We start from the raw sequence: 210,615 nt of genomic DNA, 5'->3' as shown, positions 1-210,615 counted from the left end.
TGCCCAGGAAGTCATAGGCAGCCTCCCAATCATATTCCAGCAAGATGTGGAGGGCGAGAACTAGAGGGTGCCTTGGGCCGGCCTGACACGGAGCGAGGGACCTCGAGGAGATCACGGCCCTCCACGAGGACCCCGCCGTGACAAGGTGATAAGAATGATCTGGGCCAGGCATGTGCTTCTAGGCACTATGGAAATAACAACAGCAGCAGAACGCTGAACATATGAAATCCAATTTATGACTGTCTAATTAGGTATACTTATTTCATACAGAATAAAAAAAAAGGTAAAAATGAAATAGAAGAGGTATCAAGGATGGTTAAGATGACTACAAAATCCAAGAAAAGAAACCATAGGCTAATATTTGTAGGTCAGAAAAGGTGTTGGATTCAGTTCCACAGTTACGGATATGGAAAATACCTAGAATGTGCAGCACTGCAACTAAATCACAAATTTACTGATTCAACAATGCTAATTGGAAGCCAGATCTCATCGTCTGTGACCCCCTCAACAAGTGCAGGTAAAGGTGTGGTTGGGTCTAATGCATGACACACAAGAGTGTGGCACAGCCAGAACCAGAAGCCCCATCCAGTGCAAGACTCTTGGTCCTGGCTGCGAGTGTGGGCCTGGGGGTTTCACGCACACTCAAGCCTTGCAGATCACAGCCACCAAGGTCACCTGGGCTCAGTTTTCATGCTGGCATGGAGCACCCTTGCTTTTTCAAGCTCTAACTTTATAGCTGGTTGGAACTTTTTAGTGTATGATAAGTACTTTGCATGAGTAGCCAGTCTTAAGATGATTGCATAATTAACCAGTTAATTGCATGATACCTGTAAACATGTAGAACGGGCCTATGAATAAAACTAGCCACTGTTAATAACTCCTTGGGAAACTTGTAAGGGACTTTCTATCACTTCAGGTTTTCATCATTTGTGTCATCCCATTATCTACCCTTCTAAGGAAAAGTAAACTGGGGCCCACCATGCAAAATTTTATCAGACCCCTCCCATATCTGCATGATCTTAAATTGCATGGAAAGGCAGCTAAAGATACCCTCGGCCTTCTCTAATTATAGCTGCATGGTGTTTGGATGAGACAAATGTGCCATGGTGTGATCATTGATAGCCAAGCTGGGAATGGTCTAGGCTGAACCCCAGAGGAAGTCAACAATGCGAGAAAATTACAAGTGCCTCGGTATTTCAGAGCGTGGCTCCATCAGCAATGTTGATTTTTAAATGGAAAACAAAGCTAAAAACCAAGGAGAAGTTCAATCTACTCCTGAAATCCAGGCTCTTCAGCACTAACTAACAATTGGACTCTGGAAGAATTGAAATAGTCAGACAGGATGGCCAGAAAGGAAGTGAAAGTTGTCCTGAGCTGACTTGCAGGCAAAATGGGAGGGCTAGAAAGGAAGCACCTGGCATTGCTCTCTAGTGACTTTTCTTAAATTAGCCTGAGGATCCTCTGTGGACTTATGATTGAATTTCACCAGCTTCTTTTTGAGCAAAAGGGGCACAAAAACACTGCGCATGGAAAAAAATCTCTTTGGGAACTCTCTATTGCAATCAGGCAAGAACAAAAAGCTAGTTTCTTTTGCTCTCTCCACCAATGTATGCCCTACCAAACCATCTTTGTGAAACCCAGCTTGCGTGTCAAGTTACAGATTTTTTTTTTTTCTCAATATTATTAAAAGAGGATGGCATAGCCACCCCGCACATTATATTTTCAAATGTAAGTAGCAAGGTGGAAGAGGGTGTCTGATTTTAAACAGTAGGTTTCAATGGTTCCTGAGTGCTGCAGTTTAAGCAAAGTGGATAATAGATGATCAAATCATATTTAGGCCCTGGAGATGACATTGCAGTTTTGTCTGCACTGCTTTAAAAGGTGCTGTTTTACAGTCAGATAAAAAAACTGCAATATCTTTCTCAGTGTAAAATCCTAGTGGAAACAATCTTCCTGTAATGTTCACCTGAAGGTAACACTACAATGCCTAGACTCCTCTAGCATTTTTCAGGAGAACAGCTCAAATCCAGCAGTAAAAACACACTTCTTTAGTAGTAAGGAGAAACCTGAGAGAATTTTTTTTTTTTTATTCCTGAATGCCCCGACTGCCTTAATGGATCACCGTGAGACGGTAGGTCTGTTCACTCCAGCATCTTATGGACACTCCACGCATAATGGCTTGAAAGATCAATGCAGTTATGTCTTTTTTGCATACATCTTAGCTTGTTTACAGGTCCATGGACAGGACTTGGCATAACACTGTAGGGCATTCAACTGGAAGAGGGATGGATTAAACGCATCTTTGGTTTTCTTAAGGCCCATTAGAAATTATTCATTCAGCTCTTCACCTGGAGTTGCACAATCATCATCAAATAAGTAACACCTGTGTTCCAAATTACATAACTACCCTCCTTTGCCTTGTATTATAATGAGCTTTAATAGAGCCATCTCACTTGAGAAAGGCATATAGTACTAGGTCATGCAGTCCTGCTGGTGCAGGACAATTCCTACAGCGATCCAGTCTTAAAGTCTTAGACTTTCCATTCTTTCTCTCTTTGGGGACTACTTCATGGTCTAACAGATCTGTCACAGACTGCATATGCCACAACATAAATGAGATAGCATAAGGACTAGATTGTATCCTTGGAATCCCACATTTGACGGAAGAAGGCATGGGACGGGACCATCTCTAGTGTCCCCAGATAAAACACACCTACATGATAGGTACACCAACCTTGACATCATACAGTGTGCTTTCCTGTCTGTGCCTGGCCATCATTGATGAACAAGGGCAAGAAGCAGCGAAGGCTATACCCCCATGCTACCTCTGCCACTGGGTTGCTAAACTGAAGCAGTGCATGTAACAGGGCACCAGAGGGAGAAGAGTTTCCTTGGGTGCATCTACACATGCAATTAAGGCAAAAAAAAACAAACTCTGGAGTTTATTGCCATTTGAAAGTGCGCCTAGGAGTGCAACATGCTGAGCCAATTCAGAGCATCCCCACCTGGAAGGGGGCTGGGGGTCAGCCAGCCAGCCTGGGATGCTCTCCCTGGCTCAGTGTATGGCAGTGCAGGGCTAGCCAGCGGGCAGCCCCCACACCGAAGCACCATCCTGCCCTAGCTAGCCAGGGCAGTGTCTACATGTGCACTGCTGCAGATATTTTTTACTCCACAGCAAGATAGTACTTGTGCCAAAACCCCCACTGAAGTGCCTGACCTTTACAGACGCTGCAGAGCCGGATTGAAGAAACACACTGCTTCTTCTGGTAAAGTGCATCTTGGGTTTTTTTTAACATCTGCAAAGAGCCTGTGATACCAAGATTTCTCAAAGGGCAGGGAATGAAAAACGTAAAAGGCGGCTCTTTCTCAGCTCCTTGCACTGTCCCTCATCCCTTTTGCAGATGAATGTCAGGAGGGGAAAAAAACTGGCCCGTGGAAGGACAGGTGTTTTCAGAGAGTAAAGTGAACAGGTATTTATGAGCTGTTATGTAAAAGTGCGCCCTGCACACAAAACCCCAGTTCAGCAGAGATTTATGTGCTGACCTTCTCCACTCTTGACAGTCTGATGACTGTTTGTTTAATGACGGGCAGTGGAAGAAGAGCTTTATCATCTCACAGGAATCTTACATTTCAGGTTTACCAGGTATTTCCCAAAGAGAGATGCCTCTTGACTCCCTCCACCCTTCATACTTAGCCAGATGTCTTCGCCACCTAGGAGAAAATTGCCTCTTCCAAAGTTGGTTGTGAAATGCTGTATTTGCTGTATGTACATAAAGGGCTCAGGGTTTCTGCTAGACAAAGGATGCAAGAAATCCAGGGATGACTGAGGTGTGGCTTGCCGGTATTTAGCTTTGGTAACCAGGTGTTATTTTCTATATGAACATTAGCAGAAATAATGAACCAATGTAAAACAAAAGTCAGAAGAAGGTCATTTCATAAGTAAAAATGTAAATCTTTATTTGCTAGCTATCACTCTGAGCATTCGCTTGTTGATTGAATCTCCTTCTCCCACACTCTCTCCATCTGGTCTGTTTATATTTTTAGCTCTTCCTTTATCTACTACATAGGTAAAGGCATCTACTTCATCTACCTGCTACATAGGTAAAGGCAGTCTTAGGGCAACAACAGCCTGAACTCAGTTGGTCTCCATAGGTGGAACTCAGTTGGACTATAGTCAACAAAAAGTAAAAAGTTCAATAGTTTTTCATGTTTTGGGAGTTGCTTGGAGCTCAGGAAATGAAAAGCAGACCATATATTACCTAATTTTAGGACCCTTGGTTCTGCTTTTCATGCCGCTGTTGTTATTAAGACAGCTAGGCAGAACACATTAGAGAAAGAACAAGATTCATTTCCTACCTATAAGTGCGATCCTGTCACTGGATATCCTCCGCCAAACACCTACATAGGAACAAAGTCCATCTAACATTAGTGGGCCTGAGCTAAGACACAGAACTGCAGCTCCACACAGCCAGTTGCAGAATTAGGCCATGGATAAACTGCAGATTTGTGAGACAGTGGGAGCTGCCAGAGCTCGACTCCTTTGGAAATCAAGCCACTTTAGGAGAATAGAAGAGAAGACAGGAGTGGGGTTTGCAGCTGGCAGGGCAGAAGGAAGGACAGTAAGTTTTACGTGTATGGATGACTCACTTGGGGTAGGGTTGGAGTGTTGTTGCAGCAATGATGGTCCAGAAAATATGTGAGAAACAAGGTTTTTTTGCTCTCCTTTATTGGACCAGCTGTATAGTTTCATAGATGTTAGGGGCTGGAAGGGACCTTACAGATCATCAGGTCCATCCCCGCTGCACTTGAACAGGAAAGACTCCTGGGATGAGATGACCCCAGCAAGGTGGACATCAAGACACTTTTTGAAGACCACCAGGGTGGGTGACTCTACCGTCTCTGGGGGGATCCTGGTCCAAACCCTCGGCACTCGACTTGTAAAGAAGTTTTTCCTTATGTCTAGCCTGAAGTGATCTTCAATAAGTTTCTGCCCATTATTTCTTGTCCCCCCCTGGGGGGCCTTGGTGAACAGATGCTTTCCCAGGCCCTGATGTGCACCCCTGATATACTTATAGGCTGCCACCAAGTCCCCTCTGAGTCTTCTCTTCTCCAGGCTGAGCAGCCCCAAGTCTTTCAACCTCTCCTCATATGACCTGGCCTCAAGCCTTTAATCATGCACGTCGCCCTCCTTTGGACTCTCTCAAGCTTCTCCACATCCTTCCTGAAGTCCAGCACCCAGAACTGGACTGTGTAGTCAGGAGTGAAGTTGAACAAGTTTTAAGACAAAAGGTAAGGTCTGAAGAATGGTACTTTGTGCCCCAAAACTGGTTTAACATTTCTCCCAACTACACACCTGGTCTAGATATCATCAAAAAACCCTTTGCTCCTTATTTGGGGTTAACAGTTTTGTTTACTAAGTAACAACACTTGTATTATCAACAACACTTGTAGTATTGCATTATCAAAACTGCAACAAGTAGCATTGATTAGCACTGTACTTTATTGGCAAGACTGCATTGTAAATAACACTGAACAAATAGTATGGACTAAATGGCTAAAATTCTGGTTTAGTATCATACAGACAGCAGCACTGATGCTCCTTATGGAAGTAAACCATGAGGACATGTTAGTGCCAGGCTAATCTCTGTTCTATGGCTGTGAACCTGAAGTAGTTCACATCAACTCCAGTAGCTGTGCCACACTTACGCTTGTAGGGGAGTCGGACTGGAGCATTACTGTAGCTGTGATAGTCCAGGGAATATGTGAAAAGCAATGTTTTGGCGGGGCTTGGGGTAGGAGGAGGGGGTTGGCAATATATTATATAACATATGGTTGATCCTATAGAAGATACTACCAAAAAAACCTTGCTGCTCTATAATGGAGAGAGGTTCTGACCATCAGAGAATCAAGTTGATATTGATGGAATATATAGATCCAAATACGCTGCTTGAATAAGAAGGTGCAACTCCATACAAAGCTGGGGAGTATTTCTGTTTAGGGTAGTAGGAAATTTGGCTTAATGTTAGGAATTCTCCTCAAATTCAAACATGTATATCTTGAGAAATATGGATCTTTTTCATTTAGTACAGGTTATCCTGAGCAACTGCTACGACTAAGCACATTAATAAAGCAAGTAAAAGCTTTGGCTGGCAAGTTATTCATCACTAGCAGAGACTGAGTAACCAGATCAGGAATGTATTGCCAGACCACAAAGCGATATTAAAATGGGAGTTAAGGTTGACTGTATGTATCAATAGCTTAACATTAAAAAAGACCTGGCAGGATGTTGAAATTGTCTCAGAAATAAGTATTGTAAGCCCATGAATTTCAGAATAAAGATTTCACTTAAGAGAAATCCAGTTATATTAAGGTGTGAAAATGCAGAGTGTAAAACACCCAAGCAACCTGAACTCTACCCTGTAGTGATACTATGTGATAATAACCATTCAATTCTGATTAAGGTATTTTGTTGACTGTGGACCAGTGACCAGGGAGCCAGCAAACAGGGACTGCAAACAAGGTAAGCAGTTTGCAGGCATTTGCTGGGGGCAAGAGGAGGAAGGGGGAGAGAAGCCAAGCACCAGATCTTGCCCAGGGGAGGTATGTAATCCAGCTGCCTGTGCCTTTGGTTTGCTGGGTGTTTGTTTGGTGAGCTGTGTGTGTTTGGGGCGTGTGCTCTGAAAAGCTGGGAGTGATTGCCAATTGCTCAGTGATTGCTGCCTGGGTTTGACAGAAGCCCTAACAAGGGGGCAGAACCAGCCCAGACTCCTAGAGGAAAGTTTCAGACTGGATATAAGGAAAAACTTCTTCACAGTTTGTGTGACCAGACTCTGGAATAGACTCCTACCCTGGATACTGGGCGCACACCTTGCTGGGGTTATTTGACCCCTGCAGTCTTTCCTGCCCAGAGCAGGGGGACTGGACCCAATGGCCCTTCCACCCTAAATGCCTGTGAATCTGTGACCCAAATTAGGTTACACTCATTTCAAAAGACCTGTTTGGATGACAAGACAAAGTTAAATTTGTTCAGTTGTGCTACTTGTGCATGCTTAAATTTAGGCATGCCCTTAATGCTGAAGTTTCCCAAGTCTTAGAAATGGGCTTTCAGACACTTCTCTCTGTAAGGAATTTTTTTGAATCATTGGGCTTCCAACTTTAGCTCCATCTGGACAGATTTTTATCTAACAATTTCTTTGGGTTTTTATAAAGGTATTAAAATTTCATGCATAAACAGCATATAAGAAACCCACAGAAAATATTGTTGTGTAATTTTTTTAATCGGCTTCATCTCCTTACATCATGTCATTATTTGTTAAGGGCAGTGCACCAGTTCAGCACAAAACAGCCATAGTGGCCTGGCCAAATAAGCCTGGTTTACTGTTGCTTTGCATCATTACAGTAATTTGTAGTTGAAATCATTCATTTAAAAAATAGTTTCAGAAACTGGTGCTACATGAAAGCAGGTTTAGAGGGAGCCTGATCTTCCAGTTGCTGTCATTTCACATTAAGGGCTTCCTCTGTGCCCCACCTATAGTTTTCTTGGCGTTACAGCCTTGAAATACAGTGAAGCTGAGGCAGCAGGGCTTCAAACACTAGTGACCAAGCTAGCACCTTGCCCCTGAATGTTGAAGAGCCAGTAGTAACGGTGCCAAGTAATCTGTTCTTGACGCTCATCTAGTCCCCCTAACACCATTAAGTCTTTATAGCCAATAGCACTGGTAATTTAAATTAGGCATAGAAGAATGTCGTTAATTGATTGAATCACATCTGAATCACAGTGGTCTCATTTAATAGTTTCCTGTGCTGCTAACCTGACATTTTCTAGGCTGAATAATTCTAACTATTAAATACAGTTGTTAAGATCAATGCTTTAATAACTTTTAAAAATACCACCTAAATACAAAATTTGTACTACCTGGAAAATCCAAAGAGTCTGTGCTTTTCTGTTATCATGATCATTTGGGATAATAAAAGGTATAACACAGATGCAAGTGCTATTAATGGGGCCCATTTTAAAATGAATGTTAACTCATAAACTATTTAATGGATTTACATGTAAATTGATTGTGCTAGACCCAAAAGATAGTGTTTTCTTTTTGGAGAGCTGTATTTTTCATACCTAATAAATAAGAGGAAACCATGCAAAATTAAACTCAACTTCTACTAGAAAAAACCAACCCTCATAGTATGCCCTTCATTTTTTTTTTATAATCACAGCACGATGAACAAAACTTTATTCTGGCGTTGGTTTTAGGACCTGAGAAAATAAATCATGGCGTGATACCTAAAGGGTGTGGAAAGACTGCTGCAAGTTGTCCACAAGGAAGTTGTTTCCTTACTTTCATAATGACTGTGTATCTTTTATCACTTCTCTGTAAATCCACCGTCTCAATGTAGTCCAAACTCAGCAGTGGAATGATTCATTTCCTTCCCTTTCCTGTTTGAAAGCTATTCAAGTCATAAAAACCATTGGATACATATGCACATTTCCCATGAATGTTAATGAGGGGTTTGGATGCCTGCAACTGTAGCCAAACTGTGTGTATGGAGACAATATTCAGAAATTAAAAGGCTTCTATGCATATAAGCAACTAGAATGCCATTTAAGAGAGTGCGGTCTATTGTTTAACAAAGAGAGACAAAATTCTGTGTTTTATTCTCTGCCATTGACTTTATGACACTGAGCAATTCTTTGAATTTCTCTATGTTTCATCTCTGCCATACATTTATTCTCAAGAGTTTTATCCCATCTAGTCTGACTGTAGTAGTGGACATTTATTGTAAAGTTTCAAACTAGCAGCTTCCAGGGATGTCTGAATTTGCTACTAGCTACCACTCTTTAAGATGCATGGTATATTCCTTGTGTGACAGTATTGTACACTTTTTCCTTAAATGCGTGACAAGATTTATCTTTAGTGAGGAAGGAACTGGAGAAGATTATAAAAACTCTTCTATCAAGCAAAACACAGCTTTCAGGTCAGACGCATGCTCAGAATTACAACTATGTCCACTGCATGGTTTTTACTCCTGAATCTTTCATCCTCCATGCTCTTTCCCTCTCTTTTGAGTCTAGTTTAGATTGGAAACTCTGTGGAACAAGGACCTGTCATTTTATTGGCAGGAAAATATCCATGGGCAATTACAGTGGTGTGGAAATAGTAGTGGAAGTCAAAGTACCCCTGCATATATCAGCAATGAATTTATCTCTGGCTCCCAAAAACAAAGCAAAAGAAACTCACTCAGCCAAAGCATGAAAGACACAATCATAGACACACAGAAAAATAGGACGGGACGGGACCTCAGGAGGTCAATCCCCTGTTTAAGGCTGGAACATCCCTTTCTAAACCATCTTATCCATATGTTTGACTAATCTGCTTTTAAAACCTGCCAGTGATGGAGACTCCACAACTTCTGAGGTAGTCTGTCCCAGTGCTTAACTACTCTCACCGTTAGAAATTTCTTCCTAATATCCAATCTCAATTTCTACTGTTAGGGCATGTCTACACATGCATCTTAATGTACATTAGCCTATTTTAATGCACATTAAAGCATCACAAAAATGATGCTCTTTAGCTAATGTGCATTAAAATAGGGCTATGCGCATTTTTCTACTACCTCACAATGGAGGTACTAGATTTAATGTGCATTACCTAAAGTGCACTAATGAACGTATAGACATGACAGTTTAAAACTATTACTTCTTGTTCTGTCCCATATGGCCACAGAAAAGTCTACTGCCATCCTCCTTATGCCTACCCTTCATGTATCTGAAGACTGTTATCAGATCCTCCCTCAATTTTCACTTCCCTGGACTAAATAATCTCTGGACTAATAATCATTCTTCCAACCTTTCTTTGTAAGTCATGTTTCCTTAGATCTCTAATCATTTTTGTTGCTCTCTGCTGGACTTTTTCCAGCTAAGAGCTATAACTTAATGCAGAGCCAAGGGTATGTCATTAATTGATGTGGAAGTTGAAGGAGGCAGATGTGGGGCTGGGTGGGACACATAGCATAACCATTAGGTCTCTTGTTGGCAGAGGAACATCAGGCAGGATGCTGGAGCATCTCCCATTCTTGAAATTGGTGTCAAATCTTTAACTTCCAGCTACCCCTGGACCTCTGTCTAATATTATATTGGAAGAATGATGCCTCTAATTATGCATCTCTCCTCTATCAACAAAGTTGCTTTCACTGTCAACACTGGGCTGGAGGCCAAGGCCAGGGACTGGATCGTTCTGGGCACCAGTGAGGGAGCAGTCACCAAGATGTATTTGATCCTGTTCCTGGTCCAGTGACTGTGGTTGCTTTCCTTGAAATGTGTAAAACAAGAAGCTAATCAAGCTCTTGGTTACAGCCATGTAAGCCCATTGATTCTGGAGAGAAGCTGAGAGCAGAATTTAGGTCCAACTGTTGTGCAGAGGACCCAAGGTAACCAGCTTAGCCTCCCGACATAATATTGTTTATAACATTGTCAGCAAAAGTTAGAACTAGGAAAAGTGAATTAGTCTAAACACAAAGCACTATTGATATAAGCCAAGGACGACTCTGGGATCATGTTTGTGAACCATGAGGAGTACGGGGCCAGATATCAGTACACCAAAATTGATGGGCTGGAAATTAGGTCTATATGGTGAACAAAATGATGAGAGTTGGGGCTATTCCACCCATCACTCCTCTGGGGGTTGCTTATTTGGCAAGCTAGCAGAGAGCAAGCAGAATTTAATAATGATAACAGGAAGACAAGTGGACTGAAGGAGAGAGTATTACCATGACAGCTGCCTTTTCCTACTCCACCCGATTTTTAATCTTTTCTTTTGTCTTCTGCTAAATATAGAGTCTGGCTGGCCAACTAAGACTGTTTTGTTTTTTTACGTGACACTCCTATGGGACCATTTTCAAAGAAACAGCTAAAAGCAATGTCTTAAACAGCCTAATGCTGGTACAAGGCTGAAAGAGTGCGTAGTGGCTGGTAAGACCAGGTGGTCTGCCTGTGTGCAAATATCATCATGAAGGGACATATTAAGCAACTGCTTATATCTTACTTGACGTACAAAATAATGGAAATGAAACATTTCCAGATTTCATACATGGATGTAGAAGTAACTGTTTACATTTGGACAATGTGTACATCAGACTATAAACTAGACTTTTTAAATGGGTACTTGTCCTTGCTGGCTAGGCATTTGAGGCTATTTTAATAAAGTGGAAAGAGATGAGAAGTCTGGAAATTGTTCTTAACAAGTTTATATTGATGTGAAAATGTAAATATATTGAGTGACTGTAAATAAAGCTATACATTTGCATAATTTGAATAGTGTCATGTTCATTTTCAGTTTATGTATGATAATAATAATAATGCCCTTAAAATTAAATAAGGAGGCCTGATACAACATCCACTGATGTCAGTTGTAAATTTTGAACTGAGTTTTATTTTGGATCAGCCTCTACAGTCCTACTGCAGAATCTTTATTTGATCAGTGATAGAGAGAACCCAGATGAATTTTCTGATTTCAGGGTGAATTTTCAAGGCAGCAGCTGGAAACGTATTCAGCAAAAATCATTGCAATAATTCAGACAATAAATACAAAAAATCCTACAAAGGCATTTCTATAGTAGCTTGTCAGTGTAATTCCATACACTTTTCTAAATAAAAACATCTGCTTGATTGTCACTCGCCTCAAAATTTATTTTCGTTTTAGGAAAAGCTGTGTTTAAGAAATGATGTATATTATTAACATTCTGGTTAGTGAACAGATGTTACAGTTAACTGTAATGGCTGTTGATTAGGAAATCTGGGAATCTGTGGGGTGACACATCTGTATGCTGACATTCAGAGCACATTTTAGAGGCAAAAATTACATAAAGTACACGGCATACCACTGGAAATAAAAATCACAACCTTTTTTTACCTGGAAAATACACATCTGACAATATTAGACAAAAAATGAAACTTGTGCCAGATGTTACCAATTTCCATGACCCACTTTTTTTCTCCTAAACAGGATATTATGGAAACACCGAAGTTTCCTTTAGAGTGATTGGAAAGTAGAATGATAGGATTAATTGATTACATACTTTATCAAGAACGTCATTTGGAAATGGCCTGAAAAATGAGAGGCTATACCGTTTACCCATTTACTGCATGCATGTAAACACCCCAGTTAGCAGTTCCACTCTGCAGCAGGAAGGGCGAGAGCGGGAGGAGGGGAGGATTCAAGGTTCTTCGTTAACTTTCCAATGAAAGAATAGCTAGTAGTAGTTCAAGGGACTGATTTCTGTAAACTGGACACCGGAGGGCACTAATATAATATAATATAATATACACATATATCTGCATTTGACACATTCATTTACCTTTCCCTTGCAAGCTGTCTTTAAAGACAGTCTTAGGCTCTCTGAATGGTTGTAAAAGTTATGTGAATAGCAATGCAATTTCTCGGTCTAAGCAAGATTCAGAAAAAGAGGGCATGGCAAATAGAAAAAAAATTGAGAATGCAGTTATGGCAAGTGGCACACAAGGTTCTTTGGGTAAATCTTTTATTAGATCAAGCAAATAGTTGGAAAAAATGCTCTTTGCAAGCTTTCAGGCACAAACACCCTTCTCCAGGCATAGGGAGAGCGAGCTCTCAAGTGACATTTCTTAAAAGAGTATAACCAGATTTCCCCACCACAGTAAGCCTGTTGTTAACAACCACACACATGCATTCCAGCCCTATTAAACAGAAAGAGCAAAGCAGCACTGATTGGCTCTGACGGCCAACCACGACTCCTTTCTCTTGTAGAGAAACATCTCATATTCCACCTATAACTGTAGTGACTAAAATGTCACTCCCAGAAGATGGCTTTTTGACAGCTTATGTGAAAGGCGATGGTCTGCATCCATTACCACAGAATTCACTATTGCAACTGAGAGTTGGTGACAGTCTCAACAAAAAACAAAAGGGATCAAGCCGACTGTATGATTAGTCTCAACAGAAAACCGAAAGAATGAATAATCAACTATTGGGTATCCACATTTTTTTTGCAAAAATCTTGTTGGTCTAATAGAAGATATCACCTCTACCACGAGTCCTGATTCCTAATCAGCTATGACTCACTTGTCCCAAAAGATGACCCCTTTAAATCCAGTCTGAGATTTTTGTTTTGAGGAGCCTAAAAGCGGGGTGGCGGCAGAGGGGTTAAGGTGTTTTGGTATAGATTTAAAAGAACAAGCTAAAGCCATTTGCTACTCAGCAGCTGCACCTAGACGTGACTTACTGCAGAGTCGACTAATTAGCTACGCAGTCATGTGTCACTGTGTACACGTATGACGGTATTAGGGTGCAGTAAAATAATTCACTCCGCTGTAAGATAGTACTGTTGGGAACGCTACTATCTTATGGCAGAGTAATAAAGTGCCAAGAAACACACATGTAGACAGTGACTGGGACTGGCTGAGGCATGAGGGTGCTGCCTGCCCCACGGCTCTGCACTTTAGTACTCTCGTGCCCAGCCAGCCTCTCCACCGCCCAGTGCCGCCACCCCAAGCCCAGGGCAGGCCCCCAAACCCGCTGCCAGCCCAAGGCTTCTCCGTCCTGGCTCAAACTGCTGTCGTCCCAGGCGCACGTGCAGACACAGCACCCGGGAGCGGCTGAGTCTGGCGCAAACTGTGCCAGAGTTTATTGCACTGCATTCATTGAGGGTGTAGATGCACCCAGCCTCTCCTCAGCCATAAATTGGTACCTAATAATTTGGGAAGTTGGGCGGACACAATACCAGCCCACATCAGTCCTTTCTGTGTTTTAATTATATTATAGCTGATGGACCACTAGGCTCAGGAGGGCCCCTAGCCTGTGTCTCTTGTCTTGCGTTAGTTTGTTTTAGGGCTTAATCATGAGAAGTGCTCAGCGCTGCGTTTTCCATCAATAACCCGCTGGAAGCCGGCCACGTACGATCGTCAGGGCGAGGCCCCGTTGCGCTGCTCTCATTCAGGCCGGTTTTCCATGGAGCAGGTTAATACGCGGCTGTTGGAGGCAGCTGGACTATTTCAAACCCCCTTTTTTTTTCTATAAAACCAACAACCCCATCCCCATCTTTCCCCCGCCGTTGACCTTGTGCGGCGTACTTCACCGTCCTAACGAACAGCTCGTCAAAATACACACGACTGCACATCGCCACATTGCTCTGAGACGTGGCAAAGCCCCAAACGAGTTATTTTAAGTAACGAAGAAACATCAGCGCTTCACATGATCCGCAGACACTGCCGGCCGCTCCCGGGACTCGACCGCCGGCGGCGAGGCCGCGGCAGCACGGCTGCCAGCCCACGGGCGGCACGGGACGGCATCCTGGTTTTCTCTGATTAAAATTTGGTTTTTTTTAAAAATCCCCAATTTTCGGTTTGAAAATAAAGTCACCCCAAATCCACATTGTCCCCAGGAGTGAAATGAAACACCTCTCTCTCTCTCTATATATGTATATATATATGTATATGTATATATATATATATAGATACTGATATATATGTGTATATATATATGTGTGTATATATGTATAGATATATATATGTGTGTGTGTGTGTAATACATATAATATATGTATAGTGATATGTGTGTGTGTGTGTATATGTATAGATATATATGTGTGTGTGTGTATAGTGATATATATGTGTGTGGGTGTATATATATGTATAGATATATATATGTGTGTGTGTATATGTATAGTGATACATATATGTGTGTATATATATATTTATAGATATATATATATGTGTGTGTATATATATATATAGTGATATATATGTGTGTGTATATATATATTTATAGAGATATATATATATGTGTGTGTGTGTGTATATAGTGATATATATGTGTGTATATATATGTTTGTATGTATGTGTATGTGTGTATATATATATATAGATGTCGATATCTAGACAGATGTAGATATATAGCTAGCTAGGGCGGCGCGGGGCGGGGAAAGGGGCGGGGCGCGGGGGGCCGGGGGCGGGGCCGGGCGGCGCGGGGGGCGGGGCGTCTCCAGGGCGACGCGCGGGGATGGCGGGCGGCGGCGGCGGCGGCGGCGGGGGGGACCCGTGCATGCGGCGGCACCGTCCCGGGTCGCAGCGCACGCAGGTGCGGGCCGGGCTGCGGGGCTGCTGCCCGCCGTGTCCCAGGGCGGCCTGAGCCCCTGCCCGGGCGCTGGGACCCCCCCCCCCCCCGCCCTGGTGCTGACCATTGCCCCCCCACAGGACATCTCCCACCTGCTGACCAGCGTCTTCAGCGAGGCCTACACGGCCGAGCCCATCGGGGCGCAGGCGGGCGCCAGCCTGGTGCGGTCGCGCGGGGGGGACGACCCCCACCACGAGCGGTTCGTGGCCGAGCTGCAGCAGGTAACGCAGGCGCGGCGGGCCCTGCGGACCCATTGGCTTCGTGTGGGTGGCACGTTGACGGTGGGGATGGGAGGAGAGCAGGACCAGCCCCAGCTACGTGACGTCCTGCCCGCCAAGGCTTTGTGTAGACGGGTCTTAACAACCGCCCAGGATGGAGATTGCGGCACCGCTCTGGGGAACCCCTCCCAGGGCTTCGCCACCCACCGAGGGACAGAGTTGTCCCTAATATCCAACCTCAACCTCCCTCGCTGCCACTTGGGCCCGTTGGCTCCTTGTTCGGTCCCCGCTCCATCCTCTTCGCTCGAGAGCTCCCTCCTGGTTGGACCGGGGCATCCTACCTGAGGCAGGATCAGCCCTTATCCAAACCGGGAGTGGCGACATCGTCCCTGAGGATACGTATTTGCACAGAGCCTCCCAGCTCCGCTTGTCGCGCTCACGTGATGCTCTCCAGTATCTCTGCCGATCGGGGAATTTTTAAGAGAGCTCGAGCCACCTCGAGTAGTAGCCGTGGAAGCTCCCGCAGCAGGGCTGGCCTGCGGACGTCGCAGCTGGGTGACGTCCTTGCAATCAATGATGCTCTAATATTGCTCTTTCTTCTGAAGCAGCTGCCAAAGAAAGCGGCGGTTCCTAGGCAGGCATTTCCCACTTCCCCGTTGAAGGCAAGGCTGAGGGAGAAATGTGTTCAGCTACTGAATTCATTCATATGTGCCAAGCGCGCTGGAAGGCTTGGATGACACCAACGCTACAAGTGCAACATATTTTTATTAATAATATTTCCTGATAAGCACTGAAAGTGTGTAAGAAAATAAGTCGTCATTAGGATGGCCAAATTCTCTCTCCACTTTTTCCCTCCTTGCACTATTTATACAAGCACTCGATGTGTGGCTTAGGGATATATTAGCACACGCTGTATGCATTTCCTTGACAACATATGAGCGGTAGGTTTGAATGATTGCTTCTGAAAATGAGCTGATCATTAAAAATAAGGTGTTTTCCAAAAAAGAAGGTAACAGTAAGATTGATTGGGTTATAAGAAATTTCTGCAAACAAGAGCCTTGGCACTAGGAGGCAGAAAACCATCTCTGGTTTGTTTGATTTCTCCTGCGTCCAGGAAAACAGGACTGAATAAGCAAGAGTGCATTAAAAAAATCCCTGACTTCATCACTTATTTCTCCTCCTAAATGGAGCCACTTACTTAACCTTGAATTTTGGCCAGCAGTAATAATCCTTTTGCTTTAAAAATGCATGCACTCGTGGGAGCTTTATCAGTCTAAAGCATTTGTGCAATATGCATTTTATATTCCATATAAGCCACAGCTAGAAAAAAAAACAGTGTATCATCTTGCTAGGGGAGAATAGCACACTTTAAAATAAAACACTAGGGATATGTAGATATCAACTCATGGAATTAAAACATTCAGCATTTTCTATTATTTAAGTTCTTTAGTCATAAAGCTGGACAGGTTCACTAAATTCTTTTTGAGTCTGCAGAGAGAGCCTTAGTACCTCTCGCTGCAGCCGTAGTAGGATGAAATTGCTGGAGTACAGCAGTAGGATGAAATTTGGGGTCATTCTCTGTTGCTGGAGCAGTAGTAGGATGAAATTTTGGGTCATTTTCACTGCTGTCAAAACACTGCTCAGCAGGGAACATACCCCAGAGGATGCCGGCTTCATCATCTTTACTTGGGAAAATGATGAGCAACCACATTGGAAAGCATTGAGAAGGATCCAAACTGTAGGAGGGGGGAAGACAAGTAGGAAGGTATTTCATTAGAGTATCTTAGGAAGACTAAAAAGCTTTTTGATACATAGAAGAGAGACTTTATTTACACCACTAGTAGACAGAATCCGACATGCTAGTTAGGACCCTGAGTGAGGTCCAGGGATAAATTTTCTTCCTTTCAGTAGTTGGAGAATTAGTATTATTATTCTAATAATAATTTCTTACTAGAATTTTGTTCCAAGTTTCTTTCAAGAGCATTTTTATAACTGCCTCTGGTTGAGAGGTAAATGGTTCAAGTCCAGCACAAGTTAGAAATGAATGCATTTTATTTGGTAAGTTTATCCTCTCATTTAATAGACTCTAGCGAGCTCCCAGAAGGAAACCGAAAGCATTTATTTTCCTATAGATTCCTATAGTTTCTGTACCAAAATCATTCAGCACTACCGACAGCTAAAACTATGTTTATTTCTTTGCACTCACCAATCTACATGCCAGCTTCGCGCTGAATACAATTGCCGACTGGCAGAAGCGGACATGGTAGAAAAACATATCATTCAGGCCCGAGCTCAAGCAACAGCAGAAGAAGAAAGGACCCTAAATATGCTGAAAGCAGATGCTGGAGAGGACTTCCAGTACCTTGATTTGCCCCCAGGTGAGGTTTCTGAGGGTGATATGTATACCAGTGCTCATTTATGGGATCCTGAGCACAGTCAGCGTTCATGTAAGTCACTGGGAAGAATCCCATTGACTTTAGGGGCTTTGGATTATGCACTTTATGAGTGTAAGAGTCTAATATTCCTAATAGAAAGAGAGAAGCTTTGAGAAGCTGTGAGCAGAGAATCAAAATAAAATATCTAACCTTGCCTTGTGAGAAACTCATTAGCAGGTCACTTTCGGGACCTGAAACTTGCCACTAGTGGCTTTCTGCCTAAACTTTTCTGAAAACCTGTGTAAACTGCTATACACAAGTAATTCAGTGATTTGCCACAGGCTGTTGAGCCAAGAGTCAGAAAGGAGTGCAGGATTATGAGATTTCCTGGTTCTCTTGTTGGGGCTGCTGCTGGTGCTGCAGTCAGCGTTGCTAGCATGTGTTCCCTCTGAAGGCTTTTCTGTTTTAGAAGCGATGCCCACAGGCTCAGATTGGTGATGAAAACTCATTCGGGCTTATTGTCCACCAAACACCTACTCACTAACAGGTTCCCAGGGGCTAATACTGGATGCTCATGCCCCCTTCAACTAACACAAAATGTCAAGACGTTCCTGTTCTCTTTTATACAATGATCACAACAAATCACATATTGCATTCTGTCTATGTCTTATACGCCCATCCGGTACCTAATGAACGTCTGGTTCCCTGTACATCCCCTCTTTATCTTGTGCGTTTAGGCCATCCTCTACCAGCTTCATTAGTAGCTTTATTAACTGACTTTGTGATGGGTCTGGTTAACTGTTACCAGTCTTCAAATGGTGAGCGTGCAGTTCTACGATGCTACTCAGGTTATTCAGCAGTTGGTGCTGGTTCAGCAAGACTTACAGTTGCTTTAATGAGGCCTACATTCCCTTCCTTTTTGCCTTTTGTGAGGATGTCTACCCATCATCCCATCCCAGAAGAGCCTGATGTATGGATTGAAACTAACCCAGCGGGCTAGACACTTTTGTGGTTATCTTATTATGCCGATCCATACACTCATGCTCCATTGGCTGACACTATTGGTTTGCACGTTCCCTCGTACAACCTGTGGATGTTTTTTTATCCAATTAATTGTCCCATATATTGAGCCTGGGAATGTTAGTTCCAGGACTTCAATTGAATGGTGCTGTTCTGCGCAAATTGCATGTATGGGGGTTAGCTATGGGAACCTAGGCTTCCTTTGTGCATGTTGTTAAGTTATGAATTTCCATGTCTAGCTTTGTCACTGATTAATTAGTAAATGACTTGTGTCATCTGGGAAGTGGTAAGGTCAGTTAGAGTGCTTGTATTACCTGTAGGCTAAAGAGCATGGGGCATTTGTTGGACTTAAATCCTTCCCAATTTCCTAGGCAAGTTTTTTCCTGCACCTTTTCCTGCACATGAAGTGACACTCCTATGATACTCCTTTAGCTATATTACTGCATTTACTCATTACTCTGCATCAGGCAGGCCCAAGTTTTTTCTGTATTGTAGACACTAACAATGGCATAGCACTCGCAGAGCAACCATCCGTTGTCTTTGGAACAACAAGCCTGGTTGATTTTAGAACCTGTTTCGGTTACTAAATGAACAGTAGGGTAGTGTTGCACATAGGTGTCCTTTACAAAAATTCCCATGCTATTAGTATAATATACCCTTACTGGAGGAGTCGTCTATCTGGGAACTGCCATTAGGATTTGGAGACTCCCCTCTGCTTAAGAAGATGGAATAAGATAACATTTTTTAAATCTTGGGCAATTAGATGCATATCATCAATTATTATTATTGATTAGTGTTGATTGAGCAACAAACTGATAATGCCTTTTTTTTCCCCCTGCTCTATCACATTAAATATTCTGTTTATTTTTAAATGTAAATGTTTAATATGTCCAGTGTTCTGTAAGGACATGCCAAGCCCAGAGCATCTTACTTCGTATCCATAACGCTTCTCTTGGAGTGAATTGGAAATGCTCAGGGTTGAAGCTCAGTATTGATTTCTGTGTTAAACCATTTTTGATAACCTTTAGGACACTGGATGTAGTGATTTGGGAAAAATTGAGTGGTAATGATCTTCACACAAAACCCATGACTGTTCAGCATCTAGAGAGACAAAACTACCGCCAGTCTATGTTGGAGACCTCTTTTGCAAACTTAGGTTTCTACTCTCTTTCCCTCACCATCTGAGACTGCTACTTTCCATATTCCATTTCTCTTATTTTGCTGACCAGGCTCGTTGTAACATTTAGTTACACCTAAGCTAGTTTTAACGGGAAATCTGCTGCTTGCCTGGAGCCCAGATCCGAGATGTCACAGAGGGGTTACTGAGGCTCATCTGGCCCTCTACTATTCCATGCTGCTCACCTATGTGGGCACCAATGATACTGCCAGGGGAGACATTGAGTGACTATCAAAAGTGACTACAGGGCTCTGGGTACAAGGGTGAGGGGGTGAGAGCTCAGGTTGTATTCTTGTTGATTGTTCTTGCCAAGGGAAAAGGCCTGGGCAGGAACAGGTGCATCCTGCAGATCAACAGCTGGCTGCACAGGTGGTGTCCCCAGCAGGACTTTGGCTTCTTCCACCATGGGATATTCTTCCAAGAAGAAGGATTGCTGGAAAGATGAGATCCACCTGACGAAGAGAGGGAAGAGCATCTTCGCAGACAGGCTCACTAACCTAGTGAGGAGGGCTTTAAATTAGGATTGCTGGGGATGGAGACCAAAGCCCTAAGGTAAGTGGGGAAGCTGGAGACCTGGAGGAAGCAGAAGCAGGAGGGGGCAACAGGGAAGGTGCTCTCATGCTTCCTGAGAAAGGGCAACCAACTAGTTGCCACAGGTGCCTGTACACGAATGCACAGAGCCTGGGAAACAAGCAGGAAGAATTGGAAGTCCTTGCACAGTCCATGAACTATGATGTGACTGAAATAACAGACTTGGTGGGAGCTCGCAGGACTGGAGCACTGTCATGGATGGGTACAAACTTCAGGAAGGATAGGCAGAGGAGAAGAGGAAAAGGAGTTGCCTGTTGAGAGTCTCTGGGTTAGGGTCAGAGGGGAGAGCAACAAGGGTGACGTGATGGCGGTCTGCTATAATATTTAATTCTCCTCAAATTTGTGAACAGAACAAGGCCCATGACACATTTTTCACTAAATAAAAGCTTTCTTCAACTAGGCTTCAGACCTTTTCATCTAATATATAGTAAATTTGCCATGAGTGGTTTTTGCTGCAGGTGAACACTTGAACAAGTTATTCAAGTGTTGCAACTGCACTTGTGACTTACAATTATACTTTTCATCAGCTGTTACACTGATTAATCAGTTAAGACCTTGAGTTGCATTTTGTGAGGTGGCTCCCCTTTTAGCCACAGCATTTCAGGATATTGTATTTCTAGCCCTGTCATTTCCTGTTTTACCTCTCATGTAATACCTTTATCCCTGTGGAACTGAGGTTCCAGTATGCACACACAATTTAGGGTAACATTTTAGCTCTCAAGAGTTCACGGTAGTTTGCAGGGAGAATACTACCATGGGTTGTTCAGGAAGTAGATGTAGCTTTTTTCTCTGGGTTTATCTTTCCCCCCCTGTGTTTCATATATTGTAACCTGCTTAGGGGGTTCCTCCTGTGTTTGTAGTTAGAGGTGTATTAGTGATAGATGTCAAGGTAAGATTGGTATGACAATCAACATTTTCTTATCTGAGCAATATACCAACACCATTTGTACAATCTTTGAGACCCTTTGTTTGTGAATGCTAAAAGTTCACTAAACAGATGTTTTTCCTTGTTGCTTTGCTGGGGAGCTTGCTTTGTACATGTGACTTACATTCAGGTTAGTCCAAGTGCATGACAAATTTAGAGGTATGACTTAGGCTTTCACAGTATGTCCTTTTTTTTCAGGTCTTATGTTTTGCACTTTAAGGTTAATTCAGTCCTGGCCATGCGTATCTGATGACCGTGTGCCCTACAGTAAGATACTTTTGGCTTTCTGCCCAGGTGTTTTGAGTAAGTTGTTGTTCAGCCAGTAGGTGTCAGCAAATTCATTCTGCTTGCAGCCAAGATCTCTGTGCATCACTGAGATCACGAGCCCTTGTGTTCATTAATACTTCATTAACTGCAAAACAGTAACAGTTGCTTCTCTCTTTTTCTGCAGTAAATTAGATTAGGTAGATGGATGGATAGATAGCAAGCAAACAAGAAAAAAATATAATTAATTTTTAGTCTACATCAGTGAAAGTAGGACACTGTAAAAATACAAAAGAAAACAGGTAAGAGACAGTACACAGATTAAACTTTGCATATTTTGCCAAGGCTGCAACTGAATTCCAATTGGCTACAAGTATCAAGGACAATAAAAAGTCCTTTTTTAGATACGTGGGGAGCCGGAGGAAAAGCAAGGGCAACGTTGGACCCCTGCTAAACCAGATGGGACAGCTGACAACCAACGCCCATGAAAAAGCCAACTTGCTAAATGGGTACTTTGCGTCGGTCTTTCATCAGTCCCATGGGACACCCCTGCCCATTATGAGACAGGAAGGCCTGGGTAAGGAAGATCCCCTGCCCTCCATCAACGCTGACCTCATGAAGGAACACCTTGAGAAGCTGGATACCTTCTAGTCAGCTGGCCCCGGCAGTTTACACCCCAGGGTACTCAAGGAGCTGGCGAGCATCATAGCTCAGCCCCTGGCACGGATCTTTGAGAAGTCGTGGTGCTCTGGTGAAGTGCCCAAAGATTGGAAGAATACTAACGTGCCTATCTTCAAGAAGGGGAGGAAAGTGAATCCAGCAAACTACAGGCCCATCAGCCTGACCTCTATCCAGGGGAAGGTCCTAGAAAAGATTATCAAAGAGACCATTCTCAACAGACTGGCATCCTGAGGGATAGCCAGCACGGGTTTGTTGCGGGTAGGTCTTGCTTGACCAATCTTATTTCCTTTTACGACCAGGTGACCTATCACCTGGACAAGGGAGATGAGATTGATGTCATATATCTTGACTTTAAAAACGCCTTCGATCTGGTATCCCATGATCACCTCTTGGCAAAACTGGTCAACTGCAGCCTCAGCTTCTCCACGATCCACTGACTGGGGAATTGGCTCCGTGGTCGGACCCAGAGGATGGTGGTTGATGGAAGTTAATCGTCGTGGTGCCCTGTGACCTCACTCTGTCCTTGGCCTATATTGTTCAACATCTTCATTAATGATGTGGACATTGGTGTCAGAAATGGACTGACCAAGTTCGCCGACAACACCAAACTTGGGGTAAAGAGTCCACAGGAGGACAGGAGGGTAATCCAGGTTGACCTCGACAGGCTCAAGAAATGGGCAGACGAGAACCTGATGGTGTTTAACACCAAAAAATGCAAGGTTCTCCACCTTGGGAGGAAAAACCCGCAGCATGCTTATAGGCTCGGCAGTGCTACACTGACTAGCACTTTGGATGAAAGGGACTTGGGGGTCAGGATTGACCACAAGATGAACATGAGCCTTCAATGTGATGCTGCAGCCAGTAAAGCAACCAAAACACTGCCTTGCCTCCACAGATGCTTCTTGAGCAAATCCCAAGACGTCATTCTCCCGTTGTACTCAGCCCTGGTGAGGCTGCAGCTGGAGTAATGTGTCCAGTTTTGGGCTCCACAATTCAGAAAGGATGTATTGAAGCTTGAGAGAGTCCAGAGGAGAGCCACTTGCATGATCAAGGGTCAGGAAAACAGACCTTATGATGAGAGGCTGAGAGCCATGGGACTCTTCAGCCTGGAAAAATGCAGGCTCAGGGGTGATCTGGTGGCCGCTTTTAAGTTTATCCTGGTGAGCCTATAAGGGGTGCTCACCAGGATCTGGGGGAACACCTGTTCACCAGAGCGCCCCAAGGGATGACAAGACCGAATGGTCACAAACTCCTCCATGACCATTTCAGACTGGACATAAGGAAGAACTTTACTGTCTGAGTCCCAAGGTCTGGAATAGACTGCCACTGGAGGTAGTTCAAGCACCTACCTTGAACGCCTTCAAGAGACATTTGGATGTCTGTCTTGCTGGGATCCTATGCCCCTGCTGACTTCCTGCGCTTTGGGCTGGGGGCTGGACTCGATGATCTTCTGAGGTCCCTTCCAGCCCTAATGTCTATGAAATATTTTAACTGCATACTATGCTTCAGTTGTGGTTGGTTGTTTGCATTAATCAAGTACAATGATGGTTCCATTTTATCCTTAATTGAGTGTGGACCATGAGGCAGCAGTGGTGATGCAAGGTCCTGCAAGGGTAGTATAGGGTTTGGGGGTGGTGCAGTGGACAGCAGGAGTGTGAGGTCCGGTGGTGGTGAGCCTACCTTGCCACCAGCAGCCATGCCCAGCAGGGCCAAAGAGCCCAACTTGTGTTACCCTCCAGCAGCACAGCAGGCTGGACAGAGAGGCTCCGCGGACTGAATTGGCCCACAGGCCATATGTTTGACACCCCTTTTCTAGATGCTGAAATGGTCCCTTGTGAGCCTGATGCATTCCTTTCTGTGCATATTAACTTTTTTGAATGTGCCTTTCCATATCTTCCTTCATTTCAGGTTGCCAGCCTACCTTCCCAAGTTTTTTCCATCGCTTCCTTTCATTTGGAGTAACAATTGACCCATATACTCAATCTAAGACAGGGTGTTGTACCTGTTGTGAGATTATTAAGACATCATTCACTATTCATTTGGGTAATAACAAATCCTTCTCCTGTTTTACTGGAACACCTTGCCACTGCGAAGAGCATTGTAAGATTGTACTTCAGGCCTACAGATTGAAAGCCTCTGTTCAGAGCATCCCTCCCTTTAAAAGTACTTTTTCACTGTAATCTGAAAGAAAGCAAAAGCTATTTTGGGCTGACCAATGGCAGTGTATCTTAAAACACCAATCTCTGGTTTCTTTTTTTTTTTGAATGCTGTAGTGAAGTCCTCCTTCAGATGGTTTGTGGATGATGAACTTCTCAAAAAGCATCATTTAATATGCCCTGGAGATTATATCGCGGATAGAACACCTATTACCAGAGCACCTAAAGGTAACTTTTGAAGCAGCGAGTAGTATACTTTCTGTTTGTTTGTATAATTACTCACTGTAGACAGTCGAGTTCCTTTGATCAGCTTCAGTCGTCCCGTGGTCAGTTTAATCGGTTCTTTTCCACTAGCACGGCACCTCGGCATTTACATGGTAAACAGAGCAAAGAAGTAGTTAAATTAAAATAACATCTGTTTCCAATGACATAAAAAGCTGTTTTGATTGATTTCCATTTGTTTATTTTAGAGGTATTCCAAAATGTTCCTGTGCAGTGTTTTTCCATCTGAAAAGGCTGATTAGACAAAATCTATATGATCTGTGGGAACGTACCAATTTTGTTGGAATTTACCACAGGATGTTAACAAAGCATTTCATTTCAACAATGACAGGGTTTGTTTTTTTTACCATCTTTCTACAGCAGTGATTCTCAGCCAAGGTGCCGTGGCACCCTGGGATGTCATGAGATCCTTTCAAGGCCTCTGTCGGGTGCCACACAGTGTTGGCACTATTAGGTGTGCCAACATGATTCACAAGAGAAACACAGGGAATTCACAGTGTTAGACATATTCTGACCTGTTTGGCCTTTCTGAGGTCTTTGCAACAGACAAATTGCTCTCTTTCTTTCCTGTAGTCAAACAATGAGTGAAAACTAAGCTGGCATTTTCCAAAGGAATGAGGGACACGTTGAGTCTAAAAAGGACGAGAACCACTGCTCTACAGGCAAAATGCAATGTTTGTTTTATTTTAACTTGATGGGAATAGTTCATTCTAATCATTTAGAAGTCATCTCATGAAACATTCCAAGATTGCTACATTTTTTGTCCCAAATTAGAAGTAAAAATCTCAGAATTTAATTTAATTTTTCAGCAAGAGGAATATAGGTCTGGAAGGGACCTCTTGGTTTTGGTTTATCGAGTCCAGCCCCCTGCTATCCCTGGTCTATAATACCTTTCAGAAAGTGATTAATGTTCAACTTAGAAGCCAAACTCCATTTTTCTATTTGGCGAGATGGAGATGATTGTTTGCCTAGCTGAAAGGGGAATTACAAGTCTTAAGTAAGTAACACTTTTTAAAGTATTCGATATCTTCAAATGCAAAGTGCTGCAGAAGCTGAAAACGTTATTATTTTGCTCATTATAATGTCCCTGTCCTAAAGACTGTCAGTACAAAACAAACTATAAATATTCATGGCATTCAAGAACACTTACCATACATAGCTTCTTGCTAATAACAAGACTAATTTGCTATTATTCATAGTGTTTCTGTGCTGGTAGTAAGTTCTTACAAATAATAATTTTCTCCTTATACAGAAAATGTCAATAATTTTCTTTGCAATGCAGGAAAATCAGAGCCTGACTACATCAAGGAGACGTTTAGTTTTAAACAGCTTACTTCCAGAAACCCAAGGGATAAGAAAGACAAAGAAATCCCGCACCTTAGAAAAACACCAGGCAGTCTACCAGAAGTATCTTTATCCACCCTGACCCTGTCTTCAACTCCTGAGACTAATCATCAGACAAAGAAATCCTCAAGTAAGGTATGTTTCTTGGATCTCTTGAGTGCATTTTAATAACCCTTGCAGCGGTGGCACACTGAGAGCCTTCATCTTCCTGCTTTACCTGTGGCAGGTAAGGGTGCTCTTCGTATTTGGGAGCAGTTTGCTTTGTAGTTTTGTGACAAGGTTGATAGTGTAGTGTTAAGAATAAATAAGACAAGCACTTATATGGGACGGTTTATATAGAGGTGATCTTGCCTCAAGCAGGAGGATAGACCAGATGACTTATGTAGATCCCTTCTAGCCCTACTCTTATGTGTTTCTTTGTTTAATTGATTTACTATTTTTATTTTGTAAGCAGTTTAAGAGATTGCAATTTCTATAGAAAAAACAGCCTTAAGTGCATTGCTGATTTGATGTCAGTAATTGCTATCCTAGCTCCAAAATGAAGAGAGAAATAAAGCAATTTCCTGAGGATGAAAATTTTGAGTGTTGCATAGTGCTTAAATAATGGGTATATATCTATTTGTTCTTTTGTTGTTATGAATAAACGCCACCAAACTAGTCAGTTTGACACTAAATTTTTCATCACCTTCTTTGTATTTTTCAAAGAAATCTGGCTCCTCAAAGAAGTCAGCCTGGAAAAACACCATGTGCAAAGCAGATAGAGAACAAGAACGTGCCTACCTTGCTAGACTTGAGAACCGACACAATTACCTGAAGAATCCCCGCTTTTTCCCACCAAATACATCTCATGGAGGCAGATCTCTTATTTTTCCTCAAAAGAAGATAGAAAGAATGTTAGCAGGAAGGAGAGTGATATGTGATGAAAGGTACTTAGATACTCTTTCTTGACTCAAACCCTGATCCTATCAAGAGAGCTATTTGAGTTGATGTTGATTAACACCAGTTTAACCAACAGGAGGATTTGGCCCTACGTATTTTGTTTATGGACTTTCAGAAAATGCAGAGTTTCTCTGATTTGCTTCTGTGATTTTCTTGCTAATGAATATCATTTGCCCATTTTTGGACATAGATAAATTACTTATACGCTTAGTGCTCACTGCATGGTTTTCAAGGTCTCCCTTATGGTTTTCTTGTAGTGATCCCCAGGCCGTTCCTGTCTTTCTCGCTAACCCACCTACTGTTTTGTTTTCCAATTATGAAGTTGGTAAGGTTTATGAGGTGAGAGTTTATTTTTCTACAAAAAAATTATTCTGCCTCTGAGAAGCTTTACATTTCCTTATGACCGACATGTTTCTCCCACTTCTGTGAATCCTTCAGTATACCTAACAGAACACATGTGAGCCCCATTTACCCTGTATTCAGTTATCATCACAGTCTGTCTCAGGACAGCTCCTTATTAAAGTCAGTTACTGTCCAGCCAAGGAGGTTCAAATTTGAACCCCTTTTGGGACCAGTGGGCCCCTGTTGTTTTTTTTGGTGAAATACATTTTGTTCCAGAAAGGAACAGCATTCAGTGGGCGCATCTACACATTTATTAATGTGCCTTTGCTATTGCGCATTAAGTTTAGTACCTCTAATATGAGGTGCTAGATAAAGGTACAGTAGCTGTGCTAATGTGTAGTAGCAAAGGAAGATGGTTTTTTGTAATGTTTAATGTGCAGTAGACTAATGCTACTGCACTTTAGCCCATTAGCAGTTTTTGGTGTGACACGCTAATGCGCAGTAAAACAGTCCACTGTGCATTAAGGCATCTTGTGTAGACATGCCCACTGTCCTCAAATCCAAAATACCTGCTTCCCACAACCAGTATATGCAAACTGCTGTGAGAATGAGAGATGCCTTGTAACTGTTGTTTGGTATTTTATTTTCTTTTAAAATGAAGATGACCATAGAGCTTCAGAACACGACAGCAGTATCTCGCCATGTAAGAGTCATCCCTCCTTCTACTCCAGCCTTTGCCATTGGGCTGGGTAAGTTTGTCTGCTAGGTTTGAAGCTGCAAAATTGTCTGGGATCTGTTTTGTCTACTTAAAATTTGATTGTAAGAGGTGGCTTTTTAAGCTTCCCATCTGCAATAAGATCCAAGTGGGCAGAACCTTAATCTTACGCAGAGTCTGTCCATTCCATATAGACGTTAGTGATTGCCTAAGCTTTCTAGGGCTGTCTTCATGAAACTCCTAAACTGACTCACATGTACTGAGTAAAGACGCAGGGAGTCTTATTACAATTTAAATGGATTGAGATCAGATTGAAACCCAAGCAAATGTGTGCATAATATATCATGACTGAGGCTTTTAGAGACTCATTTAGGATCTATTCAGTGCCCATTGATATTGTTCCTGGGAAAATGTGTTGCAGCCAAAGGAAGCCTCCTACTGACTTTAGTGGGAGGAATATATGGATAACAATTCAAGGTCAGGCTCTTGTAAACTCATTTCACTGGTGGCAAGTTGTCTGCGATGGAAAACATTAAGAGCTCACTCTCATTACCTTCCCAAGGGCAGTATATATTCATAAATGCATAGCACAGCTTTTAAAATTTTAATTTTTCAATCTCCTGTATTTTCTTTCTTAGGGAAATTTCCAGGAGAGGGAGGAATTGTTGCTCCTGGGATGACCTGTCAGTATACAATCCAGTTTATTCCTGAATACCTCGCAGATTATGAAGACTATATACTAGTGGAGACCCAAGCATCATATCCTCTCCTGATCCCTATAGAAGCTAGGAGACCACCTCCTATATTAACATGTTGGTAGAATCTTATCAGACACTATGAGGCCTCAGCAGATTTTTTTAACCTTTATGGTCTTGACTTTTTAAAGGGGTTCCCTGCAATAATGGTAGAGAAATTTTACAAGTTATTAAACCTTAAAATGCTATAAAAATATAATGCTGTAAAATATTCCTTAAGTTTTGCTGTTACCATATTGTATTTCCAGTTATCTTCATGGGACAGAGTACCAGACCTAAAACTCAGAAGCCCGTGTTCAAACGGAGTTACTGTATTTTCTTACATATAACATACACATTTCCCCTCGAAAAAACAGCTGCTGGAACTTTCAGTGTGCATTATATGGAAGAAATAGGGTAAGAACAGGTTCTGCCCAGAAAGGCAAAAGTAGAGTAAAATCTGCATGCGGTTCACAGGGAGCAGAACACTGTGTAGGCTCGGCTACCTAGCTGCTGCTACTCAGTTAATTACTACATTCGTTCTGCCTTTCAAAAACAAGGTGTGTATTATATTCCAGCCATGTTGTATGCAAGAGAATATGGTACTTTGTTTCCACCTCTGTCAGTGCTTGGACTATTAAATATCTGTAAAATGTTTCTGTCGAGTATCCAGCCCAGCCTGTGCCATGTAAAACTGTTGGGTCACATTTTCAGATGGCATTCATCTGCATTGGGCACTACCAGCAGAATCTATGAATCTGTAGCTCCACTGACTCTAATGGGATAATGCCTGTTTGCATCAGCTGCAGAACTTTAATGCTAACAAGCAGTAATATAAAACTCCTGTAGAGCTCAACTCTTTTCAACAAATGCATTTATTATTGCCAGCATTTGATACAGTCCTTAAATACTTGGAACTGGAAGCCTCATTTAATTTGGGAAGACTACAGCAAGTTATAGGTCAAACTGTTTCACTATCAAACTAAGCATCTAAAGGGTTGAACTCTAATTTCTCATGGCGCTATCCTACCTTGGCTTTTGCTTCTCTTTTGAATGTTAATAATTTGTGTTGTTCATATTCAATAATGTCCCTGTTTGAAGAGTAACACACGAAATAGTCGTTTTAAAGCCATTATCTTTCACTGCATTTTTGATTTGCTGTGTTGTTTGTTGTAGTACCTCGCACCATAGATTGTGGTTCCTGCCTTGTCGGGGGAGTGAAAATAACAGACTTTGTGTGCAGAAATGAAGGGCTCAGCACTGGGAAGTTCTGTATAATGCCCAAGAGTGCGTGGCCATCTCCTACTTTCAGAGTAAGTGCTGGGAAAGAACTGTCAGACCTAATCTTGATATTGCAACATGCAAAGAACTTGTGAGCCAGTGACAGTACATCAGCAGGACTGGCCTAAGGCCATGTGGCTACACCGCGGTGTTGGGAGTTCCTGACAGGCTTTTTTCCAAGTACGGCCTGCTCAAACACTCCAAACCCAGAAACACGCCAGTGATTCTGTTTCTCAGTTGCTCTAAAGACCTCAGTCCTAGAAAGACCAGAGGGGAAGACATCAGATTGGCCTCACCTACATATTTGTGGGTTTGGAGGCTACCAGCAGAAACAGGTGAGATGAGGTTGGGAACAGCCTGGAAGGGATATGTTGCTCCTGCATTAGGGACCTCTGCAGACCTCAAAACAGGGACATTTGTATGTGCCACAGTGATGAAAGCAGTGCTCCTCCTGCCTCCCTCCTGAGGGCAGTTACGAAGCAGGAATAATTTTCTGCTGACTCAGCAATGCTGTTTTATTTTGGGGAATTATTAAAAAGAAGAATTATTAGGCAGGGGGAAATGATGAGGCTTATACAGCATGCCATCTGTTTTAAGTAGCAAGCTATAAAAATAATCTGATCAATTTTGTTTTATTTTGTGTACATCTAGGCTGTTGCCACTATCGGTTTTGTGGAGCAAGCTCCATTTGGAATCCACCCTCCTACTTTTGAGCTGTGGCCAGGTGAAGCTACGCTGCTAGAGGTTAGTGTCTAGCACATATTTGGGAAAGCCCAGAATACATAAGCAAGCTAGATGGGTTTTTCTAAAATGGCCTGTGGCTTGATCCTGTAAACCTTTACTTGTATGAATGAAGGCAATAGGATGGCTCACATGAGTGAGCATTAGCAGAATGAAGCTGATTTATCTCAGTTAATACACAGGTGGTGAAGCTAATGATATAGCTGTCTGTCTCAGAGTTTTACGAAGCCACCATAATGTCAGATTGTGCCTTTTAAGGGCAACCCTAAAATAAAGTGGTGACTAGCTGTCTTGGCATGGGAGGAGCAATATGCTCCTAAGGAGCTACAGTGCTACCTGGTGTATAGGATCAAAGCTTTAATAAACCGACCTGGAAGGCTGTAATGTAGCCTCCCCTCCACTGTGACCACTGCTGAGAAGGATGAGCCAGGGCTATCATTTCATTCCTCGCCTTAGAAGTGATTTATATTCCAGGGATGACTGCTAATGAGTAATGCTGGAGAGCACAGGGGTTTAGGCACTGCTGAGGTCCTCAGCTTATCTCTGTATTAGTCCAGCTGTTATGTAATATATATGGTGCCTGCATTTCTAACTGTATAATCCTTTAGGTGTCTCACATCTTGTTGTTGGACCTGAACATAGCTATCCAAGTTTTGGTGGTAACTGAACCCTAATGGGATTCACATGTGAGGCACTAACCATCTATCTGTCCTGAAGAGTTCTGTCTGGCAGGCGTTGTCAGAGCACACCTACCACTTGGAACACAGGGAAGAATAAGAGGCGGTGGCATCTGCATGGTATCCACACTTTTAGGTCACAGACATCTGTAACCCGAGAGTCACTGCGTGTAGTATCTTTAGTGCTTATTTAATACTTGATTCCAGCCTCACTTTCATTGTTGTAACTCTTTTGCCTTAGTGGAGTTACTCCTTATTCACCACAAAGTAGATGAGGGCAGAATCTGATCTCCAGGTTTGATTTATTAAATATGAAAAGTTTTATGATGCGTTGCTAGAGATGTTTTAGAAAGGACTACATTGGGTAAAAGTGTAAGGATTGTTAAGGCATTCATTATGGGCAATACTCCTTCATCTTCTCTTCTCTTCTCTTTTAGGTAGCATTTTTTCCTTCTTCTCCTGGAAATATGGAGCAAGTATATACCATTGTTTGCGACAACTGCCAGGTCAATGACATCACAGTTACAGGTTGTTTTTAATGTGTTTTCAGATACTGCACAAAGCTGAAATGAATAATACACAGTAGCTCAAGATGATTTAAACTTCAGGTTAATGGATTAAGCACTGATTGCAGAGCACTTTGAACATGGCTGACTGGTGCCTCCTGAGTCCCCCCGTGACCGATTGTGCTGACTGGGGCAGGGATGGGGCGGGCACGGCCAATCGCACCTACCTGGAAGTGTGAGCAGGGCATCCGGAAGTGCCAGCAGCGCTTTTGGCGCCCCCCATTCCCTGGCTGGTGCTTGTAGGGGGGCACGGGCGCTCCCGCCTGCCCGTCCCCTAAGTGGGGAGTGCTCACTGTGCACCAGCGCTCTCAGGGGGTGCATGTGCAACCTCAGTTCATTCCCCTACATGTTGCCACTGACTTTGAAGATGTTAAATTTAAGTCTTTTTTTATTATTGCATTACCCTGCATTTGGAATCCCAGTTGTGCTGGAGCACTAGCTCTTCACCTTCTGAAGCCAAATGTGTGGTGCTGGCTTTTAAAGTATTTGAGAAAGGACTTTACAATTGGAAACATCACTAAATAGCAAGGAGAAAGCTTGAAATTCTTTGTGTATTACATGTGTTATGTATTCCTTTAGCCTCTAAAGTTATGTTACATTTTCAGAGTCAAGACTTGGCATTCATGATGTCAGTAATAAACTACAAGACATCAACTTACGTGGGGCAAAAGTACACTTGGGTGTGGGACAAGTGTGGCACAGCTAGTACTATGTAGATAGGTTGGAAAGAAAGGGTGCAGCTGCTATTAAGGTGACATGATAACTCCAGCAGAGTTTGTGCCAGAGTCAGCTGCTCCCAGGCACAGCATCTGCGGCGGAGGAGCTGGCTGGGGCATGAGAGTGCTAAAGTGCGGAGCTATGTGACAGGCAGCCCCCCGCACTTTAGGACCCTTGTGCCCCAGCCAGCCCTGATCACCGTCGACATGTGCATTGTGGCACAGTAAATGACTCTGCCGTAAGATAGTACTGTCTCCCCCAACAGTAGTATCTTGCAGCAAAGTTAATTAATTTACTGCACTCTAATACCAGCACACATGTAGACAGTGATGCTTTACTGTGGAGCTAATTAGTCAAGTGCAGTAAAGCACACATGTAGATGCACCCAGAGGTACTCATACTAAGTTCACTAAGCATATTGAACGTTTTGATTTTTAACTCAGGCTCTTCCTTTGAAGGGCTTGTGAATGCTTTAGAAAGGGTGTGTTGTTGGCCTTCTTGGACAGAATTGCAAGGGTTAAGGCAGAAAAGCCTTCTGAAGAGATGATATGTAAAACAAATTGCTTGAAAGCTGGCTGCAATCTGCATAGCAGGGCCAACTACTAGACTTTCAGCAAGGCCTGGTATATGGCTGGGAAAAATTAGCGGGGCTTGGAGCCCTATCAGCCTAGTTCCTCAGTTTTGGACAGGATAACAGAAATATAACAACTAAATTAACGTTACTGAGCTCCACGACCTAAGAAGCAAAGATACTATAGATACCAGATATCATTTAATTAGGAGAACAAGCTTAGCACATGAGTAGTATTCTGACTGGTTAGTAAATATGTGATCACACAGTAACTAACTCTGTGTTAGCTTATGATTAGACTAACTGTGTATCTATGAATGTATGAAAGATACATGATTTAGGAAGATTTTGGATATGGGTGATTTTGGATATGGATATTGCACTTATCTCCCCTTTTGGCCAGTCTGGTCACCTGACTGACAGTGAAAAAAGCTAATTTGGTTATATTCACTGCATCAGTGTACTTGAACCATGTTGAAGTAGGAGCTGATAGCTCATTGGGAGCAACAGCGTATGTAATTAGCAGTCAGTATAGTAACTGCTAATATACTGTCTATACCTTGTTAGTATTCACTGAAAAGTACATGGCAGTGCAAAGGTTTTTAGTGTTCTTACACACAGTTCATATTCTAATTGGTTGCTTTCTGTGATAAAGTTTGGGGGCTGAATTGTCTGCTGGTGTAAGCCCTCTTAGCTCTCTTGACTTAAATGGAACTGTGCCAGTTTACATCAAGTCACGCTAGTTTACATTAGCTGACAAGCTGAAACCCCAAAGAGTGTTCAATTCCTGAGAAAATATCAATATTAGTGCAGACTGACAGTCTCTTGATGTCATGAAGCTACTGCAGCCTTAGCTACAGAGCTGAGGATGACCCCAATTTACAGCAGCGTCCATTGCTGTAAGTATGGTCATGAGTGAGAAGTGTTATGAACAAAGTGAATCCCACATGGTAAAGAATGATTCATATTTATTTTCTTCTAGGCCTTGGACAGCTGATAGCTTTGGAGCTTTTGTCTGTCACCGGTGGAGAATGTTTCCATGTTCCTGGTGAGGCTAGAGACATAACAGCACAGCACTTCGTATGCTTTGACTCTCAGAATCCGCACAGCACAACAGAAAAGCAGCTGATTATAAGAAATTCTACGTATGTAGCTACTAATAATATACAACATTATACAGCAGGGATGTCCAACTGGCTGCCCCCAAGCTACATGTGCCCCTGCAAAGGGTTAGCTCCTGCCTAACCACCACTTCCCCTGCCCCCCATTTCCCATGGATGCCCTGGTCTTTGGGCTTTCCCTCCCTCGTCTGGCTTCCATTTCTTGCTTTTGCTCCTGGGGGCAGGGCAGCAGGAGGAGGCTGGGGTGCCTGTACTGCGCGTTGGGTGAATGAGGACAGCCAAGATGTTTGCATGGCAAGGGAGTGTGTGGCTGTGAGAGGTGAGTGTGCTGCATGTTGCGGGGAGCCTGACTGCCTGTGCAGTGGGCTGACTATGTGGCATACATGGCCAGGATGGGGAATCAAGCTGCCTAAGCTCTGTGTGTGGCAGGGAAGGGGGTCCACTGGTCCGCCCATGCTGTGTGAACAGTGGGGGTGGGGCAGGTTTCCTGGAGGGGAACCCAATGATGAGGGGGGCCTTCCAAGCATCATATGGCCCCCAGTGACCTGGAAATTAGTCCTGTTATACAGCACTAACATACTAATAGGTATTACTGGTTGCTGACAGATGTGAACAAAAGACACACTTTACCAAAGAAGCAGTGCATTAGCTTGACCCAGCTCTGCAGCTTCTGTAGAGATCAGGGCTCTTTGAGACTTTTATGTAAAGTTTATTCAATCTGCTATTAGATAAAAGCGTCATAAAAGCCCTGCTAAAGCGCCTGATCCATACAGATGTTGGGCAAGCCAGATCCAACTAACGCAATCCCTCTTCTGGGCATGTGCTAGACTTGATGCGGGGGGGCACACAGTTTAAAGTGAAGTGCTGTTTTTCAGTTTTTGTTTTTTACATCTGTAAGCAGCCACTGTGTTCTGCTGGATGATAATAGCATCAGAGGGTTAAGCACCAGGGCCTGAGAGCTATTTCAGTTAAAGGACAACGAGTATAAACTGGCCATGAATACATTTAGGCCAGATTAGATTAGAAGGTTTTTGAATCCTCAGAGCAGTAAGATTATGGAACAACTTCCAAGAGTGTTTTGGGGGCAAAAACCCCCCAAGTTTTAAGAACAAGCTTGATAAGTTTAGGAAAGGGATTATATAGCCTGGTTGCCTGCAATAGTAAGGGGCTGAGCTTGATGATTTAAGAGGCCCCTTCCGCTCCTTTGTTCTTTCTGTAGCCAGAATCTGCCAAGCTAAGAAAACCTTTATGCATTCAGTTAATTGAATGGATAAATGTTCCTTTCTGTCTGCTCCCTCAGTAACTGAGATAAAAGAATGTGCTTACAGTAGCCAAAGAAATAATATGCTAGTGAAATGTTTTTGACCAGATTACAATAAATACCTATTATGTATGCTTTGCTTAGGTGTATTAATAGCCCAACTTGACCTCAGAGAACTACTAAACAAACATACCTAACTAATTACTGAGAGCCCAGACAGTTCCATTGACTTTAGTGGAGTTTGGATCAAATCACAGAAGGAAAAATATTTAGTCATTTAAATGCTATGTTGCAGTATAAGTTAAGAAGGCAAGACTGTGTCAGCAGCTCTTCCATACTTTATATAACTTCTGTTATTACAACTCCTCTGTGTGTGTGTGTGTGTGTGTGTGTGTGTAGCTCTTACAACTTGTATATCTATCTATCTATAGATCTATATATAGATCTATATATAGGTACTGTCATAACATATAGACAGCCCTACTCACATACAGCCTTACTGCACAAGTCCATAGTTTCATAGTTGGTCGGGTTGGTAGGGACTTGAGCAGATCATCAAGTCCGACCCCTTGCCGTGGCAAGAAAAAGTACTGGGGTCAAATGACCCCAGCAAGGTGTTCGTCCAACCTCCTCTTAAAGACCCCCAGGGTAGGAGCCAACACCACTTCTCTTGGAAGTTGGTTCCAGATCCTAGCTGCCCTGACTGTGAGGTAGAGCCTCCTGATGTCTAGTCTGAATCTACCCTCTGCCAGCTTGTGACTGTTATTTCTAGTCACTCATGGTAGTGCTGGGGGGAACAGGGACTCCCCCAATGCCTGCTGGTCCCCTCTGACTAGTTTGTAACAGACCACTAGATCCCACCTCAGCCTTCTCTTGTGGAGGCTGAACAGGTTCAGGTCCCGTAGCCTCTCCTCGTAGGGCCTGCCCTGCTGCCCCCTGATCATGTGTGTAGCCCTCCTCTGGACCCGCTCCATGTTGCCCACATCCCTCCTGAAGTGCGGCGCCCAGAACTGGACACAGTACTCCAACTGCGGCCTGACCAGTGTCGCATAGAGGGGGAGGATCACCTCCTTGGACCTGCTTGAGATGCATCTGTGGATGCATGACAAGGTGCGGTTGGCCTTCCTGACCGCGTCCCCACACTGCCGGCCCATGTTCACTTTGGCATCAATAATGAGTCCAAGATCCTTCTCTACCTCTGCACTGACAAGAAGGGAGTTCCTCAGCCTGTAGGCATGCTGCTGGTTCTTCCTCCCCAGGTGCAGCACCTTGCACTCGTCAGTGTTGAAACCCATCCTGTTCTCATCTGCCCACCACTGTAACCTGTCTAGGTCCAATTGCACCCTATTCCTCCCTTCTAGCGTGCTCACATCCCCCCACATCTTAGTGTCGTCAGCAAATTTGAACAGGGTGCTTTTTACCCCCTCGTCCAAGTCACTGGTGAAGATGTTGAACAGCGTGGGTCCGAGGACCGAGCCCTGGGGGACCCTACTGCCCACATCCCTCCAGGTCGAAAATGACCCATCCACCGCCACTCTCTGGGGGCGGCTCTCCAGCCAGTTAGCGACCGATTTGACTATGTAGGTGTTGACGCCACAGTCCCCTAGTTTTTTAATGAGAATGGGGTGAGAGACAGTGTTGAAGGCCTTCCTGAAGTCCAGAAAGACTACATCCACTACTACACCTGCATCCAAGGATTTTGTGACCTGGACATAGAAGGCCACCAGGTTGGTCTGACAGGACCTGCCTCTAATGAACCCGTGTTGGTTGCCCCTAAGCATAACCTCCCTTGCTGGCCCCTCATGGATGTGCGCCAGGATAATTCTCTCAAAAAGCTTACCCAGGATCGAGGTTAAGACTAACTGGCCTATAGTTCCCTGGGTCCTCCTTCCTCCCTTTTTTGAAAGTGGAGACCACACTGGCCCTTTTCAGCTTTGTCCATCAGCTTTGTCACTAGAAGGGACTATAGGCCACTTCCTTTATAATCTTTAAAGAGAAAGATACCTAACAGTAGACTTTAGTTCAATTTTATTCTGTAATCTTCCAAAAAAAAAGTCTCTCTCTTTTATACCAGCTTTTTTTTCTGTTTGTTAATGTTTCCAGCCACGTGGAACTTCCTTTCTACTGGCAGATAATTAAACCTAACCTACAATCGCTAATGCCAGAAGAGCCTGTGAACTCGGCAAAGATCAAGTACAACCTAGATACAGAGTCAGGTTTCTCTCTAAACCCTGCCGTGGGAGTACTGCAGCCTCACACAGATCACAAGTTCACGCTCACTTATGCTCCAAAGGAGGTATGGGTTGTGATTACTTGCTATCTACACACTGCAGAGATGTATTTTTACACAAGCCATGAAGTCTTTGCTGTGGAGCTTTCTGAATTAGATTTAATTAACTAGTACTTTACTGTGATAAAATTTATTTTAGGGAGTTACTCAAAGGGAGCATGTTCTGGCTGAAAAAATACTGAAAAAACGTTGAGTCCAATTCTGACCACGTATCATTTCCATACCAGTTTAACTTCATTAGCTTCAATTAAAATACTGTTGAGTTAGAGTGATGTGAGAGCAGGTTTGGCTCAGTATATTTATGGAAATGTGATCCAAACAGATTAGGCCCAGAACCGGGGAGGACTCTGTTACATTAATGATTGGATACATAAGTGTCTAAAAGAAAAAATAAAGGTGAAATTCTTTTTTTTTAGAAAGGCTTTAAAACACATTAATGGAAATCTATTTCCATATTACATTATTCATATTAATAGTATTAATGTGTTAATATTATTAGTATTAATAGTATTAATAAACAAGTGAAGTCCCTGCAAAGCATTGAAGAATTGAGGTCCATCCAACTGGATATCATTGCTTCATACCATTAGGTTAGAGAAAGATGTTTCTCAAATGTTGTGCTGCCAACAGAAACACACTAATAGCATTTCCTTGTTAAATATAGACAAGCATTACAGTCAATGACATTTGATTATAGTGAGGTAGAACTATTCTTTAGCTTTTAAAGAATTATATTGATGTTGTTCTTGATTTATTTATTATATTGCATCCATTTTCCCACTTCAGTTATTTTTTTTCTTTTGGAGATACATGCTTAGTTAATAACGAATTCCCTTTATTTCCTTTTTTGTATAGCTGAAGGATTATCACAGTGTGATTCAGATTGTACTGAGAGATATCCCAGAGCCACCAAGGTGAGCTGAGAAGCACTAATAGCAAATAGTGAAACAACGGACTTTTTGGTAATATGTGTATCTGTGATTTATTTCTCCAGTGATAGTAATGCTGGTGGGAAATGCTCGATTCTAAAGAATTCATCTACAGAAGAGGTAGCAACACAAATGGCATCAACAAAAAGTTCCCTGCATTGACTAACTCTCATACTTTAGCTTTACTTGGAACACCTCTGTTGGCAAGAAGTGATTCATGTCTTTTCATTCATAAAGGCCAATGAACAGCCATCAGATGATGTTTATCATTTCCAAACACCAGCAATCTCGATTAAATTAAACTCATCATCCTAGATGCTTTATATACCAATGCCTTCCCTGTACTTCTTTAGCTTAATTTATCTCTTTAGGTTAATATATTACATTATTTCTTCAAGCCAGTTTGAATTCTTTCACTACTTCCTTTTCCGAATACTATTTTTCCCCCATAAAGTATTTCAAAAAATAAAGTCTCAGCCAAAAAGAGAGAATTCAGCATGACCTAAGAGCCATCATGTAACATTTCTATACAAACAGTATTTGTTTGAGAAGGTTGTGGGTATAGTGCACACTATCCTATATAGTGGGCACGTCTACACATGCATTTACGCACAACTAAATGCGCATTAAGCAATTTTTTGGCAGGTGTCAACACATGCAGGGACTTGGCACTAATGCTAGTCCCGTCCCTGCAGCAGTGCCATGTGCCCTGTGGCCACCAGGGGCAGCTCCAGCCTCTGGCCATAGGGCTGCCAGCACTTGGCAGCCACGCTGAAGCCAGAGCCAGGTGCTAGCACCTGGTAGCCATCTGGGAAACTATGATCCCTAGCATGGGCGACTAGTGCCACCTTGGGGGGGGGGAGGAGGGGGGAACGTGCCCCCCCTGCAACCAGTCCCACCAGGCAGGGGCGGTGAATCCCCCCATGGCTGATCCCACTGCCCCGGGGCACACCCGGGGCCAATTCCACAACAGCCAATCGCTGCAGCCACTTCTGGGAGTGGCTGTGGCCGCTTCCAGGAGCAGCTGCAGCGATCGGCTGATGCTTACAGCAGGGGCACTAGCGCTCCTGCCCACACCCCCAGCCCATTGCCTAAGCGGTGAGCGTGGCCGGTCAGGGGGTGCACCAGCGCTCTCAGGTGGGTGCACATGCACCCCCATGCACCCGCTATGCGTTGCCACTGATCCCCAGTCAGCCCCTTCCCTGCCCAGGAGCCGCATGCCCAGCGCAGGGACAGCATACAGCAACTCCCTCCTTGCCCACTCTGCCTCCCCACGCCAGGGCTGTCCCTGCCCTTGCCAGTGATGCCCAGTGCCCTGCTGCTCCAGCCCAGCCCCTGCCAGCAACGAGCAGCACCCCATGCTCCTACTGGCCTTGGTGCTGGGCCCAGCAGCCTCCCCTCCCCCACTCCTTCCCCAGGCCCCACGACAGCTGCACACCTGCCAGCGGGGGCCAGGGCACTGGACACAGGAGGTCCTGCCTGACCCCTACCTCCTGCACTCTGTGGTCCCCGCCACCTGCACCCCCACTACCCCCTGCCCACCTCCAGCAGCACTCTCAGGACATGCACATGGGTGAAATAAAAAAAACAACTTTAGCACCCTCACAACACCCACCCCCATCTCTCCCGCTCAACCAACAGAGCCCCTCCCCACCCACCAACAATAAAAAAACCACAAAAGTGGGAAACTATACGCAAGGGGAAAACTATTTACAATATTTTGGATCTTCAAGCCCAGAGTGGGGGTTTGGGGCAGGGGGGAGGTGGAGCAAGTGCCCAGCACCCCATCCCCTGGATGTTCCCCAAGACTGGGCTCAGGCTGGCCCTCAGTGGCATGGCAGACCCGGCACTAAGTTAATGCCGGGTCACGTCTACACATGCATTAATGTGCGTTAACTAATCATGCCTAAATTTGATACCTGCATTTTCAGGTATCAAATTTAGGTGCGATTAGCCTAAGTTAATGCGTATTAAGGGTGTGCATGTGTAGACGCATGCCTGTAATGCTCATTAACTTAGGTTAGTGTGCCTCATGTAGACGTGCCCAATATTCTGTAATATTTTTTTACTGAGTATTTCATGCAAAGATCTCTAATGTCTTTACAAGTGTTAATTCTCACCATATCCCACAGTTCGGAGAAACAAGTTATGATTCTTGGAAACACACGCCCCAGAAGAGATGATGTGATAGCCCTGGAAATAGAAGTTAAAGGTTCAACAGAACCATTTCAACTGCTTTTGGAACCATATGCCATATTCATCCCTGGGGAAAACTTTATTGGTATTAATATTAGAAAATCATTTAAGGTGTGTCTGCTTCTAATTTTGTTACTGCTTATGGTATAACCAAACACTGTGATATTACTAGAAGACATATTGGTACAGTCTGAGGGTGTCAAACAGTGGGCCTGTTGGCCATATTTGGCCCATTGAGGTGGGTCATACAACCTACAGGACTTTTTCCCATGGCTGTTGGAAGCCAAGGAGTTAATACCACTGCTCATGAAGCTCCATAATTGGAGCTGCTGGAGCCATAGTTTCAGTGAGGCCAACGCCCAGGGGTTAATGCTGCTAGCTGATTTTGGTTTTTGGTTGCTGCTGGTGGCTAAAATCTGCGTTGTACACCACTAAGTGATGGCACCCCACAGATCAACCACTATTAACATTTTCTCAGGGTTGCACTGCTTTGTGTACCAGCTGTGGCTCCTCTAGTCAGGCAAATTGGACTTGACTCTTGCAGGAAGCTTCCTTGCACGAGGCTTCTCCCGCAGCTGATGATCAGGGCCTCAGAACAGTTTCTTCAAATAGTTAGTTTGCCCAAAGCTCCATATCAAGCAGCAAAAAGGGTTAATATCACAGAAGGGTCTGTATGTGTATATCTTGTCTCACTAAAACCTTATTCTTGCCTTGCAAGGCCCATTCATTGCTCTGTCTGGGCTGGGAGGGGCACAGAGCTCTGCAGCGGATCTTCTCTGTCTGTCTCTCTGTCTTTCTGAGGGTGTGGACTTGACACATTTACCCTGGACCATTTTCAGTGCTGTTCTCTAGTATGAAGTTGTTTCTGAAGAAGCCAGGAGTATGTTAACTCCAGGAGAACTTCCCTGGAGCTTGCAGTCTTTCTGGGTGTATGCTGTGATCTTTGTGCGTCGGCGTCAGAGATAAGCAGACACAGACAGCACAAACCCCCAGTATTTCATACCTTACAAATAAATAGAGAGTATTTGATAGTGGTAAGAAATAAATGGGCTTCAGAGCATGAAAGGCCCCTTCAAAGTACTTTTGAGAATATAAGTGAGGACTATGTTTGCCAGCAGATCTGAGGAATTGAAGTAAGATCTGTTCTTCTCCATCATTTTTGGAAGAATGGAGGAGACCCTCTGAAAGATATGAAACATTGTAACATCCTTAAAGGATAGCATAATGAGTTTTTTCAAATTTCAGTGCAAAAGTCAGCATCTATTGAACACGTGCATCAGCTGTCAGACCCAAACGATGTTGGTCCCTGTTATAAACCAGAGAAAAGGGATTTATGACTCAGCTAACAGCAACTCATCCTTTGACCTGGAGAGTACATGCCTAGTATTACAAAGTTCTTCACCTGTCAGTTCTCAAATCCTTTCCAAACAAGTCCCCAAATATATTCACAAAAGACTGGTCAGGCCCTAAAATTGATATTAGAATTTTTATTGGATGTAAGTTTTAATTTGACTTCATAGTGATTTTAAATTCAAAGACTGCGTCCAGATGAGCATAGACATAAGGTTCCCTGGGGACAGCTAGTGGCGGCGCACCTTGTGCCACTGCTAGTTGTCCGCAGGGAAAGCCTGTGCCACATGTGCTGTGGCCATGGCAAGTTACCCCGAGTGGGGTAGGGGAGGCTGGAGCCAGTACTGTTTTGGGGACCTTGCCTGGGGACCTCCCGGGGCAGCAGCAGCAACAATCCTGCTGCACGGAGCCTGGCCAGCCGGACCCTAGCTTTGGGCAGCTCACGCTGCCACTGAGTGCATCACTCTGCTTTTTTTTTTCTGCGGTTTTTTTTGACCCCTGGATATCCAAAATCCTCCCTGCTGCTCCCTTGCAGCGTGGGGAACAACTGAACGTATGGTATGTGGTGCCACGGACATGTCCGTGGCTCCACATACTGCATGGCCATGCTCATATGGACGCAGCCAAAGTGTGCAGACATTATACTTACAATATATCTTTTTTCCAGACAGGGTACATCTACGTATTGCCATACAGTGTTGTTGTTACTGCACTGTGCTTTAGTACTTCATTTTCCTTTAAGCAGGGAGTGCGCCACTTTGGCAATGTAGCTAATGATCATGTGTAGACCGTGTGATAGCTATGTCGCTGTAACATGCCATACAGGAACGGTGTGCGCCTCTGTGTCACCATAGGGTGACGTGTAGACGCACCCACAGTGCTATTGTCAATAAATGGTCTTGTTGCAGGCTGCTGTGAAAGCACAAAATGTTTTGTTTAGCTCATTAATTTTTAACTGTTTTAGATGTGGAACAACAGCAAATCATCTGTCAAATATTCCTGGGGAAAAATCAGTGAATGTGATATACTTGAAGTTGAACCTCATACTGGATTCATAGGTGAAATTTCCAAGCCTGTACATGACTTTTTAAAATAAAACCCTGTAAGTTATTAAGAGATGAAGAGCAAAGCGGTAAAGTGTCATGTTGCTAAAATGTGTATTATAAAGTAGATGCTGGGGAAGTCATCCAACTGACTTCCTTGTGTCCTTTTTTTAAATTGCCTCTAGTTCCTTCTTCCCTCAGAAAATTGTCCCCCATCTTTCCCCTGTTGCAAGACTGTGCCCTCTCCATATCCATAGACTGGGTTTTTTTTTGTTTTGTTTTTCTAAATCTAGAAGCCAATGAATGCTGTGAATTTGAACTGAACTTTACTGGAGGCAAACCAGGACATGCCAGCCACAATCTGCACTGCAAAATTGAACACTCCACAGAGCCAGTTGTGCTGCACGCTGAGGCTGCTTTTAAGGTGAGGACAAACATAATTTTTCAGGAGAACTAGGTGGTACTAGGGTACTTTTAGCCTTTTATCTTGGCTGCCATCAAATCCAGCTGCAAAATTGGTGATGCACAGATTCTTGTCCACTAACAGCTGTTGGGTGCTGTATGTGAAAAAAGTTGGTGATGTTGATCCAGTTCCTACAGGGTGCCCCTTGCTTCTTCAGCAGTCTAGCACTCTGGTTATAAGAAGTATTTATAAGCGAGAGGGATGCTTATCTCACTGCTTCTGAAGGCAAGCTCCTTGCAGGCACCAGGGACCCCTTGCTTTCCTCCGTTCCCCTCTCTCTCTGCCACCTCACCATCTCCCTCTGTGTTAGGGACTCTCCGTGACCTCGACACCTCTCTCATGCCAGATGCTCCATGTGCTCCCAGTTCTCGCTTCTCTCATTCATTGTCTCACATCTTCCCCCCAGGCCAGGGCTCTGTGTCTGTCCATTCCCCCTTTAATCCCATACCCCTCACACAAGGGTCTCATTCTGGACTTCCGCATGTTCCACTTACCAAGGTGTGTCTGCCTCCCTTCCCTCCCGTGCTAAGAGCTCTGTGTGCATTCCCGTTCTTCCCCTTCCTCCCCCCCGGTTATCTTTTTCTTTCCCACAAGGGATGCAGCTCTGACTCGCTGTAATTACAATGTCTGAGCAGACTCAATGAATCGAGTCTGCTGGAGTATGCTAATTAGTGCACTTCAGCAGCTTCCATGTCTTGTGTATTCAGCATCTCTGCACTTCAGAATGGTGGCAGGGGGCACTTTAACTAAAGCTCATTGAACATGCTTTAGTTAAAATGTCCCCATCACCATTTTGAAGCGCAGGATGCTGAATACACGAATCACTGCAGGCATTTTAGTTAGAGCAGCTCTCAGACCCACTCTAATTAAAGCTCTTCCCCCCTGGAATACATATAAATACACCCCCTAGGACATTAGTCAGGATATCAATCTCCCAAGTGCTGATCATGTGCAAGAGGTTCACTGTGTCCTGTACTGCCCTGTTCTGGTTTCCCCTTTTCCCCAAAGTCCATAGGATTTTTGGATTTTTGCTCATTAATGCCTGGAACATCCCTTGAGGGTATGAAGTTGATCAGGCAGGACATTCTGTACAAGCAAATAGAGAGGTGCCACTCAGTGGAGTATAAGGTCTCACCTTGCCTCATTAGTTAGTCTGTACTAGCAGCCCATCATTGACCCCTGTCCTCAGCAACTTCCATGGTGCATAAACCATGGGCTCTGACAGTTTCTGCAAGGCAGACCTTGAAAGCTAGATGCCAAGGGGTTGCTCTTAGTTTCTGCATGCAATTTGCACCATGCAAAAAAGCTGGGTGGATGAATCTGAGCAACTGCAGCTGTGTGAGACTTGTTCTCACAATTAGTTAAGAGGAAGAACACATGGACTATGCTTACAGGTTGCACCCATCACTCAAAGATACCTTCTGGGGCATGGTTTGTGGGGGAAATTGCTGCTGGGCCTTCTAAATGTTTGGTGCCCAATATGTGGTATGTACAAGATGAGGCCCTGCTGCTTTGTGTGTCATGTCTGTTCTGTACCAGATGGGCCTCATCCACCACCCATTTGAAGTAAATGGGAAAACTCATGCTGATTTGTTCAAGTCTCAAAACAGGATTTTGGTCTTTAGGCCCATCAGACACCCATTCATGCAAACTAAATTCATGTGCAAATGCAAATCTGAAATCCCAGTCTTCATTTTAATCAGAGGAACTATTTCCTTGATGACCATATGATCTTTTCTGCAGTAGATATTATACTTTTGCTTTCAGATATCTTATGTAACTATAAACACAAAACTTAACTAATGTGTGCTTTATAATTTGGCAGTTTTGGTAAAAAAAACATTTTTAAAAATTATGTTATTTCTTCCTTGGTGTCCTAGGGTCCAGTTCTTTCTGTTGGTGTTCCATCACTTCAGTTGGGTTTGATTAAGTTGGGAGAAAATGTGTTAAGCTCCTTTGAGATTCAAAACCTAAGTCCATTGCCAGCACAGTGGAGAATGCAAGAAAGTCGAGCCTGTTTAGCTGAAAGGAATGAAGAGGTAGGTCATACCCTGTGAACAACCATACCCAGAGCCAGCTGTTCTCTCATCTTTGCTATTTATCTTTCATTGTCATTCTTATTGTGATGATCAAACTCTTTGAACATCAGAAAACAGTTTTATTAAGTGAAATACTGTTGCCAGTTTTCTTCATTTCCTTTTATCACAGAGTCCCTGATGACCTAATTTTATGACAGGTTGAACATTTCCTTTGGGAACAGCTAGTGGCTTCAACTCCCATTAATATGAATAGAAAGTGAAGGGATTAATAAGTGCTTATAATATCTCAGAAAGATGTAAATTGCAGAATTAGGGCTTATGAATATTAAACAATACATTTGAAAAAATATAAAGAATAAAAATATACAAATAATTAAATGCTTCCTGCTGGCAAAATACCAACCAACACTGCTTATGAGCACTCAGGTTGTATATTCTGTATCCTATTATTTGTCTGCACAGTCTATTTTATAAAATAATCCCTCTAATATTATGGCTCAGACATGGTTTAAAGTGATGATATTCATTTCATTATTCTTCTGTACCTGCCCCAATGCCTGACTTGCCCACTCTGTTCCCAGTTCTTTTAAACACAGTTCATCTTGGTGTAGTTCTAGCCATTTTGACCAGGTACTGCCTCCAGCCTCATGAAAATCCAGATTTTGTTCCACATCCACTTAACAGAAGGATCTTACAGACACAGCAGTTCATGTCATGTTCACGCTCTGCTTTAGGCATCATCTTAAATCTCCTTAAGGCTGACACCAATATGCGGTAAACCACCAAAGTACTGAGCAAGCGCAATATTTTGGTTTTTTGCAATCTGTATTGGCTATCTGTAAATTTCCAGACTGCTGTTAAAGTATTTTGACCTACATGGATCTAGGACTTCCCTGCTTGGGAGATCACATTTCACTTTTTCTCACGCAGCTGCAACTGAATTTAGCAGGTGAAAGCTGAATCTTGAGCTCCTGTGGTTTGAATGTGAGGAGGTGGGCTGACCTGCTGTTTTGATAAGAATTTATTCTGATGTGAATTTATACCCTGCTTAAGCTGTAAAATAGCCAGAAAGCATGAACCTAAAGAACATGCAGCAAATCTGGGATTTGAGGAAGAGGGCATATTGTTTGATGGTTGATAGCTGTAGTCTTCAGTATTTTGGTGTATAGTTTAGTTAATTTTTGCTGGTACATTGTGGGGTTTGTGGATGGTTTTGTCTTGTATATAACAATGGTTTAACAATCATTTTGTCTTGTATATATTTTGGGGGTCGGACTCTATGATCTATTGAGGTCCCTTCCGACTCTAGCATCTATGAATCTATAACGTTGTATGTTCGAGAAGAAATGTTACGGGCACCTAAAATCTGAAAGTGGTGCTTTCTATTTTCTTATAAAACAATAAAAGGGGAAATGTTGCCTTTAGACCTTTTCACATAATTCTCAATGCAGTCAGTGGCAGTTATGCATGCTTATTTGAAGGCAAAATTTGATCTCATCACAAAGCCCAACCTTTCTTGGATGGACCAGGTCAATCCTGCAGGTCAGTTAAAATTTGCTTCTTACTGCTAAAAATTGAAGATCCGTGCCATATTCCTAGTACCTTGATCTTGATCAGTTGAGACTCTGTGGCCACATCTACACGAGACGCTGACCGCACAGTTGTCATTGTGCAGTCATTTAGTACTTGCATACCCAAGTACTAAATGATTGCGCAGTAACCAGTGTTACTGCGCAGTAGCATTCCCAGATGGCTGCCTGGTGACACTGGCTGAGCAATAACTCGTTACTACTGCACAGTAGCGTCACGCCATGGTTTGTGCCCTGCGACGCAACTGCGCAGTACTTAATGAGCTACTGCACAGTAAGCGTCTCATGTAGACACAGCCTGTGTCCTTTAGCTAGAGCCTATCTTCATATATCAGAGGTATGTCACCAATCTGAGTTCTTGGTATCAGTGGATCACTGCTGTCTGAGAGCTTCTGAGAGATGTTTGTCATATTTGTTTCCTCTCTGTTACCAGGTATCCCAATTCACAGTTAGGCCATCTGATGGAGAATTACCTCCTTTAGGTGAATGCAGAGTATCAGTCCTGTTCGAGGCCCAGCAATGTCAGCATCTCCAGACTGTGTTAGAACTAGTGGTAGAAAACGGAAAAGAAAGGTGAGCGGTAGGGAATGGGAGGTTTCTTCACCATCTTCTATGTGTCTTGTGATTTCGATGGTTATCTCCTGAAACAACACAGTGTGTCAGAACCTCAGGACTCCGGACAGAGCATATAGCCTTTCATTAAATTATGCAAATAAAATCTTGGGTAAATTTCTGCCTGCATGGTGTTGTGTAGCATACACATCTCATTGACAGTACCTTTGTGTGTCCATTTCCAGTCATCTTCCTGTTTTTGCTGAGGTGCAGACTCCCCAGGCTTGTCTGATTTCCAGTCACCTAGTATTCAGCGAAATATATATTGGAGTTCCTGCACAAGCAAACATCAGACTTTTTAACCAGATACTGCTGCCTGCAAAATACTGTTGGGGAGAGGTAAGCAGCTTTCTAGTGTGAGGAATAATGTTGACAGGGTGCAATAAAGGCAGGGGCTGTAAGTACTACCACAATACAAATAATACAAATGACGAGTGAACTGAGATGCATTGTAGAACGTGTGTGTTGTGACCGCTATGATTGGGTCAGCAGCAGCGGGTAAATTTGGGAACCTTGTGCACCAAACCTCCTGAGATAAGAGCAACTGTCATCTGGTACTAATAGCTGGCTTGTATTCTGTATGTTGGCCTGTCAGTAGAGCAGGGATAGGACATGTTTAGCCAGTGCATTAGAAGAGGATTGCACTAGGTAAGGATTCCCTTTGATTCTGCTAAGCTAATTTATGATGCACCATAATAGTGTGTGATGATGTTACAGAGTAGCAAAGAAGATCCTTACTTTGATGGTTATCCCAACTTAGTCCTTTGGGGGCAGGCATGTGGAACAAGTGTGCAGGTAATAATCATTACAGAAAGTGTGTAAGGGTGAGATCCAGAAGAGCACTTGGGCACCACAGCACCGAATGATGCAGTGCATAGCTTTTAGGAGGCTGGTGCCTGGTCTGGAATCCAGAACCTGAGCAAGATTTCTTACTCATTCAGTGTATGGGGGCTCAGGACAGAATCCAAAACAAACACGCATAGTGTTTGTGCCTTTTACATGGAGCAGTCATTAAAATGGTCCTTGGAATGAAGATGGGAACCCAGGTCTCCACACTTCCAGCTGAGTGCCCTAACCACTATACAGAGTCGTATTCCTTCTTGCTCTCTCTTTCTGGCTCACTGAGTGGCATAGCTGCAAGGCTGGAGAGTGCTATCTCAAAATAGCCTGTCGGCTGAGGTTAGGCACCTCCAGGGATGGGGGAGATGAATAATTGAACCCCCTCAGGGATGGGGGGAATGCAACCCAGGGCTTTTGCGTCCTGAATCAGTGCTTAAACCAAGTGTTACATAAAAAGGAGTTGCTGCCACCACTGATCTTTTAGAAAGAAGCAGCAGCTGCCAGGCTTTGCTGTGTGGAAAAGCACACCCTGGGTGGGTGGGTGTGTGTGGAGTACTCCAAGAATATCTAGTGGATCCAGCCCTTCCAGGGAGGTAGGTGGAAGAGCCCCTAGTTTCTGAATCTGAGTAGGTTGAGGCATGAAAGGGGTGCCGAGTTGCTTACCCAAGTTGCTTAGACAGGTGCTTCTGGGCATGCTGAGAAGCAGAACCTTGGCACCAGGGAAACGTCAGGGTCAAGGAAGTCTATTGCCTAGAAAGCTTAATCACCTCCAGGGTTAGAAGGCAGCTGAGCTGCGGTGTTCAGGATCGCAGATACAGAGTGAAATGCCTTAATTCCCCCCAACCCCGACTTAGTTCTGTTTGAATGTGGCCTTAAGCAGCTAATTGCAATATTGAAATGAAGAGGTGTTTGAAGTGGGTCTGGATTTTATAAGTTATAATTGTGACCATCCTTAAGTGTACAGGTTGCTTCATCCTTGTGGTTATCCTCTCTCTGAGAATGCAGTTTGAAGGGAGGAGATTTAACCAATTGCAGGTAATGCTTATCTCATCTCTCTGGCAGCTCATTGGGAGTCAATCTGCTCTGTGCTCTGCCATCGTCACCCCAGCAAGTGGCATTTTGGGCCCAAACGAAGAAAAAGAATTGTGTGTGGAGCTGACAGCTAACACTCTGGTAAGTGTAAAAACCAGCTAAAAATGAACAGGGAACCAGGAGTTTCTTAATTTAGCACTATGAGCAGGTCACCCACCCAGCTTCCTTAATTGAGGCCAGGCAGCATAGTGTCCAGGGTTATAGGCCAGTTTATTTTACAGGACACAGCCTTGTCCCCACAGTAAAAAGAAAGTAACAAATAAAGCCAGTGTGCCAGCAGCAAACAAGCAAAGAAACCCAAACTTGCAGTCTTTCCGCAGCCCGTGAGACAAGGCTGGAAGACTCTGTACTTCTCCCTAAGCAGCAGTAGCATCTCCTCTCCCCCTCGCACTCTGCTGGCAGAGCTTTCAACCCCTCCTCACTTATTATTCATCAGTAACAGCTGGCCTTCCAGTTCTCCAGCCAGGTAGCCTACAAACCACTGCCCACCAGCAACTGGGCTCCAGCCCTTGAAGGCTGTACTTCCTTACAGCCTCCATTTGGTAGTGGTTAGGGCCACTCCATTCACAGAGCCCGAGCCTGGGCATCTTCAGGAAACATTATAAGACCATTTTTGGGGGGCAGGCTTTTAGCAGGAGTTACATTTTGGGGCATTGTCTGGGGAGTTTCTTGTTTAGCACATGCTATTTTATTTTAATATTTTATCTTTATTCATAATTTTCATAATGTTAGTTATTGTAAGCTACCCTGAGGCTTTTCCAGAGAGGGTGTCATGGAAATCTAATAAATAAATCAGTAAAACAGATACATAAACATAGTGTTGCCTAGCACAACACAGATTGCATACAATTTTCTGAAACTGCATTTCAAATATGCCTTACAGATTACCGTGATTGAAGGCAGTAGATGATATGGTTTGCATTATACACACTTTAAATCAGTGCTGTTTTATTTCTTTGCTTCCCAGCCTTCTTTGTTTGCTTTTTATTATGCCTGTTTCTTAATACAAGATATTTAGTGCTTCTTTCATAACATACACATCCTCCCTTTTGTCATTGCGCCAGCCGTAATTTAGAGGATTGGCATCTCTTCTACAGCAGTGCTTTGATTTTATGGATGTAACTTAGCTCACAGAATGTATTAGCGTAATTGAGAGCTTGCATTAAAAAGGAGTTGCTGTGGTCAGCACTCTGCAATTCAAGCAGGACTATGAGAGATGCCACAGGATTTATCAGCTCTGAAATAAAGAGGCTTCTGCTGTTCAAGTTTATAATGTATGCAGGATGTAGAGATTCATGGAGTTTAAGACCAAAATGATTATCATCGTCTAGTCTGACTTCCATCAAAAACGTCACCCTGCAGTTCCTGCATCAAAGCCAGTGACTTGAGGCCAAATGAAAGCATCTCTTTTAGAAAGCCACCTGGTTTTGATTTATTATCCTTATATTCTTAAGAACTTCAGCACATCCAAAACTGTGTGCTGTATGATAAGTAATGGTAAGTTTTGCTAACTGAAGTGTGGATAAAGCTTAAAGCAAGGAAGAGAAAATGGAGAGGTTCCAGAGGAGGCAGTCTAGTACTGAATTCAGATTAGCAGGAATTAAGGTGATGCAACAGCCCAAGTAAATTTTTCTCCATATTTGAGGTATTTACCTGACCAGAAATTACCAATGGATATAAGAAAAAATGGGCTAAGGATCTCGGACTTGGCATGGTTTTTTACATTTACTCTTGAAACACGTTCTTAATTTTCTTTATGATCTATCGTATTCCTTGCGTTAACTTCCCACTTTCTTATTTCATTCCAACTGCTCCTTACCTGCTGAAAATGACAGGAGGAAAGACTGAATTAATACGAGGTCAGGCAACGGGTTTGGTTTCTGTAGGCAATTCACCACTGGAAAAAGTTTTCTTTCAAGTAGAAGTGGCAGACATCCTAATGGTGTATTTTTAGGTTTACTATCTGGCAATAGCATGACATGTACAGTAACAGCAGCACATTTTTACTTTTGTACCTCCTACTAAGCAAGTTGGATGTAGAGTTTGGGTAAGATAAAAGAACCCAAAAGACTTCCCAGTTCTACTGTGATTCTGTTTTTAATCCAGTCAGACGTAGACCTGTCTTTTAATACACTTTTTGATGAGACCATGTGTTTTCTGTATCCTTAACTCCATTTACAAGACTGTATAATCTGGCCCTTATTAGGGTGAGCTGAAGGACCTTATCCTCTGCTGTAGCATAGAAGACATGAAGGATCCTCTTTTTCTGGCCATTTCTGGACAAGTAAAGGGACTACATGTCACATACTCAATACCCTATGACAGTGAAGTTATCAGGTAAGTGAGGGCATTAAAAATCACCACTCAAACCGGGTAAATGAAGGCATATATAATCTTCCCTAAGATTGTTTGTCTGCACTCTTTTAATGGATACACTATGTTAGTCCTCACTGGAGTACTACTCAAAACAAGCAGTGATCAGTGCATAAAGAGGGAATGACTGGCTAGGTTGCAGTACTGCAAAGAAGGACCTAGGGGCTACAGTAGACCAGAATATGAGCCAAGTGTGCTCTTGTTGCAAACAAAGCCAACAGCCAAAACTAGGTTGTATTAGCAGCAGTGTCACTTGCAAGTCAAGGGAAGGGATTCTTTTGATCTGTTCAGCACTGATGAGGCCTCACCTGGAGTACTATGTCCAGTTTTGGGCCCTGCACTTCAAGAAGTATGTGGACAGTTTGGCACGAGTCCAGCACAGAACAATGAAAATAATTATAGACCTGGGAGGTGAGACAGGTTACAGATCAGCAACAGGTTAAACAGATGCTTTGCTGGGATGGTTTAGTCAGGGATGATTCTACCTTGTGAAGTCCCTTCCAACCCTACTTCCCTGTGATCCTACAGGCTCTGCTAAAGCATTGATCAGAGCATGCCTCACCTGAGTTGCACAGAGTTTAGACTGAAATATGCCTATAAGTTTAGGCCATTCAGATCCCTGACAAAGCTGACAAGGTTAAGTGTTAAGATTGGTTGATAAGGCTGGGACCAGATGGTCCAGATTGCAGAAGATAATGGCAAAATATTCAAAGATTAGTCAGTCTGGTAGAAATGTTGACATTTACTATGTAAATGCCTTATAGGAACAATTACACCCTGATAGGAACAACATTTTTTTGATCAATGCATAAGAGGGGAACTGGAAATCCTCAGAACTTTGTACTGGTCTGGGGACGCAATATGTGAGTTGTGCCCTACGCATCGGGCTGACACCTTTTTAACCATTTTCCGTGCCTGTTAGTGAGTAAGTGTTTTGTAGGTAATAACTCTGGCAGAACTTTTGCCCCTGAATTGACCCTGTGATCATTCTTCCTATAACATCAAAGTCTTCAAGAGAACGCAGACCGCCTATAGCAGCAGCAGCACAGACAGCACTCCGACAGAGCACTCATACACAGAAAATGACACCAAGCACACAAACGGAGGACAGCACACTGTATTTGTCCACCTGTTGTGTAAGCTTTGCTGAGCCAAGCCTCTCAGGCACTAGTTTGTAGAAAACCAGTGACTAGTCTGAGAGAGAACATTGGATCAGTTCTTTGGGGACCGTAATTCCTGGTCAATCCAACCTTTGTCACTTAGCAGCTGCTGAGTGCAACATGGCTCATTATCACAGCAAAAGCAAAGGTAGGGAGCTTGTTTGTTGCCAGTTATTGATGGCAACATGGAAAACTTTAAGCTCCTTAATTTACATTTCCTTTGCAAGGTTTCGAGTAACTTTTGCTCTGAACAGAGGATGTAGAACTGAAGATATAACACCCTGAGTCAATTGCTAGCCATGATAAATGGAGATGGGAAGCTGGATTATGGACCGATTGCATCTCTGCCTTAAAAGATCCAAATAATGAGAAGAAATGAGGTTTCCACATTCCTGCTGTATGAAAGCAAATAGCAGCACATTTCCTAGGGCATCCAGATTAACTGAACAAGGATGCATTGTGTAGCCTGAGTTTGCACCAGCATCTAGGAAATAAAACTTCCAGGCAAGCTTTCCTCTTGAGGTTTCTGTTCCTACAATAGCTGCCCTGGAAAAGTCAAATTTACTTCTCCCCAGATTAAGAGAGTGTTCAGGGGCACATAGACCTTGAAAGGGTCTGTATTATTTCCCCCACTTGCACCGTGCTTGCGAAGAGGCCTGTTTCCCTCCCCATTAGGAGTAGGAAGAATCCAGAGGGCAGGAGTTGCAGTTGAATCAAACCCAAGCCCAGGATCTTCATAAAGCAAGTAAAGTATTGGGAGGAAGGACTCCACTTGTGCTTCCTTCCCCTCTAGGCTAAACCACTCACAGGGACAGCCTAGCTCTTTGGGAATGATTATCACTCAGTGGAGCTCATAAATATTTCTCCCTGCCTGTTCTCCCTCTCAGTCCTTGTACTGAAGGCCTACTACGTGCTATGGTGCTTCCTCTGCTGAGTGGGAGAATTAGCCTTGCAGAAGACAGGGTAGATTTGCACTTTCTAGACCAACTAAATTAGGTAGGTAGGTAGGTAGGTAGGTAGGTAGGTAGGTAGGTAGGTAGGGATCATTTAGTTAGTCTAGAAGGTACACATGTACCCTGCCTTCTGCAAGGTGATATACACTTTCATGAATTAACAGGAGGCTGGGATGGTGCGGGCACTAAGATGCACAGTTGACAGCGGAGAGGTTGCAAGATGTGAATAAACGAGAGTTCTAATTTAATATTTCGCGTCATTTCTATCTACAGTGATGAGAAACAAATGCTACAGAGGTCTCAAGATCTTCTGCTGGACTTTGGATCTGAAGTTCCATTCCAAGGCATAGTGAAGCGTCAGCTAATGATTACCAATCATACAGGGATTGAAGCTCCTTTCATTGTGGAGGCTGATTATTTCCAAAGCTGTCTGCCTAAGCCAGAGGAACAAGGAAGCAGCCTGTGAGTGTAGCCTTTCTTGCTAATGAATCAAAGGCTAAATCTAGTTTTATCCCTCTCATTCACACTGATGCAAATCTGGAGCAATTCTGTTGAAGTCAGTGGAGGTATACAGGTGTTAGAGCATAATCGTCCATCCATTTTTAAATCCTGTGCCAGCTCAGGGAGAAGAGTGCTTGCTCTTGAATCACCAGCACTGCATCTTGCAATGTCCTTGTGTTTCTGAAACACGTTTCCTGATGTTTCTCTTGAAAACCGATGTACTGTCTGCCTGAGGCCTGCAGGAAACATATGCAGCCAGGTTTAAGTGGGTGAAATAACAAAGCATGATAGACTTTGGAGCTATGCTGCTCTGTGCCAGCTTAGGGTCTGGCACACAGAACATGGGACTTTGGGTTTAAATTATTTTATTTTTAAAGATGTTACCTTTAAAAGCCATCTTGCAGGTGTTGCCAGGAAGTCTGTCTTGGAGCTGTAACAACTGGCAGTCTGGTAGACCTAGCTGTAATGTTAGCGGTGCAGGATTATCATGGAGACTTTTTTCCTTTCTCAAGGTCCACCACATGCCTGGTGAAGAGGACAGCCCAGATTACAAGGCATGTGGCCAAGAGAGCACAATCAGGTATGGAAAAGCTGTTTCTCCTCTCTGGCTCAGTCCAGTCCTAGATGGTAAACTCCAAGGATGAAATGTGGTGATGGCATCACAACTGGCACATTCAGCAGTCTCATGCAAGGGAAAAGGTCCGAATGTGCCAGTAGTGACACCTTTCATCCTTTGCACTTGGTCCCAGGATGGGACCAAGACGCTGGTGAACAGCCTGGGACAGGCAGCACAAGGGCTTGTCTGTGGGGTGCTGTTTTGCTCATAAAGGACATCAAGCTCCAGAGCTGCCAAGCCAGTCATTTAGATCAGGTCTAGAGTTCAAAAGATTAGAACGGACTGTGGCCTAACTTCGATCTCAGGCAGTCACTTTGCTTTGAGTAGGGTTGGATGTACTGACAGTGAGAGCTGCCTTTGCTGCATTGCACCTTGTTTAGATTGCAGTATCTCCCAGTAACCCAGTTGGGAAGGATCAGGTCTCCCTTGTGCAAAGTGCTGTATCAATACACAGGACCAGACTCTGACCCCCATATTCACCTAGAAGAGCACTTTGGTTCACACACAGCTAGTGAGACTTCTCCTGAAGTAAGGTTCTGCTTTCTGTCCCATGGCAAATTAATATATAATTTAGCACCAGCAGGTCTCAGATAGCACCCTGTGATGCAGTTCCATGTGGTCCACATCCCAAAACACATGTAAAAATGCCCATGCATCCCATTGCAGTGAGTTTATTTTTATTTTAATAATTTACATTTTCAAGCACTACATTATACATTAGTGCCTGGGAAAATGCAGGATCAAGAAATTGGGAGGCAGGTTGCCCTGAAATGATTTTTCTTAACAAATGCAACATAACATGACAACAGCTTGGAAGTGTGTGCAGTTTGACTGTATGGGTTAGAGCCTCAGTGTAAATGGGCATTGCTCCTTTGAAGTGAATGGAGTTATGCCAGACAGCAGCATCTGGCCTTGTATTTTCTTTGAAGGACAAAGTTTATTCTGTTTCCTCAAAATCTTACAAACTACTGCTTTCTGTGCTCTTTCAGCATTAGTAGCAGCATTGCTGTCTCATGGGAGAGGAGCTGCTTTCCATGCTCAGCCGTCCACAGGAACAATGAAAGCCTTCCAGAGACTAGTTATTGAAATAACAGCCTACAACAACATGTGGGGAGAGTACCACGATGATCTCATCTGTGTGGTAGGTGGGGTTTGCAGTTCTGATCAGCACATTTACAGGGTAGGTTTGGCACCTGAATTCCTTTTTGTCAACTTATCAGGTAGTTAGTGGAGATCCAGAGTAGTTTTTCCTAGATGATGTGTGCCAGGGAAACCAGCGGATGACACAAAACTGGAAGTTGTTGCTGATGAGGATTGTGATATAGGAAGAATATCGTAATGTCTTGAACTGAAGTAATATGGAAGAACATGACAATAAAACTGAACATGACTTCTTAAATTTCATTCCAGTAAAATTGGAATTAAATTTAAAAAGTCATGTTTTTATGGACTCTGTCAGCTGGGAGCTCATTAGTTAAAGGAGGTGAGAAAAGAGACGGATCTGAATTATGGGATGACCAAAATCCACCACTGCAATACAGCTCAATTCTTGGATGTGTCAAATGCTGTATTTTCATTACAGACAGTGAAGTATCAATACTATTGTGAAAGGCCGTTCAGAATGCTATGTATGGTTCTAGTCACCTGTAGTCAAAATAGATGAATATAAACTGGAACAAGTGCAGAGAAAAACTATTAGAAAGATTAAAGGAATGGAGAACCTGTCTTATGAGAGGTTATTAAAAGAGCTCAGCTGGTTTAGCCTGGCTGAATAAAAGCAACAGAGGGGATGTGATAACCTTTATAAATATGCCAAGGAGTAAATACTAGGGGGGGAGAAAAACTGTTTAAGTAAGAAGATAATATTGGTACGAGATCAAGTGCATGCAACTGACCATGACATGAAATTAAAAGATTTTCTAATCCGATCACCAGAGGAATGGACAGAGTGCTTTTCCAAACAGACACAGGTGGCTAACACTGGCGAGATCATGGAGCTGGGAATTGTGATATAAGTTTTCGGCTGTTTGATTTGTTCAGCGTCCCCATGAAGTTAAAGGAGATACCGCTGCCGTCTGTGGGGTGCACGCATGTCAGGGTGGTGTCTGCAGAGCTGGGACTTCTTGACCGTGCTGAGAAGTACGGTAGGATCCAGCAGCAGAGACCAAAGTTAGAGCAGTTTGTCTCTAGGTGAGATGCAGTTTTGTGGCAGTAGGGGAACATTGAGCATTGGAACAGCTGTTGCCATGGTTGTTGTCAAGTTGTCATCGCTCAGGGTCCTTGCAAGGAATTTGTCTTTTTGAGAACATGCTGCATTTTTACACCCTACATTTTACAGCCCAAGTGAGGAGAGTGTGTTGGGCGGTTGTAATGACGCTGGATCAGATTCCTTACTCTGTCCGTCTCTTCTGCCTTGAATTCCCAGCATAGTCCATATGGATTGCAACCTGTCACTATTAATTTCAGACTTCAGGGCATTTTCTGGTCACCTGGAAGCCAGGAGGGATTTTTTTCCCTCCCTCCCTTCCTCTGAAGCATCAGATTTTGGCCTCAGCTAGAGATTGGACAGCTGATATAGTATGCCAGTTGCTCTAGTTGTACAGAGATACCTCTCTGGCTGGGACCTGGTTTCCTTTCCAGGTTCATCTGGGCATATTTCTTCAGACAAACTCTCTGTAATAGCATGGGCCTAAGGCACTGGCAGCATCCTTGTTCTCTTCCTGTGGTGCAGTGTAGTATTTGAGGTTCTTGATCTTTTATGCTAGAAGTCTTAAATTTGCTATGAAGTGCCGGGGAGCGTGTTATGGTCTGCCTGAAGGACTGAAATGTTCTTGTGGATCCTGGTGGACCTAATGTCTATGACATGGTCACCTGCAGTTGTGGGGAGCTGGAGTCAGTGACCCAGAGCCAGCCCTTTGTTCCTATTCTGTAATCCACTTGCTAAGCTAACACTTGTTTCTAATTGCAAAATGCACTTTTTTAGGTGGGAGATCTGAAGCCTACGTTAATTCCTATGCAAATGACCGTGAAAGGCTGCCCAATCTTCTTGCAGATGACAGGACCTCAAGCTAAAACGCCAATAATAAGGTATTGCCCCTACACACGGTTAGAGAAGTGTGCCAGTGTGCGCAGCGTCAATTGTTACCAGTCACGGTACAGTGAGAAGGCTGGGAAAGCTCACTAATGTTTGCTGAAGTACAGCACATGCTGTAGTCTGCTTTGCAACAAAAAAACTAGACCACAGAGTTATATTTGTTCTAGCATAGCAAAAATGCCCTGCTTCCACATACAGACTGTCCTTAGCCCTTCATTTGAACTGTGCCACCAGGCATTGTAGACTGGTTTTCCAGTGTTTAATGTTGATTAAATTCTACTTGCTCCAGACTTCACTGATTTTAGTGCCAAGCTAGATCCCTGGCACGGTAGCGCCAATGGGGGAGACTGTCCCTGTTCCCCGCAGGCAGCTGGTGATATTTCCACGAAATGCTGCCATTAATTTCTGTGGCCACCCGCTGTCATGAGCTACGGGTTTGTGCACACAAAGAAGAATCTGAGACCATTATCAAAACACGGAGAAAGCAGACAATGGAAGACAATTCAGGTGTACAAGGGAACTTGGTATTTCCGATACTGGCCTCAGATTACCTGATTGCCAGTATAAAAAGATGCCAACTAGTAAATGTAAGATGGTACATTTCAAGTCATTAACAAAAAAAGCCTCTCCGGACTGAATGTCTTCTGCACGTGTAAAAAGAAAGGTGACATCCCTGTTTTCCAGGTTCGGCACTCACATCTCCGGAGGGGACACGGTCTCCCGTTGCATCAGGCTTAATAATCCTACGCCCTTTGGTAAGGGGAATGTCATGGTACAGACAAACATGCTAGCCCTTCAATCCCTAGTGATTAAAGCACAACCACTAACTGATGATATGATTAACTTTAGGGGGAGGGGGTTGTTTTAAAGGCAGTAAAGGAACAGCTGGAGAAAATCTCAGCTATTTTGTATTTTACCTAATGCAGAGCAGTGGCCAACATTGCCAGGCCTCTAGTTGTGTGGGAATATTCATTCGTCTCTGAAACCTCCATATGCATTAGTCTGCTACATGTGGCACATCCTGTTCTTTAGTGGGAAACAGCTAAACATCCTGTCCCAACGCACCAGGGGTCTTGCTATTTTATGGTCTCTTCATAGGAACACACGACTGCAAGGGATGCCTGGGACCTCAAGCCAGTCCTGTTCTATCCCAAGCACCGTGTGGCACAATCCCTCTTCACAACCTGACAAGTTTTCTCAAGTTGGTTCTCTGAACCAGATAGTCTCTAAGGTTGCACCCTGCCTTAACTTCTGCCTGACACCGGACTAACACAGCTACCGCCTCTTCTCTCTCAAACTGACAGAGATCCATCTGAAAAGGGGTTTGGCTTTTGATCTCACTGCGCTGATTAGAAAGCTGTTCCAGGACCCCTGTCATCTGATAGAAGAAAAGTTTCTTCTAGTTTCCAGCCAGTTTATACCCATTTGTTTTTTGTGCCAACATTGCTTTTGAGCTTATATAGCTCTTCTTGCTGCATTTCCCATGGCCAAAAAATAGTCTGTTACCTTGTCAAAACAAGCTGCTAGATTAATTTTTCCAATCTACCTTTAGTAAACCTGTTGTATTTTATCCCATATCCCATGTATACCTCCATGCCTTTGCTAATTCTTTCCCTCAAACCCTGTTCTAAAAAGCCTTGCGTGCCATTGAGGATGAAATAACAGGGTTATAGTTGCTTAGACCACTGCCTTCATTCCCCTTCTTAAATACAGATACTATGTTTGCTGTTCTCTCACCATATGGTACCAACCTCAACTTAATAGATGCATTAAAAGCCTTGCTGTCACACCTGCATTTTTATGTTTCAGTTTTTCCAGAAGTCTGAGACTGTCTGGTACCCCTGTGACCTGAGTGCATTAAGCCGCTCAGGTGTTGCTTTCATCTCAAATGTGGCATACCCTTATTTGTATTATCCATCCTGACTTTGCTCCATGGGTCAACATCATTGTTCTCTTAGTCGTATGGCCAGTAACTGTTGGATGTTGGTTTGCTTTGCAAGGTTTAACACAGCTTAACTTTTGGCAATTCTCATTTTATGCTTTTTGACCTCCAATACAGATCAACCTGTTCCCTTTTGTCCCTTTTTTGTAGGCTTTCTGCTTATTCCAGGTATCCACCTTGAGGTGGCTATTCACCTGGTTAGGTCTGGAGCCCTTTCCTATTCATGCTGGCCTTCGTCAGAATGCAGACTGGCGGGATTAGGATCTTTGGACCATCTTTGAAATATGTTGTGAAACCCTCAGAGCCTTAACCCATTTCAACAAAATGCTACCATCATCCCACTATTAGAAAGGAAAAAAAAACATTGTAAATCAGCACCATCTAGCTGTGTACTTGGTCCAAACTTTGTCTTACTCTTCAAGTTGTAATTTGTTCAGGACAGGGGTCAGATAACTTGTGTCGTCAAGGCCACTGAACATACTGCATTTACTTTAATAAAACACTCGAGATTAACACTTCATATACTAAAAAAAAAATAGTTGAGGAGAATCAGGGTGGCTACGCTGTGCTTGTAAAAGTCTGTAAAGCAAAGATGGCTTAAAGTCATCTCTGCTTCTGGGTGCCTTGGTGTGTCACTTGGCTTGTCTCCAGAGTAAGAGTAGCTTTAGACTGCTCTGATATAGACTGCCAATAGGTAGCCTGTTAGCTCCTTTTTCATTTTTTTTCTCAAGAAATAACAAAGCTCCAAATCTTTTGCATAGCTGGAGTTAATAGTCCTTTCTCCTGGTTAACTCAGACATTCGCGTGGACTGGGAAACTTACAATCAAGAACCAGATTCGGAGAAGCTAGTGGACCTGTTGGTGTTTTATGGCACTCCTTTTCCTCTGAAGGACATAGATGGGAACGAAGTGGAGTCAAGTATTAGCACCTCAGAGACCGAGGGTGTATTTAACTACAGTACAGTCCGTGACACCACAGACACCATTTCTCCAACTTCCCAGCTCACAGATGTAAGTTGTTGCTGGACTATTTTCTTTGTTACTGCCAACATAGAGTGTAAGGAGTGACCTAGAAACCTCTACTCGAAGACGAAGCAGAAGAGAATGCTATGTGAAGAATGCCCATCTGCAATGATAAGGAGGAGACAGTCCTAGATAAAGGGGGCTTGAAAACAAAAGAAGAAACAGAGTACTGGGTTAAAGGGCTCATTAAAATACTAAAAATCACACCCCTAGGTAGGGAAGAAGTATGCTAATGAAACACATATGTATGTAAATGAGATACATGGCTAAAACACAGGTATAGAGACATGCTCAGTAAAGAACTTCTTGCGTCACTCACTTATAACCAATCATTAAACAAGCACGCTTGCGAAGGCATTGAAAACTCCTGTATAAAAGATGCTTAGAAATAGTGATCTGGTGTGCTTGTTACGTGAATTATTCCGCTTGCACCTTTTATTGCTAGCAATAAACCTTCTTTGTACTTTCACCCCTGGTATCTTTATTGGCCTTTGCATACCGGGCACGATCCCAGACTTGAGCTGGGGCACAACAAGAGGAATGGGTTCTTGGTGATAATCTACAGTAGAAATAAAAACTTAGTACATTGTACTGTCATATTTATCTACTCTCGAGGCAAGTTCCTTATCAGAGATTTTAGTTTCCCATGCAAACTAATCTAAATATTGCTATTTGTGTTTGTATTCTCTGCTGGATGAAGTAACTTGTCAGCCATTTAAGACAGAGTCCAGCCTATCATCCTTGAATATATCTAACAGAGAGGTCACAAAGCTGTATAAGTCAAAGAAAACTGGATCATAGTTTCTGGAAGCCTGAACAGATAGTAGCTTTTAGGCTTAAAGTTAGGAGTGGTGCTGGCTGGAATACTTGATTTTTTTCAGTAAAAAAACTGACACATTTTTAAAATGCAAATTCTTAAAACCTCAGCAATATTGAGGGGGGAAACCTTAGTATTATTTAGACCGGCTGTCTTCACAAGGGATTTGTAAGGCCAACTTCTGCCCAATTATGTTGTTGGAGAACAGAATTGGACCTAGAACATACCCTATCCAGACAGCGGTGTTTGCTGTTCCTGTCCTTTACTGTAATACTGGAACTGCTATTATAGCTTTAGCATATTTTATAGATAGTGTCGTCTTTTTACAGTTTAGTTCTTTGAAAGGCTCGAGCTACCACTTACCAACAAACTGAAAGCGTTAAAGCAAAGGTATCACAGTTACATTCTTTTACTTGTCACCCGGGAGGTAAAGCAGTGCTTAAAACATGAATGTAGAAAGCTGTAGGGCCAGATCGTCGCTTTATATGGTCAGAGAGAGAACCCTCTACCTATGGACCAAATAGCTTATTTGTCCAGGAGTTCACCCCCAGGAGTCAATGAACAAAGTTTATACAGAAAAGTAGGGCCCAACCGTACTAGCTGCTTTTGCTGGTAATGAATAAATAGTTCATTGTACAGCTCTCACAGCCCTACTCAGTCTGTAACATGTCTGTGTCTGACCCTTTTTGTACCTATAGGTGTCCTATGTAGAAGATGGAGGAGGGAGTGATTCTGAAGACTGGAATCAAGCAACTGCTCCAAAGAAAATCATCTCTGTGATCATTCAAGCTCATGAAGGGGTTCCCTCAGACCACCCATTCTGTGTAACTCCTAGACAAATTGTAAGCCGGGCTTTCATGTCTGCTTAGTGCTTGCAAACAGACACCTCTAGGGGGCAGGAGAAGACTTTGAAGTGGTGCAGAGAGCGCTAAACAAGAGCAAAAAGGAATTGGGACTCGTAGTAGAGATTATATATTTTATTAGACCAACAAGATTTTTGCAAAAAAAAATTCTTTAATTGCTTTTGCAATTAAAGAATTTTTTTTTGCAAAAATCTTATTGGTCTAATAAAAGATATCATTTCTACTATGCATCCTGATTCCTTTCTCCTCTAGACCAATACGGCTACAACCTGGATACCTAAACAAGAGCAAAGCAGTTGGAAAGGAAACTTCAAGCTTTTAAGAAAAAGAGGAGAGCTCTTCTCCCACTACCCTAAGCAAGACGGAGGAAAGTGGCATTACCTGTAGGTTATCCAGGCCCCCAAGCGCTGGAAGCAGGTTCTTAGCTTAGTGAAGATCTGTCCTGTGTCGTTGGCTGAGCTATAAGGCAGCCCTTTGGACAAAAGCTGCTTTCTCAGAGGCCACTGATAGGCATTTATATAGGCAATTCATCCTATATAAACACTGGAAAATCCATAGTGCCTCAAAACTAACTGATCTGATATGGGCCACAGTGTCTCGAATAAAAATATATTTGCAAGTGTGACAGAAAAATGACATGGAAACTGTGCACTGGAAATAAAAATCGTTAGGAGTATTAATTAGGCTCAGTAAGAAAAAAAATGAATATTAATGGGTATTAAAATAAACACATATCATGAACCTTGCAACAGTTTAATGATGTATCAATTTTCAGCTTCCAATTGTAGGGATTTTCTTTGCTCAAAGGATCCAATAAAGGTTAGACTTATCTAAAGAGAATTTTTAAAAGATTCTTTAAAAAAAAAAGCTTGACTCTCAGACTGTGGAAACTTGAATCTCTTAAGAATTTACAGTTGTCCAAGCTGGCATATACAGTTGATTGTGAACACTGTTTGTAAATAGGCATGGATGTGACTGCAAATATGGGTTATACTTTAAAATGTTTTTAAGTCGGACTAGTACAGTCTCCAAAAATTAATTCTGTGCCCAAAGACTAAGAGCTGTTAGTTTAGGAAGATGCAGGGTGACAACCACAGATAGCTAAGAGCTGGGCGTTGTACAGATGTGTTCCGACTTAACTATATTGGTTTCTTTGAGCAGCTTCACTCTGAAGTATAGTGTGTGCCAGGGGCCTTGGGGTTAGTATGTGATTTAGAAATCAATCTCAAATGCTACCATTGGGATTGCCCATGCACATTGACCTGCACTGAAATTCTCACAATGGTTTAATGACACACTGTCGTTTTGGTGCAGATCTGGCCATGGGCCAGTCTGTAGAGCTCTTTCTCTGTGCTTGAAGTGCAAGGCTTCATGTTATTCCCAGGTGCATAGCCCCGACAGCATTTCCACAATGCCAAATAGGTCGTGTGCTTGTGCTGAATAATGTCTTTCTGTTGCTCTGCTTCCAGGTGATCCCAGGAGGTGGCAGCACCTCCATCCATGTTGCCTTCATCCCACTCATCCTGCCACAGATCATTAACAAAATGGAGTGCCAGGGGTATGCGCTGGGCTTCATGAGTCTGGACCAGAAGGTAATGTTCTCACCAGGGCTACGTTTGTAGATAAGAAAAAAATACTGCTGTTTAAGCTCCCTCTCTGCTCTGAATACAACTAGTGTGTAACACTGCAAATGTCACTTAGTATTCACATCCAGAGAGGCAGGTGTTGAGTTGTGATTTGGGCTCTTGCTTGGTTAATAACTGCATGCAGCTACTGTAAATATCCTGGTTTTCTTACTTCCACTCCCTCTCCTCCACCCTCACCCATCTGTTTCATCTAGTCTTTTTGGCTGGAAGCCCTTTGGGTAGGGGTTGTTACTTGCTCTGTGTTTGTACAGTGCCTGGCAAACTGGAGTCCTGTGCCTGGTCCAGACCTCAAGGTGATATTACAAGGTAGTTTTTTCATGATAATGAGTGTGACTCAGTCCTCCCACAGTCTGTTCCTCACCCTGTGGCTTGCCTACCTTATACATTTGGTCAAAGCACCTGTCTGCTGCAAGACTTTTTCTGGAATGACAAAGACAGCTGAAGCAGCATCTGTAAAACAGAGTTTCTCAGCTGTAAGCAGTACAGAAGCGCACATGGTGCTAATTAACTACAGTCAAATATTTATCCATGATGTTTTCTATGACTAGGCAACAGGATTTGCCCTAATATTAATGAGAAGCTTCTGCATTGTTTAATAAACACCATTTTTGTTTCCATACAAAATGCAAACATGGCTTAGGCATGGCTGTTCTCAGCAGAGCTTTTAGAGAGTGAGCATAAAGTATAAAGTCCTACAGATCACCAAATATTGCCAGGTGCAATTCATTGAGGGCGTAACGGCCTATCAAAATGTAGTGCTTGTGGCTGGTCCTCTGGTCTGATCAGCATATGTTCTTCCCTTTGCTGTCAGCTTGCGCAGATGATACCTGGCAAGGTGTCTCGGTCACATGGCCGTGAAGTTGCCCCTTTGAGAATAGACCTGCAAGCGCTTGTAAAACCCGCCCTGTAAGTACAACAGTGTCGACATCCCCGACTGCCAGTAAACAGCAAAATGAAATCGGTGAAAGAGCAATGAGTTCTAACAGGCTCTGATTCCCTACATTCAGGTTAAATGTGGAGATGGATTGTGATGAAGGATTGGTGTTTCATTCTGTAGCAAGTGATCTCATACAAGATCAGCCTCTTTCCAAAGTGAGAACTTACACATCACAGTGTTCAGCTGTTTCCAATTACTGCTCAGCTCTGAAGGTAATTCATGACAGCCCACACATTGTCTGTGAAGTACATATTTATTGCCCCTACGCTGGTGTTGCAGTACTAGATTTTGAATGCAATAAAAACTTTATTATTTGTAGAGTACAAGGTAGGCCAGAGGAAACTCCAGGATAATTATCTAGGAGCCAAGGAAAGGTGATACTTAGGACAAAACTATTCTGAGATTCAGTAGTTGCAGATCTCATGAGAAGCAAAATAATTAATTTGCAGATGAGTGCCCAGCGCAGTCTGCGAGTTAAGCAGTTCACTGTGCCCTAGCATTTCTGTCTGGCTTTATTGTGTTACTTTTATATTTTTTTTAGTTAATTCAAATGAAAGAGAAAATGAACTAGTTTGAGACAGGCGTTTCCCTGTCTCGGATGCTACAAAGTAACCTGATACTAGAACATTGCAAACCCCACAAGCGAACCAGGCTGAAAAGCTTTCCAATACTTTCTCTCTCAGGTGCTGACAGCGTCCGTCACTAGCCACAACCTGAAGCTCACCAATTCCACAGGGGCTCCTCTGCACTTCAGGCTCCTTCTGTCTATGCCCTTCAGTGTAGCTGGCGACAAGAGCCTGAAAACAGCCCACGGTGACAGAGAAGAACAAGAGCAAGAGCTTCTCCTTCATCCACAGCAAAACGTGCTGGTAGGTTCAGAACAACCGCCAGGCTGGAACAGACAACTTTGGGTGGGGAGGCAGAGGAAACAGTCAGCAAAGAGATGGGATCTTGATTTTGTAACTACTGGCAAATATTAATTCCAGGATGGCACCTACTCTGCTTTAAGTACAGCCTGTAGTGATGCCCTGCTCTGCTTCTCTTAGGCTCTCCCAAAGGAGTCACTTTGCAAGGAACACTAAACATGTCCAAGATCGTGCCCTAAAGCAGCTCCCAAACAGGTGAAGAGACAAATTGTTATTGGATTTACAATTTAAAAGAGAAGATCCAACTCCCATTTCCCCTGTCTCAATCCACTGCATAAGGCATGGCCTGGGTAGCCAGAAATGATGGTCTGAGGTATGCCTGCTGCTGGCACAGGAAACACAGTCCCCCATTCAGGAATGAAATGAAGTGCATGTGGCAACCATTGATCCTCCTGGATCATGGTGCATGCTTGAGGGCTGCCCAGACCTTCGATGCATATGCCTGGGTAGGAATTTTTTTTGGAGGAGTGGAAGCTGAAGTGCAGGTACCCTTTTGAACATGTATTTATCAATCCAAAATCTAGGGCCTTGTTACATGATAATTTTGGGCAGCTAACATGTGGGTTGTTAAGAAACACAGATTCTCATGGATTGTTTTTCTCCTGGATTGTTAAGAAGCACAGATTAACACCTGAAACTAGTTTTAAGCATTCATTAGCCAGCTCAGAGTGACGCCATTCCAGGGAAGGATTATCTTTAATCCACGTTACCCAGCTTGTGTTACACGCTAAGGTGTAGCCACTCTAGGCTATACCCTAGTGTAAACACCCCACCACCCTCCTCCCCTGCGGGCCTAGATCATGCCCCGTGCACCTCCCTCTGCTCCCCTTACTTGTGGCTGCCTGCACTGTCAGTCCCAGGGGAGCAGGCAGGGAAGGGCTAACTTACCTGTCCAGCTGCCATTGCTGCTGCTACAGCTGCTGCTGCTTTCTGGCCCAGAAGAGCAGCAGCCCAGCAGTGGCAGCTGGGCAGGCAAGTTAGCCCTTTCCTGTCTACTCCCCTGGGACAGAGTGTAGGCAGTGACAAGTAATGCCCCAGGGACAGGGCGGGGGGAGCAGCAGAGACCTCTGGAGCAAGAGGGAAGATTTTTACCTTTCAGTGTGCCAGGCCCCCGCTGGTCTGGAGTATGACTGCTCCAAACTCAAGCTAGTGCTAACACCCATCAAAGTTAGTGCAGCTCGCAGTGTACAGTGTAACAAGGCCCCTGCTCTTAGGCACAGGCACAGGGGGCTTGATTCCAGTGGACTGAAAGCAAAGAATAACCCTGTGGAAGGCAGCAGGGTAAAAGGAGGGTAGTAGGTGGAGAATCAGAGTCGCATTCTGGGGAATTTAAGCTCCTAAACTTGTTGGGTTTCATCTCACCATATTTTAAAAGTTTGCAGTTCATCTTTGCCCCTCTGTTTTCTGTGCACTGGCCCTTTAACTTCCATGGAAACATCAAGGTTATTTTTACCTTTGCTTTGCTGCACAGGTTCCACTGGGAATTTGGGTCCTAGCTTTGTGCTATGGTGGGGGTCAGATGGGCTGTCTGAGCAGTTTTTACTTTGCATTTCCTACCAAGGTTTTTCACACACGGTGTTTGTCTGAACCCCTTCCCCCAGGTGAAAGTGTCATTCCACATGACGCTGGAGTTACTTACATATCAGAGTCTGCCAGCTGAGCAGCTGCTTCCTGGAATCCGAAAGCTGGAGCTGGAGAACGGAGACAGGAAGCTGGAATTTAGTCAACATCTAGTTATTGAGTACAAGAACAGAACAACCCAGGTAAGAAGATAAGAGAAACAAAAGGCAGCTCCACATAAGGGCTGTTGCATCCATTCTGGATCTTCAGTCATTTTTCAAGCTGTGGTTTGCCCATGCTGAAATGCAGCCATTCCTGGGGTGACGTGTGCCAGCCATGACAGTCGCACAGTGCAGAAGGAAGCGAGGCATAGCTTTCAGCTGAAACAGCAGGGACCTCCCAGGCCAACAGACTTGATTTGGACCAGCGTGCTAGGGCTAATTCCCTGCTATTCCCAAGATGGGATGCAGAATCTCTGATTATATGGCAGGAGGACCTGGGTTTTACACCTCGAGAGATGACCTGTCCAGTCACACTGTGCCCCTTAACACCTGGCTGCAGCCGTGGTCACTTCTAGCTTGGGGAGCGTGCCAGTGGCTATTTACCAGCTCTGTTCCTCGGAAGTCTTTCAAGCCTGCTTGAGCTCATGTGTCTTGTTCACAACCCTCAGAGAGTTTAACTGCGAGCAGTACCAGACTGGAGCCTATAGAGTGGTGAGGCAGTACGTATCTAGAACGGAAACAGTTTCAGGATTATGCAGGGTTTTTTTCCTCCAAAGTGTTTCTAAGCAGCACACCTAAGCTATGGACAAAAGCAGTCATCCTAGGTAGTCTACACACAAGGAGACAGTTAACGACGTGTCAGATACAGTCCTGAAGAGGTCAGAGATGCTAGAGTGAAAATGACTTTGCTACGCAGTACATTTAAACAATCTGGGAGCATTTTCCTAGGTTTGCTCTCACGGTAGAGAAACCCAGAGCTGCTCTCAGGAGAGAACATAGTCCCCTAGCTTTCTCTTTCTCCCCAGGAGACAGTCAGTATGTAAAGACATTTGCTCTCAGGAAAAACTCTACCAGGACTGATTAAACTCTAGTTGTTACCCGGGTTATTTTTCTCCTGGAGTGGCCATTTTTAGTCTGGGAGAAAAATCGTGAACACCCGTACACTCATGGTTTGAGAGAGCAGCAACTCTCCCAAAAGAAACAATGTCTGTATGCGGCCTTTGTCTCCACACAGCCCTTAGAAGCTAAACAGCCCTGGGGTGCTATACCTTCCCTTACACCGAGTCCATTCAGTGGCAAGTCTGAAGATCTGTCTATCTGAACAGATACACACTATCTTTCCCTGTCTTAATAAACCGTTAGTATAAGTAAGTCTGAAGTGCAGAGTGAAATGTATTGTAGTCCCCTGCAAACACAACACAACACTTCTGTGGCTACTAGCCTCATCCATAGCAACTATCATTACAGCACTACAGAAACTGTATACCCTTCGCCTGCCCAAGCCAACAGCTAAGGGGTGGAATAATGCTGGTTCTTTCCAGACTATGATACAAGTTTAATGCTTATTTCCTCTCTCTTGTACCCAGCAGCTGTTGCCAGTAACTGCATTTCTTACTGTTCCCGTACTGGAGCTCTCCTGTGAGACGGTTGATTTTGCAACTTGCTTTGTTGGTCAGCCCAAGATAGAAAATGTCTTCTTGTTAAACCGGAGCAGGTGTAGAAGTTACTGGATTGTTCTACTGGGTACGAAGCCTTTGCCATTGACTCCATTTTAGCTTTTTGTCTTCCAATGTAGTTAGCCATTTAACATTGTCAGTAAGTCAGGATCCCCTGGCAGTCACTGTCAGCGAGCAGGCTACATCTAGTTCTGATCTTGTGACGGCTTTTGTACCAGTGTAACTAACTCCATTTATTTCAACCCTCGCCCCAGACTGACTGCAGAGAATAGAATCACACCTACTGGATCAATTTGCAAATTTAAGGCTGAGTCAAGAGGTGCAGAGCAGCAGCCACTCCCATCTGCTCCAGTAGGAGCAAGTTTGAGCCTTAACATTTACAGCTGCCCCCATTCCTGCCTGACAGGGGATGACTATTTAGGCTGCCCAAATGCGAATGAAACATTGCATTGGACAGGACACCAGGCAACTTTCCCCTGGTGACTCAGGAGTCATAGTTGTGACTTGTGTGAATGCTGCACTATACTTCTCCACTGAAGGCCTCTGCATATTCATTCTTTGTTGCAGACCAACAGGAACAGCATACTGACCTGGAAGTATTTTCCATCTCCCCCTCCAATGGAAGTCTGGAGGCCCGTGAAGCTGACTTACCCACCAAAGTACCTTTACAGATCTGTTTTACAGCAAGGTAGAGTAAGAGAACAGGTTTGCTGCCAGGATGTCTTCAAGCCCAGGCTACTAAGGTGTTCATTTCATTTAAAGCAGTCTCTGTGTTACATTCTTGTTGACAAGGGGAGCTTTGCTCTTCTAGTCCTACAACAAAGGAGGTTTCTACAGAAGTGATTAGTAATGATGACATAGTTAGTCTCCGAGCTGTGTTGTGAGTGATTAAGGGCCCATGTATACACAGGCACACGTTTTGGCATGCCTGTCTGTGCAGTTACTGCACTAACAGACCGACGGGATTCAGACATCTCCAATGTGTGTGGTCACAATGCAAGTCCCTAAGTGTAGGGACATGTTAAAATACCGCTGCCTGCTGTCACGAAGCTTAAGAAGTTCTTTCAAGTTTGCACATGCTGTGGTGGACAGACTGCAAGCACTTGCTGGTTGTTCTCATAGTTTATGCTACACACGCGAGTACTGTTGCTCACCTATCCAGAAAAACTAAACTCTTGCTGTTTATGCTGCAATGGGTGCAGCAACACGTTTATTGACTTGTCTATATAAAACACGTACTGGGAAGTGCTGCTAAACTCAACCAGAAAATCCTTCCCAAGCTGACACGGAGGACTGAATACTCCCTTGTAAGCAGTCCGAATCCTGAGTTGAAGGTTTATATTGGGTCCTCCTTGAACTACATTCCTCAGTCTTACTAAAGGAGCACACAGCACTTGCAGATGAAGAGGCAGCAAATAGAGGTTGCAAACATTACATGCAGCACTTCAAAGTGGTTCCTGCTTTTCCCAGGGGGATTTTTTGAAGTGGAACAGCTATTTTTGTAGTGCTTCATCAGGCATGTATGTCACCACCCTAGTGCTTCACAGTCACTTGGAGCTTTTGAAACCATAACTGTTAGCGTAACAGGTCATGCTAACTGTAAACCTTCACATAGCAGTGTTGCATCTGCAGCTAGGAGCAGCCCTTGGTAATGAAAATAGATGGCTGTGGGATTTTGTGTAACACCTGCATAAAGCACTTCACAAAACCAACTGATTTGATGGTGATGTGCTACCTCATGTCTAAAGGTTTTATACACAGCAACAGTGATAAAAGATGGGATTATAGAAGGGTGAGGAATAATAGAATCTGATGTTTTCTTAAATCCTTTAATGTCTGCAAGTTGTATGGTACCTGGCAGTGAAGTATGCCCCCACCCCACCCCATAATTGGATTCCATACAAGGAAAAATTATAAATTTGTTATAATTGTCCATCTATACAATCTAATTGTTGGAGGGTTGCCTTAAATTTGTCCCCACCATCACTGCAGTGGGGCAGGTGGTGGGAGAGGCAGTGAGGGGGTAGGTGGTAACGGACAGGTGGTGTGAAGGCAGTGGCAGCCTTACCAACCTATTCGAGTTCTTTGTGTCAGTAAGCAGGTGGATCAGGGCGATCCAGTTGATTGTAGTGTATTTGGACTTCTAACAAGCCTTTGACAAGGTTCCTCCGTCAGAGGCTCTTAATCCTGGGATTATAGGCTGTGTCCACTTGCAGATTAGAAATTGTCTTAAAGACAGAAAGCAAGGAGTAAGTATAAATGGTTAGTTTTCAGGATGGAAAGAAGTAAATAGCAGCCTCCCAGGGATGTGTGTCGGGACCAGTGCTGTTTAACATATTTGTAAAGGATCTGGAAAAACAGGTAAGTGACCAAATTTGCCAGTGGCACACAATTACTCATTGGTAAAGACTGTGGGGAACTACAGAAGGATCTACCACAATTGAGCAAATGGGCAACTACGTGGCAGATGAAATTCAATGTAGATAAGTGTGAAGTGATGCATGTGGGCAAAAATAACCACAACTATACTTATGTTATAATGGGTTCTATGCTAGCTGCCATCACGCAGGAGAGATCTGGGTGTCACGGCCAGTTCACAGAAAGCATCAGCTCTGTGCTCAGCAGTCATCAAAAAGGCAAACAAAATGTTAGGGATTGAGAATTGTAAGCAAAATGGAAAGTATCATTATGCCCCTTGAAATCCATGGTGCATCCACACCTTGAATACTGTGCCCTGTTCTGCTCCCCACACCTCAAAAAAAGGATACTACTAGAGAGGGACAAGGATGATCAGTGGTATGGAGGGGTTTCACAGGCAGAGACTAAAGAGGCTAGGCCAATTCAATTTAGAAAAAGAGATGCTTGTGGGGGGACATAAGGGTTTATAGACTATTAAATGATGATGAAAAAATAAATGGATGTATTGCTTACTCTCACACAATACAAGAACCAGAGGTCATAAAATGAGACTAATAGTAAATTTAAAACTAACAAAAGGATGTTCTTTTCCACAGCGTCATTTAAATGTAGAGCTCACTGCCTCCAAATGGGGTCGGAGCTGACAGTAGCCAGATGCAGAAAGGGGACTGGACACGGGGGCATCAGTCGATTTGCAGCATGGGCACTAGGGGTACAGCCTCCGATTCAGAACTTCCTAGACTTTAAATGCTGGAGGCTGCAAGTGAGCGAGGAAGGGGGTGGGGGGCAACAACAGACCTGGCCTTACCTGGTTCACTCTCCCTGTCAGCATCCACTCTCTGCCCGTGTGACACAGGAGACTGGGCAAGATGGACCCTTTGGTTTGACCAGTAAACAGCAGTTGACTGTTCTCCAACTGTATTTAGTTTTCCCCATACTCATCAGCAAGGTTACACTCTCCTGGGAAAACATAACTTCCAGTCCAAGAAAGTTCTCAGGAAGAGGGCAAAGAAACACAGCTGTGATACTTTCCTATGCAATACAAGACCACAGAGAAACCAACTGGCTTTCTAAATTATATTAACAAAAATGAGGATTCATTGCACAGAGGCATCCACGTGCCTGCAGAAAGGCAGGAAGTCCGAACAGAGCAAGGGAGTCTACTCCAGGGAGTTCAATGAGAAAGTCAGCACTGAGCAGGGTTAACAGGCAAGTTCCTAGAGTTAAAATGCAGGTGAGGGAGATAATAAAAGTCCTGGTTTACTATTCACTTTTCTTGAGTGATCTTGCATGCAAGAGCATGCAGGAAGCACATCCACCCATTTGCAAACTGATGGTGGCTCTGGGCTGCCAGAAAGCAAAACTGTTGTCCAGAGTAGCCACCTCCTTTGATTCAGCACATTTAAAGTCCCTGGTGAAGCAGAATGCCTAATGGGACTCACTAAATTGGTTAAATTGTAGCCAGTTTAGCTGTGTGCAAAGGTGCTCCTTCCTGCTGGGGAATTTTGAGACAAAAGAATGAAGTGGGACAGCGGGGAAAGCACAGGCCCTCAGGCCTGTTTCTAGGAAAGTGAAGGCTTTCAGAGGATTGCCACAAACCACAAGTCCAATGCAAGGATACTTGAAAACACAGTGCCGTTCACTTCAGGCCAGCATCCAGCTCCCTGCTCCCCATGGCCTACCAGAGCAAATGGGAGAAATGTTTCATCCTGGAAGTCTTGCCCTTTCTACAAGCAAATAGTTGCCAAAGGAAGAAAGCTCAGACCTGTCCCCTGCTGTAGGTCAGCTTCCCCAGTGCCACCTGTAAATGGGTATTTATGAGCACTGAAGCTTCCATCTCTCAGTTAATTCCTCCAGTGTCATATTAAGTACTTGTATGATTTTTTTAGGTTAAAATTCCTGGCTTTTGGAAACCCCTAAAACCCTTCCTTAGTCTCTTCTTTCTCCTGACTCTCCTGTCACTTTAATTTACAAGAGGTCCCTCCTTCACAAGCAGATAAATGCAACTCAGTTTCCTTCTCTCCTATTTTAGGAGTGGCATCAAATACGAAACCACAGCAACCATTGTTGGACTGCTGGGAGAGAAATCCTGCGCTCTGCACATCAGAGGCAGAGGATCCTACGACGAGAAATATGAAGATCTCCGCTCGGTGTTTAAGTAAGATGGTCCAGATGAGATGTCAACGTAATGGGCTGAGCTCTTGGCTATTGCTGTCATTGGAAGTTCATGCACAAGATAAGCCACTTTGTCTATGATTATTTTGCTTAAAATGAAACTAGATGAATCAACTTTCCAAATAAAACCCCAAGGAATGTCTAAGAATTTTACTAAAATGGGATGTCTTCCAACCCCCTCTCCCCCACCATGGTACTCAGGAAAGCATATTTTTGCGCCAGAACAGAACATGCCGTGTTTCATTTTTATTCCCATATGTGCCTCAATACCTTTCCTAAAGCAGGCTGTTCGTAAAGAAAGTGAAGGGAGCTTCTGTAACAGGAATGCCACGAGCATTGTTGTAAAACCAGAGTGCCTTGTAGTTAGTTCCTGTATAACCTGTTCCTTAGCTTAAAACCAAGTTGGTTAATTCTGTATCACAGTCATGGTGCACAAGTTGGTGAATAAAAAAAAACAGAGACCAACACTGAGTCCATATTCTTTATCATCTTATATAAAAGTCAATGGAATTAGGTGTCAAAAACCCCTGGGGCACCTTTGTAAAATGCCACCCTAAGTTAACAGACTATTAATTACCTGCAACCTGGGATTCCCCATTTGGGCTAGAAGAAGCCTTTAATTCTCTCAATTTTTATCTATTGGCAGCCTCACGAATTCAGACTTCAAGTTGATCTTTGAAGTGCAACAATATTTCAGCCTTGCCACCCTTTTCCCCCCACAGCAGTGTATGGACAGGAAGAGGAGAGAAATATTGAAGTCTGTGCAATGCACCTGAGTTGAGACAGATTTGTTCAAGCAGTGAGAGCCCCACTGCTCTGACAAAACATGGGCCCACGATTTTTACATCACCCAGATCAACAGTCAAATTTGACAGGGATGGGAAATGCAGCTTCCTTGACCCCATAAATTAGACACCTCCTTGAAGTTACCCCCCATCATAATTCCTGGGTCTCCAGCAGACTGCTTCTGTTCTATTTGAATACTTTATCCTGATTAGCAGGAAGGTGCAAATATCAAGAATTCAGCCTACTGGTGAGCATTTTTTAAACAATGCAACATTATCTAAATACCATTGATTTAAACATTTCTAAACATCCTAGACCAGGAATTGGCAACCTTTTGCTGCTGCAAGCTGCTGCTTGCCATGCAGCCCTCACATTGTAGGTTGTAAATCCCCACACACACCATCAGATGTTGTGAAGACGATACACAAGAGAGGCAACAGGACTAGCCTCTGCTGCCCTGGTGGCAACAGCTGCTGGCAATGCCTTCTCTGCTGCTTCAGCTGGAGGATGCCACCAATTCCCCTGAACTGTCATGGCCTGGATCCCATCTCTTCTTAGGCTGGATCCCGCCTGCAAGCTGCCCTAGACAGTAAGCCTGCTTGCTTTTAATGGTTACCAGCACTGAGCGGGCTTTCCACCCTTGAAAGGTAGTTTACGAGGGAGAGAGTTTTAGAGGGCCAGAGGCATGTGGCTGTATTGGTACTGGAACATTGTGCGAGTTACTGATACTTGGCCATTGCTAACAGCAAATAAGGAATGTACTGAAATGACCTCTGTACTAGGATAATTAGAGACAAGGCGGGTTTACGTTTACTGTTAATTCAGGGGAAAAGCTGATTTTAGAGGTCACCCAACAAGCTACAATTAAACAGAAATGCAGCAAAGGATGGGAATGATCGGCCTCTAGCTTAAAATTCCCAGTTTCTAGCAGCCGCTGAAGCCTTTCCCTAACCTCTCCCTCCTCCAACCCCTCATAATTTTCATTTTTAAGAGGCCCCTCACTGTGAGGAGATAAACTCCCATCAAGTTTCTCCCATCCAGTCCAAGTTGTTTCACAACAGCTAGGTAGAAAACCATGATTTTTTGGTGGAACCCATGGCCAGTCTGGCACTCAAACCATCCACACACTCAGTAAAGAGGAGCAACAGCTTGGATGCACTGGGGCCAGCTGGTGGTGAATTACTCACATTTAACCATTTTAAATACAGAATTTGCACTGGGCTCTGACAAAACAATGCCCCCCCCCGGGGTTCTTCACAACTTAATCAGTTCAATAAAAATAGGTATAAATCATCTGGAAAAAGTTGTCCACATGCACCAGCATTTTGATTTTACCTTACAAGAGCCCAGACTTTTTCTGTAACAAGAAGTAAAGACCCCTGTGAACTCAAGCTTTCTGAATTGCAGCCTGATCCCTCAGTTCCATGCCAGTGATTTTATACAACTAGCAGGATGCTAGTATATCAGGGCCTGTATCTGTGAAATCAAAGTGAATTTGTCTGAGCTCACTGCCATGAGATCTTCACTTGGAAGCAGCCACCAGGCCCATCTCTTTCGCTCTGCAACCCCCACACCCTGGATCACAACGGTCCTTGCCTGTATTAGTTCCACTATTTGATAATTAGTGCCTGCAATCAGTAGTTCTATTATGTACATTCCTGATCCAGTTTTATGTTTTTAGTGCAAATGATTCACTATCACTGGAGAAAGAAGAATTAGAACCGCCTTGTTTTTGTGTAGCTGGAATTTAGTTGCCTGGGTACTCAAACACTGCAGCAGCTCCCATACCGGTTCCAATGCACATGGACACCACACCGTATGCTCTGGAACAGAACAAAGGAGTTAAATCGTTAGAAAAACAGCTCCAGTTCTAAACCGGCCAAGAAGAAAAATGTCAGAGGAGATAAACTGGAGCTACCCATGGTTCTTTCAGACGGCCACAAGGCACAAGAGCTGATACAGGAGCAGTCATTCCTTCCCGTGTCCTAAGCCAGGGATGGCCAACAAGAGGGTCTGAGATAGGGCAATTCTGCCTTGGTTCAGGTTATCACAGCAAGGAAGCAGTCTTTGCTGTGGTAAAGGGGGATCAGGTTAGCGCAAAATATTCTCAGCAGGCTGCCCTCCTTCCTGAAGAAGGCTAAGCTACTGTCTCCTCCAGGTCAATGTTGAGACTCTTCTGCTGCCATCCAGGCTTTGTGGAAAAACAAGCTCTATGGAAATCTGCCAAGATGCTACATTCAAGTGTTTCTGCCTCTGCTGAAGAGATCCAAATTGCTCTTACCCAACTCACTGAGCAGTTTGCAACCTGCCAGCCCCTCCTCTCCATTGCGCTATTCGAGAGGCACAAAAAACATCCCATTTCTTAGAACAGGGTGTATCAAAGGCTCCGTGTTGCCACACCACAGAGGCAAACAGGCAGCTACTCTGAGGCAGGGGGGCACTTACAGGTCTTTAACACTCACCTTTTCCCCCTGCGCTTCAATTCATTAAGCAAAGTGACAACTTGACGAGCTCCAGTGCAGCCCACAGGGTGTCCCAGTGCGATTGCTCCTCCAAGGGGGTTCACCTTCTCCATTGGGATGCCCAGTTTCTCAACACAGTATACAGCCTAGGAAGATAAGTTGAGAATACCCCTGTGAAAACACTGGCCTGCACATCAGCTCCTTCAGCATCTATCCCACAATGGAGAGCAAAGAGGATTGCAAAAATACTGGGAGTCCCAAGTCTTTATAGTTAGTGGAATACAAGCCAGCCAACCAAACACATACCTCCTGCAGGCCTGTTGGCTTCAGGGAGTTTGGACCAAGGGTGAATTTAGCCCCAAACACCCACTTTAAAGGAAAACACAGGGCATTCTGATTCACTACTTCAAATAAGCATTAAGCCTCCCCCCCAAAAAACACCACCACTGGGTTAGTAACTGCACCTGTACAATTTGTGTATTGTTAGGTAGTAGGCCTATCCTTAGCAACACCCATAAATCGCCATGGAAGGCAGGGGAACTAGACTGCCCATGCAGAGCCAGCTGAGAGCTATGCCAGGCTGATATACTGTAAACAGGCAATCAGTTGCAACTACAGAGACTGTAACAGCAAGTAAATCTGGCTGGTTTCTAGAGCAGGTCTCCTGTCTTCAGCTCTCAAAAGGGAAGTGTCTGGGCAGATTCTCATCCTGAACCCTTGTTATGAAACAGCGGGAAGATGACAAGTTTACGAAGACACCCTACTAATGCTGGCGATACTCAGCATGCCTTACAGAACTGAGCAAACCAGCACGCAGCAATGTAACAAAACCCACAAGGAAAGGATTGAGCTCTGCTGTTCACTGGACAGATTGTTTTGAGTTTCCTTATCTGTTGTATGTCATGTCATGCTAATGAAGTTCCTGCGCTGTCTTTCCCATTGAATAGAAAGATGTGTAGTTAGCCAGGTGAACGTTTGTGCCATATCTATCTATCTGTCCGCTTTGGTTAGTCTCTATCTAGAAGGTGCAAATCTACCCTGCTTTCTATTGAATAGGGAAGCCTTAGTCATAGAAGACTTCACCACAGCATCTGCAGTTAAACCTTTGTGGAAGAAAGGGGAAAATGGTTTGTATGCATTATCAAAATTCAACTGGGCCTCTCCTACTTGAGGCAAATGGAAATCTATTACATGCAGAGATATATCCAGCACGGATTGTGCCGAGTCACCAAGCCACACAAGTTAAATAGGACATACTCACCTGACTAGCAAAGGCTTCATTGATTTCATATATGTCAATATCATTGATAGTCAAACCTGTATATTAAACAGATCAGAAAAAGGGATTTTATTATTCCCATGATTAAATGCTGCCTGAAAGATGATCACTCATAAATAGGACTCTAAATGAAATATACTGCTATTCCCTCCAAGGAAAGGAGGAGACACCTGGGTTATTGCAGCATAATTTGCTATCAGAGATCATAAAACTTCAAATTCAGTGGCAGGTTGTGTAATGAAGTATTGCTAAACAAGACTCCCTTTACCCTGCCTTCACAGATGTTAAAGATCTCAGGGAATTTACAGAGATCAAAAGAATTGTTGCTGAACACACAACTATAGTGGTGCTAGACAGATTAGACATTTGTGGCATTGTCACAACCATGAAGTTCTGTAACCGGGGTCACAGGGTTGTTACTGTTATCCAATTCCATTGGCAAACATGTATTTTCATGTTTGAAAATACACGTGTATGTTCCCAGTTACAGCATACACAGTTACCATGCTGAACTGGCCTACTGTGGAGAAGTTAAAATGCTGGTCTAACCAGTGTGTGATCCCAGGCAGAAACATCTCATTGCCATTCATGAGAACACAGTATTAGCAAATCAGGTACAAGTCACTGGCCCCTCTATGCTGTACACATACTGCGCCAGCAGTGGTGTGCTCAGGCAGACCATACCACTTTAAGCACCCTTCATGTCCAGCTGAAAACATCACAGCTTCATTTGCATGTACTAATTAGCACTGCTGAAAAGCCAGTAAGCCCTCCCAAGGTGGGGCACCTCTTTTGGAGGTGGTGCCTGGGGAAGGGCACAGCGTCCTCGAGGGCAAGTCTGCATCACAGATGTTTCCTTACCAGCCCTTTGTTGGAACTGCACAGGGATTCAGTGCAAGCTTTTGGGAAAGCCAATGCAATACGAGTGAACTGGGCATTAAAATAATGCTAGGCGAGGCTTCTTTGAAGGCTCCAAATGCCCTGTGAGTACTCCTACTGCTGACTGCACTCCACAAACTCTGCATCTGAAGGAATAAACTTTATTTCTATGACCACAAGACCTAGACCCCCCAACTGTGCCACACTGCACAAAACAGAACAAATCCCATGGCTCCTTACCAGCCTTCTCCAAAGCTATTGGGATGGCATAGGCAGGCCCTATGCCCATGACCTCCGGCGGGACTCCAACCACTGCAAAGGATTTCAGCACTCCTAGAACTGGAAGGCCTAACTCTGCTGCTTTGGAGCGTTTCGCCAGTAGAATTGCAGCAGCTCCATCGCTGACCTGGCTGGAGTTACCTGTTAGGAAAGTCACCAATATCATCACTTCAGCCTGGTCAAACCTGGTTACCAGCACCGCAAATGGGCTGGGAGAGCAGCTCACATTACCCACCACCAGGTCTTTAATTAAAAAACTCTCGATATACTGAGAGGCTTTACCTGCTGTTGTGGTGCCATTCTTCTTGAAGGCAGGCTTCAGTTTGGCCAAGGCTTCCAGTGTGGTGCTAGGCCTGATCCCTTCATCTTGGTACACAGTGATTGTTTTCTCGTTGCCCTTGTCATCTGTAATAGTAGTCGTCACTGGCACAATCTCAGCTTTAAACAGTCCCATCTGCTGAGCTCTGGCCGCTCTATCAAAATAAAAGTTACGGAGGGTTGAAATAGTCTAAGATGACCACGGTGAGTTCAAAGCATGGCTTGTAAAGAGACTGGTTTGCAGATCCTTTGTCAAACATCCTGTAAACGGGCACAGGACTGCAAATGGTGGAATGGGCCCTGTAACAGACCTGCTGCTGTAAGTCAAAGCTTTTATCTTTGGAAGACACGAGTTCATTATGTCCCTGACTTTACTGGGACTTTTGAGTGTCTGCACTTGTGGCATTGTCACAACCATGAAGTTCTGTGGCCAAGGTCACAGGGCTGTTACTGTTATCCAAACAACAGGAAGAATAAATGAACCATAGGTCCTGAGTGTGGGACTCTCCCTCTTAATTTAAGTAGAGGCCAAATAGGCCAAGCTACACAAAGGTGGATATTTTTCCTTGCTAGTTAGTAAAGAAGGGGTCAAGTTCCTCCCTCTCTCTCTGCAGTGTGAAGACACAAAGGTCAGCCTGTCTTTGTTGGGAGGCAGCCCGTTGGCACAATGCACTAGCACTCAAATGTCAGTTTTTATCCAGAAAGGATTCCAGGAACATTACATAGTTTCATAAGGCATCTCCACAGGAGCCACTTCACTTAGCTCCAAACCCCAGTCAGAGAGGGGTCTGGGAGCTATATGCCAACAGAGAAACATTAGCAGCTTGGGACATGCAACAAATACCCTCTTCAGCAGAAATCACCAGGTGATTTGAGGCAGAATACAATCAGCCATTTAGAATCTGACCACAGCGCTAGGCCTGGGGTCTCCCACACCTACAAAGGATTTGGGACCCTTATTTTTTTTCTAACTCAAGAGCTGGCATCCCTGGCAGCGTGGTAGCCCCGTTACACTGGTTTGGAGGAATGGGACAATCTACTAATAAGCGACTATTAAAAGTTGTCCATATATAACCACATTGCTTTAAGCTTTTGTTAGGAAAGTGAAATGAAAGTGTTGAATAGTCCAGGTAAAGGAAAGATGAGAACAAAATGCTGAAGGGTGAATCTGCAGATCCCCATGACTAAGGTCAGAGAACTACCCTCTTCCTCGGGTGAGAGGTGAGGCTTGTGTACACACAGCCTTACGATTTATCAGTGCAAGGCCAGCAAGAAAGGCTGGCATGCTGAGTTCTCTCGGAGAGGGGCCAGAATCTAAAGGTTAACTGGTGTATGCAGTAGCTTCCTGTATCAGATAAGCAACTGGACCAGGACCACACCTGACCAGACTATTTCTGAAACTAAATTTAACTCTTTAGCCCAAATGGCTCTAGTAAATCCAGAGTCAGCAGCAGACTGCCCACTAGTATGACACTACTGAGATTCCAGGTAGCAATTGGCACCGATTTATTCTAAGGAACAGACAAGTTTGGGAGAGTGCTAGGTTCATTTGGCACAAGATATCACAACAACGGCCATGAACAATACTGTACTTTACAGCAGCCCCTGCATGTTTCCCCCAGAAAAGTCTGCCTCTGCCTCAGCCTTCCACTTCAGTCCAGGATGGTATCAGGCTGTCTAGCTAAAGCCAGCCCAAACATTCATAGAGGCTATACAAAGAGTGACATATCTGGGTAGTGATAAATACAGAAAGCCTCACTACTCATACAGATGGCATAAGCATTCTGGGGCAAGATTTCCAGTCATGTACATGGGGGTCAGATGTATTTTCCAGTGACCTCCGGAACACACCAAGTCCTCATTACTCTGTGCTGAGAACCTTTTACGCCTCCCTCTCTACACATTGCTGGCATTTGAAAGGACACTTTTTAAACTTATTTTATGTATTACATTGATATGCCACCCTCCCCAGAAAAGGCTCAGGGCAGCCTTGTAGCTTAAAATGAAGCTTTCAACATGAAACAAAACTTCTGGGATGGAGGAATTTCCTCTTAAGCGGGTAATTTAATATGCTTAATTAAAACTAAACTTTATTCCCTTAGCACAAAAGAAAAGGGCTGTATTTACTTTTGCTGGGAAGCCAAGGCAAAGGCATCTTGCTTCTCTCGGGAGATTCCAAACTGTTCTGCCACATTTTCCGAGGTTATTCTGTAGGAAAACAATACTGCCATCACCAAGAGTGCTCCAAAGGGATGGGAACTGATCTTCATGCTAACACAACGAAGACCCAAGTTTCTCCTCCGCCTCGCACAAGCCAGCTGCCACCATAACAAGTGCACAAACTCAAGGCATGGTTCTAGAAATCAGCTGCTCACAGCAGTCTGCTTGAGGTGATTACCGTGTTTACCTGAATCCAAGATGAGGTGTCCTCTTCTCACCCCACCATCAGCATGGGGAAAAAATACTGGTCTTGGACTTGGGGCTGAAGTCAGAGCTGAGCTGCCACTTGCCCCGGGCCAGGATGGCTTCTTTGGTGTGGGAGGGGACTTGCAGCTGGGGAAGCATGGGGGAGACCACTGGCTGGGGTTGGAGTGGAAGGGGAAAACTGGGGGGAGACTCATGTGTGCAGCTCAGAGGGCACAGGTGAGACCACACAGCCTGCCTCCTTCCCCTGATTATCTTCTGCTTCAGCTCCAGTTTCTCCAGCCCCAGCGCAGCCCAGCCTAAAGCTGCTGCCGCTGCTGCTGATTGTCCCAGAGCTGCAGGAGAAGGTACGTGGCACAGGACAGGTGTGGTAACGCAGGCACAGGGGCAGCCAGCAGTGGTTAGGCACACACACAAAAGGGCAAGGGGCAGGCAAGGGTCTGGCCCTTCACCCCTCACTACTGCTTTCCCCACTGCAGCAGTGGAAGAGACAAATTTAAGACAACCTTCCACTAAACCTTTTTGTCTGGCAGGCCAGACTGGCAGCACCTGGTCCATCCATGGGCTGGTATTCCCAATCTGGTGCCCGCGCAGGCAAAACAGGTACCCCATTTGGCTGTATGGAAGGGGGCATGGGCAGGCGAGCCTCAACACAGCCCCACAGGGGAAAGGAACTTGATCCAGCGCCGCAAGAAGGGAAGGGGATGCAGCTTGGCCCTGTTGGGGGGGAGGTCCCAACTGGGCCCTGATCCAGCCCAGCCCCAACCAGCTGCACAGGCCTTGGGAACTTGGCAGTGTTGGGGAGTGTGGTTGTATTAATGGTCACCACTCCCCTGCAGTCAAATTTCCATACCTCATGAGAAGCCCCGTGGGCTAGATGCGATAGCTCCATGGCCTGCATTTGCCCTGCAGGGTGGAGGTTGAGCACCCCTGAACTAAACAGATTTTGTACGTGGAAAATTAAAACACGTTTATAATTTTCCATGTACAGAACCTAATTATTGGGAGGTGGTCATCTTAAATTCAAAACCATCGTGGATTTGGGTAAATACAATACTTTCAGTTTTTAAACAAAATACTGACCTTACAGAGGCAGGGTTAAGAAAATACCTTTAATTCTAGTAGAAGTGAAGAAGATACTCACCCCATAGGAATAAGGCAAGCTCTGGTTTTACTGTTGTCCGCCACACGAGAAGTAATGTCACCAGGATTACTCATATCCCTAAGAGACATTGTTTCCATTCTAGACAGGAAAAAAAATGTTTGAATCTAGGTGTCATTCACCTTTGACTTAGTTTTGCAAAAGCTCCTTAATTATATCAAGAAAAAAGCTCAAATTCCTAACCAAATTGTACCGTAAGGAAGAAACACAATTGGTTACTGTACAACTTACACTCAGCCTGTTTTTAAAACAAACAATCTAAGTAGAAACAAGAAATGAAGCCAGATCACTGCAGAATAAACAGTCCTGTTTTTCTAGGGTGGGATATCAGTTTCAACAGTTCAATTCTCATGTTTTTACAATGTGGGTAGAAGTTACTGACTATTCTGGGAGTCCTTTTCTCCTGTAAACACAGTGGGGAAGCAAAGGTTTCTGGATAGGAGTTTCCACCAATAGAATATTACCAAGAGCAATGAACGTACATGTGCTGCAGCTTATTTGAATTTGCTGTGTTTGCTGGCAGAAGGGGAAGGAATTGTGTGTTTTTTGGGACAGCCCCTGTAGGAGAGGGGGTATGAGACTGGGTGTGATATTGGGACGGAGAGTGGAACTGGGTGGGAAGAGGCATTTTGTTTTGTTTTAATACCTACATGCAAATTGGAGTTGGGAACAGATGGAACTAGCTAGAGGGTCTGCTCTTATGGGTGATGGGCAGAGAAGCAGCAGTGTGGGGGGACGAGGAACAGGAAGGAGGAGTTTCTAGTTTTGGAGTATTCTTTGGGGAGTCTACTGTTGTTTCTTATCTGTGGGTTGTTTGTCATTTATTGTAAACTGCCCCCAGCCTTTTCTTGATAAGGTGTGATATAAATTCAAATAATAATAATAATAATAACAACAACAGCAGCAGCAACAATAGAGCTAGAAGTCTGACTAGCCAAGAGTTAAGCAAGCCCCTACAGAGAGCATTCAAGCAAGTAACACCATGTGTCTGGTGTTGCACAACCTGAGCAAGGAAGTCAGGGTTCCCAGATGCTGCAACATTTAGGCTGGAAACAAATTAACAGCTTCAAAACTGTGGGTAAAGGTACTGCATAAGCAGACTAGATGACACCAAATTATGTAAAAGCCAACCAGAAACTGCAAACCAAGAGATTTCTCACTGATCACCATACTGATTTCAAAGAGCAACCCAGGCCAGGCTTGAAATTTGGGGGAAATTAAAAAAAAAAAAAAAAAATCCAACAACAAAACCGAAACAAAAACACTTCGATCGTGCAAGTTTGCTTCTGCGTAATTCAGATTCTTCTGAAATGCATTATCTCCGGGTTCATGTCATCATTGCTACTTATACAGAGAAGCAATGCATTTTATACTACAATATATTCAATTGCAAATCCTATTAATAATCATCATCAGTAACTGGTGAAGCTCCATGAATGAATTCAGCTGTGTTTATCTTTCCAGAAATAAATACCTCCTCCACTTCTATAAGACACACCGATTAGTATGGATGTGATGATCATCTCAGCACCTGACAAAACTGGAATTTGAGACCAACACCAGCTAATGAAATGGCTTGTAAACGGCCATTTGCAAATGGCACTCTTGCTATTAGATATCCGTACACAAAAAACAGGCTCTACAGGTGGCATGTCAGAGGCCTAATATATTCTTTAAAAAGGGTCTGTAATGATGGGATGCCTAACTAGGACCATTCCCCAGTTTCCCACTGCTTCATGAAACTCCAGGAGAAATCACAATGGCCTACAATTGCTAGAGAACATTGGGGATATGGAGACACTTCAAAAGAATATGATTTTCAGAGGATGTGTATTCAGGCTTCTGAAACATTCAGACCTTTTTAAAGCATATGCTTTAGGCACACAAAGGTGTCTTCTCATTTGGATTCAGGTTTCAAATCTCACATGCTCAGTTCACTGATTTGTAAAGTGATGACAGCATCCAAATCAAGGGAATGCTGAAGTGTATCAGTAAAGGTCTTTAAGATCCTAACATGAAAGATGCTAGAGCAGCAAAATACTACTAAAGGCTAAAGGAGTAAATATCTGCATAGAAATACTCTTACCCACATGCCAAGCCAATGTCATAGGACCCGTTTCTGATGCCGCCTGCAACAAAGATACTTTGTCAATATTTTTACCATCGCCTAGAGTTCAATGACATCTAGTAGGAGGACCGTGTAAATCTGCCCTGGTGTAAGCCAAATCATTTTTTAAATGGATTTTCAGATAAGACAGTTTCAGCCCTTCCATCTCACTACCATTTCTACAGAAATGAAGTGACAGGATTTTCACAAAAGGCTTTTAGGTTTGAAGGCTACAACCAGTCTGGCATAGGCAAGTATTGAATACTTATAATCTCATCCCTAATTCTGTCTTTTACAACTGTGAGAGGCTGACTGCAACAGGGAAGATTGATATCTTGCATGCTTACCAGCTATATTGATCACAGCTTGCAGTCCAGAGGAACACTGTCTGTTGACACACGATAAAGGTACAGTCTCCGGGATGCCACTACAGCAAAACAAAGACAGGGTCAGTCGAAGACCTCATACACTCAACAATACAACTGAAGAGAAAACTCATCCCTTATATTTGCTCTTGAACAAAACGTGCTAAAGACAAACCCATCTATGGCAGGGTCTGCTCTGCTGCATTTTGTCCTAGGCCAACAGCAGCGAAAGCTGTCTCCAGACCAGATCGGTAACTGGAATCAACCTGCCAGACCCGACTCCGTTAAAGCTGGAAATCGGTCTCCTTGGAACAGCTGTTCTTTGCAAGAGTGTCAGGCAGCCCCATCCCATTTGTCAAGATTTTGGGCTAAACGAGGTCACACGCCATACTGAGGGGGCAAAATGGCATTGTAAAAATTCAGAAGGACGTGACAGTCACTGATGGTTTGCAACTTGTGTGGTTGCCTTCACTGGCTCATGAGTAGTTGAACACAAGACAAATCAGTCGAGGGGACATAACTTGATAATAAAACCTGGCCACCCTAGTGCTTAGGATTGGAAGGGACCTAAAAAGATCATCAGGTCCAACCTCCTGCTCTAGGCAGGAATGAGTGCTGGGGTCATAACACCCCAGCCAAATATCTGTCCAGCCTCCTCTTGAAGACCCCCACGGTAGGAGAGAACACCACCTCCCTTGGGAGCCCGTTCCAGAGCCTGGCAGCCCTAACCGTGAACTAATGTCTCCCGAGGTCCAGCCTCAACCTGCTCTCTAACAAGTGGTGGCCGTTACTCCTAGTAACCCCAGGTAGCGCCTGAGGGAACAGAGCCTCACCCAATTTCTGCTGGTCCCACCAGTGAGTTTGTAAATGGCCACCAGATCCCCTCTCAGGCTTCTCTCGTGAAGGATGAATAGATTCAGGCCCTCTCTTCATAGGGCCTCCCCGCTGCCCCTTGACCATGCGGGTGGCCCTCCTCTGGACCCTCTCAATGCTGGCCACATCCCTCTTGAAGTGCAGTGCCCAGAACTGGATGCAGTACTCCAACTGTGGCCTGACCAATGCCAGAGTGGGAGGATCACCTCCCTGGACCTGCTTGTGGTGCATCTGTAGATGCACAAGGTGCAGTTTGCCTTCTTGACCGCTTCCTCGCATTGGCAGGTCATGTCCATCCTGGAGTCAACAATGACTCCAAGATCCCTTTCTGCCACCGTGTTGACAAGAAGGGAGTTCCCCAGCCTATAGGTGTGTTGCTGCTTCCTTCTCCCTAGATGCAGCACCTTGCACTTGTCTGCATTGACTTCCATCCTATTCTTATCCACCCACCTCTGTAACCTATCTACATCTAGCTGGTTTCTGTCCCTCCCCTCCAGCGTGCCCACCTTGCCCCACAACTTGGTGTCATCAGCGAATTTGGATGGCGTGCTTTCCACGCCCACATCCAGATCTCTGATGAAGATGTTGAACAGTGCAGGCCCGAGGACCGAGCCCTGGGGGACCCTACTGCTCACATCCCTCCAGGTTGAAAATGACCCGTCCACCACCAACCTCTCCAGTGTTCAGGGACATGGGCCGCCAATGACTTGCTGTACCTGTTGTTTGTGCTGCGCTGCAAGTCTCTGGAGTGTGAAGTCACTTGTTTTGTGACTGAACAGACCCAGCACAAAGGGCAGCAGTGAAACTGTCTTATTAAAAGGATCTCAACTCTGACTTAAAGGGAAATGTGCCGGGAGAAAGCGTCCAGGACTTCGGTCCCTCTGCTAGCACCGTTGTATTAGAGCACCAGGCACTGCACCAAGCAGAGCTGCCAATCGCATCCGACTCAGTGAGAGCGCCCGGACGTGCCAGCGCAGCCGGACGTGGGAACGACGTGAAGACCCCCCAAGTCCCCAAGCCACCTCTTTCCCTTCCTTCTCTCCAAGCTTTCTCTAGCTGAGAAGACAACACCCAATAACGTAATACAATACATTCATAACGCATTACATAACTATTTCACATACAGGTACCCCTCGCTTAATGTCGTAGTGACGTTCTTGAAAAATGCGACTTTAAATGAAACGATGTTCAGCGAATCTAATTATGTCACAGCAGCTACCTAATAGCAGGCGGCGGCCAAACAACGTCATAGCCGAACGCTGCGCGACTTTAAATGATCAATAGAAGAGCGACGTAATAATGAAATAACGTTAACCGGGACAAAGTTAAGCGAGGAGTACCCGTAACTGTACTAATGTACACGTGAGCAAGGAGGCTGGAGCGTTACGAAAGCTTATTCCTCTCCGAACCAGTTAGTCTCTAAGGTGCCACCCGCCCTGCCTTCTGCCGAAGGCGTGAGAAGAAAATCGCTACTGAAGAGAACGAATTACAGCTAAGGACGTATCGTCCCTTCCTAAAACGGAGAGAAAAGGCGCAGAACAAGGGAGGTGAACAGACCCCGCGGCCTTGGGATCAGGAGTCACACATTAACTTCCACCCAAAGAGCAGCCAGGACGGCGTCTCGACCCTTGACCCCGTCCCCCGGGCGGGCGGGCGGGCGCCCAAAACGCGGGACACGGCTCACCTCAGAAACTGCGCGATCCTCGCCACGTTGGCCCCCGCGCCCGGCTGCAGCACGTTGCCTGCGAGCAAACACAGCGCGGCCGCCCGTTAGTGCAGCCCCCGCCCGCCCCGCCCGGGGACCGATCAGCTCTCCCCGGGCCCTGGGGGGGAAGGGACTCACCCACGCAGATGTCCCCCAGCGTGTCGGGGCTCAGGCGCACGTCGCGCAGCACGGCCGTCATCGCGGCGCACAGCAGCTCGTCTGGGGTCGTGTGCTGGGAGGGGGGCGCTGCTCAGAGCGGCCTGCCCCCCACCCCGCTATGGGGGGCACAGGGGAAGGGGGCTCCCCTCCCCCTCAGCACCCCCCTGCCCCTCCCCCCCTCAGCACCCCGCCGGGCCGCGCTACCTGGAAGCCGCCGCGGCGGGCGCGGGCGATGGGGGTGCGCCGCCCGTGCACCACCACCACGTCCTCGGCCCCTGGGCCGCGGCTGGAGCAGGGGGCGGGCGCCGGGGCCGCGGCCCAGGAGCCGCCGCCGGACACGTGGCCCAAAACCACCCGCACCCGCCGCATCCCGCGCTCGTCGCCCGGCCCGGCCGCCATCGCCATAGAGCTCCGCCCTTCCGGCTAGAGCGGCCCCGCCTGGCACTATAGAGCGCCGCCCGCCCGGCTAGAGCGGCCTCGCCTGGCACTATAGAGCGCCGCCCGCCCGGCTAGAGCGGCCTCGCCTGCCACGATAGAGCTCCACCCATCCGGCTAGAGCGGCCTTGCCTGGCACTATAGAGCACCGCCCGCCCAGCTAGAAAGGCCCCGCCCGCTCGTTCGCATAAAGATGGCGCCCCAAGGGAACGCGGAGACTGTTGGGAGGCGGCAGGCCCACCATGCACCGCGCTGCACCGCGCTCTGCCGCTGTGCATGCCGGGGCTTGTAGTTCTGTCGCTCCCCTGTAGGACAGGGGAGGTTGCCTGCTCGCCTGGCAGGTGCAGCCTGGGGTGTCAGGAGAATGTCTCCCACTAGGAGGGCGGGGAAGCGCTGGATCAGGCTGCACAGCCGGGGGGTGCATGCTCCATCCTTGGAGGTTTTCAAGACACGGGTAGACAAAGCCAGGGCTGCAATGCTCTAGTTGGGGCTGGTCCTGCTCTGAGCGGGCATTGCACCAAATGTGACTCCTGAGGTCCCTTCCCACCCTCCTCGCCTGTGATGGTGAGACTCAGCTCCTTGCCCCGTAGCTCAAGCTTCAGGCTGGTGCTTTGCTCCCCACAATTGACGACAGCGACGATCATCTGATTTCTTCTCGCCCAGATGTCCTGCACAACACGATCCTCTCTCTCCGCAAGACGGCTACCGAATCAGCGCCGTGCCCGAGGGGCGTCGAGCAGCTCCCCCGCGGTGCCGCGCCGCGGATGCTCGGCAAAGAGGCTCGGTGCCACGACCCTGCCACCGGGCAGCCTTTGCTCCCTTCTGATCGAGGCGTGCAGCCAGGTGGCGAGACGTGTCGCCCAAAACCACCGCTTCTGAGGCACGGCGGGACTGCACTTTGCAAGGCGGTTGGAGCTGCTCAGTACTGTCTTACAAAGGGGGAGCGCATTTCTTTTGTTAATCGAGACTCTTCTACCCACCTTGAGTTGAAATGAACTCGCACTGTGGCATCAATGCCCAGCCCAGGAATCTTATCCCATTCATCGTCACATGCTATCGCCGCGGAGCAATAGGTCTCAGTCCTGGGAGCGGAGGATAAACTGGAGAACTAGGAGGGTCCCCGTGGAAATATTTACTCTGTGTGCTTGTTGTCCCATTTGCTGTTAGGATTTAAGCTGCACAGGTCATGAAGACCTTGATACAAACGCCTTGGGGAATACACACCCACCCCTGTTGAGGTACAATCTCCATTACTTCCAAGTAGCAATAGCACTTGCCAAGAAGCCGCCACAACCTAAAGCTGATTTATGCCTCAATCATGGAAAGACTTAGCGTGCATTAGCCTATGATTTTTGCTCAGGAAAGCAGTCCCATGAAAGTGCACAGGGCCACTAGCCTGAACGGGTCACTTGTGCATATGGCCCGCGTTCACAACTGAGGCTTCAACATGTCTGAAGTCTGACGTTCCTCTCACAACGGAGGCCTGGATTCCCTCGTGGGCAAAGCTCTGCTCCTTGCAACACAACAGCAAGGCAAGCAGGCAGAGCTGCTCCAGCTCAGGCTGTCTATGGCTCTGCAGACAAGAGCTTCCCCACTCCCCTCCCACCTACCCATCCTCAGCCCCTCAGACCAACGTCCCCTGAACAGGGGGATGCTCATCCAGAAAGTCAGGGGCAGAGCACTGCAACGCAGCTGGAATAGGAAGCTATCGTAGCCTAGTTCAGGGAACTCAGCTCCTGGCCCTCAGCTTCGTATCGTCCAACCTGGAGGGCTCCCCACAGGTCCAAAAATTTGGCTGTGGGTGAGTGGTGGCAGTGTTAATTGCTGCTCCCCCAGCACCAAATTTCCAGGCGTATGGGAAACCGTATGGGCAGACAGGGTGGGCCTGCAAGCTAGATCAGGTACTTGGGGTCAGGGCAGTGCAGCGCCTGATCCGAGCCGCGCAGTGCAGGATCCAAGTGTACGAGGTCAGGTCTGGGTGGGTGGGGCCTGATCCTGGCACACGCAGTCTTATCTGGGTGCACAAGATTGGATCCAGGCAGCACAAGGTGGAAAGTAGGCATGCAGGGCCCAATCCAGGCAGCAAGATGCCAGATCTGGGCATGTGGGGCCAAACCCCAGGGGTCAGCCCCATGGCACTCATCTGGCCTGCAGGGCCAAAAGGTTGAGCAGCGCTGACCTGCCTGGACGCATTAGACCCTGGAGCATACATATGTGCTACGTATTTGGCATATGCGCACGTGTGTGTGCATGTATATATCATACTGCTTATTTCATCTCATAATAGAAACACTCCTATTATTTTTCCCTCCAATAAAATGAGAACATTGGTTTCATAATACCACATTTAAAAATATTTAATTTCATGCATCAGAAAATAAAAAGGGTTTACAGCATTTTACAAAGTACATTCAACAAGGCGTCCTGCTTCCCAAACCTGCAGTATTAGCTTGTTTCACATGGGGTTGGTTCTGCCAAAGTTGAAATGACTTAGACATACTTGATGCACCGCTCTCAGTGCAAGTGCTGGTGTGCTTCCCTGCTGAAGTGCTATAATACTGATAGCATCTTTGATCAAATGCAGGACATGTCAGATGAGGTTTGTTATATCATTGGAGAGGCGTTTTTGGTGATATCTTTTTATTGGACCAACTGAAAGAGATGTTAGACAATTAGGTCTTTTGATGCATCTGCTTTCTAACTTTGGCCCTGGTCCAACAAAGAACTTATCCACGTGAGTAAATGTGTGCACATGAGCAGCCTCATTTGATGAGACTATTTGCATACATAAAATTATTCACATCTCCCTTTAACATCAGACCACAGGAGAATAGGAGAATAAGAGAAGTAGGAGACTAAACATCTACTGCATCTGACAGCTAATGAAACTACTGCTTCAGCTCAGGCAGCAAAGGATCGTGCTTCTAACAATGACGGCCAAAGACCAGCCTTGCCAGTCACCAACATGGATGGCCTCAAGCAATGAATAAGGAGCACGAACTTTTAGTTTGATGGGATACGGCGAATCCATCATTGCTGCCTTGCTAGCATCAGAAGTGCTGTGACTAAGATTTAAAAGGCTTGATTCACCTACTTAATCTGTCCCTGGCCCCTGCAGGCTGGTGGTGGTCAGGGAACAGGAAGACATCCTAGCTCAGGGGTGGGCAAAATGCAGCCCGGGGGCCAGATGTAGCCCGCCAGCCCATTCTATCCAGCCCGTGGGGCCCCTAAAAAATTTAGAAAATTAATATTTATCTGCCCCTGGCTGCCTGTCATGCAGTCCTTGATGGTTTGCCAAAACTCAGTAGGCGGCTCTCCGCCCAAAATAATCGCCCGCTGCTGTTCTAGCTCTACTCCCTCCTTTCAGTCTACGGCCAGAGTCACCATGTCAGTGCGGGGAGAGGGATGCACCTTTATTGAGGCCACAGGAATTATTAGCACACTGGGAGGAGGGAGGATTTGTGACTCCGCAGTCATGTTCCTGAGTCCAGCCGCCTCCCAGAGCTGCTGCCAGTGAGCCACTTGCATAGCAGACCGTGCTGCTCCTGAAGTCAGATTGCAGCCCTTGAAAAAGGGCCCGTGTGAAAACACGGCTGCTTAGGGAGGCAGCTGGGAACCACACTGCAAGAGGGCTAGACCCTGCTCTCGGTCATGACGCTGCTGCTCAGATTCCAGCTACAATGCATTAGATACCACAGCTACAACCAGGCTGAGAGCTCTGGTCCCAGGCAGAGGAATACAATCCCCTCTTCCCAACTCCACCCTACTCAATGCTTCCTCATCAACAGCCTCCCAGCTCAAATGTGATCTCTGTCTGCACATCCAAACAGTGAGGCTGCCCCAAGTACAGGGAGGGTGGGATGGGATGTATTGTACTGCAGGCTTGGTCCAGCTTTGGACAAAATGATGCATAGAGATTTCAAGTCTCAGAACTTAACAAATACATTATTTCTAGTACAGTCCATTAATTGCTTAAATATTCTATTTTTTTCAATTAAAAAAAAAGAAAACACTTTACAGCTGCTTCCACCGGCTGAGTCATACAAGGCCCCTGGGTTTGAATTTCAGCCTCAGTCTTGCCCTCTGGCAGTCAGCTTTCTGTAATCCCAAGCTCTGTTTCCTTACATACAACTTGCCATCTAGTTATTTTTGGCCTGGTGTGAAGGAATCATACAGATTTAGAGGCTACAATATAAAAGTCAGATGATATACAATATCACACTTGAGCCTTTTCCCTAGAGAAGGAAAACATTATTATACATGTACAAGATTATACAGTCTCGGTAATATTGCAAAAGGAACCCAGAGCAATATTTGATCCAAGCAAAATGCTTCTACTATACACTGGATGAAAGTACTTTCAAATCCACTACATAGAAAAAAAAATATACATGGAATATAATTACAGTCTCTTTCCCTAGTTCTGTTTTGTACATAAAAAACACTGCAAGGGTCATTTAAAAAAAAAATAAAAAGGCAAAGGCACCTGAGGAGTGATTCATATCTGTACACACACGCGCGCGCACACACACACAGACACACACACATAGAGGAGAGGAGAAGAGCAGAGAAAGGCAGGAGGAGATCCCAGTGCCCAGCTGTGCACGTGTCAGGAGGGGACCTGGAAGGTGCAGTTCACCCCTGTACTGGACTCTGCACCGCTGTATGGAGCTGGGTGTGACGTCGGCTTTGTGCTGCCCTGCTTTGTGGGAGCCGAGTTCTCCCCTATTGGGCATTGTCCTATGTGATTTAGCTAACAGAGCATTTAGTTAATGCTCTGTTAGCAGGGAGCATTAACTAGGAGGGCACAGTCACAAGGGTCTGCGTTGCCTAACCCTGCCTCTCTCCTACCCAAGTCACTGGAAGCTCTGTTTGCACCAGGCCTGTGAGGATGGAGCCTGCCAGTGCCTGCTGCCTTTGGTCCTGTAGAGCACCCTGAGCTCTCAGCTCATCCCGAGGACTCGGCCCGTTGGAACAGCAGGATGCCAGGCTGCAGTGCTGCAGCATCAGCTGGGGTGGGGGACAGGGTGGCAGGGTGCTCTGCCAACACAAAGCCACTTGGGAAGAGTTTCTTATAGCCCTTTGGAGAGCACAGCTAAGGCAGTGCTCTCTACCCCTTCTCCGAGTGCATGCAGGTTGGTTCTTGTAAGGCTCAGTCACAAGCCGGGCTAGTCCCCAGCACAGGTGAACCTGGATATAGGTGGTGCCCCTCTACATGGGCACCAAGCATCATGGCCCACAATGCAGAGGGGACAGGTAGTTGGTGAGGAGCCGACACATCTCTCACCAACAAGTAGGCTGGCAGTGACACTGCCTCCTATCATGCTGTTAAGCCGGTGGAGAGGGAAGTCATGTGCCCAGTGAAAGGCACTGTGACCTTAAGTCACAGCTCAGTCCTTGCTGCCATAGGGCAGGTTGCAAAGCGCCCTTACAAACTCCGCTGGGTCCCTGTCCTGACTTTCCATTTGAGGGAGGAAGGGAGCACCGGAGAACGCGTTTGCAAACAGCTTAGTGCGCCACGGCATACTTAAGCCCTGCCTGAGCCATCAGCATATATTTCGTATTTCAGTGCTCGGAGTCGAGATTTCCCAAGAGCCCAACTGTGGCATGTAGGATCAAGTCCAGATGGCGTGGCCGGGAACAGGACTCTGTTCTCAATTTACTGAAGAGTAATTAAGGACTTAAAAACCTTAACTGTGCTGGTTTAAGGGGGAACTATCAGATTAATATTAAAAACCACTGTTACAAGGTTACTGACAGTACATTCAGCTATTCCCTCAAGGCGAAGTTCTACCAAATGCCCTAGAGAATGAGAACTATTTCTTTTTCCCCTGAACTGCCCCATAAAATTTAGTAGAAAATGACAGCTCTGAGCCAATGCACATTAAAGTCGATTCTGGATTTTCAGTCATTTATACAGAGCACTAGTACATATCTCTGAAGTTGTATTCGTTTTATCCCCTGCACTCCCCATAGGGAAGTCATCTGCCCATACGACTTCTCCAGATCTAAAACTGCTTTCATGTTCACTGATTTTACTTTTTTACTTTGTGCATTTCCCAGCAGAGAAAACAGCTTGGGCTCTTCCACTTTGGTACATGGGTCTTCACTTCTAGGCACAAGACTGGGAGAGGGAGGAGGGAGAATTGCACAGACAAAATTGATTTCAGCTCCTCTTTTTAATTGCAAGCAAATATTTTAAATTTAGACTCTGGTTTTTTTTGAACACCTGGTGCATTGGACTGAGGCTACCCCAGCCGTGCTCATTTCATCACTGCTGCCTGCTTTCTTTGTGAAGTAAAGTATGCCTAAGTGCACAGTAGAAGTGTTAAGTCCTACCTAGGTCCTAAACAGAGTTTAAGGGGAATTTCTTTGGTGCACAGGCCTTTTACCAGTCCCGTGCCGACAGCTGAATATCGTCTCTACCAGGCATCTAAACACAGAAAGGTTCAAGATTTAACCCATAATTGCAGGCCATAAACAAATTAAAGCATCTTTAAAAGCAACAACTGCTTAACTCTCCCTTGTGATCAATACCGGACAAGCAGGTTTTGTATGTGCAAATTTAGCCACACATGTAGTGGAAACTGGTGGAAGAGCACATGTACACCATTGCACATGCAAGAGGAAGCCACAATATGGGGGAAAAGAAAAAAAGTCAGGCCTGATATGTGGCATTTACCCCAGAGATTGCAATAGCTGCTTCCACATCTTTTCCTCTACCAAGTCCCTGCTCCTGCTTGATCTGGACAGACCCAGCTTTAAAACTACCCTGCATGTATCATTCCAGTTCACATACTGAAAGGGAAGGAGGAATCAGGTCAGCATTTGAGGCCACATTTTTAACTCTTTCCACCTCCTTAGCAAAGCAACGGGCCAAAACAGCTTGCACCACAATGCAGTTGCCAGGATATCGTGTGCTCTACTGTAATATTGTTTTTGGCAAAGGTTATTAAAGAGATAAACACTGCCCATGTGAATAACAATATGTGACAGTTTATGACTGCAATGAATAACTCACTGGCCTGGGCGCTGATCATCTTCATTTTATATCACTGATGTAAAGTGCAGGGGGAGGTGGTGAAGCTCCTGATTGAGACCAGCATCCATGAAAGAAGAATCAAGCCAACTGAGTGCACTAGGAGGCATAAATAGGTTGGAAAGCACAGGACTCCTGGTGTCTGAGCAAGGCACACATCCCATTGCAACAGCGTTCCCTAGGCAGTGTGCTGGGACAGGCATTACATGGTTAATTTGGTATGTACTGTGGCATTTTGGGGGTGTGCATACAACTCTGCATCAGCTGCATAGGTGATCCTACCCCCAACTCCTCTCCAGACACACTGCCTCCCCTGCCATGTGGAGCGTTCAGTTATCCTTTAACATTTCCTAGGGGCTTCGGGGTGGGGATAGACACACACAACTGGTGGGTTCAGGGTCTTGGAAGCGTGGCAGGATTGTTCCCTATCCCAGGGACAGCAGCTCGTCTCATGCTGTTTGCAAAGTGGGACCCAGAGATGACAAAATCATGGCTCTGCTAGGCTGGGAATCAAGGTCCTTCCTGATTCCCAGGCACTGGAAACCCCCAGGGCATCTCAGGATGAAGCAGAATGAGCCTGCAGCTGGTGCGTGCATCTCCACTGTCTCACTTGGAGGAGCTGAGCCTTCGTGGGGTGGAAAAAAAGACAACCTTTCTGCACTGTCATGAGACCTGGTCCTGCAAGATGCAGTGGCAGGTGCTCAGTCCTTGGCACATTGGACCCTTTGTTAGCAGCACAACGGCACTGGCCACAGGTTGGCAAAGACAGGAAGATGAGAGGACAATTGCTCTCAAAGAAATGCCCCGTCCCCGTCCCCTCCCCCTTTGTTTCAGGATCAGGCCCTGAAGAACTGGCTTGTACTGAGCGGCAGGTCCCATTGAGACCCACTTGTCTGCTGGACAACGAATGCCCCAATGTCCTCTGGCAACCGTTGGCAGTCAGTCCCTTACGGGCGGCTTTCCACATCCAGGGAAAAGTAACGCCTTGCATTTGAGCTGTTTTGCAGGCACAGAAATGCAGAGTCAACAGGACTGCTTGGGCAGTCACCCCTTGACTGGACACCCTGGGGTGAATCAGGGTAATGCTGATTGACTATAACCACATAAGGCACAAAGCAGCGTGAATCTGGCCTCTCCGAAGAGCTGGAGATGCTGTTATGGTCACTGGCTTCCCACCGCCTCCCACTTTCAGCTCCCACAAGAGGACTCCTTTCTCTCTTCAAATGGATTGAGGCACACGTGTCAATCGTTCCTCGTCCTGGATTCATCTCGGTCTGCTTCACGCCCAAGTCCTGCAGTGATTATTACGGAGCACCCTTTTTCTCTGCTGAGACAGTGACGGCTGCCCTCAAGGATGCAGCTGGCGGTGCTCCTTTCACAGTGGCCCAGCGAGGGGTGGTAGGTCCGGTCCACTTCATGCCTTGGAGATAAGTGACATGACGACTGCTTGCCATCCCAAGCTCCTCTGTGCCACAGACACCCACTGGCAACAGGGCTGCTCAGTTTGTGGTTCACCCGACCACCGATGTGTTAGGAGGGCAACCCCTAATTCTGAACTGCTTCTAGCCCAAGTCATGGCGACAGCTGTTCTCCATAGCCAGCTGGTGCATAAGTGCAGTTTAGAAACTGGTCCCCTTGCTGACAATGAGGTGCGACTGATCATGCGACCTCAGACCCAGGGGACCTGGAGTAACACAAACAGGAGGCTGAGGGCTGAGTTTTCAGAGTGCATAAGCCCATGGGTCTGTTTTGTTTCCCTTCCCTTTTCCTCGTATCCTCCGCCCGCATTTCCCCTGCCCCTCGCGAGGGTCTAGAGGCTGCAGCTCACAAAGGGGTGCCTCAGCAGGTCCTCCGCTGTGGGCCGCCGCTTCTCCTCCACAAAGATCTGCTTGAGGAAGTTACGGCAGCAGTCCGAGACGCCGTCTGGGAGCTGCGGCTTGGTCGGCTGGGTGGCAATTTTGAAAATGGCTGCCATGGCTTCAAATTCTGCCCAGGGTGGCTTCTCTGTTAGCATCTCCACCACAGTGCAGCCCACGCTCCTGCAATGAAGAACAGGAAGAGCGAGAGGGTTAGACAAGCAAGAGGGTTCATCCAACCACCATGCTGCCTCATCCCTGTCCCCCAGGCATCTGACCCAAAATTATTCATTATAATCATAGAAAATGAGGGCTGGAAGGGACCTCAGGAGGTCACATCCAGTCCAACCCCCTGCTCCAAGCAGGACCATCCCCAACTAGAGCATCCCAGCCAAGGCTTTGTCTAGCCGGGTTTTGAAACCCCCCAAGGATGGAGCTTCCACCACCTCTCTGGGTAACCTGTCCCAGTGTTTTACTACCGTCCTAGTGAGAAAGTTCTTCCTAATATCTAACCTAAACTTCCCTTGCTGCAACTGGAGCCCATTGCTCCTTGTTCTGTTAGAAGTGAAACTCCCTGAACTCAAGGCTTTAAGAAGCCCCCACTGATCATTCTGCAAGTGGACATCCTGTGCATGGGTCAGCAAGTCTTTCTGAAGCCCTAAGTTAAAGCAGACAATGGGAACAAAAGCATACTCTGCAATTCAGCAGATTCACACACACAAATGCACACCGTTGCCAATGTGTGCCGCACATTTTCTGCTTTCATTTATAACACAAAAGGTCACTAAGCCTCTCCAGCTGTGCAGGTATACTGCCAAGGCACCATCAGTGCTAACAGATTCAGCGTCACCTGCGTGAGGCTTCAGGCTGCCAGAAACAATCCTGCAAGAGGCCCGACTTGGTTTCTCAATTCTAACAAACTGGTAGCTCCAGAGCTGACAGATAACAGTGTAGGGCACAATAAATATTCGGAGGTGGTGAGGCAAAATGCAAAATAAATGCAATTTAACTTTAAAAGCTTCTGTAGCAATGTATTAATTTAATTCAGGAAACCCTCCTGTTTTTATGGAGCTCCCACCAGAGGGCTGAAAACCTTGTTGTTGTCAGAAACATTCAGGGTCCATTATCACAGCATCCCGGTGCCTTTCAGCTTTCATTGTACTGGTACGTAGCCACACAACAGTGCTACGAGGCAGGGAAGTACTATTATTTCCACTTGTAGATGAAGAATGAAAGCATAGAGACGCCAATTTTTTTTGAAGGTATTTAAGCTCTGCTGCTCCCCACAGTAAAGCTCAAGTGACTTAGGTGGCTAGATCCTATTTTCAGAAGTACCTTGAGAGGTGAAGTTTCACGGAAAGTCAATGCTGAGCAGAAAACTTTGGCCCAGTTTCAAAGTGCTTCTGTGCAGAGAGGGACCTATTTCAAAAGCACCTAGGTGGGGTCAGAGGGAGTTGGGCACTGACCCACATCTTCTGGGCTCTAAAAACCTTTAAAAAATCTGACAATATCCTAACCAGTGAATCAGGAACCTGAGTTACCTTAGGCCACTAAATGTAATCCTACTGCACCCTGCTCGTGTGTTTGAAACATGGAGGGTGGATACATTCCCCCCACCCCCCAGCTCCCCTTCTCGCTGCTGTTTGTGACTTGATCCTAAGGCTGCCATGATGTGCATTTTTCTTTCAGGGACTGAAGGAAGGAATAGGATCACACTCACACCCTCCCAGGCAGAAGAGGCTCTGGCCTTAAATGACTTGCCTGAGGTGACCCAGACTCTGCGGCAGAGAGAAAGTTTTATCTGAGTGAGTCCTAAGCTAGCCCACTAGCCCAGCTTGGAGCACAGAGCTCCAACTTCGTGCAGCCCTCCCCCAGGCTTAAGTACTGCAAGGGCATTTGTGCTGGTCTGCAGAGAGCTGAATTCCCAGCAACTAGCAAGATCCAGGGCAGAAATGCAGGGGTGGGGAAATGTCCTGAAGGCTTCCCAGCACTTGGTGAGAAGTCTTGGCACCCGCATGGATTCTCTAGCCTTGTTAAGCCAGCTTGGCAACCTTGACTTGTAATCACCTTTAACAAGAGCTAGCTATTCCCTGCTATCAGCTGGAGCAAGTGACAGGAGGGTAGCCTGCCAAAAGCTCCTCTGGCCTTCTCCCCGCCAGTGTGAAGCAGTTCAAGTAACTCATTCCCATTGATCCAGCTTATTTGGAAAGGCAAGGGAAGAGGTGTTGTCTGCACACAGCAATGCTGAAGTTTGTTGGCACCGTTACTGCAGCCATTCCAGCTGGTTAGGCTCCAGGCCTGATCCTGCAAACCTCAGAGGCCGATGAGATTGCAGGGGTGAGGGAGAGGAGCACCCATTTATCAGGGTCAATGTGCAAATATCCAAAGCCAGAATTATAGAGTCTCCATAGGTCCCCTGGAGCTGAGGAAGGTCATGGATACTTAAAAGAGCTTCCTGTTAACAGTCAACCCTGAGGAAACTAAAATTAGTGTCCACCAGGGTCCTGCAAAGTCACTTGTGACAAAAAGCAAGTCCACATTGGAGCCACAAACAGATCTTGCTCAAGGCCAAGACCATCCAAAATGATTTTGGGCACTTCCATTTTGGGGCATTTCGCCTGGAACGCCCTGATGGAGCTGAAGGGAGGGCAGGCTGGCACCTTAGACACTGCCTAGTTCAGAGGCATGAGGTTTTGTAGACCACAACCTACTCAGTCAGATGCTAGAAATCTCTAAGATGCCGCCCTGCACTACCTTCTGTCTGACTTCAGGCCAACATGGCAACTTACCTCTGTGCTCAAAGTGCCTTGAATTTCACAAGTGCTGAGCACTTGGAAAACCAGCCTCCTTTTTCATGTCCCAAGCCAGGTACCCAAAGACTGGTGCATCCAAAATCATTAATCTCTCCAGCCCTAACTTTCAGTTGTAACATTAAGCCACTAGAGCATGCAGTCTTTAAATACTAACTTGACCTGCTGTTCTTGGAAAATTAACCACTGTGCTTTTCCAAAATGGATGGCTACAATAGAAAACCATTATGTTAACCCACTTCAGTGGACAGGCCCACTTCATTTCTTACCACACATCTGCTTTCCTCCCATAGCCTTCTCCACTGATCACCTCTGGGCTCATCCAGTAAGGAGTTCCTGTGACGGATTTGATTCCTGTTCCAGACATGCAGATGGTCTGAATGCGTTTGCTGGCCCCAAAGTCTCCGAGTTTAACATTCCCAGCAGAATTTCTCAAGATGTTGGCACCTACAGGTCAGGCACAAAAACACAATAGAGAGAACTGCAGGCCAGGGCACACCGAGGAAAAAGCAAGAAACACTCAGGCCAATGACCGATAGCTCCAGAGTTGGAAAGACAATATCTGATTACATTAAAATACACTATATGGGAGTCCTCTCTCTACCAGCTCCTTTTGAAAATCCCACTCAATGAGCACTGCAATTAAGGCAACCTCATAGCACTAACCCATTGCACGGAGAAAGAAGAGTTTTGGAAAAGTTGAGGCCAACAACAGTTCCTCACTTACAATACCACAGGTCTTGAGTGCCAAGTGCCTCAGGCCTGATTTTGAGAAGTGCAGAGCTCACATGCTGGCAACAGGATTTCTGCAAATCAAGCCCAAAGCATCTCCCCATGGGAACTGCAGCCAGAAGCCACCAGGAAAATTCAGGCCTACATAACACGTTTGAAAATGCCCAGCGAGCCTAAGGTAGAACCAGGGCAAAAACCCAGGAGTTGTAGCTCCCAGGGCTGCACCCTGACCACACAGCGTACAAGTCCCCCCAACATATCAGAAGACCTTAAATAAGCAAGAGGTTTCCCATTATTAGCTCCTTACCTTTAATATCCCTATGTACAATCATATTGCTATGCAAATAGGAAACTCCCTGCAGAATCTGCCGTGTGTATTTCCGGGTGACGTTTTCGGTCAGGGCACCGTATGCTTTTAACTGGTCCTTTATGGAACCCTGTTGCAAATAAGAAAATCATTGGGGTTTGGTAAGCCTGGCCCATTGCACTGCACTGCCTTTTACATTTGTGTGATCTCTTATTTTTCCTGCTTCAAAGAAGGCTCTGTGGGATGTCATGTGATGATGCCAAAATGAAATGCATTAAGTGTCATGGGCATACGTAACAGATCCAGGGTTTGGTCCCACAGGACAATACTCCTCTGGGCAGAAGAGAAAGGTATAAAGAGCTGGTCTGTGATAGAAGAACTGCCCATAGTTTAAGCCATGGGTGGCCAATCTGTAGCATGAATACCACAAGTGGCACAGGCATCCTCTGCATGGCACGTAGCAATCAGGGAGGGAGCTGCGAACACAGTGCACATGGGACAGGGAGCAGAAAGAAGAGCAGCAGTTTAGGGTGGGTAAGGGAATAGGGGTGGCACTTGGGGTGGGCATGGGCTTAACCTATAGCACGCCTGCCAAATATCTTGGCCCTCACTGGCCTAGGTTAACACAGCTTAGCTCTTTACCCGCCGCTTGTGACCACTGTACATCACCAGCCCGGGCATCTGAGGAAATGAATCTGAAGGGTACAAGCCCGAACTGCTCACGCCAAAGGACTACGTCTGTTAGATGAGAGGCAACAATGCCTCCAGCCTTCGCAGCCCCATCTAGGAAAGCAGTCCGACAATGCCACAGGTGGCTCTGCAGGGGTTGGGGCAAGGAGCTCCGGATTTAAAAGCATTCATTTTGAGTGCTTGAGGCAAGGACCTTTTAGCTCAAGCGCCAAAGGTTCCCTACTTACAGTCCCCTCCACCAACACTCCTCGTGCCTTACACCTCCTAAGCTTGCTTTGCTCCAGGTCTGATTTTGTTCCTTCCCTCTTCCGAAGCCAGAGGTGCTCTTCTTGGGAAAAACCCACCCCTCCTTCTCACTGCAGCTGGCATTGCCCAGGGTTCTCCATCATTATTCCCTTGTTAGGTATCTGTCCCCCAGGCTTTTTGGCCTTCTGGCGACCCCCGTCTTCCCTCTGTGGGATGGGGCACAGGTATTAGCACCATACCCAGGTGAGCCCACTTAAGAGCCTCCTCTGCTCCTGGAGTCAAACTGGCCAGTCCCTTTCACTAGCAGGACATTTAAGTGGGAAGGGAAAGAACAGGAGCTGCAGTATTTATACAGGTTAATGATAAACGTGCTGAGCGACTGAGGCTGGTGAGAGGCCAGTTTGGTGCAGAAGGCTCCTTAGTAGATTGGCCTCATCACAGCTCTTCCCATGCAAGCTGTGTTAACTCAGAACACAACCTTGGCTCGACAAAGCACTTCAATGCTGCTGCCCTATAGTTGGGGATCCAGGTCTCACCCACCAGCCTCCAGGGGAGAGGGAGGCAGGGGAAGCAGAGCCCTGCACGATGGCATGAAGCGAGCTGCTGTTGCAGAATGAAAGTCAATCTTTATTTAGTCAGAGCCCTGGTTTATCACTAGAAAAACAAACAGGCCACTCCGTGCAGCTCTGGAAAAGCCACAGCATCAATGCTGGCTTCCTGACTGGGAACAGACATCAGTGTGTGACAGAGCGAGTGGCAAGAGAGTCGATAATGCTGCCAGGGCTTATTCTTCTGGTTCTGCGTCAAAGCCTGTAACTAGAGCTGCCAGAAAGGGGACTGTGGTTAGAAAGAGCACTGTACTCAGGGGCTTGCAGATGTGCAGTTTGTGGAAGTCTGTTTTTCACACAGGGATCTTCTGAGTGGGAGTTTTTAGCCCTAACAGTGACTTGTGACCAGATCTACTGGTTCCTTCTGACTCTGCAGTCTATGAATAGGTGAGTGCTTGCAGCCTCAGAGGGCAAATCCAGGGGTGGTGGGTAAGAAACGGATGGATCAGAGTAAAAGGGGCGGATCACCAGGTAATGCAAACGGAGCTACACCAGTTCGTACAAGCTGCGGTCCTAGCCAGTGACCTCCAAGGGCCTTGTTACACACTGCCAGATGCTGCTCAGCTTAGAGCTGGCTCGGAGCTCGGAGCAGTCACCTTCGGACTAGAAACCTTCTCTGACTGTCTCCCACCTGCACAGCTGTGACTTGCCACTAGCGGCCTGGTGAGCAGGGAGGTCCCATCCAGCCCTACATCTCCATGATTTCTAGGTAGGGAAGATGGAGATGGCAGGGTCTTTCAAGGGCAAGGCTGGCGAGGTCACTGCCCCACGTGCTCACGGCTTGCTGTTACACATGTCCTAGTGCATCCATCAGCCCGCTCCCAGTGCCCGGGCAACTTCAGTTTGAGGGGGGCTCAGCTGCAACCGTGCCTTCCCTCTCTTATATACTCCCCCTCAGCTCTGCCCCCCACATCCACCCTGCCCCCACCTCCCTCGGTGCCCCTGGGCCCGGTGGGGGCAGCTCAGCAGCACACAGGAGAGCAGACAGACACCCCGGGAGGCCCAGGTAGCAGCCCCAGGCAGTGGCAGAGCCCTGCACCCACAACCTGGATGCCCCCACAGCTGCCCGGCTCTGGAGCAGCAGGTTCCCTGGCAGCAGGCTGCCTCCCACCCCACAGCAGCCGCTGCCAGCTCTCACTGCACTGCACTGATTGAGTGCATGAAGCAGGGCGCTGCTGGAGCCATGGGGCTGGAGCTCGGGGCTTGTCAGAGCCCGGTCAGGTCTGGGGGCTCTCTGAGGCTGGCCATGCTGTCCTCCACTCCCCAGGGCTTGGCAGGGACGGAGAAGCACAGGGTCCAGCAGTGGCCACCTGCTCAGAGGCTCAGTGTTGGTGGGGAAAGGTGCCTGAGCCACCATTCCTGGAAGAGGGGGTGCTGGAAGCTGGAGGAAATAGAAAAGCTGCAGCTCCACTTAGCAGCTGGGGGTGTGAGAGCACACCAGACACGAGGGTTGGGGAGAGACCACTGCATCCTGGGATACTGGAGGACTTCAATTTGAGTGGCACATCTGTGGGGAGTGGCTGCGCCTTAATCGAACAGGAGCTGGGTTGTGTGGATCAGAGATAATCATGCCCTGGAGTGGCGTAACTTTGAACTGCATAAAGAATGTTTTAAACCACTTAAAGGCATTAATGTGCGGACAATCTAGGGGTTAAGAGCTCCAAAAGCTGCCCAAAATTAACGTGTAACAAGGCCTAAGGCGACGCCACTTACATTCTGAAGAACTGAGAAAAAGAGCTCGAGTTATATCTTCTTAGTTTCCTCCACATTAAAGCATCTTAATCCTACGCTGTCCCTGGAGATGTGTCATCATACACAAACAGAGTCACAACCAGGGGATACCCCAACAAAGCAACATTGTCGTGAGATGAGGTGGTTTCAGAGAGCAGAGCTGTTCTGGTTACCAGCAATGCATTTCCATGCATGCATCAAAATATATAAATTAGCAACGCAGCCAAGAGCTGAGATTTTGACAGCGGATCTTTTCCAGAGTGCTCGGTAATCATAATGACAGATGGGCCTGAACGCCTCGAATTTGAAGCCCGTTCTGAATCCAATCACGCACTAACCAGGTGCTCAGACAGGGGTCTGAAAGATCCAAATCAGGGTGCGACTGCTCCAAAGTGCAAAGAAATTTGAAATTATGATTTGATGGCGAACCGGAGGGGTCAGGCTGTGAAATCTGACTTGAATCCAACAGTTTGGGGGCAACTGGATCCTCAATTAATTTTGGCCCTTTACAGATATATGGGTCAAGCTGTGGGACTTGGCTCTAACTCCAAACCTCTCTAGTTCAGGATGATCTATGTCTACACTTAGCCATGTGGGCTGGCCGTGGCCACACTTACCCCTGGCATGTATTCCACGAAGATGGACAATTTCCTTTCTTCTGTGTCACGCAAACAACCGTAATACTGGACTATTCTCTCATGGCGGAGGGTCTTTAACAGCTGGATCTCACACTCCAAGGCATTCACCTCCTGTAGTGGAACAAACATGCTGTGCAGTGAAAAGAACGGCTTACAATAAGCCTCCTTCCTGCCAGTGGCTCTCTAGCTCATCTTCCAGGACTTGTGAAGCACTGACTGTGCCCGCAGAGCCACATGGTCACACAGAGAGGATAAACTTGTCGTGCCAAGTTCAGTCACAGCACACTGCTTCACCTGGGCTGCATCCTGAACCAAGAGCAGTGCAGCCACCTCTGAGCAATGTATATTGGTCCACCCTCTGCAGCCACACCACTGCTGTCCCAGGTTTGGGGGCATGGGGAACAGCACAGAATAGCTGAGCATGCCAGCGTCTAACACAAGAAATCTGTGGTACAAAGCCCAGATGTGAAAATGAGTACCGTCCGTAGGAGATGATGGCCTACAAGACAGAGAGGGATGCATTGGGAAAATGTCACAGCAGGGAGTTGTGTTGAAATGTTTCCAGAGAAAAAAAAGAGGAAGAGAGGGAGTTAGAGGGATTTACTAGTTACATGGTTTCTTCTGCACAAGTCTGGGCTATCAGGAGAGAGAGAAATGAGGGGAACACCAGTTGCATGGGCTGCCTAGAGGCAGGAGTGGGAAGGAGATGGATGGATGGAGCATGGCAGCTGGAAAAAGGGAAGAGCTGAAGGGGCAGGACAGAATGGGAGACAGCAGGTCTGAGGCATAGGCTGGGCCAGTAACATTCAGGGGCTTGGAAGGGATGAAGTATCTAATACTGTCCCCCACGATGCCACAAAACCTGGCTGTGATCCCCCCAGAAACCCTCCCTGATGCACTCAAGAAGGCTCAATCCAGCTTCATTCACCCACCTTGCTCGTCTCTTGACTGTCCGGATCAAATGGCACCTGCTTCACCGACAGCTCCCTGCCTGTGTCGGCATCGTAGCAGAGGTAAACCTCCCCGAAGGCACCTCTGCCAAGGAGCTTCCCCAGTCTCCAGTTCACGGGAGCCTGCAGGGCTACAGAAAGGGCAGGGAGAGCTGAATAAGGATGTAGCAGAGATGACCACCTACAGGCTCATCTGACCCTGCCAAAGGTAGCTCCTCTGTGTGTTGTGTAATGAATAAGGCACTTCCAGAAAGAGTGACCCCAGAGCCCTGCTCTTCCCAGGTGTCAGTGGAGTTACCAAATTCTCACATACAACACACACTTTTTTCCCCAAAAAGTAGCTGCTGGAAACTGGAATGTGCATTATATGCAAGGAAGTACAACAATACCAGTTTGTGCCACTTACCAGGCCAAAGCAAAAGCAAAGCCTGCACATGATCCACAGGGAACAGAACAGAGCAAGCTCCACTCCCTACCTGTTACTCAGCTACTTACTACAAGGAAAGAGCTTTTCTTTGTTTTGCCTTTCAAAAATAAGATATGTAATAAGACATCTTATTCTAGGATGCACTGTATGTGAGGAAATACGGTATTCCCAATCTGTCCAGATGAAAGGGAAAGCAGAAGCAACGAGACGACATGTATACAGGGTTTCTCCCCTGGGGCACAGCTCGGAGGGGTTTGCGATGAAGCGTGGTGTTTCCCCATTCAGACTCGTGAAAGGCAGCCAATGCTGGAGTGGAAACCAAGTGCTGGTGAACAGCACCCAGCACTACCATGCAGCTGATGGGAGTAGGGAGTGGGGAATAATTTGTCCCTTTGGGACTGCTGGGGGCATATAGCTTTCCAAGATGGAATTAGATCTACATCTATAGCATGACCATGAGATGTCAGGGCCTTAGATCAGTGCCTCTGGAGTGCCATGCTGCCGGGCTGGTTTATTTTCAGTTCAGGTCCGAGTGGGAAGCAGATTGAAATACTCTTCCCCCACCTTTCCCCCTGCATCTGGACTCTCCTCAGAGGTTTCCCCATCTGCTGACCCTACCCAATACAATGTCACAGCCAGGCCACGGCTTTGACCACCAGCTGCTGAAGTTCACTCACAGTTCCTAGACTTCGTGGGGGATGTGTTGAAGACCTGCAAACCCTTTTCACAGTTGTTCCAGCGCTTGGTCCTGTGCTCCTCGTACTGTAACGTGCTCAGCTTGCTGTCCCCATTAAAGCTCTTTGTCCTGCTGGAGGGGACAAGCTGGAACAGGCTCTCCTGGGGGACGTAGCTCCTTGGGAAAGTCCTTCGGCCTATGTGAGGAAAACAGGAGAGCTGAGGATGGGACACACGACTGGTGGCGTCCAGCTCTTATCCCTTGTCCCCAGGTCTGACCTGAATCTATGTTCAAAGTATCCCCAGTTTAAACTGGTTGTAGAAAAGGCTAGTTAAGCACATGCCAAACCCTGCACAGATGTGTGTAGTCTTATTGAACCTCAGCTGAAGACAGTGAGGAATCAGTTTAGGACCTGTCAATGTAAACCAGGATTAAACCAGATTCAGAGCATCTCCGCAGGGTTTGCACCAGTCAGCTGAACCGGATTACAAAATGTAATGCAGTGTAGGAGACGTGCAAGGATTTAGGCTGTGAAATCTTTGCAGCAGGATCTGTCTTTTCATGATGGGAGGACCCTGACTGCCAACTGCAGTCTCTATCGCCACAATAGAAACATCACCACCACCACCCAAAGGCAATAATGTTTGCTTCAAGAGAAAAGACAAGCTGCCTAGCTAGCTCACTAAGTTGGAGAAGAGTCATAGTAATACATCATTCATACTCTTTTCATCAGTGTATCTGAAAGCACTTTCCCAAGACAGCTGGCATTATTAAGGCCCATTTTACAGACAAGAAAACCAAGGGTGCCTATACAGGAGCAACGAGGCTTCTCCGACGCGCTGGAATTCCAGCGCGTCGGACCAGACTCGATTAAACGAGTCTACCGAAGCAATTACCACGCTTCAGCATCCCCCTGCATCACGTGCATCAGCACCCCAAGCTTAAAAATGGTGGCAGGGGGCCATCATCAAACAAGCTTTAGTTCAAACGCCCCCACCACCATTTTTAAGCGCAGGGACAATGATACACAAGATGTGGCAGCGCTTTAATTAGAGCGGGTCTTGGAGCCACTCTAAAGCGCTGCCTCCCCGCTCCTGGAGCATGTGTAAAAGTGCCTCAAGACATGGGCAGTTAAGTGACTTGCCCAAGGTCCCCGTGCTGGCAGGCAGCAGAGCTGGAAATAGCTCTAGGTCTCTAAATCCAAAACTACTGCTGAACCTGCCAGACCATATATTTCTTGCTGTCCTCAGGGTGAGCCTTGTGTAGCTCCAAGAGATGAATTTCATGACAGCATAACCATCATCCCAGCTAGAGAAACGAAACACAAGGCAGCGCAAAGAGATCAGTGTGGGTGCGCCCACTGATTATACCATCTTGGTGGCATGAAATGATGGGGAGCTGATGGGAAGCACTGAGGCACATCGAGTCCTTCATAAACACCAGATTCCAGCCAGCACCCATGACGTTCCTTCGGCCTTCACTCAAAATGAATCCCACAGAAACCTGAAAATGGAGAAAACCCTGGGCCTTGCCCTCCACCCCAAAATCAGGCAGCCGCTGACCCGGTGACTCAGCAAGCGGTAATTCAAGCCACAAGCTCTGGGAATGCTCCTTGGGCTGCTTGTTCCAGACAGAACTTAATTGCAGAATTAATTGTTTCCTTCCGAATGAAACAGCCTGATGAGCTGCCTGGGTGAGTCTAAGCCCGATGCAAGCTACAAGGAAGCCGAAGGAAGAGGGAAAACTTTAGCTCAGCAGAGCATTTGCCGCTACTAAAAGTCCTGGCATTACAGGGGTGGAAATACAAAAATGCCGGCTGATGAGTGAAGCAGAGCCGTGGCAAGCCTGGCCGCTGTGGAACGATCTGTGGTCAGTGATGGAAGTGGCTGGGGTAAATCCTCATGGATAGAGGTTTCCTGGTTGCATCTAAATCAGTTTATTAACTAACTAGGTTTGCTTTGAGCTCCCTTCTTTCTATCCTCAGTCTCCAACACCAAAACCTCTTTCCTTTAACTTTTGTATTTATTTATTTATTTATTTATTTATTTTTACACATCTCACCTCTTGCATGTCTCCTATTTCTACCCCTGGCCTGTTATTCCTCCTTTCAATAGGTCTGTGCTATTCTGACAAGAAAGAACAAAACCTAAACTTAACTGAACTTTGACAACTTGACGCTGCTGGTCTGTACGATCCGCCACAGGAATCACTGACCTCTAGATCAGCTATTCATCACTATAACAATCCGAAATTCAAGTCCGGTTGCAAAGGGTTAACATTACGGCCGGTCTGTGTGTATTTGTTTTGTTAAACTTAAGGACGGGGTTAAATCAGGGCAAGAAGGATTTTTTATCAAAATATTTCTTAAATGGGATTTTGAAAGGCGCCGATGATGATGATGAGGATCAGCTGGACTGTGGTAGCACCAGTGATCTCAGCCCAGCATGCTAGGCGCTGCCTGCCACTTGTTAAATGCTGTGTCTTGGGAAAGAGGTGAGGCAACAGGATAATCTCTGAACCACAGTACTCCTCAGCTGAATCCAGAAAAGCAGAAAATCCTGAATTCACATGACATGCCGGCCAGCCAAGTTCCTACTGCTCTGTGAGAAATCCCCTGTGCAGGGAACAGACATACACCCCATCAAAAATAGCTGAATGAGGGACAGGAGAAGGTCACCAGTAGATAAATGGGAGACCTAGCAACATGGCAAGGGGTAGAAACAGCCATTGAGAGGGTGAAAAAGCTGAACAAGATGGAGGGCATGAGCCTAGTAGATGCTCGGCACTTTGCAAGATCAGGCCCACGCTGCACCTTCATGTCTCTCTGCGGTGGCCCTGACTGGGACCTGTCCATGACTAACTTCTCCCTAAAAGAGGGCCTCACAGCACTGGACAGAAATATACCCCGGCAAAATCTGTATTTGCAGAGCCCGCGTTTTGGTCGAGGCAGACACCCAGGGTGCTACATTAGAAGAGGAGGGTCCAGCCAGAGCTGGCTCTGAGGTGGAAACTAAGATAGGCTTGTGGCCACTGTGATAAAGCTCAGCAACTATCAAAAGGACTCAGTGAACTGTGAGCAAGGAGGGTCTTGCACTGGTCTGGGGACTCAGGAAACCTGGGCTTCCTTCCAGTTTAAAAATTGAAACTGTGGTCAGATCACTTCATCTCTATCTCTGGTCCCCATTTCTAAAACAGAAGTAGTTTTGCTCTTAACGATTGTCCCCATTCTACATAGGGAAAACAGTCTCAAAAATGATACCATTAAAGGGCAAAAGAATCAAAGGTAAAGGCACACATGTATGGCCTGGTTTTAGGTGCTTGAATATATATTTAAATGCTTGGAGCCGCCATATTTAAATGTTTAGACCCAACAGACTTGTCCAAGAGTGTCAGCAGCAAAGTGAGGAACAGAGCCAAGGGCCTTACAGGCCAGTCCTGACTTTATTCACTAACCCGCACGCCTCCCTATCTTGAAATCACTTCCAGCTGGCTCACATTGATGCTGCATCCATTACCTTGCTGAAGGGGAATAGGATGAAACTAAAGGCCAGGGATATTCATCCTAGAGAACAGAAGTTACAGTTTCCAACACAATATACCAATACCACAAACATATTATGCAAGCTCTTCCATGGCCATAGTATCTAAGCATCTGGCAATCACTCCTGGATTGTAACCTCCTTACAAGGATTGTGACCCCCCATCTGTGAATGGAGCTAAGGCAGTGCTGTTATCCTCCATTCACAGATGGGGACCTGAGAGGCAGAGCTGTTAAGACCTATAGGAAGTCAAGAATTTAGACCTCTCTGTTCCTAAGTCAGTGCTTTATATATTACCCTGCCTTAATGCTCACTAAGCCCCTAGAGACTATTCTCCCTCCCCAGGATTCCCCAACATGCCCTCGGAGTGGTCTCACCATCACTGTAGTCCTTGCGGCTCTGGGAGAGGTGGTATTGCCTAGGGAAAGTGCCACCTTTTCCGAATCTTTCACAAAATGGAATATCAAAATCTGGAAGGAGATAAAGAGAAAAGTGGTTATTAGATTAACTCAGCACTGAACGTGTAAGATGTTTCTCTACTGCTTCCATAGCAGTATCTAGAGCCCTACCAAGAAGCATGACCTGCCTGTCTACTCCCTTTCCACATGTGCTAGACCCCAAAATGAGGCAGTGAAGCTACCCCAAGGGCCTTCCCTCCTAGCCACTTCTCTTGACAACTCCATCTCCAGCATGCTAGAGATTAGGGGCAGATGTGTGCACTCAAGGTGGCTTCACTGCCTAATTTTGGGGGTCAGTATGTGCAAAGCAGACCTTGCTCAAAGACGACCCGTCCTTTATACTAGCTGACAGTGAAAAACCAGGTTAGAGATGGCCCCATCATGGAGGGCATTCATTCACAAGGCTCTGGGCTGAAACCTCCCAAGATCAGACAACTGGACACCAACCCAGCTCTAACAGAAATTATTGGCCAAAAGGCCTGGTGCTGACTACACTGAAGCCAGTGGAGGCTTAGCCAAAAACTTCAAGGAGAGCAAAATCTGGCCTACAAAGTTTAAAGGCTCAAGTACCTGGTTAACTTTCATGGCTTGGGACCATCCCCTGTTGCTGCCTCTTTCCCAGGTAGCTCTGATGTCCTTGGAGGCTGCAAGTCACTGAGAAGAGCCTCTCCAGAGAGAATGCCTGTCTCTCCCCCATCCCCATCTCTTGTTTCTCTCTCCTTCAAGCATTTTCCTGGCCTCCTCCATTGCTCTTCCTCTCTACTCCACCCCAGTCCTTTCCCAAGTCCTCTGAGATTCCCCTTCTGGCTAGCTTCCTCTTTACACTCTAGTGCCGTAACTCTCCTGTCTCCCCTCACACAGGGCCATCAGACTTGCATTATACAGATTAGTCTCCTTCTTTCCCAGGAGGCTAACATCGGCTGGGATGATTTCAATGGAAAGCAATAGAGTTGAACCTTACAGACTAACTCAATTAGAGATGCACAGGTTTTTGCAAGCAGCTTACTTCATCGTGGGACTGCAGGGAACAGAGCCTCTAAACAGAAAGCAGTCATTTGAGAGTGAAGAGGGAGGAAAAGGGAAGAGGCGCTGGTGAGGGAGGCAAAGGTGGATAGAAGAGAGAAGAAACGAACAGTTAACTCACTGAGGACATTGGGGTTTTAACTGCTAATCCCGGTATGGGAATAAGACTCCGTAGTACCCATTTAGACCAAACTTTGCACAGTCCAATCTGTGGATAATTTCAGCCAGATGGAGTCAGGCCTCAGGCCCACCGACCCCAGGTCTCCATGAGCTGAGAGAGCACAGCCAACGTGGAAAATGCAAGATCCTGGCAGGTGGCAGATGTGAAATAACCTGTGCACATATGAGCCCATCATGTGGACCACTAAGAGCCGAAGGCTGGCTTAAACCCTGAACCAGGAAGGTCTTCATATTTACATCAACCACCACACATTAATATTAGCTTGGATGGAAGAGAGCAGAGAGGACAAAAGCTAAGATCAGGCAACAGGACTTTGATATTACTAGGGAAGAAAATAAGACTCTCTATAAGAATAATAAGAGTCTTGCTGGAGGGACTGGATGTGTTTAAGTCAGCCGGCCCGGGTGATCTTCTTCCAAGGGTGGTGAAGGAACTGGCTGGTGTCACAGCAGAGCCACTGGTACAGCTGTTTGAGCGCTCGTGGTGTTCAGGTCAGGTCCCAGAGGACTGGAAAAGTACCAGTGTGGTCCCCATTTTCAAGAAGGGGAGGAAGGAGGATTCAGGTAACTACAGACCAGTTAGTCTCACCTCTATCCCTGGGAAAACCTTTGAAAAAATTATTAAGGATCACATTTGTGAGAGTCCAGCAGGGAAAGCAATGCTAAAGGCAACCAGCATGGATTCAGAGCAGGTAGATCTTGCCTGACTAACCTGGTTTCTTTTTATGAACAGGTCACAAAATGCTTAGACTCAGGAATCGAGGTGGATGCCTACTTGGATTTTAAGAAGGCCTTTGATATGGTATCTCATTATATTCTCATAGATAAACTGAGCGACTGTGGAGTAGATGGTTACACAGTCAGGTGGGTGGCAAACTGGCTTGAGGTCACACCCAGAAAGTGGTGGTGGATGGGTCGGTATCAACCTGGAAAGATGTGGGCAGTGGAGTCCTGCAAGGTTTGGTCCTTGGACCGGTGTTATTCAATGTCTTCATTAGTGACTTGGACGAGGGTGTGGAAAGCACTCTGTCCAAATTCACAGATGATATCAAATTATGGGGTAAAGTTAACACACCAGAGGGTAGGGAACAAATTCAGGAGGATCTGGACAAGTTGGAAAAATGGGCAGAACAGAATAGGATGTAGTTCAACGAGGATCAACAAGGACAAGTGCAAGGTGCTGCACCTATGAAGAAGGAATCACCAACACGCTTACAGGCTGGGGGATGACCTTTTCAGCAGCACAGCAGCGGAAAGGGATCCTGGAGTTACTGTTGACTCCAAGATGAACAAGAGTCATCAATGTGACAAAGTAATCAGCAAAGCTAACTGCACTTTATCATGGTGCATGACAAACAGGTCCAAGGAGGTGATACTTCCCCTTTACGTGGCATTGTTCAGGCTGCTGTTGGAGTACCGTGTCCAGTTTTGGGCACTGCACTTCAAGAGGGATGTGGACAGCAACGAGAAGGGCCACCCGTGTGGTTAGGGGACTGCAGGCAAAGCCCTACAAGGAGAGATTGAGGACCCTGGATCTCTTCAGCCTCTGCAAGAGAAGGCTGAGAGGTGATCTTGTGGCAGTCTATAAACTCATCAGGGGAGGGCAGCAGGGAATAGGAGATGCTCTGTTCACCAGAGCACCTCTTGGAGTAACTAGGAACAATGGCCACAAATGGACAGAGAGCAGATTTAGGTTAGACGTCAGGAAGAACTTCTTCATAGTAAGGGTTGCCAAAATCTGGAATGGGCTTCCAAGGGAAGTGGTGCTCTCCCCTACCTTGGAGGTATTTAAGAGGAGGCTGGACATGCACCTGGCTGGGGTCATCTGACCCCAGCGCTCTTTCCTACTCAGGGCAGGGGGTCAGACTCGATGATCTGCTAAGGTCCCTTCTGACCCAAACATCTATGAATCACACGGGGTGCAGGGAGAAAATTAGGAAGGCTAAGGCACAATTTGACATGCAAGTGGCAAGGGACAGAAAAAGGCCAAAAAAAAGGGACTGTACAAGTATGTCAAGAGTCAGAGAAAGACCAGAAACCACAGGTCCCTTACAGAATGCAGGAGGCAATCTAGTTATGGATGATGCAGAGAGGGCTGAAGTATTTAATGCCTTTTTTACTTCATTCGTCACAAAGAGAGGGAAGCTATCAGATGACACAGTTGGTAGCAAAGCTAGGGAAGGAGATAAACAGTCCTGAGTGATGGAAGAACAGGTTAGGGATTACTTAGAGAAGCTAGATACTTTCAAGTTGGCAGGGCTGGATGGGATGCCCCCGAGGGTACTCAAGGTATTGGCTGAGGTAATTTCAGAGACATTGGCTAGCCTCTTGGAGTAATCACAGAAGTTGGATGAGATCCTGGATGATTGGAAAGGGGCAAATATAGTGCCCATCTTTAAGAAAGGGACACAGGAGGATCTAAGGAATTACAGATCAGTCAGTCTGACCTTGATATTGGTCAAACCATGAAGCAGGTCCTCAAGGAAGCACCTAGAAGAGAACAAGGTGATCAGGCACAGTCAGCCTGACCAAGAACAACCTGACGAGCCTTCACCAAAAGCAAGTCACGCCTGATCATCAACCTGATTTCCTTCTATGATAAAATGACAGGCTCTGGGGATAGGGAGAGACCAGTGAACGTGATATAACTTGACTTTAGCAAGGCCTTTGAAACGGTCTGCCATGTCATGGACATTAACAAGGTAAGGAAATACAGACCAGGCCAAAGTATGGTAAGGTGGATATATACCTGGTTGGATCATCGTACTCAATAAGTAGTCATCGATGGCTCAAATTTTAGTTGGGAGGAAGTACCAAGTGGGTTCCCAGGAGTCTGTCCTGGGGCAAGTATTGTTTAATATCTTTATTAATGATTTCAATGATGGGACTGAGTGCACGCTGAGCAAAATTAGTGGACGACACCAAGTTGGGTGGAGCTGCAGACACTTTGGAGGGTAGGGCCATGATCCAGAATGACCTGGATAGACTGGAAGAAACGGTCTGCAATCAATCAGATGAGATTCAACAAGAACAAGTGCAAAATCCTGCCCTTGGGACAAAATAACTGTATGCACAAATACAGACTGGGAAATTACTGGCTAGGCTACAGTACTGCAAAGAAGGATCAGGGAGCTGCAGCGGACCATAGCCTGAATACGAGCTAGAGTGCTCTTGGTGCAAAAAAGGCAAATATCATACTGGGTTATATTAACAGGAGTGTCATTTGTAAATGAAAAAGAAGCAACTTTTCCACACTATTCACCACTGGCGAGGCATCACCTGGAGTACTGTGTCCAGTTTTGGGCCCCACACTTCAAGAAGTACACGGACAATTTGGAAATAGTCCACTGCAGAGCAACAAAAATGATTAGGTGCCCAGAAGGCAAGGTTTATGAGGAAAGGCTGAAAGAACCAGGATTATTCAGTCTGGAGAAAAGAAGACTGTAGGGGAATTTGTAAGAGTCTTCAAAGACCTGAAGGACGATTAGAGGATGGAGACAGGCTTTTCTCTGTAGCCGTAAGGGACAGGACAAGGAGCAATGGACTTAAGCTGCAACAGAGGAAGTTTAGTTTGGAGATTTGGAGGCACTTTCTGACTATGAGGGTGGTCAAGTATTGGAACAGGCTCCCTAGAGAAGTGGCAAAATCACCATCCCTGGGAGTTTAAGAGCAGGCTGGACAGATGCCTGGCTGGGATGATTTTTTCAGGGATGACCCTGCTTTGAGCAGGGGGCTGGACTACTTGACCTTGCGAGGTTCCTTCCAGCCCTTCTTTCTTATGATCTTACAGCTGAGACAAGCACTAGATGGAGAGAGATCAGGAAATATCTGATGAGGAGAACAGGAAGCCACCACTGGTAGCCTAGAACAACAGGGGATTAAAAAGCCTTTGTCGTCCCCCCTCATTTTCCCTTCCTGTTTCTGCTCTATCCTAGTCTGACTACACGGCCCATTCTGAATGCTTGTTTGTCTTAGCCGTGAGCCAGCAGCTGCTCCTTGGAGGCCACTTCTGGCTTCAGTCTCACTTCAGCTCATCTTGACCATTACCCCAGCTCAGGCAAGAAGCACAAGCCCGGCTGAAACCCAGGCAGCAAAGCTTCTGTGTCAGGTCAAGAGGCTCACGGCAAGCCACGTGCAAGCACCGGGAAAGGCACTGGGGGCCTATTAAAACACCAGTGACAGGCACTGGTATGGGAGCTCAAATTCCACGGTTTAATTTGCAAGTGCTGCCTCAGGCCAAAAATGTGTTATCATCCCCTCGGCCGAACGCCATTAGTTCATTTTTAATAGTAAAAGTCATGACAATATGATGAAGTTTCCATGACTTAACCAGCTGGGCATTTATGCTTGGCTAAGCACTAAGTGAAGGTTCTTGTGGGCTATCTATGTTTTCCTTAAACATACTGACTGTCTCTCTTATTAATGCAAATGGAGATCCACTGCAACATGAGACACAAGAAGGTGAAAGTAAACTCTGGCTAGAAACAACAGGTGAATTGCACAAGGTTATTTCCATCTTCCAAATGGAGCAAAATGCAAGGAGCAAGGAAAGAGGCAAGCAGCATGGCCCAGTCCTGGAGAGACCATTACTGGATGGTGGAGGACTACTTCCAACTCGACACTTCAGCTTCACAGCTCTTGGGTGCAGAAGTGAACGGACTCCAGAATCAGCCCCGGCGAGAGCTGGCTCATGCTGGCCGGCAAATTCGCAAGGATCCATCAGAGTAGCAAGCATTATGCATCAGCACTGCTAGGTCCTTAAATTTTAAAATGGCTTCGGGTCTAACAGCTGCAGGGGCCATTCGCTAGCTAAGCAGTGAAGGCACTGGTTTGCTGCTGATTATTTTTATCCCAGAATCTTCTGTTTTCCCTGACAGACATGTAGGTTTGAAAAAGCGACTTTGCTGCAATGTAGACATGCTGATAAATCCCAAGTAACCTTACCCAGGCAGTCAAGGCTGTCTTTGGGCTGACTCTTCCTTCTTGAAACAGGAGTTTGGGTGTAGGGTGGGCTGTGGGGAAAAAACACAAAAAAGAACGCACTTACTTTATCAGATGACATCTATAGCGATCAGCATCACTTCTACAGTCAATCGACACCCATCTCACTACTTTCAATAGGCAGGAAGCGCTGGACCAGTATTAGGCAAGCTTCCCTCATCAGGCCACCACCCAGCACTGCTCTTAAACATATGCTTATCATTACCCGGGTGCACCAAGCTGAAATACTTGGGCACATAAAGTTAAGCTTGGGTTGTGCTGGACAGGACCCTCGCTGCCCAGTGTGTGCACCGGATGTGAGCCAAATGAGGCAGGGCTCTTGTAGAGAAAAGGCAAGAATACTAGCTGTTGTGGTCTGAATGCCAATACCAGTGTCTGCAACTTAACATTGCCTTTTAACATTACCCACCTTGAGCTGTGCTTACACAGGTCAATAAGGGCTCCCTTTCCCTCTCATGTTGCTGAGGAGCTACTTGCTTCCTTCTTTAAAACCTCTGTGAGGTGCTGAGTCCCTCCAACCCCCACTAGAATAAGCATGAGCAGAGGATACTGAGAGACATAGTTACAGACTACAGGCCCAGAGGATTAGGTCTTGCACTGGGACTAGGTAGACCCAAGCCTCATTCCTGGCTTGGCCACTGGCCTGCTGAGTGACCTTGGGCAGGTCACCTCACTGCTCTGAGCCTCAGTTTACCTTTTCAGACCACATACAGAATAATTAAGGTGACTGCAATCATTTGAGGGGAATCTGAGACCAGTGGGAGGACACCAGCATGTGTGCATACACACTCCCAACCACCATATGCACATGCGCACACACAGCTCCCAGAAGCGGGGCTGAGCAGGACAGCACCGCACATATGCGTGCGTGAGCACACACACACACACACACACACACACACACAGAGTCCTGACCCCTGGATGTGTGCACACACAGCCCCAGCTGCACAGTTCCCCACATGCACCCCTCCCCTGACCCTGACTCTGCTGTGCAAGTGACTCTGCTTCAGCCCAGCAGAGTCCAGACCAGGCAGCAGCCCAATGACTGGGCTCCCTGGACAAAATTAAAGCAAAAGTCCCAGATTGGCATGAACCTGCAAGTACATGCCCAGCTCCTGACTCAGGAGCTAGAGGTGCGAGTGGGTCCCCACCAATCCAGGGGTTTTGCTTCAATTTTTTCCAACGGCCGGGACACTGAGACAGCCTCTGAAATCCAGGACTGTCCCGGCCAATTCAAGACATATGGTTACCCTAGGGATAATGGCCTCCCTCCCTGGCACAGCACTGTGAAGTTTGCGGAAAAGCAGCCCTGTGTGGGACTCCATTGTCGTCATTCTTGCTTTTGCTTTCAGGGAAAATCAGAGCTGATTGCCAAGCATTTCCCACCAGCAGGCTGATTTCGCTTCCTCCTACGACTGCCACAATACAAGCAGCCCTGGACAATGTCGTCTTGAGACTCTGACAGTACAACCTCGATTGCTGAAATAATCCTCCCTGCCTGGCAATCTCCTTGCCTTGAATTGTGCAGGCATCTGCAGATGGCTTCCCTGACCCTCCATTCTCAAGATCACTGTGCTGCAGGGTGCTGCTGCTGCCTTCTCGGACACAAACCTTCTGCAAGCACCCGCTTTGCTCCAAAAGCCAGAAAAACAGTTGGGCCGTGTGTCCTGCATTGCTGCTGCAGGTGAAACCTAGTTTGACTCTGGCCAAATCAGACAATAGCAGACAGCCTAGGGGAAAGGGAGCCTGTTTTGGATGTGCAATGGTGCCAGCAGGACTAATACCAAAAGCACAAACCATTAAATGGAAATGGAGATTGAGGTAGAGCCAAAACCTGCGGAGTTCAAGAGCTGAAGCACACAGTGCAGCCTGTCCCCTACACAGGGGCCCTATTGTTCTGCAATGCAAATGCTGCAGGTGACAACCAGCAGCAGGAAGCTAAACACCAATGTGGAGTAAAAGAAATGGCTTCCCAAAAGACAAGGGTGTTACGCTAACCTGCCCCCAGGCAAGGCATAAACCACGTGGGGCCTGCATGGCACTGACAGCATTAACTGGTGACCTGGCACAGGGCAGCAAGCAGGCAAGGTGCCTTGCTATTGATCCCCAGGCATATGTTTGAGCATCACTTTGGACTCATGCCAACAGCTACCCCTGCTTGATTCAGCTGTAAATAGTCACTGAGGCTGGGAAGTCGAAGGCAGCTGGATGTGATGCTAGCTGGGCTGCTGGCTATAGAAACCACACTGGCCCAGCAGCCCATCGGAGTCATGCAGACAGACTCTTTCCTCTGACCTGCAGCTCACTTAGCACAATGTGTCCTAGTCACTTCCTGAAGAGGTGCTAAACTTAGCTGTTTCCTTCAGCGTCCTTGCAGGGAAGTATATGCATTAGACGCTCAATTTACCAGGGTCACGCAAGAGCATGTGGAAAGGGGAGGGGTGAAGACAGCGAATGGATGAAACCTCTTTGAATCCAATGACTACAAATGCCAGAGGGGCAAAAGGGGAAAAGGATCTTCTGAGGCAAGGCCAAGCTGGTCACCTCACCCTCTGCCAGTGCAGGACCATCCCTGCCAACGTGCTCCCAGAGCCTCACTCCACTCACACGGCCTCCACCACTTCTCTGGGGAGACTACGCCACAGGCTAGCGGCACTCTCAGCATTACAGTAGATTTCCTGGCATTCAGTCCAAGTGGTCTCCATGTTTCGGTATGTCTCATTACTCCTTCTAACCCCCAGGGCCATCTTAACCTCTCTCCTCTCTACACAACTGTGAGGAAGGGTTCCCCACTCAAGCAGGTGATGACAGGCTAGACTTACCTGTCCATAGATCTGTCCAGAGACTGACAGCTCCCAGAGAGCGAATCGTCGGGGCTCAAGAAAGCGTCAAGCATCTGTGAAGAGCAAAGAAAATGGGAAACAAAAGAGAAAAGTGAATCCTTCCAACTTGAGTTGTAAAAGTTTGGCTAAAACACTCCACGTGCTGAACGGGGATGCAGCTCCAAAAATCAGCCAGCTTACACCCACGGGTGGAGTCTGGCCCTGTACATGTTACCTCACCTAAGAGAGCACCTCAAAGCATCTGAAAGTAATTAAGCTCTTCTATGAGGTTGGAAGGGGCTATTATTCTCTGCAATCATCATACGCCAATAGGGAAACTGAGGCACAAGTGATTCACCCCTGCAGCTTTCAAACATGCCAGGCATCGAGGAGGTGCACATGCTCGACACCTTTGAAAAAATCAGAGCATGTGTGATTTTAGCCTAGGCCACAGAGCTTGACTATGGCTCAGGAAAGAGGGGAGACCCAACATCACAACATCCACAACCGCAAAACCGTCCTTCCCCTTGGCCGAGTTGAGGAGTGGACTTCGGTCTCGCCAAGATGGTGAGTCAAATGCTGTATACGCGTGGCTTCCTGGATGAGATATTTGACTGGGTTGGGTTATTTATAGCTAGTTATTCACAATAGAAGGGCTGAACTGGCTGGCCTGGTGCGCCCACAGATACACACACTTCCACTTACAATGGAGTCCTCTCTGGGCCACCCAGCAGCAAAATCATCATTGTGCTACAACAAAGCACCAATTAACCCTCAGCACCCCATGGAGGTAGGTGCTGGCCGCAGCCTTCTGTAGGGGAAGCCGAGGCAGGGAGGTGAAGCGACTTGGCCAGAAGCATGGAGAAAGCTGGTCTCAGAGCTGGGATTAACATCTAGAAGGGAGCTCAGTCCCAGGGCACCCCAACATGCTTCCCTTTCTACGGGACGTCTTTATAGTTATGCCTGTTAATTAGTTGTCACAGCAACACTCATTGTTTTGGCAGGAGCAGCCCCAAGAGACACTGTAATTTTCTTGGCTTCTCATTTCACCCCAAAGGCTGATGCATCATTGCAGGAACCCAGCCAAGGAGGCAGGACCTGTCCTCCGAGTCCATCACTGGCATTGCAAACTGGGGGCTTACAGGGTCACTGGGGGCCTCGGAGAACTCTCTAGCAGAGGTCCAAGCATGCCATCTTCAAGGTGCTCTTGTTCCCTATGAGCACAGCGGAGCTGACAATCTGAACTGGGAGCCCTATTCTGGCTCCGCTAATCTACCGTGGTTATGGCCCCCAGCCACTGCTGCGCTGGCCCCAGGGTCAATGTTACAAGGAGCTAGAGGGTGGTGCCAGCCCCCTGGATGCCATCAGCAAGCTGGCATGGACCAGCGCTGTGCCGTAAAGCTAATGGCCCTACATTACTTTACCCCAGCTGAGGTCCAGCCCAGGGCCCCATCTTCCCCTTTGTCTTTGCCTGCTTGAGCACAGTTCAGAAACTTTCTGAACAAGGCAAGCCCAGCTTTTGGCTGCCAGAAGCACAAGAGATATCTGTGCTCAGATGCTGCCAAGACTCACCCAGAGTGGCTTTTATTTTATTAATGGCCATATAATAAATGCCTGAAAACACAACTTTGCCATGGAAACGTTGGCACAGTCTTCGCAACACTGCTGCTAGCGGGTGCCTTCACAGTGCACAACATGCCCTTCTTTGCATACGGTCTCTTCTACAGGGATATGTATGCATCCTCTCGCTTACGGTAGCAGCCTCCCTTGGAGGTTCAGCCATGTTCTGGACAGCTTTAAAGCCAGGGCAGCACTGCACCCACCTGCACAGTCAGGGCTCCCCAGAGGTTTCCAGCCCAGATCATGTACTTTACCAGAGTCTCACACCTTGATCCCTGAAGAAAGTCCATGCCGTGCTGGGACCAAGATGGTCCCATGGACTTCACATGGGCACTGGGCTCCAGCTGCAGCAAGCCAGTCATTGGGCTAACATTCAAGCTGCTCTAGTGAAGGGGTGCTCAAGCCCTGGCCCGTGGCCCTGTGTCATCCAGTCTGTGGCACTCCCCATGAATCTGGATATTTGGTGGCAGGAAAGCAGTGGCAGTACTCCTCCACTCCCAATTTCTAGATGCATGGGGAACTCCAGGCCCAGAGCACTGGATCAGGCAGCGATCCCAGCACGCAGGAGCAGCACTGGCTCCCAGGACCCAACCCTGGCAGACAGGGAGCTGGGAGGGGGAGGCACTGGCTCCAGGGCACAGTCCTGGTGTGGGGAGCCAGGAGGAGGGTGGTCCCAGGCCTCCAGGGACCAATCCCAGCAGAAGTGGGGTGACACCAGGCCCCTGGGGACCAATCCTAGCACACAGGGGTGGGGTGGAGGGGTGGTACTGGGCCTGCCCTAGGGTGCAATTCTGCCATGTGGGGCTCCATCCAGCTCGCAAAACAGCCCCACCCCACTCATCTGGCCCAGAGGGCCAAAAGGTTGAGCACCACTGGTCTGGAGCAAACAGAGAGGATGGGAGCACAGCATTAAGTGGGCTGCCCCCCAGTCCCAGCTGCCCCTTTCTGCTTTTAGGTGTGGAGATGGTGAGACTAGAGGGCATTCCCACTGCAGGCCGCCGGCAATGCTGGGGTCACTGGGCTGGGTTCCTTACTAGGGAACCGAAACATAACATCTGGTTGGAATTAGAGGCAGAACCGTAGGAGGAAAAGGCTGCAAGAGCGGGGCCAAGAATGGGAACCAGAGCTCAGACAGAAACACAACACGGGAAGCAACAAGGTCTGCTCAGCACTCACAGCTCATTGCAGGCACTGCAGCTTGCCGCTCTCCCATGGTCCTAGCACCTGACCCTGGAGCAGCACTCTCCCACTTCCAGCAGTTAGTATGGTTACAGGGTGCATGGGAGGAGGAGGGAAGGAGAGGGTGGGAAGGGAGATGCTCAGGGGTGATGCCCAAGTGGGACATATTCACAGCAGCAGCAGCTTCTCAGCAGATCTGGGAATGAGGCCCCCTGAGCACCCCCAGCTGGAAAGTGCTGGCCTGCTCTGGACCTGCCCAAGCATGCACCACCCACCCATGCCCAACCTGGACCTGCAGTGTAGAAGTCACTCAGCAGTTGCCTGTACCTGCTGCCATCCTCATGACCTCAGCCCCGGGGAGCCCAAGAGCAGCCAAGGGGAGGCACCCCTGGAGCAGCTTCTCTACCTCACCCCATACCTTCCCTACCTCCCTCTCTCAGGTTTGGTGTGTGCGAGTGGGGAGAGAGAGGGCAGAGCTGGGAGCGCAGGGGATACAGAACCAGGATTAGGATTGTGATGGCATCACTGGACCCCTTGTAGACCTGGAGACTTTGCTAGTCTCCTCAGTCTTCCCTTCCTGGAGGGGCAGCACCCAGCAGTGCAATAACATCCATCTGCCGACGGCAGGCAAGGCTCAGCTCTCAGCTGCACTCACGTTCTGGTCCATGATCTCTGGAATGAACTCCCCCTCGCTGTTAATGCTCGTGTAGGACCCCTGCCGCGCGATCTGCTGCTGCTCCTCGGGCACGCTGCCTGGGGGCGGAGAGCTCCGGCCGGTGTGCAAGGAGCCTGCAAGGCAAAGGTGATGGTGAAGGACAGAAGGAATCGCCCCTGCAAGGTCCTTCCAGGGAGGCTGGGCACAGCCCTTCTGCCTGATCAAGCTGGAGCTGGGTACTATGCTTGACTGATCTCAGAGAGAGGGGACGGCGAGAGAAGGGAGACCCTGCATGTCAGAGCTTCGCTCAGGACTTTGGAGCAGGTGCTGCCTTTGCACTGTGTGTCTGTACGATGCTGCCCACTTCTCACTTCATCCCATTGCTCTGTGACCCACTCCAACCCCCCGCAGCAGTGCTCACACGCTCCACCGCTTATCACTGTTGTCTGCATCAGCCACACAAATTTAGCTACTTCTTCTCCCCTCAATCCCTCCTTTTCTCCTTGCATTGTTCAGTAATCCCTTAGAGACAAGGAGTCAGGCAGTGCTCTACTTCCTTCAGCGCTGGGGCAGGTTATGCCAAGGATCTACATGATCAGCAGGGCCAAATCTGCGTCTCCAACTAGCACAAGTCATTCCAACTAGCTCTTAAGAAAGCTGCTTAAGAGTACAGTTTCCTGCACCCCTGGCTACTTTTGCTGCTCTCACTGGAACTCCCTCCGGTTTGGGTCTCCTGTGCTGCTAACGAGATGCCAAGGGCTAAATGCTGTATTTCGAGAGCAGATTCATAGGAGAGAGCCCATAGCTTCCCCAGCTCACACTGTGTCTCACAACACACTGTCACTGTAGCTACTATAACACAACAGGCCAAATTCACTCTGCTAGTTACCCCAGGCATCTTTGGACTTCCTCCTCCTTCCACTTACACTGATGCAAATCAAGAATTAGTTCACTAATGTGAACAATGCTGCTCCAGATCAAAAAAAACAGGCTCCCTGCACCTATGCTGGAGCAAATTACATTCCAGCATAAAAGCTGCACTAAGGAAAAAAAAAAGAAATTCATCGCCTTTGGCTGCCGATTCCTTCCTTAGACTTTAAAAATAATAATCAGATGGGTTTGGAGTCATTTTTCTTTTTACTCTTTTCCCCTCAGATTTCCTGCAGGATAAGCGCCCTGAGAAAAAAAAATAATCCACATGAACTGATGCCAAGACCAAGGAGAAAAAATGGTCCCACTTGTTACAGCTCTCCTATCGCACTGGCTTCAAACCAGGCTTAACAAGAAAAACAAATGGGAAGTACACCACAGCTTCTTTCCCCCGACAAAAATCGTTTAACCGCTTCATCGCTCAGTTGCCTTAAATAAACCAGGTCTGCAGGATTACTGTTCACTTATCTCTTTGCACCTGGCAGAGGGTTGTGCTAAGGATGGACACAAAAGCAGCCCCTACCCTGAGAGCAATTAGTGGCTATTTTGCATGTTTGAATTACTTTTCAGGTGGATTTAGGATTTCTATCACTGAGATGTTACAATACCTCTCACCATTTGCTTTCCAAAAAAAACCTTGTCCCAGTCCCATGGTGATTCATCGGTTCCAAGCTTAACTTTAAAGATAGCAGTAGTCCCCATGGACTGAAACAGGACTGCTCCCAAGTGTAAACCTGCCACAAAGGCTGGACAAGGAGTAAACTGGATGGAGAAAGGGCTGTCTAGAGGGACAAAGCTCTGGGAGGAGCTGCCGGGACTTTCCCCATAGTTTTAACACCCACAGACAGACACAGTACAGTGCTCAGTGCTCCCGTGATGTCCCCCCAGCACTCACCCCATGCCCCAGTCCATACTCCTGTTTTGCAAAAAGCAGAAGCATTGCAGATGGAGGGGCAGCAGGACTTTGTGCGAGGCGCCTGCTCCCCGCACGCACCCTTCAGCATGTAGGACAGACCCAGCCCAGCCACCGTTAGCCAAGCCCTGAAGGGGCCCATCACCACCTGTTACAGTCATAAGCGCCAGGTGACAAAGCACCGTGACCAGGACCCTGAGACACCTCATCCTCAGGCACTCAGAGAGATGAGATAACCTTATCCACCCAAGGAGGACTAGAGAGACACCGCTGACACAGCCCAGCGGCACAGGTTGCTCGCCACAGCTCATGCCGAGAGACGGCCAAGGTGGAAGGGGTGGTGTTGGTGTGTTTGCACTAGACCTCTGATGCCTAGGGAAGAGCAGCAATGCCAGGGCCAGAAAGGAGATGCCCAAGGGGAAGGAGCAGGATCTCAAAGAGCTCATTCACGACAGGAGCAGAGCGCCCGGGGCCAGCTGGTGTCAATCAGGACAGCACCGCTGCCATCAAGAGACCTCCGGGGACTTGCCCCAGACACGCGTCTGGCCTCTGGCCCCAATTACTCCTCTGAGCCGAGCTGCTCCGAGCAGAAAGTGGAGTAAGAGCTCCGCGCCGCATTACACACAACATCATGTAAGGCCAATAGCTCAGGACTAGAGCACAGCATGTCCTGAGCAGGGCCAGCCAAGCCAGCGCAGAGGCCCTGACGGCTACTGCTGGCATTCGCAAGGACTTTTTGTGTTCCTTTCCGTTACGTTTCTTAAGCAGCTTTCATCCAGTATGTGCAGAAAGTCCGGGCTGTTGCACGTACAGCCGCATCCCCCCATGCCAGGCTTGGCTTCCCTCAGTCTAAACATTCCTGGCTTTGTTGTCCTGCCTGCTGCAATAGCTCACCCCAGGGCTCTCCCAAAGACTTATCTCCCAGCAACACCCTACCCCTACTGACCAGGGACCAAGATAAGGACGAGGATGCTACTATGATTTCATGGCTGTAAAGGCTTCATCAGACACTGCCTACGCTCACAGCTGCAGACCCCAGCCAGGGAGGGCTCAGGCCTGGGCTGCTGCTGCTACATAAACCAAGGGACGTTGTGCAAAGACAAGATATTCCTAAGAGTCCCTGGCTGAGACACAGGGGCTGAGGATGCAGCACCAAAGAAGCCAAGGATTTGAGGGATACCAGGTTGTGCCAATGGGACTGTTCATCTGCAAACACCTCCGACTATGAGCTGCCCCAGCGGAGATGCCCCAAGTGCAGGTGGGTTCCCAGGGAACAGCTCTACCTCCTGCTATCCGTGCCGGCCTCTTGTCTCCCTGTGTCGCAGGTCTCCCCACCCTGCACCGATTCTCAGAGGATGCGAGTCTGCTGCATCCCCTGCTGAGGTTTTATCCATATTAAGTCTGCCACAAAACTCAGGTCCTTCTGGTAACACTGTGGGTGGATCCACACTTGCAACTAGCTGGGGAGTGACAAAAGGGTCCTACTACCACCGAGGGGCACCAGAAAGAGTGTAGTCGCACCCACACTGCATCTGTCTATATAACATCTATATTTGGCTGCTTGTGGTTCCTGGATAAGCAAGAAAGTTGTCTTTCAGGGAGCTCTCTGAAATCCTGCATGCTCCAAAGGGGATATAGCATGGCTAGGAGATGGCCAGGACCCTACAGTCCTGCCTGACATGTATACCAAGGCAGACACTAGGTACGATATAAGCCCCTGCATTCACCTGAACCAGCTCTTTGCAAGCAGAGTGCCTGTAGCCAGAGTGGCCTGGCTTTACAGTCCCTCTCAGGCATGGGGGGCTTTAAAAAACTGCTTGACACTGGAAAGTGACTGCAGAAAAATTAGGGCTGGGTGAAAATTTCCCATCAAAACTCATGACATGTACAAAGGAAGGGAAAAAAAAACCCCAGCTTTGATTCCCAGAAGTCAGGTTGAGTCTGCAAAAAAAAGAAAAAAAAATTCTTATCATTTTGCTCATAGGCTGAGCAATTTCCTTGAATGCAAAACCACTGGGGGAAATGACACGAAGCTGCCATTTTTTAAAATCACTTTCCAGAGCATTAAAAAAATATGCGGATTAGAAAAGGCAGAGCTGAGATTTCCACTCAGCCAAATGGGTTTAGGTTAGCGGGGATCAACCTTCTGCACCGCGGGGTGAAGAAGAAATAACCCAACTCAAGAGACAACCACCCAGGCTGGCAGGTGGCCATAGCACGGGGCTGGGCAGCACCCCTTCCCTTAGGGAAACCACCATGGGGTTATCCATGACCACATGTAGCTTGCACAGTGGCTGAAAAAAGTGACCTCACCATCAGCTCAGTGACACCTACCAGCCCCCTGGACTGTCCAGTCGCCACGCCACCCAGTGCCGACAGGGAAGGAAAAAGAGCCTTCTGTATTACTATTGCCCCTAAGGAAAACCCAGGTGCGGTGGCAAGAGGATTCCCCATAAGTGAGCTGGAAAACTCAGAATAGAGGACAATATGACCTCAAAATTAAGACACGGGACCAGAACTGAGAAAAACTTAGTTCAGCTCCCAGCTCTTCCATGGAGTGCCTCATTCCTTATCCTTGAAGGGCAGATGGCACTTCCTTTGTCTTTGCTGTCTATTTAGCCCTCACCTTCCAGGGTGAACGTGGGTCTCTTGCCAAGTATTCCTACAGGGCTGAACCCAAAAGAAGTCCAATTCTGGCTGGGGACTCTATAGAAATATGCACGTGTTTTACAGCATAATAAAACCCTAATGCAGCACAGGCACAAGTCTAAGCGAGTGCCCCACCTCACATGAACCCAAAATAATCTGATCTCACCCCATCCGCCACTACGTACGTAAACAATTCTGCCATTCACACGCACACATTAACTCCCCATGCCATTGCTGGCATTCGACTGCTGGCCTGTATTCACGGCGTAACATAGCTCAAGAGGAGCATTAGAGATGTTATTCTGGCCAAGCCCAGTTTCTACTGAGGCTCTGTGCAATAACATGTATTTGTGTGTGCTCTTCATTCATAATTATCCAGGGGCTCTGCCAGGCTCTGGGCAAGCTCTCAAGAGCAGCATGAGCTAAATGAAAACAATGGGAAAAAAGAAAGAAACCTGGCAAATAAAAACCACAAAGCTAAACAGCACTCTTGTATACATAAAGGCAGCTCTTCTGATTTTGGTGGGAGGCAGGCATGGCTGTCCTAGGGCAGAATTTCACTTAACATAGGAGAATACGCAGTATATATTCTATACTGGCATGGCTGCACATATCGTGAGCGAGAGAAACAGCAAATCCACAGGAAGACACACCTCTCTGTTGTAGTCTCCACTTACGGAAAAATCCTGTAGCGTGCATACTATGGCCAGCTGTTTGGAACAGGGCCTGTGGCCATGTCTACCCCACCTCCATGCCACTCCTGGGAGCACCACAGCAAAGCATGCCTCACCCACTCAGCACATGCGTGAAAACGAGGCCTCAGAGCAGCACTAAGCATCTACTCAGAGACATCCATAAGCTCACTCTCTCTCAGCAGGAAGAGTGCAGGCAAAATGAGCTTCATGGAGATGGTGTACACAAGTCCTCTGTCTTTGTGTGTGTGTGCGTGTGTATATAATGTCAAGCCCACTGTCCCTGACCAGACAGAGACCTCAGGCAGAGCCAGTCCACCTATATGAAATAATCTAGGTTAAAACAACACAGGTCCTTTGAAATGATGCTATTCAAAACCCACAGAATGCAGTACAGGACAGTCTCTTTTGTACAGACTATGCGATCCAGCCGACAAAGCGTAACCGAGAAGTACCTACCTGGAACGGTATTCCTTGTCGGCTTGCTAGCCTTATAAAAGTAGACCTGCCTCTTAAATTCTACAGGATTTTTCTGTAAAGGTCTCGTTAACACTAACAGACCAAGAAGACTCTAGTAAAAGCATTTTTCACCCAGCGATCTCAAAGCACTTCACACGGAGGCAGGAAATCCTCATGTCACAAACAAGGAAAACCAAGGCAAAGGCAGAGGAAGGGACTTGCCCAAAGCCAGGCAAGGAAGTGACAGAAACAGAACAGGCACAGGCCAACAGAATCCATCCAAGTAGACTGAGGGCCAGAAGTGCTGGCACCTCTTTTCCCCAGAATGAGACCTGGACAATAACTGCATGGAGCCGTGGGTGGACTGGCCAGCTATGGAGGGGACATTCATGGAGACACAGCACTCCAGGGGACAAGTTGGGAATGAGACTCAGGCAGTCCTGGCAAACCCAGGGACATCCCATTTCACTGACCTGTTGAATACTTCCGCGTCCTCTCGCCGTCCTTATACAAAGATCCCATGATGTCTCCCATGGACTTGGAGATTCTCATTTCATGCTGCTTACTGTTGTTGGGCTGTAGGAACTAGAAAGCAGACAAAAGCCGTCAGAGAGGTGGTTTGAGCCATTCCCGGTGCCCCCATGAAATGGATCACATCTGGAGCCCACCTCCATGTGATGTGGGCCCACAAGGAGGCTGAAGTGGAACCTTTCATGATCCAGAGCATGGAGAGGCTGATAAATATGATTCAAGTGCTGCAGGGAACTGAAATGGTACCTCAACTAGCAAGGACAGTAAATCAGACTTCTTGGTTCTGGATGCAATCTATTTGGTTGGTTTCAAATAGAAGAGGAGGAGAAGATGGCTGGGCCCTAAGGAGGTGACACTCTAAGGCCCTGCTTTTGCAATCTGACTTGTGTCCCCTGCAAGCCCCATGGCCCTCAGTGCAACTCTATGCAGCTTAAAGGATTCATCCACATTGGTCAGACTATGGAACTGGGGCCGGAGAGGAAACCTAGACTGGTGAAGCGGGAGGTTGAGGGAAAAGGAACAGCAAATCCCAGGCGGTAAGTGCCAAGGGCGTGTGGTGATAAATGCTATGGCCCAGTACATCATAGCTCTGCTGGGGCACAGATTGCCCTCAAGAACCCATGCCCTGGCCAAGCAGCTGGATCAAGCGAGGCACATCTGTACAGTGCACGGGGAAGCCTACTCTGTTCTCTGGTCAGAGCATCACCCTCTCCCTAGACACTGGAGCAAGAGCTAATGGCCACCCCAGTTTCCTATGGGACCCCACGTGAACCTCCAACCTGCAACCACTTTGCAGCAGTGACTACTGCTGCTGCAATGCTCCTGCAATCACCAGGAACCGCTAGAGGCTGCCCGAGTGGAGGCAACCTGGAGCAACGTGAGGAAGCCCAAGACACTTGAGAGAGCCAGCTTCCTGCTCTGGTCTCTGCACAGTGTTAAGAATTTCCCACCGCTGCATATCACCCTTAACACCCACTGAAGTCAGTGGGAACCAAGGACACTCAACACCACTTCAGGTTGGGATCTGATGTGGAATAAACTGCCACTGTTGCACTGGCTGCCTCGCTGCCCCTTGATGCACTGCCCAGGGTACAAGCTCACAGCCACTCAGCACATACCTTGGCAAAAGCAGCATGCAGATCTATGGAGCCGCACAGCTATTCCTTTGAAGGGTACCCAGCATGGGTTAGTCGTGCTTAACATGCTTAATTGCAATGCCACAGAGCTCAGGGCAGGGAAGCAGGGGGTGCAAAGGGGCTACACAGCCTGGGATGCTGCCAGCTACTCCACTCTCAGCCTCTTCTTGTAGGGTATAAGTACTCCATGGTCTCTGAACAGATCATGTCCTTTGCCACCCCCTGCAAAAGCAAGGATGCTGACTATGTAGGCCAACATTGCTACAAGGATAGCCCATTACGAGTCATGATGTCCCTTAGCAAGATGCTAGGCTGTGGGGTTTCACACAAGTCCCCTGGAGGACGCACCCCTTGCAGGATTATACACATCCCTATTGGTCTTGCAGATCTCTAAAAGCACCTGGCACCTTAGCAATCCATTCCCAGATCACAGACAGACAGTGCTGGAATAGACCCAACCGCTGTTACAGCAAACAGGGCTGCTGGCAGCAAGGAGTCCAGATCAGAGGCTTACGGGCAGAAGACAGCCAGCTTGGAGCGGACACCCCCCGGGCAGGTTCCCCCTCTGCTCCGTGCTGTTAGAAGCCTCTTGTTCCCGCTCCCCCCACCCCTGCACCTCCAATAACACTGCATCTTGCTCCGTGCACACGAGGACACAAGGTAAAGGGCTCACGCTCGTTTTCTTTGGCGCCTTCACAAAGATCCGCAAGCTTTTCAGAGAGGGGCTCAGGTCCAAGTGTTCCACCGCTCTGTCCAAGTCTTCCTGGGATTTCAGCGGGATCAGGAGCTGGAAGGATTGAACAAACGCCCAAGGGCGGCAATGTCACACACTAGGAAAACAAAGGGAGCCAAAACCTGCCCTCCAAGCACAGAAGGTCCAGGAATTCTGGGGCAGGGCGAGGCATCTCCACATCTGGATGGAAAACAAAACCCCAGTGCCCCTGTGCTTTCAGGGCCCTGATCTCTTCTTCCAAGAGCTCATCTGCAGAAAGAGAGACAGAGCTTGCAACAACAATGCTTGCAAAAGACCCAAGAGAGCGCATGAAGGCGGCTTCGGTGACCAAGTCAGTAGGAAGACTCACAGAGCTGAGAACAAGCCTTGTGCTCCATCGACAGCTCCACATACTCAGAGTCAGAAGCCACCTGCCCTTACGGCCGTTGATGGCTTTTGGGGCTGGTTATTTCTCCAAGTCCCGTGATGGTGCTGCTGAGGCCCGCACCCAAGTCCGCTGTGCATGTTCGTACCTGCCACAGGGCTTGGGCTGTTTGTGCGGTCTGTGCAATCTGCGGCAGGGAATTTCAGGCAGCAATGCTAGAACAGCTGCCCTAGCGCACCCCATCTAAAGCAGGCTGCCACAGCTGATATAAGCTGCAATATGCACCTCTGCTGTGTACCCTGGTCTAGCACAAACCCAGGCAACAGTATCTTAGTCTGTCTGCTCTAAGGCAGCCACCTTCTTCATATGGGCAACAAGGCGCCAAATCAAGGAAAAGGCCACATGTAGAAGCGGATTAGCCCCCAAGTGCAGAACAAATTCCCACCTAAAGCCACAGATTCAAATCCCAGCAAGGTTCTGTGTCCTTCAGAGGTAAAGAAACTGAGGTTGCTGTGAGCCAGGCAAAGTCCTATCTGGATGACTGTGGAGCTTCCTTTTTAAAGGACAGGGCTTTAGCCTAGTGCCTTTGCCCAAAATTCGCTCTTTATTGCAAATTGTTTTCTTCCTTGCAATGCCTAAGGCAGCTGCATTACAAAGGTGCTACATGACAGATTAATACTGTAGTCTGTTGCCAGAGGCAAAGAAAGACCACACCTGTATTTTCCCCCATACACAGCATGATCCCCCTAAGGTTATACAGCCAGGCATCAACCTTCTCTCTGGCAGCCTGGTGCCAAGTTCAGCCACCAGGCCACAATTTGCATTTGTGCATGTGCTAACCATGTGCTGGTATGCATCAGTTCAGCCGGCCAGGGGACAACGAGTATCCAGAGCTCCCAGTAAATTTCCCCACTGGCTTTAATAGGAGCTGCAGCTGCCCGGCACTTCTGATAGATAAATCCAACAATCCATGCGCTCAGAGTTTGCATTGCTGGACACAGCCAAAACACACTACTGCGTCAGATGAAAACCCGCACAGGAAGACATTATGAACAGCCACCTCTATCTCTCTCCATCACGGGATGCTGCTGCTTGTGAACTGCTGCCAGGGGGTTTGGCTGTCGGCCCATAGGTAAATACATGGCAGACTGTGTGCATCGTGTCCAGGGTTTCAGGGATGAAAGGCACAGGAGTGCAGCCAGGTGAACAAGAGGCTGTAGGCACCGGCCAGCTCAGATGAGACCTCAGCCTGGGAAACTGCTACAGAGCTGTTCCAGCTGCCTTACTATGTAAGTGTGCATCTGGGGTGCCTCCAGCATGAGAGCCTCTCATAGTTCATAGTGCCTTTATCTGCACTGTGCAATAAGGCAGTGCTCTTACTCCCATTTTGCAGAAAAAGAACTGAAGCACAGAGAAGTTAAGAGCCAAATGCATACAGGAACTAGGGCAGTGCAATGCATAACCCTTAATTAGCAGTGCCTAGTGGACTTCACAGGCCTGAGTTTGGTGCCTGGGCTCCACTCCCCATATAGTGTCAGCGGAAAGTTGCACAGCTTAAAATGAGACTGCCCACATGTCAGCAAGCTCAACAAGGAGCCATTAAAGCTATCCTGTAGGAAACACAAGGAGAGGAATGGGATGTCAGCTCCAGCCCACAAAGGCTGTTGGGTACCTAAGTGTAGACTGGATGGAGGCACCTATCTCTATCCATGATCCTCAGGTACAGATCTGCTCCTGGACATAGGCAGCTGAACCTCATCAGTGCTTTTCCATGGGCAACCCTGCTGCCCAGCATAAGAGAGACAGACAGACTGACCCCACAACCCAGCGGCTTGGGCATTCTGCTAGGATGAGGGGACTCAGGTGGCTTGCCCATGCTCCAAGGAGCACTGCAGAAACAAAAACAGTGCCTGCAGGTGTCCTGGGCTGGTCTCCAGAGACCCTGCCCACCCCAGTGCCCCCAGCGGTAGATGCGGGGTGGACAAGCAGGGATGCCCAGGCAGCAAGGCCAAGTCTGGCACAGTGGCACTGGCAGGAGCAGCCAGAGGGAGCCACCACTGCTGGGGCTGCCAGGAAGTGGAGTCTGGCTGCTGCACTGCCCCAACCCCACTGCATAATACCCTGGGGGCAGCGGTACCGGGCACATGCACCCTAGCCTGGGATGCCCCCCATGCCTGGGCCAGACAGGGCTGAGGGATCTACTGTGGGCCAGTTAAAATCTCTTGGCGGGCCAGATTTGACCCGTGGACCAGATTTTGCCCACCTCTGCCCCATAGGGTACTGTCTTGGGTTTTGTGTCAGGGTTGACAGTAGTTTTATGAAGAGTTTACATTATGGGTTTGTATAGGATGGTTTGGATGGGGATATTCCTGCCACGGGGCTTGGACTAGATGACCTCTGGAGATCCCTTCCAGCCCAACTTCTGTAGGAGTCAAAGACTCTAGGATACCCTAGCAAGGGATGCCCATCCTGGTGGGATCTTGCCTGGAGAAGGACACTTTCCTGATATACTGCTTAACCCTACTAAGTCAGCAGAGCTCCACATGTACAGCAGACAGAGAAAGCTAACCCAAGTGCTCCCATCACTGAAAATCCTCGTAAGAAATTGGGCCAAATCCTGCCTTCACTTGGATGGAGATAAGTCCTACTCCTTGCAGGGCAGCAGCAGGCAGCAGAGTCTCCTTTACAATGCTTGTTACTGCTTCTTTCTAAAGCCTACAGGCCCGCTCTGTCCTTAGATGTCCTCTGGTTGTGTCCAAGAATGCAATCTGGCTTTGGACTTTTGGGGTATTTCCACAGTCCCCATCCCTGCTCCTCCGCTTACCCAGCTCCTCACAAGTCTTCCAAATGGCACTTGCTCTGCTCATGCTTTGAACAAAATGTTCTGCAGGTCACTTTGTCTCGCTCCAGTATCACAACATGAATACGCTTACAGGCTTGCTCGGCAAAGCCAAGAACGTCGGGCAGAAATTGCCCTCTTCTAGGATGGAATCGGGCCAGTGTTTAGCTTGGCTTTGCCTATTCCTCATGTCTGGCAAGCAGATTTTGCTCCATTTGGCATCCAGGCTGCTGTGTACAGGGAGACTGGGAACTGAGTCCTACTAGACACTTAACTAAATATAGACACCGGCACAACCTTGGAGTTAACTGGCAGGTTGTGCTCAAAGTAACTGGGCTGCATCTTAGCCTCTCCCATGCGTTTCTTCTCTCTATAAACTTAGCAACTATGACAGCAACTTGAGATGCCCACATCAGCAAGGGAGGGAGCGCTTGCAGAGGATGTACGGGAGCCGGTGGCCAATGCACCAAGACTTACACAAATATAAATGCCAAGGTAAAACTGGCAAGATTCTTCAGTTATGTAGTAAATGGAATATTTATATATAAGCATGCTCCTGTAACACCTGGGGACTGCACTGAGTACAGTGTTGTGCAAACACGTAATGAGACTCGCCCCAGCGTATATAGCTGAAACACACAAAGACAGATCAAAAAAGGGGAGCAGAAGCACAGCGAGGGGAGATGACTTGCCCAATCTCACGCACCATGTCAGTGGTAGAGCCAGCAACACAGCCCAGAGATTTCAGGGGGAATTCAAAGAGGATAGTCCAGTGGTTCCCAACCAGGATGCCATGGCTGGATACCACACAACATTAGCACAGTTAAGCATGCAAATGTGATTCACAAGATAAACTCAGAGGTTTCAAATAAGAATCCAGTGTTAAAAACAATTCTGAGCTCTTGTGCTCTTTCTGAGTTCTTTGCAACAGAAGAATGGCTGTATTATCTTTATCCGGTCAAAAATTGAGTGAAACTACGAGACTGCATTTTCCAAGGGGTGCCTCACGTCTATCAAGGGGTGCCTTGAGTCTAAAAAGGGATCGTCTCCCCAGAGCGGAAGTGCATGTGGGATTGCCAAGGCTCTGTAGTGTGGGAAGGTCCAGCTCAGATGAGAGGGATACCCAAAGTCTCTTGACTGTCTAAAGTCATTAAGTGGCAATTTTTACCGGGAGGAAAAACAGGCAAAATGCTGACCCCCATCACTCCAAATTTACACAGATGGAGGTGGAATTACATACACTACATTTACACCAATATAACCGAGAACAGAATTTGGCACAGAAGACATCATTAGTCTACAGATGACGTGCCATTATCAGGACTTGCAGATGCCTTCCCTCAAGGCTGGCTCCATCTATAAAGACTGCTTTCATGATAAAGCTGTCAGGTAAATTGCTGCTCATACAAGAGCTGCCAATTCTCACAAGGAGAAAACACTGATGGACAGAAAAAAACCCCAACTAAAGCTAAACTCAACCAAACTCTCACCATAATTAGCAGCCAACTTCAAATTGGGTTAGGTGTTATACAAAAGTATGAGGAGACAATGCCTAGCAGAGGGCAAAGCCCATGATGTAAGAGTTGTATTTGTTGGTGGAAAAAAATCTTTCAATGGAAAGAAGCCTGGGATGAAGTGACTCACTCCTGGAGAATCCCGTGCAGGAGACCATCAGAAAACACTTGAAATTAGAAAATGTACAACATTCCTGACCACGTCCAATGCCACAGCCTAGGAGATCGTTTGACATGGCGTGAGAAGCAGATTAGGAGTAACAGCACAGTCTTTTGATTGGTCTGAATCTCAAGTGACACCCAGCTCCAAGCACTAATGCAGTGCAGCCACCTTGGAGCAGTGCTGGGCCTGTACCACCACACACCCAGGACAGGGAGCTTATAAGCATATGCCCAGCCCTATTCCAGGGTGGCCGTGTTGTCTGCATTTCAGGGTGCAGTGTACAGGGAACAAATGTGCCCCATGCTGAAGAGCAGGACAGTCAGGTTCATCACATAGGAAAGAAAGACAGGGCAATGCAAGCATGTTGTGGAACTGGCAAGTTCCTTCATAGATATCATACAGTAGGGCTGGAAGGCACTTCCAGAGGTCACTAGTCCACCACCCTGCCCGAGACAGGATCACCCCTATCCCATACCAAGCCACTGTCCAGCCTCTTAGCAAAACTACACAGTCAATCCTGACACAGCCCCAGATATAACACCCAAACCTGCCACAGGTAAAGCAAGGGGACCGCAGCAGCCAACGTAGGAAGGGTTTGTGTCTGCATGTTCTCTTGCTGAATAGAAAGGTGATGGATAACTAGCTGCATGATGTGGGCTGGGGCCCCAACCACTTAGTACCTCGTTGTTGGCATAGTGCAGATCCATCATCTGTCCAAAAGCATCCATGACTTTCTGCAGCACTTCTTTGAATCTGACCGGTCTTGGAAACTGGATAATCCTAAGCACACAGAACAGAAATAAAGGTAGAGGTGTCACTTGGATAAACCTATGCTGTGGAAGTAGATTAGCCTCAGCCTGGTGGAGCAGGGACCTACTCTCCAATGTCATGACATACCCTATTCATAAATAATGATCAATAATTATGGGGCAGATCGTGGCAGGGAGACTACAAGCAACCTCCCCTAGTCCACACAACAGCTCCAACATGGATGGCAAACTCAGGCCCAGGTCCTTGCGGGTACCGTTCCCTCAGGGGCTGGGGGCTTGTTCCATCCAGAAGGAAGCATGGCCGTCTCTCAGATCATGCCCCAAGGCTCACAGCACAGCCTCTCTGTCCTCAATAAGGTACAAAGATTCCCTTCCAAGGCAGAACCTAGGTCCAACAGCACGTCCTTGAGATCGGGCAGCAGACCCACAGACCACACCTGGGCCAGTTTCCCTTGTGATTTGTCATTTCATGGGTTACAGAATGGCAATGAATAGCAGACTAAAGATGGCTTGATTTGCTAGGGCAACTCTCCTATGCCCTCAGATGCAGGGTCCCACGGGTTTCAGTAGGAGCTGCAGGTGTGCAAGCATACAGGATCCAGCCCTGTGCTGTGTGCACTGTGTTATCCTCTACTGAGTGCATTAGCCAATGTGACCATCCGCCTGAAACCCCTTCTCTCCGAGGCAACCTGCCCAGCCAGGCCCTGAACCCTGCCATGAGCAGAGATCCTCCCCTGTAAATGTCAAGTTGGGAAGGGCAGACGGGCTTTGAATAGCAGCTCTGTTATTATGGGACTCATGCCCAAAATCTACTTATCTTGAGTAAGTGTCACAGGCTGCTAATCAAAGAACACTCTTCAGTGGGAGATTCAATGCCAACTATGGTTCAATAGGCTGCAGAAATAAAGGTAAAAGTGGAAAGAAGAATCCAACCACATCCAATCATGGGGCATTTAACGGATTCCAGTTTGGAAATCAATTCCCTGGGCACAAAGGAGATTTGTAGCTACTGGGCAGGCCTTGCAAAGGGGAGCTCTCCTCACAGGGCTTCCACTGTGTGCATGCAGGGCTGGATAGAAAGGTGCAGACAGGTGGCCCCAGGTGCAAAGCAGAGTCGCATTAGTGTCATGAGGGCAGGCACGCACCTTTTCTCCCCGTCATATTCAAACTTGAGCCTGGCATTGCGCTGCTGAAAGAGAGAAGACAGTTAATAACCAAGTTCCTTTACACTGGGCTGGCAGGGTCTGATTCAAAGCCCTGCACAACTATCAAAAAGATGCCCACTAACATTGGTGAGACCCTGTTGAGGGCACACTGCCTTCAGAGGGACCCAAGGATGGATTATACCATGGGAGCCCAAGGCTGCTTCCTTCCTTGAACACAGGAACACCCCAAATCTGGTAAAAATCATCTTGTCTATCAATAAAAGAAACTGGCTTAAGTCTGCATAACTGACAGGTTTGGTATGATACATTTGCTCAGGCTCTGCTGGGTAACATCTTCCAAAATCACCCAGGAGCCAAAGGCCTATTTTCCAGGTGGGACAAGCATTTAGCAACTTAAGTTGGACTGGACTTGAGGGCTTTGGATCATCTTTCCCATTGTTGATTTCTGAGTAGGAGATCCCAGAACCTGTCCTACGCTCCTGGGGGCATCAACAGGGTGTTAAGCAGCACACAGCGAGAGTTTAGGTAGGGATACCAAGTATTGCATTCAAGACTGCCAAGGACCCGAACTTGTTAAATCTGCTCCAGCCTAAGTTAGGGTGCCAGCTTTCACTAATTATCATCATTCAGTTTTTATTATGTTAGGACCTACAGAATCGAAACAAGGTCAGGAAACTGGTTGCGTTCACACTGTACAGACACGCACAGGACCTGGTCTTCCACCTTAAAAATGCTATCTGAATTACATGGAGATGCCTCAGCTGAGATCCAGAACTCACTTGTACAAAGACCTCAGGCCTCTGCCACACATTACACTTGTGACACGATTACCCAATCACACTTTAAAGCAATTAAGTGCATCATAAAACAATAAACCATAATGTTATCCACACAAAATGCATAACAACTTGGTCGCTGGTTCCTATTACGCCTATCAAGCACTTTTGAGGTTGGGAGCCCGCAACTGCCAATAAGGTGCAAGGGGATCTGACGCTCAGTCCCACAATCACACCTCCTGCCATGCATGTGTGTAAGGGAGGAAGAGCACTGCACGGATCATGCATCAGATCCCATCCTGCCTTTACCTGCAGGTCTGGTAGGGGTGTCAGAGACATCCCTTCTTCCTCCTCTCCACATATTGGAAAAATGGACAAAGCAGACAGAGGCTGCAAGAAAGCTGTTATCATTCCCAAATGGGGAAGCACGACATACAGAGACTAAGAAATTTGTGGTCTGGGGCAGGACCTAGACCCAAAACCAGGGCAGCGCCAAAAACACAAGGGTGTCCTGCCTCACCCTTACAGCCTGCTGTATGCAGAACTAGTTAGCTGCTTTTAGCTGTAGTCCTGCTCTCTCTCACTTCATCTGTATTAAACCAATGGGGTTTTTTTGTTTTCTTTTAAAGAGAAGCTCCAAATGCACTGCCCACCTTAGCTGGAGCAGCAGGGCTGCACCGCCAAGGCAGAATCAGCCTCACACCCCCTGCATCTGAACGGGACAACTCCTGAATGGGTGGGTGACACCACTTCCTGAGAGTGCTCCTTATCACTAACCCTGCATTTCCAGAGCCTGAAGGCACAGTTTCCATACTCTCACCCTTTTGGGCAGGCAGAGCTAGAATGGCATTGTCTCTAATGGGGAATATGACCTGCCTGGTCTTTGGGATTATTTTTAAAGGGCCAGATCTCCAAGTACTGCAACATCTACTGAATTCAAGGCATGCCACCCTAAAAGCTATGTGCATCAAGACCTGAAGAAAGCAGGAACAAGCTTAGGGGGGTTCAGTTAAGAGTAGTAAATCTCCTCACTTGGCCAGAACCCATTATACTTAGTGCATCAGGATAAAAGGGTATTATTTCCAGTTTTGAGCTTGGACCTGAAGTGCCAAAATACCTGGAGAATCTCTCTTTGCCCGATATACACAGTGGGCGCATCTACGCGTGCATCGTTACTGTGCAGTACCTACAGCAACTTACTCCAACCTGGGCATAAATTTGCTACCTGCATGATGCAGGTACCAATTTACACCCGAGTACTTACTGCACAGTAAGGAACGTGTAGATGTGCAGTAACCCTGTTTAGTCCCAAGTCAGTCCACACACAGAATTACTATGCTGTAATGCCTGCACGTGTAGACGCCATTGTAAAAGACACTTAATATGCAGTAAATTACTGTAAAGTAAATGCATGTGTAGACATTCCCAATGTGCCCTGCCAGGACTAGAAGAAGAAAGGTGAAAGATCATGAAAAGGGATGCTCTCAGGAGAATCATTGAGGTACTTGAAGCCAGGTTTTCCAGATCCAAAAGCACTGGAATACGTCTAATCAGCACCCTAATTACAATCAGACCCCAAAATCCTGACCTGGCTTTCAAACACCTGGAAGTTCAAAGGGAGGAGGGTGATTGTTTCTGATCCAACATTTTGGGTTGTAAATATTGTAGAGAGCAGCCCACAACAAAATGCGAGTGCAAAATATGCAGCCCTTGAGCTTGGGGAGATGTTTGCCTGCGAAGAGCGAGGGCAGGCCAGGGTCACTCCTAATCTGAACGTCTGCATGCTCTGGAGGCCTGACCTCAAATGTCCAGGTGAAATACCCAGATCCTCTCATTGCTGCTGATAAAACTCAGGATTCGGTGCCTGGAATCACAGAAGAGCAGGGCTGGAAGGGACCTGGAGGTCATCTAGTCTGACCCCACACTCAAGGCAGGATCTGCCCCATCTAAGCCAGCCTAGGGAAGTGTCTGTCTAACTGCTCTCAAAAACAATCGCAGGTGGAAACGGCACCAACTCTCAGGGCAAAAGTTCTTCCTAACGTCCAACCTAAAATATCTCCAGCTGCGATTTACCTGGCAGTCAGTGGACTCAGTGTACACACGAGAAGGGAACCAGAGCAAGGATCTCTTGAGGTTCGTGCCTGCTCGGGAGCAAGACAAACAAAAAAAAGGGAGCTTGGCTCAGAAACCTTGCGTGCTCAAAGGCGTCGCTGAACTGGGGTCTCCAACTCAATGCCGTTTTATGCTAATCAAAACAGCTTCTCGGACAAGCACGTTTCAAAACAGCTTGTTGCTGGAAAAATGTCACAACACTAGTAACAACTCCGGAGAGGAAAAAACCTGCTGCATCCTTTTCTTCTGCATCAACAACCCGGCCGATCTTCTTTGGCATATGGCCAACCCAAATACGCCAGCTGCCCCATATAACTGTGCTCCACTTGCAAGGAGAAAAACAAACAAGCGGGATGCATGGCGGTGCGGGGGGGACTTCATTTATCTAGAGACGTTTTTGGACAGGCCAATATAAAAAGCACCAAAATAAGCTAGGCTTTCAAAATACATGAGCTGGGAGAGGCACAATAAAGAGAGCAGCAATGTGCTCACGATGCAGTTTCGAAATCTTCTCTCATTTTATGCGTTATCAGATCTGCAGCTAATAGCGTTTACATTCATGATAGTCTCAACTTTGCTCAGTACTCTCAACTTCCCCTGTACATCACCACCGCTGAGTTTTGGTGGTGTCTCAAAGTCCCAACCAAGACCAGGGTCCCAACTGGGACGGAGCGGGTATGGTGGGCAGTGTGTGTGCCCCCCTCCTCCCCATGGTGCACAGTCCCTGCCAGTGCTGGCAGCAGCAGCAGGAGGGAGTGGGCCCTCGGGGTGCTCATGGTCCGTGCAGGTGGACCCCCGCGGCGGTGCACGGCTCCAGCCAGCTCGGGAAGCTGCATGTGGCAGCAGGGAGCAAGGCCAGGCTGGCCCAGTTTCATCGTGCAGCTCATGGGGTGGGGGGGGCTTTTCCGAGGGGTGCCTCGAGTCTCAAAAGGTCGAGAACCACTGGGCTAGGGGTTAATGCAATCACCCAAAAAGCAGAAAACCTACGTTTGAGGCCCTACTTAGTCTCACCGGGCTGTAGTAAAAGATCTAGTTGTGAGAGGCCTAAGGTCACACCGGAAATCTGTGGCAGAGGAAGGGCTGTCCCTCTTGTTCTGGATTCGAACCGTGGCCGCTTGACCACCCTCCCTCCAGACCTCACTCCCAGTCTTAGACAAGTCACATCTCTGGCAGGGATTTAAAACACAGCTTTGCTGTCATGCGGGCAAGCCCCAAACTTCCTGCCCAGCGTCTAGGCTGGGCTGGTAAGGCTCTGATCTTGGAGGTCACCCCTTGGCCCAACCTTAATGCAAACAGCATCTACATTAAAAAAGGCCCTGGCAGGCACAGCGCTCCCTCGCTTTCTGTCTCCTCCAAGGCATTTGGACTGCAGTTTCCCCATGGCCTAGTTACCCAAAGGCCTCTAAAATGTCACTCGTTACCTTCCAAGCTTAAAAAGGAAAAAGAAAGAGATATACAGGCAAAGCCACTCCGGTGACCACAAGCCTGTAATGGTCTTTCCAAGTTTTTTTTTTCCTTCCTACTTTTTAGCTCCTTCCTTAAAAATTCTATTTAAAGGAAGAGAGGTCCGAAACCTCAAGGTTTCAAAGGAAAAAAAGGGTTGGTATAAACGTAGCTTCAACCCGCAGCAAGTTAGAAGCAAAAATGGGGAAAAAAAAAAAAAAAAAAATCAGCAAAAGCCAAAGAGATCTCAGTCCCCACAACTCATACGGCCGGCTTGGAGGAAAGGAACCGGCTGCTTCTGCCTAGAACTTGTTCTGCCGATGGGGTCACACCCTCCGGATATGGCCAAAACGGGGCTGCGCTGCCCTCTTCCCCCACTCCTCCTTTCCCAGCGGACCTGGGGGAGAAACAGCAGCGCTCGCTGGTTTAGATTAGACGCGTTGGAAAATGGAAAAAGTGCTTCCAAACGAGGTGAATCATGATCTTGTGCAGAGCTCCCTGAAGAGCACACTGCTGTTTGTAATAAAAAGCACGCACACACACACACACACACACACGCACACCAGCCTGGGATGGAAAGAGCCGAGGGAGACGGGCAAGGGACATATAGACCCGGCTGGGAGGTGCTGGGAAGCAAGTCACCTTTGGGGCACACATGCAAAAAGCATGCAAAAGGAAAGAAGTGCAGGGTCTAACGGACAGCAGAAGGGCATGGCGGCAGCGTCAGACTGCAGAGGACCCCTCAAACATTGACTTGGCAGGCCAGGTGCTTCGGGTAGATGTGATATCTTTCATTAGACCAGCTGAGTAGTTGGGGGAAAAACAGATCTTTGCAAGCTTTTGAATGCAATCACCCTTCTTCAGACATAGGAAGTTTCTGTCCTTACACCAACACGGCTACAACCAAAAACCAAACATTTACTTGGTGTCGTCCTATACTTTGCCCTGCTTTTAGCAACAGAATATTAGTTATAATCTAGGCCGCAGCCGAACACGACTAATCCACAGCGTGAGCAGTTATCTGCATGGAGCACTCAGCTGTTAGGCTCTTCAGTAGTTTAACAGATAAAATTTTGCCCACTTCCCCCTTTTCCTTTTTGGAAAAAGCTACCAGGAAATCCTGGTCTCTGTCAGTCCTGCGCGTCCCCTTCCCTCACGATGAAAGAGCATGGGACATGGTAAGCTCAGAGCCTGGAGGTCTCCTGCTGGGAGCAAGGCAGTGGATGGGTGAGCTGAGCTGCTCTATCCTATGGGAATTTTCTTTTTGCGCAGAAGAAACAATGAAGGGCAGCACCAGGCAGTTTTCCCCACCCGCTCCTGCTTGCAGCCTGCTCCTACAGCTTGCAAGGTTCACATGCATCCGTGCCCTTCTCAAAAGCACACTCCCTGCCACGGAAAGGCACCTGTGTAGTATGACGGAGGGAGATCTAGTGGAGAGAGCACTGGGCTGGGATCCAGGAGGCCAGTGGATTGCACAGCGCCCCAAGGCAAGTCCCTCCAACATGCTGGGCATGTTTCCCCGGCTGATCACTGGAGAAGATGATGCCAGCCCCTCTTGACAATACTTTGAAGACTACTGGCGAAAAGCCAGAGATTAAAGCTACGTCTTGCTGATAGCATGTGTCGGCTCCTGCTTTGATCGCTACGTCTGAATCCATTGCACAGACTCTCGTTCTCTGAACTGCCCGCGTTGTTCCATTTCTCTCCGGTCCCTTTTACCCTTTCTGGTTTCACTGCGTTGTTCCCTCGCCCCTTTCCTTCCTACAGGAGATTGCAGGGCATCCTCTGCTGTTATTCTCAGTGCCCATTTCCTCTTTTCCTCTTGCTTTGTGGGAGGAACACCAGACCCCACGTTCACTCAGCCCAGCCCGCAGGGCCCCCTGCCAGCTGCTGCAGAGGATGCAACCTTTGGCAGCAGTGATGGGTGACCATCCCCAGGGAAAGGTCCCTCTCCAACCCCAGTCTGTTAAAGGTTGGAGCCAACATGCAGATGTGTGCTCCGTCTCTCTTTATGTTGCATTTCCTGTGCCCTGCCTAGTATGTTCTCTCTTTACTTCAGTTTACCCTACCTCTGCAAGGCAAGTAGTGCCATTTACGGAGAAGAGCACTGGGCCAGGACTCAGGACGCACAGGTTCAGCTCCCAGCACTGCTGCCTGGTTGCAGAGTGACCGTGGAGAAATCAAGCCATTTCCCCTTTCCGTGCCACAGCTTCCCCATTTGTAAAATGGAGGAGAAACAACATCTTTAGGTGAAAAAGGACAACAGCGAGGCACTATTCTTCTTCTTCCTCACCTATTCTAGCAATCCAGCATTGGACATTCAACATTCAGCCTGGGACCAAGCCCCGTTTTCACACAGTTGGATGAGAAACTCAGCCACAAGTACTCTGCCTACAGTAAAATTTAGATTTGCTGCAGGGCATTTAAACAAAAGTTATGAATAATTTCATGATGATGTTTGGCACTGTGCACAAATGTGCGTGCCCACACCAGCACCCATTATTAGCTAGTTTTGCATAATCCTAAATGCTAATAAGAGGGCCAGAAATGTAAACAGCAGTTTAAAAGCTCTGAAAAGGAAAAGGAGACGGTACAGGACAGGAGAACGCAGAGGAATAACTAGGAAGTACAGAGGCAATAAAACACCCATTCTTGTCAGGATTGTGATGGACACAGAGAGAGGTGAAAAACAGGAGGTCTGCTCAAAACCTTTTTATCCAAATTGTTTTTCGGTGCAAAATTGGGCTGCCAACTACATGATTTTTCACAAGAAGTCTTTGCTTTTCATGGAGAATGTGACCGTTTCCTCCAAAAAATAAAATAATTTTTTTTTAAAAGTCCAAAAAACCTAAATGCCCCAAAACCAAAATCTGTGGCTGTGCCGCTACAGTGCCTCGTGGGGGAAGCCCCCAGAGTTATGGGAGCTGTAACCAGGATGGGAACCAGAGACCACTGGAGGGACACGTGCCTGCTTCATATGTGCCACCTCCCAAACTAACCGTGGTACAGTCAGCTTCGCGCAGCGTGGTGCCTGTGCAACAGGCTTTGCCTTTCAGCCGAGCTCATCCGCGTAAGGTAGCATCACACCAAGCCATTAAACTGCACTACTTCTGTGCTACCTCCCAGCACAGAAGCCACCGCCTGCTCCATCTCACTGCACAACTGTCCGGGCCCATTCTGCAGCCTTAAGTGGTTTTTTTTCCCCCCAGACAAGAATGATGAACCGAGCTAAAATCCCCCTTTTTGAATTGCATCAGGACACCAGGATGGCTTTGTCCGAGTCGAGGCTGTTCCAATGAGTCAGGACATTTGGTAGCTTTAATCAGGGAGCTGCACTGTAGGTGCCTCAGGTTTGCATTCTCCTTGATGGACCAGACTACATTTCCCAGGACATATTGCCTCTCTGCTCCAAGACTAAGACTCCCAGGACTATTGCCTCTCTGCTCCAAATTAAGACTGCAATTTTCTGACCCAGCTCTGCCTAGCAGAACCCGAATCCCCAGTAACTCTCCATCCAGCTGGCTGGTCCCAGCCTCACAGGCTGAGCTCTGGCCTGACTCAAGCCCGACTCGTTTGAATTGCATGAAACAGCAATTCGCTGTGCTCCAGCGTCCTCCACCTCCCAGAGCTGAGCCCAGCCCACTCTGGGTCTGTAGTTCTCCGGCATGGGTGTGCAAGAAGAACAAGCTGCCAATCATGGAAGCTGAACATCCAACCCCCTGGGATTTCAAGGGGCCACACACTAAGTACGCCTACATCTGGTCTCTTTACTTTTAAAAACCACATGCAAGACACCCAATGTTGGATCAGTCCAAATGGTTTCAGGACCAGGACGCTTTTCCAAGAACTAATGCCGTAATCAGAGAGAACATTTGGATCCCCACGACAACAACAACTTTTAATCCGAGTCACAGCCAATAATTTAAAGTTCATATCAGAGAATGACATAATGCAGCAGCCTGCTTTATAAATTAAGGTGGGGTGCGTGTGCACGTGTAAACAAGCATCCTTGCAAGACACTCGCTTTCTGTAACTTCAGCTATTCAGGGCTCACCCAAGAAACCCTGGCATTTCCCTTGGTTCCAGCAAAGTCAATACTTATACCCCTGTATATACGGTATGTACCTCCATAGCCTCCAAAATGACAGCTAGGAATTTTCTGCCTTCGTAAAAGAAATACATTACTTCAGAAAATCCCTCCAAATGTCAGCTATCCTCAAAACATCCCAACACGACTTGCTGTGCTCTCCACCCATTGGGTTGCATAAAATGTTACCCTCCAAGGCATCCAAAGCTGTGCTGGATCATCTTAGTCTACTGCAGCTGTAGAGAGCCAACTCTGAGTTTTCCTGGTCAATTCTGTAAACGTCTTGGATAGTCTTCAACATGAGCTGAACAACTGCAGTCATTCGCTTGGACAGCTGTTATACCCAGGCTGCACTTAAAAACTGACATACGTGTGCACGCATTTTTGTCCGAGTGCATCTAGAAATGCTAAAGGAAGTAATGGGGAGGACCGGTCTTTTATGCATCCAGACAGGATCCGTTGGAAAAGCAATGAAAGACACGTGATCATTGTCAACAATGATTTGGTAGTCACTCGGCTAGTGCAACACGCCAATTAAAATTTCATTCTAAGCCACAATACTAAAGGAAGTGGACTTGTAAGTGGATTTGACCAAGTCAGAGGTTTTTAACTGTTTCAGACTCAAGGTACCTCTTGGAAAATGCCACTTCTAAGCTGTCACTTGTTTCCTGACTATAGAAAATGATAGAGCAATTCTTTCATTGCAAAGAACTCAAAGAATAGGTCAGAGCATTTTTGACACTATGGATTCCGTTTTAAAATATTTGGGTTTATCTTGCGACTCCTGTCTAAGGGTTCGCACACCTAACGGTGCTAATACTGTACGGCACCCTTAGAGTCCCATGGAGCCCTGGTTGAGAACTGCTGGCCTTTCCATGCCATGATTCAGGCAATTAGAGAAGCTCCATGCAACCTTAGCCATGTATTCTGTATACAAGACATGCAAGTTCTTCAGTCTACCTTAGATTGTATTTATTTCTTCTATTTATATACCAGTCTTTCCAGCAAGGGCTCGGGGTGGCTTCGAATTAGGAAACAGAATAATTTAAAAACAGGAGACGGACCAAAGACCACACTGAATATCAAGATAGAACAGAGACCCTCTACGCAGCATCTCGGCTTAGCTTTATTTGCTAAATGGCTGTCCAAACAGGAAAGTCTTTCAACACTTCTGAAAGATGTCCAGGCTTGGGCTCTGGCAGCCTCAGGAGGGAGGGAGTTCCAGAGCCGAGGAGCCACTGCCAAGAATGACCTCCAACACATTTTTGCCAAGCAGACTTGACGTACTGATGGTACCTAAAAGAGGCTGCTCTCAGCTGACCTTAGGGATTGCAATGGGATGGCTGGGTCCCTTACAAATGTAGGACTCAGATCATTTATGGCCATACATGTCAAAACCAGCACCTTGAATTGCACCTGGAAAGCTACTGAGATCCAGTGCAGATGCTGGAGAACTAGAGATGCATGCTTCTGGTGACCCACCTGCATCTGAAGTTGGGCTGCGGCGGTCTGCATTAGATGGTTTTCAAGGGAAGCCCTACATAGAGTTCATTGCAGTAGACTAACATTGAGGTTACAAAGGCATGGATGATGGTGGTGATAGGACTCCGAAAGAAAGGGTCGAAGACTTCTCACTGACGTGGTGGGTGAAAGGCACTCCTAGCCACTGCCACCACCTGTAGATCCAGGTGCAGCAAATGATCCAGGAGCCCCCCAAGGCTGCAAACCTGTGTGACAAGGAGAAGCTGAACCCCAATGATACATGTTCCAGTCTCCACCAAGTCACATGGTCTGCCCACCACCATCACCTGTCTTGTCTGGATTCAGTTTTGACTGGTTCATCAGCATCCAGTCCCCAACTACAGCCAGGTACTGGGAAAGGATCAAGGCCAAGGTCAGAAAAGAAGACAAGGTAGACCTGGGTGCCATCAACATATAGATGGCACCTCGCTCCAAATCTCTACACTTCACCCAGCGGCCTCATATACACATTGATCAAGAGGAGTAATGAGATGGAGCCCTAAGGGACTCCACAGGAAACGTCCTGAGGGGAAGACAAATGCCTACCATCACCACCCCCTGGGATCTCCCTGCTAGGAAAAAATGGAACCAATTTAGAGCTGTCCTGCAAATATCCACCAGGTCGTGTGAGCACCTCTATCAACATCGATGAATGTTTCCCCAATCCAAGAGACAACGTTTTTCTTATCGACTGGGGAGTCCATACTGCATAGCGCGGCCAAAGTTTTCAGAATTAGAAACTTTCAGCCAGGACACCTGAATCTATTGAAAGGCATCTATCTTCATATAAAAAGTGACCTTCTAAATACAGAAGGCACTGTTAATATGCAACTCCCACATTTCTATTGTAGGTCTACAAATACTTGGAGATAAAATGCATCTGTAACAAATGCTGCAGCTAGCTATCATCCTGAATATAATACATGCAACTGGCTCATCCTTGAAGAACTGCAGCATCTGGAACCTAATAAGCAAGAGTCTCACTGGATCAATATTAAACATACAGATCAGTTTAACTAAGGGAGACCGCACTCAATTTCTGGCTCGGTATTTGTGTATGACCTTAGCCAAATCATTTAATTTCTGTGCCTCAGTTTCCCATTTGTAAACTGGGGATAATGTGCCTCTCACTTTGTTTGGCTGGTCTATTTAGACTGATCTCTGAGACAGGGAACATCTCTTAACATGTGTCTGTATGGTAACTGTCACAACGGGGCCACAAACATGGTTAGGATCTCCCCAAACAACCATGGTATATATAAAAACAGAGAAACTCTGTGGCAGGAATGATCTTTCTGACTGCACTGCACCTAACACTGCAAGTCTAATCCAGGAGCAGGGCTCACAGGCACAACTGTAATAGAAACAATAATAAAAGGAGAGCTAATCAATACATGGTTGCCCTGGAAGCCCAGGAGGATTCAGGATTAAGCCTCATATTTAATTCCTTCTGATCAGGAACTGCAAACAGCCCTGCCCGTTACTAGGACAGAACAGCGTATTACATCTGGGTGCTAGAAGACATACCCCACCTAGCTCCATTTTTCAATCAAGACTTACTGTTTCAAACATAGCCCAACAGTTTTGCAGTGCATCCGGCACTTCGGGCTCCTATACATGTGCAGGGAGCCGGCTCCAACGCACTGGAAATCCAGAGTGTTGGAGCAAACTCAATTAACTGAGTCTGCTGGAGCACAGAAATGACCGCACTCCCGCCTACTCCAGCGTCACATGTATCAGCATCCCTGCACTGAAAAAAAAAAAAAAAAAGCTCATTCATTCATTGAGTTTGAGTTCAAAGTGCCCCGCCACCATTTTTCAACACGGGGGATGCTGATACATGTAATGTTCAGGCACTTCATTAGCATGGCTTGCTAATTAATGCCTCCCACAGCACGTGTAAAAATGCCCCTAGATCACCAAATGCACCAGTGGCTTGACTGGTACCACATCATGCCACATCCCCTAACACCACCTCCCTCAGCATCTGTTGTAATTACCTTAACTTCAGGGAGCAAATGCACGCTGCAGGGCTTTACCTGCACTCCTGACCTCCACCGAAAAATCCTACAGTACGTGCTACTGGCACAGCAGGCCACAGACCTCTGCACGTCACAATGAAGTTTCAGCACTTATAGGAAGACGGGCACAGGAAACACATTCAGGGTCACAGCAGGTGACTGACCACACCTCATATACTGGGTTTAAGCACTGGTCCCTGTAACCTGTCAATTGATAAGGCATTGCTATCAGGGAGGAAGGGGGTCAATGAGGGGGAAGAACAGCAAAATAATTCAGCAGCTCTTCAAAGAGACCAGGTCAGGCCAAGTGCCCCCTGGCACGCCAGCAAGAAATAAATCTGCCTTCCCGTATCTTCAGCAAAACCCAAAGGATGCTGCCTTGGTTAGACACCGCTGCACTTTGCCACCTCCTGCCCTAGCCTGGCTCGTTCTGTGCCACAGCTGGACCAATTCACTTCACAGCTATCGCCACATCTGGAAAGGAGGCAATTCTTGACGGACTTTTTCCAACAAATCGACATTTCTCTCCTTGGCTCCACCTTTGCCCCTCAAGGCTCTGCCACTGCCTCAGTCCTGCTCCTCTCTCTCCTTTCTGACTCCAGACTCCTTGCCCACATAGCTCCGCGTGTCTGTCATCACCTCACAGCTCAGGTTCTCCAAGCAGCATCTGGAGGCATCTATGCATGGCCTCGGGTCCTGACCGAGGGAAATTCTCACACAAGAGGGTATATTTTAAACAGTCACGCCGTTGTTGTCTGAGGAAGAAAGTGGCTGAGTCAGACCTATGAAGTTAGGAGCAAGGCAGTATTTATGGCTAGTTAGGAACTGAGCCTCTGTCTTCCCAGTGCTGGTCACTGGGCCACTGCCAGATGCTTTTCACGGTGACCCAAGTGGCACAGTCTGGCCTGAAGGAGGGGCAGACAGCGATCAAATTAAGCCATTCATCCTGCATGCATCATACAGCTAAGGAGGGACTGACTGTGGGGCCAACGCAGCCAGCTCAAGATCCAGACACTCAGACCCAGCACTGCTATGGACCTAGCTCTGTGACTTTGGCTGGCTCTAGAAATGGGTTGAGTTGATAGATCCAATCCAAACCAGCAGAGATGAGGTGATGCTGGCAAATGCATGTACATGTGGGAATGTGTGTCCCAGTTGCATGTGGGAATTGGGCTCAATCCTGTCTTCACAGCTGGGCTGACTGGAGGCAGCCTTTGGGACCAGTCTGAAGCAAGGCTCAAATGGATGCCTTATTTGTTCTGTCTGGGTGGGTTTCAATGCTTCTAAAATTCACATTGCACTGCTCGTCCGTGCTCCCGGGTGTTGCAATGCATTGCATCAGAACTGAAATTAGACGGCAAGATCCCTGCAGCAGGAAGCCTGACAGCTGCCTGTAGGCACCACGCCATCTGCATAAACAAGCACAACACCGCACACCGCGCACTGCTTTCTAAGACACCCTGGAGCCGTGCGGGCCCGCCAGGCATGCAGGTGGGAAGCTGGAAGCGGCTCACCTGTTTGCTGGAGTGAAGGCTGTTTTTGTTCCTGTGGCTGTCCAGCAGTCCCCCGCATTTGCCTAGGGCTGCCAGATCCTTCATAATAGAGTTGAGAGCTTCCTCTTCATCTGCAAAAAGGAAGAAATGAGTGAGTGACTGTTGCATGCCAAGTTGCTTTCCCCCAAAGCACCCTCCCTGCACACGTGGGGCTGCGCAGAGAAATGCAAAGCATCACAGCAGAGGAGATGCCCTCTGTGAAGATGAATGTTTTAAAGGTCAGGCTTCTCCCCCCGACATGGCCTAGAATTCCCTTTGCCCTTTTCCTCCCACTGGGAAAATTTTCCCAGGCGAAGGGAAAATCTTTCCACTTGACACAGAAAGCTTTGGATGAGGCCCTTTACTCCCTTCCAACATCCATTTCATGCACTCTCACTTAGTCTCAGAAATGGTGTGAGCATGCTATGACTCTCCATCATGAAAACAGTCTATCAGGAAAGGGTGGAAGGGAAAAGGCTGAGGAGTGGGGCAAGCAGGAAGACTGCCTGGCTGGGGGAGAAAAAAGAGATAGTGGCTGGAGTACGTGGGACCTCACTTTCTGTCCTCAGGTGTGTCTGTGGGGTGCCAGGAGCTCTGGCAGGTCCAGGCCATTTGGTCTGACACCAGCCTGCAGGTCCCACAAACCCAGGTCACTGTTTCTCTGCCAGCAAGCTGCCAGTGGCTGGAACCGAAGCCTGGACAATCACAGCTGCTTAACAAGAAAATGTGTCTAGTGGATGCCCAGCCTCCCACCTGCCTCTCAAACCAAGACAGCACTCCTAACAAGAAGCCACTCTGCTGCAAAGACATGACAGGTGCAGCATGCAGACCCCATGGCTGTAAGGAAGAGCATCCAGTGACACCTCTAGCATTTCCCGGTTGCTTCCTCCAAAAAGAAACAGGCCACAAAACTGACACCCGCTGCTTATGGTGGGATGTCGCAGGAGAGCGAGCCCAAGTGCCAACATTATGGGAGCCTTTGCATAGATTTCCTCGAGTAGATGGAGGTAATTAGCTATGTTCACTTCCTCTTGATCTGCCGGCAATGCTCCTACCAATGCAGCTCAGGGTGCCGTTAGCCTTCTTTGCAACCAGGGCACAATTCTGGCTCCTGCTCAGCTTATTGTCCACTGTAACCCTCCTGGTCCTTTCTGCAGAGCAAAATGCCTAGGCTCAAAACCAGCACAAGTTCCTCTCTCCCTATTTCTCGAGCATTATGTGTAGCAAGATTGCACGATGAATAAGCATGCAAGAGAGTGGCTTTGGAAAACGGAGTCCACCCAGCACAGAGCAAGTTCCCCTCCCCGATTATGCCACAACTCTGAACTAGAGCGAGCCAAACATTGGAAGGCAAAAGGGGCAGGGGATACTCAAAACGTTTAAAGATTTGGTTATTTCACAGATTTAAAAGGAAAAAAAACCCACACACACACAATTTTCTACTTATTCAAAATATATATAGTGCGTGCGTGCACATACACGTGTATATGCATCTATACACACGCGTCTATATAAACATACATACTTGTGTATATATACATACGTGTGTATATGTATATATACACATATATGTGCACATGCATATATGTGTGTGTATACACACACTGCAAATATATATAAAGCATGTGTGTTGTGAGTATATATACATATATAAGTTGTGTGTACACATGCATAAAAAGAAAATTAATCAAATTTTATGCTAGAAAGCCCCCTTTTGTTTTCACCACTGAAGAACTGAAGGGTGGAAAAAGATTCCCCACCTCTGATTAAAAAACCAACAACAACTTGTAGCTAAAGCATTTTTTCTTAGCCCATAGTTAAGAGGCTGTGACTTGGATGACTACACAGTCCGGTGGGTGGCGAATTGGCTGGAGGGTCGCACCCAGAGAGTCGTGGTGGATGGGTCGGTTTCGACCTGGAAGGGTGTGGGCAGTGGGGTCCCGCAGGGCTCGGTCCTTGGACCGATACTCTTTAATGTCTTCATCAGCGACTTGGACGAGGGAGTGAAATGTACTCTGTCCAAGTTTGCAGATGACACAAAGCTATGGGGAGAAGTGGACATGCCAGAGGGCAGGGAACAGCTGCAGGCAGACCTGGACAGGTTGGACAAGTGGGCAGAAAACAACAGAATGCAGTTCAACAAGGAGAAATGCAAAGTGCTGCACCTAGGGAGGAAAAATGTCCAGCACACCTACAGCCTAGGGAATGACCTGCTGGGTGGCACAGAGGTGGAAAGGGATCTTGGAGTCCTAGTGGACTCCAAGATGAACATGAGCCGGCAGTGTGACGAAGCCATCAGAAAAGCCAATGGCACTTTATCGTGCATCAGCAGATGCATGATGAATAGGTCCAAGGAGGTGATACTTCCCCTCTATCGGGCGCTGGTCAGACCGCAGTTGGAGTACTGCGTGCAATTCTGGGCGCCGCAATTCAAGAAGGTGCGGATAACCTGGAGAGGGTCCAGAGAAGGGCAACTCGTATGGTCAAGGGCCTGCAGACCAAGCCCTACGAGGAGAGACTAGAGAAACTGGACCTTTTCAGCCTCCGCAAGAGAAGGTTGAGAGGCGACCTTGTGGCTGCCTATAAGTTCATCACGGGGGCACAGAAGGGAATTGGTGAGGTTTTATTCACCAAGGCGCCCCTGGGGGTTACAAGAAACAATGGCCACAAGCTAGCAGAGACCAGATTTAGATTGGACATTAGGAAGAACTTCTTCACAGTTCGAGTGGCCAAGGTCTGGAACGGGCTCCCAAAGGGAGGTGGTGCTCTCCCCTACCCTGGTGGTCTTCAAGAGGAGGTTAGATGAGCATCTAGCTGGGGTCATCTAGACCCAGCACTCTTTCCTGCCTATGCAGGGGGTCAGACTCGATGATCTATTGAGGTCCCTTCCGACCCTAGCATCTATGAATCTATGTGTCAGGAGGTGATGCGACTCCACCAGATTGTAATTAGTTACATTAAGTGACATGACTACCAGTGAATGGTATTCGGTGATGCAGTGGCGGAGGAATGAGACCTTAACCTGCACGATCATGCGGACAGTGCGTGATCGCTAGTAGTCTAACCAATCAGAAGTTGCCCCTAGAGCGTGACTGGCCGGACCAGCATGCTGAGGCCTCCAGAATGTTCCATCAAGGGGGGACCCTGATTGGCTAGGGAGTCTATAAAGGGGGCTGCACGCCTCGGCGCGAGGTCCCCAGATGCTCCCGAACTCAGGAAGACAGCCTGATCACCTGTCTTGTCTGGACAGACCCCTAGGCCTCTAGCTAAGATTCCTAGCATAGGCTACCACAGCTTATAGCTAGACCACGCGCTATCCGGAACGCCCTGTGCGTTGCCCAACTAGGCATCATACTTGTACTGATAGTATTTTCGGCTGCAGTCGACCTTCACGATTACATCTTGCTTGTTACTCGCCGCTACCCATCAGTTGCTCGTTTTTCTACCTGTACCACGTCGTCTGTCTACCTGCCACTGTAAATAGTATTCAACTCGTTAATCATCTTGTTGGTTTGTAAGTAAATTTATGAATTTTCTTCACCTATTAGTTGTTGCGCTTTTTTTCCTCTCTCACACTTGGCATCCCCGAGCGTGTCTGGGTTGGGGTCACTACTCAGTGCCCCACTCGACACACAACTGAGGCCATTTTCCAAACACCATCCTTGAATTATGGCCCACACTATGAATAGTATGAAAAGAAAAAAAGAAAAAAAAATGAATTATTCAAAAAAGAAAAATCTGACACAGAAAAAAGAAAAGAAAATAGTAATGCCTTCCCCTCCCTCCAACCCCCTGCATGATGCAGCCAGGTGGAGCTGAGGTGAGAACAGATATTTTTCACAAGGTCTCCAGGTTTTTCACAGAAGTCCCTAATAACCATTTTCCGTTTGCTGTGAAAAAACATGGCAAAAAGCAGATTTTCTCCTTTAAAGGAGAAAAACCCAAGGAACCGCAGGTTTCCCCTTGCAGGCTGGTAGAGGTCCAGCTTGCAAGGGGCTGCGGGAGCGGGATGCAAGGGGCACCACGTGCGCATGCACACACACACGCACACGGCAGCCAGGCAGCGTGGTGGAGAGCAGCTCCTGAGCTCCCTCCATGCAAGTCTATAGGGGCGAGGGGGGGCAGTGGCACAAACGATGCATCGAGGGGGGAGGGACAGCCCTCCCCAGATTTCTGCGCCCAAGGCAGGGTGAAGCGATGTAGCTGGACTGGACTAGCGCCAGGCAGGAACCACCTCTGCAGCCCGCTGAGCAGGACCTGACGCAGGAGGGAGCCCTGCGCTATGGCCACTGGTAGGCTTCCAAATTGCTTTAAAATTGTAAATATGCATCACTAAAACATTGTGTTCAACTGATACCTATACATATAGTGGCGTTTCATTTTAATCATGGAAAAACACGGATTTTGTGATTTTTAATCAAAGAATTTGGGGTGTTGTGTTGGGTTTTTTTAAATCAGAGAATTTTGGATTTGAAAACAGAGATAACCAGGATCCCTGCTACTAACAAAGTTGCAATGAAACCTTTCAGTCCTTTCTAATCACGATGTGTTGATTCTGGTAATGGGGCCAGATACTAGAAGTTCGCGCGGGGGTGCCAGGAGTCTAGGTACGGTGCTGCACAGTGCAAAAACATACGGACAGGAACGGCATGTTGACAACGCACTTCTATAACACCTGTTGCTAAAAGAGATGTGGCGCCACTCTCACATGCGAGCCATTTCCCTGTTCCTCTTAGCTGCAGGAGGAACAAGCAGATTTAGAAATTAAATCTGGAATGGCGCTTGCAACAGAAAAGGGAAGATGCAAGTGGTGCAGTGAGCTGGGGGAGGGGAGAAAGGGCCAGAGGATGCCTTGTATGATGGGGTTGGCTAGGACTTGAATTTACTGGGTGTCAGATCCAAAGCCCAGCTAAGTCAAAGGACAGACTTGCATGGAGACCATTGGGCTCTGGATCGAGCCCACAGATACCCTAAGAAGGCAGTATATACAGGAGCCAATCCAGTAAAGGCCGTAAGTATGGGCTGGATGTCAGTGGGGTACCGTCTTCAACGGAGCCAAGACAATTTTAGCCAGCGGAGGGAAGATGTGCATGACTAAGTGCTTGGCTGGACTGGGGCCACATTTACCCACTAATTAAGACCAGAGAGCTAGCCAGGTCCACAAGTACAAGGGTAAAAAGCATCAGCAAACCCTTAGCAAGGGGAAAAAAATTAGAAAACAAAAATCAAGTGGAGAGGCAACCAAATTCTCCACTGTCATCTACCACCACACCAGCAGTTTGTCTGTACCTAAGGGTCTCCGTTTCCTGCATAGCATCAAGTCCAAACAGCACCAGAAGGGATCACAGTAAGTTTTTCCATTTGCCTTCTTCCTTTCCCTTGCAAAAAGCATTTCTTCTCTTCTCTCCCGTCCCAGCCCAACCACAGTTTCCTAGATGACAGCACCAACCAGGCTGAGCCCTGCTCTCAATTACCGGCTAAACATACAGCAACCCCAGCACAATAATACCAGCGCAGCCCTGGTCAGAGGAAGGGCATGCTCATCGTCCAACAGGATCCAGTTGGGTGTTAATCGTGAGACTGCTCCTCTGAGTCATTGCTAGTCTGGCTGCTCTGAAATCTCAGTTGAATACATTGTAAGATGGATTGACGGATAGGTGGGGGGTAACAACATTAACAGGGATGTCATCAAGGTCTTTGAGCTAGTGCTGTTACCAAATAAAAGAAAGGCCAAGGGATCCTTAAACAAACTGCATTTCAGTTTTCTCCCACAATCTCACTGCTGCAAGCATTGTAAAGGGCTCCAGCATCAAGGCTTTGGGTTTTGTCCCTAGATGACAACAGCGTCGGAGGCCTCCAGGGACAACATACAAAATAGCCTGCAATGCAGTTTTAAATGTGAAGAAAACTAGAGCTGGTCAGCTGTGCAAAATGCAAAGAGGCTGACAAAGAACCGCACAGCTGTAGCATGCGCTGGAAACCTGGAGACTTGCAAAGTGGGCCGGGGAGTTTGATCTGAAATGTCAGCAAGCCCAGGGGCTAGTTAAACTGGTCTTCACTGGCTGGACAATACCCAGGCCCGGGAGAGCCAACAATATGGCTTTCAGGATGGTGCTGGCGATGTGCAGAGAAGGGTGCGGCAAGGTTACAGAAGGAATCCAGCTGCCCATAAGCAAGAGGCAGAGGAAAGCCCTGTATTTTCCTACTACCTAGGTTAACCCTATAGGAGCACAGCACTGTCTTGAAGACCTAAGGGCCTTGTTGTACATAGCGATTTTGGTAGGAAAAATGAAGTTATGGAAAGCTTGTGCAATTGAGCACCCTTCTCCCTTCCTAACACGAATTAATGGAGTTCCCTACCTTACTTTTCCACTTTGCTGATGGCTCATTTGCAAGCCAGGTCTGCACTAGTATAGGTCATGTCAGTAGTTTGATTTCACCAAAAATCAAACCCCACCCAACCGAGAAGCAAACCAGGTTACATGCTCCAACACACTTCCTCTCCTGCTGGACCTGAAGCCAAATCCTGACCTGCCCAACACCAGCCTAAGGGCAGTGCAAGCCATATCCTCTGCTGTTCCCACCTGTCCATACTAAGACCAGCACGGCCATGAGTAGTTAAGAGGACAGCTAACTACAAAGCTCCAGAAGCTGTTTTGTGTGAGCTCTCCCGCCACTGACTCTGCAAGGACTCTTAGATCTCCTGCATGTACAGCATGGGCTGCAGGAGTCCAGCAGTCCTCAACCACCAAGGAAGGTAGTGCAGATTGCTGACTGCAAGCTCCAGGAAACCCACCAGGAGGTATCCCCAGGGTCCTAGACTCAGAACAAAGAGCTGGGAGCCAAGAGACATTGCCAGCCACTTTGCAATGCTGAAGACTTCCAGAAATCAGAAGCACCCACTAATTTGGGGTGTCGGGCCTGAATCAGCTAATGTTTCAGGAGCCCCCTCCCCCGCTCCAGAACAGACTTAGAGCCAGGCAATCACCCATCTGAAACCCAAGAGTTAATTGCCCGAGTTTGGGCTCCCAGGTATTGAGGCACTGAAAAAGAAAAGCAGCAAGGCTTGAGATACTTAGGCCCGCCACGCTCTCAGATTTCAAGGTCTCCATCTCGTCTGTGGGTCAAATACCTTTCACTGAAAAGCACTTTGCTCTTTACCCAAGAAGAGCAGTGCACAAAGCCTCATTTGCCTTAAGGAGGGAACACAAACATCAACACCACGATGCTCAGGACTGCTGCAAGATGAGACAGGGGTCCAGCCGCACAGAAGCCGACCTCTTCTTCCTCTATGAGCATGAACAGCCGTTTCCCTCCACTGAAGCGGGACACGTTTGCATTTCACAAGCCCTATTCTAGGCTCTGCAAACAAAAATAGAGGTAGGGGGCTTCCCTGAAAAGCTGGGTGTTGAGGACAACCTGGAAATGACAACACAAGCGGGTGCCAGGTCCCAGTCTCCTGGATTAAAAGCAAACACTCCGAGCTTCAGGATCCCAGCTGCAGACACAGCGGGAGCACAGTTTACATCACTGGCTGCAAAACCTCGCTCCAAGAGGACTCGCATAGAGATGACGTTTCCCAGACGAATCCTCCCTCCTAAACGCTGCTCTTAGGGTCTCCGAGCAGCCTTGCTGGAAGGGTGGGGAGCTTCATAGCATGGAAACGAACAGCCCGCTCAAGAGCTAAGCAAGGAACGGAGGAGCCCTCTGGATAATCCGAGCCAAAAGCCACACCCCAGGCTCTTCTGCGAAAGGAGTGTCACACTCTGCTTGTTAGGCTACTTTCCCAGCTCCTTGGGGTGCAGGCCGATGAGCCTCCCCAGACAGGGGTCCCAGGGGAAGCAGTGGGAATCCCATGCAGGCAAGTGGCTTCCAAGATAGGGTCGCTGTCGACGCGCATGAAAAAGGCAGCCTGGACACTACATAGGAAATCTGCACATGAGCAGTGCTACCTATGCCAAGGCCGTTCAGGGCAAGAAGGGGCCAATTACAATAGCAAACAGGAGCACAGGAAGATAACTCAAGCTGTTTGGTTTGGTATTAGCCATTCCCTTTGTCCCCCGTGAGACTGTTTGCCCTCTGATCCCCTGCTCTGCTTTCCAGATCACCGTCATCAGCTCCTCTGTACGCGTCCCTGAGGAATTAACTACTTTCTCTTTCTTTCTTTTATTCCTGGCTTGCTGTAGAGCAGTGATTCTCAACCGGGGTGGCATGAGATCCTTTCAGGGATTGCGTGGCACCCCACAGCACATCAGATGTGCAAACACCTACACCTAATTCACAAGAGAAACCCAGAGATTTAAACAAAAGAGGACTCTGTAGGGTTGAAAGCCATTCTGACCTGCTAGAGTCTGAGTTCTTTGCAGCAGAAGAACTGCTCTACTATTTTTCCATAGCCAAGAAACAAGTGAAAGCGAAGAGCTAGCAATTTCCAAGGGGTGCCCTGAGTTTAAAAAGGTGGAGATAAACTTCTCTAAAGCCAACTAGGACTTCTAAACTATGCTGGAGAGCAGTTCTCTTTTGTGTTTGGTTTCTTTTTTAAGAAAAGTCCCCGTCTGCTGCCATTTGTAAGGAAATGAACTAGTCACTCTATTAACTGTAACTAGTATTGGATTAGATCCAATGAGACCACTGCACTCAATGAGGGAGGGGAAAAAAAAACAAAAAACACTGCCATCCACTTCAAGGGACTTTAAAACAGGGCTCAATGCAAGATGCAGGTGCTCAGCCCCATCCCCCATATGCCTCCTACTACCAAATCCATTATCTTTTAAGGCAGCACCCTACAAGACTGCATACAAAGCAAAAGTCCTTTCAAAGGAACTGCGGTAGTTTGATGCCCGTGTCCTCCTGCAGCAGGCACGCGCTTTGTGGTCGGTCCAGCTAGCTGGCTTCGTTTCTGCTGGGAGCAGAAGGCAGAAGTATTGTGGTCTCAACGTGATTGGTTTGCTTCCGAATGAGAACATTACAGCAGGAAGAGAGAGTCTGAAGGTCAGCGCAGACCACCCAACTTGGGCCCACTGTCAAGAGAGGCAGAAAGTGAAGAGGAGACAAAGGAATAGTTTAGCTGTGCTCAGATGGTCTAGACGGGACTGTTATTGTTGGCTTTGCTAATAGGTCATTACTAAGAGGCAGTTCAAAGTAGTTTTGTGGAGCTGCTCCCACGAACAATGCAAGAAAAAAGGGTACCAGCTGCCTTTAGTGTCAAGAGTGGCAGGAGGGAGGCTCCAGCAAAAGCTGACGTGCCGTACAGTTTATCATCTCAGCATTGCCTGCAGCAAAATAGGGCCCAGACTGCAAGATCGAGGAGCTGCAGAAAGGAAGGCATCAGCTTCTGAGCCATGCCTGAACCGATGCCTCAGCGCACTGCCAAGGGGCCGCGCCGCACAGTAAGCTGTGCTTGTTCGGCTAAAGCGTGAAAACCACAGCCGTGACCACTTGTGGTCATTAAAGATCCCACAGTGCTTTTAGCAGGAATAGCTTTGTTAGCCCCGAGTAAAATTTCCTAAGTGCTTTCAGTGGGTACAGTCCAGCCCTGTACGAGAGGCTGGGACTTCTCTGGATATTCCCAGACCAAGAGAGGGGCTAGATGAAGGCTGACGGTACAAATCAGGAACACGGAGGGAGTGGGGGAAAGAGAAGTGCCCTAATGACGAAAGCCAGCCATCTGAAGCAGAGCTCACAGTGAAGATTGCAGCTAGAAGGAGCCTCAAGAAAATACACACGAACAGCTCTGACTCTCCAACACCCCTCGCCCTGCCCCAACCTGTCCTCCTCCTTTCTTTGAAAATGTGATAGTTTTGGCACAGGACTTTTTTTCAAAGCTCCAGTTGAGATCAGGAGCCCGCTGTCCTCAGTTGTGCACAACCACAATGAGAGAGGGGGACACAGTCTCTTCCCCAAAGAGCTTAAGAGCGTACAGCCTAACCAGACAAAAGGTGGGAAACAAATCATCATCATTTTACCTTCCCCCCACCCCATCTGGATGGAGACTGGGATCCAGGGCAAGTAAGCCCCTTGCTCGTGGTCACGGAGAAAGCCAAGAGTCGTGTACTGCATTTCTGGACTTGAAGTCTCTCCTGAATGCAGAGGTCAGAGCATTTCTCCCAGTGATTTCTACATCAAAGCCATAACGTGGGCTGGAGCTAGAGCAGGAGTGCCAAACCCACCTGGAGTCGCAGGCCAGATAAGCTCTGCTGCGCTGGACCAAACTGACCCCCTGCGCAGCACCCCTACCTGCACACCGATTTCATTTCACTCCTCCCTGTCCCAACCCCAGTGTCCTTGCAGGCTCCTTCCCTGGGTATTGCTTGTCTGGTCTCTAAGGCACAGGCTGCTTTCCCCGTGCAGGGCCCTGGAGAGCCTGTGGCAGAAAACATAGCAAGGCATCACGCTGCCCCCAGCCCACCCCAGAGCTGATGCTGAGCCCGGGAGCCACCACTGCACCCCAGGCTGGGAGCACGGATGCTCGACAAACATCCCCAGGAATCCCCGCTGTTCCCTCCCACGCACACAGTCCTCCCGCCACGGGCACAGAGGCCAGAAAGCCTCACATGGGTCCTCAGCCTGGGGTGCAGGCTGCCTACGGTGTCCCGTGCCAACCCCCTGTGCTGCATGCAGCGCATGGGGTGGAGGCCAGCTCACGGGGTCTCCACCCGTGAGCCCTGTCGTATGCCGGATTCAATCCCTTACCTGTCCCCCTTACCTGAAAGCCAACCCTCCATCCTCCTTACTCCTTACTGCTTGCTGGACAGGACACCACGAGTTTCCACCCTTGTAGGAGACAGATTTCAAAGATCCTGCCTCTGCAGTTACCAGAGCCTGTGGCCAGCACCAGTAAAGCGACAGGCTTGAGATACTGCTCTTTGCAACAAGGAAGTGGTTTTGTGGTTGGGGGAGGACTCCGTTCCTGGTGTCTTTTCAGCTCCTGCAAAAAATACCCACTGGGGCAGATGGTTACTAAAGGGTTCACCAAGCATGAGAGCCACCAGCACTGGACCTGCGGTGCTAGAAGTAAAAAGGACTCTAACAGACACCTATCGATCATGGGTCGATCGTGGAGAAGAGACCTATAAAACATAAGTGTTTCCCCTGCCAACACCATGCCAGCAGCATCTGTAGCCATAAAGACAAACTATTTATCTAATGACAGACCATCCTCTATTTAAGCAAGACCCCACTATATACGATGCATCTCACTCGCTGGGCCATGCTTGAGGAGTGGTATTAAATTCCACCTGAAGAGTAAAAAAAATACCCGATTACTCAGCTTGCTAAATAACGGGACCCGATTACTTAGCTTGCTAAATAACGGGTCTGAAGTGAATGTTAAAGGCAAGCACATTTCTGTTGTTACAGTACGCTGTCCCTCTTGGAGCAGTGAGTTAAATCAGGAGGTCATTCACCCTCCAGCAACCCCACAGAAGTAATCAGAGGTCACACTAGAGCAACCGAGGGCAGAGGCAGCTCAGGGAGTCCCGTGGACGAGCAATGTGAGCAAGAAAACCCTCCCCTACTGCTCTGCAGGATTCCCGAGACCTCTTTGAAGGCCTGCCCATTGATCTTCTATGCAACTTGGGGCTTTGCTGGAGGAAAGCTCTGAGTTTTGGGGCCCTGGAAGATGTATTTACCATGTTCCAGGAACGGCACGGGTCAGGAAGACACTGCAGGCTACAACTTGTTTTCTCTTGGACCAAACAGTTCACGAGCTTGGGACACAACTCACTTAAGTGGATTTTTGTTTTACAGAGAAATAACCTGAGGGGAACCGAGACAATGTGATCCCTGCATGCAACTGCAGCCCAGTCCTGGAGACGCCTGCATGCACAAGAAGCCCTGCGGACTTCAGCGGGATCATCCTGTGTGCAAAGATACACCTATGTCGAAGTGTTCACACGATCTGGAGCTTGATAATTAAATACAGGGCAGAGAAGATAGGATGGGAAAATAAGCTGCGAATTTTCAAACCTCCTGTCTAAATCAGCCAGATGAAATGGAATTCAATTTGCATTTGAACTTCCCTGAGGAAAAGCAAAAGACTGGAAGAACCCGGCTGGCGGGACTGAAAATACTCTGAGCTTCTTCAGGGGACAAATATCACGTCCTAAAACACCAGGTGACAAGTGCCTTGTAAATAGGCAAGATAAAGTCCCTCAAAAATGGTGACGTTAGGAGGCAAGCTTTATTATGCACTTTAAAAGTCACCACCAGAGGAGTAATGATTAAATCTCTCGTAAAAGAGACAGCACCCTTCCTTGGCGACTGCAGATTTGCAGGTTTACAGGTGCACCCTTTACCCACCCCCTCAGGCTCAGGGACTCCAGAAGGGCTGTGAGAAATACTGGCAAGAAACCCTCCAAGATTCACAATTCAAGGGTTTGGTTTGCCTGCGGAAAGATTGGAAATAAGGGCATGTTGTCAGGTCAACACGGACTCAAGAAATGGTCGTTCTCCTGGAAAATATGGAAATGTTCCACAATACTTTAACTCCATGATGTTTTTGGAGAGCGGGAGCTCTCTGTGCCCCATGGGTTTCATGGCACCCCCCACGCAACCCTGCTCCCGCAGGTCACCTAGGAGCCTTCGTGCCCCACAACGTATTGCCTCTGGTACATCATCCCTTCACCCATATCCAGCTGCCAACCCCACTAATGCATCCCATAAATGAACATCTGGCAACCAAAGACAGCAGGGAAAGAGGAAGGCACAGGGAACAGCCGAGTTGGAGAGAGACAGGGCCGTGCAGTGGGGAGCCGGGAGTTCATCCCCACTGCGTCCGTGGGAGCCCCAAAGTGGTAGGAAGAGGACAGGGCCACTGGGACTCGACACGGCACCTCTCCCACAATGGCCACTTGGTGCCAACTTTCTCTCTGTTGTAGCCTCTGGTACAAGTAGCTTGTGAATGGCCCTACAGAAATATTTGTACCCAAGCACAGATGTGTAAACTGGAGTGTAACTGGGTAGCAGGCGGACTTCCTTGTTACCACCAGCATTTTATTTTGGTTTAGTTATTTAGCTGCTTTGACTTCTTTTAATGGAAGTTTTTCTTTTTGATACTGGGGAGAGGTGGAATTTAGCACCACCGCAATTGTAGGGGCGATTGCATTGTGAGGAAAATCAAGTATTAGTTATTTCCATTCGCAGATAAAGCAGATTCTTCCCCCGAACTTTCAGTAACTGCTGACCGAAAAGACCTGGGAAAGTCACTGTGGGGCTGCCTCCTCCAGAGCTGCGGGCACCAGACACGGACTGTCCTTCCATGAGCTAGAAAGCCATCCTTCCTTTTTTTTTTATTTTTAGCCAAGGTGAATTAATCTACGTTAGGATCCGCCACCCCCTTCCCCACATGCACACACCTGGTGGGGTTTGTCCAGCAGCTTTTAGAATAAAGACTCTAGCAGGAAAACACCCTCCTTCCCCCTCCCCACTCTCTGTCCTCTCCTCTAACAGAATAGCGGTGTCCACATCTGTTATGGGGCCCGGATGCATGTCCCCCATACCCCTAACTGTCCCCGACCTGCTTCTACAGCCCAGCAGAGCTAACGGGGGGCACACACGGGGCTGAGATCAGAGCTAGGGGATGAGCTTCCAGGGAACTGAGCATTTGCTGGAGGAAAATATACATATTATGCACACATGTACACACTATTTTATATATAAATATAGTCCTAGGTGAGCTGGGTCTGCCCTTGTTAAGTCAAGGCCGAGCTGCCTGAGTAACTCTTGGGAACCAGGGAGCCGCATCGGATTCGCAATATGAACCGGAGTTCAGACTGCAGCAAAGCCAGGCTCAAACTCAGGCCATCATGAGCACAACTCTTCCTCCATCCATAGCACGTGTTCTATTCCCAAAGGCCCATCCCTCCCTCCTTGCACAGTGTCTTGCAGGTCTCCTGCAGCAAGACACAACCTTCACTCCAACCCCTCCAGAACACCTTTTGCTCAGGCCATGCAAATGCATTGTAAATTAGAGCCTCAGAGGGGCTGCTCTAGCAGACGCTTCCCTGCAAAGAACCTAAGAGGGCAATGCAGAGATAGCATAGAGCCAGGTTTGCTCCTCCTCTCAGGCAACATCTTCTGTGCTCTTCCTCCCAAGAGAAGCAGCACAGACTCCAGCCCACTAAAAGGCTGCAATGCTCTATCATCATCCATCCCGCTGGCATGACTGCAGTTGGGGCTGCCTCTATTGCTGAAGGCCCAGTTTTATTTCTCACATCTGCACATCTATGAACTGTCAAGAAAAGACTCCCCAAGAATACAAGAGAGGGGCTTCGAACTGCAAGCACAGAAGCCCAGTTTTAAAAAACAGGCATCCAAAGAGATGGCAGGGGAGACATCTCACTGATACCGTGCTGCTATCAGCAAGGAGAAGAGGTTATTTCAAGGATGCGGGATATTTCTGTTCCAACAAATAGGAAAGTGAACCCCAGCACAGAGAAAACTGGACCCAAACATGGGAAGCAAAACTCTCGTTTCTCCACCGGCCTTGGATTCCTCCATTCATCAGTCTTGGATTTTCAAAAGTGCTTCCTTCTCCTATCCCTAGCCCTGACCCTTCCCTGAAATCAAAGGACTGTAAGAGTCTGTAATGAGATCCAATTCTACCGGCGGCAGAGGCTTAGCCAGCTAGGTAAAGCTGCAGGTAGAGACAGGACAGAGGAGAAAGAAGAGTCTGTGTGAATTATGCCATGGCTGGTACATCTGACAATTCAGTATCTGCAGGGCTGAGACCTGCAGCACACTACTGCATGGCTGCATCTAACTTATTTCCTAAAGAACCACTTCCCACACCCGAAGGCAAGCTTTTCCACCCAAAACACTGGAAGAATTACAAACACAAGGCTCACGTTTGTACCACAGCCATTCCCAAGAAGACACCCCCACTATGTGAGGGTAGACTTCAGCCTGTAGCAACTACCCGGTAGTTATTCTGAATAGATGGTTATGCTGCTGAGTCATTACTAATTACTGGCGATGAAGTTTGGCCTAATGACTAAACATGGACTGGAACTGGGGTTTGTTCCCAACCTTGCTAGTGGCCTGTTGGCCAACCTTGGGCAGATCACTTACCACTCCATGCCTCAGTTTCCCCATCCATAAAATGGGGACGGGGGGGGGTAATATAGATCTCCCTTATCAAGTGCTCTGGGATACACAGGTGAATAGATTTAGATCAATGGTTGTCAACCTTTTTAGACTGGAAGCACACCTGAACAGATCCAAGACACCCCTTAGGAAATGCCAGCTCTTAGTTCTCCCTATTTTTCTGTAGTCAAAAAAAGAACAGAATGTTTTTTCTGTTGCAAACTGCTCAGCGAGACCACAACTATGGATTGCTATTTGAAATCTCTGGATTTATCTCATGAATCGTATCTGCAGACCTAACAATGCTGACATGGCCTGGCACCCCACATCACCCTTGAAAGGATCTCGTGGGACCCCGGCTGAGAATCACCGATCCAGGTGTTATTATCCAGCAAGATGCAAGACTCAGGATTACAAAAATCCATGCAGGCAAAGCGCTTCGCTGTCTATCCGATCCACCAGTCCTCCGCCATCCTCTGCTGGGAAAGTCCGTCTCAAGAGATTCAGAAACAGAGGTGACTATCGCTATGCAAAAGAAGACGGTGTTTATACAACACGGCCCTGTAATCCCTGCGTGCGGCAAAGGCGCGGGGGAATCCAAGTGAAACCTAACCCGGCTTTGGCAGCTCCCATCCCATTAAACATTAACAAGAGCCGAGGAGGAGGAGCAGCAGCACAGCTAGATGCACAGACTGGGTTTGGGGCTGCTAAGGACATGTACACACATGTTTAAGTGACCGGCCAAACCAGGCAAGTCGGCAACAGCCTTAGCCTCCAACTGAACCCGTAGATTCAAGACAGGCCCTTCGTGCATCTGTGCAAGCCGCGAGGAAGTTAGAGCTGGGCCCTTAAAGCACGAGTGTCACTCTTGAAAGGAAAAAAATGTTTACCCAGAAAGAAATGCAGCTGCCCGGTTCTCCCCCCCAGACCGATGAAGGTATGTGTGTTCTCATAAAGGACCCTTTCTCCCCTCCCAGCCCCGCTCCCCCTAACGCTCAATAGCTCCAGTGAAGCCACAGTCCCGGGTCTGTGAGATCATCACCAGTTGCCATGGTAACGGTTGTGCTGTCCCAAATACCGCATCACAGGTCTGGTCCTGCGCTCCCCCGAACTCCCAGCTGAACTCGGTGGGAGTCTGGAGCAAGGAAGACATGTGAAATGACTCAGGAGGACGGGAAGGGGGGCCCCGGGAGGGAGGACGTGTTTGTTTGAACACAACCAGGTTTCGTAATGTGCAAACAGGGCACAAAACGTGAAAGAAAGCAAATCAGCCGCACGCACGCAGCTCGAGATGAGGAGTAACAAAAAAAGCAAAAAAAGCCCTTTACTAAGGCAGGAAGGTTGTTACAAGCGGAAATCAAAGCAAGGAGGGATTGCAGGGTACGTTCATGCCTGGGTGGGTACAGGCAGCAATGGCAGGACAGGGGGAGGTGGTTTGTGCCTGTCTGCATGGGGCTGCGGGAGCGGACGTGACACCCCCAGCCCAGCCCAGGCTATCCTTCAAACCCAACCCTGGGTCTCCAGGGTGGAGGGAGGGCAAAGCCACGATGCAGCCACCAAGCGGCTGTGCTCTACCTTGTCTTACCTGCAGTCATCCCACTGCCCAGCAGCCTGGCCTGGAACAACCCCTGCACCCAAATGGGTGGCACTGGGAGAGCACAACCATGGAGGATCCCCTGCTAAAGGCATCCCGTGATGGAGGGGGCTTTAAACCCGCCTGCGGCCATGTTGTGTGCCCCCCACTAACACGATCCTGTGCTTTCCTTTTCCCCTTTTCTCCTCAACTTACCCTTCTGCCAAAACACAGGCCAAAGTTCTGGCCCATTTTTTTTTTAGCAAAAGATCGCATGTGCATGATGTTAAACCTCAGGGCTAGATATGCACAGACCTGAATGTAGGCATCAACAGTCCCCAGTTGACTTCAAAAGCTTTTTAGAAATTAAATTAACACTTAATGCACCCGTGCAAACACAGAAACACACCTGCACACAAGAAGCCTGTTTGGGACACCTACAAATCACCCCTGAGCAAAAACAATTAGACAGGACAGCCGTTGGTGCTCTTCATACGGACATCTCCCTTTCCTGCTGTTAAATGTGTTTTGGTGAAAGCTGCCCCCCAGCCCCCAAAAGGTACAAACTTTTATACTCAAGGGCTCAGACAAGCTCCACTCCGCTTGTCACCTGGATTATTTCTCCATTTTGCAGCGAGTGTCAGCTCTGAGGTGTGTGTGCGTCACTGGGATTCTCCAGGGGAGAACAGAAGCAAATGCTGGGTGTGGTAAAGGGTCACAGAAGCCACAGTCCAGCCCGCCGTTCGCAAGCAGCCAGTTACCCAGGAGTTCTTGAAAATCATCCGCTTCAAACCATCAGTCACCACAACTACAAGGCAGACAACCACAAGGCCAAGAACAGCCTATGATGCACTATAGCTGAGCACAGGGGATGCACGGGCAATACCGATGACCTGTGCAAAAAATAACCCCTGCACCATCCTGAGTGGGAGGGATAATTCCTTCCCCACTCCACATTTGGTGATCAAGTAGAAGAACAAGACCCTCAGGCAGGAGCTTACCAGGTTCTCAGCACTGGCAAGTGCACCAGCACACCCCAGTCAAAACCCACAGCCTTAGCTATGGTCAAAACACTCAAGACCCTGCTAAATTAAGATGTCCAAATGCTCCCCCAATCCAGCAGCTACTATTACAGTCTGCAAACCAAGAGCAGGCTGTCACTTCCATTTCCAAAAACAGTTGAGAACTGCGTCCCTGTATCCGAAGCGTTTCATTCTTCGGACCCAGCCCTTACAGCAAACACCTCTGGTCCCATGTTGGGTGCACGCTTCACAGAGCGCTCTGCGACTTCAGTCTACAGCAGTAGTTCTCAGCCTTTTTAGGCTTGAATTACAGCCAATTGTAATTAGACTCAAGGCACCCCTCCATAACTTCTATGACTTGAGTGGCCCTCTACTCCGCCTGGGATCTCTCCCATGTACATTGACCAACTTTTATGGAAGCAAGAGGTTGGCTGCCGTCATTCCCCTCCTTCACCTGCAGCAGGATAGGGCATTAGGTCTTGTGCGGTGTCAGAGTTGAGGGTAGTTTTATGAAGAATTCAGATTCAAGATTCATATGGGATGGTTTGGATAGGGATGATCCTGCCTCAGGCAGGGGTTGGACTAGATGACCTCTGGAGGTCTCTTCCAGCCCTACCTCTCTCTGATTACATTACACGGTGCTTACTTCCTTGCAGAGGGACTGGGCAGGGGGCACAGTGGTGTGGCCAGGCAGGAATGTCCTCATGGCACCCTTCCAAGGATCTGTTGGCACCCCAGGGTGTTGCAACACCCCAGCTGAGACTCACTAGTCTGTGGCCTTCCCCCACCACCCACCTAACTCTATCTAATGCTAGTGATCTGGCTCTGCCTGCAATCCGGCGTGGAAGTCCAAATTAAGATGCTGGATGTGCAGCTGCATTAGAGGCTATAGCCCCAGTGCCCACAGCCTGGCTAGTAAGCAATATCAGTTCTCTTTACTCTTTCAATCACTGGCTGCTACAGACTAATAATAATCCTTCACCCAATGGACTAGGAATCAGAAGAAAACTTGATACTCTTCCCTTCCACTTTCTGCTGTTTCTCCCCATAAGGTCCCATTGTTCCACATCTAGCCTAGCAGCTCTTATAGGAAAGTCACGTCCGCAATGAGAGACATCTTATAGCTCAGCTACATCTTATATCCACCTTACCCAAATTGGCCCATAGAGACCAGGTATGGTCACACTGGCTTTTCCCTCCCACCCCTAGCATAGCTTGGCCATTCTAGCCTGTCGTCTGTGGACAATGCACCCATGTTACATGCAGCTGATATGTCCAAACTGCAGACATGCATATATCAAGGGATCTAAGCATCTGTCACGGGTATAAAAGACATAGCAGAAGGCTAATGAGTGCAACAAAATATAAGCCAGACACAATCCTACTCTAAGGGGACTCTTTATTTGGGTTTGGGGTTTGCCTGCACCACAGTCCTGGGAACTCCTGAAGACATCCTTAACTACCTAGGCTCAGGCACTGGGAATGATGGAGTTCAAGCACAGGCTGCCCTTCGCTCTCTCCAAGCATTTACCCGACTTCTCACATGGGTTTTGCAGCCCATGCTGACCTCCACGTTGCTGGACTGCACTGCCAACAGCACTCAAACGAGCTGGTTTAAAGCTAGCTCAGGTGCGCCTACATGAGCCACAGGCTTTTGCAGCGACTGGCAGACAGGTTCCAGCACAGGACAGGAGGCAGGCAGCAATCAAACCATCTGTCCACTAAAACAAACTTTTTCTTATTGCATACCCCCTTCCAGATTTACCAGCTGCCCCCGTACCCCGGCCAGCATACATTTATATGCCCTTTAAATGCCAATTATTATAATAATGAAAATTAAGTCTTCCATTATACCATTTCTCCTGAATAACCCCCAAAGATGCCTTGCATACCCCCAGGGGTACACATACCACAGTTTGGGAACCCCTGTACTAAGAAGTGGGTTGAAAGCACCCACTCACTCATACTTATAGTGAAAAGAAAACAAAGTACTGCTGGCCAACATTTTTCACCCCACAAAAAAACCCCCCAAAAACTTTGACAACAACAAAACAGTTTGTTTCCTTAATAAAGTTTTCCCTTTTTTATTGAGTTCTCTCTCAATGAAGTGTATTTTTGGATATTTATAATGAAAGATTTATGTCACTCTTTCCTTCTTCTGTTACTTAAAAAAAAACAAACAACCTTCCTCCTCTATTTTGCCACTGGAAAAGGAAGTTTTAAAAGCCCAGAACGATGTTATGTTCTCCTTTTTATCCTTTTTTCAGATGGAATTAAAAGGGTAGAGAGGGAGCCACGAGGTAAGGAGTGCAGAACAACATCTATTAAAAGAGCAAACCAAACAACTCTTCACCCCAATTATCTTTCTTTGCAATGGTGGCTAACAATTCCTGAACAGCTTGCAGATTGTGAATTTTTCCATATTTTCAGCCAGCCTGGCTAACAGCTTTTCAACTGATATCAGTACTGTCCTGGGATGGATTATGCAGTGGAGATCTAGCGCCTAGAAAAGTGCTTATCCCCAGTCAAGAGAGAAAGAGAGACTGTCTCTGGAAGAGAAGGAAATTATTTCGGAATCAACATGACAGGAACATGCGACAGAACCCAGCTGGCCGGGAGAGATAAAGAGCAGTCCCTGTTCATTTAGAGTTGGAGGCCTGTTAGATTGGGAGAAATGAAAGACAAGAGTCTTAAAGAAGAGAGCCTGAAATCCTGCTGCTATTGGGAGTGGAACTTGATGCATTTGCTGGCAAACTGGCTCAGTTAGGAAGGGCTTGGAAAGTTAGGAAGGGCTCGATTCATCTTTTTCACTAAGATAATGTCCTCTTTGCAAGAGCTTTGCTCCGCTAATTACATGTCTGTAAGTGTCATTAGATAAATGACTTATCCTGGGCCAGAAGTCCCCAGCAGCCAGTTTTCCATCATACCCCCCTTCTTGACACACACTTCTCCCATGCAGCGTTTCAGCAATAGTCCCCAGAGAGACTGAGACGCAAAATGAGCCCGCTAGCAATGTCCCGACTCTTTGCAATACATTTAGCTCTGCAAGCTCCTTGAGGGAAGAGCTATGAGTTTTCTGTGAAGACCTGCAGACCAGGATTTTCAGAGACATCTTAAAGAGTCAGGCGCCAAGGCCCCCTGAAGGTCAATGAGAACTAAGTGCCTAGATCTCCGAATCACAGTTTAAATCACAAGCAGCGATGAGCGTGAAGTGCATCAGCGTAACACCTGTGGCAGCCTAGGACTTCTCTATGCTACAGATCAGGACCACGTGGACCTTCATAGCAGCAGCAAACCTGAGAGCGATCCTTCTCCATCTCCAGCTATAAGCACCTACCACTGGAAAGAGGAGTCTCCAATAGCAACGTGGAGCCTATGATATACTACTGAGCTGCCTGACACCATCCAGTAGAAACCACGTGCACATACACATTAGCCAGGCTGGTATTGTTGGTTGTATTATAATAGGGTTTATACTAAGGTAGTATAATAGAAACATGCCTCAGTCCAAACAGCTTGTACACTGAGCAGCGCAGAAAGCTGAAGTGACCTCTCCAAGGTTACACAGCCAGGCAGTGGCAGAGCTGGGAAAAGACCCCCGGTCCTCAGACTCCCACACTAGTTCCCGGCCCACCAGACAATATTTGGGAGACGACCTTTGGCTGAACTGGAACGCAAAGCAGCAAAGCGGGTGAATATTACGCCCCAGGCCCTCTCTGCGGGTTCTTCACTCGGCATCACTGGAGGTTTTGTCAGCAGAACCGAGCCAGGATAAAGAGGCCAGAGAATCAAATACTCCCAAGGAATCCACGCCTTACCCATGTTGGCATCTACATCAGGCCTCCACTGCACCGGTCACGGGTACTCGCTCTGTCCGATGCTCACAAGCATCCACCTGCAATAGAAACACAGAGTGTACAGGTGAGCGCCAGCAAAGGGATCAGACCAGACGTGTAAGGGGGTTGCACTGTGCATGACTGACGACTTGTCTCACCCCCTTTTTGCAGGGGATTTTTTTCCCCCAACAGGAATAGGTAAAAGTGTCTAGATCAGTAGCAACCCACCCATCGGGTCCCTCAAGCCAGCTGAGTAATCTGGGCCCTGTTGGCAAGCCAGATCCAGGGTGTGGGGTCATGCCACAGACTGGATGAGTGGCACAAGGTCAATCTGTGAGCCCAATTCGGTGCACAGGCCCATGTCGTCCCACAGAGGCCAGAAGACACGGCTCCATTGACTGGATCCAGCCATATCTTGGTCACCACCAGTCTAGACCTCCCCACACTCCCCAGAGACCCAGCCCTGATTTTCAATGCAAGGTTTAGCACCTCACTTCTGTGCCTCAGTTTCCTTTTCTGTACAGATACCCGCTTTAAAGTTCATAGACGAGCAATGACCCTCAGTCACTGAAACCAAATTCTCCATCTATCACGACTACAGGATCTAGGTGCCTCGCTGGCTTTGATGTACTTGACCTTGCATATTCCTGTGGGGTACACTTAGCTGAGACAGAAAAAGAGATTATGTGATGGGAAAGGTCACAAAGGAGCTCCGTGACAGAACAGGGAATTAAACCTGGTGAACCCACAGATCCTAGCCCTGCCTCTACTGGAGTCAATGGCCAACCTACTTGGACCAAGTGGAAACCAGACCAGCCAGACTGATACCAACCTACAGACATTAATCGTTCACACACCTGGTTTTACAGAAGCACATAGCACCCAGGAGCTCCTACTACAGTCAACAGATCTGTACACCCACATTATAACAACCAATGTGCGCCAGCACTTGTGAAAATTGGGATGGTCTTAAGATGCTTGGGCTTGAACAACTCAACTTTGGGCACTTGCATTTTGTTTAATAAAGACATGGCCATAACCCCCAGCCCATAGCAGCCTGATTTAACAAATCTCGATACAATCTTGTGCGTCTTACCACCTCGCTAACAAAATAGATCATTTTTGTTCTGGGATCTGATCCCATAATCCTTGGTTCAACCAACACTACAAACATCAGTGTTGAATGCCACAGACAAGTACTCTGGATGGTTATGCATCACGTCTCATGAAAAGCAGGCCACAAGTAAAAAAAGGCACTTTGAAGGCTTCCAGGGCAGTCAGATCTATTAAAAAGACCTATAAAAATCAAAATTCCTGAGAGAATCAGGGGAGACGCAGGAACGATTTCAAAAGCAGACTAAAAATAATTCTCTTCAGAAACATCCAAGTCTCTGGACCCAACTGCTGGCAAGCATGAGGCTATTTACCCAACCTATTTTGAGAGAGACCAGCAGGAAAAGAGACCGATAAGAGGCCAGCAAATACTCTGACATTTATGTGTGCCACTGAGCACGCTGTTCCCTGTGCTGCTGCAGTTTCCTATCTGAGAAATATGATTTAGCTAGGAATATAAAGCCATCAAGCACTGCGTGCTCTATCATTTCAGGACAGACCAAAGAGGAAAAAAAGCAATAGGAAAAGGTTTGATCCCCTTTGCCTGGGGAAGAAGAAAGAACTGATCTAACTATAAAGGCCGCAGCGGACATCACCTTGGGGTCAGAGCTCCACACCGAAAACAATGGAAACTCCCACTAATTTCAGTAGGATTTGGATTAGCCCCTTAAACTGAAAATGGCCAAAAACTGGCCAGCTTCTCCTTTTCTTCTCTTTTCAAGCTGCACGCACATTTTGCAGAAGCAGAGCTGTGTGCCTGCTTCATGCATGGTTATCAGAGCGATGTGTGCAGTTGTGGTATCTGCATGCAAAGGGCCAGACAGCCACACAGCTGGATCCCTGACCATGCACATACTGTTTGTGCATACAGACACAACCATTGCATGAACACAAAGAGCCTGCATGGAGATAGCTCTGAATAACATCTGATCCCCAGCCACCTTTTTGTTTGCAAAAGTACTTGTGTGTCCTCGCTGATCTTTCCTCCATCAAAGCGATCGGGTGCCCGTAGCATAGGGCTAACCAGTGCAAAGGCAGGAGGTTAGCATTTGCTACGTTAACCATGTTTTTCCCTTGTGAAGTGGACAGCCTTGATTACCAGCATGGCTGCTTTCTCCAGTTTACCCACGTGCCACCCATCCCTATCATGCAAGGACCAACTGCTGTTTTTAGCGCAAAGCAGACTCTCCCCGACTCCAGCGCATTGCAGGGGTGGGTTGGGGGGAAACAGATATCATTTCAAACTCCCTCCGTGGAGCATCCAAGCGTTGGCAGGCTCGCCAGCCAGCCAGGATCTGGAAGGGAACCCGGGTCTCCCAGCTCTCGCTCCCTGGCTGTGACCACCAGCAAATTCAGCCCCCCTTGTAAATCCAACCCAGTCCGTTTGACAAAGTACGGCCCTGTTCACCCAGCCATCCAGAAACGCCTCCTGCCAAACAATTAAAGCAGGAGGAGTGTGAACCCTGCCCTCCTTCAGCTCAGGCCAGGGGAACATCATCTTCTCCTCCCCGATCCCCGTTGCAGCCTCTTGTGAAACAGGCTCTGATTCTGCCCTCGTTTTGGACGGGGACACTCGGGAAAGTTCATTAAAACGGCCCGTGCGAAACCCCCACGGAGATTTCAGCACGGCGATTTCAGCTTTCCTCCTTAAGAATCCGAGTAGTCTTGGCCTGGCTTGGCTTAATTTAATTGCCTAGAGAAGTCAACTCCCCAATCCAAACACCTCCAATCAGAACTAAAGTGACCGTGAGATCTATTTAAAAAAAAAAAAAAAATCTATAAAAATCACAACTCCCAAGAGAACGAGGAAAGACGCAGGAGCGATTTCAAAAGCAGAGTTTGGGAGGTTTAACTAATCCACATTAAAAAGTTAATTTGGATCAACTTTCCTGAGGGCCCCCATGTAGACAAGCCCTTAAACTGGGGGAAACCAGAAGTAGCTTCACTGGTGCTGCACTTGCATAGATGGCAGCAACCTGGCTTTGAACTGAAATGGGGGGAGATAAGAGTCTGGATCATTTTGCACCCCCAGCACTTGTTCTTGTCAAGGTGCTGAGCAGAGCATCTTGCACTGAAGCCAGCGGGAGAAAAAAGCTCTAGGCATATTACAGGATCAGACCCCAAACTGGTGCATATAAGTCGTGTGCCCTGTTCATCTCTTCACTCATGCTTTCCCCAGCTTGCTCCGTTGAGATGATGACAGCGCTCACATAACAGAACGTAGCACCAAGGAGCCTCCAACTCAGGACTGCAATAATAGACTTCACCACTGAATGCAGCCCAGGGACTTACATGGGGATCTGCACTCTGACACCAGGCTGAATTCAGCCAATGCACAAGCTAAGGGATGCTGAGATGTGGTAGAATTAAGTGGCATAAAAACATCAGTCCTCAGTCCTGCAGCATGGCTGGGATGGAAATGAACCTTGCTAAAATTGGGACGCTCCTTGTTTTTGAACAAGCAGGGAACAACATGTTGGGCCTGGAGATTTTAACAAGCAAAAGAGTCAAGCGGAAAAAATCTCTCCTTTTAAAGAGTCGACCACATTAACTTTCAGCAAGTTTCCGGGAGTCCTGCCAGCACGCTGGAGTTTGTATACTACGGAACTGGGAAAAATATTATTGTAAATGTTATTTTCAAAAGCTTCGGAGGCCAGGGCTGGGGTAGAGTTAAACATAACACAGAGAGAGAGAGAGAGAGAGAGTTTTCAAGCCTAAAGACCATACAGCGTGCACACATATTCTTAGTCAAAAGGCCTGCCTGGTATGGAAGACAGGCAAATGCAATGCAATATAACGTTACAGATTTGTTAGCTCAACCTGGCCTGTGTAATGTTTCAGTTTTGCCCTACAAGCTGCAGGACATCCTGCCTCATGCACATGGGGTGGAGGACAGGAGGTGGGGGCCGGTGCATCACCCTGCCCTTGTGGACCATGCTGTTCCCATTCTGCAAAGCAACCTCCACCAAGCCTAAAACTAGAGAAACTGGATCTTTTCAGCCTCCGCAAGAGAAGGTTGAGAGGCGACCTTGTGGCTGCCTATAAGTTCATCACGGGGGCACAGAAGGGAATTGGTGAGGATTTATTCACCAAGGCGCCCCTGGGGGTTACAAGAAACAATGGCCACAAGCTAGCAGAGAGCAGATTTAGATTGGACATTAGGAAGAACTTCTTCACAGTTCAAGTGGCCAAGGTCTGGAACGGGCTCCCAAGGGAGGTGGTGCTCTCCCCTACCCTGGGGGTCTTCAAGAGGAGGTTAGATGAGCATCTAGCTGGGGTCATCTAGACCCAGCACTCTTTCCTGCTTATGCAGGGGGTCGGACTTGATGATCTATTGAGGTCCCTTCCAACCCTAACATCTATGAATCTATGATGCTCCTGTCTTTCTGAGCATGCCGTGATGGGCACTTTTCTTCTGCAGCCCCGAACACTGGTGTGCAATCTTCGTGCCCAGTCTTGCAAAGCCTGAATCACAGACCTACTTGCACGAGTTAGGGTTACGGGAGAAGAGCCGTTTATTTGGGCCCGGCGGCTAAGCAACACGCAGCCGGACTGCATGTGCGCAGCCTGCCTGCTGCAACGTAGGCCTGCCAATGAAAACTCCAGATGCAAACCCTTCGGTCTGCAGTTTTGCAGAGGCATGTGTCACGGATGGCACTGTCCAAGCACCAGGCACATGGCAATGCCACATGACTCCATCTACCTCGAAAGAATGAAGCAATCCCAGCAGGAATCAAATCTGTGGCTGCAGTGACTCAGCTGAGGCAAACCCAAAAGCATAAACCACCAAGCCGTCCGGTAGACTACTTCGCAATGCGGATGCAAAGGCAGAGCTGTGACAGGCAACAGCAAAGCAGGACTGCCATGGCTGTCCTTTCAAATGGGCGCTGACATTGAGGCTGAAATTGGACTTAAAATCTTTTTCTTCAGCATCTCTAAGTCAAATGCAACTGAAACTGGGCTCCAGTGTTTCCTTGCTTCAACCAGCTTTACAGGACACTGTAAGGATTTTATTTGAAGGCTTCTGTAGTTCAATGGGTGTCATCTATAACAATAAAGTAACAAAGGTGACCCATTCTCTAGCATCCATCAGCAGTGAAGCGATACCAGAGCCTTCTGCGGTCCAGACTGGGTGGGGGGAGGAAGGAAGTATAGATGAAAGAAGGCAAATGTTGGCTTAGTCTCTCACACCTGTTGGGCTATTACTTGCCTAACGTACAAATTTAGTTCCAACTGCCCATTTATTTGTTATATGGGAACGACTTCAGCCAAGCTGAACTAATTTAAAACACACTAATTATATACTGAAGTAGGTCTCATAAAAAGGCTGCTTCTACCAAGTAGCTCAATTATCCCACAGGTCTTAAATGCATGCTCAGAACCCTGATTTTAAATTAGGCATTAAAGTGGCTAGATGTCATTGGGATGGATCCCCAGGCAGCGTGAAAGGCAATGTACAGCTTCACCGAAGTCAGCAGGACTAAGCCTCTTCTCTTCTAATGTCATGTTTCCAGCTGGAAGCACACATCCCCCTGTATTCTTGGCTCCTGCACAGACCAGTCTCCACCCTCAGATCCACGTTTGCACCGTTTGCATCCACGGGCCCAGTCCTGTGGCAAATTACACCAGGGGAAGTGCAAAGCCTGGAGGCTAGTAGAGGTGCTCCCGGGTTGTGGTGACTGGAACCAAGGCAAGGACTAGCCGGGACCCTTCCCTCTCCCAGGGCTCTGCTGCCAACTTCAGTACTCGTGGCAAAACAAACAGCTCTTATTCCGATTTGAAAAATGGAGCGAGACGGGCGTTTCTGCAGGGAGGCGGAGAAGGGTTTCCCCTTTTTCTACTCCTCTTGGAACAAAGCGAATGGTTTGCCTCTCTGTCGCTTCTTGGCCCTCCGTGATGGACCAGAAACGGACGGTTACAGCCAATGTAAGACTATGGGCCGAGAAGGCGGGGGTGCCCAGAAGTGAGCACGCGCAGGGTGCAAGTGTACGAGCGCTGGGTGGAAGCCATCGTTTCTGTGGGTCAGCTCTACCAAGCAAGCAGGTTGTAAGCTCCAGCGGGACCAGTAACTCAAGGCAGCCGCTTGCACCTTCGCCATCCATCCAAAGATCTGACCCCGCTTTACAAACAGGGATGAACGGAGCCTCCCAGCTTCCCTTTGGAAACGTTCGCTCCTTCCTCCAGAGGGAGAAACAGGGCAGAGTTACAGCCCCAGCTTTGGAGATGTTCAGCTGTCCGGGGTACCTCCGCTCTGGGTACCCACCTGGAGAGTGCCTTGTTTTCAGAGGTGCTGGGCGCGAGGCTCCCGGTGACTTCAGGCAGAGCAGTGGGTGCTCAGTCCTTTTCGAAAAGCATAGAACTGAGGCCTCTCAAGCCAAACTTTCACTATTTCGGACAAGTCACAAACCCGAGCGCCCACGACCCACAGGAAATCTGTGGCAACGTTCACAGCAGAGCCCCGGTACTCGGCATATTGTATGTACAAATCTCATGATGTTCTGATAAAGAGGAGCTCAAGTCGGTGTTCCCATTTTAACAGCAGGAGAACTGAGGCACCGGAGGAATGAAAAGGTTTTTCCGGTGCAAAACACGGAGAATCCAGTGAAGTCATGCAGAGAAGCTGACCCTTACTGGGGATTGATCTGCTGGACCCTGTGTGTGGGCTACTGCCTCTCCATCATCTTTATGCCAGGCAGGGGTGGCCCCCTGTGTCATGTGTGTCACAAGTGGCACAGGCAGCCTCCGCGCGTGGCACGTGGCAGATCGGGAAGGGGGCACAAGCAGAGCAGGCAGGGGAAGGGGACTGGAGGGCACTCAGGGACAACACGGGGCTTAACCTGTGGCATGGCTGTCAAAAAGGTGGGCCGCCACAGATATAAGGCATATCCAACATTATCTCACAAACCCCTGTGATGGAAGAAGGCATTATCCCACCTCTGTGGATGGGTAATTTTGGCACAGGGTCAGCCAAATGGTTTGCTCACAGAGGCCAGGCCAGAAATATGGGAACAGAAGCCTGGACTTCCAGACAAAAAGGGCAATGTCGCGATGAGAGGACTCGAGACTCAGCTGCCGTTCCCTGCTCCGCCACCGGTGTCCTGCCTGACCTTGGGCAAGTCCCCTAGCTGCGCACAGCTTCACATCGAAAAACAGGAATACAGAGCACTGCCCTACTGCGCAGCGATAAATAGCATTTGAGAGGATGAGACAGGTTCTGGTAATGGAAGTGCCCCGTGTCAGTACACACAAAGGATTCATGACCCGGTGCCTTAAACCCAAATCCAACTTTCCTCTCCAAAATCACCCAGTCCCCACTCCTGCGCTTCATTCACGAGCTGCCTGGCTCCCTCTGGGGCTGCTTTCTGGAGGGCAGGCTGGCTGGGTATGGGAGGGTGGCTGTTTCTCTCAATGGGCCTGTGGACACCACTTTTGCTCCCTTCCCCAGACGTACCATTTTGCACCAGGGAGCTAACAACAGGCAGCGGAAAAGCCACACCTTCAGGGTGAGCTTTCTAGGCCCTGATTTGAGGCTTTGGCAGGGGGTTAAATAAATCAAGATGCTCTGGAAAGCAAATGGACCTGAGAGAGGAGCCAACACTGGAGGTTTCCATTTGCTTCTAAAGCACTAGAGACAACTGCAGCCCTAGCTAGGAGTGAATGCCCTTGGTTTTTGGCAGGCAGCCCGCCCGGCCACAGGAAACTGTGCAACAGGCTACATGCTGAATGCTGCCTCAGGATGCAAAAACTGAACTGAGCTCAGGGAAAAAAAACAAAACAAAAAAAACCCAAAACCCTGGAAGGTGGAAGGGGAGAATCTGTAGTAAGCACTACAAAGACTCCTCATTCAGGGCAAGGGCCAGTAACGTGATGTGCTGGTACCCCTTACATATGCCCTGAAGGTGCCATCATATTCTCCACAAAAGGAGATCCTAAGGCCAAGCAATTTCCTAAAATCAGACATTCCAACAATTCCAGAAGAGCTTGATCCAAATTCCTTTACAACCAAGAGGAAGACCCCCGCCGACTTGGATGGGCTTTGGACCAGTCCTTAAGTACCCTGCTTTTCCAAAGCAGCAAACAATTCTCAGCTCCCCTTCCCGAGCCCCCTTAGAGCAGCACCTCGGAAAGCCAGGCCTAGGGCATGGTGAGGATGAGCTGATTATTTTTTGTTCGGTGCTTTGAAGTTCACGGTTATTTTCAGATTCCAAGAAAGCATTTGTACAGGCAAACAGGCCTAGATGGGGGAAGAAAAGGATTGTAGTGCTGTGACGAACAAAATGAAAGAGCCGCCTCTCCAACTGTTCATCAACCCGGCAGTGGAAATGAGAACTCTCTCGGTACAAATGATTTCCATTCTCCGTGTCCTCTTTCCTGTTGAGCACTTAATGCTGTTCGTTACTGGGGACTGCCAGCCTTGTGCATCTCTCCAATGAGGTGATTTTTCTCTTGGGCTAAAAATTCAATGCTATATATTGTATTATATATTTATAAATATGTGCGTGTATAAATGTATTATGTCTATATATCTGCACAGACTTATAGTTGATATATCTATAGATATCTACAGGTTAATAGATATATGTTGTATATGAATATGTATTTATAAATATTGTGTGTTCTAATACACAGACGTGCATATGATATATCTATCTATATGTATATATAATGTAATGATCTTTATAAACTAGTTAGATGCTTTTGCTCCCCTGACTGCTTTCCATGCCATAAGCCAGGTTTAAGCAGCCCAGCTGTGATTGCACTTAGCCTGCACATATCAGGGGTGCAGCTCTGCTAAAACTAGTGGAGTTATGCTGATGCAAAAACTGGTAGAGGTCTTGATTCGGGAAAGAACTTCACCCCAGGCCTAAATTTAAGCCAACTGTTTCTGTCCCCTGGTGGGAGCTAGGACAGTGCGGGAGGATCTATCTTGAGCCAAGACCCAAGTGAGAAGGGAACCAGCCCCTCTATGTACAAGTGTCTGAGCTCAGTCTTGGCAGGAGCCGAGTGCACTCCGCTGTCACTGCAGTTAGCATCTTGCTGGAGCTAGCCCAGACAGCAGCATGGCTGATTTTGGAGGAAATTATATAATTAAAAGTAAGAACACACAGAGATGAGATAGACAGACAGACAGACAGACAAGAGTGCAGAAGTTCAGCGCTGCAAGCAGCATAACAAATTAAACTGTGCAGAAATCCCTCTGCTGCCACCAGCAATTCCAGCCCTACAACCCTTGCTGTAACAGCATTCCTACCTGCACCTTTCTGACACGTCTTACAAGAGCCTCTTCAGTAGCTTCACAAATCACAGCACGCTGAGATGTGCAGACGGCTGGCGGACTGACCCTCCCTCACTGAGAAGTTCATACCCACCGCATTCAAAGAGGCAAAGCTCATTTCTTTCTAGAGCTGTGGTTCTCAGCCTTTAGATGCGAAGCATCTCTGGATAGACTCGAGTCCCCCTTGGAAAATGCCAGCTCCTAGTTTTCACTCTTTTTTTGCCTAACGAAAAATAATATAGAGCAGTTTGTTCCGCTGCAAAGAACTTGGCAAGACCGCAGCTATGGATTTCTATTTGAAATCTCTGGGTTTCTCTCGTACATCATGTTTGTCGACCTACCAGTGCTAACATTGTGTGGCACCCTTGAAAGGATCTCAAGGCACCTTGGTTGAGAATCACTGTTCCAGAGTGTGAAAAAGTCCTACAGGCTAATAGCTGCACAACTTTAAACTTCCATAAATCAATGGGACAGCTATGAGCATAAGGAGCAGGTGGGAACAGGTACTGCATACTGGACACACACTGATCTGGCTTGTTTTGGTCCAGAGTTGCAAGCCCCTATCAATGCCATGCATGAGTATTCACATGCACAGAGTTGTTCCCTTGCATGCATATGCTGAACACAGCACCGGTTTACAAAATTGTTCCTCGTACCCTCTGCAGCATGAGAAAGTATTCTGTACAAAGCCATCACATACTGGCAAGGAGATGGAATAAATGATCTAATGGGACTTTCTCCAGCTTGAGCCTTTGTGCTTAGTCACAGGATAATTATCTCCCACATTGTAATGAAACATGTAGGCTTTGCTTCTTTTAGGAGGTCACTACCCCCTTGACAACATTTCACTGCATGTAGGTTATCTGAGTTATGTTCCTGGTAATGCAAAATGCTGGTACCAAACAGGAGTGAATGCACCACAAGCGAAGGAAGCCAAAAAGAAGTGAAACTGTCTGAAGAACAACTTGTATCCACATGGCTTTCAACTTCTAAAAGCTCCCAGATGCATGCACACGCTGGCGTTACTATCCGAGGCACTGATCGAACACGCTTTGTACTTGCTCTATTGCTTGGCCTCTGAGTATTTAGATCTAGCTAGGTGAGGTCTGGGCAATTTGCACTACACGCTGTTGCAAGTCTCAGATTTTGAGAGAGCTGTAAGCATGCCAGTAACCAGGGCAGGAGTAATAGTTATCATCACTGCAATTTAATAAGAAGCTGCTGCATCAAGCAATGCTCTTAAAAGGTGCAGGGGAACAATATACTAGAGCAGTAAAGCAGATTATACTTTGCAGGCCAGATTTTGCTCCCACTTACACTAGAATAAAGCAAGAATTTCTCTGAGTCAAGGGGCCAGAGCCTCCATACGTGCACGCTGATGTAGTCCCACACCTTAGAATTACCCAGTTTCAACCTGCTGAGGTGCTGGTCCAGCAGAGATGTAGCAGGGCAAGCAAAAGCTGGGCAAGGTACAGCCTCTGTAACAGCACAGGGATGTCTTTGCTGTAGTCCATTTGTCTGGCTTTTTGCTGGAAGGAGGAGGCAGGGCTGCTGTGCAGAGATGGTCACAGCCTATGCAGTGCACAGAGCTGAATCCAAGATATGTCCCACAGGTTGGATCCAGCTCACAAAACCATGTCATCTGGCCTGTGGGGCCACCACGGGTCCAGAAATTTGGCGGTGTGGGGAGTGGTGGAAGTGGTAATTGCTGCAGCTCCCAGAGCTGTGGCAATTAACCCTGCCACCACTTGCCCTGCCACCAAATTTCGAGATTCACAGGCAGCCCCGTGCACCAGATGTGGCCTGCAGAGTTGAATGAGTTGGGCACCACTGGTTTAATCTATTAATACTGTAGTCACCCCCTGGCCACTTAATGCTGCGCTCCTGTGTTGCTAAGTCCGTGATTCTCAACCAGGATGCTGGATACCCTACTGTGCTGCCAGATCCTTTGAAGGGTGTGACAAGATGGGAGGAGATAAGCAGATAAGCTAAGTAGAGAAATGCAGGCTCAGGCTTGTCCCTGCCTAAATTATCCTCCAGCCGCATTGCACAGCACCTCTGCAATGAGATACCCACTGTAGGATATAAATTAGCTTTTGAACCTAGCAGCCACTCAATTCACAAGCATTATGGAGAGATGCCTCACATCCAAAAAGGTTGAGAACCACTGTGCTAAGTCACGTCTCTCATCTTCCCAGCAATAGCAGGACCAGAGCATTGCAGAAACCATGAGCCTCCGAGCCCTGGAAATTCTGCAAGGGTGATTTAGCAGTGCAAAGCCCAGGACACATAGTCCAGAAGCGGTCCTGTCATGGCACTGCCGCATGCCCACGCTCTAGCCAGCTCAGCACAACATGCACGCAGGCCATAGCTGGTCGTTACTTGGTGACTCCAGCCTTTTTCTATGCTTAGAAGTAGGCCACAAGCCTTTAAACGTTGCTTTGCATAATTAGCTAGTGAGATTGCTCAGACCAGTTAGCCGTACTCATGTGGGTAGGGCTATCAGGGGCTGGGATGTGTTTGTCTTACAGGCTGTGTTAGAGGCTGCCCCGTGCAGTTTATCTTGAAAAAGACAGTAGACTTTGCCCCATAATCAAGTGCCTGTCTGTGTCAGCAAGAGGTGAGGGCTGTATTCACTCCCTTGCGGTTTTTAAGGTTTAGGTGCTTGGTGCTGGTCTGCAAAGATCATTTACACCATAGCAGAGTGGGTGAAACACACATCCCGTGCACAGCAGGGCTTAGCACCCAGCCAGCCCGGGTATCGAGAACCACAATGGGAAATCAGGACTACAGGTTTCAGCACCAGTGAAAGGGGACCTAGAGGGCCAGGGTGCAGGGGCACTACAGAGCAAGGCAGCCAGGAATATGGCTTAGCTGACCATTGAAGGACCCCCCCCATGCATAGGTGTCTTTCAGGTAGGACTGAGGAGCCACAGCAGTCTCTACTGGGATCCCCCTCTCCCTGCAGCCAGGACGCTGGACCTGGGATGGCCCACAGTCTCCAGCTGTCATAAGGGTCCCTCCAGCCCTTCGCAGCTGGCACGAGACACAGCTCCAGAGCCACAGGAGGAAGATATATGGTGCTTAGAGGCATTTGGATGGCCACCTCCCATTCATTTCAGTGCGACACAGGGTAGAGCTACAGTAAAGCTCAAAGAGCGAGTTCCAGCTGTGCAAGGTGGATGTTCTGCGTGCCGTTCAGGGCCAGCCTGCGAGGAGCAACACTGCAGGCTCCTGACAGCAAATGTACTGGAGGGACCTGGCCTTGCACAACTATGCGCTTCTCAGATGGGCCTGCAGTGCCGTGATGCTGAGGGATACAAGTACTGCAGTGGCAGAGCACCAGTGATGTGAAACCACTCCTGCCATCCCATGTACTTCCATCGTGGCTATCCTAGGTACCCAGCAACAATAGGTGTGGGGCTCAGCCAAGTGGGGTTCCTCACATCAGTGAGGCAAGGAAGGCACAGCGGGTCCTGAGATTAACTCGACAGACTTCACTGGCACTACTCCGCATTGACACTGGCCTACAAGACTGCTACAAGACAGAGGTGACAAAGCAAGCCAAGCCGTTCCATGTGCAGCACCTAGCACCACGGGGCCCTAGTCCAAGCGTCAGACTTCCAGGCATTATCACGGTGCTAGTAACAATAATCATCACTCAGCACAACTGTGCTTCTTTCCATCGCCAGGCTCTTGAGAGGCTTAATCAGGGTGTCTACATCTGCTAAGATCATCACATTTCCCCAAAAATAGGTTTGGAGGAAAGCAGGAGAACAGCTTGAAGAGCAATCCCTGGCAGGAGGGGAATTAAAACGTGCTTCTTGAGCGCTGTGTTTTAAGCCCGCCTACCAAGGGCTAGATTCAAAGCTGGTGGGAGCTGGCATAGCAGTGACTGCAGAGACACCCCCCAACAGCTAAAACTCTGGCCCCACCAGTTTAAAGAAAAAAAAATTGGCTTCCCATGAGCTGCCTGGGCCAAGATGATAGGCAGCGGCTGTTCCCGACTTGCAGGATATGCACACGAGTACGAAGAGGAAACTGCGTTGTTGTTTGCTGGCAAATGCTGCTACATTTCTGAATTATCTCATTTTTGACATTACAAGGAAGTAAGCACAAACCTGCTCAGTGACATTGTTCACCGCTAAGCCTTTGCTTGCTGGATGGCAGAAAAGAGTCCCCGAAACCAGTGAGAGGGGAGGGACTGCCTGGTGCTTTTCAGTAACACACTGGGCACAGCCGCGTAAGAGCGGTTAGCCAGTTAAAGGACTAGCAGAAGCCACGCGCAGAACAGGATTTCAGTCGACTGCAGTTAGAGATTTGAAGCTGGCTAGTAAGGCTACGTGCATGATCTCTGAAAACCCAGCCCCAAGCCTGGTGCGGCTGCCGCATTTCAGTCTCCAGCAAGACACAGAGGTGGTAAAACGAATACTCTGGATCCTCATTCAAAAAATTGCTTTCTGCCTACCTAGACCCCTCCTCTTCTGCTGCTTGATCCAAGTTGCTGCAGACGGCCACTGCACTGTGTCCCAGCCGATTTTTCGCTTAGAGGCAGCTGCTTTCCAGTGGCTGCCGAAGTGAAACCAGTCTGAGAAGGATCCTGTGACCCTGCACAAGCCAAAGTCCTCCACCTCCTCCTCCCACTCACCCTTGTCCACCTTGGAGAAGTGGCTGGCATGAGTAGCACCGCTTTCACATAAACAGAAAAAAAAGAGAGAGTGGGAACCAAGACATATGTAAAGAGAAAAGAAAAAGAAACACATGTACTGACATAACACTGCAACACACACACACACACACACTTCCCTCCAGCCAGATACCTTCAACTCACAATTTGCTAAGCCAGTGGTTCTCACTTTTCGGGGTCATGCACCCCCTTGTAAGTTGGTTATCCTACAGTGGGCAGTTATCATTCTCTGTTATGGATAATAGGTAAAAGAAAACATAAAAAACCCCCAAAAAAACACTTGATCTTTCCACCACATTGGAGCTTCTCTAACCATCTAAAAAACTGTTGTGTTTTTCTTCACTTTCTTTCCCCTCCACTTATATTCCTCTTTGTTCTACTTTCCTTCCCCTCATGTACCCTCTAGAGCAGGGGCGGGCAATTATATTGGGTGGAGGGCCACTTACTGAGTTTTGGCAAGCCATCGAGGGCTGCATGACAGGCAGCCAGGGGCAGATAAACATTAATTTTCTACATTTTTAGGAGCCCTGCGGGCTGGACAGAATAGCCTGGCGGGCCACATCCAGTCCGCGAGCCGCATTTTGCCCATCCCTGCTCTAGAGGCTTGGGGCATCACTCCAGGGCTATGTGTACCCCACTTAGAGAAATGCTGTGATCAATCAACTACCCGGTCCTTGAGCAAACTGTTACATCACCACAGCTGTGGTTTCTCTTCCTTGCTATCTCTATATCACCTACCCCGTGCCTCTAAAAAAAAAAAACCCCCAAAAACCTAGAGACTATTTGCTCAAAAAAACTTGTTCTACTTTCTATGCTCATTTGCTTAGAGCAACATGTGTCTGGAAAATACAGGGTCCCTTTACATCATGTTATTTAGCATTTTCCCCTTGGTAAAGACAGAGCACGAATTACTCAGAAAATGAAAGGGGATGTGAAAGCTGCATGTCTTTCTACAAGGAGAGTGTTTTGCTCTAAGACAGTCCAAAATTTCAGACCACTCTTCCCAAGAAACAAGTTTGGAAATCCCCATTTGCACCCTCTCCGCTGTTTGCTAAGGAAACCAGATGTCTAGAGCTGGCCAAGACAGTGATCTCAGCCATTCTTGAGAGAGTGCTTTTTCATGAGTCATGGAAAGCAACAGCTCGTTGCTTTGGTAATGCTGGATAAGCAACTGGTCTTTCACACAGAGCAACCTTCAAAAAAAATATTTCTCAACGTATTACACAGGAGATGGTCCAAAACGTAACTGGATTCACGGCTACCTCTGTACTTGGATTCTAGGTCCAGTTTCAAGCTGGAAGGAGCTTCAGATGCTGTTCAAAGTCTCTCGAGAAGAGGCATCCCAAATACCCACCTGGCCCTACCTGCGGAGCACAGAACTCGGGTCCACGCCAAAGCGAGATACAGGAAAATAAAAACACCCTCCTCCACGGCAGCCCGAGGGCTGAAGGGGAGGCAGAGAAGCAAGAGACGGGATGGGGGTGGAGGAGAAGGAAAGTGTGGTACCCCCTTCCATCAGCCGGAGGGAACAGGGAATGAACAGACATCTTCCAGCCCCAGGCTGACACCTTGCCAGAATCCCAGTGCTCCTGCCTAATACCTGCAGATAACAAGAAGGGCCCTTTAATGGGGCACAACCCCTGGATCTCATCCGTGACTCCACGTGCTTTATTTTGCTCAGTCCTTGATAGCAGGTTTATTCTTCTGGCTAGAGAGAATCGCGTACATTTTCCAAACTTTGCAACTGTGATAACACGGATACAAGCTTCTGGCAGAGCAGGGTGAGAAAGAACTAGACTTTGCCCACTGACACTTGAGAGACTCAAAGATAAATGCATTTAGCCTGCATCTGCCCACCTGTCTTTGCTCTAAGTCCTCCTCTTTCCCCATCCCACAATAAAAAAAAGCTGCAGAGGACGATGCCACATAAGGCATCATGGTGCTTCAAAAGTCAGCCAAAGGGGTGGACAAGTTTAACAACACAGCTTAGGCCACCAAGCAATATAGGGAAGGGCGGTTTTCTTCCAGCTCCCACTGCTGAGCTCTCTGGATGTCTGCTCCTACATGATAACTTTGCCTGCTGGTATGGGATTTCAGGGAATCCCCCCCCGAAGTCAAGACTGTTGCTGTGTACCATCTCCAGCTAGGCAACTCCGTCTCGTTAAGCAATGCCCCGGCCTCAGTTATTTAGGCCTTGTCCCCTTTCAGATGGACTGCAGCAATCTGGTACATGCAGGCATGTAGTCTTCAGTGCTTAGGGAAGTCCAGCTGGTTCAGAAGGCTGCAGAGCATCCCTTTAGTAGCACAGAAAATATCATATTATACATATAGCGCTGTCCGGGCAGCCTCCAGTCCTCCATACTCCTGCCTAGGCACGTGCCGAAGGTCTCGTGACCTCTCACACACACACCATGGTCTGGAAGGACTGACGGCTGCCATCATGTCGTGTAGCGCTCCTCCATGCAGGGGAGAGGTTTAACTGGACCCGTCGAACACTGTGGAACGCACTTCATTGGGAACTAAGGGCTATTACAAACTTATCCAAGGGCAAGATCCATTTCTCCAGCCTATATTTAAACAATACAAAACAAAAAGTGTTCCCCACACACATCTCCTTTTGGAAAGATGAGAGTGCAGCCAGGCAGCGGGTGTCAGCCACTGCTGAGCATGCTACTGGAAGGGACTTACCCACTAGTGACGGGTCCCAATTATGGCAGGCCATTAAGCAGAGCAGAAAGGCCTGGCCGTGCTCAGGGAGCTCAGCTGCCTGGAGTCGGTGAGAAATGCATGAACCCACAGGCCGAATCTGGGTGCCTTTTGAAGGTGACCTGAACTAGCTCCATACCTGTCGATTCAAAGCACCTTTCCCCTTTGTCTTTGGGCAGCTTCCGAAGACATAAATCCGCAGAGCAAAGATAAGACACAGACGCAGCTGCCCACACAACCTACAAGGATCGAAGTGACCCGTGCCCAGCCTGAAAACTGTCAGTAAATACCTGTGTTCTCCTGGCCGCTCTCCTTCAGCTCACCGTCCTCCCCAGAGGCTCCTGGTAGGGAAGAAGCCAGCACCCGCATGTCCTGAAAGTTAACAAACCTCGGATCAGTCAGTGCAAACTCAACAGTTAAAACCCCTCCAGCAACAGCCTCTCCAGGATGGTTGCTCAGGCACTTCTGAAAACAGAGGCAGGAAGATGCTGTCAGTGCCACTACCCGGTTTGGGAACGCTGGGCCTTTACCAAACAGGAGTGAGCCCCAGGAGGCAGGGGAAGCCAGCACAGAACGGAGGGGTGATGTGTGCCCCGCAGGACTCACTTTTTTCCCCCCCGTGCATTAGCTGCACCCTGCACTAACTTCATTTCCCCCATGCAACAGCCCCCGCCGGAGTGCCAGGGTGCCAAAGCAGCAGGAGCCCCGGTCAGCGATTTCTCCTCAGCAGGCTCCAATGTCACGGGTGCTTCCAGACCTGTGACTACCAGAAATATTGGTGCTAAAGCTGGCCATCATCCTCTGCCCCTGCTGCGCTAATGGAGCCAAGTGCCTTGCTGCTTTGGCTTTTCTGGCAGGAACCCAACATTTTCTCCCTAGAGAGAGAAGGAGCTTCTAATCACCGGCTGAGCGACACAGAGAACGAGACACCCGTGCTGTACGTTGGCCCTTTGCACCTCAGTGCTTGGGGGCGTGCACACGGGGCAATCCCAACACGTGAAGTTATTTCAGTCACCCATGACGTGCACCTGGGAGCCTCAGAGGTGTGCAGCGCTTTCAGCACCTGGTCTTATCAGGCGCTGATCAAAGGTCAAAGCGACCGGAGCTCCTCTGCTCCACAGCCCCACTGGATCTCTTAGGCTCGGCAAAGCGGAGCAGAGTCAGCCCTTGGATGGGCAACCCAGGTGAAAGGGAGGTCCTTCAGGAAGCCATGTGGTACTCTCCTTTTGCAGTCACCAGTGACCCAGCTTGGCATAGGGAGCAATCTGTTATCTCGTGGTCCTGGTAGAAAATAGGCACAGAGCAAGCAGAAGGCCAGCCAGCACCCCGGTACGGACCTGCCCCTCTCCAGTGCAAATGTGGATCAGAGCCATCTTTGCAAACTGGATGGAGGAGCTCCAGGCCACAGGTCTATAGAGGGAGGCAGCCAGCTGGGCTCCCCTAGGCTGCATCTGGCAGAAGCCAGCCCCTGGATCTCTGCCAGCCATAGCCAAGAGCAGAGATGTGCTCCGATCTTGGAGGGAGCCGCACTGGCTGTTATTGCAGCGGGTCCAGCATGCAAATTCACATTGACACTTGTGTTGCGTGCAAAGCTCCTCCGAAGTCACCAGGGCCAAACCCACTTGGCTGGAACGAGCCATAACACATCCCCAGCTACATCACAGGACCAGCTTGTGGGTTTTGTGGCTATGCAGAGCTGTTTTCACAGGATCCTTTCGATTATTTAAATCACTGTTTAGCAGGAAGGAAGTAGGGGGGAGGGAGCAGAGAGGAGCATGATTCAACATCTGTGAGCTATGCACAGTCTGCTCATTAGTGGCCCAGTCCTGCAGCAGCCACACCTCTTGCTAAGATCTTACAGGGTCAGGGCCTTCACTGGAAGCACAGCATCGCTAGGACCATGCTTGCAGATGGAGTGAACGGCATGCAACCAGCTGCAGAAAGGCATGTGACTGCACCCTGCAGTCAGCACCAGACAAGTCTGAAAACCAGGATCTTGAACCTCTGCAATAAAGTCACTGCGGTGCCAGCTTTTTGCTTTCCTCTAGTGGGACCAGCCTGCATGAAGGGAGCTTGCCCTAGTGTCATGATGACTGAAACTCCTCACATACACATGCTGCACTGGTGCAATGCAAGTCATTGGACTGTGGAGACCAGTCCAGCTCTGCTTAGCATCCATGCCAAAGGAAGCTGGGGGGTAAAACCACATCACATGCAACAGCCTATCTGAATGGAGTTAAACTAATGTGAATTCCTCCAACAGGGACACAGCCAAATCCCCAGGCTCTGATTTCAGAGCAGCAGTATTTCCAGGCTTACACACACAGATGCTTTGGGATGGGCACCTTCTGCCCAGTCACCTGGGTCTAGTCCCATGTCCTTCCTGGAGCACATACAGAAGTGGCACACTGCAGGCATCAGCCTGCTATCTGTTCTCAGTAGTGGCCACAGCTCAATAGGCTCTGACCAGTCTCGCCCAAAGGGACAGTCCTTGCTCACAGTCCAATGACAGGCAGAAACTGGTGACAAAACAGTCCAACAAGACAGATTCTCCGCAGAAACTCACCCCTTGCTGTCCCATTTCCTTTACTGGTAACAAACAACTAAGCATAGACCTCGTGCTATGCTCTCTGCCCAAGCCAAGCTGCTCCTAGCTATTCCCCGACTTCCTTAGTCCCAGATGCTAGATTCCCTCTGCCCAGCAGAGGCTCCAGACTTTCTTCCATGCTGATTGGCGCTGGGATCCACTTGACGGCAGAAAACATTTGGCATCATTTTGCAGGGTGCTAGCACCTTGCTTCAGGGCAATCCCAAGCAGGACCCTGTATGGGAATTCAGGGCGTCTATAATGGGATACTGCCCATTATGGATCAACTTCAAACTGTATTTTTCCATTATGCTTGGAAGAGTTTTTCCATGAGGGTAACTTTCCTGGTCCACTGCCAAAATGAATGCACTACACTTCCATGTGCTCACATCACACAGGCCTGATTGGCTACTTTTTCCCATCAATGTAGCCTCAGCTCCATTGTAAGATCCTTTGTGTAAGGAACCTGCCCGGGTCTGGAGTCAGATGCTGAGTAGCTGTAAATCCATGGAGCAATTGCTATTTACAGCCTGTCTGAAGACCAGACTCAGAAGGTGGCAGGGGCTATTCTGGCACTACATATTGCATACCTAGTATCATGACAACAGCTCCTTGCTCAGTGGTTTATATACCTGTTGCGAGCATGGGAGGTCTTAAGAGGCTTCTTCCCCCATCAGAACCACCATGGATGAGTAACTGAGTTTGCTGCCAAAGCCCTGAAGCTCAGCCCAGCCCAGCCCAGCCCTCCACCAGCACCCCTCCAGGGCAGGCTGAAGACCCGTGATGGCTCAGCATGGGGGAAGGATACATAAAGCTTCTGCTCATCCTAAACCTCCTGTTCTCTGAACAAGCTAGAGGCTTCCCTCCCTGCAGCTGCATCATTCACCAAGACATTTTAAAATGACTTTCCAAAACACCGGGCTCTTTCCCAGAGCAGCTCACTCCAGCATGGTGAGACACTCCTTTCCAAGAAGCCAGCCAAGATGCCACACCCATGGCTGCAATGCCCAGTACAGAGAAGGGGCTCCCCGGTCCCCTTGGGATGACGCTGAAATAGTGCAGCAGAGCATGCCCATACTCAGATAGCTACCACACACACACCTGGCAGGAAATAAAGTGGCTTGGTCTCCAATCTCTGCCTGGGCTTGGTATTTTGCCCATCTCTGCAGAGGGTGTGATCTGGGATGCAATTCCCATGGAGTACAATGCTTCATATGAGAAGCAGCCCCACTTTTTCCAGGATCAGGCCCTTATTGTTTAGCATGTCCCAGGCCTGCCATGGCTGGACATGCACTGCACACACCACCAGCTGGACTTCGGCCCACACAACTCCCGAGGCTCTGAGCCAAACCCTGCCTCAGCTCCGCCCTCCTGCCACCCAGCTACTGTGGTTTCTCCTCCCTGGGCTGCCTCCAACCTTCTCCCAGCCCACGGTGCATGGGACAGGAGAGGCTTTAATTACACTGATAAATCTTTCCTCGTTTTAACACAGGGGACACAGTGCTGGAATTCTCTCTTGATCGTGTCCATGCTGCAACAAAACGGGGCTCTTAAAATAGCAGCAAAGACAAGGAAACTTGGATTTTGGCTCAGGTTCAGGCCTGCAGGGCAGCCTGGGCTGCTACCTGGTGTTAAAATCCTTCTCTTCTGACTCCCCCCTACTAGTGTAGACAGGCCCCTAGTCTACAGGGAGCTATTCCCAAGTAGAACGCCAAGGGTGTCCAGATCAAGCTGTGCAGGTAGCATTTCTTCCCCACCCCGCAAAACACTACCTCTGCCGCAGCTCTAGCCAAGGTACCAACAGCAGCAGCACAAATCTGCACTCAGATCTGGATGAACCATCATCCATCCCACTTTCTCAGCAGGCCTACCCAACAACTGTGCCTACAATGCCAGCTCCTCATCTAGTCACAATCCTAAAGCTGCTGAGCAAGAGAAGCCTCTTCCTTCCCTTTCTGGCAAGGGGAAAGGAAGAGAAACAACACGCAGCAAGCGTTGGTCACAACGCTGCATCCATCGCTAAAAGACATCCCACCAAGACACTGAAGGATACTCTACAGATTGCAAATGGTGTTGATGTTATTACATGGAAGTGACATTTTGACGTGTCTACGGAGTCTTTCATCTGACAAGCTCAAAGGACTTTCTAGTCATTAATGGTGCCTCACCGTTCATAGGCCCGTTGCACCTACTATCACAGGCCCATTTGCAGACATGAACACTTAGGCACAAAAAGGTATGTGGGATTTGCCCCAACGCCATGAATCCAGTCGAGAATAGAACCCAGGAGTCCTGACGTTTGGTCCATGCATTCACCAGTCTAAGTGATCCCACTGGCTTGCCACCCCTGTTCCTTTGCACCGTGCAATGCTGCAGCCTCAGTATCGGTCAGCCCTGGTGCTCAATTCATAGAGAGCTCTGAAAACTGGCACTTGTTCAATATAGATGACAGCAACAAAAGAAATACAATCCTGACTGGCAAGCTCTGCGGCCCCAAGACAGAAACAGCTGTTGCAGCAGCAGGTGAAGGTCTAGAGCCAACTGCATTGCAACAATCCATCTCTGCAGCTGCAAGACACGTTCTTCCTTTGATCCAGCCCTGAAGGGAGTCGCAGAGGAGCGTGATCGGTCATTTCATCTCATATTGCTTACATTTCTAAAAAATTAAAATTCTGAGGCTGACGGTAAATTTATACCCGCTGCCAGATTCAGGGTTTAGTGGATCACAGACAGCTTTCCGGGAATAGTGAATATTAACTGAGGTCTCAGAGAAGAAAAAAAAAATTACCAAGTTGAATTCCAGATCTCCCCCCTTCATCCTCATATAATGCATTTTCCATCTGCTGGGTGGACAGCGTGCGTTCTGTACATTTTTGGCTCTCTGCTCAGTTCGTACTTCATGAGTACACGGGAGATAGAAGAAGGGAGCCGGGAGCATGGTCAGTTATTTACACTGGTGATAGCCCTGCTGTTGTCAAACACTGAAGTAAGTGCTGGCCCTGTATACACTCCTTCCCTGTATACACTCCCTCCCTCCCAGGAGGGGTCACAGTCACAAGAGGACTCTGGAGTGAGCTGAGAAGAGTCACGCTTAAAAGCTATTTCTGCATTTGCAGGTAGTTTTCATGTTGCAAGCAAGAAAGGGAATAGGGAGGAGGGTCAAGTCAGCTGGAGTTTTCAAGTCCATAATCTTTCTATACCCTATTAATATTCACAGAAGTGAGTCTTTCTTTCCTTGGGCATCCACCAGTTCAGCATAAAAAGCCCTCTGGAGCACTGGGTAACTCCTGACACACCCACCAGCCTCAGGGGTCGGAGGTAAGGATGGTAGGGAAGACCCAGGTGAGATGCCAAGCCCGCCACACTGTACAGCCCTGCCAGTTCTCCCCAAACGACCTCACCACCTTAGCTGGGATAGAGAAGGAAGCACATGCCCCCTCACCCACTGACTAGGTCGATACATGGGGAAAAAAAACAACCTTAAAAAGCTACAGGAATCATTTTAAAGGACTGTACAAAAGCACCTTTAAATCCATATTCGGACATGTCCCCCCCACCCATGTCCAACAGAAATTCTTTTAAAAGCTGGAAAGCCCCCAGAATCCAATGCACCCTGCACTGCCGTACAGGTGAATCCCCGTTCTGCATTGGTCTCATGGGAGATGAGAACATGAAAGAAGAAAATAAAAAGCAGGGGTTCTGGTAGCAGAGAACTGCAGCCGTAAGTTGCTTGCAGCCAGAGCTCAGCAGCTGCAAAGCAGTTCGGCTCCCGCAGCGTTTCCGAGCGCTGGCTTCAGGCATCTGTTCAACTGCTCCGAACAAAGTTTCTGTCTGGGAGCCGTGTTAAATTGTGCACAGAGGCCAGAAACTTTTCAAATGACCATGACCAGGGTTTCTGCCTGCATGAAACAGCTACGTTGAAACCCCACGAGCACCCTGAGCCCTGGACTCCAGCGGTCATGTTCCTGCTCCCAGGCCTCGGCTTTCTCTTGGTCTGCACAGCTCAGTCCCCAGCCACATCCCCTGCCCTGGGGTAAAGGAGCTTTCCATCCTTCCCAGGACAGGTCTCCCTCTGCAGGGAACCTGTCATCCACGGCAAACTAAAACTGCCGCCTGTATACAGCCATGTAGCAGCCCCTCGTGAGGCCTGGAGGGGGGCAGTCACCACCAGAAAACCCACCAACAGCGGGAGGAATTTGGGGATAAATCTAGCTGGCCAAACACACACCTTCCTCTCACACACTCTGCCAATTTGCGCGCCCGGCAACTCACACCCACAGCCTGGCACAGACCTTCCACCCCTGCCCATGTCCCCTCTCGCTCCATCCGGGCTTGTCTGAGGTCTGGGGCTAGCAAAAACCATCCCGCAGCATCAAGAGATCTGTCCCGAAGCCCAGCACAGCTCCTGCTTCCAGCGACTCCACCGCCCGAGTTCAAAATCACTGAAGTCTAACAGGGGAGTGTCGGGGGCCATCTCTCGGCAATGCTGGCTGATAATGCCCACGGGCCCAGCGCACACCTGTGCTGGAATAGCCTCCCGCGTGCCGAGCAGCCCCCTCTCTCCCTGAAAACGGCCCCCCGCCATCCCCTCCCGCAGCAAAGTGTCCCCCACCGCCGACTGCCCCCCACAGCTCTGCCTTGCACTTGTGCGCAGATCTCCGCTCTCTGAAGCGGGGTGGCACGGCGCGGCGGGACACCCCGGGATCCTCTCCAGGAGGCACGCGTGGCTGGCACTGCAAGGGCACCCGCACGGCTCCAGGGGGGACGCGGAGATTTTGACTAGGAGCCCACGGCGGGGTCTCACCAAACCCCTTGCCCCACAATTGAATGGCCTGCGGGCAAAGCCAAGAGCTGGCACTTTCCAAGGGTGCCGGGAGCTGGTCCGGGGGGTGTGAGTCTGGCAGAGATGCGGGGCTGGGGACCACCTCGCCCGAGGCAGGATCAGCCCTAGACCACCCAACACCACCCGGCGCAGAGGGTGCCCGTGTCACCTGGGGGGAGCTCCCCCACCCCGCCGCAATGCCCCGGGCCGGATCAGCCCCCGGGAGCAAGCGATGCCCCGGGCACATGCCCTCCCTGCACGCCTTACCCCGTCCGCGCCGGAGCTCCGCGGGGCCGCCCCATAGACGTGCCGCAGCTGCCGGCTGATGCGCACGAAACTGGAGCGCGACGAACGAGCCGCGCTGCAGCGCCCGCGGGCGGGGACAAAAGCCGGGCAGTGTTGACGCCAGCGGCCGCCCAGCCAATGGGGGCGCGGCGGGCGGGGCACCTTCCCCGGGGGCCGGGACCTGCCAGCCCGCGCCGCGCTGCCCTCCCTGCCCCCGGGGCTGTGCCAGGCGGGGGCCGTGCCCCGGCCCGCTCCCCCGCGCCAGGGCTGCAGGGAGCTGGGCTCTGCCTCTTGGGTCCCCGCGACACGCAGGGCAGAGCCTCGGTGGGGCGAGGAGCAGGCAGCGGTTGCTTCAGGACACCTCTGTATCACCTGCACCTTGGAGCCACCGGGGGTGGGTTTCTGGTGTGGCCCCTGCATAAGTCAGAGTGCTCCAACCTATGTCCCCGGAGTCTCCCTTTGGTGGGCACTGGATATAGGATGCCAGGCTCTGCTGCGGGCAAAGGGCTTGAGGGCACGAGAGCGACGTACGTGTGGCAGGTGCAGCCCGAGCTGGATTGATTTCGGAAGGAGGGAAAGGTCCTTGAAGGAGGCGGTCAGTGCTGGACGGGCTGGAGCATCTGAGCATCCCCGGCTGATCCCTCGTGGGCCGTGCACCCCACCAGGACCCTGAAGCCAGCACCAGGCTCCTCACGTTTCTAAAGATTAGCTGCAGCAAGAAGAGCCGTTGCCTCTGAAGGCAATAGGAGCGCAAGCAGGGGAGCTCTCCTGAGAGATTCAGATCTCATATCCCAGTATATAATCCCCATGACCTATTAATAAAATCCATAGAAACCCTTCTCTGTATACCGAATAACAGTGCCTGGCTTCGGCCCAAACTGCTCTGTGTTTCCTCACTCCATAAATGATTTTACTGCACCAGGCATGATCGTGGTGTAATTGTATAGGTTTCCCCCCTCGCAGAGTATTTGTGGAGCTTACAAGGGAGATTTCCAGGGGGACTGAACTGTTGCTGGAATGACCCCTGATCCCAGCTTTCCTCATCCAGTTGGGAAGCGGTGTAAGAATATCCAAAGCCACCTGGCCCCGTGAAGAAGATTGCACCCCTCTGTACCTTTGTTTCGACTCTTACTGCCCAGGAACTTAGCAGGCTCAAAAGCTTTGGCTCCCATCTGTCTGGGAGGCACGTAACGAGTAACGAACCCGTGTGTTGCAGACAACAGACACGTTTACCGGATAAATCACGGGCATTTCGCTGTGGGAGCCTGCACAGAGCTATGGCTCTTTAGCTTCAGAAATGAAGGCATAAAGCAATACAGCTCATCCTCCAAAGCGTCCCACTGCTTTTGTGGGAGCCAAGTCAGGCCAACACTCAGCCCTTCTGAAAATCCCACCCCAGGTGATTTCTCTTCTGTGAGCTTCTGTCATGTACCAGAAATGTGTCTCTGGGGAAGACGATGCATTTCTGGATTTCACTCCCTGGATGGAGAAATACTCTATAGGACCAGACTAGAGCTCTGTGAAGGTAGTAAGAATGTCTGTCTTGGTCTATCTCACTCATCGTACTGTCTCCAACAGTGGCAAGTAAATGCTTTAGAGGAAGAGTATTAGATATAATACTAATTGCTCCGACATCCTTCTCAATATTCCTTACTGTGATGCTACATCTGATCACCAACAATATTCCACTTGGAGTGGAGCTGAACTACTGAAGAAATGGTAAGCTTTTTAATATCAGCCAACTCCAAGCCAAAACCAAGACTACCCCAAACTCAGTCATCAAGCTCCAGTACGCTGATGATGCTGTTGTAGGGTATGCTAACTTGGAAGCCGACCTTCAGGCAATCCTCAACATCTTTACCGAAGTGCATAAGAAAATGGGACTGACACTTATCATTCAGAAAACTAAGGTCCTCCATGAACAATCTCTTAATGATTAGTCCCCAGCACCCCTAATTCAGATTTATGGTGAGACTTTGGAGAATATTGAGTATTTCCTGTACCTTGCAAATACCTGAGGAAGCAGGTGTTCAAAGACCGTGATATCAGATTCGAAACCAAGCTCATGGTTTATCAAGCAGTTGTGATCCCCACCTTACTGTATGGAGCTGAGATGTAGAAAACATACGGGAGACATCTCAAATCACTGGAGAAATGCCATCAATGCTGCCTGTGGGAGTTCCTTTGAATCCAGCAGGTAGGCAGACACACCGATGTTAGCATCCTCTCTCAAGCATCGAGGCAATGACCATTTGCCATCAACTTCACAGGGCCAGTCACGTCATGTGCATGTCCGGCTCCGGATTCCCGAAGCAAGTGTTATTCTCCCAGCTCAGTCAAGGCGTATGCTCAAGAAAAGGGCAGATAAATTGCTTCAAGGATGTCCTCAAGGCCAACTTGAAAAAAATACAACATGGACATCAGCTTGTGAGAGACTTGCCCAGGACCCTCTTCAGACCCACAAATAAAGCAGTCATGGAAGACAATCATCCTCGACTGTGGGGGATTGCCGATGACGATGATTAGATACAGCGTATGTGCAGACTGATCAATCCCCTGACATATCCTCCCAGTCACTAGCAGTACATTACCTCCCTGCCTGCTGTGTTTAATGGCCCCTGATGGACCTGTCCTCCATCAATGTATCTAATCTCTTTTTGAACCTGATTCTCATGTTGGCTTCCACAGCACGCTCAGGCAATGACTTCCACATGTTCATTTATCACTTTGGTCAATAGGACTAAGTCAGCTTACACTGGCTGAGGCACTGGCCCCAGATCTGCTGTTATTCTACCTCCAGAATAGCTTTCTCAACATGGGTAAAGCCTGGGAAAAGAATAAACACAATACAAAGATACTTGGTTACAGTATTTTGATACAGTTGTCATGATGTAATCCTCCTGATTCACATTAATAGCCTTCTCCACATTTATGCAGAGGATTTATAAGCTTACATGCAACGGACAGTCAATGTTACTGAGAACAGTCATTTCTCCTTTTTGGATGTAACTTCTAACAGTAGATTGCGCTGCATAAAAATCATTTGGCTTTGTACGACTATACCTAACTTAAGCTATTTGGGACTATATTTAGGTCCTGGCAGGACTTAAGAACATGTCCCTGAGTATTGACAATGTTCAACTGCCTCTGAACGTGTTAAACTTAAAATTCTCCCATGGCTCCTCTTTAATACAACATCCTTTCTCACCTCCTGTCCTAAATGGTGGCGTAATGCTGCTGTCTGCTGTAATACAGTCAGGCTTTCCCACAGAAAGGGCTGCATGGCTGGGTGAAATCATTCCTATACTTAGGCGGTAAGTTGTGAGGAAAGGAAGCCATATACCTGCAAAAATAACAAGTAAGGACTAATACAATGTGAATCACTTGGGCTGCATCCAATGAAGGATGTAGGCACAAGTTAAGCACCTTCGCTCACCTACCACCTGACTCTCAGCGGGAGATCAAGCCCACCTAACTCCATACACATCTTGCTTTTACTTTAAAGGTCCTGAATCCCCATAATCCACAAACCTGCTCAGCTCTGTGCAAGAAAATACACTGACCAGCCACTACCTTCAAGAGAAGGCTCAGGGCTATAGTTCAGGAGCAGATGAGACTGCCCTCGTGCAGGCCTGAGTACTAGGGAGAATCCCAGAGAGGGACAGGCTTCCAGGCACACCCATCTTCTCTGTGTTTCTTGGTGGCATGTGTACATGCCACATGGCATATGTACATGCCACATTTTTGCCCTTTCATGTGCTGCAACTATGTGTCTGTTTGCACGAGTGGGATTTCCAGATGCTTTAAAAGCCTTTCTTGTGCATTAAGTGCTGAGTGCTGATTAGGCAGCCTCCTGCTCAGCCTGCTAGCTCTCTTGGATCCTGCTCTGAGGTGCCCTGCTCTGCCCCGCACTGTGTAGACAGCCTACGGGCCTCACTCAGAGCTCTGGTTTGTGCACGTGGAGCCGGACACCTGAACAGTAGATGTTGCAGTCCTGCATTGGATCTGGGCCTCAATCTAACACAGGAAGTTGTTGCTGTTACCTTGATCTTTGCAAACAAGGATTTTTCCTTAGCCTGGTGTCTTGGGTGAAAATGTAGGTGGAAGACGTCTTAGAGAGCAGAGTTGGCCATTTTTAGATCTTCCATTGTGGTGTAGCCCTTCTCTGGCCATGTAACCAGTCTAGGAGACAGGAAGACTACAGCACAATCTGGCTAAATTCACCCTAACCAGGGGATGGGTTGTGATGATGAATTAGCCATGGATGACTAATAATCAGTAGTTAACCATTTTCGGGTTTTCATGTAAAGTGGTTTGCATGTTGGATCAAGCCACAGTTAATTTTTTTTTTGGCATTGACAATGAAGAAAAAATATATTAAAACAATTCTGAGGGCAAATTGTATGCACTGCTGCTCCCTATATGCAAACTGATGCATGATACAGCTCAGGGCTTATTGTACAATTTCAGATTACAAAAAGCACTTGCTATGTGGGATAGACATGAGTATGATGGGGTAAAATAATCAGGGATTTCTTCTTTTGTGTGTTTGCATGCACTCATTGCCCAGACAGAAGATAATTCTGCAAAATTGAATGATTGACCATCTATGGCTTGTTGAGCCAAGAAAAGCTGAAGAGTATCCAGTGGTTTGCAAACTGACTCAAGTCAACGGATTACAGGAATGGATTCCAATGCAATTTAGCATGTGTATTTTTGGCAATGATTATGTTTTAATATCTGACGAGTTAGCCAGAGTGCTTTGTGTACAAATCAGTAGGTCCCTGGCAGAGATTCTGTGTGCCAACTAATACAACCAATACTAATTAAAAAAAAATAAAAGTGGTAGGCTAACCTAGTGATTACTTAACTAGATATCACTGGATGTGGTAGTACCTGGCAGCACAAGATGTGTTTAACTAAGAAGAGCCAGTGGCGTAAGTAGTGTGTGGCAGCTCCCCGGGCATTGACTAGGCAGAGGGGAAGAAAAAGAAGTCTGCCACCTCAGCCAAACCATGCCAGTGCTGATAACCCCCACGTGCGGCAGCTGCCCTGGGGGCCTGGCTGCATTGCTACACCACCAAGGAGAGCTGCAGTGTTCCTCCTGCATCCATTAGCCTCAATCCAGAGTCTGCGCTGCATTCGCTGTGTGCATTTCCCTTGACAGAGAAAAGATTAAATCCTGTGAGCACTTTGATCTACAGCGCAGAGAGGCTAAGAGATGGACCTTACAGACTAACCTGATTCAGTGAGGTTAAGGTGCATCTCTACCCTGCTTTCTACTTGACTTCAGACTAACGTAGCTAACTACCTCTTTCTGCTGAGTGGTTAACAGGACACACGGAGGAAGAAAAGAAAGCATAGTGGCCAATATCTGTGATCCTATTGGAAAGACTTTAGTTCATTTCTATTAGTTTTATCTGCCAAATTCATCCAAGCTGGATTTAAGTCCACTAAGATCCACTGCATCACATCCAGAACCGATTCGCTCTTGCACGCTTATTGCACATGCTATGGAAACTGAATAGCATTTCCACTCCACCTCTCTTCCATGACTCAGCTGTCTGCAAACGCTCCTTGGCCCTGACCAACAGGAAATGCAGCTGCAACTGGACCCGAGTGAAAATGCACGTGGTCTGTCCCCTGGGGGGCTGCTACGCTAGCTGCATATATCAAAGAGGCCTTAGACCTTCTGCTATCCTAACAATTTTTAGAGAAGTCTTTAGATGCGTTTCTAAGCAAAGCTGACGCTGCACCTCCTGAAGCTGGCCCCTCTCTACTAGTGACTGCACCGTAGGGGGTGGACCTGACAAGCTGAGTCCACCTCCTGATTTAACTCTGAACATTGAGGATGTCCTGATTTTATGCTCCATGGGAGCTATGCCAAGTTACACCAGCTAAGACTCTGTTTCTGTAAACCCTGCCCTGATGTGAAAATGAATCAGCTTGAATGAGGGTAGCTGAAGTCATTTATTAAAACTAGACTTAACTGCCTTTCCAGTCAATATTTTGCAGTCAATACTTAGGTTGCAATAAGGATACTGGTAGCAGGGCCCCACCGGTACATCTATATCGGTAGGAGTTCAGATGTGGAATTTAAATGCAGTGTCTACATTTTTCATTTCACCCACATGCACAGATCTTCACCCGGTGTAATCCAGGTGGCTCCACTGAAGTCAACAGACCTACGCTGATTTACTCTGGCATCTGTCCCCTTAGCTTTCAACCTCTCTGCATCCAGCACAGGTTCAAATGGAAACTGCTCGGTTTCCCTCTGCATCCATCACGAGGGGGAAGAAATCACAGAAACAATCCAAAGGGGACTGTTTACACATTTCGTTTTATAAATGGAAGGTGGCAGTGTCACTCCACAGACAGCGCGCATAAATCTCTTATCACAAAAGCCATATGTCCTCATTTCCTCCACTGCCGTAGCATGTGAGCAGCAGCAGTTTGGTAATTAGGAAGCTGGAGGTAAACCACACTGCAGCCAGGATCAGGAAAGTTTATTTGGGTTAAGGTCGCGGAGTGCAGCATGGTCAAGTTCGGTAGCGTGTCCTTCGCCAACGGGACATTCCTGTTCTTCGGTAATCTAGTTTCGAGGAGCTGGGATTTGGGGGGAGGCTGGAAGCATTTCTGTGAGAGAAGCTCCCAAGCTTCAGCATTCGACTCTGGATTGGAAACGACAGCCTGACTCAGCAGAGGTGCTGAACGTTGCGATTTCTTAGTTGGTCTAATAAAAGGTCTCATCTCTGAACCCAGAGTGCTTGAGTTTTGCATTTCTTTTTTTTTTGTCTCAGAGCAACACGGCTACCAAATACATCCCTGTCCCTCCCTTTGAAATTCCTGGGAGTGGCAGGGATTCAGCCCCCGCCTGAAAATTAAGCTACCATGTTTCAGTCCCCTGCCACACTTGGCAGCCACTACCCACGCAGATGAATCCCTCTAAAAATCTGTGGACAAGTAGAGGCAGAGAAAACTGTCCAGGAGGGCAGCTGCTGAGGGGATTTTTGGGATCTGCATGGTCTTCAGGCTTCTGGGCCTGTGCCCACAGAGGATGTACCTGTGCCACCTCTGCCATACATGGGCACAGTGCCACGTAGCATGCCCCACCTGTCACTCACTCCATGCATGCCAGCTGCTGAGCATATGCCATGTGCATGCCCAGCCCTACATCAGCCATGTTTATCAGGGTGCAGGAGGGAGGGAGTGGTGTGTGCTTCACCGTGGCCCTCCCAAGGGCAAGCTGGAGGTAGCGTCGACATGACTTGGCTCACTATGGATCTCTACACACACACAGGACCAGGATGAGTTTGTCTCGGAGTGCGGGAAGGGAAGAGGTGGGCACTGCTGGCCAGAAAGCAGATGTGCCACAAAGCCCCGAGAGCTCTCGTCTTCACCTCCTCCTGACAGTTGCTGCTAACGTTGCATGGGGAGGAAGCTGGAATACAAGGAAGCTGCGTGATTCACGTGTACATGGATTTGGGCAGAGTCCCACAGGCCAAGGGCTCCTTCCCCTACTTGTCAGCACAGTGGGCATTGCCTGCGGTTCTCTGCTCAGGGTCTTTTGCTCAGCCTCTGACCCCGTCCCCTTCTCTGCTTTTGGGAGTTGTCCCGCATAGATCCCAGTTTCTCCTTGTGGCCTCTCCCCTTCTTTGGGTTCAGGCCACAATTAGCTGTGGCTCTTCCCTGTTGCTGGTGCTCAAACAAGCCAATGGCTAAATGCACCCAAGTGGTGCTGTGAAGCCCTTAGTGTACTTTGCAAATGAGCTGCAGGCATGCAAAGCAACTCAGTGCATAAAAGCAGCTGTGCCATTGTGGGGCATGGCAAAGCGGAGACGTTGCTTAAATTTCAGATCAGCCTGTGATCGTGAAATGCCCTTTCAACCGCAGCGTGGTGTGCTTTGTGTTCAGGGGTATTTATTTAAGCCATCTGAAAGAACATGAGAAAGGAGAGAAATAGCCAGCCCGCGAGATAAGATGATTATCTTCCTGGCAAACAATAGGAGCACAGTCAAAATTAAAAATAATTTGATTGCAAATAGGAAGCCTCGTGGAGCAGCAGGAGTAGAGGAAACATGACTAATTTTTTTTTTTAAGCTTTTGTAAACCTGCACAGTCGCATTCTGCGAGAGCTTTGAAATATGGATCAGTGGAAAACCCACGAGGGTAGAATGGCAAAAGTCCAATTGAGGCAGCACAATAGGGGCAGGCTAATGCCACAGCTAGATCCCAGCCTAAATAGCTACAAACACAGGCTATTTTAGGCACATTTTGACAGAGCCCGTAATAAATATAATTTACACCCTAACAAAATCAATTCAGGGAGGAGGAATGGAGAGAGTGAACAGTTTTGAAGTTGATCTTGTTTGCTTTCCTGTGCTTCCTCTTAGCAACACAGGGCCAAATCCTGGCTCCATTCTCTTCTATGGGAGTTGGCGCATTATATCCAACCAAGCTCTCAATTACTCACCATCCTATTCAGGGTTGCCTCCTTCCTTATCCCAGTGAAATTCCCATCATCCTCCACAGGACCTAGCCTAAAACCCCTGGGAGATGTGCCACGTCTGGATGTTTGCTGCTAAGAGGCAATCCGGTTGGATGAGAATGCCCTGCAGTGCCAATGGGGCTAACAAAGACGTTTCCTCCTGGTAATTATTACCCAACAAAACTGTTCTTGTGATTCTCAAAAATGTTGCAATGTTGACTCCTGGTACTGTAAAGCAATGCTCAGCACAGGCCAGTCGTTCCAGTTCATGAAGGCTACCCCATTGCTACCATTGCTGGGTCCTTGCTACTTCCTTGGAGACAACTGGTGCTGGCCCTTGCTGGAGACACGATGCCGGACTACAGGGAGCACCAGTCTGAGGCACTCTGGCAGCTCCTTTGTGCCTCTCTTTTTCCTATTTGCTCACAGTTTACCTATTAAAAACCATCTGGACACATCGACCAAGTCCAATGAGAAGGAACTTTTTAACCCATGTTTTAAATATATAGGATGGGTTAATTTGCTATGTACTTGTAATATACTACATACTTCATATAATGCAATCCTTTACATTACTAGTATCACCTTCTACTCAAGGCTCTCATAGAAGCCCATGAGGTAGAAAAATGCTATTAAATGCAAAATATATAGAACCTGGGAACCAAATAGGAGTAATATAGCAGCTGTCTTCCTAGAAGCCAGACATCTTGCCAAAAACTTGTCCCCTGATTAAACATAAGAAAAAAAAATCATGAGAGCACCTCACTGAAGGTGATAATGTAAAATGTCCATGGAAAGATGCCAATCTACATATCTTGTCAGAGCCTCTCACAAGACAGAAGGGATTTTAGAGATCCAGAGCCAATAATTCTCCAAAAGGAAAGGGTGTGTGCTATACTGACAGCAGAGGCTGCAAAGCACAAGGGCTACCAGCAGCATTGTGAAAAGGAATTGGTAACTAACTTATCCATCTCATGGAAAATTTGCCATGATGTCGGGATGATTAGAAATTGGCCAAGTGAAATCTTTCTGCCCTTACAAATGGGTGGGGGACATAAAAGAGCGTTGCAGCAATCACACCATTCCCCTGATAGTCCCCGCAAGTGAAGTCCTGCTTTGTATAATCCAGGATTACATGAAGTGAATGACAGAAGCAGAACTACTCACCACAACAAGCTAATTTTGGAGAGGGATGACTCATATATGATCAAATTGCAACTATTTGTCACATCATTAAAAATAGAGGGAGCACAATCAGCTGGGGAGCATGCACTGCACTGACTACTCAAAAGAGTTTGATGGAGTCTGACATGACCATCTTTGGAGGATACTGTCAGATGCGGAAATCCCAAAACATCTGATTGAATTTCTTCCATGTCATTACCTTTAACAATAGATTTATGGTGCAAACATCAGGAGGCAACACCAAGAGATCTGACTGCCCAAAGTTGTGATTGCTGAACAGTTTGACATTTTCCATTGTAACTTGTGGATGTGAATTGTCAAAAACTGAAGCTGATGACAGGAGGAAAATCCAAGTCTTTGACATGTGGTGTTGACAAAAGCTTTTGCATATCTCCTGGATGGAAAAGAAGGCAAAAGTGTGCTTGAGAAATATGACTGGAGAAAAGCAGGCTCTGTCATTGGAAATCAAAAGGCGCTAACTCATTTACATTGCTTATATCTGACAAAGAGATTGCATTAACCTTGAAAAAGCAATCATGGAAATAATGGTGGAAAGTCTTTGTAGCAGGGGACAGGCAAAAGGAGACACAGCGCTGGTGTCCTGGAGGTCACTTGGACAGCTGCTGAGAACTTGAAGCTAATGCCAGATCAAGAAGGCATAAAAAATTCTGCTGTGATGTTGCCAATATTAAAAAATGAATGAGTGGGTTTTTCTTTTACTGACTGTGAGCAATATCCTAGGCACTTCAGTGGCTGCTGTAAGTCGCATGCACAAGGAAACCTATTAATGGCCTATGCACACTGAAGTCAACTGAACTTCTGGCCTACTTAAGTGAAGCATAAGCATCAGTGCTTTGCTGGTCGGAGACAACAGGCCCAACACCTTGCAGGATCAAGCCCATAGAAAGTGTCATCGCTTTTGGATGCTCTCAGCAAGGGAGACACAACAGAAGAGAATGTAACTGCAATGAGGTCAGATCAGACCCTGGACCCAACCAGTCCCAATAAGATCAGACCCTGGACCCTGGACCCAACCAGTCCCAATAAGAAAATCAGGGGAATTCATGCCCTGAATAAATGTCACCTGCTGCAAACTCAGAGCAGCACCCTGGTCCCAGATGGGCCAAGGGTGGAAATCAGGGCATCCAGCCTTCCTGCTCCAGCCTGTAAACCCCGGTCCAGCCTGCAATCCCTTTGTATGGACAAAGAGTG

The 210,615-nt window shown here is 47.4% G+C and overlaps 3 protein-coding genes and 1 long non-coding RNA gene across 9 annotated transcripts; 1 reads left to right on the top strand and 3 right to left on the bottom strand.

Annotated features, from left to right (window-relative positions):
* The first annotated feature begins 15,030 nt into the window (after positions 1–15,030).
* Positions 15,031–75,434, top strand: DLEC1 (DLEC1 cilia and flagella associated protein). Of its 4 annotated transcripts, none has more exons than XM_014609027.3 (38): positions 15,031–15,110; positions 15,227–15,367; positions 17,586–17,742; positions 24,671–24,781; positions 26,118–26,314; positions 26,885–27,105; positions 27,376–27,457; positions 28,122–28,209; positions 28,814–28,987; positions 30,086–30,222; positions 30,842–30,934; positions 32,046–32,136; positions 34,445–34,607; positions 37,948–38,140; positions 38,990–39,048; positions 41,196–41,370; positions 43,574–43,667; positions 43,946–44,076; positions 45,996–46,154; positions 48,177–48,316; positions 48,541–48,694; positions 50,258–50,368; positions 52,494–52,624; positions 55,047–55,235; positions 55,787–55,854; positions 56,880–57,031; positions 58,874–58,977; positions 59,669–59,739; positions 61,723–61,937; positions 63,465–63,608; positions 65,099–65,221; positions 66,087–66,181; positions 66,283–66,424; positions 66,896–67,081; positions 68,740–68,901; positions 70,290–70,443; positions 70,944–71,064; positions 74,827–75,434. In XM_014609027.3, the coding sequence occupies exons 1-38, from the start codon at positions 15,033–15,035 to the stop codon at positions 74,954–74,956; spliced, it is 5,136 nt and encodes a 1,711-aa protein (XP_014464513.2). In that variant the 5' UTR covers positions 15,031–15,032; the 3' UTR covers positions 74,957–75,434. The 4 variants fall into 4 exon arrangements, with proteins under 4 accessions (XP_014464513.2, XP_019354876.2, XP_019354890.2 ...); XM_019499331.2 differs by having other exon boundaries at positions 70,287–70,443; XM_019499345.2 differs by lacking the exons at positions 70,290–70,443; positions 70,944–71,064; positions 74,827–75,434 and adding an exon at positions 67,259–67,333 and having other exon boundaries at positions 68,740–68,828.
* LOC132250955 (uncharacterized) lies at positions 64,898–65,732 on the bottom strand. Its single transcript, XR_009462726.1, has 2 exons — positions 65,653–65,732; positions 64,898–65,239 (listed from the first exon to the last, which is right to left on the bottom strand). It is a non-coding gene; the product is annotated as an uncharacterized LOC132250955 (long non-coding RNA).
* A 2-nt stretch (positions 75,435–75,436) lies between the features above and the next one.
* Positions 75,437–90,162, bottom strand: ACAA1 (acetyl-CoA acyltransferase 1). Its single transcript, XM_014609029.3, has 12 exons — positions 89,972–90,162; positions 89,747–89,840; positions 89,588–89,645; positions 87,013–87,092; positions 86,645–86,687; positions 84,541–84,639; positions 83,100–83,180; positions 80,937–81,127; positions 80,616–80,795; positions 79,479–79,534; positions 78,218–78,363; positions 75,437–77,578 (listed from the first exon to the last, which is right to left on the bottom strand). Exons 1-12 carry the CDS (start codon positions 90,134–90,136, stop codon positions 77,503–77,505), a joined length of 1,269 nt encoding a protein of 422 aa, XP_014464515.3. The 5' UTR covers positions 90,137–90,162; the 3' UTR covers positions 75,437–77,502.
* A 2,371-nt stretch (positions 90,163–92,533) lies between these two features.
* LOC102572648 (mitogen-activated protein kinase kinase kinase 3) lies at positions 92,534–199,796 on the bottom strand. 3 transcript variants are annotated; one of them, XM_014609063.3, is made up of 18 exons: positions 199,713–199,796; positions 192,327–192,408; positions 175,238–175,314; positions 153,723–153,832; positions 140,228–140,271; positions 138,993–139,092; positions 133,373–133,486; positions 131,506–131,617; positions 125,390–125,523; positions 121,936–122,009; positions 119,057–119,124; positions 112,829–112,921; positions 108,914–109,108; positions 107,792–107,940; positions 106,839–106,970; positions 102,947–103,076; positions 102,177–102,354; positions 92,534–99,280 (listed from the first exon to the last, which is right to left on the bottom strand). In XM_014609063.3, the coding sequence occupies exons 3-18, from the start codon at positions 175,239–175,241 to the stop codon at positions 99,052–99,054; spliced, it is 1,866 nt and encodes a 621-aa protein (XP_014464549.1). In that variant the 5' UTR covers positions 175,242–175,314; positions 192,327–192,408; positions 199,713–199,796; the 3' UTR covers positions 92,534–99,051. The 3 variants fall into 3 exon arrangements, with proteins under 3 accessions (XP_014464549.1, XP_014464552.1, XP_014464551.1); XM_014609066.3 differs by having other exon boundaries at positions 140,228–140,268; XM_014609065.3 differs by lacking the exons at positions 192,327–192,408; positions 199,713–199,796 and adding an exon at positions 189,112–189,207.
* Between the last annotated feature and the right edge of the window lie 10,819 nt (positions 199,797–210,615).

Source organism: Alligator mississippiensis, chromosome 5, assembly GCF_030867095.1.
Source record: "Alligator mississippiensis isolate rAllMis1 chromosome 5, rAllMis1, whole genome shotgun sequence".
NCBI classification, from domain to species: Eukaryota; Metazoa; Chordata; order Crocodylia; family Alligatoridae; genus Alligator; species Alligator mississippiensis.
This window is presented reverse-complemented; position numbering and strand designations above follow the sequence as displayed.

What these genes read in the sequence shown, in the direction of transcription:
- DLEC1 (XM_019499331.2), top strand. Translation starts at nt 15,033, where the DNA reads ATGGCGGGCGGCGGCGGCGGCGGCGGCGGGGGGGACCCGTGCATGCGG. An exon ending in GTAGAAAACGGAAAAGAAAG is followed by an intron (nt 48,317 to 48,540) that starts GTGAGCGGTAGG and finishes GTCCATTTCCAG; the next exon opens with TCATCTTCCTGTTTTTGCTG. An exon ending in TTACTGGATTGTTCTACTGG is followed by an intron (nt 70,444 to 70,943) that starts GTACGAAGCCTT and finishes TCTTTGTTGCAG; the next exon opens with ACCAACAGGAACAGCATACT.
- ACAA1 (XM_014609029.3), bottom strand. Translation starts at nt 90,136, where the DNA reads ATGCGGCGGGTGCGGGTGGTTTTGGGCCACGTGTCCGGCGGCGGCTCC. An exon ending in CCCGCCGCGGCGGCTTCCAG is followed by an intron (nt 89,841 to 89,971) that starts GTAGCGCGGCCC and finishes CCCCCCTCCCAG; the next exon opens with CACACGACCCCAGACGAGCT. An exon ending in GACATTGGCTTGGCATGTGG is followed by an intron (nt 84,640 to 86,644) that starts GTAAGAGTATTT and finishes TTTCCTGTCTAG; the next exon opens with AATGGAAACAATGTCTCTTA.
- LOC102572648 (XM_014609063.3), bottom strand. An exon ending in TGCACTATGCCAACAACGAG is followed by an intron (nt 133,487 to 138,992) that starts GTACTAAGTGGT and finishes CAATCCTTCCAG; the next exon opens with CTCCTGATCCCGCTGAAATC. An exon ending in TGTACATAGGGATATTAAAG is followed by an intron (nt 102,355 to 102,946) that starts GTAAGGAGCTAA and finishes CCTGACCTGTAG; the next exon opens with GTGCCAACATCTTGAGAAAT.